The 288,358-nt window shown below is 37.3% G+C and overlaps 3 protein-coding genes across 18 annotated transcripts; 2 read left to right on the top strand and 1 right to left on the bottom strand.

Moving 5' to 3' along the window:
• The first annotated feature begins 54,142 nt into the window (after positions 1-54,142).
• Positions 54,143-90,159, top strand: LOC101797591 (guanine nucleotide-binding protein G(i) subunit alpha-1). Of its 3 annotated transcripts, XM_038187699.2 has the most exons (9): positions 54,149-54,725; positions 75,160-75,202; positions 75,285-75,426; positions 79,464-79,621; positions 80,582-80,710; positions 85,569-85,698; positions 86,993-87,146; positions 88,057-88,271; positions 88,372-90,159. In XM_038187699.2, the coding sequence occupies exons 1-8, from the start codon at positions 54,608-54,610 to the stop codon at positions 88,245-88,247; spliced, it is 1,065 nt and encodes a 354-aa protein (XP_038043627.2). In that variant the 5' UTR covers positions 54,149-54,607; the 3' UTR covers positions 88,248-88,271; positions 88,372-90,159. The 3 variants fall into 3 exon arrangements, with proteins under 3 accessions (XP_038043623.2, XP_038043627.2, XP_021126022.3); XM_038187695.2 differs by having other exon boundaries at positions 54,143-54,725; positions 88,057-90,159; XM_021270347.4 differs by lacking the exon at positions 54,149-54,725 and adding an exon at positions 55,063-55,148 and having other exon boundaries at positions 88,057-90,159.
• An 82,038-nt stretch (positions 90,160-172,197) lies between these two features.
• Positions 172,198-249,739, bottom strand: LOC101797418 (guanine nucleotide-binding protein G(t) subunit alpha-3). Of its 5 annotated transcripts, none has more exons than XM_072028538.1 (9): positions 249,514-249,739; positions 248,118-248,261; positions 193,768-193,810; positions 189,491-189,632; positions 184,064-184,221; positions 181,043-181,171; positions 176,583-176,712; positions 176,223-176,376; positions 172,198-174,818 (listed from the first exon to the last, which is right to left on the bottom strand). In XM_072028538.1, exons 3-9 carry the CDS (start codon positions 193,770-193,772, stop codon positions 174,628-174,630), a joined length of 909 nt encoding a protein of 302 aa, XP_071884639.1. In that variant the 5' UTR covers positions 193,773-193,810; positions 248,118-248,261; positions 249,514-249,739; the 3' UTR covers positions 172,198-174,627. The 5 variants fall into 5 exon arrangements, with proteins under 5 accessions (XP_071884639.1, XP_027315595.1, XP_071884530.1 ...); XM_027459794.3 differs by lacking the exons at positions 248,118-248,261; positions 249,514-249,739 and adding exons at positions 209,189-209,258; positions 210,574-210,692; XM_072028429.1 differs by lacking the exons at positions 248,118-248,261; positions 249,514-249,739 and adding an exon at positions 210,574-210,700.
• Positions 247,936-286,614, top strand: CD36 (CD36 molecule (CD36 blood group)). Of its 10 annotated transcripts, XM_072028036.1 has the most exons (16): positions 247,941-248,086; positions 249,970-250,048; positions 257,782-257,950; positions 261,797-262,037; positions 270,461-270,621; positions 272,841-272,985; positions 275,144-275,323; positions 275,466-275,557; positions 276,011-276,057; positions 278,033-278,102; positions 279,801-279,988; positions 280,715-280,833; positions 282,113-282,186; positions 282,963-283,017; positions 283,214-283,378; positions 284,061-286,614. In XM_072028036.1, exons 4-15 carry the CDS (start codon positions 261,918-261,920, stop codon positions 283,376-283,378), a joined length of 1,416 nt encoding a protein of 471 aa, XP_071884137.1. In that variant the 5' UTR covers positions 247,941-248,086; positions 249,970-250,048; positions 257,782-257,950; positions 261,797-261,917; the 3' UTR covers positions 284,061-286,614. The 10 variants fall into 10 exon arrangements, with proteins under 10 accessions (XP_071884369.1, XP_071884137.1, XP_071884340.1 ...); XM_072028239.1 differs by lacking the exon at positions 257,782-257,950 and having other exon boundaries at positions 261,800-262,037; XM_072028147.1 differs by lacking the exon at positions 257,782-257,950.
• Positions 286,615-288,358: the final 1,744 nt, after the last annotated feature.

The raw sequence follows: 288,358 nt of genomic DNA, 5'->3' as shown, positions 1-288,358 counted from the left end.
AGCCTCTCGTCTTCCCCTCTACCACTGCTCAACAACCATGGTGCAAAAGGACCAGATCTATTTGCACAAGATGGTACTGCAGCAGAACAATGCCTAATTGAACAGGTGTAGATACTAGAAACAAATTTAATGAAATGAAATTTCCTTGCTTTCTTTGTATGAGGTGAAGAATACAAACTGAATGGATTAGGCACCCCCTGTTTGCCTGACTATCTGATATATCATGTTATGTGGCCAAGGGGGCCTTCCCAGCATAGCCTTGATCAGCAGGTCGATCAGCCATCAGCAGGTCACACACTGCGGGGTGCCAGGCTGCCCTGTGACAGCAGGGACATTGGCAGGCTGTGCGACGCTTCTCCTGCTGGTGGCATTGCAGACATGCAGATGGATATCAAATAGCATGGAGTATTCTACCCAGGCTCCTGAAGAAACAATAAATGTGGTTTTCTGTAGAAATAAATATCTGCCATCCACTGAAATGTGTTGCTGAGTGGCTTGTAACCCTGACTAGAGCAGCAGAAGGAAATGCAATGGGTTTCCTTGCTGGGCTCACTGCAGGCAGGCTAATAAGTCCTCACCAGCTACTGTCTACACAAAGAGGACAGTGAGTTTACTGGTGTATTTTCTGCCCTTGATGTTTATTTGAGTCTCTTTCATTTGCATCCATAGATTTCATTTGTTGTTGTTGTTTTTAATTATGTTATTTGAAATAACTTATTTATGACCTTTGTATGTTAAAGACTGACCTTGGAAATCAGAAATATATTCAGAAACAGGATCAGATTTTTTTGTATGTGAATTTTTAAAAGAAAACCACCAATAAAAGTAAAGTGCTTTAAGTATGGGTCTGTGTTTCCTGGGACACGAACATGTTAGAAAGAATGTTCTGCATGGAAACTATTTACGCAAAAGTATAGTCTTTGATTATGCCTATGCAGGGGTTTTCTGGAAAATAGAAATGCAGGAAACCCTGCAATTGAATAAATATTTAAGATTGATGGCGTATTTCAGATGAAGAGGGAATCGATAGTTTAATCATTCTGTCATCCTTGGCTGGATTCCTTCTCTAACTGCAATAACGCTAATGCTGACACACAATACGCAAGAGGCAGTAGGACTGACTTTGCCAGTAGGAGGCCTTACATTCAAGTCCTAGGAGTGACATTCATCTGAATTTTGCTTCTTTAACTTGTAGATACTACACAGGGAAACTATAACAAACTCCTCTGCTATGGATTGTTTTACAATCAGAAAAAAAAAAAATGTAAATACTTTCTCACTTGCCTAATATTTTCACAGCCAGTAAAATTACTCTGATGGAACTCCCCTACACAATGTCCCCTCAGGAAGATGCCTAACACCCTACAACTTAAAATTTTATCCCAAAAGTATAAACATTCAAATTTTCTCTGTGAAAGGAACTGTCATATTTTCTAATCCATCTCTTTCATCTGTCTGTACTGTCCCATAATCACTAGGATAGTAATCACTGGGACTCCTACTTTACTATTCCTGAAAATTAAGTATTTTAATATAAACTGTAAGCACTTAACTAGAAGATCTCAAACAGTCCACAAGAGCTGAATACATTATTGCCACTGGTTAGAATAATAGGTATGAGAAGGAAAATTACTTCTTACCTGAAAACAAGGAGAAAAGGCATTTTTTTATTATTATTATTTTTTTTTATCCTTTGGTAACGTGAGGCTGCAGACTGAAAAGGGACAACTTCAATACCCGCTTATCCTGATTTGGATGTAGCCTTATTTTTCAAGTTTCCAAGCACTTTTGTCAAGTGCTTGAAAATCAAACAAACAAAAAGCATTTGAGATTAAATTAAGTTTTGTTCATATAGAAACAGGTATGTTTATCTTCCAAAATATCACTTTAAATTTTCATTTGCTTGGAATTGATTTGAATTTTTCATTTTGGCTCAATGCAGAAAACAATAACCACGTTATTTTACCTCGTTTGCAGTGGAAGAAACTTACAGTTGATGATGAGGAAAACACATTGAGACGAAGCTTTGGCACTGAAAGACAAGGTGTCTCACATACCTGGGTTGGAAGTACTCAGTTTTCTTCATTCCTATTCTAGCATCTTTCTCAATAGAGAAATCTCTCTATCTTTGCACTCTCTACTAGAGGAATGGACACCCCTGAAAACAGTGACTGGATCAGAATCAATATATATATATATAATTTATTTATTTATTTATTCCAAGAGAGAAAAAAAAAATGCTGTTTAGGCTTTCTGCTGTTTCGGTCTAAAATGTAACAATAAAATATATATTTCTTGTTCCCTTTCAGCTATTGTTTCAATCTTTTGGAGAAGTACAAACCTTCAACAAGACTTTTCTACTATAACTCATCTATTTGTTCTCCATAACTTATACCTGTAACAGCTACAGTGGCTGTCATGCTTTAATATTAAGTGTTGCAAGTGATATCTTACAATATTCTTTCTGTGGTGAGATGCATGGGTGGAGAAAATGGTTAACTATTACCAATAATTATACCTAAGTGAATAATTTTTAATCTGTAGATTCAGTGCTCAAGAATGATCTCTATTCAAATTGTCGTGTTTGTTATTTTTTCTTGTACTAACAATAACGTGTTAGAGTCACCAAACAACAGATTCAAAGGCGATCATCACCCATCTCAAATGTTAATGAATCTACATGAAAATCTGGATGTTTACATAGATATATTGGGAAAGGAGTGATTAATGCTAGTAAGCTAGGCAGGTAGCTTAATTAGCTGGGAAGAATTCTGTCTTGAAATGTCTCATTAATTTGTTGTGAGCTGCTATCTCCAAAATGTATCTATTAACATTACAGAAGAGTGTATTCAAATGTGACACGCACAGAACCCAGGACAGTCACAGCTAGAAAAGTGTTTTCAGTAACCTGATTGGAGCTGGAAAATGCTTTTATGTAGTCTTTGACAATCTGGCATGTTTAGTAAATTTTAGGCATCAGTAATTCAGTGGAAAGCAGGAGATGAGCAGCTCCTGAGGGGTCACCTCTGAGCAGGGGTAGGAACCAGCCTTGGATGCTCTGGAGGAGGCACACAAAGACCTCCTTCTGCTTCTGAAGTAATTCCTGCAAAGAAATTCATCACAGTGATGCCCAAAAGACCCTGCTACAAAGGGCAAGCATGTTGACAGGTAGGGAGAAGAAGACAGGCTTTCCTCATAGTTTGAGATTCCCAAAAGAGGCCAACAAACAGCCAGCAGCCTCCTTCCTCATAACTGATCTATTCCCTGCACCAATAAATAAATAAATAAATAAAAATATTACTCTGTGCCTTAGCTTCATCAGGCAGACAGGTATTGAGGTGATGGGGTCACCCAGCTGACAGCTCACAAAGTCTTATTCTGTTTTTTTTTCCCTTCCCTCTAAGTTACTGTAACAGCCAGAAAGTATTTCTCTGTTTTGTCCCTTGGAGGAAGAACATATTGAGCACCACAAAGTGAAAGAAAAGCTCTATGGGCTGCTTTAAGTGAGCTAAGCTTCTCCTGAAAGGAAAATAAACATATTTTGACCTGACAAAAACAGCTTTAATGGATCAAGGGATTTATAGATTTAGGCTATGTCAAACTTGTTAGGCTAGCTGCCACAGCATGAAGCAGAGCTCCCTCCAGCCTGTGCACCAGCTTTCCTTTCTGCAGGAAGACATGGGACAGGGTAGGAGGATGTCTGCCTTGGATGCACGAGGACATGGCTGCATGCCACAAGCTGTCATGTCCAGGAGTGACACAGATGGCCTCAGAAAGGTGTTATGAGATACTGCAGCCCCCCATGAGTGGCTATCTTCATCCCTGAAGCTGTCCCTTCTATTTCTCTCAGCAGCACTGGGGACACTGCTCAGGCTGAGGAGTTTCAAAGATATGTTTTTTCCTCTCCTACAAATCCATCATTATATATGGCCTGACTCCTCTGTAGCTAGTGAATGTTATTCTATTATCTTACCCTTCAGACTCCACACCCAGAATTAACCCAGCTAGGAAATTTTCTTTTTACCACTGAAACCTACATAAACTACACATCTCCAACAGGCACCATGAAGGCATTGGGTTTGGAAACCAAACATCCACTTTATCATGACATATGATGGCAAAGACAGAGACACTTCTAGCACCTTTAACCTGGTAAAAATACTCCAGTAGAGGACTTCCCAGTCACAGATATTACAGAGAACACATAAATTGTTTTGCTGCCATCACCATTAACATCACTGCAGGGAGACAGCCAAGACTCCACATCATTAGGACTACTAAAACATGAAATTAAAATATTACTCCGTCCCGTGTAAATGTTGTTACAGTACAAGCTGTTACAGTAGAAGAAGATGGTGCTCACAACAATAGTTGGGAAACACACTTCAGACCAGCATGGAAACACAACATGGATGACTGATCCCATGGCAAGGAGGAGGGAGGAGGTGCCAGCACTGCTACCAGGGCCTGGGAATGGGGCAGGTGCTTCTTTTCAAAAAAAAAAAAAAAAAAAAAAAAAAATTAAACAGGGTGCTCTAAATTACATGAAGCACAGATAAACATGCCTCCAGCAATTATGCATTTTATGGCAGAACTCCCCCTTAAAGTGGCTCAAACTGTTATATATGCAGCTAAATAGGATAATTTGACTCTATTTTTTACAGGAGCACAAGTAACAGAGTTTAGTGCAAGGCAGATGTGCCATACTATATAGTCACCATTCTATCTGACAGGTTAATATAGCCAAAATTGTCCACTCCCCCACTGTACACATATGCAGGGAGGGAGGGACAGCACTGATGTTAATCTTTGCTAGCAGAGCTGCAGTATGTATAACTTAAGCAAATTCACAGCACTGGAGCTAGATACATCTTAGTTACTTCTCCATCTGCTTATGTTTTGAGCAAAGGTTGATGGTGTTATGAAAAATCCTCAAATTAAAAGTCATGTTGACAATTTGTAACAATTCCTGTGTCCTATCTCAGGATGCCAAGAGCTGCCTCTACTCTGCAGTAATTGTGCATTTGGGTAGAGCCGCAGAGCAGCTCCAAGGGTTCATGTTATGGCCCTTCATCATATACATAAATATTTTTTCCTGTATCAGAAAGAGTTATAGTTTAGTTCAAACCTGTGAGACCAAAAACATGGGAACTGATAATACCTAATGACCTAATGACTGATAATAATGAATGAGCCAAGAAAAACAGTGTCTGTTAGGTTCTGGAATAATTTATGAGGTCCAACACACAGGTTAACCTCTGGGGGTGTCTAACTATTGAAAAAATAATGAGGTCCTCAAAGCTGCCTGCTCTTTTCATTCTTTCATTCTTTTGTTCTTTCAGTGGTATTTACACTGCACCAAAAGCAGTGATATACTTAAACCAGTAAACAGTCAAGAGGCACCAGAAAACAGTCTCAACTACAGGGGTGCATGGGGTGAGGGTACACACACATACACAGAGCCAAGAACATGCACATGGGTAAACACACTCATAGCCTGCTCAATTAAGCAAACAAACTGCAGAATGAATTTTATTCTGGCAAGAAATCCCTAGAATTGTCTGTAAACGGGAGACCTGCAGTTAGCCTGAAGCAGCACAGAATCTTAAGGGACAAGAGATGGGTCTTGTCAGATAACAAGTTTTAGCACAAGGGAAGCTGCAGCCACCAGACCTTTCAAATAGATGTCCATACTTCTCATGATCAGATCAATACATGTTTCTCCAGTATTCTTCAGCCAGCACTCTATGTTTCATATAACCACAGAAAGTGTACCATTTGTTAAGTTATACTTCCCAGTTCATGACTTTCCTCTCTAATTTTCAATAAGGAAGCTCTCCTGTGCTGCATTTTACACCTTGGTAAAATGATGCACCCTGATAAAACAGAGGTGATTATGGTTTGGTGGCACTCTTACAGCTAGTTTTGCAGTAAACCAGGTGCAAGAACAGGCACAGACAACATCCTGAGAGGCAGTGGTTGTGATCCCTACTCATATACTACACAACATGAAAGGGTTCCTTGGCAGACACAGAGACCTCAGTGACAGCTACAAGCCCTGTCTCTTCATATCATACCTGCAAGTGTATCTGTACATTTTCATGGCTCCCACAAGCTTTCCAGAATCACACAATTATCACCACTCAGAAATAGATGTGCTAATGGTGCATCTCAGAGAAAGGCAAGGGTAGTCGGTCTTAGCTGTGATAGTTCAGTAATAGATAAAAGAATTAGAAAGCATTGAAAAATAATTTCCAGCTGGGAGCTTCAAACGATCCTAAGGGGGTTAGGTGCTTGTATCTCATTTAAATTCAATAACAGGATGAAGCTACTTTGAAAATCCCAGCCTTAATTATTGAAGTGAGAGGTACTGCTGTGAAAACTCAGGGAACACAGTGCTGTTGAGTAAAGGATGCATTTTACCACAGCCTTTTTTTCAGAATAGAATTATCCTGTAATGACTGTGATTAATAATCACGAGACAGTAATTAAGCTTGTATTTACAGAAAATACAAGTGCAAAAATGATGACAAGGGAAAAAGTACTACTAACTGACCAGTCTCACTTCAAAGAATTTCAGAGGTGCAGCTGACTTTGCACTGACTCCAGCTTTAACTTGTAATTGCAGATTTCCTGAAAGCTGAGATGATCTGCATCTGTCTAAGCAAGGGGAAGCCTGAGCAACTATCCTTCTGGAGGTTTTCTATGGGAAAGAGTTAAGTCTGATCCACAGAAAAGTGAGAACGTGCTGTCTCTACTCTCCCTGTGAGTAGGACTTTCAGGGTTCTGTCTTTACTGGAGAACAGAGAATCATTCTGTAGAAGACCCCAGCAAGACATAGAGGCATTCATAAAAGTCGCTGTGGTTTTCTGCTGGATGAAGCAGGTTACAGGAGAGAAAGCACAGCAGACGTACAGCTACTCAGTTCTCTCTACTCTCCCATCACTTCGGGCACTATGAAGGATAAGAGGTAGGAAGAATACCAAAGTCTTTCTCAGTGGTACAACAAGCACACAGCACCTCAGCCAGGGAGGTGTGAGGGGTTATCTATACCTGCTCTTCAAGTGACTTGCTGATCCCCAAATGTCTGTGCCTGTGATGAGGGAAAGCATCTCCTCAGGAGAATGCAGCAGGCATCCCACTTGGTTGCAGTGATGGTCGATGTTCTGGGCAGGGGACCCTTAGGAGGACACATGGCTCAGCTGCACGAGGAAAGTATCAGAGCCAACACTGGTAGATTAGTTCACTGACAGGGAAGGAAAGAATTGAAACCCTCCCATCATTTTTGGGGGAAGGACAACACTGACACGTGCACTTCTAGCCCCGCACTGCCAATTAGATACGAAAGTGAAGGCACAGCCCACCTCACAAGCTGCTGTGTGGCTCTGTGCCAAGCACAGGCAGCTGACCTGAGGTCCTGTCCTACCAGAGGACATGGTAGTTGGAGTTAGATGAATGTCTCCTGTCTTTCCTTGGAGTTGGGCTTGAGACAGGCTGTTTATTTGACCTCTCCAGAGCCTTTGAGATTCACCTCTATTTCTCCTCTTCCACCACGTGCCATCCCCACAGGAAGGGGGTCAGCTGAGCTGCTGACCAGAGGGCTGTGCCAGCTCAGAGGGCAGTACCCACCACATGTCTTTTCTTTCCAACATTCCCTGGTCTGCATCGGTGCCAAGCCCTCCTGGTATGCAGCTACAGATTTTCAGCATAATGGTGGTGCTGGCCAGGAACTGCTCTCCAGCTCTTCTCATGCCATTACAGGCATGGTCCCACGTGCCAGAGAGGGCACAGTTGCCCATCAACCTTCACAGGCTACAAGGAGGAAGAAAGTGACTTGTCGGGCATATTAGCTGGCATGTCCTGAAGAGTCATCACCAGACAGGCATGTGATAGGTATCTATGTGCAGTGGAGATGTCCCCAGCTGACTTGCTGACAACAATCTCTTGTTTCTCAGACAATGTCAGGCAGACACAGTAGAATATGTTTTTATTTTATTTTATTTTATTTTATTTTATTTTATTTTATTTTATTTTATTTTATTTTATTTTATTTTATTTTATTTTATTTTATTTTAATTTATTTTATTTTATTTTATTTTATTTTATTTTATTTTATTTTATTTTATTTTATTTATTTTATTTTTCGTATATCATGGTGCAGAAGTAGCGTAAGGATTTTCCCAGTAACAGACTCACAGGAACAGCTTCAGAGAATGGTAGGGAGGAGAGCTGTGTCTTCGTTTAAAGCAGCAGCAGTTACCCTGTAAGAGGGTGACAGAAATAAACAAAGGGATCTTCTGATGGCCACACCTGGCCAACCAACTACTGAAGATATGGGGCAAAGTGAGTGAACTAGTCCATATTGGGATCATTACTGGGGATCAGAAATCACGAAGAGCTGAAGGAAGCTGAGTTTTGTACTTGTAAGTGACCTCTGTTGAAGTCCACCCTCTTCTGTCCAGCAAGGGGCCTGTGGGGCCATTCCTGCTGCCCAGAATGAACCACTAGGCTGTAAGTGGAGAGGAAAGCTATGCAGGCCTTCATGGAGGATTCAGCCTCTCTGCTGTCTGCAGTGAAGTGACAGCTGAAGCCCTACTGGAACTACTCATTCTCTGCAGTAGTGACAGTCACCACTCTGTCCCTGTGCTGGGAGGCTACTGGTTCTTCACATGTACCTTGACTGCCGGTAATGTGAGGTCCAGCCTGCATGAATGCAATTCATAACTTTGACATTACATTTGCTTTGTCATTAAGAGCTAGGAAGCTGGATAAGGTCTCTGAGTAGGCTCATCTTCCCACGCCCTCATTCATCTTTTAGATGGAGAAGGGAGAGAGCATGCAAAGACATAAACACAGCAGCGTGACTTAAATTCCCCTTGCTGGCCTTATGTCTTTGCATGGCTGGAGATCAGAATACATGTGCCTAGTGCTATATAGACTCATTTAGTATGTGTTGAAATAAATTGCTGCCAAATGTTAAGATGTCTGAAACGGTAAGAGGTATCTATTTGAAGTCAAGTGTATCACACTGAGACTCCTGGTAAGTAAACTGTGGAGCTTTGTATTACCTTTGTAAAACTTGAACCAGGCCCTGGGGATGTTTTCTTATGTTAGACTCTCTAAGATTAATAAAACTGGATGCGGTGTACAGTTTAGAGGTCTGGAGGAAAATCCTATGTTTGCAAAGAAGACTAAATAAAATAAATATTATGTGAAATAAATATTTTATAAAATAAAAAATAAAACAATTTGTTTCTCATAACACTAACATGTCTAACATTTACTCTACAATGACTCTGAGGTCTCCTATATTTCATTTTCCTGGCCTATAAGCAACATGATTAATTCAAATAGACAAATAAAGAACCAAGTGGCAAATCACAATTCCTTTGAAGTTTACAGCTAAGTCTGCTGAATCAGTATTAAGCTGCTCCTGCATTTCAATTAACTCTTTGAGAAGCCACTGCTTCGTGGAGACCCTCTGTAATTACTAATGTGAATGACTGAAATTCCAGAGGTGATGAAGACCTTTTAGTTAATTGATTTTGAGGCTCCAGCTAGACAGGCCATGCAAAAAAGGAGAACATATCCCTGGAAGTGTTGATAAGTAGCTTAATCTTCAAGGCTTTCTGGTTTTACTTTTAAAAAGAAAGCAATGAATAATAATGTTTGTTCTCAGAATTCTTGAGGAGCAGCATCTGCAGTTGAAACAAACGTCTGAGTAACTAAAAATAAAATCAGTGACCTCAGCAGCCTCCTCTAGATGCAATTCTAAAACAGCACTGACCTGAGTTTTTTTACTTGCAGATTTTTAGCTATATGAAGACTGCTCTTCCTTCTTCTGTCATTGTTCTAATGAAACAAAATCATTTGCAACCTCTTTTCTGTACCGAATTAAGTTAATTTGTTAAAAGTGGTGAGGAAAAAAATTTGGGAGAAAACTTGCAGTCATGAATGGTCTTGCTGATGGAATGGCAGAACCTATTTTACAGTGTAGCAAGAGCACTTATCGCTATTTATGAATCAAGTATGGATGAGAGCAAGGTTCATGTCCTCTCGAGGACATACAAATTTTATTGTTTCAAAGTATGCGGGCAGTGTACTGAAGCATTCAGTATTATATGACAGCAAAGACTGTTAATATTTTTAGAGCACCTCCTCTCTTGTTTTCTATACCTTTCTAAAGCAAAAGGTGATAGAATTTCAGCAGACCTGAAAGTACAAATCTTCACAGTTTCCTTGGGATGTAGATAAGTGGGATTTTCAAAACTTGGTTACTAAATTCCCAAATCTGGTATACACACCAAATCTTGTAAATTTCGGAGAGGAAGGAACTTTCACAAATGGGTAATTTCAAGTAAAAAATATCTCAGGGAATATTAGTTGTTATAAATGAAGTCTCAACTCAATCTGAATTTAGTAATATTTATAAAAGAAATATTTATAAAAGGTATAAAAGGCAAGTAAACAGCGCTGGGTGTGCGGGGAATCTACGCTCCACTAACATGCACACATGAACATCGAACATTCTTAATATACAGAACATTGCTTTACATACTAAACTCGAGTATGCCTATACATATGTACAATCAGAAAAGGTAACAAACAATCCTTTAAGTTCCATGACTTAACAGTCTCCATTTTCCATTCCTTTTGAACAATATGTCTTGCTTTAAGTTGTCAAGCAACTTGGTCTTCAGGCCTCGTGCATCCCACTCTTCCTGGATCGAAGGGAAACATATCAGTCTCCTTTTCAAGGCCAATAGGGCCTGGGTCAAAAGGCACGTCCAGGTCAGCAGGGGCAGAACAGCAAAAGCCTTCGATGACTGTAGCAGCAGAGGGGCTGATGGCATAGCAGTTGGATCAGTAAAGGAGCCCCCAGCTCCCTCACTGTCTGGCAAACCACACGTTTCTGACTGTGCTCCCACATGGCTCTTTAAGGCCTCAGATATTACTTGCCAGGTGCCGAGCAATTCCACTGCAACCTTCTCGTTTTTAGTTGCAGAGTCTCACACCTTGACCTCATTGTGGTCCCATATTTCAGGATCATAAACTGTCCGATTGTTAATAAGGAGAACAAGCTGTAAGATTACCTGGACAGTCTTTGTTTCTAAGGACATATGATTCCCCATAATGCGCAGCTACTTACCAGCGAGAGGCAGTTGTGCGCGCAGGTCTACTTCTCTCAGCTTCAGCTTCTTTCCAGCTCCAGTGCACCCATTTCCAGAGACTTTCTGTACGAGCTTCTTTGAGCAGTTTGCTGAATTTGGCCAAACCTATCTTCATGAGGCAATCAATGTGCCTGTTCCCATCCTGGTCTCCATTCTGCCTGTTCCTTTTCATTCCTTCTTTTTGCTTCTTTACTGATGACATAACTTCATCACATCGTGTTGCCTTTTTTTTTTTTATTCTGAGAACAGGCTCCCCTCTTATACCCTTCACCCCACAGCAGTTCTTTTCAAAACAACTTTTCATTGGTCGAACAACTTTGCATATAACAGCAACAGCAAACAACCAGAAACTTCCATGCCTTAATGGCTGGAGAACAAGAAACTGGAGACTGCATGGAGTGTCCTGAATTGCCCTTCTTTGTTCCCTCTAAACTCTTTTACATTTCTGATGGCCTCATCGTTATGAGTCTGATGTTACCATCAATGACGGGGCTTGCCGAACCCCATGACCACACTCCCACATCACCCCCTTCTTTATTAATATCAACCATTTCCTCGACACGAATTACATTTTGTTTTGGAGAAGAAAAACTTTTATGATGAAACCAGAATATAAGAATTTACAGATTCTATTTTGACCTAGCAATTCATTTACAAAAAGGTCCTATCAAATAATTTTCTCCAGCAGTTCTAGCAAAAAGCATGGAATATTGTTATGATCTCTTGCTTTGTCAGCCAGTCGATACTAACTTGCTTCTTAAAGCTATAAAGTGAAAATATTAATGACATGCTGAAAAAAGAAAATTGGGGGTATTTTCTGAAAGTGAGCTACAATTTGATTTATTTTGTAATTCACTATAATGAACTGGTTATCTTGGTCCTCAATGAATTAAAGTGACTAAAATTTTTATCAGAACAGTTTATCAAGATCAGTGATAAATAATGTTATTAGACTTAATATTCCAGCCTCATTTGCTTTTCACACAGAAATTCATAACAGCCAATATGACATAGGTGTTTAATAACATTGTGCTAAATCTATAAACACTATTTTTATAAAGCTGGCATGTAATAAAGAAAGGACGAAAAATATCTTGTAAGAAAAGAAGATCCCAGTCAGACTCAATAAATGTGTAATTTATTTAAAAAAAAAAAAAATCATAACCTTTCAGAAACATCAGAAACAAACAAAAACACATTTGCTGTTCTGCTGGAATGGGAATAACAAATAATGATTGTTAATTTTCTTCTCATCCTGTCATTTCTCTCCCCTGCTATTTCCCATTTTAGGGAGGCAATGGAGAGGGTCAAGAGAGGAGAGAGGAAGATGAGAAGGAAAGGGAATCCTGAAATACTTAAAAAAAGATAATGTTTCCAAACCTGAAGCTTGTAAATTACCTTGAATAATAATAATTAAAAAAAAAAACACATATTCTAAGCCTGTAAATGAAAATTACCTTCTTACCTTCTCATTGTGTGTGTATGTGTGTATTTCAATACTCTGATGTGTTCAAGCTTCTTAATTTGAAATGATATTTACTTGGATATCAGTTAATTACTGACCCATTAAGTAATTCATACCATGGTCAGAGTCTTTCTCATATGGAGTAATCTATTAAATAACTGGAGAAAGTTCAGATGATGTGAATTATGTTCATTATCATTCAGACCCTTTACCAGGAAGACATCATGGGGAAATGTGAAGAGTGTCTTTCAGTTCCTTAGTGATCTTCCCCCCCGCTTTCCTTCCTGGATCTACAGAGCATGGTGTGACATCCATCTGCTTCTAACTGAGTGTTTCAGGATCTGATTTTTATGGAAGACTTTTGCTACATGTCTAGAAACCCCTAAAGCTCTGCTCAAATCAGTCTTATACTGTTCCCCCAAGAAAATACCAATTCCAGGAACAGAATTTTCCTTTGACTTCTTTTAAAGCTGGCTATAGCTTAGAGATGCCTAAAATACTGTCAACAAACACTTTAAATGTGTCTCTGTTAGCAAGGACCTGTCCACTAACCTATATGCAGAGGCATCCGTCTGGCCACACAGCCACAACAGCTTTTGACAACATGTGAGCCTGAGTGTTGCAAAAGGTGGTATTAAGGGTAGGTTGGAGGTGAACACCTCTTGTTCCTCCCCAAGGACAAATGGTACTGCAGTGCCCACAGGCCCAGCACACTTTATTTTAACAGGGCCAGGTGAAAACCCACAGAGACCTTGCTCTATCATAGGCTGGATAACTGAGGCTTCTGGGAAACTTTGGCCAAGGAGATTGATGAAAACATTACAATCTATGAACTGTATAAGATTCCTAATGTCTCCAAAATCTCATTTATATATTTTAAAGTGCGTGGAGTGGTTTGAATTTATGACAATTTGATTTCTTGTGATCACCGTCAACATAAGCTCAGCCCTGAACTTCAGTGGCTAAGATTTACCCTCAAATTACTTACTTTCATGTTTCTCTGAAGGTGTCTTTTCAGCAACACCAGGTATATGCTTGCAGTTATTATCTTTACTGATGCAGTTATTTAGATTCTTCTAATCAGAAAACAGTTGCATATGGAACATATGGAGCCTTCTTGGACTTCATTTTACCATTTTCACACCCAAAGCCAACTTTACTGCCTATTGAGTTGTGTGGCTCTGTCCAATAATCCCATCAATATATTCAGACAGGAATATGAAGGCAAACATTGACCTTCTTTTATCCAGCACCTAAGAGCTGCTGTTATTATGTTAAATATCTATTGGTCAATAAAAAAGTTCATTAAGGTGAGGCTTTCTAAATGGAAACAAGACAGACAGTGCTGTCAGTCCCCATCTCCAATTCCACAGCAATATAAACATGTTCTCTCTTTTCTTCCTTTCTGCCTCCTCTTTTAGGGGTGATTTCTGTGCTCTTCTGTTCGGCCTCATTTAAGTGGCTAGTGTGAATCTGTGCTCAACTAAGTTCAGGTGTACAGAATTGAAATAACTCAACCCTTTGCTGTAGATCTTCTGCTGCTAGAAGTGATTCCCCCTCATCCAGGAACTGATTCTTCCAATAAAAGAAAGTCCAAAGTCTCATAAATGATTATGAAAGACGTGATTTCTTACTTATTTTCTTTTTCATCTTCCTTTACTCTTTTACTTTCAAAATTGGATGCAGATCTATATTGCTTTATTATCAAAAAATTAGAAGAAAAAATAGTTCTGAAAATCAAAACACTTGAAAAATGAAAGCAATTGTCATTGACATCATTTTCACTCACTTTGACCACCTCTAGTTACAATACAGTATACTGCGTAGATCTCTGAGGTGAAAAAAAAATAACCTGAGTGAAGTCCACATTTATCAGTTCATTTATTTCAACCCTATTTAAGTAGATTATCTGACCTAGATAAACCATATAGGTTCATTGTGTAACTTTAGTATGATGAAAGAACAGGTTTATGAGAATACTTTCCATTAATATATCAAGAGATTAAAAGGGCTGGAGCTCAGAAATATAATGTTCCAAAGAACATACCAAAAGAGAAAGTAGGAAAAAAAAGAGCTATTTGAATAGATGGCAACAGGTCACATATTAAAACTTCAAAAAGGCTGGCCACTAGGGAAATTAAGAGAAACATTTCAGAAAGCATATGATTAAGATGTGGATAGAAACACTGCAGTCAGCAATGGAAGCTCTGCTCCTGCTTCTTATTTCCTATATCAGCTTCATTCCAACAGCACAAGGTCATCGCCAGACAAAAATGAAATTTGCCTTTAGTGGACTCCTCTTATTCTGAAATGATAAGAAAATCGCCTTTTTTTTTGCACTGTGCAAAAACACATTGCACGGTGCCTTAACCAAATTCTCGATATCATTTTTAGAAATATGGATTTCAACTGTTTGTGGCAGTTTTCCCTTTTTTTCCCAGCATAACGGGGAAGTTTTCAATTCATAATGGTGGCTGCAGGTTCCACTCCCATGCACGTACTCCAGCTGATCCCATGGACAGTTGTGGGGAACATATAAAGTTTATGCAGTCAGTGGCAAAGAAGCACTGTAAAAAATCCCAGGGGGTGGGAGGGGTGGGGGAAGAAATATGCAGTTTCCCCCAGAATCCTCAGCAAACTCACAGTAACAGAAGGAAAAGGCAACAGATCTGCCCTTGCAAGATGTCATTTATTCCCAAAACAAGACTGGTGGCAGCATTGTGAGGGATGTGAGGTTTTTTGTTTGTTTGTTTTCTTTTCTTTTTCTTGGTCTCTAACATTAAAAATAAAGCTTTTGGTTGTATCTTTTTTGATTCCTCTGTCTTTAAAACAGCATCCCTTACATCAGATCCAGTCACTTCTGACAGCCAGTCTGCCTTGGCTTCAGGCTTATGCTTCCCTAAAGAGCAGCATCTTGGCTCATAAGTACACTAACAAGGGGAGGCACCTAATAATAAACTCCACTTTTTTTTTTTCTTTAAATAGAGAAGGCAATTTTGTTTTCTGCTTTGAGTTGTCTAGGATTCTGCTCAAGTTTGGGCATCTGTTTATCTTCTTTTCTTCTCCTTTATGCTCCTTTCTCCCTCTCTTCCCCTCCCTGCAGCCAAGTCACTGATGCTAGTTTCTAAAGTCCTCCTGCCAAAAGCTTGCCCATCTGTTCAGCAATGTCTCCTTGTAATGATGTTGGCTTTTTTTTTTTTTCTGCATTTTTTTTAATGGCGTTCATTAGAAATATGTAATATTTGAATCACAGCCCACTTCACATCAGTGATAACTTGTTTGAGTAAAGAAAGAGTCTCTCTCCCTCTCCTTTTTTTTTTTTTTTTTTATTATTTATTTATTTATTTTTCCTTAACTGGGACTTTATTTCAGCAGCCATGGGAAAGCAGACCTCAGTCACCTACTAGCTGACTGTGTTCTTAACTTGTATATGCATTAAACTAGGGCAGGCTGACTTCAAAATAGTTGCAAGAGCAGAGAAAGTGAGCTGCAGAAGTCAATGAAATCAGATTATTCAATGTGTCGTAATGGACTGACAGTGACTCCTTTTTAAGCACAATGCTCTTACTTCTTACTTCCTTTGACTACAGTAGTGCTCACCAAAGCAGTACCTTTCACAAAGGAATATTGCAATAAATTCAGCAGTCATGGACTCATAGACTTTGGGATATATTTTGCTTCCGCTCTATAAATATAAATCAGAGGAACTCTATTTTAACTGATTGATTTTCTGTGAGTCAGCATAAGTGGAACTTAACAAAATCTATGCCTTTTTCATCCTCGTCATTTTGCAGCTCATAGTTTTCAACCAAAAAAAAAAACGAAAAAAAGCAAATAGTAGCTGCTATTACTTTATATGTTTAGCGTATACTATTCTGTAACTCTTTCCACAAATCCTGCATCACTTTTCAGGAGGAATTTAAGTAACTAACACAGTATAGGAAGTGATGTCTGGAGGTTAGCTGGGTGAGAAAAATGTACTCTAAACTCAGAAGACATACACTGCTATCTAGTGGCAAAAACAAGAAGTCTTAATACATAGCAATACATAACCACCCATAGTTTAAAATATCACAGAATCACAGAATCACAGAATTTCTAGGTTGGAAGAGACCTCAAGATCATCGAATCAAATCTCTTTTTATTTGTTGATATATATATAAATATATTAATAGAAAATAGCAACAGTCTTGCCTTCAGTGTTTCTTTTGTCATCCAACAACAGTCAGTGTGCATAACTGGAAGTAGACTGTGCATTACATTATTTTTATGCTTCTTAGTGGCTGAAAATTCTTTATAAAATGTGGGATAAAATTACAAATATGTAATCAGTTTAATTAGAAAAAATATATTACTGAGAAATTAAATGAAAAGTTATAACACAAGACATTATTGTATATTTTCAAAAATATTTAAAGAAAAAACACCTGTACTCAGTTCAATTTTGTAAGATTACAGGGCAGTTAAGCAAATATTTTCCCACACTTTGCAATTGTTTTTAATGAACAATTTTGAGAATACTTAGGGACCTGATGTGTAAAAGGATGTTTTAATTTATTTTCAGGACCAGCAAGTGGTTAAAGAATTTTTTCTTTTCCTAATTCAGACGGAAGTCTGCGGATGTTTAAGCCCAGCTCTCTGGCAACTGGTATGTTGATTTGTCATCCTCTGCCCTAGCAGAAGGGATGTTTGCCAGCAGAAACAGCAAAAAAAAAAAAAAAAAGGTTTGTATTCCAACATATTCATCCTACTGCTTGTAATGAGAAACTGTATTACTTATCTGATGTCTGTAGCTGCAGACATCAGTTGAAGGTGTTCTGGACTTAATCTCTCCAGTGTTTCCTACAGCAGCTCTCAGGATCTGATAACCACGTCTGTTTGATGAATGGCTTTGGCAGTTTGCAAAATTAATTTTATTATATGGCTTATAAAAGATAAAACTTTCACGTTGTTACCTATGGACAACGAGCCCTGTGCTGAGAGCCAGTTTAAATGAAGTTATACAGATCTGGTTACACATGGTCCTGAAATGAGGCTGTGTCTGAAGGGAGCTAATTAAGGGAGGGTCACCAAGCAATAACTCCTATTTCCCCTTTTAGTAAATGGAGAGAAATTTATGCTCCCCTGAAGGAAGGAGGAGGCAGAAATTCATTTGACCTGTTTAACGTAACTGCTTTGAGGTGAGATGAATCACAGCCACCAGTGTCTCTTCGTCTGCATTGGTCAGACAGAAACCCAGCAAGCTCAGCTGTAGCTAGGTTAGAGATGAGGCTTGCCCAAAGGAATCATGCTGGGGACCATAGTGCTGAGAAAAACAATCAGTCATGGTTCAGATTTAGGATGCTGAGCCAGGACATCCCCTCTCAGGTCCATTCAGAGTGTGGCTGAAGCCCTGCAGTGTGGATGTACAAAAGCAGCAAGCAACTGGTGGTACAGGAGAGATGCTGCTGAGATGGCAAACCTGCTCTGGTGATTCACTTTTCAGAGCCTGGACATTAGAAAGTACAAACCAAGGCTGAGCTCACTGGCTGCTATTTATGTACTTGCATAACAGAACTGCATATGATCCAAGGAGTGTGGCAGTTTATCAAGTTTTGTAGACAGGATACTCCATAAATAAGATACACCAGCTTAAGAGCAGCACAGAGATCCTTTTCTAAGCTGTTTTTCCTCTCTTTTGTCCTTGCAACAGCCATTCACAAAATAAATTATCAAGATTTCAAAGAACATAATGCAGTAATAACATAGAAAAACAGGTGCATAGCAAATTAAATAGATGTAGAAATAATTTCTCAAATCTGAATCCTTGTGTCACACATCAACCTGAATCCCTTCCATAAGCCAGATCACCATGTTCCACCTGTGCCACCAGCAGAGAGGCGAAAGCATCGAGGTAGGAAGCAGTGACCGATTTCAGGAGAACTGCTTACACCTTAATGCTCAGCTGGTATTGCCACAATGTGCAACCTCATGGTGACTGTGAGGGAATCGAATTAAAAGTTTCAATGTATTCTTATTGAAAGATTTCTGGAACAAAGATGCTCTTTTACTTCTATCCAAATATGATGCCTATCATTTGAAATGGGTTCCTGGCTGAGAAATTCCAGCTACACTTGAAAAAACGCTAAGTCTGACTGCTTAGAGTGCTATTTGGAGGGCTTTGCTTATCACACTGAAGTGCACAACAGTGAGTGCAGAGTAGATTCTACAACTGTGAAAATAGATAATAAGAATATCAGATCTTTTTTTTAGATTGATTTCAATGCATATGCAGAGCATTTATTCATTGACAGCCTATGTTCATATCTTTATGGTACAAAAGAGTTCTTAATGGCTAAGCCTAAAAATACCTCTTGCCCCCTGAGTAACTAGAATTTTTCAGACTTTCAGAGGCAGCAGCCACACATGCCTTAAAGACCTTGAATGTTTATTGATCTTGAAATAAGCAGTTCTGGATTTCAAGTTTTGATATACAGTTTACCTAGTCTTAGATATAATCTTGAGTGCAAAATACTATTTTAAATATCCACCTTGTTGTATTCATTTTAATTATAAGGAATTAGGAGTAGTATTCTCTAAATATGTAAACAAGCTGACGTTTAGGATCTTGTCTGTTTTACAACATGCCGTTACACTCCTGTGTGTTTGAGTCAGCTATGACATTCTTTGATCGATCCTGAGGCAGAACTTCATAAGGGTTGTTAATGTTTGCACTGTTGAACAAATATTCTAAGGTACTTGAAATTCCCAAATCTCATCTGTGCGTTCCAGCACAGTGTATACAGAATAATTATGTCAACACCGTTTTATCCCATGTGAATTGTAAAGAGACAGTTTTAATTTATCAGAAATATGGTAGAAATATGGGTCTGCAAAAATCAGAAGTATCCAGAGGTGCAGTGTTAAATGGATGTCAACAATGTGATATCAGGGAGCCCCAAGGACTCTGATGTTAGCAGGCTATTCAAGTACCCCAGTGGTATGCAGAGCCTAACTGCTTCATCAACCTACCCATTTCCCTGATGGCTCCAGAATCCAGAGCTGAAATTACAGAGAAAATAAATAAATAAATAAATAGGAAAAGGCAAAGTCAAGTTCCAAATACACCACAGAAAATTTCAATTCACATACTCAGACTACTCTGAGGAAGCTTTGGCGTTCTGACATAGATGCATTTTATTTTACTTGAAAGCAGACTTACTTTGCAAATGACAATGGGAAATGCTCTCTTCTGACATCTGCCTGACAATTTTTGAGACAGATTTTCAACCATGGCCAGTGAGGGCTATGCACAGCTGAGGACAGAAAGCAAAAAGAAGCCTTTTCAACTTGTCATTTGAAGGCCACTTAGGAAGAACCCAGACAGTGAGACACACCTGACAAAAACAGAACTAGATGCCATCTCTCCCCAGCCTGGAGAGGTAACTACAAAGTGCAAGGAAAGAGAACTTCCTTGGCCCCTTTCTTGCTTTGCTCTGAATAATGGGTCCCTGATTTCCATTTTCCTTTTAATCTGTAATTTCAAACAGATACTAATATTTATATGCCTCTCCAGGTAATGATTTATAGCTGTCAGTTAAGGACAACATGAGATAAAAATGCTTTTCTTACAGGTATGATTATTGTTAAACTAAACACTTGGATAAGGATGAGTCCCAAAAGACTGGTACTGGATTTTGGCTCAGTCTCAAACTAAACTTCATAAAATACAAAGGATGTTAAAAGCTCATTGGGTGCTTCCTCTCAGTGTGGTTCTCTCTTGAGATAACTCTTCCAACAGCATCTTTTTTTTTTTTTCTTTTATGAAGTAGAAAAACTTATATCTGCACTCATTTTTAAGCATTATTAACTCTTCTTTGAGTTTTTCTTCAATCAAAATTGAAGAAAACCCAACACTTCTTTCTTCTGAATTCCAAGGTATCCTATAAAATTAGTGTTTTGATAGTTTTTGTTTCATATGATTGTTTTGTACTTGATTTGGCAAATGTATATATATAATTTATGTTTTATACTAAAAGAAAATGAGTATTTTGTGTGATCATGATCGCTCAGTGTGGGGCATCTGTGAAAATGTGAAGATGCATGGTTTTCTAAGACACATATGTAAGTATAATATAAAGAGATGTCCTATACACATTATATATACATATATGCATGTCAATATAAGCAGTCCATCATTTATAGTAAGATTTGTACCCTGCAATTAAGAAGGAATTCAGCTGCACCTTCCCTTTTTCTACTTACCCCCCAGAAATTCATCCAACTGAACTTCCCATGCTATACTTCATTCATACAGTTTTTTTGTGTGTTTCCCAAAAATTAATTTACAAACAAATACACACCAAAAAAATAGAATTGTAAAGTGTTTAAGAAATGACCAACTTGCCTGCTCTGATTTTTTCTATAACTCAACATATCTCTAAAATATTATTGTTTCTGATTTGCTGTGGGATTTCAAAGCTATAGGGATTGAATGAGTAAGGAAAGCAATGCCACATAAGATGATATTCTTGAATGTATACACAAATACTTAAGAAAAATATTAGTAATTAAATATTTCCTCTGAGCTAGCATTTCTATTAAATTGCCTATTAAACAGTTTATTAGGAGGGTGGTCTTACAAGGATGCAGTCACGGTGATTTTTTAAAGCTATCCAGTTAAATCCACTGGAGGCCGATCACAAGTTGTGTCCCCCAGGGCACAACACTGGGGCCAGTTCATTTTAATATCTGGCTGAGGGAATCAAGTGCACCCTCAGTAAGTCTGCAGATGACACCAAGTAGGGCAGGAGTGTTGATCTGCTTGAGGGTAGGAGGGCTCTTCAGGAGGATCTGGGTAGGCTGCACCAATGGGTCGAGGCCAACTGTATGAAGTTCAACAAGGCCAAGTGCCGGGTCCTGCACCTGGGGCACAACAACCCCAAGCAGAGCTACAGGCTGGGGTCAGAGTGGCTGAAAAGCTGCCTGGCAGAAAGGGACCTGGGGGTATTGGTCGATAACCAGCTGAACATGAGCCAGCAGTGTGGCCAGGTGGCCAAGAAGGCCAAGAGCATCACAAAGAACATCATTACTTGTATCACAAATTGTGTGGCCAGTAGGACCAGGGCAGTGATTGTCCCCCTGTACTTGGCTGTGGTAAGGCTGCACCTCAAATACTGCATTCAGTTTTGGGCCCTTCCCTACAAGGACATCAAGGTGCTGGAATGTGTCCAGAGAAGGGCAACAAAGCTGATGAGGGGTCTAGAGAACAAGTCTTATGCAGAGCAGCTGAGGGAGCTGGAGTTGTTTTGCTTGGAGAAAAGTAAGCTTGGGGAAGACCTCATAGTTCTCTACAATTACACCAAAGGAGGCTGTAGTGAGATGTGGGTCTATCTCTGCTCCCAAGCAATAAGTGATAAAATGAGGAAATGGCCTCAGGTTGCACCAGGAGAGGTTTAGGAAATTAGGACAAATTTCTTCACTGAGAGGACTGTGAAGCATTGGAGCAGGCTGCCCAGGGAAGTGGTTGTGTGGAGATGTCCCTGGAGGAATTCAAAAGACATATAACGTAGTACTGAGGGATACAGTTTAGTGGTGGACTTGGAAGTACTAGGTTAGTGGTTGGACTAGATGATCTTAAAGGTCTTGTCCAACCTAAATGATTCTATGATTCTATGATTATGTATAGTCACCTTGGTTTACTTCTTCATCTGTATTAGTGTTGTGTAGGTAAAACAGAGCTAAAAGACATTGTCACAATACCAGCTGTAGGGGCTCAGCTCACTTCCCTATGGTATGAACAAGCAGGAGACGGTGTGAGAGTTTAAAGACACACACTTGCTATAGGTGCTGACTTGGAAACTGCTGCATGAGGAAACTTTCTTTCCAGGACGAAGGGTTTAGTGTATGCTAACAAAGAGTGTCAAGATTATAGCTATGGCTCGCAATCAGTGTTCTCTCATTCAAGCAAAAGTAGCTGCTAGATCTCAAGCATTTTCTGCTTTGCCCGTGGGCCTATTTATAGCAACCCTCTAGCAATTGTTGAGGATCTGGAACTGCAGATGTGTAGTTTGGAAAACATCAAACAGAGGCTGAGCAAACAGACATTGGCAAAGACAATAAAAATTAAAATTCCAATTTGTTCTTATGGATGACATTAAATTCTCTTAGATTTATGTCTAACTATTTTGAGATGCCACAGAGCTGGTTTGGATTCATATATTTTTAATCACTGTATTGGAGTATGTGTTTCCTATATATGAATATAGGTATTTTGTACGTTTCATTTAATTTTACTTCAGATGCTTTGCTTTCTCTTGAAACAATCAAAATACTAGACTGCTACCCTCTATGTTAAGCTAGTCCCACATTTGTAAATGTTGTAAAATGCATAAAATAAGAGGAACAGAGGTAATAACAGTACTGTAGCTTGCTTCTCCATGACTGTCTGTGGAGGAATGCCCTTTCTATCCTAAGCCATGGAGATACTTTGGCTAACTTTGTCACAGCTTAGAATTTTCATTGGCCAAATAAACCCTTGGTCTTCTGACTGCCTTTCGTTATGTTGCATAATCCAGTCTTTCTTAGTATTCTCTGCTGCTCAGCATTTTATGTTGGCTTTTCATAAAGCTTGCATATTAAAGAATTCATAGGCAATTCTACTCATGAAAAATTATTCTTTTTAAAGCACAGAGGACAAAAGCAGCTTTTTCCAAGGGTGTTGGCTATTAGAAAGATGGCCATTAAAATAAAGCAATCCTGCTGTAAGACTGCTTTTTGAATGAAAACTAATACTTTAAAACTACTAGTTTTTACCAGAATTGTGGGTTTGGTGACTGAGACTTAAGATAAAAAAGAAGGATAATGAGAGCTTAAGGGAAAAAAAAAAAAAAAAAAAAAAGTAAAAAATAAAGAATAAAAAACAAAAGGGGGAACAGGGGGAAAGAAAGGAAGGATAATAAGAAAATAATAAAAAGGAAGGATAATCAGAGACAGCAGTCCATGCAGTGCAGAATGATAAGAGCCAGCAGAGACAGAGGGTGATTAATGGAAGAACCGATGAGCAGACCTAAACATCTTTTTCACCTTCATATTTTACTACAGTTGAAGACATTTACATTAGTTAGATCACCAGGCCATAAAGCTGAGTGAGCTGAGACAGATAATTTCATACATGGAAAGTCTAAGCTTGAGTTATGCCTGAGTAAGCAGCCTAAAATTACCGAGGATTTGGAGGGTGCAGTCTTCAGGTTAGCTCCAGAGAAGCTGGTAATAGCAGGGTAGTGAGCTGTAGGTGACTGAACCCCAGGACTCAATACCTGAGTAAATGGATATATGAGAAGCCTCAGTTTATTGCGAACAACATTAGGAGTCCATCACCTATAAGAAGAGGACATTATTGTTTCTGAATTTTGGGGGTGCATTAGTTCTTGAACAAGTGTGGTCCTTTCTGCACTGGAAGGAAAGCAAACATTTTGTGATTGCTTGCAAAGGCTCGTGTAAGTCCTCTCACAATCATGCAGACTGTTTCTTTCACTGATCCTTCCTCTTTTTAAACATGCACTTCTCATCTCCATCCAGACGGATTTGATAGGTTCTTTGGTTACTGCTCTTCTGAAGATCACAAAGCACAAAATTTTTGTTTTAAGAAACAAAAAAAAAATAAAATAAAATAAAAATGGGGGCTTTATCCACTTGTGACTGCTGGCTGGAGCAAAATGTATTTTTGCATACAGTGATGAAATTTTAGATGCAATATGTTCTTCCTTATTCCTCATGCCCTGTACCTCTCATACCCACCACATCCTGATATCAAATGAATATTTTACAGAAGAATGTGTATTTTGTTCTCTGCTAAGGTACCCTTGCTGGTTTCCTAACTTTTTGCCATATGGTTCTCTAAGCTTACAACCTACAAAGATAAATGTTCACTTTGTAACTCTGAATTTCTATAAAATATTATGTATAAAACCTGAAACACAAAAAGCTCTGCATATTTCAGAACATCATGCATTAAAAAAAAATAATGGAAATAACACAAAATATGAAGTATAATATTTCATTCAGGGCTGTCTAATCAAGTAGCATTTTATAGCTGAGATTACATTCTGTTTGTGCAAACAATGAATGCTTGTGAAATCTTTGCTAGACTTGACAATGTGGCCATTCTACCAGTGGAGGTAATTAGAGAAAAGAATTAAAACACTCAGAACAAATACTGTTGTTAAAAAAAAAAAAAAAAAAAAAAAAAAAAAAAAGCCCACTCACTACTGGAGTTAATAGGAAGCTAAGATACTGCTAAATGGTACTGCAGAGGTGTTGTGAAATCATGGAATTAATTTGCAACAAATTATTCCCACTGGAGACTGTATTTTAAGACAGAAAACACAAAGTATTAAGTCAGGAGGAGTTCAGGATTCCTTTGAGAACTATTTTGCATTGCATGCTGAAGTTCAAGCTCCAGGATCTGAAATGTAAGCTACAATGGAAACATTTAATTTCCCTTTTGAATGGCCTTCACCATGGCAGACAATTTTTTCCTAGATTGTTGAATGAAAGGTATTTCATCAACAGAGAAGTCATTTTTTATTAAAAGAACAATCAATTTTCTCTACTACACAAGATCAAAATCAAGGGACAGCATGCTACAAACAGATACAGACTGTTCCAGTCTATAACCTACAAGGACAGCTGAAATATTATTCCTATTTATAAAATCCACAAGAAAATGAAGTTTATCAAGAATTACTAGTGACAAAACATGCACTTAGTGATCTAAGTTTAAAGGCTTTATATGATTGGACCTACTTAAAAGTAATTGATTTTTCAAGGTTTGATATTTGATAAAATTTGGATAGAAAATACAGAAAATTATTTAAAGTCCTAAAATTCTAATAATCTTGTATTTTTTAATTCTGAGAATCTCAGACTTGAGCTATATTTCAAAGATAAAGTTCTAATTTCAGCAATGATTGGGTAATGACTACATGGCTTCAGGCATGGCGGTAAAAGGCATGGGTACCCAGGTGATGGGTACTGGTGAAGGAAAATGCTTGAGGAGCAGGGATTCCTGCAAATCAACACCTGGTTGTGCAAGTAGCATCATCAATAGGGACTCAGCTTTAAAAAACACTGGATCCTCTCTGAGGATTGAGGACTGATATGGAGAGAAGGGATCTACCTGAAGAAGTGAGTCAAGAGGGGCTCATCAACAACCTGGCTAACCTGGTGAGTTTTTAAACTAGAAATGACAAGGCAGAGAAATAACGTCATGGTTAAGAGAGGTAGCAGTGGACAGAGTTGGAAAGCAAAGGGTGACAAAGACAAGAGAGACCTCAGAATAAGTAAAACAGAGTAAAGAGGCATCCACTGAAGAGTATACAAAGCCTGCAGCCCGGGAAAGGAGCAGGAGGAACCAGAGCTCGGCATGTGGTTACAAAACCACAACATCGTTGAAATAACTGAGATGCTTTAGGACAGCTTCCACAACTGGAGTGAGCAACAGAAGAATACAAGCTTTTCACAAACAACAGACAAGGAAGACAAGGAGGAAGGGTTGCCCTCTGTGGGTTAAATATATGGAGTTCTCCTACAGGTGGATGGTGGAAAGTTTGTGGGTCAGGATCAAAGGAGAGACCAGTAAGAGAGGTTTTTGCTGGGTTGCTGTTCCACACTCTCAAAGCAGGGTGGCAGAAATTTCTTTAAACAACTCTAATATCTTTCTGGTCACTGACTCTGGTTCTCATGGGGGACTTTAACCCTCTTGATATCTGCTGGAAAGGCAACACATCAGAACCCAGTGAATAAGATTTCTGGTGTCCCTCAGAAATAACTCATCAATCCAGGTATTGGATGGAAACACCAGGGATGAGGCACAGCTGGATCTGCTAGTCACAGGAAGAACTGGTTAGGGATTACCCAAACATGTCTAGATAACCTTTGGCAGCCTTTTTTTTTTTTTTTTTTTTTTTTTTAGCAAATATAAAATTATGGAGCTTGGTATCCTGTGGGGAGAGAGTTAAGACAGCAGCAGTGGGCTATTGGATGTGAAGAAACTTTGGTTTATCCAGGAAACTGACAGGTGAGATCCCATGGGAAGCAGATCCAAGATGTAGAGGAGCCCAGGAAACTGGTGGGTCTTTAAGGACATAATCCTCCACACCCATATTCAGGAAAATAAATAGGTACATCAAGAAGCTGGTTTGGCTGACCAGAGAAACTTGTGATGGTGTTTCAGTGAAAAAGCCAGCCTATGGAGTTGCAAGAAATATAGCTCAGGCAAGTTATGTGTGGTGTTGGAAAAGCCAAAGCTGAGATGGAATTGAGATTTACAAAGGATATCATGGGCAACAAGGAAGGGTTTATACCACTACATTAATAATAAAATGCTGAACAGGCCTCTACGCTCAAAGGATTCAAGGAGGATCATCAAGCAATAGTACAGACTGCACAGAGAAGGTGTTTCAATCTCCATTCTAGGAGGCTTCTAAGACCCTAACTGGATAAAGTCCTGAGCCACCTGGTCTGAACCCAGAGCTGACTCTGTTTGGAGCCATAGGTCAAACTACAGACTTCCCAAGGTCTCGAATTATCCTATGATCCTATAATTTGTTGAAAATCAACTTGCACAGATTGATCATTAAAGTCAGTTCAGAAATATATTGGTTCACTCAGCCAAACCAAATACCATCTGTTTCCCAAAAAGGTGAGACTGATTAAAATAACAGCCATGGCTTTGTTTTTCTATGCCACCTGCCTCAAACCCACATTAAAACTCAATGATCGACTGGTATTTGATTTGCCATATGTACAAGAAAAAAAATAGTGTTTAACAGTTTACAGATGTCATAAAATAATCTATTTGAAGAACCATAAAATAAACATCCTTATTTGCAACTTTTACAAATCTTCATTAGTCTTACCAAAGTTAAAATATCAGTGAGCTAAAGTAGTGACTTTTGTATGAGGTCTGTTTTTAATAAACTCAGGTCTAAACTTTGGTTTTATTTATTTATAAATCACAGGATTACAGAATGGTTTGGGTCGGAAGGGACCTTAAAGATCACCCATTTCCAACTTCCTGCCATGGGCAGGCACACCTTCCACCATACCAGGTTTCCCAAAACCCCATCCAGCCTAGCCTTGAGCACCTCCAGGGATGGGGAATCCACAGCTTCTCTGGGCAGCCTGTTCCAGTGCCTCACCACCCTCAGAGTAAAGAATTTCTTAATAATAAATAATAAATTCTTTCTAATTGCAATTTTTTAATTTGGGGGAGAGAAGAGAGATGACAAAAGTTGAAGAATAAATCCTCCTTAGGATTCAAGCTTGTCAATGAGAGTTAGAATAGTTTTATGAGGATCTTTCTGATATCTTACTTTGAAGTATGTTCAGAATATCGATAAAATACAATGTCAAATTGATAGAATTTGTTAATTCTGTCTCTTCTTGTCTTCTCAATTTTGAGAAAGCTTTGTCACTTTAGATGGATTTTTATGGGAGCTGACGACCTTTCATTTCCAAATTCCAAGCTCAGTTTGTCTTTAAAGCAATATGCACAACTGGGAGTGACTAACCACAACAAAAATGATTCCTGAATGCTTGTGTGCTATTTCTGTCATTGCTCACTAGATGGCCTCGACATCACTAAGTTCACCTTTGCTTAGGCTGCTATTAGCCTCTCCGTAATGGACTTGCTGTGATATTGCACGGAGGGACCTTCACTAATACTGTCTGCACAATACTTGCTGGCTTCTTGTCAGTTCACACAGGGGGTGCCAGTGACTGGAAGAGAAAAAAAATAAAAATGTTTTCTTGGGAAGAAGTGTACATAATTAATGTATACTTAGGTACAAACCAAATTAACTAAATTAAGTCTTGCATGTTTTTCCTTTCTGATTTTGTCTTTGTTTAGCTGGTAATATAATGTTCTTGGGAAGGAAAAGTTTCAAGTTTCACCATCAATACTTAGCTAGCTCTCTACAGTAGGACAAGAGCCATTATAGTAAGGGAAAGGTCTTTTTTTTTTTTTTTTTTCTTCTTAGTTTCATTCTCTGGCTTATGGACAAAACACAGCTGTTTCTGAGATGCTAAACAAAAGACAGCTTTGTTATAACTAAATATATCCCAGATGCAAGTGTTTGCATGCACAAAGTCCCACAGTTGATGCATGGATTTTAAAGTCCAATATCTCCTTTAGAGAGCGATTTCAGCAGGGTTTATCACTGGGCTGTACAGCAGTTCCCTACGTGCCTCCAGACCAGATGCAATGCAGCAGTGCACCCACACACTTGTTCCTGCAGCCCCGTGAGTCTCAGCAAGCTGGATATTATGGGGGGCTCTGCTGGGCTGTGTGACAGCATCCAGTCCTCTACCTACTCTGAAAATCATAACTGACTAAAACTTTGGAAGGTGCTGTGCATTTAAAACTTTCAACGGGCTAATATAATATTTATTTTAGTCTCTTAACAAAATTGTATAAATCCAGAATATTAAATTAAAAAAAAAAAAAAAATCAAATCGAATCAGACAATACTTAAACTAGCTGGCTTGTTCACATGAAACTTTAGGTTCACAGTGAACACTTAGCTATTTTCCAAGAAAATTACTGTATGCCTTCTAGGATATGCCTCTGCCTGCCTGAACAACATACAGCTCACAGCATTGTCAGATGCAAGTAAAAACGCATAAAGACAGAATCCACCACGAGGGGGCAAAATGGTGTTGAAGCGTTGGAGGCAAGGTTCACTGTCGCTGGTTTTAGAATGTTGTTTGCTGGAACAGGAATGTTTAGAAGTAAATAATGCATTGTAATGTTGCAGTGTGCTTCCATTTACTGGAAAACCACCAGACCATGGGTCTGTTGCCATATTTCACACTGTTGCTGAAAGGAGTTCTCTTACTGTGTCCTGGGACGCTGGTCTTCAGCAGAAGTCAGTAGACAGTATCTCTCATTTGCACAGCTTTCCAGCTTTATTTCCAGCTGACATTACAAGTTTGGTGAGACAGCTGGTACTACTCACTTACAAACCAATGCTTGCAGGCTACAAGGTTTCTTACATTTTGTCTCAGGTCACAGAGTATAAAATATGAACCAGTCTGAACTCAGCATAACTACAAAAGTACAAAGCAGGTGAGATGTAAGAGACAGATTACTTTCATAGATAAAGCCTAGGTAATATTTTATAAGTTTTGATACTACCAGGTAGGTAACACAGATTTCCTCTATAAACTCAGGTGGGATTGAGTTCTTTGAGCTGCTGGGCAGTCTCACCTCCATGAGCACTGTGCACAGACAGGCCTGCAAATTGCAACCAGTGCAAACATCACACTGCAGGAAAGTGATAAAACAACTGCAGTTAACATCTGATCTGAATCGCAAACAAACAAACAAAAAAGGCATTGTGGGGCATCCTTGAATACTTCTGAAGATGTGGGACTTACTCTCCTCTTGGCTTTTAGCTGCTGTGACAAGGGAGTGACCTCTCTGCAGAATTTGTCCTGCCAACACCAGCATTTTCCTACCTTTTCATCCTGCTCTGTCCTCTTCATGTTTCTCTGTTCTCTTCTCATTTTGTAGTAGTCTTGGATCTCTCTTTCATCTGTTCCATGCTCTAAATTTGCCCTTATAAACTGGCCTTCAGCTACAGAGCACCTGCATACTTGATCCTATGACTTTAGTCTTTGGGGAAAAATCACTTTCTATGTACAACACAAGATTATGTCAGTTGTGGACTTGGGAGTGCCTAAGCCTGTATACTCTGTTACTGACCAGTAGGTATGAGTTGATATGCTGTCCCTATTTTAATTTGAGGTAAATCCTTATTAACAGACCATTTTGAACAAAAGATTAATGCCGAAGACTATACTCAACATTTTTTTTTTAATTTTTCTTATATTTCTGGACTTAATTCCAAAGCTTAAATATACATTTATATAACAGAGAAGTAAGACAGAAGAAAAAGAAAAGTCAGAGGATATGTCGTAGATTAGTAACACTCAGTTTCTGGCTTGATAAATGCACATCATTTTTGCAGAAATAAATGCAATGTTATAGAGCCTGTTGTTCAAATTCAATGTACTTCTACAATTATTTCTGAGAAGACAAACAGTATACACGATTGTGGCATGGTAGGTAAAATATTTTCAGCATATTTTCCACACTTGCCAGTACATTTCTTCCACTATGTTTCCAAGAAACAAACGAGAAAACAACCGAAACACTGATAAAACTTAACTAGCCCTGGGCAGGCTGCATCCCAGAAACAGAGGAATTGATGTTATTTGTGGAGTACTTACATTACAGAAAATCAAAGGAGTGAGGGTGCAGTAAAGACCACACTGATAAATACAGAGTTAAATGGGTCAATATTATTGTACATAGTTATGCAAAAAAGTCACATAATCTAGGAGAATCCTCCTAATTAGGACATGCTAATGCTCCCTTGAGTCAGCATACTGAAAAAGCGATTACTCTTTAAAATGTCCGTAAGATGAAAATGTTAATGCAATAGAGTACTGACCTGCCTAAAAGTAATATTCACAGCATTATGACTTAGACTGATATTCTGCTGTTTCTTCAAATCCCAGTCAGGCAATATCATTATAAAGGCTGCAGACTGAAAATGCAGGTTCCATTCTTATTTGGCACCTAGCCTAACATTATTTGACCTCTTGGCACCAGCAGAACACATGTGCATTAAACGGAAATTATGTTAATGATAGAGAACAGTGGCTGTGATATACTCTGGCACTTCACTGTCCAATACAATGCATCATGGATATCATTAGGTGGTATGTGTAGAAGTTGCCTGAACTTTAGCCCTCTGTCAGAGCAGGTTTACAGAACCCAGCCACAACTAAACTGCTGGTGCTTGTCTGAGCCTCGGAGGTGATGAGGTTCCAGCTCTTGTTACCAAAACTGGAGCTGTCGGCCTGAAAGAAACTATAGATGGTTTTGAGCAGAATCAATTAGTACAGAAAGATTAAGAGAGACTCCTGAAGTCACAAATCCACTGAACAGCAGAGCTGAGACCCAGCAGCCTAAAAGCTTCCTCTTTGGCTGCACTGCATTTTGTGTGTTCCATGATGCATCACACTTTGGCACAGTAGTGCACAACTTGGTTGCCCCTCTAATAACACATCAGCTACTGCAGACATCCCAGGCTGTTTGGATATTATCCCTAATCTGAATTATCACCCTGAATCATTTCAATAGATGTACTTATACATATATGCATATAGCTATTCTAGCACTGCATGTGAAGACAAAATATTGCCCCTTAGTGTTTTATGAAATAGTTGAATGCTTTCAAAAATTGAAATGACAGAATATATGATAGTGCACCATTTCATAGCTATTTTGGAGTAAGCATTTCAACAGGAGGTATTATTTATTCATTAAAAATAAGTCAAGTTGCTCAGACATATCATGGACACAGCAGTTCTTAAAAAACTGATAGAAATCAAGCAATGGCAGCTGACAGTTTGTGCCAAACATCAAGGTCACATGCAGAACCTTTAGCTGATCACGTTAGTTTACTGTAAACCAAACACACCTTGCAGGCCACACCTTGTGAAGGTGTTTGGGTTGCAAATCTGTTTTAGCCTATCACAACAGGATCTCTGGATTCCTCATCCTTGTGACTGAAGAGGACCAATATAAAAAAAAATAAAAAAATAAAAAAATAAAAAAATAAAAAAATAAAAAAATAAAAAAATAAAAAAATAAAAAAATAAAAAAATAAAAGTTAACTCAGATACTTGAGATGAAAACTTTCAGTAGAATGTAATCTATTCACACATTTTTGCACTAATTAGAATTGCTTTGAGCAAATGAGTTTTTTTAATAGATCTTGCCAAACATGGTTCATTTGACAAAACTATTTTACATTTATAGGGGAAGTCAATGACCTATAAATATAATGCACAAGAGAAGAAAGTCTAGCAGTCTTGAATTTTCCATTCTACTCCTGGTAGCATTCCAGAGTACATGCATATCATGCTTTTGATACAAACATATAAATCTGATAAAACTTTAAAACATTCATAGCCTAAGAGAACAGGCATCTTGAATTTACTTTATTTCCATAGTTTGCTTGCGGAGTTTATACTCCCTGAAATTACAGGCACATGCGCTCACACACATTCATACAAAACACAGAAGCCTGATCCCTGGCCACCCTGTAGCTGAAGACTGCACATTGCCGTAATTCTGGTGCAGCCCTGGAGAGTTCCCTTGTCTGGGAAGTCTCAGCATTCAATCGTGCTTCTTGCTCTAAGCACACCCAGCTAATACTGTTCTTAGAGGGTATATGAAAACATGGGATAGAGTCAGCTACTCCAGCTGTATTCACAAATTTCATGCTCTTTCAGAAGAGCAGTGAGGTGTAATCAGCATCTCATTTCCCAGATAAGTCCTTTTTCTCCGTGTGGGGCCAGAAACTGTAAAAGACTATCATCTTATTTTTACTCTGTAGCCATAATGAAATAAAAACCGTTCTTCATTCTCAGTTATATTCTTCATCTATGCATTTAGTTCACAGAAGAAACACAACACTTTCTATACTGTAAAGCTGCAACATTTCTTTGGGCATGCTGTCAAGATCATCTGTTTGAACTACTGTCAACCACTGTTAGAAGCTACACAATACACTAGTTGTTTCCATTCGATGGTTTGCAGTTTGTGACAAATAAGAATGCACAAAGGAAGTAAAGATGCAATTGTGTCTGATCTTGCACAGTTAAATGGAATTCATTGTTTCTGGTTTTAGCTTTCTCCTTACACTTCTTCTATCATGGAATTATTTATCTCAAAGCCTTCCATCAAAATACATAGGGCCAAAATCACAGTTGGCATAAATCAGAATTGCTGTACTTATATTCGTGGAGTTCTGTTTATTTATTTGTACAGCTGATAATTTGCTCACACAGCTATGGTGCACACACAATAGCATCCATAGCTAGATGATATTAAAATATTCTATGGCCAGTGCATATAAGGAAAACTACAAAACACTGTGACATTTTATTATCTTGATATTTTTCCAGTGGCAACACAAGTGTTTTAACACGAAAGATAATCTCTACATTTCTGGGGTGTACAATGACATTTTGTAAAAAAACTTCATTACTCTACAAACTCATTTGCTTTATTATGGTGACATGCAGATCTACTGTTTTACTATTTCTATTGTTTTACTTGTTATGTAATCTTATATTTCAGCTTCCTTCACTGAGGTACTATTTCAACCAATTTCCCTGTCACATAGGTTAGGTAGGACTCATTTCTCCTAGCTCTTATCTGAAAAGTGGAATAATCTAGACTAGTCATGTAGGTTTCCTTTGTAATCAGTGTAAATGGAGTGATAAATCTAGAGGGTGACTCATCTAATCCTAAAATGGCTGAACACAACAGGAGACAAATTGCCTATCAGAAGTGTCTCTCTTTCCTATTTCTTATTAAGGACGTAACACTGACCAGATAATTTACTTAGATTAGAAATCTAATTTCTAGATAGCAAAAATCAGAAGAAACAAGTTCCTCATTAGTGTTGGTTGGGTCCAGTTTGGAGATATCAGATCATTGTGACAGAAGAGATATCAGCATGAACTACAAACCCATCCTTGGTGAAGAGAAGGTTGCCATGTGACAAGCTCCATGGTGCTTTCTCTGGACTCTGCAACTTCCAGTGGGTCACCAAGGAATAGAGGTCAGAGAGAATGAGCACCACTCGTTACTGATCTCCACCTGGACATTGAGCCATTGACGACAACTCTTTTAGCGTGACCATCCAGTCAATTCCTTACCCACTGAGTGATCCATCCATCAAATCCCTGTCTCTCCAACTTAGAGACATGCATGTCATGGGAGACAGTGTCAAATGCTTTGTTCTAATCCAGGTCAATGACATCAGTTGCTCTTCCCCTATCCACCAATGCTGTAATCCTGTCATAGAAGGCCACCAGATTTTGTCAGGCACGATCTGCACTTAGTGAAGCCATGTTGGCTGTCATCAACCACTTATTTTTCAAGTGCCTTAGGATTAGTTTCCAGGAGGGCCTGCTCCATGATCTTGCCAGGCACAGAGATGAGACTGATTGGCCTGTAGTTCCCTGGTCTTCCTTTTTCCCTTTATAAAAATGTGGGTTATGTTTCTCCTCTACAAGTCAGTGGGAATTATCAAAATCTATTCTATATCAGGTTTCACTGAACTGTGTACATCTAGCTTTTATTGCTCTGGGGGAATTCGAGGATTCTTTTTATTGTCTATATACAGGATTCTACAATGCATGTTTGCATCAGCTACATGTCAATATGAGAATCTTTGAGTAATATCTCCTCTTGATACTTCCAGTACTGAAACACAGATGTTAGCAGTTATAATCCTTTCAATTTCTTCTTCACAACCTATCACACCCACTTTCTTTCTTCCACCAACAGTATTGGTTGGATCATTGAACAGTACATGACATTGATCTAGTCAAGTCACCACATTACTTCCCTCAACAGTCTCTACAATTTCTTTGCAAGAGGTTTTTCCATCTGCAGTAGTAGGAGGAAAAGTTAATATATGTCAGCTCCTCAGCTGCCACAGATAGCCACCTTTGATTAGACAGATACTAGGAGACAACAGGGAGAAAAATAGGCCAGAGGCAAATTTCTCACCATAGCTCTGCCAGTTGTATTTGCAAATAATTAAACTATTTGTATTATTTTACAGAAGAGTAATGAGGAACACAAAAGAACTCAGAGAACCCAGGCTATGACCTAATGAGAAGGACAAACTCATTTCCTACAAATAACAGCAAAAGTTGACAAAGCCATCATGCTGATTAGCTACAGTTTGGATGAGCAACTAGGACTGAAGAGATGTGTGGAATCAGGGGTTATTGGGAAAAAAAAATACTCAGAAACTCATCAATCTTTCCATCTTTCCCTATTAAAAAGGGCCTCCTGCTGTCCTGGGACATGAGATGTAGCCAGTGACAGTAAAAACAGGTCATGAATCCCAAGAAGTTGGGATAAAACTTCACAAGTTCTCCACTAAAAGCCATTCCATTAAAAAGGCAAAAGTCACTAAAGGAAAAATATTTATGAAATGAAATGAAATGAAAGATGTGAAGTCAGGTCAGATACAAAGAAAGGTATTCAAAGGTATTTTCCTTTCCTATCATCAAATTATTCCTGCTGTTCAGTAGTAAATAATATACCATGATAAGGAGCTGTACACAGAGTAGATACAGGAACAAAAAGCAGATTACACTTTTGTTATGTTGAAATCTAATTGACAGAAGAACAATGATAGCCATTTCTCCAGTATTTCATAACTCTTTGAGAAGCAGAACTAATGAGGTTTTCTGGAATCAATAGTGGCACTCAGCAGCACTGGTCCATTTGGGGCATGTTTTTCACACTAGCCATGGTAACAGTGTCAAGTGTTTCTGTTAATATAACTCTATGTCACTTGCTATACCATGCAATATTTAATGACCTTTCTCAAACATACAACTGCTTTTTAAACTCAGCAGGTGATTTGTGGAATTGTTTGATTGTATCCCTTGGAGCAAGCCTGTCATACCAGCCTAGCTCTTTGCCATTTTCAATAGCACAGGAAGAAACGAACTGGATAAATAGATGGCAAGTGTTCACACAATGCCCAGGCGGTAAACCTAGTGGGATTTCACAGTAAACTGATGCTCAGAAAGTGCAATAATATAAATGACCAATTCATAGCCATAGAAACAGCTGTAGGTTAGCAAAAGGTCTTATGATTGTCAGTTAGTGTCTCATTTTAAGCACTAGATCATTTCCTGATGTTTTTTCCCTGATTGATTCAATAGCTTTATCAGTTTTTAGTGACAACATTTGATTTCTACATCCTTCTGAAAGTTTCAATATAAAATCATAAGCTTTTTGTAAGACTTGGTTGTCATCCCTCATTCTTTCTTTTCATCTGTGACTGTTTATTTATTGGATTTATTCCACCTACCCTCCAGCTATTAGCTATATATTGTCTCCATAGCAATCCCTCTTTTCTCCTCAGTACAGAAGCAAAAGGAGAGGCTTGGTAATTGTGATTTTAGATGCAAGGTGCCATTTGAATGTTTTCAAGAGTGCAAACAGCAGGGGATGTGGCATTTCTGACACTTTATGATAACATCATTTTGTGAATTCTTTTTTCCATATTCACGTTTCATTAACCATTTGGAAATTCTCATTTTACTTGACTTCGTTTAACAGTGGTTCTGCTCATATTTTATAAACATTAACAATATCAACTGAATAATACAATGCTCTCTTCAGGCTTTTTTTGAGCAATTTTACATTTATACCACAAGTCTTAAGACTTTATGAATTATCGTTCCCATAATGTGAGGGGAAATCAGTTGACTAAACTCCCAGGATAACAGATGAATAGAAGTCTTCCTCCCCAAAACACGTGTTATGTCCTTGCTATAATTTTGGCTTTTTGACAACAAACCTGGTATTGTTGATATGAGGGAGGTCCACTTAGAAATTTTCTCTCCAGAAATAACAACAGTTAGTACATATCTTTTTTTTTTTTTTTTTTCCCTTGGACAACTCACAGCTAACCCCATACTTACGAGAAAGAATGCATTATCTTTGTGTATATCTGTTAAGAACCCTATCCCAGGGATTATAGATTCTGCTTCCACGTTCAAACAGTCTTTGTATCATGAAAAAACAAACAAACAAAACAAAACAAAAAAAAAAAACATATTTTTTATAGCTTATTATAACAGAGTAAGCTGAGTAACATGTACATTTACTACTGACTTCAGTGTTGCTAGATAGTAGCTGAAATACAGTACTAACATTAATGAAGGTGGTTTTATTTATTTATTTTTTATTATTTGCAGAGTGAATTAAGTGTGGATGGTTCTTTGGAACACAGAGAGCTTTAGGCTATACCTTGGACAGCTTGCAGTCTGGCATGAGCCTTAACTGTGTAGAAACTATGGCAGCAGGGGCAGACAGGTTGATATATAACTGTGGTGAAGAGCATCCAAGCCAATGAGGATTGACAGAAATTTGATAGAAAAGGTAGTTACTTTTAATATGTAAAAAGCAAGCTATGCCCTACAACCCCCCCCCCCCCCCCAAATAAAATAAAATAATAAAATAAAATAAAATAAAATAAAATAAAATAAAATAAAATAAAATAAAATAAAATAAAATAAAATAAAATAAAATAAAATAAAAAGGACAGTGAAGCATATAACATTTTCCAACTACAAAGAACTACCAGGGAATCTTAGAGACTATGAGCCAAACTGAAGTTCAGTCAGCATCTTAAGACCTACTTTTAAAAATACAGCAAAGGGTACTGTGTTATTAAACACTATAATTACTTTTCTAAGTCTATACAGTTTTGTACTCAAACTAAATGAAAAGGAATATTTACTTGTAAGCTCTTATTTTCTTTGATTTGAGGTAAATAAAGCCCATTATCAGATATTCTGTAGCTAGAGCGTTCACTGAATTTCACTGAAATTCTTTAAATGCTCATTATAAACTCAGTGGTCCAATAATGGTCCAAAAAAGATTTTTTTATCCTCTCTGTTGAAAACTACTAAAGTTTAGGAGAAGCCTTGCTTTTTTACCTCTATCTTTCAGTTTATTCTTCTGCAGGTTCTACCAATTTTTATGTGTTTTTGCTATATTGTGGTTGAAGAGGTCTTTATTAATCAATGAGTATATTAAACAAGCTTAAGAAATTATTAATCTGTCAGATTCCTGTCAAACAGTCGTTGATTGCTTTATGACTTCTTTGTCTGGTTTTGGCAATGAACTGATTCATTAACACTTACATAACAAACACATTTCCTACTACAGGGACCCACCACTCCACTACTCTGCACTTATATGAGAAGATGATAAGCTTCTTCAACTAACGACCACATACCACGGTTCTGCAAGAAGATGTAGCTCATTTATTTATGTTCTCGCCCTAGCAGTTTCTCCATACAAGAGCCCAAGAGGAGGGAATGCACCTGGAAAAGCAGAACATTTGGAAGCAAGCCACCTTTAACAAGCAGATTTAACTATAATTTATCTTTGCTGTTATTTAACAGTAAGAAAGGCTCCATATAAAGCTTAAATCTCCTGTGTACTCACTGTGTTAAAAGACAGAAGTATTTGGTATAAATCTCAGCTTAGTTTTATTAGGCTTAGAAAAACAACAACAACAACGACAAAAGAAAAATAACAGCCTCTAGAGATCAACGAGTATCAAATTCAGGAAAACCATGATGGTAAAAGACACTGGTGGAAAATTTAAGTTATAAAAAGCATTTCTTATTAAGCAATACCTGTTTAATATTCAGTATTGTTTTGAAACAAATTTAATTTTACTTTTCTCAGATTGTTTTCTGTATAGTTGTTCCACAGACTGACAGCATAAATCTTGGCAAAAAGAAAGAGTAACCAAAACTAGCTATTCTCAAAGCAGAATGGACTGCATGACTGCCTTTTTCATGATTCAAGTATTAAAAAAAAAATAAATAAATCTTCATGATAAAATTAACCACTATAATTCAGTTGATATATATTAATTACAGGAACCTGAGGGCAGGAAAATCTTATTCTTAACACAACTTATAATTTCTTAATAACACTACCATTTGTTGATATAGAAATGTTTAAGGAAAAAATCAGAGTGAATAATACTGTCTTAAGTCACACAAAATCAAGATACTAATATTTGCAACACTGATTTGTATAAATGAACCATTTACTAGCCTCAGTTACTAAAAATAAGTTTCCTTATTGATGTGTTTTAACATGACTGTCCACAACAATATTTGTTAATATTTATTAGGGAACATAAGGGGCCTATTATTTTCAAAGGAGGAATACCATAAAAGGATCATTCATCTGAAATGATGGTATGTCAGCAATTAACATTCTTGTTCTTATCTTGGAAGGGAAAGAGTGAATGTAAAGAAAGTGAAAAATAATAGCAAAGTTAGCAAGCAGGCTTGTGATACAGCTCCCCTGTCTGTAGCAGATTAAAAAATATGTATCTATTTGTAAAGCCTTTGCCTTTTACAGTATAAATTCAGTTCAGTGAAATGCCACACGTAGTTTAAGATCTTATTACCATTTGGAGTAGAGAAAATTCACACTGCTGTGATGTCGTGTTTACTGATGCAAGTGTCCTTTTTCAGATAGATTGTTGATGTTTTTCAGTGAAAGTACTGCTTTAGCTTAAAGAAGAACAAATAAGCATTAACATAAAGTACTAAGCAACAATTTTGCAGTTGAAAAAGCAGAAAAAAAAAAAAAAAAAAAAAAGCAGAGGTGGCAGCATGCTGGCACAGAGCTAAATAATTTGGATTAGTGAATTCTGCAATTCATTTCTGTACGTAAGTTACTCTATAGCTATTTTAGAGGCAAAGTAAAATATTTTTTTCAGTAAAAATGTGCTTATTCCATACAGATCAGTATAATATATTATCACCAATCTGACATTTCATAAAACATTTACAGTGAATTGCCGTTTTTTTAAACAAACAGATGTCAAAGTTTGAGGAACTCCCAGATTAATACTTCAGCCCAATGCAATTTTCTTACTAGTATTTAGCATCCAGACTGAAATAAAGATTTCTAAATTTGAATATTAGAAAAGTAGATGAATTAGAAAATTGATCAGCATACTGGAAATAAAAGATTTTTTTGTTTGTTTTTGTTTTTGTTTTTTGTTTCAACTCAGCTAAATATGATTCTCATTTTGCACAATGCTGAACATTTCTGTGTTGGCTGATCATGAGCCATCTGCATTATATAACTGTCAAAAGCCTGTCTTGGCCTTGGATCATGTTGAAAGCAACTATTGTACAGTGGGTCAGTTGCCATTTTTATGTAATTTTCAGAAAATGTCCTAGTCCACATTTAAATGTCTCTATGATACAAAATTTCTCCCAGCATTCAATCAGGCTTTTGTATTGCTTTGAATAGACCCTATTAAAAAGCAAAAATATATGAATAGAGATACCCCACTGCCTGCTTCAACCCACTAGAAACTGTAACATTCTTGTGAATAAACATTACATATACACATATATAAAGAGGAAGTTAATATGAAAAAGTACAGTATAAAAAATAACATTTATATTCCGGTAGTCTAGGCTGGTGTGGCAGTACTGCAACGCCTATTCCTAAGAAAACTGAAATCTTTGCATTATATCTTTGCTGTTCCTCATCCCTGAAATCTAGGCTGTTTGATCTCTTCTTATGGTCTTACGTAGGGCATAGTAGACTATGAATGTTAATAAGTTTTTCAAAGTGTGGACACTATTAGAGGCAGATACTCAGACACAGACCTTTCAAACTGTGCTGAGGAGCCAGTTAGCCAATTCTGCAATCTAAGTAAGGCACTGCTCACAAGCCCTCCTTGAAACACAGTAATGCAACAATTTTTTTCCATGGCTCTGTCAACCCAGGTATTGCCATGCTTTTGACCACTGAACACTGTGGGCTTTCCCTGCATAAAATCAAAGCACTGGTAGTGTTGGTAATCATGTCGTTTATCTCTGTAATCTCCACAGATTTGCATCAGGTATTCACACACATGCCAAAACTGGAAAGCACCCTGTTGTAGGCTCCATTATTGCCCAGTTATTGTCTCCCCAGTTCTCACTGTCGTATTTATCAGTTATGTGCACTTTGGACACCAGATCACAGACTGAAGAGTTGGCCTACTCTGCACAACAATATAACTGCAATAATTTTTAATATCAATGCCAGCCTCTGTTCTCTGTCAGTCACTGACATTTGAAACTTTAGTAAGAATCAAAATTCAGGAGCCAGATCCGGTAAAAGGCTTGGTAAACAGCCCTGTATTGTGTGCTCACACACCCATACTCCTCTTTTTCAACTGCTTTTAGGTGGCTTTTAACCAATAGTGTAAATCAGGCTTTGAACTATAACTATAAGACCCAGCAGCTGTTAAGCTAGTAACGAGCTCAGGAGGAGCTCAAAGGAAAGATGAAAGTTGCTGGGTACCTCCACCATGTTTCATAATGAATAAAAAAGTCCTTTTTATTGAAATTGCAGATTTCTATATCACAGCTATCTGTAGCAAGTCACACAGCTTTAGTTTAACTAAGGGACCATTGTGCTGTACACAAAGTCAGCTTCCCTTATGGGATCTTTCACAAGATCACATTGAGGCGATTTGTAGTCTCTAATTAGAAGATCTGCTACAGCTCATTTTTGAACTATTTTATCATGGACATGTTTACACTAAGGGGTCATTAAAAATAATAATAATTAAAAAAAACAAAAACAAAAACACAGAGTACCTAGTTTGATGTTCCATATATCACTTACCCTTAAATTATACACTTGTCATTTGAGATAACTAAGTTTCAATAGCCTCCTCAGTGCATCGCCTGGTATGAGAGGAGTGCTCTGAATCCGAGCTGCAAAATACAGCTGGGTGATGCCTTCTGAAGGGACTGTCCAAGGCACAGCGAGGCACAGAGCAGCCAGCTCCTTCTGTTGCCTCTCAAATTCCTTACCCTTTTTATTAGAGAATTCTCCCCAGTCATTTTTATGACTATTTTTACATTTGACTATTTTTACACTGACTAGATTTTCAGATTCCTTTTTTGGTAGGTCCACACTAGCTCTTTACTCAGTATTTCATTGTCAGTCTAACCAAAACTTCAAGAAGAGGTTAAACACCTGTTCATAAACTCATTGTTTAGTCACGTAAATGTCATATATATATAAATAAATACACTTTTTTTTTTTTTTTTTTTTTTTTTTTTCCACTCAGCTGCATACTTTTCATTAGTTTCTGATCTCCTCTGAACCCAGTCTTTCTTGGACTCATAACATACCCCAACATAATGAATCCTACCTTATATTCTTAAACATAAAGTTTTGTGTATGGCTGGATTAAAGCTTATCTTCTCACAACTGGTCCAGCATTATGATTATCTAGGTCATTCTATACAGCTGCCTTAGACTCATTATTAGTTAATGTTTTGCCAGTCTGTGTGTCATGTGGCAAGCTTTATCAGATATGGTGTGATACTGAATTGAAAGTTATCAAGCACACTGTTGAACAGAGGAGAAATTAGTCCTGTTTTCTACAGAACTCTTCTACAAATCCTATACATCAGTAAGAATCTGGACATAATATTTATATAAATGTCATGGATGACAAAAATACTTATCTATATAAAGATTATATCATATATATATATATATATATATATATATACATTTTAAAAATCTGTCAGCTCACTTCTAAATATCTCTAAGGTCTGAATCATGGATAAGGCATATTGCTGCAATTTCAATTTGAATGCCATGGAATGCTTCCTCAAAAACCTTATGGATTTTAAAAAAAAAAAAAAAAAAAAAAAAAAAAGAGATTTATTTTTGGAAATAAAATGCAATAAAATGTTGATTGCAATTGGTTTTATTCCTACTTCTTTGTTCATAAGAAAGTAAATTATGTATGTCTTCTGTTATTTTGTCCAGGATATTCCCAGGCTAACTAGCTTACGACACTGGGGCTATCCTGGCCCTACTGAGCTGATATCTCAGACATTCATGAGCTGCCACTGTTTCATAAATAGCTGATAGTGGGTTTGAGTATGTTGGGAAATGATGAGAAAAGCACAGCACATAGCCTCAGGTGTTGACATTGGTATTTAATGTTCTCAAATTAGAAAATGGCAACAGCTAGTTAGGCCCTACTATTTTAGTGTTAATATCAGATTTATTTATTATATTTCCTTACGTATGAAATAATTGTTACTTTTTAGTATAACTAAAAAGGTACTACTAATAAGTACTTACTAGTACTATATATTGTACTAATATATAGTACAATAGTATCAGCTTCAGTTCTGTAGGAACAGAAATTTGTAGAGATGTACTGTTCATACATTAATTCATACATTAATTCAATGTGGTTCAGAAACTCTCCTGAAGTACAGAAGCAAACTATAGCCTAAACACATGCCTATTTTATCTATCAAATCAAGTGTTGTGATGGGACACTTACTCTTAGTTTGCTCCAATATACAAAGGAAGCTTAGATAAGTGATAGAGGAGGCTTCCTTGTGCTGAAAGAAACCCACCAAATGGGTCAGTTTAGAACTTAAAATTATGAGAACAAGGCTTTGCTTGTTTTTGTTTTGGGTTGTGCACACCTGTAAAAATACAGTTTGCAGATTCCAAACCTTTTTGCACACTGTATATCTGGTATCTGGTTTCAGTCCCAGACAAAATTCAGGGGAACGTTGCCCATTGCTGGCAAGCCTGCTCTGAAAGCAGAGCCCCAGGCTACAGCCCAGCCCTGGGAGACCAGGATGTGTTGAGTGGCTCCGGAGGTGGAAACTTGTGAATTGCCAAGCTGACATTTGCAGCTATTCACTGAGATAGCAATTCTTATCCATTAGCCAAAGAGTTGCTAAGAATTGTAATGATTTCTTTCCTGAAACCCTTTGAGCTGTGAGCCCTGCAAGCCCGATAAGCCCAAAGCCCCAGCAAGTGACATTCCACATCCCTGCACTGCCCCTGGGAAGGGCAGCTGATCAGTCACACCGTAGAGAATACTATCTCGGCAGCATTTAAACCTCCTATTGTTGCATCTTCCTTTTTTTTTTTTTTTCCAAGGCTTTCAGTTCTGCAGCTGATGACCCACTCTGCTGCTGGAACGTGCTTGCTTGGGCCTCCCCTCGGGACCAGCTCCTGCAGCCTGCTCCAGCTGCAGCTCACTGCTCGCTCAGGCCTCACAGCTCGCCTCCTGCCTCTCAGACCCTTTGCCATTTTTACAGCCATCTAGATCTTCCACCCCTAATTCCTGTTTGCAATTTGGCCCTCCTGATTTAGGGGATAGTTTGAGTTCTGGCTCCCTTGTTCAAGTTCCTGCTTTTTTAACCCGCTAAGTGCCTTGTGGACCACTTTGTGCTGCTGCTGGCCTGTATGACTCTGGGCTGACTTTCGTTCCAGGGCTGATCAGTAGGGCAATGGTCATTCTGCACACAGCCCGCGCGTCCTGCAGTAACAAACAGTTCTCAGTCCTTCCTGTTTAAATTCCTAATAGCTCTTTCTCATATAAAAATATTTCCTGTTTTTGTTCCCTTAGATACTTCTATCAATACGTAGTCTTCTTAATTTGGGTGCCTCAAATTCTTTCAGCAGAGGCTCACAACTCAGTTTTATAGTTCTGCTTCAATTAGGGAAGTATCTGGGTCTTCCAAATGCCTCTCATGAGAGAAGCCAAAAACAGCACCCATTTTCCTGCGAATAAAGCCTAGATACTGGCCCAAAGTCAACATGACGGAATAAACTGCGTAGAATGGTTTGTCAGATTATTCCATCAAGTGATCTCATGTCACAGACGAGGAAGAATTATTTTTGCATACAGGGGAAGGGAAGACATTATTCTGCTAAGCAAGGCCTTTATTTCTAGATTCCTTTAACACTTTCTTCAACACTGTGGAAAACAAAGTTAGCAACCAAATTTTACCTATATTGATGACAACATTCTTCTTTCACTAGAGTGGATTCAGGATTTGGAATTACTAATACTGTTGACAGTGTTTGGGTAATATATGTTAATATATTACGTCCACTGCTAGCTATAGCATTTTTAAAAACAAAATATTACTAAAATATTTTCTCATTTTGGAAATAGATTTTATTCCTCTTTCAATGTTACATTTTTATGTTTGTGTTATTTGATTTGACTATGTTAACACACTTGATTCTGCAAATTTTATTCTTGAAAAAAAAAAAAAAAAAAAAAAACCTTTGCCAGAAACCTACTGTATTTTGTTTTGCTTTTGTGTGTGTGTGAAATTTAAATGATGGAAAAGACAACAGATCAAGAGAATGCTCTTCTTAGAGCATTCTTAGCTCTTAGCTTTCAGAGGGATGATTACATTCAAAATATAATTTATAATACCAGACACCATTAGATACAATGTATTATTCAGCTAAACACCATAATGGTGTTCAATTCATGATGAAAATTAAAAATTAATAACTTTGCAGCCATTGATTTTCTGTATTCTGCACATATTGAAAAAAGCGAACCAGTTACTTGAAAAAAAGTAGCAGTTCATTATTACTATCAGGTTTAAGGACATTAAACATGTAAACAAACAAAATAATGAATAGCATAATCCACACAACTTGGACTAATATGATATTAACACAAAAGTGGAGCAACTGCCAAGGCAAACAAAGGAACACTGAAATGTAACCCACTAAGGGGTGAGTTTGCTTGTTACTGCTCAGAAGATGAAGGAAAAAGTATTAGAAACCTTTATTTCCTCTAATGAGGCTAGTATGTGTTTTGCTCTGGGCAATAATTTCATATGAATCAACAAAATGCAACCTATATTGCCCCTTGCCCCAAAATGTCCTGCATACTTATTTGCATCTCTGTCATGATGGGAAGTGTGTTTTGTTGTTGTTGTTTGTTTGTTTGTTTGTTTTGTTTTTAGACCACTCAAAGAGAAACTGAAGTGAGAAGATTACTCAGTCAACAGAAACACTGAATTTTAAATAAAGATGGAATTTAACTTAGGTGTTCTTATGTCAAGTCCTAAACTCAGAGAATCTCTCTTTCCTCTGAAGCTGTTTAGAAGCAGATATTTAACAAAAAAGTTGTGATGCCTTTCTTCATTTATATAGTAAAATCAATGTTTTTGCAGTAAAAATAATATAGCGAGTGTCAGCATAATCTGTTTAGATATGCAAGACTCCATTTTGCAAGATGTCAAGCACCCTGGCTGTAGTTCAGGAATGCACTTAGACACATGTATAACTTGAAGCATTTGAGAATGCAAAGGAGAAAGCCTGGCTGTACTGATGGACAGTACTGATGGACAGTACTGATAAATTAATAGTACATAAAATTTCCATTGACTTCAGTGTAACCATGATTTGAACCATGTTACTACTAATAAACTGCTTAAAACAGAAGTTTGTTGGTAGCGGTAATATCTTCTTTTTATATCAACTGGTGTATCTGAGAAAAAAATATGACAAGCTCTAGGGCTCACAAGTCCTTCTTCAGAAGCAGCAGATTTCAAAGCTAAGTACAGGAGTAAAATTAAGCACAGATCCAAATTTGGATTGAATCTGGGACGTTGTATGAGCACAAACAGCATGAACATTTTGAAGATTCAGCATATATGTAAGCACAAAACTATGGCAAAGGCCTTCCTTCTGATTTGCTTGGTATTAGTGTTCAGTAAAACTTACTGAAGAGATAGGCAGTTTTATGACTTTGTTCCTTCTCCATCTTTTGTAATCAAGAGTTTTTGTAATCATAGTTACAGAATGCCAAGTTCTAGTATTGAGCTTTATGTTATCACGCCTGGAGAAGAGCAGGACAAACCCATTTTTATATATATTCCAAAGTTATTTTACCCGGTATTTATGTGGGAAGACTACTGCCATAACCTGCACTTAAAGTGTTTGCAAAAAAAGAGGACCACTTACTAAAAAAATTAAAATAAAAATATTATTTACATGCAAATGTCATGTACCTTTCATGTGCAAGAAATCATAGAATGGCCGAGGCCAGAAGGGACCTCTGAAGATCATCTAGCCCAGCCCCCCTGCCAAACAGGATCACCTAGAGCACATTGTTCAGGATGGCATCCAGGCAGATTTTGAAATACACTCTGTTTGATCAATAAGCTTTATCAGCTATTTATTTGCAATTATTGAAAAAGTCACTTAAACTCCCTATGTTATCATTCCTATTCTTTATTTTGTTGTTTACATGCTTCATCGCCAAAATGGCTGCTGCATTTATACTATAATTTTAGCTAGGAACTAAAACCTTGTATTAATATTTTATAGAATCTATTTATCACAATAAGTGATGTTCATATGCAATTTTCAAATGCAGTAAAAGGAGACAGATTATTCAAGCTACCTACTCATAAGAGCAGTCTGCTATAGTACATGTGGAGACATTAAATACCTCAGCCAAAAAGCTGTTTTATTTTTGTGTAGTTACCCTGTGCTTGTATGAGAGAAAAATGAAACATTATTGCAGCAATCTTCCTGAATGAACACTACTGTAACATCTTACAGTTGTTTCACTCAATATATTCTCACAGATCTTGAATAAAGATATCTTAAATTCATTAAAAAATGCACCATTTTATGAACTAGGATTATAAGAATAAACATTATACTAATATTTTTGCATTAAGACTGGTTTGCTTCCTATGATTCAAAAATCAGAACAGTCACTCCAAAAAAGATTTACTATAGCTTTACACAAATAGATTGTTATCTACTGTGTAATTTTTGCTGACGCAACAACTACACTTGGATATACACATTCATGTGTAAGGCATGCATCTAATTCTTGCTCACATTAAATAGCATTTATAAACACAACATTTAGTGGTTCAAAGTGCTGTTTCATACTTGCTGTAAACAAATTTAAAGTTATCCAGACCTATAAAGAAGCAAAGAATAATATAACTACCTAGTCAACATCCCAGAAAGGCACATATTTCATAGTATTATTTGTTTAGCTGATTTTTATTTTATTATTTTTTTTTTAACGTATGGTTTGTTTCTCCTACAAGTATGCTAAAGATAATGTTCTAAACTACTACAGAATTTTTGTGCAGGCCTCAGTAGTACAGAATCAAATGTGTATCTGTATGTGCGTCTATCTCTCTTTTACAAGCATTTATTATTAACATGCTCAATTGTTCAATGGGTTCTTTTGTTTGTTTATACTATGAAGTCTATATCTTTATTACTTCAGTTGCAGCTCAGAGTTTGGACAGTAGCTCATGTAGCTTCTTGAGCCAGAAATATTCAGAATTATATCTAACAAGATGATCTTTCAAAAGCATGCAGATGGCACAAAAAGAAATCCATCTAATTAAACATTTTTTCCTGGCTCTCACACTTGTAAAGGACTTAATTATAGTATTTTGAATATTAAAATCATCAACTTACAGGTAACACACAACTAGTTGGAAACCTGATCTCGTGGAAAGGTTAACATAACATGAATTAAATGTCAAATGCCCCTCTGCCTTATTGCTGAGTCTTCTCCTGGCAAAACACATGCAAGTCCACCTTCAAAGACCTCTGGATTACACTGTGTGCATACACAAAGCTGATTCTCCTTGCACATTAGTATAATTAGCCTTGACTTCATTAAAATTAACACGAGCCCTGTGTATTTCAGCGCAGCTGTGAGTACTGGATCATGCATAGTATCTACTAGCCTACATGACATACGTTTCCTCTCCATTCCAGCAGCACCACTGTGGCACAAAAAAAGCACCTTAGAATTTTCTTGCAGTCTCCCAAGGCACTGGCAGTAATTACTTGCATCCATTGCCTCCATATTAACGAGCAGTATTGGTGTTAGCATACTAATGAGTTCTTGCTTAATCAATTCAGCATTGTTCAGCTACAGCATTCAAGATCATCTGGTCCAACCATCCCCCTACCACCAATGTCACCCACTAAGCCATGTCCCCAAGCACCACGTCCTACCTTTCCTTAAACACCCCCAGGGATGGTGACTCCACCACCACCTCCCTGGGCAACCCGTCCCAGTGCCTGACTGCTCTTTCTGAGAAGAAATGTCTCCTCTCCAACCTGAACCTCCCTTGACACAACTTGAGACCATTCCCCCTGGTCCTGTCACTGGTTATCTGTGAGAAGAGGCTGACCCCTAGCTCCCCACACCTTCCTTTCAGGCAGTTGTAAAGAGCAATAAGGTCTCCTCTGATTAGAATATGGTGCCACATGGGATCACATAATTTCATGGGATACCCCTAGTAACCTGGAAAAAAACGGGGGTTAGTAGAACTTTAAATGTAAAGTCAAGAAATTGACTAAAACCAAAACTGCAATATAAACATTTAAGGTGACATAGTAGTACAGAAGAGGATAGCTTGCACTTAATGTTGGTAATATTTTGTTTTCTTAGAAATAAGTAAGATTAAAATAATAGTAATAATAGGCATTGAGTTTTAATTAAACATGTACTTTTTTGGTCTTTTCACTTTTCTAAAGATAACAATTCAGACTCTTGCCCATTTTCTTCTATTTCTTCTATAATAACTGTATTTAATTTCTCAGATGGGATTTTGTGTATTCTGTCTGGGTAAAGACAGAGAACTAAAAGGTGTAAGATGGCCGAATCAGATGATTTAAATTAAAATATGAAAAACAGCAAAACAGAAGCCTGAAGGCTTCTGAATGATTATCTCCACAACACAACATATACACTCTACCAACCACAAGAAATTCTATCTATTAAGCACATGCAGTAGCAGCTGAAGATAATCTTACAGAAAAAATGAGCCTAAGAGCAGGTGATGGGGACTCAAAAGGAGGTCATAACAAACCACAGCTATTTGCAAGCAAAACAACAAAATCTCTTGAAATAATCCTCTCTCAGGAATGAGGCTGCAAAACAAACGTGGCTTCTGAGTATTCTACCAACTTGCCAGATGAAGGGAAAAAAGCTGTATAGTTCTAAATATAGGAATGACATATACAATTTCATATAACTGTACTGCTGTGAAACAACTCTAATCAATGTGCTAGAGCAAACAGTTTCCTGACATTTTCAAATAAAACTGATAGATGGTGTATTGCCCAAATACAGACTATATTTAACTACAGTTTCTTTTACTATACTGCAGAATATTTTAGATTAAAATAAAATACTTCAAAATCACCAGAGGTGAGCCTCTGCCACTAAATGAAGACTTATGCTAGCTCCAGATGTAGATTCAGGCCTGCACTGCCCTACAAGTCAGCATTACATAAGATGTTATTTGTGGAAAGTATTGCACTAACGAACTTTATTCTGAATATTTGCCAAAACAGTACAATTACTCTTCAACTTTCTTGGGTTCTCCAAAAAGAGTATGTATTATTCCATGATCCTGAGAGTTACTACTGATGCAAAGCAGCTCTGGAATGTAAACGGGTATCAGTTGAAGCATTACTTCATAACTAGAACTAAAAACTGAGATTGGTGAACATGGCTGAAAAGATCTTTTATTTTTTTCTTATATTTCTCTTATCTTTTATTAAGAAATAATATTTGTGAATCATACATAGGCTGTAATGACTGTTACTTCTGTTCCTGTAAAATTAAAAATCAGTACAAATTGGCTGCAAATTTCAACACAAGTAACACACATGTCAGAGAGAACATATGCAAGCAGACCTTCAGCAGTAGCTCTGATTTTCTGATTTTGGGAATGTTAATAAACAAAAAGGTACATCCTATCCATGGGATTGTTGTAGGAAAAGTCCCCAGTTATGAAATACAATGTTTTTAAGATCAATAGGGCCAAAAAATGAATTGTCTGTTTATATTTAAGACTAGTTAAGAGTGTAAAAAAAGTAGATACCATACAGTTCTGTTTTCTTGCTAACGGGTGATAAAAGGAAGATGAACTTGGGCCTATTTCCCTTTGTACACCTATGGGTGTAGTGAGTGTTAAAAGGGCAAGAAGGGCATAGAAAGATCTGTAACAGATACTCATAGTAAAAAAGTATAAAAATACATGCACTAGGCACAATTAAATGAAATAAAAATCCATGCGAAGTTGGGGTGTCCTACTTGTAGTATCTCCATCCTTAGAACATCTGCTTCTGTCATTGTCATGTATTTATATTTACCAAAGTCTTTGCTCACTACTTTTTTTTTTTTTTTTTTTTTTTTTTAATCCCTTAATCTGCCTGCTTTCACTTGCCAGTATCCCAACCACGTGCTGTTTATTTCAGAAATAATTCTTTATCCTTTATTCCTAAATCAGGAAACTACCTCCGAGATTATTAATTTTCCTAACTTAATTATTTCCTGACTAGCAGTTTACATCTGTCACTTTACCACACGAGGAACCCTAAGCCAAGACTAGGTTATCATATATAACATTTATGAACTGAACTGTTATATGAAAACCCTTACCTCATGGTAACACTGTGGAAATTTGCACAGCAGAGCAAAACACAAAATGGGCTGTAGCAGGCAGATTTTTGCTTTGCCCAGCAGCTACCACTGTCTGATGTGAGTCTGTCTGAAAATGAGTCTGCCAACAGCTGACCTGTCTTTAGGAAGTACTTTGCTATGACCGAGGCTGTAGGCCCTGGTAAATGCAATTTTATGAACTCCTTTGGTACAGGCACCCCTATACTTTTATATATCCTTTCTCCCTTCTTCTAAGGTAATTTCATTACCTTACTATTTTTTCCATTCTCATGTCACTCCCTCCCCCACCCCTTTTACATCATATTTTGTCTCAGCAGACAGACCGCTAACCAGCATTTCACTCTACTCATGAGTGCAGGAGGTGTTCCTACACACTGCTGCTGCCTTCACAGAATCACAGAATCACAGAATTTCTAGGTTGGAAGAGACCTCAAGATCATCGAGTCCAACCTCTAACCTAACACTAACAGTCCCCACTAAACCATATCCCTAAGCTCTACATCTTGCTGCCTTTTAGCTGTGCCTGACTGTTCTGTTGCATGCATGAACCATTCAGGAGGGTAAATGATTGGTGGCAGAGAAAATACTTACACCTCTTCTCTGCCCAGACACTCCTCAGAGAGGTAGCACAACCAAGAACAACCAGATAAAATGTTTCAGAGGTCTTATGAAGTCATAATAATTAATGTTGTTCAGGGTTTCTTTAAGAAAGGGTTGTGTGCATGCTTGTAACAAGAAAATGTTAAAAATATTTAATTCAAAGTTGAGCTGATGAGATTTATGTACTTCATTTTGTGTCATTACTTATGATATAACCAGTGCCAACATTCAAAGACCCGTATAAAGAAAAAAATCCAACACAGCCAGTAACAATTGCATACTTGATACATATTTTCATCAAGGCGAAGCATTATAGGGGAAAAAAAATGTTTAACTAGTGTACTAAAAGGTAAGCCTAACTTAGCATTCTCCTGGTAAAACACCACCTGTGCCGTCAAAATTATTTTCTTTTTAAGCCCATTCTGTGAGCAGAAAGTGTTGAAATCTTATAGAAAGAAAGAAACAAACCTAAAGACTCACTGGAGAAGACCAACCTTAATTTAACATGCTTGGTTTATAGACTTGTACGTTATGAGTCTTGAGTACGTTACTTGTATGTTATGAGTATGAGGCTGCACCTCAAGTACTGTGTTCAGCTTTGGGCCCCTCAGTACAAGGATATTGAGGCCCTGAAGCATGCCCAGAGAAGGGCTACGGAGCTTGTGAAGGGGCTGGAGCACAAGTCCTGTGAGGATCGGCTGAGGGCACTGGGGTTGTTTAGTCTAGAGAAGAGGAGGCTCAGGGGAGACCTTATTGCTCTCTGCAACTCCATGAAAGGAAGGTGGGGAGAGCTGGGGGTCTGCCTCTTCTTACAGATAACCAGTGACAGGACCAGAGGGAATTGCCTCAAGTTGTGCCAAGTCAGGTTGAGGTTGGAAAAGAGGAGACATTTCTTCTCAGAAAGCAGTTGGGCATCGGGACGGTTTGCGCAGGGAGGTGGTAGAGTCATGGGACATGTTTTAGTGGGTGCCATTGGTGGCAGGATGATGGTTGGACGAGATGATGGTGCTTTTCCAACCGTAATGATTCTATCATTCTAGGAGCCAATTCCAGCCAGCTCTGAAAGGGACCCACTGGTGGCCAAAGCTGAGACATCAAACGACTGGTGGCCCCAGCACCAGGACGCTGCTTCTCCCTCCCCCTCTTCAACAAAAGCAGGGGAAAAATATGATGAAAAAAACCCTTGCGTGCTGAGATAAAGACAAGATCACTCACTGATTACTATCATGGGCAAAAAAAAAGACCCAACGTTAAGGGAGATTAACATAATTTATTGCACGTTGCCAAGATACTAGAGCAGCCTCCTCCAGGCCACATCCCATGCCACACCGGGGGCTCCTCCGCGGGCTGCAGCGTGGAGATCTGCCCCGTGTGGGACCCATGGGTGCAGGGGGACCGCCTGCTCCACCAGGGGTCTCTCCACAGGCCGCGGGGGAACGGCTTCGAGGCCGCCCCTGCGCGGGGGGGTGGGGAAGGGGCTGGTCCCTCGTGCCGAAGCGTCGTGAGGCGACATATCGCAGGGCGGGACATCGGCGACAGAGGCCGTGCCGGATGACAACAGCCTCCCCGCCACAAGGCGACCCTCAGCCTCCGGGGCCGCTCCGTCAGGCGGTGGCACGACCCAATCCCCCCTCCCCTTTGAGCACAATGGAACCTCCCGCTCGGTACCACCACATCCCCACCCTCAACTGCTCCCCCCCCAGCCCCCCCGCCGCTGTAGGCAGGTGAGCGGGGCCGCGCGGTGACGAAGCGGCCTCTCCTCCCCGCCCCGTCACTCATCCCTCTCCCCACCAATCAGCGCCGCGTTCCGCCGGCGCTCGCCCCGCCCTCCTCCGCGTGCACGCGCGCGCCCCCCCTCCCATCGCCGTGTGGGTGGCGCGCGCGGCCGGGCGCCTCCGGAGGGGCGGGGGCGGGGGCGCGGCTGCTCCGCGGCGGGGAGGGAGGGAGGGAAGGAAGGAGGGACCCGGCGGTGCCCGGTACCCGGTGCCCGGCCTCCAGCCTCCGGGAGCCCCGCTGCCATCTCCGCGTTTCCCCAGGAAACGGCTTCGGGGAAGCCCACCCCAGCCCCTCGTTGTGTGTTTTGTTTTTTTTTTAAATTGATTTTTTTCTCTATTTTTTATATTTTTCTTTATTTTTTCTCTTTTTTTCCTTTATTTTTAATCCTTATTTATTTTATTTATTATATATATATATATAATATTATTTTTTTTCCCGTTCCTACTCTTAAACGTGCCAGGTGAACGCTTCCGTGCGCTCTAGCGAGGGAGGGGGGGAAGGAGGTCGACATCGCCCCCCTCCCCCCTTTTTTCTTTTTCTTCTTTTTTTTTTTTTTTAAAAATTTCCCTTCCCGGTCGAAATCGAGCAGCAGCAGCAGCCCCCATCCCAAAATGGGCTGCACGCTGAGCGCCGAGGACAAGGCGGCGGTGGAGAGGAGCAAGATGATCGACAGGAACCTGCGGGAGGACGGCGAGAAGGCGGCCCGGGAGGTGAAGCTGCTCCTCCTGGGTAAGGGCAGGGCGGGGAGCAGCCCCCCCCTTCTTTGTTACAGGGTTTGTGGGGTGGGGACACCCCTTTGGGCCCCCCCCCCCGTGGATCTGAGGTTGGCGAGGACCCGTCGAGGCACCCCCCCCTTCCCCTCCGAGGGATGCCCCCGGGGGCGCTTTGGGGTGGGGGGAAAGGGTTCAGGGCTTGTTGTTTGCTCAGAGGAGGCCCTAAATCCCTCACAAAGGGGCTAACTGCTTAAATCCGGGCAGGGGGCTCCGTGTGCATCAGCTGGGAGGGGTTCAGAAGGCTGTGGGGTGGGGGGCGCTTGGTCTGGACGCTTGTTGTAGACCTTACCTAGTGTCAAGGGGGAGGAAGGCAAGGAGCCCTGCAACTTCTCGCATCCTTCTGGGAGTTGCTTATGTTGCTGGAACCCGACAACGTAAAGTAAAACCTTGATGAGGGGTTATAAAACGTGTAAAGTAGCAAATTGCGTTATATAGCATCGTGTGTTTTGGGTTTTGCTTGTCTGTACTTGGAGCTACTTGTTTCGTGTGTTTTGACTGGTACGGTGATGTGGAGAGCCAGAAGTAGGATTACTTCTTAAAATTGCTGTAAAAAAAAAAAAACACAAAGAAGCAAGGTTTAATTAGAAATACCTTTGTGCAGGACCCAAACTGTTGTACAACTTGTGGATGTCTGGGTGCTACAAGACTTGTATTGTACTGATGTTATAAGGAATCCTGCGTGATGTGCTTTATGGTTAACCAGACTGGGTCGTTCTAGCCTGGAGCTAAAAAGCTGTGGAGTTTGTTTTTTATGGTGCCCTTTTCCTCCTGAAGCTAATTTTCTTAAAGTGCTACTCAATTTCTCATTCCTCTTGAAACTTATTTTCCTACAGTGTTCATCAACAGTGGTCTATTTACTACCAATGCCATGTACCGTTTACAGTTTTTAAGTAACTTTGTTCTTCTGCAAACTTCTAAAACAGCCCCAGACAGGTACAGGAAACTGAAGCACTTTCATGTGTACATGCAGAGCTGAGGCAAGCCTAGTCTGGGAAAAGCAAGCGTCCTAAAATGTACGTATAGTTTTAAAATCTTGCTTATGAGGGAAACAAAGCTTTTCTCTCCAGTTTGCTTTCCAGGGTTAGGCTGTTGGTTGGTACTGTGCCTGTGCAACTTTGGAAGCCTCAGACTGTTGCATGGAGAGGTTATGCTCTATTTGATCAGTAGTAGTACTGCAGAAAATGTCTTGAAGGTGCCAAAGTAATTATTTTTATGTGCTCTGGCAAGGCATTTAAAACATTTTTCAGATTTTCACTGTTCTGTTTAGAACATTAAGTACATGTAGTTTGGTAGTCATTAAAATATTCTTTGGATATGGATAAAGTCTCTTTTTATAGGAAGATGCTTTAAATTTGAGAATTAATTTTGTAACTGTTTTTAGTAGTTTGATGCTCTGGTGTATAAAGTTAGGGTTTTGTTTTCTAAAATTGTTCTGATACAGAAAAGCTTTTGAGGAAGTTTTTTTTTTTTCTTTCTTTTCCGGAATCTCAGAAAATCATAGGATGTGAGTCAAATGCATGCATTTCCTCATAATACAGCTCAGTTGGTATAGTGTTTCCCCCTCCCCTATTAAAATGAGGTGTGAAAATTAACAGGTTAACTTCTTCTTCTAGGACCAGCATTCAAATCATTTTTTTAAACACAAAATTCCTTAAATGTTTACTGAACTCCAAATGAGGTTTTGTGTATACACCCATGGATACGTCTGGGTGTTTCAGTTTTCTTGGAATTAAAGTTTTCCTGTTAAATTTCCTTGCAACTGTGTCAGATGTCTTAAATGTTATGCAAATGCTTTATGTGATGGCAAAACTATTTTAAGTTACTTCCACTAGAGTCAGTCTCTTCTCACCACTCACTTTCCGAATTGCTTGCTCTGCCCATATGTCATAGTTGATCATCAACTCGGTTGTATTCCTGCATCTATTTATGGGCTTGTTCTGCTAAAAAGATACCGGAATAAAAGGAAAAGTACAAGTTGTGGTCTGCTGGCAGGAAAATATGTGGTGTGAGAAGCATCTAAAATACCTTGCTTATGTAGAAAAAGAGTGTGTAGCTATAAACCTATTGGCCCAAGGAGAAGTTTTACTCCAGCATCTGTAAAAGCTGTATTTTTGTATGGTGATTAGAGAATCCTACTGAGACTTGAATTAGTATGTTCAACTGGAAGATATGGTTATAATTATAATCAGTCTATTTCTGGCATATAATGGAATAAAACTAAATTTAGAAGCTTTTCTAAAGGTTTCTCTAGAATTTCAATGATTTGAGAGAGGTATGACTGCTGTGCAGAAACCATGAGTTTGTGAATAATATCACTGACTGATGTTAGATTTATATTTTGTTGTCTTGTCTCTAGGAAGAAACAGCTAGACTTACTCTGTTCAAAGTAGTATTGCTTGGGATTATTTAACTTCTTTCATCATGTCTATAAATTGGTACCTCATTTGGTACCAATTTGGTACCAAAAATACTGATGTTGAAACACTATCTATGTAAAATAATATTGTAACCTTCTAATTCTGTGAGCTTTAATGTGATATGCTAACAGCAGGAGAACCTTTTCTGTAAAATTTGAGAGTCATCCTCGTTATTAGAAGCTGAACATGAGCACATAATTTGTAAGCCAGCTGGCAAATGTGTTTGTACATGGAGCTTGGTGATTTTATTTTACTTTAAAATCATTAAATAAATGAGCTTGTTTCATTTAAATTCATCTTGGATCAATGTATCTCCTATTTGTGATGAAGAAACATTTTTTGACTTCCCATGAAATTTAAGTGCAGTCTAATATGTTGTTCACTGCTAAAAAAAAATCTAATACGCAAAGCACTTTTTCTTAGGCACTTAACATTTGTATCAAATTGATCCTTCGTATACCTGTTTCCTGGTTGAAGTAATATTTTGTTTTATTATGTTTTTTGTTGTTGTAGTTTCTTACAGGTAAACTCGTATATACTGCTTTTCAAAGAAGTAGTTCAGACCAGGTATATCTTCTATCTTGGCTGGCTTCCAAGGAATAGAGGCATTTGAACCACGTTCTTTCTGTCTTCTGATTCCCCATCTTTCTAACTCTTGGTGTTCAGAAGAAAAAAAAAAGCCTACAATGATGCTTGCAGAACAAATGTAATTCTACTCATGTTAGGAGATGGTGGCTCTCCGTGGCTGGTCTGTGTGCTGCATTAATATACATGTGATCCAGATCAGGTGTGGATTTGCAAGTGCCTTTCTGTTGAATTAGCCAGAGCACATAAGACTGAATTTATGCCAACTGCAGGAGAACAGGCAGTACCTCATTTAGAAGAAAGCCTTCTGGTATGAGGTTAACTCATCAAGTTTTATGAATACATTCAAACTGGCAGTATGAGTTTATAGGATTAACACATCTGATTTGTGGATTATCACATTTCTCGCCTAATACAGCAAATCAAGTGTTCAGGCTCATTGAACAAGGCATTCAGGAAGGTATTTCTTTCACATTCTTTAGGAGTGGATCCTGGGGACCAGGAAGCCACGGATCACATTTGACAATTGCAGTTCTGCATCATCTTTCTAGATAATCATGCGTCCAGATTTTAGTTCACCAGATACTTCTGTACTGGTGACCAGTATAGCTACTTCTCCATTCCTGAACAGATGCTCGTGATTCACACTGGAACAATGTTGTCATGTTCTTAACCTATTTTTCAGTTTAAGGCAGAGTACTGCTCTTAATCTTTTTCGCTGCAGTCCTCCCTGATGCTTAAGGCATTAACTAGAATTACATTCAGTTCTAAACCTTCACATCTCAAGCATTTTTTTCTAGCTGCTTTTCTTTTGTTCCAGACCTGCATATCTCTGCTTAGTCAATTGACTCCCACTGCATACTCATCTTTCCAGCAGCAGCATCCTCATAGTCTTTACTTTCCTTCAGACCTTGCTGCACCATGGGGAAGAAAAAAGTGCTTTTTGTATCATTCCTTTTCTTGCCTTTCCTCCAGTGTATTCTTTCTCCATGCTTGAAAACCTACAAGAATTTATAAGTCTCAATTTACAGAAGCTCTCAAGCCTTATTCTCGCAAACATATATTGCACCTTTCAGAGGTGTTGACCACATTTTTATTAAATTACGCCAACTTTGATTGTACTGGCCTAAAACATTCCTGACAATATCTCCTGTCTGATCTTCAAAGGCAGCTCTCTATCTATCAGATATTTACAAATGATACCTAAAAGAAGTGGTTAATATTACTTTTTGTTTAGAATGGAATATTTCAGTTGGTAGGGGCCTACAAAGATTGTCAAGTCCAGCTGTCTGATCAAAACCTCTCAAACATTAAAGCGTATTGTTAATCCAAATACCTCTTGAATGCTGGCAGGCATAAGGCATCAGCCACCTCTCTAGGAAGCCTGTTCTGGTGTTTTATCACACTCGCAGTAAAAAAAACATTTCCTGGTATCTAACCTATAGCTCCCCTGGCCCAGCTTTGTGCCATTCCTGTGTGTCTTATCATTGCTTATCGTGGAGGAGAGATTGGCTTCTCCTTTTTTTCTTCCTCATGGCATTGCAGAAAGCAAAGAGGTTACCTCACAGCCTCCTTTTCTATAGGCGAGACAACCCAAGTGTCCTCAGCCTTTCCTCAAAGCATGTGCCTTCTTGCCCTTTTACCAGCTTTGGGAGAATATATAGTGGGAGAATCACTTATTTTTGACTGGCATTTACCTTTGACGAATTTCATGCGGTTGCTGATTGCTCAGTGCTCCGATCTAGAGCTGTTTCTAAGGCCTCTTGTCACTCCAGGGAGTCAACAGCAAGTCCCAGACTGGCATCATCAGCAGTCTTGCAAAGAATGCATTCCACTCTTACATCCAGATCATTGATAACAATGTTCAACAGGACTGGTCCTAAAACCAAGCCCTGGGGAGCACTGGTAGTGCTGGATGGTCCACCAGCCAGCTGTAGCCCCTCTACAGCCCTTTGAGGTCTGCTGTACAGCCAGTTCATCACCCAGCATAGTATCACCTTGTTTATCTCACAGTTAAATGGTTTGTCCAGAAGGATGCTGGTGAAGGATGGTATCAAAGGCCTTACTGAAATCCAGAAAGATTATATCCGCTGCCTTCCCTTCAGCAACTAAGTGGGTGGCCTTGTCATAGAAGGAGACCAAATTACTAAGGCAGGACTTTCCCTTCATGACCTCATGTTGACTATGCCAGATAATAGCTTTGTTCTTTAAGTGCCTTTCAACATCCCCCAGGACAATCTTCTCCATAACTTTCCCAGGTACTGAAGTTAAGCTAACAGTTTGTGCTTTCCCCCCCCTTTTTTTTTTTTGGTTTTGTTTTGTTTTGCAGACTTTCTGCTATCTAATCTGCTTAGATTTAGGTGCTTTTTAGGAGAAGCTCTGAAACAGAAGCTCTCTTGAATTTTAATGTGATACAGCTGGACTTTGGCATCAGGATGTTGTTTATGTGGACTTCTATATCTGACTTGTAATTAAATTGATGTAATCCTCAAGCCTTAGTACTGAATATAACACTTTCAAAAGATAAAATCAGAATTACTAGATTTCTCATAGTGTAATAATTACCCTTGTTTTTGTGTGAGGAGGCTCATGCATGTGCAGAAAGCACAGCTATTCAGTCGTGTTTGTATAATTGCAGTTTGGGTTTTTATGCTCGTCCCTTTCTATTTTAATGCTGGTGTAATAATTTGCAACATCATAATATTGGTCTTTGATGTGCATATAGACTTCTTTACTACAATGCAAATTATTTTCACTGTGAAAATTTCTTTAAAAAGTTGCCATTTATGATTGCATTGTGATTTTAATTCAACATCCTGACAAAAAATTCACTTCAACAGTTCAGTACAACATACCCTGAAAGAAATGATTTTAGAAATGGCTAAAGAGAAACTGTGTATTTTGTACTGTGCCATGATACCTGCAGTGGGGGCTGTCCTTTTTCCTCTCTTGATTAAAAGGTGTAGTTTATGGATGTACATAAAAAATTAGTTTAACTTTTGTATCAACCATTACATGTTTCTTGAGGGGGAATTCAAGAGTTATGCAACAAATATTTCCAGTGTCTATGCTTAAGATTATTTTCCCTTTAGTTGTCTTTTAAAAGCAACACAGTGTTTTTTTTTTCCTTGATGTTTTTTCCCCCTCTTGAATCAGAAACAAAAAAAGCTCCAGTAAGGTATTTTTTAGTAATATAGTTCACTCCCGGCATCAACGCTGCCTCAAGACAACACAAATTCTGTGTTATGCTACCTGAATTGGTTTCTTTTTACCTTCTCTGGCAGCACAGTTAATTGTACCATCATTGTGTTGGTATGACAGCTTACTTCAGTCCTACAGATTTTATTATTGAAGCTCACCCCCTTTCATGAAGAGCCATTTTTAACTAACTGCGGGTTACAGTAATGCTCCTTACATAGTTTTGTTGGGACAACTTGAACTCAAGCTTTGTCCTGTAGAGTTAGGCCATGCTGATTTATGTAACTGTATCCCTGAAGTACCTTGTTCTATTGCTGCTGTATTTGTAGTTGTCTCGGTACTCTCAGAAGGAAGAAATGGGCATATCCTAAAATCTGGCCAAATATATTGAAACCCAGCCATCGGTCTGCTTCAGAGGGCATGAAATTCTGAAGTGAGTTTTGCTGCTGGGTTTGATGGATGTCTGCAGTGTTTCCTGTAATGTGCTTTCTGGCAAATGTCAAGGTAGAAAACTGGAAGTAGAGAAGAGAGATTTAAGATGTTCTGTTAAGTGTGAAGATTTTTTCTGCCATGGAAACGCTGCCATAAAGATCGGAACTGACTTGATAATTAGCTATTATAAGGCTTTTTCCAAAATGTGTATAGGAGAGCCTGTATTGATGGAAAACTTGCTATTCTGAGGCTGACTCTTAGTCATTGACCAGCTTTACTGAGCTCAGCTGTTCTATTTATTGCTCTTGTTTGTTCAGTGTCCTACTGTTGTCTCAGGCTTTGTGTAAATTACTGTTTTGTTATTCTCTAAATGGAGTTTGGTTGGCTTCACCTGAGAGATTCTGTATGCAAAAAAAGAAATATTTAAGCTCATAATGTGTATAAAGGGTAGTTTGAAAACTTGATACTTCAAACTTGTAAGAGCAGGAAGTACTATGGAAAAATGCAGAGTTTTTGGAGTGGCTCAACTTAGAGGCATTTCTGAGCTGAAGGATAGTGAAGATACTGCAATATATTAGAAAACAGAGACAAAATAGCAAATGCTTTTTTGCTGAGATAATTTTGCCTACTAGGAATGTGTGCTTGTGCAATAAGTAGGCCGAGGCTGGCAGGGCCCTCTGGGTCCATCTGGCCCAACCCCTGCTCAAGTGGGACACCCAGAGCAGCCTGCCCAGGACCACGGCCAGGAGGCTTCTGAAGATCTCCAAGGAGGAGACCCCACAGTCTCTGTGGGCAACCTGTGCTCAGTATCCAACACAGCGCAGAAGTGCTCCCGGTGTTCAGGCAGCACCTCCTGTGCTCCATTTTTGTCTATTGCTTCTTGTCCTGTCAGTGGGCACCACTGAAAAGAGCCTGGCTTTGTCCTCTTGAGGTGAGGCTGTCTGGCCTGTAAAAAGACTTACCTCTTCTTAAATATGCTTTGTTCTCCTTGTCCATTGAGTTGGTTTGGTAGGCACAGGCAGGACAAAATAAATGAGAATCAGAATGGGAAATGGAGGAATAATGAAATGTCATGCTCTGTTTGCACCTGTGTGTTCATAACCCTTTCACAGTGTAGAAGTATTAGAGTTAGGAATTTAAAAGATCTTTCACAGTATTGTGACTTTGCTGTTGGAATTAGGAAAGCTGCAGAGCCAGTTGAAGATCTCTGGAACTGTCCATAGCGTGAATATGTTACAAGAGGTAAAGTGTTATGTGTCTGTGTACGCTATCTCAGCAAAATGACCTAAAGATTAGCTAGTGTCACAGATACCCACATGGATTATTCCTTGCAGGTTGAGAGAGGTAATCCCTCCTCTCTACTCATTGTTGGTGAGGCCATGCCTGGAGTGTTGTGTCCAGTTCTGGGCCCCCAGTACAAGAGAGACATGGGCATGCTGGAAAGGGCCCAACGAAGGGCTACAAAGATGACCAAGGGACTAGAGCATCTCTCCTGTGAGGAGAGGCTGACAGCTGTGACCGTTCAGCCTCAGAAGAGGAATCTCGGGGGGATCTCATAAGTGTGGATAAATACCTGAAGGGAGGGGGCAAAGAAAATGGAGCTGGGCTCTTTTCAGTGGTGCCCACTGACAGGACAAGAAGCAATGGACAAAAATGGAGCACAGGAGGTTCCACTTGAACACCAGGAGCGCTTCTGGGCTGTGTGGGTGACTGAGCACTGGCACAGGCTGCCCAGGGAGGCTGATTTTTTTTTTTTTTTTAATTGTTCATAATATCATTCTTTCAGGATCTGAACCATTGGGGTACTTCACTTACAGCATATAAGAAACAATTCTTTAGAGACTTCTTAACAAGTGTTTATGTTAAACATACCTTAAAGCACATGAATTGCCTTCCTTTCCTGGCGTTCGTAATTGAAGGACCATTGAACCTCTGAGTAACCCCATTTCTTCTCTATTTAGGTATTAACTTGATAAATCAACTAGAGGTGTTGATGTACATCCATATGTTGATATGAGAGTTATGCATTTGTATTGAGAGATGCATGTAACCTGCAGTATTTGATATACCTATAAAAATTGATACTGAAATTAGAAAATACGTTTCATATAACTACTTATTTAAAGGAATCAACATTTGCATATATAGTGCTTCAGTCTATGCAATAAACTGTGCAGTGTTACTTTTTCATATGTGCTTTTTAGAAATGTATTATTGCATTTGAAACATATATAATACGCTTAGCAAAGTACCTGATTGCATTTTTTGGTGAAATGTAACTGTATCTAGGCAACCAAAGTGGACAGGAAGTCCCTACAATCATTGCTCTAAACTGATTGCTTTTAAAGAAGAAATCAATGTACTGTAATGAAAATTCCTGTTGAAACTGTGCAGCCGGTTTATAATTCTCAGTATCTTTTAGAACTTAATATGGTCTGGGTTTTGACATGAAAACACTGGTTAGAGGCACAGCTGTTGGAGTTAAATGGCAACCTGTACCCCATCATTCTTTTGTAAAGTTTTTAAAATTTCTCTCATGCATCTATCTATATAATTTTCTTATGTAGATGGAGCTGATAAAATTTGTTTTGCTCATAACATGAATTGTGCATCTTGATGGAGAGGAAATTCTAAATCTCTTTGTTTTTAATAGATTCTAGGGAAACTAATAATGTTTCTGCCTGGTTTCTAAATCCATACTGGAATGCTGGAAATAAGCAGGGTATGTTGTATAATAATGTAGTAACATAAGCAGTTGCACCAGTCTAAAAACTCAGTATTGCTAACAGGAGAGAGCTCTTAGAGCATCTGGCTGAATGGTTGTACCCTTTCCCTGGCACTTCTGAGTGTTTAATTCAGTTTTGTGCTGGTTTAATAGTCAAATTGCCTATTCTGTTTTGACTTAAATTGACCACTCCAGCAGCAAACTAACTGATGATAATAACATAATGGTCTGCTGCTGAGCACCTGGATCGGTAACTGCAGAATGAACAGCAGAGGTACGTGCCTGATGCAGATGGAGCACTGGAAATGAGCAGCAGTGGTTGTAGGGGCAAATGGGTACTGAATGAGATTCTTTCAGTTTCTGTGTTTCTCTGTCACAGTTTACTGTACAATTCAATTAACAATCATGTGAAATTGTGTTCACCTGCCAGGTCCAGACAGCGGACGTGTTGAGCTCATTCAAAACCCACTTTTATTTTAAAGCATTGCTGGAGTAGGAGATAGTGCCAGGCTTTTTCATGAAGTGTGTTGATAAGAGCACTTCACTGGAAAACGGAGGTGTGAATTTTGGTTTCCTTCCAAGTCTAAGGAGAGTCAAACCTATGTGTCCTTATTCTTCTGAATGCTGTTCTAACTTAGAGGTTGTAGTCTTTATTAGGAAGAGTCCTTTTCTGCCCAGTGCTTCGTGCAGAAGCCAGATGGTAGTGGCTAAGAACCATAATTATCAACTCCGTGTCCAAACAGTAGAGTACACAGAAGAATGGAGATAGTAGTCTCCAGTTAAAACAGTGAAGTCATACCAACATTATAAACTGGGTACAATGTGATTGGAGTATTGAAATGTAATTTTAAAATTGGCTATGGTCGGAGGTAAAATGGCTTGCAATAACAGAACTGGGAGTAAAAGAGACAACTGTCTGGATTACTTAGAGATTCTGGTCAATTAAATGTAATTTTGAATTCCCATTCACTTCAGAATCTACTAGTGATGTACAGTACGAGACTGACTGCAAGTAGGCTGCTAAGTCTTGTCTGCATTTTTGATGCATTAAATACTTCTTTAAGCATTTTGAAAGCGGATTTCTCAGCTGTATGCTGATTCAGTTACTGATCCTTATTAAATCCGGTAGACTCTTAGCAAAACCATTATATGCCTTCTAAAGCTCTTAAAGACATTAACGAGGATTCCTTCTAATATGCTTTAGTGCCTCAGTGTTTGCTAGCAAACGCTGTCATTTTATTTCCTAGATGAGAAGATACTTAGATTATTTTCTGTCTGCTGTTCTGAAACATAGGGCCTTTTGGTGTTACAATAGTTTTAACCATGACAAAATACTTGTTTGAGGCTAACAAACTGCTATTTATATAGGTATCTTTATTTCTCACTTCTGGTCTTGTTGGGTGTGACTGCTTGTTCAAATAGGTTGAAATTTGATAAACTGCAAAGCTTTCTCAGCTTTATTTGAGACCAGTTGTTTAATTCAAAATCCATTTTAAAAAATAGATTTTTCTTTCAGTAGTGTTAACCAAAAATAATATTCTGCTTGTAGGGAGCTTTGTGTGAAAAATACATGTGCATGCAATCTTTATTTCTTCTGATTCAAATACAAATAAGAGTTCTGAATGTGTTTTTGAAAAAGATTGGTCTGGATAGCTAGACCTTTTCATTTAATATTCCATTCTGTGTTGCTTGTAAGTCTCTACAACTTTTTGGTAGAGGTAGAGACCTTTTGGCAGTGAATTTCGGTTGACAATCTATGTGTTTATTATCCTCATCTTTATGGATCTCATAGTCCTCAAGCTATACAAGATGAAAACCTCTCTAGACATGGGTGAAGACTAAAAATTTGTGTGAACTAAGATTTATTACGCTACTTTTAAAATAATGGGCTGACCTTTAGTATAACTGCATTTGCCCTGCTATAAAACTTTGACAATACCCATTTGTCTCATTTGCAAATGATGCCTTGGTGTCGCATAACAAATAGAGCTTTAAAAAAACAACAAACAGTTCATATTTACACAAGAGATCTCCTTCTGTTTTGTTATGAATGTAACCACCTTGCTTTCTGATTTTTCCCAACTGTTTGTATCATTACACAGTAATCTGAGGTAGCAGGGACAATTGGAACTGTCACAACTGTAGGTATTACAATAGTGTTGTTCTGAATCGCAAGTGGAGCATGAGATGTGAATTCCAGGTTCTTTTGTTATATGTCTCCACCAGAATAACTGGCATAATGTATACCTATGTAGCAGTTGTAACTTCTTTGTAAAGTTTCTTTGGTTGTGACTAATGATTGTCTGCTTAATAGCAGACATTCTGTCTGGTATCTCAGTCACTGAACTTCCCGTCTTTGCACAACGTGTTTATAGCTGAACTGTATTTACTGTTTGTAGTGAACTGTAAAAGACCATGAAGGCCAACCATACTGTCAAGAAAAAAGGGCAGAGTGGACTTCTGCATGTTTAATAATACTAGGCATGTTGTACTCTGATGGCTGAATTTGATGGTAGCCGTCTTGATTAAAGTAAATTTCCTGCTAAAACTAAACCACTAAAGTGGTTCTTTCTGTTGGAGCACTTGGCATGTAGTAGGGTCATACAATACCCACTCAAACTCACACTCTAGAATATCTTTAATCACATCCTTTCATAACATGACTTCAAACTACATAGTGACTACTGTTTCTGAGCATACCAATATGTACCCTCCGAAGATAACCACTTTTACTTACGCTTTTTAACTAACAAACAACTTAAAGTCCTTAATTTTGAAGAGTAGGTCGGTTATTTGCTATTCCATTAAAAACACCAAATGTCTGGGCTTTGAATTTTTAGGAGATTGCCATTTCTTTTAGAAGATACTAGCATAGCTTTGCATTTAAGTAGTTAACTGATAGTCTTATCAAGCTGCCCTTGGCATTGCCATGTTAAATAAACTTGGAGCTGCAAGTCTTTTACCTGTTGGTGGTGTGGCATTTAGCGATCATGTGTGCTCTTTGACAACTGTAGTTTTCATCTCTAAGAATTTATCCATTCCCTTAATTTTTGGCATAATCAAGTAAGAGGCTTATTTCAAAACCTTTGAATCTCAGCTTGTCATGGTTCTGATGGTTTGGACATTTCTTGCCATTTGTGTGAAGCTATGCATATGAATTAATATATTAATTGAAGAAAATACTTCAGAGTTTAAATTATGATGACACTGTTGCTCATCTAAGGCAATGTTTCTGTTTTCTTTCAAGAGATTGTAGGTTTAAATAGTTATTCTGCTCTAGAAATAAACCAGCATGTGGCTACTGAAACTTTGAGAATTTTTTCAGTTCTTTCATCTGAGTCAGTGTCACAATTTTAGAATCTGTCACTCCTGTGGCTTCAACCAGTGATGTAATCTGGGATTCACACTCCATTACTGCATTGTTAAGTTACTGAAATATTTTCTTCCAGATAACACTCACACAGCTTCATTCTTAATTCATTCAAAATCTGCTGACATATTCAAATTCCAGTAGCTGCAGAAATTCACAGACTAATGCCACTTCATAAGTAATGAGTACCCTTTAAGAGAAAACCTTTAGTTGGCTCCACAAACACAATTAGGGGGAAAAGGAGCACAAGCTGTCAGCAGTTATAGCTGCCACAGAATTAGAAGAAAGCAAGATGGTAGTGGATAAGAAGCTGGTAACAAGGACCAGCAGGAGGGAGAGTCTTTCTCCAAAGCCTGAGATGTCCTTACAGAACTGTTTTAACACTCAAATCTCTCTATGCTAAACACACATAGCATGGGGAATAAACAAGGGGAGCTAGAGATATATGTACATCTGCAGGGGTATGACCTCATTGACATTACAAAGATGTGGGAGGATGGCTCCCATGCCTGGAGCATTGGAATGGAAGGATACAGACTCTAGGAAGGACAGACAGGGGAGACATTGTCTGGGCAGCCAGGGATCAGGGTAGGAAAGCCTGTTAGAATTAAAACTGGCCAGAGATGTCAAGGATAAGAAAGGCCTCTATAGTTACCTCAGTGATAAAAGGAAGGCTAAGAAAATTGTGGGCCCTTTCCAAAAGGAAATAGAAGACCTGGTCACCGGGGTTATGAAGAAGGCTGAGGTACTAAATGACTTTTTTGTCTCAGTCTACTGGCAAGAGCTCCAGCCACATAGCCAAGGCCCCAGAAGGCAAAGGCAGGGACTGGGAGAATGATGAACTGCCCACTGTAGGAGAAGATAAGTTCGAGACCAGCTAAGGAACCTGAAGGTGCACAACTCATGGGACCTGATGAGATACATCACTAGTCCTAAGGCAACCGGTGGATGTAGTTGCTAAGCCACTATCCATCATATTTGGGAAGTCGTGGCAGTCCAGTGAAGTTCCTGCTGATTGGAGGAGGGGAAACAACCCTATTTTTAAAAAGGGAAAAAAAAGAAGACCGGTGGACCAACAGCCCAGTCAGTCTCACCTCTGTGCCCAGCGAGATCATGGAGCAGATCCTCCTGGAAACTATGGTAAGGCACATGGACCTGGAGGTGTTGGCTGATGAGAAGCTCAACATGAGTCAGCAATGTGTGCTTGCAGCCCAGAAAGCCAGCCACATCCTGAGCTGCATCAACAGAAGTGTGGCCAGCAGGGTGAGGGAAGTGATTGTCCTCCTCTGCTCTGCTCTCGTATGACTCCTCCTGAGGCCCTGCATTCAGCTCTGGGCCCCCCAGCACACGCAGGACATAGACGTATTAGAATGAGCCCAGAGGAGGGACACGGGGATGATCAGAGGGCTGGAGCACCTCTACTATGGAGACAGGCTGAGGACGTTGTGGTTGTTGAGCCTGGAGAAGAGAAGGCTCCGGGGAGACCTTGCAGTACCTAAGGGGTGCCTACAGGAAATCTGGGGAGGGAGTCTTTGTCAGGGGGTGTAATGATGGGACAAGGGGCTTTAAACTAGATTTAGATTAGGAAGAAATTCATGGCGGGGGGTTGGAACTGGGTGATCTTTACGGTCCCTTCTAACCCAAACCATTCTATGATTAAGAAGCGTAACTGTCAATGTGGTTTCAGAAAGGGTGAAGGGGGAAGCACAAGACAAAAATAAACTCTGTGAGGAGTATAGAGAGACCAGAGACCAATATATTTGTGTAGAGGCTGGTGTGGGCGAATATTTCAGTTAGTGGTCAGCCTGTCTAGTGGATATGTAGAAACAAGTTTTCACTGTTTTTCTTGTACTAGCTGGCACGTAGGTGTTTTTGAATATAGTAACAATGATTAACAGCTCGAGTTCTAATAGAAGTCTCATTTCTGGTAATGTTTCATGTAGTGATAAATTCAAGAGGTGATATTTACAAGCTGTCTGGCAATTCTGTGATGTTGTAAGAGGTTACTGTCCCCATAGCAGAAGCAGCAGAAATCACTGGGCATTCTGCTTGTGCTGTCCTCAGGGATAGCTGAGGAGCAGGCACCATTCACCTTGTATCTGCTACTGTAAAGTGGTAATATCTGGTGGAAGACCGGGTAGGAGAGTTGTGGGGAAAGAGCATTACAGTGGATTAATCCAACAATTTAGTTATGTAATATAAACTTTGCCTGTCTATTTAAGCTGGTCTGGTGCAAGTCTTCTTCTTTACAGTCTGAAGAGCTGACACGCACACATTGAAAGTTTTATATTAATTACTCTTGTCCAGACTTGGGCTCTTCTCTGGAAACATACAAGACTATTCTACTTGTTTGTAGGTTCTGTTCCTTTTCAGATTGATTTGATAGTTCAAAGCCAGCCTTGTTCTACTCCTCAGTTTTTATCTAACTCTACCAAGTATATCTTTCACTCAAATTTAATCCACATTTATTTTTGTGTTACGTTGCCAGGAATATCTTTGTACTATTAGAAATGGTTGCACTTAACAGTTGGTTTCTTCTAAAGAGGGATACTATGTACTTGAAATAGTTTGGACTGCTATTTATTTTGGTATATGAGTAGCTTCTTCAGTAAGCAATTATCAAGTCCTTCACAAGTTGGAAATGTTACTGTCAAGATCTTAGAGCTTAAAACCATCAGTTTCTATGCTTGAGTTCATAAAACATTTGTTTGTGAAATCTGTAGTTCTTGAATACTTATTATGTGGGCAGTGTGGGGGATAATAAATCATGAGATACTGAGAGTAGTTTAAAGTAACATTTTTGCCGACCTGTTATTTACAGTCAAATTACAAAAATACTTTTTAAAATTATTTTTTTAATACAGACATGCTCCATTTAGAAAATAAATGAGTATTAAACCTGCTTATAATGATGTTTGCTAAAATTTCACATAGTTGTCTTAATATTTTGTGTAAGTCTACTGTGTGATTGGCCCGATAGCAGCTTGGAGAGCCAAACATTGGCTTAGCTGTTTCTTAGATTTGAGTGTTGGTAGCCCTACTCAGTTTATTCAGAATGCTATATATACAGTTGGTCTGTTGTTTTTTTTTTTTTTTTTTTTTGTTTGTTTGTTTGTTTTTTAAGATATTTCCACACAAAGAAGCCTCATTTTGTTTTCCTCTCCCCTCTGTTTCCAAAGCTGAAAGTTGGCTTCAAAAGAAAAATGACAATTTAGTGTCTATATAGTAGGGTTTATGCAGGAAACATGGTTCTGTTTCCTGTGTTCAGTTGTGCTGATGAAGGTGGTCATACTTTTTCTCCACACTGTCAGTTTGTATAATGAAGCATAAAGATCTATCTGCCTTCTGGCAAACAGGTATAATAAGAGTACTAGACGTAGGATTATGTCAATAAAAGCTTTGAAGACAACTCTGTTTTAAATGGGATTTTCATAGGATATGTTGCCCTCTGACTTGTCTTACTGAGGAGCTCCTATGATGTATTACAAAGGACACCAAGTACGCAAGAGAGATGAAAATACTCATCAGTTCCTAAAGCCTTCTTTTGTCAAAGTGGAGATGACCTGACAGTTAACTTACTTTCATTCAAAACCAAGCAAACAAAAATTCCCCACCAGTCTTTCAAGTTTGGAACTGAAAGACTGCTGCTTTTCTAGTCAGAGCAGCACTGCCATCTCCTTTTATCAATCATTTTCTCTTATATTATTACTATTCTAATAACATTTTTATATTACTGTCTGAACCAATAAGGCTCTCAGTGTTAAATTTATTGGCAGCAGTGAAGCTGAAATCAAATATGCCAGTACCAGAAATGATAAATAGTATCCTTTACTAGATGATTGAGGAATATACATTCAAGTCTGTCTAAATTTGGATAGGGTTTCATAGTGACAGTATGGCCATCTCTGACATTTTATGTGCAGCTGTCACATGAAATATTTAATTCTGCTTGCTCCCGTGTAATACTTCCTACAACAGTTCTCATTTTGCTGTACAGAACACACTGAGATAAAGGAAATGATATTTTATATCAGTGCAGCTCTGCGTCTGTTTGAAAGCCTGGCTGAGCTCTGCTTTCTGGAATGCAAAAATAGTGAATCTCCTTTCAGTATGGGACAGTGAGTAAGGTGTCATTTTCTGACATATTTTATAAAAGTTGTTAGTCAAACTGCAGGCAATTTAGCATGAAGCTTAAAAAAAAAAAAAAAAAAAAAAAACCTCCACACCCAAGATAAAAACAAGAACAGCAGGAAAACAAACAAACAAAAACACTATTTCTATTTTATGGTAAAGTAGGAGAGTCCATTTTCCAAGAGCTCATTATTCATATTAGGTGTTTTGTAGTAAGTTGCTTAATTTTTTTCATATGTATTATGAGTGTTTGTGGTTATGTCTTGTGGTTACAGTCTGTCTAGGACCAGTACTGTTCAATGTCTTTATTAGTGACATAGGCCATGGGTTTGAGTGCACCCTCAGCAAGTGTTCAGATGACACCAAGCTGAGTCATGCAGTTGATACACCTGAAGGAAGGGATGCCATCCAAAGGGACCTGGGTAAGCTCGAGAAATAGGCCCATGTGAACTGCATGAGGTTCAACAAGGCCAAGTGCAAGGTGCTGCACCTGGGTCAGGACAATCTCAGACATGAGGACAGACTGGGAGAAGACGTCATTGAGATGAGGATTTGGCAGTTCTGGTGGGCAAAAAACTCAGCATAAGCCAGCAGTGTGTGCTTGCAGCCTAGAAGGCCAACTACGTCTTGGGCTGCATCAACAGAGGTGTGGCCACTAGGTTGAGGGAATTGATTGTTCCCCTCTGCTCTGCCCATGTGAGGCCCCACCTGGAGCCCTGCATCCAGGTCTGGGGCCCCCAGCACAAGGAAGGATGTGGACCTGTTAGAGCGAGTCCAGAGGAGGAGGGCTACAAAGATGATCAGAGGGGTGGAGGACCTCTCCTGTGAAGGAAGGCTGAGAGAGCTGGGGCTGTTCAGCCTGGAGAAGAGAAGGCTTTGGGGAGATGTCACTGTGGCCTTCCACTACGTAAAGTGGGCTTATGAAAAGGGTGAAGAGGAACTCTTTACTTGGGTAGAAAATGACAGAACAAAGGGAATGTTTTTAAACTTAGAAGGAAGATTTAGATAAGATGTTAGGGGGAAATTCTTCACTCGTGGGAGGTAAGGCACTGGCACAGGCTACCCAGAGAAGCTGTGGATGCCCCATCCCTGGAGGTGTTCAAGGCCAGGTTTGATGCAGCCCTGGGCAACCTGGCCTAGTGGGGGTTGTTCCTGCTGATGACGGGGGTTGGAACTAGGTGATTTTTAGGGTCCCTTCTGATCCGAGCTATTCTATGTTATTTAATGGGCTTTTACAAGAATTCTAGGTATTTGGTACAATTTGATGCTGACATTGTAGAGAAAGAAGGGTAATCAACTTAAGAAAAACTGAGTAGAAGGCATTATAAAATAATTTATGATTTTATGACCAGTCTTGACAGTGAGCTGCTCAGTTATTCAAACATGTTAAATTTTTAACAGAAAGGATTTCACAAAGTAATGTAGTTTAAATGCTGTAGTAACATTTATCTCCAAAATTTTTCTTGAATGCAGAGAGATAAAAGGGAGATTTGCTTTCTTCACGTGATCTGAATAAAGATATTAAACCAAAGCAAAATAAAGATCAGTTTTATTCATGAAATTAAACCATTGACACCTATTTGTGCTGAGGCACACAATTATTTATAGATGAAGTATTAATTTAGTTTATAAATGCTTCAGGTGTCACAATAACGAATAACTTCCATAATTGTATCTTTGCAAGTGTAATGTTGGTTAAGAGGCCTTGTCTTCTAGTTGGTAGCCATTACAAGTATTGATGTTGTCATGATGCCCCCTGGTTCTTGGAAGGTATGCATTGATTTTGCCTTCTCCAATAAAACTATTGTTCCTGAATCTGTCTTGTTGTCAAAATGTGTGGTATTTATCAGCAACTTGTTGAGGTTAGTGTTCATCTTTCTTACCTATATTTCTGTAAAGTGCTGTTTTCTGTTTACATTAATATCCTTGTACTGAATTTCTGTGGCAGTTCAGAATCTGAGAACTGTTGCTACTCTCTATGAAGTATGTTTGTCAAAACCAAGCCTTTTACATGGACATCAGAAATTTGTGTAGTCATAGGGCAAGGGGGAATGGTTTTAAACTAAAAGAGGGAATATTTAGATTAGATATAAGGAGGAAATTCTTTACTATGAGAGTGGTGAGTCATTGGACCGGGTTGCCCAGAGAAGCTGTGGATGCCCCATCCCTTGAAGTGTTGAGTGTCAGGTTGGATGGGGCTTTGGGCAACTTGGTCTGGTGGGAGGTGTCCCTGCCCATGGCAGAAAGGTTGGACTGGATATTTTTTAAAGTTCCTTTCCAACCCAAACCATTCTATGATTCTGTAACCTCAGCCTAGTGGCAGGGGCAGAGTGAGGAAACCTTGATGCTGTGCATGCACTTTTCAGCAATAGTTAAAATGCTGGTGTGCTAGAAACACTGTTTTAACCGCAAATCTAAAGTACAGCACTATCTGGGCTGCTATGTCTCTCTTCCAGACAGACCCAGTACAGCAGCTCAGAATGTGGCTTACTTTCATTTCATCAAGAGCTCACTGCTGACTGTTCAGGTCATTGATCCGGCAGTCATTTTGTGTAAGGCAGTTCCCTAACCCATTAATCTAATGCATGGGTTATTCTGTGCCATGTGCAGGACTTTGTTTCAGTTCAGCTTTATTTCAGTTTCTCGAGGTTCCTGTCTGCTCTAGTTTGTTGAGGACCCTCTGAATAACACTTTTGTTCTCCCAACACTTTGACTACTTCCTGACATCTAAGCCTGATGTCTGCAGACTTAATGCAGGAGCGTTCCATCCTGGTTTTAAGGTCACTGATGAACATTTTAAATAGTATTAACCCAATATCAGCTCCCAAAGATTTTCTTTTGTAACTGGCTTCCAGTTAGATTTTAAATGATTGATCACTAGCCTTTAAGTTTGGCTGTCTATACAGGTTTTCAGACACCTTGACATCAATATTTATCCAATTTGGTACAAGGATACTATGGTAGATGGCATTGGAATCCCTACTGGAAACAAAGTAACATCCTTTGGTGTTCTACTTCCACAGAACCAGCTGTTTCCTAATAAAAAAAGTTATCAAGGTAGTTGCACACAGTTTGCCTTTGATAAATCTTTCCTAGTGTTTCCCAGACAACTTAATGTCCTCTTCAGACCTGGAAGTGACTTACGGGAATATTTGCTAAATCATTAGTCTGAGGAACAAGGTGAGGCTGACTGGCTTTATAGTTTCTCAGATTTCCCTTTTATCCTTTTTCTTTTTTTTTTCTTGCCTTTACTAGTGATTTCCTTTGGTCACAGTGAACTTTAAAGGTGTTAGAAATTCCTTTGGTCATATTGAAATTGGACAATTGGTGATCTGTTTGCATTACAAAAACTTTTCAGAGTTGAGTATTAAAATGTTAAAATGTCTTGATCTTGAAGCTTCCAGCTGGAAGCACATTTTGAACTACCGAAGTTTTTTACATTGGTTAGGTACTTGAAACGTAGAAACTTACTTTAAATGCCTTGTCAAAGAGGAGTAGAAGTCTAATGAATTTTCTCACATTTATTTTGCAGGAGCTGGTGAATCAGGGAAAAGCACAATCGTCAAACAAATGAAGTAAGTATGGTAAAATGTATTTACAGAGAAATGTTTTTTTTTTTTTACTTGAATAGAGAATTTATTTATTTTCTTTACGTAGGATTATCCATGAAGCTGGTTATTCAGAAGAAGAATGTAAACAGTACAAAGCTGTTGTCTACAGTAACACCATTCAGTCCATTATTGCTATCATTAGAGCAATGGGGAGGTTGAAGATAGACTTCGGTGATCCAACCAGGGCTGTGAGTATTGAAGTACACATGCACATATAAAGTTCATAAAACTCATTTTCAGTTTTTGTCCATTGTTATTTCCTGGAAAAAAAATCTCTTCTATCTAAAAATCTTTGTAGGTTAGATGGTTTGATAAAGATGAATGTCATTTAGTTTTCTATCACGGCACAATGCTCTACAGAGCAATCAGCTCTTCATTGATTCAGAACACCTATTTGGTTTAGATACAATTCTCCAAATTGTATCTAAATTTGGAGAACTAAACACCTGAGTGTTACAGCTTTTTTGAAAAAACAACAAGCTGTGTAGTCATACTTATTAGTAGGCAGGTAGGCATCTATCTGTCCTCTGCACTTCTCTATCGACTTGTAGGCACAGTAGTGCCTAAAACATTCCCACCTCTGGACTGTATCCCATATCACATACTGATTTCCAGTGTGGATAACTTTATTGTACTCTAAGTCACAGGCTGGATACTTGCTGCTGCTATCCATTCTTTTCATCATACCGCATGGATTAGGGATTTTTCCCAAGAAATCTGAGATCTTTTCTAGGCTTTCCTGTACATTTTGAATCCAATTTCATCCACTTATTAGATATAGTCTTCAGAACTGATCCTTTTTGCTTATTATCTTCTCAAATCCTAACCCTGTACTCTTACCTGTGGTGAATCTGTTTGTGTCCCTGTCTGATCAGGGAGATCGATGCTCAAAATCTCTCTATAAAATGCTTCCTTAATCGTTTTTGCTTGTGCGCTGTTTGGAGGAGTCACCTCTGTGCTGCAGTGCTGATATATATCACCAAAGTTCCTAGTCTGAACAGCACTGTAATTTAATTCAGGATTTGTGGCTTTATTTTCTTTGCATAGACATTAGTGAGAGGGGGTGCCAACTAGTATAGATATCAGCTATCTTACAGGAAGATTGGAGGAAGAAATTTCGTTCTTCATGTATTGAAATAAATATGTAAGGTAGTTGGAGGGATATACTGTCATAATTAGGTTCTTTTCATTGTGTTAAGATTGAATTACAGTTGGGAGGGGAGTCTTGAAAAATAAGAAATAGTATGCAAATGCTTCATTCTTGATAAAGTCTTGTGTTCAAAATCTTATTGACAGCTTAAAAAAGAGCGTGACCTCAATAACCTTGTTTGATGCATTGGGTATGTGTCACAAAGACAAATGTTACGTGAAGTGGGTATTGAAGTTGTAAGTGAAATCTTAAGTCTGTTTGGTAGTCACATGTAAATTATTAGACAATTTTCTTTCAAGTCTTTTATCATTTTTAGTTTATGTACATATGTTAATTCCATCTGAAACCTGCTTAACTGTAAATGTAACTAGTAAAAGCTTTGTGTTGTTTTGTTATTCCTCTCTAGCATTGTTTTCATGTTTTGTGTTGTATCTCGAGACCAAAGTTTGGCAGGGCAGGAGTGGAATCTTACTGCATGTTAGTTCAGTATTTGTTTGATGAAGTCCTGTCTAGAGTCTGGCAGTTAACGTTTGGAAAAGGCAGGTGGTAGATGCCTGTTACTAAATACATGTGAAAAGAAAAGAGAGTGAGGAGTGAGTTTAGGTGTGATCAGCTAAAGTAACTAGCAAGATTTTTAAAGTTGTTCTATGTATGGTATCAACTTGAAATGATCTGTCAAATTCAGAGAATTATATAAGTGATAATGTAAACTTTTGTCGAGGATGGTTGTGAAATAACTGTCTATCCCCTAGCACCTAGGCAGGTTTTGGTGATCTGCATTCTCTTTAGAGAAAGCCAGTATTAGACTTGAATGGAAGCAGCCTTGTTGCAGCGTGATTAAAGGAAATTATCTAACATTGGCTAATAATGAAAACAGGAGTCAGCTGTTATGTCCATAGTGATATGGTTTAGTGGAGGACTTGTTAGTGTTAGGTCAGAGGTTGGACTCGATGATCTTGAGGTCTCTTCCAACCTAGAAATTCCGTGATTCTGTCCTATATTATTTATGGTATCTAGTACTTGCCATGATTAAAAAAGGTATATGGAGGTAACAAATAACACTTCTATTTTTAAAAGCCCAACTATTTTAATAAGAAACTAATTCTCTTCTTGCTCCCTCTTCCACCCTTGCAATAAAAAGAAAAAAAAAAGTCCAACAATATTAGAGAATATAGAGAGAGAACTTATAGAGCTATTTGAAACAGTAAGTTTTGCATGTAAAGTCAGACCATGGTAGGTGTGAAATGACATTTTAATAGTTCATGACAGGACTGGCTAATGATTTCCGGTTTCTATCATGTATTCTAATATATTGGCTCATCCTTCAAGATCTGTGGTTTCTGTCAGTTGTAGATCCTTGACATTTTCATCCACAAACAACTTTCAAAACCAGAATTGTCATTCAAGTTTCTTTTATGCGGGCATATTGTTGAAGCTACAGTCAGTGAGATCTGACTATCCTACTCTTTGATCTTTAATTCTCTTTCTTTTTATGCAATTATTATTCCAATCCACTGAACTCTTATTGGCAATTTTTCTTGTGGATGTACAAATAATCAGCACTCTGTTCATTTTTTTGACAGATGTCCATTTTTAGAATTGTAGCTTTCACAAGACCTATGTCTTAGTTACCTGTTGTTTATATGTATAACTACTTGTTTATAGACACAGATAGGTGTAAATGTCTTCAAGTCTACCTTGAGTTGACTTAACAGCAAGCTTTTTGTTTCCAGGCTGTGAGTATCAGTGTTACTCAATTTATCTGCAAACAATTTCCCTGTTAGTTGTCATAAAACCATTGACTATTTAAGCCTACAGCAGGCAATCTCTTTAGAATAACCATTACTTTCCATGTTTATCCTGAAAATGTTATTCCTCACAGCTTATTGTTTGAACAGCAAAGGTGATAGAAACTGTTTTTTTTTTTTTTCTATAGATTTGCATCAGTATCTATACTTGCTATTCTGTGAGAATAACTTTACATGTTGCATTTTTAATTCTCTTTCTTGAAATTCTTTCAGTTCCCAGCTGATTTACCTAAACCCCTCTCTTTTCACCTTTGTTCTTTTTCCCTTTTCATCTGTTCTTTCTTTTATTTATTGGACAAACAGTACATGCTGTGGGTAGTAGTTACAGGCCACAAATATGCTGATTTTGCTGGCTGGCACACCTTGGCAATAGATCACATACAAACTGTAACTACAGTCAGGCAGCTACTCCCATTAAATTTTTAATGTGGATGTTTTTCCTCTACCCAGCTGCTGTATTTTTTTTTCTCCAGTATCTTACAGATCTAACATTTTTAGTCTCTTTTCTCAGTCAGAATTGGATAAGTTAGACAACTATTCAAATTCTGTTAAAGGAGACTGCTGGATTGATGTCCTGTACTACAATAGCCTCATTTTCAGAGGCAGTCATTATATGAATGCACCAATTGCTGTTTTTCTTAAAAACAAACCAAAATATGTGACCAAACAAACAAAAAACCCACTTGATTTCTTGACATGGAGTTACCAAGAAACCTTGGTCTATGTAGAATAGTTAAGTTGATGGATATGTGTAACTGATTTATCTGGAAAAGTTTTAAGTATATTTCTCTTTACTAATGAATATTTGTCAATTCCAAACAAATCTATTGAATGTTACACAATTAATGTGTCTTCTGCAGTCAATATACATCTGCATATCCAAAGGTTCTAATATGCATTGTAACTGTTCTATTCAGTTTCTGGCATATGCTAAGCAAATAAGGTCAATGTTAGACTTTAACATATGTTACTACTTCCATTTATAGAAGTTCATTTCAAGTGACAAACTGATGAGAAGTTTTGTCATCTTATGTGAAACTGAGTGGCCTTGTCTTTTTATGTTGTTGAAAAAAGGTGGGAAGTCATAGTCTGTGTAGAAAACTAATTGCTTTCTTTCATTTTTTGTTTGGTTACATTAATGTATACTAGGTTAAGTAACCTACTCCTTTACTGAATGTAATTATTAATCCTGAGTGACAGGAGAAGGTAGTATACCTTTGTTATATTTCTTAATGTTTGTTCTTTCCACTTTGTTTGCACACTAAAGGATGATGCTCGTCAACTCTTTGTGTTAGCTGGAGCAGCAGAAGAAGGATTTATGACTGCAGAGCTTGCTGGCGTTATCAAAAGACTGTGGAAAGACAGTGGAGTACAGGCTTGTTTCAACAGATCTAGAGAATACCAGCTTAATGACTCTGCTGCCTAGTAAGTACTATGTGACAAACAATACTTCTGTTTTCAAGTAGTAGCTAAAGGAATAAAAGGGAAGGCTAACATTTGAGTAATTCTGTTCCCATACAAATAGAAAATTTAGAAGTACCTAGACAAAGATTTTGTCTGCTTTGGGTCAGAGTGGAGAGGAAGAGGTGTGGTATAACTGAATTTAAATAATTTGGAGGATGACTTACCTCCTCTGTTCAGTGTTTTTTAAGAAAAATTCTTCCCCAATTTCATAAGAAAGTTGGTCATATTATTTTATCCTGAAAATTGCACACTTCTGGTTACAGTAAAGAGAGAACTTGATATATTTTCTATCACTATGCAAAAAGCACAAGTAAGATTTGTATTATTATGAGAAACTTCACTCTTCTTGGTATGCAGCACAATATTAATATTAATTATCAGTGACTGGAGTTTAATGTTGTAAAAAATGTGTAATTAGAAATTCTCAATATAAAGTTATATTGATCATATATTTAGCATTGTCTAAAAATATTTATTAATTCTGGCCAACATACTGGGTTGTCCTTTTCACACCTGTTATCAGTTCCAGAGTAATTAGTTTCTGCTTTATAGTTCAAAGAAAATTGTAGTTCACTAAGAGGTTACAAAAATGAAGGTTGTCTTCTAGTTAATACAAATAAAATTGGTAAATGTGGAACAAACATGGAAATTGGTAAATGTGGAAATTTACATCCTGGAATTTCATAATAGTCCTTTGTATTGGGGTCAGTTGTATATGTTTTCTTCTAGGATGAAAGTGTATCTAAAACTTCAAAAAAAAAAAAAATTAGCAGGAAAATAATTGTTTCTGTCTTATATCAGAGAGTTCATATAAAAGTCAGGTACAATGTAATGAATAGACCTAGGACTTCTGTGATTGTTTGCAATTATCTGATTACTATTTTAGGAATAACTGAAAGCAGTGTTTATTTTTATCTTCAGTTACTTGAATGACTTGGACAGGATAGCACAAACCAGCTACATTCCAACCCAACAGGATGTTCTGAGGACTAGAGTGAAAACTACAGGAATAGTGGAAACTCACTTTACTTTCAAAGATCTTCACTTTAAGTATGTAAATTATATTGCATGTTTATCTGTCTGTTATGGCTTCTGTAAAGTTCTTGTGGGTACACTTTCAGTAATGCAATTTAGCAAATTTTGTATAGCCACAATTTTGATTATTTTACTTTTAGCTGAAAAGCTTCTTCATGCTTGGCTCCATTTTCTGAAGGCAAATGGGAGTCAGTTGAAATCCTATCATAACTCATAATAAATATGGAGATATTAAGTAATAAATGCTTTGTTTATATTGGAAGCTTTTTTTAAAGACACTTTCTATGTAAATCAAATCTCATAATACTCAATATTGTATTGCATTAATATGTAGCTGTGCTATCAGATTTTTCCATTTAAATTCTGTTGTAGAACTGGAGGCTTGTAAACACTTGTTGCTCTTGTTAAAAAAACAACTCAATTTTCATGGAGAACTGAATTCAAAACTGGTAGTTTTTTAAGGTAGTACTTTATTTAGTGATGAAAGACTGTGATTTATGTTCCCTGTGATGTGAGGTTTACAAAACAACATTAATATTCTAACCATTTTATGTCCTAAGGCATCCATGATGAAAGCAAAGAATAATATAAATGTAATACTATTGTAACTACTCCTGATTAGCAAGAATGAAGAGAAATCTCAGTAAAAATTGCATTGTATGTATATTTTAGATTGTGTAGGCATAGTTGTCAGAACATCTATAGAGTAAATTTGTTCAGAATTGTCATGGAAAATTCTGGTTTTTATGTAATTGCTTAGTAAGTGTTGTAATATTGATATTTCAACATCACCAGTACTGTGGAAAATATATTTTGTTTCTTAATTTTAAGGGTTTAAGTGTACGCATTTTTTTCTTCCATGAAATAATAGCTCTTAAAGTGTTCTGAGGAATCCTTTTTTCTTTTTAAGTTCTTAAGGAGTAATCTTGGAAATGATTTTGAAAATGCTTATGAAAATGTTTTTGTGGAACATATTAAATGGGCAATAAGAATGAGGATTATCGCTTGCATAATAGTATACCTAAGCAGAAGACCTTGTTAGAGGTTATAATAATTCCAACAGGTTTTGGTCAGAAAGACAAACCTTTTTTTTTTTCTTTTAATGTTTCCTTCTATTCTCTCTCTCTCTCTCTCTCTCTCTCTCTCTCTCTCTCTCTATATATATATATATATATATATATATATATATATATATATTTAATAGAAATATAGTGACTCAGAACAATTTAAGATGTCTAAAAACGACAAATTGCAGCTGATGGGGGTTCAATTAATCTTATGTAAAAGATTATCTAAATCAGTTGGTTTTCTATTTAAGTTTGTACCCCACACCTCCTCTTACAACCTGGGGAAAACAGAAAAGTGAGATGATCAAAGATGCTTTCAGTTTTAATAAAAGTGAGACTTTCCAGATAGTTATCTTACCTTTTTTTGGTAACCACCCACCCTACCTTAAAATATTTGTCAAATAATAAGTCTTCTACAAGGTTGGGGCTTGGAGGGAGAAAATAAACGACTCGTATAACCTTAAACTCAAAAATCACAATAAATAACTGGTATTCTTTTGGCCTATGTCACATTTTTCATATTTCGTATGGGTACTGGAATCATATTCACAGATTAAATAACCTGAAAGAAACAGAGCATGTCAAATCTGGCAACACTAGTTACAAAAAAACAACGTGGTAATGAAATACGTTGCACAAATCCTTAAATTTGCACAATTGCTGATAAACCCTTTAGAGAGCTACCTATATAGCTAAGTAACATAGATAAGTAGGGTGATGACTGCAGAAGCATCTTTAGTGCTTTCCCTTTAGTACAGTGAATTTGTCTTAATATGGCATAGCCACCAATCTCACTGGAAATGTTTGCTTTCTTTAAGGAAATGGAATGGAAAGTCAATAAAGCATTTCTTTAATGACATCATTCTTTAGATAAGGGAGGTAGATTTGGCTGTTACAAACTTTCTTCCAGCACTGCATTGTATTTCTTGTAGTTTGTTGTAGACAAATTTATCATGAATAAGCAATACATGATTCTTTTGAGTAGCTGAACCATTGACTGCAGTATGAGTTCTAGAACCAAAAGGATGGGCTTGCACAAAACACTCACACATTAGGAGGAGAAATACGTAAAGCATTTAAGCTTCTCATTCTTTAAAACTTTTAAATTCGTCTGCAGGTCAGGCAGCTGCTGTCAGTGTTTGTGTGCTGGGGCTGTGACCTAATAGTCTGTATATACAGGCTTCGAATGGGGAGATGCACGACTTAGGAGCTTTGAGATAGCTCTGTTTGGAATGGCTAATTATTTGGAAAGATACTGCAACCTTATCTTTTTTCTTTTTTTTCTTTTTTTTTTTTTTTTTTAAGAATTTTTTGTGCCAAATAATTCTTCTGTGCCTGTCTTTCTCTGTACTGATATAATATGTAAAAGAACCTTCATGACAAAAGCCAAACCATCAGGCTCTTACTACTTTCTGTTGAGATGTTCTGTCCAACTGGTGCCAAAACTTCACCTAGCACTAAGTTTTAGCATGTAAAAAAAATCAAAGATGAGTGCGAAAAGGTGTTTTTTGTAAAGTACTGGACATTTCAGTGCACTGTTAGAAAGACAAACCCAAAACCAGACATCATTGGTAAAATAATGCCACTGATGGAGAGTCTATTCTGAGCTGAAACAGAGATTTCTGGTGAAAATCAGCATCTTCTCATATAAACTGAAAATTACACTTTCTTTTATCTTCTGGAAGTCTTCAGTCTTATGCATTTTCCCTCACTTCCCAGAATCCATCCTGGCAATGTAGTCTGCACAAGTCAAAATGATGATTGGCATAATGACCATGAAATACCATAAAAGCACCAAATGCACGAGGATGTGCATGAGGATGTCATATTTTTGCAGTTCTTTGAAAGAGTTTTTTTTTTTAACACGGTTCTTTATTCATGTGCAATTTTGTGCCATGTTTCCTTACACATCTCAGTATCATCTTAGTAATAATATTTTTGTATTGAGTGGTGCCTTATGATTTGCAGTTTGATATTACAGCACTGCCATTGGTACAAAGCTTCTAATTTATCATGTTCCTTAAAAGCTAGTATCCACAGAAAATGTACAAGGAACAATTTTCTTAATTTCTTAGTTACTTATTTATATTCTGGTATGTTCTATGAACAATGAGATATGTTGTTGTTCAAGCCTACATGCCATGCTGTCTACCAAAAGACCTCAGTGAATGATTCAGTCCATGCTGGAATACCTTTACAGGAGTTATAATTATGTGTCTTAACAGTTGTTACTTTAGAATTCTTTCCCTGGTCATATGGCATTCTATAACCAAATAAGGCTTTCATAGAATCATTAAGGTTGGAAAAGCCCTCCAAGATCATTTGGTCCAACCATCCCACTACCACCAATGTCACCTACTAAACCATGTCCCTAAGCACCACATCCAACCTTTCCTTGAACACCCCCAGGAACGGGGACTCTACCTGTTCCGGGCAAGCCATCCCAGTGCCTGACTGCTCTTTCTGCTCTTCCTCCTAACTAGGAGGAAAAAATCAATTTTTGCATGATAGAGTATTTGCTAAGCAAGCCTGGGAAGTCATATGATGACCTTTTCACATTGTTTTGAAACTGTAAGTAATCACAAGAATTTGAAACAAGACTTCTTGTTCTGTGACTGACAGGAAAGAGACAGGTGAAAAAGTCAGTGCTCTGTCCTACTGAGAAGATTCAGCTATGTACGTTTGTTTCAGGATAGCACTGTTACCCTCTTTTTGATGAAGTTATTTATTTATTGGTTTAGTTCATTATATCTGGCCTCCAAAATACTTGAAGTACATAATGATATGAGAAGTTCAGTCATTGTAGCTCAGAACAGTTAGGAAATGGCCAGTAAGGAACGTAGATAGCAGAGAAAAGCAAATAGCGTTATAGAGTAGTAATTTGTTGATCATCTGCTGCTAACTTCTGGAGTGTGGTCTTTTCCTTTTACTCTATTCCAGGAAAGCTGAGAATTCAAAAACCAAACCAACAAACAAAACACCTTTATATCTCATTTTTTCCACCTAACTGCATTTCCAAAAAGTGTCTTTATTTGAGGGGAAATTATCATTATTCCTTATTATTTGATGCCTATTTTGTCTTTTAAGAAGAGAATTTTAAAATAATATTTAGTGTCTCATAAAAAAAAAATAAAAAACCTGTTTAAACATGTCAGCTGAAAAAATCAGGTTGTAATAGATTTTAGTAGAGATAAGTTGAAAATCATCAGTTTTTAGAGATTCCAGGTTAAATATGAAAAACTGAGAAATATATTTTACATTTAGATTTGGATTCAGAATACTGAGCTAACAACAATAACAAAGTGTTGTTTGTGTCCAACTTTCTTAGTATAGCATTTTTCTCCTGAGTACTGAAACAGACAGCTCTGCCCTTAGTTGTAAAGAATTTTATATTCTTGACCTTTTATTACTTAAGACTTTTCATTCATTTGGGGGAAAGATTGAAAAACTTTCATATAGTTTGCACTTTTTTAAGCTAACATTGTGTATTTTTTTCTATAGATTACAATTAATTTCATTAATGAAGTTATTTGTAATTGTACAATTTATTTATAAATAAGCAGTTTTATATACCTTTCAACTCACTCTCTTATGTTTTGAGAAATGTATAGTAAAACTTCTAAGTGTTTTTTAAGGTTGTTTTTATGCTGAAATGTTAAATTGAAATAAATGTTGCAGATTTTATGCTGTTTTTCAAAGTTCCTTGATCAAGCTTGCACAGCTGATGATTTCAGAGTTTATCACTTAACATTCAGAAAGCTGGAAATTCCAAAGTTCATTTCCTGCTTTGTACTTCTGTTTTACAGAATGTTTGATGTTGGAGGCCAAAGATCAGAGCGGAAGAAGTGGATTCATTGTTTTGAGGGTGTTACAGCAATTATTTTCTGTGTGGCGTTAAGTGATTATGACTTGGTTTTGGCTGAAGATGAGGAAATGGCAAGTACCTTGGTGTTGAAGTAGTGTAGTTGCTATATAGAAACTGAATAAATTTGAAAGGGAAGCTCAGTATCTCTTACAGTAGTACTCCTTTATAATACATAGTCTTTGTGTGAAAGGTTTTAGAGAAATGATGATAGTTTGTGCTTTCAAGTTTCAAAAATACTTCCTCATATTCTCAGGCATACATCAAGACAAGTATTCTTTCAGTTGCATTTTTTCATATTTCAAAGGATAAAAATTAATGAGGATGTCAGGAGTACACATCCTAGCATTTTTAAAGGTGCTAGCAATATATAATAAGAAATGGCTTTTTCTCTTTCTACTTTCCTACGTTTTGTTTCATTTCTTCAGCCTTCATGTTTTTCTTCTTCCCAAATGTTTTACTCAGTTCTTTTTCCTTAGTTGTAGAAATCTTTTGTTTTCTTTTTCCTTTTCTATGCTTTCTCTTCTTTCTAGATGTGACTCCTCCCACATCAATGTGCACAGAGTGTATGCTTTTTATTATCTGGGTAGTTGAAAGTGATGCTAGTCTGTTGTGTGTAAATCATTAACAGAGTCCTCGTGTTCTGTAGCTTCTTGCAAAATGCTGTTGGAGGAGGAAAGGAAAGAAAAAAAAAAAAAGAAGAAAAAAAACAGCAAGTCAAATGTTGTCAAAATAGGTCATATCTGTTATCCTGCAACGTAAATGGCTGGAAGCATTGCCAAATTACTTACATGTTAGATAATTTTTCTACAGAGTTATTTTATTTCTTTCTTTCATTCTTTATTTATTTTTAAACCCACCAAACTGCTCTTTTAATTCTCTACTTCTTTGGAACTACTCCTTTCCTTATGATGGAATCTTGACTACATGCAGAATTTAATTTTCAATTTTCAAAAGATCTAATAAGTGTAAGGCAAATTCAGGTTACTTGGAAACCTTTCTATAATATCCTTACTGCAAAATGTCAAACCACACTAAAAATTCCTATCATATTAGAAAAAACTTAAGCCTGGAAATGAGAAAAGAAAAATCAAAAAGCAGTTGCTTAAACCTTCGTTGTATCATGGAATCATTTATGTTGGAATAAAACTTAAATATCGTTAGGTTCATGAAAGTGTTCTTTGGCCTTTCTGTGTTTCTCTTGGTAAAATATGGTTCTGCATGCTGGAAATTTAGATTAGTCTTACAACTTACCTAGTTAATTTGTAGCTAACAAAAAATATGTATCCTGCTTTTACTGCTGAAGTCTGATAAAATACAGTAAGATTTTTTTGTTTGTTTGTTTGTGTTTTGTTTTCCAAATTACAGAATCGGATGCATGAAAGCATGAAGTTGTTTGACAGTATCTGCAACAATAAATGGTTCACAGACACTTCTATTATTCTCTTCCTGAACAAGAAAGATCTTTTTGAAGAAAAAATCAAGAGGAGTCCTCTCACTATTTGCTACCCTGAATATGCAGGTATTGGGAATGGGCAAATGTCAAGTAATTTCCTTATTTTTGATGCACAAATTAGGAGGAATTTAATAACTCTAGGTGTCTAAATTATTTCAGTAAAATGCAGTTTAAGTTGGTAGATTTTTTTTTTATGAGTCACAAATAAAATAGTGCTGAAGTAAGATTAATCTTTTCAACCAGATGAAATAATGCTGGTCCACTGGTAGCATTTACATTAGTGCTGCAGTGCTTGTCAGCCTAATCTATTTAGCCCATTTTTTATTCTGTTGTCCTCCTGTCTTTTGTACTTTTTTTTTTTAACTGGGCAGAAATCCCTAAGCATACATCAGAGTTTATTTGAATGGAGAGTATATATAAGAAGTAGTTGGCTTGTTCAGGAAATACATAGCAAAAGTTTATCTAATAAGTCTTATAATAAGTCTTAGACTAGTTATGTATCATTTTCATTGTAACTCCAGACTGTTCTATTGTACGGAAGATATTAGATTGGAGTGAAAAAAAAAAAAAAAAAAAGGCCTAGGAAAAATATATATGCTATTTGTTTGTAACTTAACGGACATCGGACATTGGCTGGAAATAAACAAACGTGTTAAAAATATAAAAAGTGAAAGCGAAGGAAGTAAAATATCCTAGTCTAGGGAAGAGCGTTTAGTCAGTAATGATTTGTTCCATCTACCACTGCAGTAAATACTCTTCCTGCAGTCCTTAGTCTATTATTATTAAAAATATGTCCATAGGGTTTCCTATACATTTTGTTGTAAAGCAGGGATTGTGAGGTTACTTAAATCAGCATACTCCTTTTTAGGTTTAAGTAGCTATTTATTTAAGTTACTATTTGGAAATAACTTCCCTCAAAGATATAATATACATCTTGTTCTTCCTGTTTGAAACCTGAGTAATTTTTTCCTTCTAGGATCAAACACTTACGAAGAAGCAGCTGCTTACATTCAATGTCAGTTTGAAGATCTTAACAAGAGAAAAGACACAAAGGAAATCTACACTCACTTCACATGTGCCACAGATACAAAAAATGTGCAGTTTGTTTTCGATGCTGTAACTGATGTCATTATTAAAAATAACCTTAAAGACTGTGGCCTATTCTAAGAACAGAGAAGAGGTTGTTAAATGGTAAATTATATGCCTGAAAAAAGGACTTAGGCATTTGGAACATGCCAATGTTGTGTGAAACTTGCATACATATACTTAATTCTCTTTATTTTATTTTTAGGTTTGAAGAATGACTTCGCACAATTCTAATCTGATTGGTTTCAAGTTGAAAGAAATACAAAATATGTTGTGCTGAATGATAGATCAGTACTGTACTTGCCTGTTTTAACAGCTTTATTTATGTTTGTCTTGTAAATTTAAGTAATTAGGTAACACTGAGATGTCTTTTGACTGTATGTAAACTTGTAGTAATGTATTTGTATAAACGTTGAATGGAATATTTTAGTAATTTGGTGTCCTCTAAAATTTCCATGGTTTATGAAGATACTGTTAGAGGAGACAGACACTTTTTGCCTTTGGATTATTTAAACATCTTGTAAAATTAAATTTTCTTTTCATCTTGAGGGTGCATGCTGCCTTATTACTTTTGTTGGTAATATTGTATATGGCGTTAGCTTTTTTGATATTTAAACAGCCTCATACACCTGCTCACATTTAAAAAAACTCAACCAATAAAACTTGTTTTTTTTGCCTTAAGTTTTGAAAAAACGTTTTTATAAATTTAGGGTAAATGAAAAAAATATTTTTAAAACTTAAATTCACAGCTTATGAAATCTGGGTTTACAGTCTTTGCAGCACAAACGTGGCAACACTGAGAAATTGAATTTTAAGGTTCAGCTATTATTGAAACTCATAGAAATGCAAAAAGGAAGTTAAAAATACACAAATACACTTGTAGAAAAAAAAAGACACAGTGGTCTTTACTCACTGGAGTGAATGGTCTTTAAAAAATGCCATTAACAAAGGCAGGACTTCAGAGTAATATGATTTTATTATTATTATTATTATTGAGAATTAAAATTGTGTTCTCCTTTAACTCTTTGCTATCTTCTGGTAATAAAACTAAAACTATTTTGATAATTTAATAACCACAGAAATATTAAGTTCTCCGACTAGACATGGCACAACGTTTTCATGAATTAAAGCTATTTCCTATTACATATAAAAAAGAATCTTCATTATGTTGAGTAAGGTGATTCAGTGATTTTGCAGATACTGATTTTTTTTAAATTTAGTGATATTTAAAGTCTTGTACTCACTTTAAGTAATAAGTTAAAGATTATGATTTTCTTCTGGTTGTGCTTGCAATCTTAGTTATTTGTCATCCATTGCCTTATGGTTAGTGCCAAAACTGATTTTTATACCTATTTTAAAAGGAATAAGCTTCTATTTGTAAATAAGTTCATGGATGGTTGTCTCAAATGTATGTCATCTAGAAAATACAAACATACCAAACTTGGAAGTATGATTTTCTATACTTGTTTAGAATATTCCAGGCAGCTACAGTACACTGTAAGTTCTTTGAGAATAAGTCTTTGAATCTGTTGCTATTTTTCTATATTATCGTAGCTTATATGTCTTAGAAATGTTCAACCAAAATATTCAACTCATTGTTCTGTTATTTAATTTTTAATTGTGCATATGTTTCATTTAGGCCTCAGCTTAAGTAAAACTGCACTTCTTATGCTTTGATGTTTCCTTTCTTAGGTACAGAATTAATACGTGTGTTTCAAGTGAAAGGTTAGAAAGGAATTTCTAATTTATTACTGGAGGTTGTTAAATATATTCATACATTGAAATCTTTCAGCAGTTATCGTAAACAATCTGTATATCCTGGGCTGCTTTTAATTGTGCTTTACAGTTCTGGATATGTAACTGATTTTAAATCTCATTGAACTACTTTGTGGAAATTGTATTTACACCTACGTTCAAGTTGGTTTTTGTACTTGATGTAAACAAAAATTGGGATTAATCAAATTGCATAAATAAATCTAAATTTTGTGCCTTGCTTGAAAGAAATGTTCTTCCTTAAAGATGCTGATAGAAATATTTCTGCATCCATCCTATGGAGATAACTAGGTAGTAAAAATTAGAAGATACAAAGGCAAAAGTTTTTGCAAGAAACAGAAAAACAATAATGAGCATAAAATTGTCATTTTCAGTTTAGTTTCTAAATATTTTTCCACAACTACTGTTCCTAACAGCTTCAATTTGAGAATTTTGGGAATTTCCTGACTGGTATTTTCTGCAATACTTGTGTCTTAACACAGAACAAAATTCTGAAATACTTTTGTTTTTGAGTCCAGGAGGATGAGCTTGTCTTTTTTGACTTACTGAGCTGACAGCTGGTATGTTTCCTTATGGATGTTCTCTCTGTAGTGGTTCTTTGTCTAGTTTTATAAAACGACTGTACAAAAATTGTTCATATTCAAATATTAAAGGCCAAGTATATAATTGATCACATCCATCAAGAACTTTCCAAAATTAGATTGTTGGTAGAAATTAATTTGTTAAATTTAATTTGAGAACTCCTGTATATGTTAACAAAAGTGATATGATAAAAAGTTTATATATATATTTTTGATGACATATTCTAATAATTATCTGTACTGAAAGCAAATACTTTGATTCTGTTCTGAATTTGTCTAGCTTTGTCTTTCAGCCCAGCGGATCCTAATAATAACTAAGCAGACTGTTGATATAAATCCTTTCTCCTTTTTAGGTTGTAATTAGATGATACTGAATAATGCCAATACGAATATTACTTACATTTGACTGATCATATAATCATATAAACTTGCCTGAGCTTCATAAATTTTAACTACATACTTTTTTTTTTTTTTTTTGATGTTGGTACATGCTGCAGTGGACTTGTCTTAACTACCTTGGGCAAAACTGTTTGAGTATCTTGAATAACAGAGTTGATCATTCTTTGTCCTAAGATGAAACCTGCCAGTCTAGGAAAATCTATAAGAGGACTTACATGCAATGGTGGGAGCTACATGCTTAGTTTTCACTGCAGTTATGATAGGGCTTCACTCTATCTCTGTTCTGTCAGTGAGCTCCTTCTCAGTCTGAAGAGTCCAAAAGAAAGAAACAAAGGAGTAAATCTTGCTGGTCTGAGGACAGTCTTGAGCCTCACCAGTCTGAGCCTCTGTTCTCTTCCAGTTCACTCCTTGCATTTTTTCCACAAAAAAAGTATCCAGGCAAACTGCTTTTTTTTTTCTGGCATTAAACAAGGCAGTTCCTTCTACTATCAAGGTATTCCTTCAGACTATTTTAAGTTATTAACAATTTAGTATGTTTAGGGAATTGTAGCTCAATGGAGGCTTCTCAAGCCTTCAGGGTCTTGTGAACTTACTGTCCATGGTTGAAATCTCTAACTAAAACACAGCCATCATTAAGCATTGTTATTTGATCAGTTATTTGATAAGATCAGTTGTGAGGAAATGGGGTTTGGAACATCTGGTATGTGGCTTTACGATGCTACCTATTGAACTTGATAGAAGATTGTTTTGTCCGTGAAGTAGTTATTACATTCAATGACAGAGTCCAGGTTCATAGCATAGGAAGAGTAGTGTTTGCTGGATTTCAGCTCCTGTTTTGATGTACACAATTAGCAGCTTCATTATTTAAATTCTATGTGAAACCTTAGGGGGGAGGAAAAAAATCAATCTGTAGCATGCTGAACAGCATGAGAACAAGTATGCATTTAGAATTGGGAAGAATGAAAATAAGCTTCTGTTCCAAATCAAGCAAAAAGGAAACCCTACCAAGACGCTAGCTATCCTACGGCGTGGATGTCTCTTCAAGTTGTTATACCTCATATTAATAACTAATAGCCTGTGGGTCAAAGAGTAATGCCAGGATTGCAAACTTCAATTCTTTGACTATTTCATTTTGAAAAAAGTAGGAGGTGCAACTAGAGGCTGTAACAAACTTGTGCTTGAATAGTTCATAGCTTGTGAGAGATTACACTCACAAGGAAGATGAGATGGCAAAACAGGGAGTGGAAGTTTGAGGGGAACATATCATGTACACGTGAATATCTTAATTACCAGTCCTTATCTATACCAGGGTGTACCTGAAGTTTTTGCAAAAAAAAAAAAAAATGTTGGTATTGTGGGCTCTGAAAAACAGGAATCTTAAAATTCAAGTTGCATAGGTGCAAGAAAAACATTTCTAGCTCTGATTCTAGAGTTCTTGCAAAGAAGCTGCTTTGACAGTAGGTGAAACAAAAGATGGTTAAGACCAAATATGCTGTCAGCGGAAGTCATCGCAGCCCCACAGAACTTCATGTTCCCAGCTCACTTTTTTATCCTCCCATCTCCTCTGTATGTCTCTTGCCTAATAGAGAATTTTGGGAAGAGGTGTTGCCAGTGTGCTTTCCCACTCATGATTGGGCTGTCCTGCATGCGGACATCGCAGGAATGGCTACTTTGAGTCCTGTAGAATATACTGATATTTAATTCCGCTTACAGACATCGTGCAAATGTCTGCATCAGTAATGTAGGAATATACAGGCTGATTTAGTAAGTGTACTTAAAACTGTACAAATGTATTTTGGAAAGCATGAAGAAAAGTAGCAAACCAGGAACCTGAGCAGGTGTAGTTTAGTTTCCGGAGTCTGATCAGAGTGACGCAGGGCAAATCTCAAACACCTTTTACAGATAAGTGTCCTCGTTTCTGCAAGAATCAGAAGGCACTGTGAGACTGTAATATACAAATAGCTGAGTGGGATAGACATTTCAAATCATACCACTTTATGTTCAGAAGGTCTAGGCCATGTGTCAGCATATAGTAGCAGTTGCCTAAACTGAAACAAATAATCCATTAGCTTTGTACTCAAAGCTAAATTGTACTCAAAGGTGTAATTATTTAACTTGAACTGTAATGTCTTATTATGAAAAAATATTTTGAGGTGTAGTCACAAGTTCAGACTATTCCTGTTTCAACATACTGATTCTTTTGAAATGGGTTGAAGAAAACAAAAATCTATTCTAAAATCACTATGAAACCAAGTTATACTTGTTTTGCATGCCAGATTTGTGTGTGTGTGGATTAAAACAAAGGTGCAATTATTTCCGTTTTGATTACATAGATCACAAACTTGAAATAATTTAACTTTTGTCAAAAGCATTATTAATAAAACCAAGATAATTTTCCACAAAGAATAATATTAAATTTTACTCAATGTGAATTGACAAAGGTTAAATTTCTATATACTTGTGTATATGTGTATTTATTAAGAAGAAATTGAGGTTCAACAGTGCATACTATAGAATATAAAATGGAACACCAACAACCAGAAAAAGTATATACAAATTATATTCATTTTTATACGTTATTGTAGCAAGCATATTTGAACTTGTATTTAAGATGTGATTATTTGTCCCGTTTTTGGTATCTTAAGATATCTGGAGTAAGATAACAGGAGTAGTTCATCACATCCAACTTGTGGTGATCTTTCCAGTATTTTTAATCTTTAACAAAAATACAGTTTTAATCCTTCATAATTACAAAATGTTACTTAAAAATTTAAGTCCAATTTGTCAGAGACTGCTCGTGGAAATGTGAGTACATTTTGTTAAATTCTGAAGTTGTTGCTTGTAGATTCTGCCAGTATCTTTCCTAGCCAAGTTACATTGCTTCTGCTTAAATATCATTAATTTGCCTTGTTTTTCTACTTACAACTTAATTCCGTATGAAATTGTCAGTCCTTAGCCTTCTGAGTCTGTTTAAGGAAGGGATCGGAGAAAGTCATAAACTATATCATCTACTGAGACTAAAAACATTTTCAAGATGTTTGTAGTCAGTGAGGCGTATGAGATTGATGTTCTGGGAAAGCTTTAAAGAGAATACTCTGTGATGAACTTGACAGCTGCGTCCAATATTTGAAAGAAAGCAGCTCTTGGAGAGTGATGTGGCATAAAGTCCTCTGTATGTGCTTGCATTTGTTTTTGTTGTGTGGAGCTCCAAGTGGGAGGAGGCACACTGAGGTACATGCAGTCTCAGCTGCATACCTGTTTCCCAGATGAGGCTGTGAGATGCATGTGTATTTAAAGCCCAGAAGGCCTGATCTTATGAATATTGAGGAAAATAGCTGTGCTCCTTTCCGAACGGTGTATTTTTGAGCCTGAAAACTTTTGAGCTGCCTGCTACATCTAAGGGACATGTCACTGGTGGCAATTATACTCGTTTAGGGCTTCACTCCAGCCTGCCAGAACTTCATAAACAGGAATAAAAAGCAACCTGGCAAAAAGCCATACAGAAGAGGCCCCAGATTCTGCTGAGGAGGTAGGGAGAGAAAGAGAATGCTCCCCATAGGAGAGAACAGAGGTTGTGGGGGGCAGCTGCTACTCTGATCTTTCTTAATATTGTATTTGAATGCTCTCAGATTTAGTACAATTTTAGAAGAGGTGATGGCACCAGGGGAAAGTTGGTGTGTTGTACACTGAATCCTGAAACACGTTGTCATACGTAGACTCTTAACCCTAGAAGATCTGTTTTCCTCTAGTGAAAAGCCATGCCAGAAAGAATAAAATGATAATATAGCTGCAGTGTGCTGGTCTTAAATGAGTTTTTATTCACAACCAGAATTTTTAGTGATATAGAATTTCAAAGATGATCTAAAAGATGAATCCTGAGGCTGTTAAATGAGTTTTATAGTGTTTTAAATATTAAAATGTGGAGACAGGGACACGTTATTGCTTTTAACTTCATTTTCCCCCTGGTAAATCTGTGAAAGGAAGATTAATGGAACATTCAAAGTCCTTGGTGTGAGCCTTTTGCGATCAGTGCTGAAATACAATGTTTCCACAGTCTGTAATGGAAGCAGAACGAAGCATTTTGGTCTTCCATGGGATTGCAATGAAGAACAGATAGTGCTTCCTGGTAGGTCTGGTGTTTTTATCTGTTACAGTTGACATCTTTGATGAAGACAATAGACATAAAACTAGTCCCATTAAAATAAATAAATAAGTAAATAAATTACCAGAGTGCAAGTGTTAAAGTCTTTTGAGGCCAAACTGTGATAATGCTGTAGAAGGTTTGTGTGCATAAACTGACTTTCAGTGAAGCTGTAAAAGCAGTTGTTGTTTAATCACTTTCAAAAGGATTTTAGGAAACAATGAGACATTGTTGACAATGTTTGTCTCACTTTAATGTTCAGAATCTCGAGTTAAAGTAGTTTCCCAAATCTCAGAACCGTAGAATGGTTGAAGTTGGAAGAGGCCTCTGGAGGGCATCTGTACCAATACCCCTGCTCAAATGGGACACTCTGAGACAATTGCCTAGGACCACATCCAGGTATTTTCTGAAGATCTCCAAGGAGGAGACCCCATAGTCTCTGTGGGCAACCTGTACCAGAGCTCAGTCATCCTCACAATAATCAGGTGCTACCTGATGTTCAAATGGAGCCTCCTGTGCTTCATTTTGTGTCCGTTGCTTCTTGTCCTGTCAGTGGGCACCGCTGAAAAGAGACCAGCTCTGTCCTCTTGGACACCCCTTCCTTCAGGTATTTATACACACTAATAATATCACCCCAAGCTGAATAGTCTTTCTCAGCCTTTTCTTATAGGAGAGTTGCTCCAGTCCCTTCATTATCTTCATGGCTCTGTGTTGGCATGTATGGTAATGAGTATGTGCCTTTAGCCTATGGCAATTGCAAGGTAGTTTGGCATATTTAAAACACAGTGAAACTTGTACATCTAAGAAGAAACAAAGGAATGATCAAAAAGCAAATAATTTGTAAGATTAAAATTTTGAAGATTAGGTGACAAAGGTTTGCATGCTTCCAATAACAAGTGCATGATGGTGTTATGCCTGCATTTCAAAAACTAATTTATGAGGTAGATTTATGCTGTAATTTTGGTGATAGCACTATACAAAGAATTGAGGAGATGATGGCACTAATAGTGTTACCTGTAGTCCTGCTGCAAGGTTATTCAGCTGGCAACTGGGATACCAAAGTTCAAACACAATCTGATTTCTGAGGCGACTGAATTAGAGAAGTGCCTTCATGTCTGGGCTAGTAAGTACTCTGAAATAGTTCTCTTATTTCCACAAGGGTTAGAATCTATATGTATCGTTTACCAGTCGTAATCATGCTTTCTTTCACAATTTTTATACCAAGTAAAATAAGTTTGAAAGATCTCGGAGAGTTAGACGTTTGCTCAGATTCTTGCTCTGAACCGAAGCAGGTGCCAAATTTATTTGCTGATGTCTTGAACAATTGTCCTAGCCAGCTGTGTTATGTTGCATAACATTACAGCTGCCTTCTCACTTCACCTTTAAATGGTAACGAAATCAATCTTTTATACCTTTTTTTTTTTTTTTCCAGATGCCACCTTATTTACAACAGCTTACAACATCTAATTCAGTTTGAAATTAATTTATGAACTATTTTTGGAACTACCAGCAAGCAGAAAAAGTTACATACAGAGCTTGCTTGAAGACTAATCTAGTTCTCCTTTGTTGAGCTGCATGGATTCAGCCTATGAGACTTTCTTTACAACATATGTTTTTTAGTCCTTCAGTAATTCTTGCAATTCTTTCCTGTATCAGTTTCCAATTCTCCTTGAGTATCTTGAATTGCAAGGCTATTTATAAGTGAAAAGGGTTTAAAAGTGGAAAGCATTTTTTTTTTTTTGAATTTTCCTTTTTATAAGATGAATGGGAGAAGAATATAAAATGAGTGTTTTACCAAAAAATACCAGTTTGAATCATCTCAACAAGGCTTCAAAATTTTCCATTCCCAAAGCTTAAATATTACTGCAGAGGACTGTAGATTGCTAAACAATTTTCTATACTTTTTTTTTTTTCTGAAAACAGAAAAACATATTACCATAGACCAAAAGTACCCCAAACCCTGTCTACCCCATGCTATGAGACCAAGGAAAGATAGATAAAAATCAGAATGCAGCATTCATTTTACAAGAACTCGTTCATATCAAGGAAAGACCATCAATATGAGGAGTTTATCTAGAGAGCAGAACAGTACATTTCTGTAAAGGCATGCTGCTTCCCCACAAGTCTCTTGCCTGATCTGATTTTGACTAAAGATCCTCACTAATGCATTACTTTGCCCAATGCTCAACTGTCAACCATTTGTACTGGGATTCAGTTCCAGAGGCATGAGTTTCTACTACTTGGTTCAGAAGGTAATTCCTAGGAAGTTGGTTTCTTTCAGCTTTAATTCTCATTGCTCCTCAGGGCACTTTCGTAGGTGGGCAGTGGCCCAGGAGGAGTAAGCTGGACTTTTACTGCAGATATTTCTTAGGAAGAGTATTCTGCAGGGAAAATACTGTAGTTAGTGTCTGTACAGGATTCTGTGCTTTAAACACAGCAAACAGGTTTCTAGCATATCATTATACCAAAATAAGGTATGTTGTTAGCCATTGTATCAGCCCAGCTCTTCTTCACTTGTGTTCTCTGTGGGTCTCCAGTGGTACATCATTCTGCCCCTCTGCACTGAATTATTTGAAGGAGATACAGAGCTATGGTGAGAAGCTAACAACCTGCCATCATTCACCTTCCTACATCCATTAGTCTTTTAAATCTGATTTTCTTTCCGCTGTCAGACAGCATGGAGAGCATGCCACAGAGCCACATAATCATGCAACAGCATAATCAACGTGCAAGTTGAGTCATAAAGATTCATTTGGTTTTCAGGTATGAATAACGGAGCAGTAAAAGCCAAATGACTGAACTTAGTGCTTTTGTGGAGCACTTGAGTGGTTTGCTTAATGGATCTTTACTATAGATCTCAGCTAGCAGTGGCTGTCTGCTGCTTACTAGAGGATCTTCAGCTCAATAGGCAGATAGTTAATTTTGTGGCCTTGGTATTTTGAAATGCTTTGGGGGAAAAAAAAATGAAATTAAAAAAAAAATAATCCTATGTTGCAAAGTGTTTTATCCTAACTCTGTCTCTCCTCCAGATTTGTGATCTTCTGTGATATATGGTAAATGTCTCAAATATCCTTCCTTCCCCAGGTATGTCCTCATGGCCCTATTCTAGGTTTAAACATTTTATGGGACAAATTAACAGGAGTTCTTCCTCCTTCCCCCCCCCCCCCCCCCCCCCTTTTTTTTCTTCCAAATTCTTCTTTGTTGTTGATCTGCTTTCTGTGTCACTGTATACATGATACATGTCAACAATGTTGGGAAGACTAAAGCGCGGATGCTAAACAATCTTGGTGATACAATGATTATTTTGGACCACAATTATTAAATGTTTTCTCCAGAGTTTAGAAATATTATTCATGTTTTCTTTTTCTGTTTTGGGACTCTACTTAAGGATTTGGGGCCTTTTTCAGATTATTTTTAAATGCAGGCTTCCTGAAATGCCTCTGTAGCCTATCTTGGGCTATTAGCTCATGAAACACAGACTTTGGTAAAAGCTGAGTAGATTAATGAAACTGTGAACCAGTGTACGTTTTATACTTCTTTAGAGGCTTTTTTTTTCCCTCTAGTTATTTATGTACTGTGGCAATAAATGCACTTGCCAAGTAATGCATTTGATTTAGTGTTTTGTTGTTGTTGTTTTTATTATTATTAACAGAGGTAGGTAACAGGAAAGGCAGTGAATGGATCTTGGGGAAGAGGAAGCAGCTGGGGATGCCAGTGGCTGTGGGATTTGTTGTAGCTGAAAAATAAGATTTGAACGTCTCTGTTGTGAATGCTATTTTTAATGTTCTGGAGAGGAAGCAGATGGAAAGAGACTGACGGTTCTGTGGAACACAGAAAGAAAACAATGAACCCTTTTAAAGCAATATATAACCCTTACTTGTAAATCTCTCTTCTGTAATGGTCTCACTATGCTGATCATATGGACATACGGGCAGCCTCTGGCTGTCCTCCATGCAACTCCTGAGCTCCTTGCTGCATGTATGATCAAAGAAAGTTTTGGCATGTGTTTTTGAGTACTTGCTAAGTTGCATTTTTAAGTGTTTTGCGCACAACTATCAACTCTATCATGTGATTTCATAGTCCTGGCACTTATAAAAGTGCAGTTCTCAGTCACCATGGCCCTGCTGATGGAGAAAGGCACCTCTCAATTCTCTGCTGACGGTTTAATGGTGGTAGTCACAGCTGATCCAAGGCAGTGGACTGTGAAATAGAAAACCAAGCTGATTTGAGATGATTTAGAGGACTGACAAAATCAGCCTGTTTGTAAATCTTTTAGCTTAAAGCAAGCAAACATCCTGAATTGGAGTTGCCTCATCTCCTAGACCGATTACTTGCTCTAACCAAGAATATAAAATCCTTTTGGCTTTGTTTCCATAGATGAATATTTGAGGTGAACTCTCTGGAATAGCGTTTCATAGAGACAAGACATGGGTAAGATCCAGATCCACAGCTAATTACGATGTGTAAGAAGTCATTCCACAATGAGAATCACAGCTGGGGTAGCTGGGACATGTGCAGTTCTTTTGGTGACATCATGATTTCCCACTCAAATAGGACTTTCCTGCAGTAAATGAACCTGAGGGGTTAGCATGGTCTGGATCGGGATAGGAAACCTCTTTAGAGAAACACACAAACATCAGAGCATTCATCACACTTCATCCCTCAGCATTGCAATTTTGTGTCTTGTGTCTAGGGTATTTTTCTGGAAGAATGAAATGAAAGTTCTGCTCTGCTAATGGAAATGATGTAGGGTGATTATTCTATAACTGAAAACAAAGACTGAGACAGATTTCAATAGAATCTCTCAAAGACCATATTCTGGCATATCTAATTCATTATAAGAACTTGCTTGTAAAGTCTGTGGCAGAACAAGTGAATATGAGATAATCTTTCAGCCTTACTCTTTAGGATGTCTTCAAAATTGCACTATTATTCATCAGTCATTTCTAATGTCTGTTTCTCTGACCTGTAATATAGACAATGTATTTAGTGCTTAATAATTCATATGGCTTGGAATGGTACTGAGCCTTTCTTTGTAGAGGCGTAGAATAGAAAAGTAGTCCAAACATTCCAAGGACACAGATTTGGACTGCTTTGAAAATTACATATATAACCTTTTTCTCAGAAAATATATATGCCCATTTAGAAAGCAAGTCCACCTAAACTTTATCTTATGTTAATCTGTTTTGTCCTATTGTCCCTGACACAAAAGATAGCTGACTTCAGATTAATTTCTCAGAAATATATTCCATAGCTTCTCTTCACATTTAGGTTCTTCAGTCCACTGGTAAGTTGGTAAACCTTATGCACTCATACTGCTTACAATACAACCTGACAGTAATCCTATTAAAGTAAAATTGAACCTCTTTTCAAGGATTCATAAAAACTAATACCAAAAGAGTTTGTAGCTGAAACTGAAATTGCCAGACCCATTCCAGCCTGAAATGATTTTATATGCTTTAGAGAAAAACAGAAGAGAACACCCCAAATACACCTTAAATATAGGAAGCAGCTGAGCAAGGCTGTGTCTATGCTATTGTTTATAGGCATCATCGCTTTAAATCCTTCCCCCAGGTGCTGTAGATTACCCTGTGACCATACTATCCTGACTTTGTGTTCCACAGTGGCTTGCCTGCTCTGTACCATGGCTTGATGACGTCATGAACTGTTGTTTCTTCTGGAAGGTCTCTGATGTTCCCTATGTTCCTAGGTCATTTGTCTATGTGGCTACGTCAGCTAGTGATCAGATTTTTGGGGGGTAAAATCCCTGGTGCTAAGGATGCATTGCCTAAGTTCTGTGTGTTTCAAGGGATTTCTAGCTCTGATCTGGTCTTTTGGATCAAGTGCCCCTTGGTAGCTGGAATATGGTAGGTGCACTCCTGGTTCAGATGTCGTGGGACTTGTCCATGGTGGGAACGGGAAAGTATGACTGGGAAATTTGCTTTGGAAGCACATTCTTGATCCACAGCAAAACTCTTAATGTAGATGCATCTTACACTATCCACTCCAGGTAAGAGGCTGTGCATGCTGCTCAGCCACAGTGTATCTCTGGCACAGCAGCAGGCATCAACCTGCTAAAATTACCTATGCCTGGTAGGCATGCCCATGGTCTGCAATTACCATGCCCAGAGCTCTTACCTCTGCTGAAGGAGCATACGATCTCCTGAGAACGCATTCTGTTTAGAGGAAGGTTTTTTATTCCTTCTAGAGAGGTTTACCATTGTCCTCTGCAGGATTTGGAAATTCTTCACTTGCACTGGTCAGTGAGGAATCAACTTAAAGTAAAGAGGCTGTAGATCTGTTTGCGGCCTAAGCCTGTGATGCCACATTTCACCTTTAGTGTTGTTTGGTTCATAACACTTACATAGCTGATGTTAATTAGTTCAGGTGGTGTTATCTCACCTGGTGTGATGTCTCAATTGAAAAGGAGAATATATTCTTGTGTGCAGCTTTCCTAATATACTTACAATTATGTTAACTGATAATTATCATTTTGTCATTTTCCAGGCCCTATGAACCACATTGAATACTGTGAATATTTGTAGCAACAGCTTCCATCACCAATTGACTTTTATACCTCCTCCTTTTTTTCCATGAAAATGCACTGACACTCTTCTTCCTGTACACATATCCATGCACTTTGTTATCATTTGGCTCTACCAGGAAATCAAGAGGCTCATGCACTTGCTTTGAGAGGGTCCTGTCTCCTCAGTGTTGACATGCAGTGTGTTTTCTGTCCTCTCACCAAAGATAAGGATGCTATAGGACTGCATTTAGGCCTGCCATGCAAAGTGCTTAAAATCATTGTGAAAGAAACAGCTGTGAGCTGTGGTGCACACCTATGAATCCTTAATTGAAGAGGTCATCAGCAGGCCCAGTCTCGTCCCAGGCTGCCTCTATCCAAACATCCACTGCAATGGGTTCCCCAGGGCAGTGGGCATGGCACCGAGGAAAAGAATCTCAATAAACTCTCTGGTATGTTATGCTGGAAGGCTGTTCTTTAGCCACCATCAAACCTCTACAGAGGATATTCCTCCTCGCTACTGCCTCCCCTCTAGAGAGATTAAAAATATTCCTTTCTTATATTGTAGATGAGATGACCTAATGACTACAAATAAACCTACTTTTGGTTGGAGAGGGAGTGGATGGCAGCACCCTGCATTCGGTTTAGGGGATCTCTCTGTTTTGTTAGTAAACTCAAGACAAGAATGAAGTGAATTTCCCCCTAACTATGGGAAATGGCTAACTATGGGTTGGGGGCGTTGGTCTGTGTCTACTGTGAGAAGGGTTCAATGATGTTAATGGTTCATCCCTGCTTTGTTTGTTGTGTTTTTGTTATTCTGACTGTATATCCTACTATAAAACCAGCAAGTTAAGCCAATGCTTACTTCATTTCTCTCTGGAAGTGTTGTCTACAAACATTAATACTTGTTATCAGAGCATGGAGGCCTTCTTGTTTCAGCAGCCTGAGGATAAGGCAGGGGGATGGAATTGGGACAGTAACTGGGGCTTCTCAGCATCCCCCCTGCTACCAAGCCCTACCCACAAAAACCCAAAAACCCAATACACTTCCTTACTGGAAGATGTTTGTTTATGGATGCTCACCGTGTAGGTGCTAACAGTTTCTGACTGTCCTATATGATCTGTCCTTTATGTGTAGCCTATGTTGACATTTCCTCCTGCCCCAAGTGAGCACAATCAAAGCAAGGCATGCAGTAGGGCTTAGTTCCTGCATTTTGTCCTACCATAAAGGATGTGGGGATGAACTGTTTATGACTGAGGCAGAATGAGGAGTGATGCAGTGGTATTTAAGGACTTCTCTCTATGGCCTTAGCACTCTCAGAGTGAGCAGTCATAAAATATAGAAGATTTAGAATTTCCCAAACCCAAGGGGAACTACCATGGAGATGTGGATTATGGTATTTTGGCATGCCAAAGGGCTGTAAACATCTTGAATTGCAGTATCTGCAAATAAATCTGCAATTTCTGCCCTTGTCTTGATTGAAGAAATATACATATATATATAATTTTTTAGATTGAGGTGAAGAAAAAGCCAATGAAATAGTGCATACATCCTGTCAAGAATTTTATGGGGGATAATATGGCAGAACAAAAGCTGTAGACGCATGAGGAAAATGAAAAGGGCAGGTTTCCTGCTGGAGCTTTCTGAAGTCAAGCCTTGTAAAGCAGGTCTATATGTCTGCTACAGGACATGATTGCACATCCTGAATTTTGCTGTGCTTTCATAACTCCCAATGTGAAACATGCTGTTTAAAATAAAATAAATAAGCTGTGACACCAATTTTTTTATTATTATTTTTTAATAAAAATGCTATTAAAAAAAAAAAAGAAAAAAAATACATGATTATATTGCTCTTTTCAGTCTTTGGTGTTTAATTGCTTTACATAAATCCACCATTTTAGTTTAACTTTGTTCTTCAGTAGCAAATAACCAGGTAAACCAATGGGATTTAGCAATTGCACTGTTTTCTTCTGCTCCCTGATAGAAACATTCAAGGGTATTGCTAAAATATGCATCCTCTTCCTGCAAGGCTGTGAATATGGACTGCAAAAATGCAGCTTTAAGGGAAGTGTAATAAGCAACAGGAAATCACTTCAGCCGTAGTTGTTGACAAGCAGTTGGTAATGATGTCATCTTTCTAAAAGATGGATTAGGTCCCAAGAATGAAGATAGTCATTTTCTTTGCTCCACAATCCTATACTTGAATGAGATGATTTCCATTTAGCTATTGGGCTGAGCAGTTAGGGATAGGAAGGCAGGGTTGTCTGAACTTTCTTCTGGGGCAGCTACTGTCATCTTGGAAAAAAAAGCATGTGCATTCATATACATTTTTTCCTCAAGTGATAAAACCAATGATAAAACACATACATTTAACATTGTGTTTCTTTTAACAATACAGCTAATAAAACTGTGCTTTTGCAGGTCCTTATTTTCCCAGTTAGTTTAATAAAATCACCTGATAATGTGAGTGACTTGTCAGTATTTGAATTGGGCTGTCAGAATTCTGTGTAAGAATAGCAGAGAGAGAGAGAAGGAGGGAGCAAATTACTCTATTGTCCTGAAAAAGGAAATTCAGGGTCTGTTCAATTTGAGGTACTCAGGATCCTGCTTTTTAGAAAACAATGATAATGGTTTTAGCAGTTGAAAACTTTTTCCTTTCAAGTGCCATGACTCAAGCTAAAGGTACTGGTTTCAAGTGAAACTTGTAACCCAAAGACAATTTAAGTGGCTACTTTAGCAGCCAATGACATTTTTTTTTTTTTATAATAGGAGGATTTGCAATTCTAACCTATCTTACAATTTTCAGTGTTTTCTTACTTTTTCTGTTTTCTTGTTTAAGTCTGTTTAAGTATGTTGATGCCTACACACTAGACTCCTAATAGAAGAGATTAAATTTAATCACTAAAGAATCCCATGCTTTTTCTTGTTTACTTTCCTTTCAACTGATATATATATATATATATTCTGTCTGAAAAGTGATGTTCATATTTACTTTGACAATAAGTACATCTAAGAGGAGGCAATAAGAGGAGAGATTGTCCTCATTGCATTAATAATCTTCAGCCATGTTTTTACATTGTGTTTTTCACCTCAGGTATTTTAGCTTAGTGCAAGTATTCCATCAAGATTCATAGGAATGGCATCCTTATATTCTCTATAAATAAACGTTACAAGTTTTTTTTGTTACATAATTAATTTATATTTTTGAAGTGCTTTATTAAAAAAAAGTTATTCCCTTTCTATGAGTGAGAAACTGAAGACTGAAAAGTGTCATTAGGCTGACATATCACTGTTAAAATCAGAAAGATTGTCCTGTTTCAATGTATCCTATACCATCCATATAGGTGGTATGTGTACCTACCATACAGGACAAGTCCAGCACCCACAGGCAAAAATAATATGTTAAAATATTAAGCACCGTCACTGTACTACTCTAAAGACAAAAATCTTGTTGATTATTGAAAATTTGCAGACAAAAAGCCAGAACCTGAGGTTCCCTGTATCTGTGTGATTCCCTCCTTAGGATGAGCTATATTTGTCTTTTGTATGTCAGATACTGCAATTCAAGATGTCTGTATCTTGTCATGTCAAATATGGTCAGATCTCAGTATATGTAATATTATTTCCTTTCTGTCTTGAAAAGTAGTAGACATTGAAGCTCTGTCTTTGTTCTGCCTAGCACAAGGACCCTCACCATTCCTGCATGTCTGACACCAGCTCTGTTCTTGTTTAATAAGCTACATTGGCTCTCTGTTGAAAGTAAATGAAGATTCACTTTTTTAGAAACTGCAGGAATGAGAGAGAGGAAGAATTTTCTAGGGTTACACTGTTTAAGTCTTAGTAGAATAATGAGTGTTCAGGGAAAGTTGCTGTGTGCTGATGGATCTGAGTTGCTATTAATGTAGGGTGCTTTTGGCTAAGTCACCAAGACTGATTTAACATTTGGTATTTAGGATCCAATAATCCCTCACCTCAGCCCCCACCCTTCCCCCCCTCTGAATGTACTCAGACAAAGAACTGTTAGGTTCAACCTAATCTAGATACAATGAAAGTTGATGTAAATACATGTGCTCTTCACTGCCAGGCATCCTTTCTTCTTCCAGGTAGGCTTGCTTACAATTCTGTCTTGAAAATATTACATTGCCATTTTCAGATAAGTTCAAGGGGATATTGCATTATTTAGTTATCAGAGCTGAAGTCTAGCAAGAATAATTTCCAGCAACGTATTTATGTTGCTTGAACAACGCAAGCTGGTACATCTTCTGAATGCTCCTTCTGTAAAGATAACACTGCCTTGAAAGCAATAAGCAACTGCTTATCTGTTTAGACAAGAATAAATTTTTTTGTTTGTTTGTTTGCTTGTTTTCTATCTCAAGAGCAATAAAACCCCAAAACCTTTTAAAATGTTGCAAAACTTTCAGAAAAAGGGATTCTAAATAAACAACCTCAAAACTGCATTAATTGTGATTGAACTCCATAAGCTGTTAAATGCTTTAAAGCTGAGTACATTAAATTGCAGGTTTGAGATCTTTTTGATGCTTTTCAGTCTGAGATAGTGCATAGACAGTTCCCTTAACAGCTCAGGGAAACTGCTATGAGCTATAAAGAAAATACCTGACGAGCATCCAAATTTTGTGTGTACTTCCTAAGTTAGCTGTGTATAAACTTGACAGTCTTTTTGGGCTACATTGTGTAGCAATAAGGGAGGTGAGAGGATGAATGAGGAAAGAGCCTTCCAAGATCTTTCTGAAGTGTATATTTTATTTTATTTTCTGGAGTTGAAAGTAAAGGTGAAAATAAATAATGATTAAATCATTAAATAATAATATTGATAATATATTAGTTCAGTAGTTGCACCACGAAACAAAGCAAACAAACAAACACAACCAGACATAAAGACACACCCTTGTTCTCCAATAAACAATTTCAAGGCCTGTTTTTATGCCTATTAACATTATTCAGAAGACTTGAATTGACTTTGGTATGCTTTGAATGTAACACTCAAAAACAGTAATTCAGAGGTGATGAAACCCTTTTTTTTTTTTTTTTTTTTTTTTTAAGAACTAAGTACAGAATCCATGTTTGAAACATTTATATATGTGACCAGAGACTTAAATATTCCTCACCATTTGATTTGCTTCTGGAAGTGGGGAGAGACAAAGTCATTACAGGAATGATTCCCCTAGTGTTTAAGCTCAATCATCAACAGATTTGGAAATGTGATATAAGTGACCTTTGGAAAACATGAACAACTACTAGAATATGCAAGTTTAAAGACATACCTCAATGTTATAGGAAAGATGGAAATTTCATCAGTAGCCAAGAGACACATTTTCCATTTAAAGTTTAACATTTGAAGGAGGGCAAATTGTCTGTTGGAGTGGAGACAGATTTTATGGCTACACTGACTGGTATGTTCTTGCTGGTTTACTTCATTTTACCCATACAGGGTAAGCATATATATATGTTTTTTTTTTTTAACTGAGTTTATGACTGCTTTTCATCTTGGGGGTAGTATAAAGCAGGTAGGGTATGTTAATGAATCTGGCCTTATACTTTAATAAAGTAAAAGTAAATCCTCTAGACAAATATTTGCCACGCCCGGCAATGAGCAGTAGTAGACATAAAACAAGTTTTAAAGTTAACATCTTTTTCTTTGTGCAGCTGATCACTTGCCGCTTGCTTTTTTTTTTTTTGAATCTAAATTTGCAGTTGCTTATATCTGTAGGTGAGGGGAAAAAAAAAAGGATTAAGTGCTCTTGAGAGTATTCTAGATCAGACATTCCTGAAAATTGGCATACTTAACAATTTTGACGTTTCAGGCTTTTATGAATGCTTCTACTTTGTACTTTCTCCAATCGATATTTTATTTCACAACAACCACAAATATGTGGCAGAAGCACGATAGCACAACTTCTGCACCACTCGGTGCAACAAGTGATTTTTTTTTCCTCTTCTCTTATTTTCTGTAATTCTTCATGACAGACTTCCTTTCTGCTCTGAGTACTCCGGACACGTTTAGAACAAAGGGTATTCTAAAACATTCCTCAAGGCAGCAGTGTGGAATATGGAGCTGCTCTCTTTGCTGGGGTTAGAGACATGGCCCTGAAAATTAGTGTAAGAATTAGAAGAACCAGATGTTGCCCTGTAGGTCTAACCACAGTGCTCTTCTCAATGCTCCTGGGAAAACACTGGCCATTGCAATAAGCTAAACAAACATTTCCATGACATAGGTGACATTACAGAGGAAATATTTGCTGCTGTCTTCCTCTATTTTGTGTGTGTGGGGGGGGGGGGGTCTGGTGTACTCATGGGTGGGATTCAGCCCTTTCTTCACCTCTAGGCTGTTTCTTAAATGGAGAGACCCCAACACACAGAGCTGCTGTAACAGGACAACAGGCTGCCTTTGACCCTGCTGGGTCCCTGCTTGGGCATGTCAGGACTTTGAACATGGAGGTGCCTTGCCAGCACCCAGGGCTGTGGGTCTGCACTGCCCCCTCCTTCTGGGCTCCTCCAAGCTGGACTGGACACAACAGAGAGCCTACTTTCCTGCTGCTCTGTCAGCGGTTCTTACAGCTGATTATCCATAGACAATCCCATCATTGTTAGAATTTGTTATGAATTACAGGAAGCTAGCGTGGCTGCTCTAGATGAATAACAGCATGGACAGCAGCACAATTACCAGGAACAAGCACCAAGGAGACTTTTGGCACAGTACCTTTCCTTGGCAATGTAGAATTGGTTACAGACCACATGTAGAAAATTTGTAGTGTAAAGTTTGGAGGTTCCCACCTAGGAAGGCAAACCCATGCTGAAAGGAAAAGGTCGTTCCACAATCCTAACTAACACAGGTAGTGAAGGCTAGTGAGTCATTATATTTCTGTTTGGTTTTACCCAGTTTGCTCTCTATTTAAATGCAGCTGTGATGCTGGCATGCTGACCATCCTGGGATGGTGCGTGCCACTGTGCAGAATTACTGGTGGATATCGTAGCAAGGGATTAAAACTACAAGTTTTAACTTTATGCTCATTATTGTGGGTCTATGAAATACAAGTTGCTCACTCAGGTAATTTGGTCTGGTTGCATTAAAATAATTGCACATTTATTGGGTCCTGTTGTCTGAGAATTTGGCTGAAAATCCTTTATCATGCTGAGTCTTGCAGTACAATATTGTCCATGTGTTGTCATTTAAAATAACATGCAATGAAAGGGAGACAATGGAGAGGCATCGTCACTGAGTCATGAATAAACAGTCGAAAATAATACAATCTATAGTGGTCTTAATGATTCTTGGTTTCCTGCCTGCCAGAAATCTTTTTTTGGCACATGATTTTCTTGGTTTTGCAGTATCTGTCAGAGCTGGCGCTGAAGTGGTTTAAGCATAAAACACTGAAGTGTTACAAGCTCATTTGTAATATCCCTTCACTGCCCTCCCTGTTTTGGGAGAAGGAGCACCAGACCTCTTCCTGCCTTTAAGAAATGATGCTGCAAAATATGACAACTAAAATCTACTGAAAAATGCAGCCTCTCCAAAGACATGGAGGAATTAACACGTTGAAGCATATTGCAAAATTACGATTTAGTGAATTAGTCACAAACCCAAGGGGTGGGCATTTTTACAAAACAGCAATGAGTCAGGTTGGCAGAGGCAGACCAGAAAGTGCCCTTTCACACATCTACATGCAGCCAGCGCAGTGGTGGTGCCAGCAGGAGATGCCACCAGCAGCCCAGCTGGGCGATGACCCAGGTGGAGATGTCACACAAGCCACTGAGGTGTTTGCATTCAACATGCTTCACTTTGCATCAGCACTGCTATAGCAGAGTCCTTTCACCTTGCTCAGCAGGCACATGGTGACACAGCAGCATGCCTGTTTGCTCTGGCAGCACAAGTTCCTTAAAAACTCCCTGAAATTTCTTTCTTTTACCTGAAAACTGCAGGAAATAAAATATATGAATGGGATATACAAACATCCACTCAGGAGTCTGTGCATTAGGAAAGCATATTTTAAAATGTCTTTTTCTTCAGATTTCTAAGTGTTAAGGTATAAAAAGTTTCAGTTAGCTTTAAATGTCTTTGGGGAGTCCTCTCTGTCCTAGGGTTTTTATGATTCAGCATGCAATTTTATACAAAAGTGTTCTTGAAGCATTTCGAAAGCTTCCCTGTGAATTATTTCTGGCCTTCTGGTATTTTATGAAGCATCATATTTTGCAATTGAAATATTTTTAGCATGATTTTAACACGTCTGATTTTCCAAAATCAGAGAGAGCCTTTCTTGAAACAGATGGAAAATGTGATAAACAGCTGAAGGGGAGGCTAGAAATAAAATGGACAAGTTCCGAGTGATATTCTGATATTCAGTGCTGGACCCCCCTCTTCATCTCCTTTGTATTCAGACTCTTTATGCACAGAAAATTTTTTTTTTTTTTTGGTGGGTGGGTAGGGGTGGGGTGGGGAATGGTGACGGAGAAAGGGAAGGATCATGCTTTGGGACTTATGTTTGAGTAATTCATCTTCAGCAGTGGAAGGCAGCAAGAGAAATCTCTCCTGACTTGGTTATTTCATAATTTGGCATTATTATACATTTCTTTCATCTTCCTCTAAAATATTAACTACTGCTGCCAGAGTGCTGGCAGCATGCTTCTGTGCATGACTTTCTTTGGTTTTTCCCCTACTTACAGCTGCTTTCAGATGTATTTAATGACAGTAACTTGCTGAAATAAACTCACTGAGTTTGTCCAGAAAGAGACAAAAAAGAGCATTCTAGATTTTTTTTCCTGTGCCCCCAAAACAAGAATTCAGGAGTGAATCTGAGTCTAGGGAGAAACACAGACAGCCTTCCTCCCTAGACAGCTGCCGCAGCAGTGAGCTCTTGCATTTACACTAGATCCTTGTCCTGCTTTTTAAATATTATTATTATTTTGAGAAGATAAAAAAAAAAAAGAAATAATAAAAAAAAGGATTTCTGCCTGCTGTATGCATTTGTTCTTTCAACATCTGTGCTGAGCGTTGTGATCAGTGACAGAGATCTAGGGCCAGGATGCAAGGCACTGCCCACCAGAGGGGGAGCGCTTGGAAGCTTGGAGGAGTTTGCTTTTCAGCTTTTCCCAGAAATGCATTAGGATTAAAATTCAAGCCCCATCACGTCTTTCTCATGGTGTGCAACCTGTTTTTCCTCCCACTGGAGTTGATCAAAGTCCTGACCATGATAATTATTTCCCAGCGATGGAAATGGGCACAGTGGGACAGTACTCTTGTAACAAAGATTGTAATGCGTGAAGACGGCGATATTTTTGGTTGCTCAGTGACTGCTCTAGTCTGCAGACCCCACCAGAGGCTGGGGCTATCCGTCATGCTCTATCACTGCAGACAGCTGGTGCACAGCAGGCACTGACTTTGTTGCTGCAGGCTTTTGTGTTGCTTTAAGATTTTTGTAATTAAATATGGAGCAGCAGTTCAGGATAATACAAACCCAACAGGATGTTTTTTTTTTTAGTACATCAGCATGGTTCCATTGGCTTAATTTATAATAGTTAGCCCACTGGTGTGCTGGGATCCTTGCTGGTCATGCTGATAGGGATTGGTGCACTGTGCTTGTACACCCATCTGTGTGGAATCTCTTGGGTTTTGCTTTGTGCTTAGACTGCATAACTTTTTCAAGTTGATGGTGCATTTTGTTGTATAGTTTTAACGTGCTCTCAGTCCTGTACTTTACAGTATTTCTTGATGTTATGATAATCTGAATAATAATAATAATCATCATCATCATCAAAGCTGCAGGGTAAATTGCAAGCTGGAGAGGAGTGATTTAGTGACTAAAGCCTGGATGGGGAGTTATGAGGGCTGCCTTCTGTGATCTCAGTCCTTAGGACTGATTTGCTCCATACAGAGTTAAAGATTTAATGACGTGTGCCTTAGATGCTCCTGCCAGTTTGAACAGGTGTGGCTGAAATTTGCCCTAAAAATACCTTCTGTTTTCTCTCCTCTACTTCAGAAGTGGTTTCATTTTAGTGAGTATGTAAATGTATATCCAAGAAACAGCTATGAAACAAAATTGTCTAATATTTGTTGCTGTGGTTGGGTCAAGGATTCTTAGTGGCATAGTCATAGAAATTTGTGGGATGAGTAAAAACCATGGTGATCACAAGATTGAGCTTTGCATAAGTCTGATCTGTTTAACACATAGTATTTTCATCTGCAGGTCTTTATATATATATATAGAGAGAGACCATATATACATACATATATATATATATGTTTTAATCAGATACAGGATAAAATTTGTCCTAAGGATTTTCAGACTTCATTTACTTTGAAGTATTTATTTCTTGTCTTAAGCAGGGGAGGACGGGCTGTGGAGAGAGGCATTTGGTCTGTTCTGCATTTTGCGGTTAGTTACACTATTTTTTAAAATTGTTATCAGAAGGTTTAAGACCGTTGACTATTCTTATACCTAGCCCATATTTCATCACCCATGCTATGCTGCTCTCCTTCCTGTGGCAAAGCATGAAGGGGTTTGAGCACTATGTAAGTCTCTCTCGCCAAGGTTCCCCCTCTCTCCTTATCATCACTTATCCCATATTGCAACAGTCAGCCACCGTCAGGAAAAGACCTAAGTTACATGCAGGAATTTGTGTCACAGGGCCAAATTCACATCTGCTGTAAGTTTGATGACATCAGGAATGAATCGAAAGGCAGTGTTTTCTATACTCCTCCAGCCGGGGTCACATAGCTGCACAGAGCCTGTCTGTCCATATGGTTTTAACTTTGCACACAAGACAGGCACATGACAGAGCCAGTATTGCAGCTAAGCATAACAGTGAAAATGCTGGATGGTTCCCATTAGTAGCTGGGGTTACACCACCATGCAGGGTATGTAACTGAGATCTGTGTCCTTGCTTTTTCAGTGCTGAGCACTTCGGTGAGGACCAGCCACCTCTCTTCTTGCTGGAGCACTCTTCTCCCACTCTGCCTGGAGCTGGGTCCAGAGGGAGAGCAGACCACCGGACCCATGTTCCCCTAGTCTGCTTGGATTGTAAGGAAGATAAGCAGGTTCAGGATGATGTGCCAATTTATTAGAGTGGCATCTTGATTAACATCTGTGGGTCTCATTGTAAGTTCTCAATATCCTGGTTTTATGCTGTAATAGTTTATAAGATAGGCTAGAGAGGTGGGAATAAAGGTTAAGACCATGAGTGTGTCCAACCAGGACATGGCGCAGATAGATACTAGTGAAAAGTCTAAAACCAATCTGTCACACAGTGAAAGGATTTGGACTTTTACACATGGTTTTAATGGATCAAGGAGTCCTCTTTTGTGTTATTTTTTTTCCCCCTGTATCTGCAGCTTTTAAAGAAATAAGTAGGAACCTTAACACTCTTAAATGCTTTATTATTATTATTATTTATTATTTTCACAGAATCACAGACTAGCTGAGGCTGGCAGGGCCATCTGGAGGCCATCTGGTCCAACCCCTACTCAAACAGTGCCACCCAGAGCCCTTTTCCCAAAAACATGCCCCTGGGGTTTTGAAGATGTCCAAGGAGGGAGACTCCACAACCTCTCTGGGCAACCTGTTCATAGGTTGTTGGTATATTAGCCACTACACAAATGAACCTAATTTCTCTCTGACACTACCCAATGAGCTTTCCCTCAGTAAAAGGGCAATAAAAGCAAGTAGCTTCTTTCCTAAACCTCCATCACAGGTTATGCCTGGGGGCTAAAGACATCTAGCACTATGTTTCTTGCTTCATATATCTTTACTTTCTTCCTAATAAACCTGAGGTACTGGGTGCTTCCACTTCATAATGAAATAAGTAGAGGAATGGGTTTTTGAATCATAGCCTGGTTTCAATTTGAAAGAAATTGTAACGAGACTATAAAAAGAAGAGGAGTGCGGTGTATGTAATGCACATGAGGCTTTTTTCTAGAAGTGAGACATTGTTACTAAAGCCTGCTTATGTCATTTTCATTTTTCTGAATACATTATGAAAAGATAGCATTCTCATGACATGGTGTCTGGTGGCCTTTATGGTACTTTACTGAGTGATTACTCTATGGCTGCTCTTCAGGCTCCCAGATTATATAGCTTCCCATATTCTAAGTGTGATTCAGATTACTTTCTTCATTGCAAAAAATATACTGGATATGTAGAAGATGCATCCTGCCTTAACCTCTGAATGAGCCATGACTGTATTTTGACATGCTCAACCTGTCAATTTGTATAAGACTTTGGTCTGCTGCTTTGTGCAGCAGTTCCTTATCCAGTTTGTTACAGTCATTATAAGATGATTGATGTGCCTCTTTTGGAAGACCTGACTTTCAGATTTTATTTTTTTATTTTATTTTTTTTCCCTTTTCTTTCTTTTATTTATTTATCTATTTATTTTACACTTTCTTGCCATTAAAAAATTATTTGCGAATTTAAGTCATTCAGTTGTTTTTCACTATGGAAAAAATGAATAATACATGGTTAATCTTTGAAACTAATTTATCATGATAGCCTTTAGAAGAAAGAAATGTTGAAGAAATGTTTGAATGCTCATAAAAACAGATTTTAGATGACAGCAACCTTCCTGCTAGCTGCAGAGATGTTTTTCCTTCAGAAGATGTTCTGCAATTGTAAAGGTGTATAATTTCAGAGGATGTCACAGTTGTCATGGCAATTGCATTAATATTGCATGGCCATAAAGCATGCAATAACATCATGTCTATGCCTCCTGCCCCCAGGCTAACACAAGTTATTAATTTTTTTCCTTTAAAAATGTGTTAATTTTTCCCTACAAGCAATTCCCTATTACACATATCAACCAAAGTATATTTTTAATCGTTCACTCTTAATTTGCATAGATAACTTGTCAGTCTATCTGCAGAAGGAAGGGACTTGTAAAAACTTTTTAAAACTTAAACAACCAATTTTCTTGCATTGTTCCACAAACAGTGTGAGGAGTAGTGGATGTGATAAAAGCTGTAATAAAGATTTAGGACATAATTATTCTCCCCATTATCTGCTACATTCATGTCTTTCACCTCTTATATTTTCCTTGTTGTTCTGTCTCAGGTTGAGATTCGAGCCTCTTTAAATCAATGAAATGTTGGCTACAGGTAATCAGGACTTTATCTCCATGTTATCTTTAAGTATACATTAAAAAAGCCATGGGATAACAAAAATAATAGTATGAAAAACCACAGAAATTCTCAGCAGTTCAGACTATGTTGTTATTGCCTGTGTTTTTCCAGATGTGCTGGAGCTGAGGAAAGTTGAGGTCTGTGGGTTGGAAATACCTGGATCTGTGGGGTACCTGGACCTCACTTTCTTTTCAGTTGACTTCAGTGGGCTTTAGAAGGATGCATAAGGATGTAAGAGGTGTTATCCTTTCTGCTTCCTGCATATATGATGTATCATGGAAAGTGGAAAACTCTGTATTAACAGCTGGTTCCAAAAAGCATACAGCTCTCATGTGTACACCTGCACTGCCTGCAGAGGGATGAGCCCAGCCTTGTCATGTTTTGATAAAACCAACCTTGGAGTTGCAGCTGCATCAGTGTTCAGCTCTCTGCTTGTTGAGCTCTGCTTGAGTGAGTGCCCAACATCCTGCCCCACTGTCTGCGCTAGCTGTCTTTGAGTTGGATGTTCGTTTTAGGACTTCAAAGCCCTAAATAAAGTCTGTCAAAAAAATATCTGTCTATGTTTGTTAAGTGCTTCAAGCAGATTCATCTCTCTCCTGTTTCCATATGGTAACTACTCTGTCACCTCCGGTGACTGTAGCAGTGTTATAGAGTAGAGGCACAGACACTTTTTGAAAATACATTTATGTTTTGCATAGGGGAAGTCCTTTGTCTGTCCTCCTTGGTGGAAAAAAAATCCCTCAACCAAGTTTCATGCCTGTGTCATGGTCAATGCGATACAGTCAGCATCTCAGAGGGTTTTATCAGACATGTCTCTTCAAAATTCATAATATATCAGCATATAGCAAGCTTTGTCCCCCTGGAATATATGCATGAGCTCCTTTGCATTTTTGACTTGAGGCCTGGTTACTTTCCTCACATTTTTAGTCCCACTGGTAGGGAAGTGAGTGTTGCTGGCTGGCCACTACCACCCAAAGTCTTGAATTGCTTGAACTTTCTTCCTCTTTCCCCTGTACAGGCTATGGTTTGCTATCCTTAAGTCTCTGTTTGTCTTTGGCTCATTGAGGAGTTAGCAGCTGTCTGCTGACTGTCATTTTATAGTGCATTACATTTGTACCTTATGGTACATGCAGAGCTCGTCTGGAGTTTTGGATAGGTGGCTATTTGTTCGATAAAGTCATGAATACTTCAATTAGAGCTGCATCTGTAATGCATTAGATAATAAACAACAGGAGACTGTAAACAATTAACTCCTACGAACTCTGTAATAACAGTCTTAGGGGGATGGCATATTTCTTCAGTCTGTGTGGAGCACTGCATCCAAAGCACACCATTAGAGACCTAGGAGGGTCCATCAGCAGAGCTGCCACATGCACTAAATCAGAGGCAAAAAAACTTTGCTCAGCTAGGACTGTAGTACTCAGGAACGTGCACAAGCTGTGCTCCAGATCATTTCCTCAGGATTAAAATTCAGCCTTACAGGCTTCTTTTTCAGCACCTGAAACATTTCAGCCATTTTGATTTTCTGATCTCTTTCATCTTAAAGTAAATCAAGTTTATTTTCCAGCACTTGCTTATGATTTGCAATTAATAGGTGGAGAAGGGCCAATAACTCATTTGATGGAGAAGATCTGTTCTGCTGAGATGTTTGTGAGGAAATGAAAAGCATGAACCACAATAAATTTGCATATTAGAGAAGTATTAAATATTCTGTTGTAAAATAAGATTCTTTGTGATATATACACACACATATATACATATATACATATATATTTATATATATATATATATTTTTTTTTTCTTGAGAGCTTTATATCTTGTATTTCTAGGATGAAAATAGAGATCCACTAAGTTTAGCCAAGAGTTTTTGATTGGTGATACTATAAAACAAAAGGAACTAATAGGCCAACTGCACTGATTTCAGTGACATTACCACAGATTTACACAGGGCTATGGGGTTTTTGATATTAAAACCCCTTTAACCAAATCTTTTAAGAAATTTCAGGCACTATTACAAGTGGAAAACATCAGAAATTAGAAGATTTGGGTGTCCCTAGAAGAGACACCATTCTGCTATGCAGAATTATGCCTAGCTTGTGTCTTCCATAGGGACTGACAGCCTTGAAATGAAACAAGAAGCATCATTGCTGCCACTGTGGTATGGACCAGGAGAGCTTTCACAGTGTACAGCCAAGATATATTGAGAACTTCAGTGTAAATGCTGCTCCCAAGCACATTTCCTGGAAGACCTCAGGGCAACCACAGCCCTTTACTTCATTGTTGATTCCTCTCAATATTTCTTGATACTGAATGATAGACACAAACTGCAGCAAGGACTAAGCCTGAGGGCTGCTGGAAATTCAACCTTGCCATCCAAACAGTCCTTTCTTGCACAGCATGGACAGAGGTCACATAAATCTGCACTTAAACAAATATGAAAGTGCTGCTGTTTTGAAAGTGTGGTTTATTTCTGTTCAACATAGTTCAGTACTGTTCATGTTTAATATTAAAAAATAAAAATCTCCTAGATGCTGTCAGGTATTCTTCACTCTGGGAGGACAATAACCTTCAAAGTTAACTATTCTCAGCTGTACTCTTGGTGGCTTTTATTCCTGCTACCATCTCTGTAACTACTACAAGTTTGTATAAAAAATAACCATCTAATAAATATCAAGCATATTCAGCAGAGACTACCCCATCGTTTGAAAAATGAGGCAGCCACTGGATGTGGCCAGTCTCTGTATGTTAAATGGGCAGCTGACAGAAAATCCTGTCCCTTGTCATTCTTGTGATTGGTGAGTCCAAGGTCCAATTTGATTTCCCTGTGGTCAATAGGAAACACCTTACTCACTGTCAACAGATTTAAAGCCTTGGCTATGATTACTTTACGCTATTCTACAGCTAAAGCCTATCTGTCCTAAACTTCCTGATCTTTATGTGGAGTCCTTACTTGGTATGTTATCCATCTATATAACTGCCTCAAAACGCATCTGTTCTGTTATTTGGTTGGTGAAGGGTTAACATTGCTTTGGTTCATTCCCATGAAACCAGTATTTCCATCACAGGAGTTAGTGGCATGTGATGCATCTGCCTATGGACGCTTAAGTAGCAGGGTCATGGAAACGTCAAACGTGGGTGAAGTTTAAAATGAAAATAAAGACAGCAACATATACAAGTGTATTTACTTTTCCTTCTGTATAGTTGAAGTACAGCTGGAAAGGGACTTTTTCCTCTTTCTCATTGTATAACTGTAAACTAATGAAAAATCTGCAACAAATTCCTGACCCTGCTGTGCATATATGAATAAATTGATTTAATTTCCTCAGAGGATCCATAGGCTCAGTGTTATCTGCTGGGACAGCACTGCAGCAGGAGGTGACTCTGTATGATGATATATGTAGAATTAGATTTTTTTTAACCTGCTATTTTATTTCTTATTATTTTGAATAGTGTTTCCCAAACTAAAACTCTGGATCAAGGCAGTCTGCAGAGTTATTAGAGCTGCTGCTTGTCCACAACCTAGACTGTATGATGGTGGATTACACCTCGTGATTTTCATTCTTGTGCCCCATGATTTGGTGCAAGGTCTGTCACCCTTTGTACATTCTCCTGACTTTGAATGGGTTTTGCCCTGGGCCTGGCTGCTACAATACTTATTACTCTTCCCAGGGAGATGAGACACATCATCAAACTAGGCACAGCATGAAAACCTCACTCTTACATGCTTGCTTTGGCTCTGAGAGCAGCTTGTGGATAGGGTCAAAGTCCTCAAGTAATGGTTGAGTGAGCTGAGATGATAGGAGGATGCACATATTTTCCTTCTCAGTCCTACACTGATAGCCTGTTTGCAAGTAAAACCATGTGAAATCCCTCCCACAAAGTGTTTTCCAAGATAGCAGTTGGGATGCCTGCTGTTCAAAGGGTGCTTGCAACGCAGACCTCTGGGAGAGGTGGGGTAGCTGAGTCTTGGTGAGAGGCACTATGCTAGAAGTGAACAGAGGAAGCAATGTTCAGCTTTGCGCTCCAGCCAGCAGTAATCTCTTTCCCTGCTGAATACTGCATTTTTTCCTTTATAAAAACATTAATCTGCAGGGTACTGGGACACGGTCAGATCCTGCCAAGAACAAATTGTTAAGTAGTTGCTGTGCTCGTTACTTCTTAAAGCTGTAACTGTTGGTCTTCATTTTGCAAAATAAGTATCATGGGGCAAATATGCATTGGCTGTGACATTATAACTATTTCCCAGAAGAATTAATTCTAAACTGAGGGACTTAGAAACAAATAATTCTTAGAAGGCTGTGTTTGTTTGTTCAGCAGCTGTTGTTTATATATGAGACAGAGGAAATTTAGTTAAAATTGCATGATATGCCCTTACATTTAAAAACATGACCTGCTTTAAGGTTTCTATTTTCATTTGGCTTTAGATCATGCTACAAAGCATCTAAACTAGAATTTCTATCTGACAAAGAGCAATTCATGGGAATTGACCCTCTGAGGTGTCAGACTCAACCTGTGCCTTCCAGAGACAGCCCAGCAGCAACTCCCCTGCTCAGACCCAACCCTGTGCCTTCTCCATGTCCTCCAATTGCTATACTCAGCACTTTAAATTTCCATCTCTGGGATTCTGTGCCTACCCAGACTTCCTAAAGCACAACAAGGGGTAGAGAATATTTCAAACAGGACTGTGCACAAACTGATCATCTTACTTAGAGGTACTTTTTGGAAATGCTGAAAAAGAAAGTGCCAAATTTTTGTCAAAGGTATTTACAGAAAGTTTTTTTTCTTTCTTTCTTTCTTTCTTTCTTTCTTTCTTTCTTTCTTTTTTTTTTTTTTTTTTGTTTTCCTAGGGGGCAGATCTAAAAACCATCACATGTACAAACAGCTTCACTCAATTCAATTGCCCACTTTCACAATTAAGAACCTACAGTAGCACAATAGGTTTCAGTAAGAAATACGGCAATACTGAATCTGATGAGATAATGAAATATATGATAATTTTACAAAGGAGAAATCTAGAAATATGCACTTTGCACCAGTCTGAGGTTTAGCAGAATAAGTAAGAGTTATGGTCTTCTGTATCAAGATCACTTTTTCCTTGAACTTTACTGGCATTTTTATGCTTTGTCACAAACTAAAAATGGAAATACTGTCAAATACTATATCATCTAATCAGACAGCTTCATTTTTTCCCCTTGTGTGGTTACTTATTAAAGCTGTTGCCATTCACTGTAATGGAAGTTGTGTCAGACTCCTTGTATTCCCCAGTTGCTCACAATTTGTGAATGTGCATGTCTGTCTTCTTGTAATGACAAATAATGCTGTTGTGCTGGTGATGGATTTTGCAGTCATTTCAGCAGTATTTTTGCAGTAATTTTTAAGTGTAAGGCAGAAGAGAAGATCATAGGAAACCTAATTCTTAGAGTACCTGTCTGGAAAAAGGAGGAGGATAGTCCTAACCTTGCCTACAAGACTTTCACCCCTTTCATGTGAACTTTCCAGTAATTCTAGTGCACTGATAAAATGCTGGGTTTGATGACAAATGAGTTAATAAATCCCTTCCTTAGGCTTTTAGTTGGCTTCCATGAGAGAGAAATCTTTAATTTAATATGTCATTGACCACTCTCAGGTATGAGGTTAGCCCCACAAATCTTTTTGCACTGTCACCTCTTGGTAGGTTATTAAATTGGTGCTGTCTACAAATTTATTTGGTCATAAATAGTTTGGTAATTATTAAGAAACTCCTTTCACCCTATGTGCCCTCTTCAGGCAGTTACTGGGAAGCAGAATAGAAATGGATAATTTATTTTTAATGGTAATTCAAAAGTGCTTGTGAATAAATAGAATATAAAAGAAACGGCTATATTCAATATCTGAATTTTGCTTTAAGTATAAATGAAACAGAAAGCAAGCTTTCTGGACTAGACATTATTGAATCTTTAGTTTTTCTTCTTTACCTCTTTTCACCTCTTTTCTTTTTATTTTTAATCAGATTTAAAAAAAAACCTATTATATTTATGTTCCCAAATGACCTGATGAAAGATTTTATAGGTAACCTACACTGATTTTGCACTGGTCCTGCTTCCTTTAAACTGAATTTAAAATAAATAAAGTAAAAGTTTATTTAAAGTTTTATTTAAAAATAATAAACTAAATGTAGACCTAAATGCTGTCAAAATATGTTTGCCTACAGAAAACCTGTTCAACTTCCAATATTTACAATCAACTAGCAGCTCTGCCCTTGAGCTATTGACTGTCATGCAGTAAATAAGGATGGCATTTCTGGTTTTCTTTCTTGAAGTATTGGTAGTGCCACTGAACACTGAGCACACTGAGGTCCTGTGGCTTGACTCTGCATGAGGAGCTAAAAGTTTCTGGTGTGGTTGGAAGGAAAATGGGGTATCTGGGGGCAGGATGGGGCATCAATATGTGGCGTGCACATATTCACATCATTAACACAATGCTGGGATGGAGCTCACATACTGCTCTTAAGAACAGATGCTGCACTGCAGGATGTGTTGCATTTACATTACAGTGTATTTGTGTCCTGCTTGAGGAAAGTAATCATCCTCTAATAATAAACAGAAGTCATCCTGTTTTCATTATTTTATTTTATTTTATTTTATTTTATTTTATTTTATTTTATTTTATTTTATTTTATTTTATTTTATTTTATTTTATTTTATTTTATTTTATTTTATTTTATTTTATTTTATTTTATTTTATTTTTATTTATTTTGTGTGGAAGTCACATTTTTAGTGTTGATAGGCAAAGACCATACACATGGTTGTAGCAGGGACATAATCAAGGACATTAGGTAGCTCACAAGCAGCAAACAAGTATCACCAGAAGCATGGTAAAGCATAAAACAGATCACAGTATATTGATTTCAAAATAAGGTACCTACAGTGAACAGAAACAAAAGGGGTGAAACACAGTGCACCAGAACGCAGCAGTTATTTACTGACTGAACTAATATGTGTTCTTACTAACTTCTGGAACTTGTTTCATCATGTGAGTATCAGCACATCTGTTATTGATCATTCAGTAATGACCTCAAAGATATTAGGGAGTTGTTAGATTGTTAGTTTTCATGTTTTCCACCCCCAACCTTTTATACAGTATAGTTTCAAAATGCAGCACTCCTGCCCCATTGATTTCAGTAAGGTAAAAGCTGACTCTTTATTTAGGATGTCTGTCAGTGCTATAGGAAATTTTTACACAGAACAGTCATGGCTTCAGGGTCTGGTCTTGTATCATTATATTAGCTCAATATATTTTCATACTATTCATAATTACCATCTAAATGTCTTTTAAGACATGTCCACCGCCTTGACTGTTGGTGAAGATGTATCATGGAGTATCACAGAGCCAAAGCAAATAAATCTGAGTGTACCATTTGCAGATTCTTGCCCTTTTCTTTCTCCCATGCTGCTAAAAAATATAAACATGTTAACTAGAAGGGACAAATGATGCATTAACTAAAAGGGACAAATTGTGCAATAACTAAATCATAACACTGCTCATCCTACATATGACGAGGCACTTAGTATATGTAGCAGGAACTGATTTCTGGATTTAGTACACTTCCAATTTTTTCTGCAGCAGTGACTGTCTAGCTGAACACCTCCTTCCCTCAGGATGGGGAGTGACACCAGGTGAAAATTCTGGCTGGGGTAAACACCCCCTGACTCTGAAAGAAGGAAGCTGCTCAGTTATTCTCTGCTTAATGTTAGTGCTTCATGACAACTTCTTGTTCCACAATTGAAAAAGGACAACATTTTAGTCCTTTAGATTAATTATAGTTTGCTTCTATGTAGGGATTCCTATATGGGAAATGGTTGCTTGTGACCTTCCTTTCAGTAGTGGAGCTGACTAATTTTGAAATCCCATGAGGCCCATAATTATTCTCCTTGGTAAACAGAAGATCCCAATACCAACAGATGTCACAGTTTTCATTGTGCTTCAGCTATTTTTCCTTTTTTTAAATAGTCTTGGAAAAATTAACCAGTGCATATGAACCAAGTTCTGAGTCAAAAGAAATAATGTAATGAGATTGATATCTGCAGGTAGAAGCTAGAGTAGGACTTGGACTCTTTTAACATTTACAAATTTCATTAATTTTGAATATGAAAAATATTTCATACTTTTGAAATATGAAAATTTCATAAGTGAAAATTTCAAAGAAATGTCTCTCTCTTCTTTACAAAATCTCTAGACCTTCACTATGCAGGTAAGGTGTAAAAGGAGTAAATAATTGATGCAAGTGGTATAAAAACAACAGGATAGGAACAATTAATACTTGGGAATACTTGTCAGGGTGATATGTCTATATCCACAAAAATGAGGCATGCGATTCAATAACCAATGTTTTAGTAGACGTACACTGTTAAAGACCTATGAATCTGTGGAGTACACCTGGAGTATTATTTTTAGTTAAGGATATATAGTTGTTGAAATATGATACTCAAGCTCATACTTAGATTCTGTATTGGCACATCCTTCTGGTCCTGCTTACAGAAAAGGAAGAACTTCAATAGTGATAATTACAAAATCATAGACTTCCAACATCCCAAGTTGGAAGGGAGCCACAAGGATCATTGACTCCAACTCCTTGGTCCACAAGTCCAAAATCAGGCCATGTGTCTGAGAGTGTTGTTCAAATGCTCTTTGAATTCTGGCTGCTCAGTGGTGTGCCCACTGCCCTGGGGAGCCTGTCCCAGTGCCTGACCACCCTCTGGGTGCAGAACCTTTCCCTAACCCCCAGCCTGACCCTCCCCTATCCTAGCTCCATGCCGTTCCCATGGGCCCTGTTGCTGTCCCCAGAGAGCTTAGCTCAGCACCTCCAAGTGGGCTAGTATTTTTGTGGAAGCCTAAATTCTCCTTCTCCATTCCTCCACTGCTCTCACCACATACACTAGTGTTTCTCCTGTGCTATCCCAAGCAGGCCTTCTGCATGGTACCAAATTGCCACTTGTGTATTTACACAGTTACTAGGGTTATACTAATGCAAACCTGCAAACATACTTTTTCAACCAAGATATTTGTCACAGAAGCGAACAGAGATACTATTGTTGGTATCCAAACAGAGAAATATATCCCATTAAGTTATGCTTTGTTGATAGGTTACCTTAATATTTCTGAGATGCCAATGTCTCTTGGTAAGACATTTTGTACCTGTTGCAATAACTGAGTAGATATTTCCTTGAAAGGGATGGTAGAATGCAGAAATATGACAAGCAGTGCGAGGGATAGATGATTTTCAGTGTGTTACTTGTACTTATTTGGACTTGCCCTAAACTCTAAAATTTGGAAATCAGCTTACATTTCCCAAATTTTTAGCCAGACCAGTCCTGGTCATAACAACAAATAAACAACCCTCTGTTGATTTTTTTTTTTTTTCCATGAATAAAATTGTTTAAAGGTGGAGTGTAGCTGGATAACTGCATAACCCTAGAGTGAGTTCCTTGGTCATCATATGAATTTCTCTGCTTTGAATTTCATCTCATATTCTGAAATAGTTAGTCTTAACATTTCAGTCCATCATGATCACAAAATTGTACATTGCACCCTGTGAAGGCTCATCTGAAATCTAACAGCATATGTGTTTGTAATCCACCTTCAGTTAGAATTGTTGAAATGGACACCCAGCCTTTCCAAAGTGCTGAGTGTACTTTATGGACATGAAATTGAGATGTAGTTGGTATGTGGAGGCTACAAATAAAACTAAAAAATAAAATAATTCAAATTTCCTATGTATTATGCATTGTTCTCTACATCTACCTTAATAATGAATGGATATTTTCTCTGTAGTTTTAAGTGTCACATTACAGCATAACAATACAGTGATGGATTCATATAGCTATGGGATCTGGAGTGTTCTCTCTAAATATATATTTTTCTTTGGTTCATGTATGACCCGTTAGTACAGTGTCTAATTACTCTGTGGCCTGGGGAATATACAGATGGAACATCCCGGTACAATTCAATAGAGATGTGAAGATTTTCCTCCACTCATTTAAGAATAGGATTAGATTTTACATGTAGTTTTCCTTAATTATATAAACATCTCAATTAAAAACAGTGCTCCTAATGAATTGCTGAAGATTCTCAGAATACCTCTAACAAAGTAAGCAAACAATCCAAAAGAGATTTGCAGCTCTCTACTCTGCCTGCTGAACCCAACCTACACTGCAAGGAAGCTGTTTGATGGCTGCCATCCACCTTCTGCTATTGCTTCTCAAAGAAATTTGAGGTACAAAATTTATTTAACTGAAGTTTATCACTTATTCAAGATCTATTACAAGTAGCTCTGGAGGAAGGATGAGTACCTGGGACCTAAGACACAAAATGTTGAGAATTTTTACATTGATTCCCAGCATTCACAGAGGCACGTACTTAGAAATTACAGGGATATTCTATCACGCTCTGCTCCCCTTCCCCCCCACCCCCCCTTTTTTTTGACAGTTTAAGACAGTTCTGATGCAGCCCAATAATGGAACTCTTTTCTTCACTCTTTCATCTCTTTCATCCCATTCTCCTCAATTAGTGTTCGTATTTTTTTCTCCTTTTTATTTGTTTTCCCACTTTTTCCCATCTTCTTGTTTCATTCATTCCCCCTCCCCACCCCGCTTCATGCCCAGCAAACCATGCCTCAGCAGACCATGTATAACAGTGAATGATACATGTATATTATTCACAACTGGTTCTGTAGAATTAAGAACCTCAATTTCCTCAGAAAGCTGGGAAAACCATAGCATTAAACAACTTCTGTAGGAGAAAGACAGATTTAGCAAAATTAAGGAAATGTTAAGTATCCCCCTTAGGACTGTAAATCTTGTTCTTAGTGTTAGCAAGTATTAAAAAACAGGGCAGTTAACAATAGCTTTGCTGGTGAGGATTGAGACTATGGGTTTATGGTTTTGACTTGTTTTTCTAAATAGTCTTTATTGTGTGATAATTCAGTTTGTATGATGTACTTTCCCCTCCTCCCCATCCCCCCCACTCCCCCCCCCCCCTTCCTTTCTTTCTAATCTTCTTGGTTAACTGACCAGGATCTCCAGGTTTTAACCAAATTCAGTAGAAGTATGGGTGTCTCATGTGTTTTCACAAGTTTCATAAAAATAACTATCTGAGTACAGAAAAAATCAGAATTCAAAGACTTTCAAGATTACACTTTTTATAAAAGTCACTTTTAATCTGTCGTCTGACTTGGTCAACAAGGAGGCACAGCTATACAGGATATTAAGCATCATTAATTCTGCTGTTCATGGAGCTTTTTACTTTTTTAATGATGCCATTAATTTTGTTGCATTTGTGTCTCACTGGCAAATTGGTGATTAATATAAAGCTCCTACTGACTGGAGAGAAGTTTTTTAAACTTGTAATGGCAGTGAAGTTACTGCCTTGATGCAAAGTTACATTGCAAATAAAATACATCAAAATATTTACAAATGTAGACATAGCTATACCTATATGATAAAGTGGCTGGACTTCTAAAGACTGTATATTGGAGTCATCAAACCAAATTAGTCAGTCAGTATTCTCAGCATTTACTGTTGAACCTCTTATAATTGTCTATTGTCACTAAAAATCTATTCATCTTTTGCTCTGATCTTTCTTTAGCCATTAACGCTACTGTAAAATGCTGCAGTTCGAATTTGGTGGCTTTTCAAGTTGTTACAGAAAGAGACATTAGAAGGATGTCTGTGTGAAAGTGTTGAACAGCTGAATTCACCCCCAAATGCCTGTTTTCCTGATGACTTTGCTGTTGAAGGTGCATTGCTAGTAGGCTCTGGCAAACTGAGCAGTGGTGAGCAGGGCCAAATTCTGGATGAAACTCAAACATCTCCTGATCTTGAAACCTAGATATCACAGGCTCTATAATTATATTCATTCTCCAGGAGGTTCAGAATATAATCTAAATGCCAAACTTGTTTTAGAACGTCATTCCTTTAATCTTTAATTTCCTTCCACCATATTTTTCCTAACTTTTTCAAGGTGGAGTTTCCCAGTGGAAGTACTGAGTAGCTAGATATTTCTTTAATAAGAGATTCTATGTGTCTCTGCATCTCTTATATAGAGATATAGACACAAGTATAATCTTGATGTTTTTTGTTTGTTTTTATTTGTTTGTTTGCTTTTGTTTTGTTTTGTTTTCTTCTTCATCAAATACTCATAGTTTTGTAGAGATACAGAGACTGGCTTGAAAACCACTGTCCTACTACTGATGTTAGAAGACAGTGTTTAGTATTTAGGCAGTATGGATATTTTTATACAATATTTGCACTAAGGAATGTTTTTTGTCAATGCAAAGAAATATTTTCCATGATTTGTGTCCTATGAATACCTTGTTAATAGAAACCTTCACTGATGTGAAAACCTTTATAAAGATTGGGTAGTTGCTTTTTAAAAAAAAAAATAATTATTTTATCTTGAGGATGCAACCATTTTATTTTATTTTGAGGGTGTAACCATTCCCAGCTTCCTTAGCTGTAGTGAATGGAAATGCAATTCCTTTCTATGCTTGATACCTTATTGGTATGTAGGCTTATGATTAAGAGATCTGAAAAGAGCTGCACTTTTATACAAACATAGGCATTGTGAGTAACTCACTTGGTATTTTCAGTCAAATAAATTATAAAAACAGCACTAAATTTGATAGAATGGTCCCAATCTATATAGACAGCTTTAGAATTTGTGGACATTTCTGTAATATTCCTAGTGAGTAGGAAGGTTGAGTCTGCATGTGTTTTTTTTTTTTTTTTTAATTTAATTTATTTTTATTTTTATTATTTTTATTTTTATTTTATTTTATTTTATTTTATTTAGAGCTACAGCTCTTAGGTACTTTATTATGTCTTCAGAATCTACACACCACCTGAAAGAACTTCTAGATGAAATCCTCTGACCTTGCTGTGCAAACAAATAGTTCTGGTATTAACATACTTCAAACTCACTTCACTGCATTTGTTTTCTCTGAGGTCTATGTCTCCAGACAATACTGCTGAATCTCACCCTCCACTTGCACAGCCCTAAAAATGCATATTTAACATCTAAACTCTTTATTTTATTCTGATCTTTCCTCCTTAATCAGTAGAATGTTCATTATACTCTCATCTTTAACTGAGAAAGTAATAATTCCTCTTCCATGCATGGCAGTAGAAGAGTGAGAAGAGTACTGACGCTATTTAATAGTAGTACTAGGTCATCTGGGCTGTAAGCCTGACATCTTCCATCCCTGTGTTTTTCACTTTTCTGTTCTAATACTTTGCTGATGAGCTGCTGATAAAGTAATTTTTCCACAGGTTTATGGTACTGTGTTATTCTTTTTCCATGGTGGGGAGAAAAGGAAATGTTCCTAGGTACCAAACAATATTCTTGTCTCAGATGCTTCATTTTGATTAAGAATGCCTTATTCAGCAAAATATTCACAGCAGATTTTGCACACTGGTTTCAGCAGATGTATTTTTAATGATATGGCTTTAAATACTTTTTTGAAACTCTTTCATCCATCTCTATTCTTTGTTGGATCTTAAAAGGCTGTGGTTCCATTCAGCATCCCCAGAGAGGAGGGCTGCAAAACTGGAAAACCCTTCTTCCTTTCTGCTATAGGATATTGCTTTTTCTTAGTCCTCCTGTAAGACTTCCACAGCTTCTAATAGTTCCTGTTGAGCATGAATACCCAGGTAACAACTAGGGAAAAATGTATATCAATTACTCAGGAGAAACCTGGCCAAATTAATAATGCCAAGGCCCCTTGACTGATGAATGTCCTGAATTTCAGTGTTTCCAGGGAGTGAATTGTACAACACAGAACAACCCATAAGCAGCATTGGGCTGGCTCCTCCAGCATATTCAGTGTGTCCTGTTTTGACTGTGATTAGCAAAACAAAATTTCAGCTCTGTGTCACTCATTCATCTCTGATATTTTATCCTGGCTTGTCCACCTCTTCATATGCTTTGCTGCACTGTGCTTTACCTCCTGATTATATGTCCCTCCTTTTAAGCCAGCTGTGAATTTCTGAACTGATTGAACCCTCGCTGGGAGACAACTGCTTATTGTTTTTTTGATCAGCAAGGTCTCTCACAGACTGGTTTGTATTGCCAGAAAAAGAATCTGCAAAATATTCACAGCATATTTAGCTCAAGCCACAGACTCGGCTTGAGCATAAAAGGCATTATGAATAGAGAGATATTTTCTCTGTCTCTGCTCCCCTGAATTGCAAATGTTGTCATCCAGCTGCATTGGATAAAAGCTTGTAATAGCTATGAACGTTTCTGTCTTTACAAATGTAGCTATGAAATTCGTCATATACTAAGTCAAATGTGTCTGTCCTCTCACAATCTGAGTGGTTTTTGTCAGCATGCATCCTCTTGCACAAGTCTGAGGAAGCAAAGTGTTTATATGTGAAGCAGTACTTTCTGTGGCTATTTTTAGAGACCCGAGGGTGGATTTTTTTTTCTTTCCCAAATGAAGTTTAAGAGTGCCTCAGCGAGCTTTGACTGTTTGTTTTCTTCCTTATGTCTCTTCAGATATCATTACTCCAGGATGATTCACGTCGCGTTCTGAATTCATACACTGGGATGCCTGTTGAGGAGAGCTTAGCAACTGCATCACACTGAAAGCCCATGCTGGCTGAAGCACGGCTGATGCTTAACCTTTACTCTTCTCTGTCAGGAAAAAGGTCATTGCTATGAGCTCATGACTGAGCAATGTTCTGCAACATTTAATTACCCTCTTTTGTACCTCTATCTATCTTCTCCCACTATTTTCTACTTTCCTGGTCACTGTCTTTTGCCTTGTTACCTGTTGTTCTTCAGCCAGGATTTTGCAACATTGACAGTCTGATAGTGAGGAAGCATAGATACAAGACAAGAAAAGAACTACTAGTCATTAATTTTAGCTATATGTCCTGAACTTATGGGCCAGACTTTCCACTGCCACCCCTGGAATTACTCCAGTGTATTTCATTGAATTTTCATGGACTGAGCTGGTGGAGAGTCTTCAAAGCTTGTGATTTAAAATAGAAGACTTAAATCACAGGTCTTACGTTAGCACTGGCTTGGACTAGACTTGCTTCATTCAAATAAAATTTGGTCATATCCTTTATTCATTACATGAAGATAATTTCTTGATTCTTTTTTAAACCTTAAGGCTGAAATATTTTCAGGTAGTGTATGTTTCATTTCTAAGGCATTTGAATGACAGACAATTTCCCAATTATTTTAATTAAAAAAAAAAAAAAAAAAAAAAAAAAGAAAAGGAAGGAAGAATTTATCTTTTTAAGCCCAGGTATGGCATCAGTGCTTGTCAGGCTGTTAAAAAGTAAAGATAAATAATAGTGAAGAAAGGAAAGCCAGTTGTCAGATTTTAAACAGAAGCAAAATCATGGACTGACAGACTGTAAAAACATTCAAACTCCATTTTTAGAAAGGTCTTTTAGAAAACAAATTTCTACCACAGTTTATGTATGTAAAGACTAAAAGCTGGGTAATGGGACAAATTGCAAATCTATGCATAATTAAATGGGTAGTATTGGAAACAGAAGCTCTGTTTTTCACTCAGTTTGCGTGGGAATTATGAGCAAGAATAAGTGCTTCAAGGAAACCTCCACACAGTATTTGCTTAGAAAATGAATTTACAGAATGTATTCTTCCAGCAATTACATATATAGATACTTAGTGCATCAAATCTTGGAGATGTTTTGGCTAGCACTTTGAGTGGGCGAGGTAGCGTCCCTGGAGCTTTGCTTGCTTGCTGCTCTTCAGCTGCCCTTGGTGGCCAGCTGGCCAGTGCTGGAGCTTTCAACCAGTATTATTTGTACCACAGGGACAAAAAGCTGTATTTTCTTTATCTACCTCCAGCATCTACTTTAGATTCTTTTACTTGTTTGATAGCTTAGTGTGATTAGGTTGGTCCTCTTTGCTTATTGGCAGCTTAGAATAATATTAAAAATAATAGTAATAATAATATTATTTTGAGAGAAGTTGAGCTCAAATCATGGTTGTTGCAGATGAAGCTCTACCAGTTGACAGGGAACAGACGTAGGATTTCAACCACTTGTGAGAATCCCCTGTCAAAAAAATAAAAGTTTTCTGTTCAAACTCTGCTTTTCTAATCCGGTAGGATTCAAGGCTCCACACCTGCCTGACCAGCAGACCCAGGTCAGCACTGGACCTTTGGAGATTCATTTATCCTAAGTAGTCCCTTGAAGAAGTTACCTCAGTAAACAGGAAATCCTTGTATGAACGTTCCTTTGCCTTATTGAAGTCATAAATGGAAATGTATGCTGCAAGATAAAGCTGGGTTATAAAATTTGGAAGATGTTAGCTGAGAAAGAACCAATATCAGTATCAAACTTAGTAATCTAGGTGTGAAAAATGTGGTTTCATTTGTAAAAGGGGGAGTCTTGACAACTTAAAATAAACACAAGATAGTAAATATAAAATCAGACTGTTGATGTTAAATTATTTTTGTACTTCTGAAGAAATACTTACATTTTTTATGGATACTACCACATATAAGTTTGATTATTTTCTGCACAGATACTGGTGAACGACAGCAATTGAAAATTAAGCAGTAAAACCAACAACCACACATTAAGAACTTTTTGTAGCCTTGTCTTCTGTTTTAAACTGAATTATTGGAATTGTTTATAGTGAAACTAGAAATCACAGCAGCATAAACCTGCTGCTCCTGCTCTTTATTTGTGGCCTGAAAAGGATGAATTTTCTGGATTAAAATTATAGGACTTTTACAAGTAAAAACTTGCTCTCCTGCCTCTACCTGCCTCTACCTCAACCATTTTAAGGTTGCTGATATTGAGCTGAACATAAAAAAAATCCAAAGATGTCTTCCAATTAGTGCTTGGTTGGAAGGATTTTTTGTTTTGTTTTGTTTTGTTTTGTTGCTTCTGAATGAGACAGATGGCACAGACTCCTCACCCCAGCCCAGGAGCCCTGACGGCTGGTTTGCCCACTGTGCCTCAGTAGATTTCTGCCTGTTTGCTTGCCTCTCTCCCTCTCTTCTTCCTTTCCACTCTTTCTTGTTTTGTTCTACTCCTAATCACATGTTTCTGCAAACTATTCTTTGGGTGCATTGAGTGTCACAAGGTTATTTGGTTTAAGATCATGAGACCTCAAGTTCTGCTTTTTTTTTTTCTTTTTCTTTTTTTTTTTTTTTTTCTCCTTAGCTATTTTTAATGGGCCTTTTAGAATTTTTCCTGTTAGCTCTGCAACCAGTGTAACATCAAGAGTGAGAAGAGCTGAGTTGAGTGCTGGACAGACCCCAAACCTCAAGTAAAGCTGGTGATGAAATATAACATTTGTTGAAAAAACATGCAGTTACTCCAGCAAGGACCTAGAAGCAACCCTTCTGTGCTCACAACCCCACACTACTCTAGTCCTTCAGAGTTTCAGATGCAGAGCTTTTTTTTTTTTTTTTTTTTTTTTTTGCTTCTTCTGAATTGATTTGAGTGGGATTGTTGCTTGGATCAGGTGAGCAGGATGGAGCTAAAGGATGCTTTCAACCTTCTTTTACTTCACCTGACTTAGGTTAAACACATAGGTGATTTCCTTCAAGTAGATTGAAGATGCTGAGTTGTGGTGATTAGGAGCCACGTGTTAAATTTAGTTATAGCCTGTGATGAGAAAATGGGCCATCATCACAGTAAGTCCCCCGTGACACTTTCGTTTGTCTGGGTAATGTTTGATAAAGTTATCAGCTCATAATATTCTTCTAAGGACAGGTTAGCTGAGACAACAGAAAAGAGCAGCTGTTTTAGCTGTTTTAGCTGTTTTAGCTGTTTCTATATATGTGATTTCGGAAAACATTCCCATGCTAGACTGGGCCAAAAGCTCCAGTGCAACTTGTTATTAACATAACTGCTTTAGTTATTAACATTTGCTTTAGTGGTTGGGGCCACACAGACCCACCAGCCTGCTGAGACGCAGCTCGGAAACCTCTGCCATAGCCCCCCCCCAAGAGGACAAATAAGTCCTTGTTTTTTTAAACAAGGCTAGTAGAATTCAAAATCTTGATTTGGTGGGTTTAGTCAGCACTTTTTTTTTCTTATTAGCAGAGGAACAATCACTCTCTTTTGTCCTCTAAATCCATTTGTGCAGCTCAGTTGCTGTGAGTGGGCCTAAGCTGCGCCTTACCACCTGAGGCAAGGTCTGGAAAGGCCCTGGAAGTTTAGTAATACCCGTGCTTCCACCACGGTTTGAAAGTACTTTTAAATCTTCTTTACAAATTTTCTGATTTTTGCCTATTGATTTTTAACACTAACACCGCTGATGTGTGTGCTGATAAAGCTATTCTGCAGCAGGCTGTAATAAGTTTTATTATTGAAATATAGTTATGCGTTCTGTATTAAAAATGTGTTTCAGGACTTCCACTGGTAAATCTCTTTATGTTTAACTAGTCAGTGTAAATCATGACACATCTTTTGATGCAGGAGAGTAGATGATTACATTCATAATATATGCTGCAAGGATTAATTAAAACAACAACAACAACAACAACAAACACAAGCCCTCCCAGCGCTTGCTAACTCATAAAGTGCTACCTGAGACCATGCACGATTTATGGATTAGTTCATTAACCTGCATTACTGAGAAGGCAGTAATTGATTAGATTTCACTAATGAGTATTTCTGGAGTGTTCTGCCATAAAGTTGATATTTCTTGCATAGCCTTTGGTAAGTGCCTCTGTTTGGAGTTCAGGACCACATCGTGTTTATCTCTTTGTTTGTTTACTTTAAATTGAGATTGCTGTTAATAAAACTCAGTGTAGCATCCTTGCTATGAGTTGTTACTTTGTCCTTCCTTCACTTTGTTCTCTTATCTTGTGTATTCAAGCTGCTCTCATATTTAAGAGCCTGCAATGTGAACAGTTCTATTTATCTTTGCAATAGAACATAGAATTTGTAACCAGATATCAGCTAGATAAACTTGTCCAGCAGAAGAAAAAACATGAACTTTCTTAACCATCTGGAGAAATAGTAGCTGGACCCTGAATAGACCCCAAGTGAGATCTTATCCTGAGATGTTTGTGTGCTACCCTGATACTCTGCAAACTCCCTCAGAGCAAACATGCCATCCAGGAAGCTGGGGGGGAGCAACGTGTTCTTGCCAAGCTGCAAATATTTGCTCTGAGACAACCCCAGTCAGCTGTTAGCAAACGCAGCAAAGAGGCCAGGCACAGCAAAGCTGCCATTTGGGCTTGGCAGACAGATTATGGGACTGTCATGCATTTTTCAAATGTGGCCACAAATATTTACCTTCTTCCTAGGGCAGGGGCTTGAGAGTAAATTACTCAGACTTCTTAAAAACCTCTTTTCATAACTTTTGCGGTCAGACAATTTTCAAGAAAATTTGAAAGAAAGCGACTTGAAATGTACTAGCGCCAAGCAAGCAGAATAGATGTGTGGACATGAGAATGTCCAGCCTGAGACAGGCAGCTGCTCCCTGACCTTCTCAGCAGCACAAAGAAATGGTGGCAGAGCATCCCCTCTGCCAGAGCATCCATCCTCTGGCACACATCAGAGAACGCCATGAGAGGTCTCAGATGCGGCACGTCTAGCAGTGTTGATGTCAGCTCTTGGTAAGAAATTCACAGCTCTGATCTAAGCATTTTCTGCATGCAGGTCAGACATATCTTCTCCCTACACACGTTCCCTTTGTGCACAGTGTTTTATTAACATCAGGAAACATAACAAGTTTCAGGGCAATGTGATGGTTCTGATGAAGTTATTCTGCACTGAAGATAAGCAGCAGCACATTTAGGTTAATTCCAGCTATCATTTCCTTTTTCATTGTAAAAAAAATGTGAATGGAAAGAAAACTCCACAGAATACTGACCATATAGCCATAAAAAGCCACAACAAGCCACAACAGCATTTTGATCAAAAAGAGGAATTTTTTTTTGATTAGACAATGCCACGTGGTGCACTGAGACTTAAAGCAGCTCATGACCATATTTTGTACAATGGATGAAACTCTTCTCTCACCCTCTTGGTGGCATACCTCCCACTGTGCACCAGTTTTCATAGAATCATAGAATATTGCGAGTTGGAAGGGACCCATAAAAATCATTGAGTTCATCTCCTGGCTCCACACAGACCTACCCAAAAATTCAGATCACTTTCAGTTCCTGGCTGTGCTGCTCTCCTGTGTGGAGAGAAGTCCAGCCCTGTGGGCAGGACCTGTGCCCTCCCACTGCACGAGAAGCATGAGGGGTTCAAACTGCTATTTCCACCACCCCAACATTGTTGAATTTTAAGCAATAGTGGCGTTAGTCTATCACTTTTAAAATAGAAAGATCCTTGTTAGAGCAGATTTTATACTGATTTTGATAGGTACATTTTTGATGGGCTACAGCTGTGGTTACCCATGGATACCAACTAACCAACAAGCTTTGTGGGAGTTAAGATACAACTGAGATCACATTCCAATGAGAGCAATTACAAAATGTATATCAACCCTCCTCTGCTATCTTATCTCTGAGATTATCTTTGCAGTTTTTAAATGGATGTGTGCTGGTGAACCATAGTACCATGTCACTTAGAGAAAGGAATTTGTTTTCTGACAGAGAAGTTATTTAGTAAAGCATGTTTTGAATGCTAAGACACACAATAGTCAGATTTAACTTTAGTACAGAGGAACATGAGATTTTACATGTACTAGTATAAAGTTATAATTCTAGAAGTATGCATTTTGGTTTACATGGTAGCTAAACAGAGAAAATATAAGTTAGGAAATCCTTTTTGGACACATAGCTCACAAAGAATCAGTGATGGAGCTACATTTATTAATTATTTGTACTTCAGAGCAGAGTAGACTTGGCTGAGAGATGATGGTTTGGTGTTTTTTGTTGTTGTTGTTTGTTTGTTTGTTTGTTTTTAGTGGGGAAAGAGAAGTTTCTGGTTTCTTTTTTCTTTCTTTCTTCTTTTTTAAAAGACTCTCCACGTGGAATTTAAAAAACAAACAAACAAAAACAACAACAACAACAACAACAAACAGATTAATCAAGTCAAATCATTTACTTTTGCTGCACAAAGAAATTACTGATTGCTTCAGCCCTCCTCTTACTCCTATGACATATGAAATAAAGTGGAGGAGGCAATAACCTTATTAACAAACAAAGATAGAGGGACAGGCCCTTTAAGTAAGGGATGGTTTACTACCTTAATAAGAGCCGTGGTGTGATGTTTCTGCCCTTGAGCATTCTTTTCCTTCTTTGATGTCTCCTATCTATTTATAAAGTACTCTGAGATTGCAAGGATGAAGCACCCTATATAAAGTGCAAGGTCTTTGTCTGTTTCTATTAAAATAAGCCAAGACAATTTATGTTTTAAAAAGAGGGGGAAAGGAATTCAGGAAAGAAACTGTGTGCTGCATGTTGTTGTAATATCTGAGAAAATCTTTTGCTAAAGCTGACACTTTCTTCCATTTCAGCCTAAATCACAAACATAGCTTCAGAAAGCTTCAGTTAGTTCAGCTACCCAGAGCAAATGAATCTGAAAAATTAGAAATAAAAACTTAACCATAACAATAGAAAAAACAGAAAGCTGAAATGGATGTTGTCTTGTGTTCTTGACTGTAATTGCACTCTAATGCAAGCAATTATACATAAATAATCAGTTCAGGTAGCAATGCCCTGTGGAGATGGACTGACACTCATCTGTATCCTAAAAGTAACCTGCTATGCTGAGGTGAAAATCAGATTAATCAGATTACTCATATGTGGGAATCACTGTTAAAAATGTTTGGTCTGAGCAGCTTTATTTTACTAAGATACATGCTGAAACCAACAGGCTTACAAATGTCTGAAGTAATGGCTCAATTAGTTGGTATTACGGATTCTTAATTTTAAGGATCAAATCAGGACCATGGAAGATAACCCCAGAATCAGTCCTATTCAATATGACTTTTCAATGACATTTCTGAGACTTTTATTTTGTTTTTATAGACTAGATCTACCAAGCCTATGGTGCCCAAATCATCTTTGGCTGAGGAAAGCTACAGAGTTTATGAATCATATAGAGATGGCAGGAGTTCTGATTTGGATCAAGATCTCAACCCTACCATGTGTTACTAACTTCAGGAGGCCAGATGCTCTCTGCTGGCTGTGCAATACCCCAACTGGGGTCTCACACTGGAGAATGTCCTATGTTGGACTGGGCAAAATGGGACGTTCACCTACCTAAGTGTGCAATGCACCTTATCCTCTCCAGTTCATTGTACTCATTGAAAACAGACAGTACAATTTGGGCAGCCCAGATGTAAAGGACTTCAAGTACCTGAGCTAAACATTCCTAATTCAGCAAAGCTGCCAAGTACTCCCTTAATTGCTGTGTTAAATTACAAGCAAGTTCCTCTGTTCCTTTCATTTGTACACCTAGGTCAATGAGACTGTCACGCTGTCTGTCATGCAAAGTCAGAAAGAAAAGATTAAAAATGGGACCCTTTTTACCTGTCTCATGTGGCTAAGGGCTTTTCCTTTATACTTATCAGCTTGTGGGCTGCTTCAGAATAGCTGCATCTAAAAAATCCAGTTGACAAACTCTGCTGATAAGCCACAAGAGAAGTCCCCAATAAATACTAAAGATTTTGAAAAAAGCTGTATTGTCACTTTATTGGAATTCCAAGTTTTGAGTCTTGATTAACCATTAGCCATTAGCCATATAGCTGAACATTTTATATCAAATAACAGAAATTAGCTAAGCTTTGGACATGGTGCTCATTTAGTCTCCCCTTACTCTAGGCTGTGTTTGAGCACAGCTATTGTTATTTCATACGTGGCAGATATTTGATATGGTGTGTGTCCTGCTATTGTGATTCTGTAAAGCTTCTGAGGATTAAGAAACGCTGTAGAAATGAGCTGCCTGAGATGTCAAATACAAAAGAGGAGAAAAGGGAAAATATACAAAAAGTGGATAGATTTGTACCTATAGCCCTCAGAGAATCAGATAGAGCAACTTCAATTTCTGATTCTACTACCAGGTTCTTAATGTGACCTTGGGAAAATCATTTAACTTTTATCTCTCCATTTTCTCTTCTGCAGTATTGACAATGCGCTTTGCTGAAAGGTAGAGAGACAGGGACAGCTTTTGGCCTTACTTCAACACAGAGGTCATGCTATGTAGGTAATGACTTTTTCATGAATGACTTTTTAAAAGAAAATATAATTTATAATATAGTTTCCTTCTGAACTAGACATAGCACTTGGTGTTTAAGACTTACCCCTTTTTGTTTTATATCTCATATCAGAATAAAATAGTATGTACTTAAAGCTATCTGATTGTAATCCCCTACACACAAATGACAGCAGAGATTTAACATCTTGAAGCACAGAAAATAAGCATTTTACCTTTTTTTTTTTCTTTTTTTTCTTTTTTTTTTTCCTTTTTAAAGCTGCTGTTTTTTTTCCTAAAAGAATTATCTTTGGCAAAAGATTTGTTTGTTGTAAATCTTCAGAAACTACAGCACAAGTCAGCATTGCAACTTTCCATTTATTGGATCTCAACAAAGTATTACACATTTTAACAGCACCTATAAAACAAATTGAGGAGATTTAGGTATATCTCTTGTCACTAAACAGACTTTTGCTAGTCCTCTCTTCAGCTGACAGTACTTTTAAACATTTATATGACCTAGGATTTATATTCTATCTGCATGCAAGCAAAAAAATACCCTAGTTGGTATCAAAAAGCCTTAGTGGATGTGTTATTTTGGAAATCGACTATTTAGGCTTATGCTGAACTAAAATCACATGTTCTGTCATGAAGAACTGCTTCTGTTCCACTGTTTACATACCATGAATAAATGTTTAAAACACTCTTTCCTGTGAATAAAGCTCAAAAGGAAAAGCTTGGCCACTCCTCATAGAAAGCAAGCTAGATGGTGATTTCTGAGTGCTACAGGAGAGGTAGGCTCCGGCTGGGCCGACAACTCACTGTCCTTAGGGAGAAGGGGATTTACATTCATTCTTGAATGTGCAGGTGTTGGGATCTTACTGTGCATGGGACACAGGGGTGGCTGGGTGACCTGTGGCACTGTCATGACAAATGGGAATTTTTGCCTATAAAATGAGGCCATGAATTCTCCAGCAGACAGCTCTGGATTGTTCCATATGGTGAAATCTGTAAACTCCTTCTCACAGATGCATCTGAAAAATGCTGAGAATCTGACCTGCAAAAGGGGAAAAAGAAAAAAAAAAAAAAGAAGTATGTATCTACGCAGAAACAAATATGTGATAAAAACAAACAAATAAATAAATAAATAAGGACATTTTGAGCTTTTGTAGTATAGGTCTTGGAATATCTGCAGTTAAAAAAAAAAAGCATTGGATCATATTATTAAGATTACCTAAAATAATATCCCTTAAAAAAAAAAAAAAAAAAAAAAAAAAAAGAACGAATGTTCTTTACCTTGTTTCTAACACTTCCTAATTTTTCTATATTCAACTTGGCATCTTTAGTTGTGTCCTTAGTACTCTTCATGAGTCATACATAAAGTATTTGGACAGCATATGCTCTTTGATTGAACAGATTTTTAAAATGTGATTATTCACATTTGTATGAGCAAACCCCCCCTTTCCAAACATTAGCATGTACAAAAATCAGAGCCATCTGAGTACCCACAGGAAAGGAACGGCAATGATAGGAAAGGGAGAAATTACACTTCATCTCACATTTTATAAGTTCATTTACTCTACCTGCACCTCCTTATTTGTGAAACTCACACCTATCTAAATACCTACTAGTTCAGAGAAAGCACAATCGCCCTGTTTTAACACTGACAAAAGAAGGATATTTTTCTGTGCTGATTGCAATAGAAATAGATTCCACTTTTTAAAAAATAATGATCTGATAGTCTTCTTCTATCAGGGTGCTGGACTTTCAATCTGTCCTTGTAGTTTTTAGCATTACTCACTCATGTGACTAAGGGATAAACCCAAATTTCAGGCCTTTCTCCTAGGAAAATGCAGCATGTATAAGCTCTCTGATACATTTTTTTTTCATCCTTTCACATTTATAGGGCAAACCCTGAGAAATACTTAAGGTAATATGCATTATGAATTGCACACTGATGCTGACTTATTTTTAAATACGGTCTTTTTTTTTTTTTAATTGACAAATCCTTTGATTTTTTTTTCCTTTTTTTTTTTTTTTTTTTTTTTTTTTCCATGTAAAGTTTGCATCCAGGCCAAGGATACAGCAGCAGTCTGTGATTCAAGCTTATGAGTTATGTTGTCAGGTTCTGCCTTGTTAAACTCACTCACACTGCATCATCTGCTTGACCTCATTTACCTCGTATGAAGCCAGTGCCTGAGGCAAGAGGTTTAGTTTTTAAGTAGTTGTTTTGGCTTCACATGTTTAAAGCTATTGAACAAATAAGTCTCTGTAAAAGGGCTTGTGTCCCTGCAGCTATTGTTTAGTACACAGCACCAGAAAGCATTATATTGTGCTGTAAGAGTAAGCAGACAGACTTTGACAAAAACATGAAGAGAAAACAGATATGTTATGCTAGGTACAAACATTCATTACTTAACCTTTGGTTTCATTGCTTATAAAGAAAAAAAAAAAAAGTTTTCAAGCAGCAAACACGGAGGAATGGCAGACATGATGGTTTCCTGAAGGCTCTGAGTCTAAAAGTAGACATGGGCTTTGAGCTCCCTGATGTGCAGAAGTTATTATGGGACTTGCAAATTCTTTGAAGAACTATACTGAAGGTATTTGGTATGAGAGTGATTTGGCTGTGATTGTATGGACAAGATGCCTACCAGCGTGGCTGGTTAAAGTGTGGCTGTGCAAATGGATAGGTGGATGCAGAGCACTCAAATACAGGTGTAACTGCATTGGAAATAGCATACTTCAAAATACCTCCTTGGGTATCTGCAGCAACTTGAAGACTAAAGGCTCCTAGCTCCATCGGCAGGACATCATTGTTCCAGGGAGATGGGTATGTGTATAAAAGACAGATACAGAGAAGATGGTGTCCACACATACAGCTTATTTACATGAAAACACACATGTTGCTGGCTCCATATTATACCAGTACTATTCCTAAAGTCAGGGAATACTGGATTAGGTCTAATCCTCCCTTCCAGAACTGCAAATGAGATGTTTATACAATCATACAAATGTCTTTATTTCTGTCATCTTTTGCCATTGTCACACCACACCCCTCAGCCCCTCCAGCACCTTCCTCCTACAGATTTTGATTTGACTTCTGAGATTCTGGGCCTTCCTGTGTACATGACACACAGGACATCTTCACTATAAAAAATGAAACGTTAAATCACATGTCCTGCAATGTGAGTTACAGGAACTATCTAGGTCTAAAAAGATACTGAAATAGTTTTGTTCAATTTAAGGGACAAATCCAGAACCATAAATCAGTGTGACTATCTCCAGCAGATCCAATTTATACACAGCATTGCCTTTTGTTCTAAAATCAAAACAAAATGAAGTGGTGTTTTGGAAAAGGTCCTTGAGAGCATAGGAAAAATCTTACATGCTTGAAGTACTGATACATCTGAATTATTATTGTCCTCATTCATGCTTTCAGGTTATTGCTGTTGCTATTTCTGGTGCTAGGTTCTAATGCCTAAACACTTTCTTTTTGTGGTTTAAATCTTACAGATATTCACTCTTTCCCTGCAACCAATAAGTGTGAGAAATACTGACTTAAGGCTTTTATATTCTTACTCACTCTGCACATAATTTGATTTTAGCAGAGGGATTTTGAACTAACAGTTCAAGCTGAAGAAACACTCCAATAACAAAATACACCTTGGCCACCTCCGTTCCTGTGAAATGGCCAGGCATAACCTGAAGTTTCCTTCACTAAGCACAAAGGAAAGGAAACAGCAGGCCCTGTCACTGAGGGGCTGATGCATAGTTTCAGTGTCCTGGCAGAACTACAGTGATGGAGTTCACAGAAGTGTACCTAATGTGAATTTAGAGGATATCTAATCATTATTAGATATATGCAGCTTGGGGAAGAAGCCTGGTTCTGGCTTCAGAGGAGTGACTTTTGCCACAGCCAACACTCACAAAGCATTTGCCATCCCACACTCCATCTACACAAAAATCAGAGGGGTATCCTTTCCTCTGCCTTTAGCTATTAGGTCATTAGTTAGCATATGTTGAAGTTGATCAGAGGGCTGGAGCACCTCTCCTACAAAAAAAGGCTGAGAGAGCTGGGGATGTTCAGTCTGGAGAAGAGAAGGCTCCAGGGAGACGTCACTGCATCTTTTCAATACTTGAAAGGAGATTTATAGAAAAGATGGAGAGGAACTTTTTGCTCAGGCAGATAATGATAGCTCAAGGGGGAATGGTTTTGAACTAAAAGAGGAAAGATTTAAATTAGAGGTTAGGAGGAATTTCTTTGCTGAGAGGGTGGTGAAGCACTGGACCAGGTTGCCCAGAGAAGCTGTGGATGGCCCATCCCTGGAGGCATCCAAGGCCAGGTTGGATGGGGCTTTGGGCAACCTGGTCTGGTGGGAGGTGTCCCTGCCCATGGCAGGGGGTTGAAACTGGGTGGTCTTTAAGGTCCCTTCAAACCCCAAACACTATTATTCTTTGATTCTGTGTTTTACTTGCCTGCCTCCCCATAATCCAAAATTGCTGTGAACTCATGCTAAGGTTTGCTTTTTATGGCTGTTTTTATTCACTGAAGAAAGGTGAATTTTCTCCTGTGAAAGGTGAGGGTAGAAGCCACTGAACCTCAATGCCCACATAACAGGAGCAAGGTCATGTTGGCAGGTGCAAGGTCATGTTGGCAGGTGCAGATGTTTGCTGCACATACCATGACCCCTCAGGAAAGTACATGAGAGCCACATCCACCCCAGCCAGTCCAAGACAGGTCCCTCCTCACCTTGGTGCCTCTCTGAGCTCCTTGGTCCTCCTCATGCCAGGATAAAGCAGGGATCTCAGCAACTCCTGGGGTGCCTAGATGCTGGTCTCTGAAATAAATCTGTCCTGCACACCAGATGAGCTGTGGGAACATCCAGTTGACTGGGATGGGCTAAATGAAAAGGTGCAGAAATCCCATTCGTCAACTTTGGACTTCTTTAGTTAAGTCCAATCCTTCAACCTCTCAAATGTTCTAGCATAAAATATTAGCTATAAACTCCAGCAGGCTGAGGCAACACTTCAGGCCACCCTAACCTACTGCAGACTAATTCACAGATCTGAGGATAAGAAAGAACCACATGACCTCAAATCTATCTCAGTCTTTCCATACCCTGTTTTCATAAAAAACAGTGTGTGATTCATGGGATATTGCCTACATGTTTTCTTCTGTGGAAACACATTCTGCAGACCCTTAAGGGAGTAGTTTCCTCCTAAGACTGGCTTTCTGTTTTACAAACTCACCCTGTATCTGTGGTTTCCTAACACTCATCCAGTGTGTGAGCAAGTTTTACAAGCTAAAACATGAGCTCTCCATGAGACAGCATCCACTTTTACACAAGAGAACAATGAAGAAATGGATGTGTATTTATTACTGCATTGATGATCCACCTTCAAGTTTCTTCCATATTAAGTTCAGTACAACACTGGATCTTTTAATGAAGCTCCACTTTATGTTGTTTTGCATATCTTCTAACCGTTATTTCTGTTTAAGGAAAGAAGAAAATGATGAGACTATCTGTATAGGAACATTTAGGAAAATGTCTCTGGAGATGTCATTACTGCTTTGAGCTTAAAAACAACCTGAATGGGAACCAGAATGTTTCATTCACTTACAGGTATTTTATCATAGTTCCATTCTATGGGTCTCAGAGTTTCCAAAATTTCTACTTTGAGGGATCACCAACTGCAAACTTATTAGTGAGCTAATAAATTGCATTTCAAGAGCGTTTCTAGATGCTGAAAAACTTTTATCCTACGTATATATATATATTAGTTGTGCTTTTCCATTTCTTGCTATATTTTTGAACCAAAGATGATTATTTTCACAAATTTAAGATGATAGGACATAGTTAATAATGTATAAGTTATACTGAGATGAGGTTAATGATAATAAGATAGCAATAATGAGAAGCTATTATTTATTTATTCCAATAGTGCAAAAGTATAAATCAAATCTTATTTGGAAGTATTAATTAATGATTCTATTACTGCTGCTAATACTGAGCCTAAAAAGAGATGGAATAATATGTCAACACAGTGTACAGGAAGCGACTCAATTCGAAGTATAAAATATTTACCTCTCTAGGGTGTGAGCTGGCACTGTAGGATAGAAATAAAACATGATAGTTTAGAAAACACATGAAAGTTTAGAGACTGGTAATTTTAATGTTGGTAATTTCACAGAGATCTTTGTCATTTTCCATAGTGTCCATTTTCATTATGCTTTCAGATGATTTCATCCAGAGTGTAAACACAAATATGAAGGTGGGCGTGAGTCAGTGTGAGTGGGCTTCCATCTTCTACAGAAAGACACTTCCCAAGCAGGCCAACATATCAGCAAGATCTTACAGCTCTGATTTTGTTATTTTCTTTAAGTAAACAGCAGCTACTGACCACTTCAGTACTAAGAAAACACAGCTGTGCCACTCCAGGCAAGAAGGCAAAACACAACAATCTTGATGGCAGAACAAGATCTTCACTTGTGGAGCAAGTTACTACAGTTACTTTGACCTCTTCTGTATAGCACACTGAGAACAAAAACTGATATATCATGACTCAGAGAAAGATGGTTTCTTTTACTGCATTGCACGAAAGCAGACAGAATGCAGGGAGCAGCTTCAGCTCTAACACTGTCCCAACCTGTGGTTGTTTTAGATGAAATGTGGTTGCTATCAGATGAAATGAGGGCAGGGCTGAGAAGAAGAAGGTAGAGGAGAGGTTTATTTTACTCATAGTCTGTGACATAGCCATAAAATTGCTGGGGCTTTTCAAATCCCTGACAAAGTCAGTGGAAAGATTCCCTTCTGTAGGCATTGTCTTGGTCTTTGCAGATGAAGAACCCCTCAAGATGGGATCCACTGAGCCAGGTTATGCACTTCAGTAATTTCAAAGGCACATACTGCCATATTCAAATTTAATGAGTTCAGATTCTTAAAGATTAGGGTGATCTCAGTATTTTTTCAAGCTATTTTTTTTTCAAGGTTAAGTCTCCTGTAAAAATTTATGTATAACACATGTTTCATGAACACACCTGGCCTCTTTTGAGCCACTTCAGGATCTGACTTTCAATGCATTAGCAACAAGAATTTTTATAGAAATAGATATGGTAAATGTCTCTGTGCTGAAGCCTGAAGTTATACATTTACATGCACCAATGAAGGGTGAAATGTCACTGACATCAACAGTGAGACTTTCAGTTTTCTTGGGACTCAGGATTTACTTAATTAGTGCCTGGGAGTGATGCTGAGCCTATTGCAATGTACCTGCACAAATATGGATGGTTATACATACAAAAAATCTGATTTTTCACACAGCTCTTGTCTTACTTGCAAATTATGTTGCACTGCACAGTGGCTGAGAAAGTTAGCCAAATTTGAGTTGTTACTGTTTGCAACTCATGGTTTTGTTACTGGGGCAACCCAGAACCTTTGCTATGAAAATGTTGCTTTCAGAATTTGAGATAATGGCAGTATTACATAGATTTATTAAATCATTTTTAATGATAAAACTGGCTTTAATGGGTATGCCTTGAGAAAGAACTGAAATACTTTGTTATTTGTAAATGCCTAGACTAACTACGGCAGCAGATTAGCAGTGGACTCACAAAATTTAAGTAAAGATATTGTCCCAGCATTTTGCAATAAGTAAGATTAACTTTAAGAGAGAAAATCTGCTTTAGCAATGTGCTGGACCATGATTTCAAATCCAGATTTATGCCTTGAAACTTATTGCTTCTAAAAGACAATGTGGACATTAAAAGAGCCTTCAGACTCCCACACATACAAAGACCTGCCCAGACCTTTCATGATCCTCTCTGCTTTATAAAGCTTTCTTCACCAGGTTGTTTGGTCTGATACCAATTTCTATTACACCATGATAGTTAGGAATGAAATCTCAGCTCTCAGCTTCTCTCTAATGTGCTGTGGCTGGGCTGTGTGACTGAACAGGAGCACCAGCTTCAGAGCATCAGACCCAGAGCCCTAACCTGCTCATATCTGTGAAGCCAGACAGACCCCCTGCTGTCCTACTTCAGGCATTGTCAGAGGTCTGCAAAATGCTATGTGCCTGCAGCCAGACACAGCAGAAGCACACGTGGGCCTGCCAGCTTCTTACTTTACTCACAAAGTCATTTCTCAGGACATCCTCCAGTGCAGCTCTCTGTCCATCACTGCTGTTACCCTAGCTACAGTGTATCTTCTGCCACAGTGGTTTTTCATCTCCTGCTTGAGGACTGAAGCATTCAGTAGAGAGGAAAGAATGGAGTGAGGGCTTCCACATTATTATTTTTTTCCACACACTTTCTTCAAAACATTCACACAATAAAGATGGCTCAAATACCAGTCCTTTCCTCAGTCGCTGGTTCAAACTGAGCCCAGGTAAGTCATAGATATTTGATGGAAAAGAAGAAAATAATGAGCCATCTCAAATTATTATGAAGTGGAATGCGATTAGTGTCCCCTTACTCTAGCTGTCTTCAGTATAGCTGCTTCCATCTGAGCTAGTCCTCTGGAGCTCCCATTACAATGAAAGGAGAAAAATAGGCACCTTTATAATGAGTCACTGACCTATTTTATCTTTAGTAGGGTGTTTCAAAAGCGCCTTTTTCTCTCCATCAGCCAAACAGTTTAAGTGACTGGCTCTGTGTTGGGGATGCCTGAATTTAATGAGATGAATCCCACTGCTTCTGACATCTTTCTTGACACATAATGAAAGAGCACCCTGATGGAGCGGAGACACCAGTACCTGTTTGTCTCCCACTCTGCCATGAAGCATCATGAGGGGGTAGTGGAAGGAAATGATCACTGCCAACGTTATTTATGGCATGGAGCTACATACATGCATTACTTAGAAAACAGCAGTGGGATTTTCATCTGAGTAAGGATGGGTAAGGAAAGGGGAAAGTCAGACCATTTTGGATAAACAATGGATTTTTATCCCCATCAACATCAGCCTGACATCTTTCACCTTCCCCTGTGTTCGCTTGAAAGGCACACATGCAGAGAAGTCCAAAAGCATGGAAAATTTAAAAAGCAGCATGGAAAAAAATAATAAATTAAAATCTGTCAGATTTGAAAATCTGTAAGAAACAAGGTTTCTTGAGCTAAGATACCTATTGCTCCCTATTTTTTTTCTGTAGCTCACATGCTGGATCCCAGCTGCATGTGAATCATCGCCTCCAGGCTGGGCACAACCCATCCATGACTTTTTGTGGGAGGCTTTGCAATTTGTTTTGGGAGCCAGATAGGAGAGACCGCACCACCTCTTTGTAGGCAGAGATTTTCCTTTTTTTTAATCACTTGATAGAAAGCAATTTTAGGTTTTATTTTGCATACTGTAAAAAGTGCTTAGAGACTACAGGGTACTGTTCCATTACCTAATTAATATTTAATAATTAGTGCTAAGTGGAGCAGTTTGAGATTAGGAAAGAATCCCTTTCACAGCATGCTTGCTGGGACAATCCCCTGACACTGGTAATCTTGATTCACAGCAGGGTCTGACCGCAGGCTTCCATGGCAAAGGGGAATACTCTTAGCATGCTGAAATCAGTATGTTTAAATAAAATTACTGTTTTGAGTGACATTTTTTTTTTTCAAAGGTTTTCTACCATCTCCATATGTTGGTTCCATTGAATGGGTCACTGGGGCTCAAGTGTATATTTCATGCAGTGGAGAACATCTCCTGTGTTTCCAATGAGGAATTCAAAAAGAAGGTGAAATAACAGCTTGAAAAAGATGACGTTTTTCAATGACCTTTCCCTTTAGTGTCCTGAGAATTGTAACCAAAGCCTAATGTGACTGAGAAATCCATGACTGGTTGATTGACCGATAGCCCGAAGATAGCTTTTTCCAGAGTTAATTCTACCAGACAGATTCTTCAGGGAGTCCTTAAACACTCTGAATGTTCCCGGGAGATGAATTGGATGGATGCATCTTCAAATGTTAAATAGCATTTAACATGATCTAGTTTAAATTTGTTCTCTGTCTTGTAATTGCTATAATTGCCTCCAGACAGTAAATTGGATGCCATTTGAATACTAGTGTACTGCATCTATTTTATGCAGATAACAGTGCTTATAGGGGGCAGATAGTATGGAAGTCTGTGTATTGAACACCCACATGCCAACACTAGAAGCACAGAACTTGCTTAAATACAAGCTGTGACAGTAAATTAGTGACAGTGGGGTTATTGTTCTGTTTCATGTGTAGGATTTTTTGGCCTGCTACCAAAGGAAGAATAAATATTCAGGGAGAAGAAGCTGAAAAAGGGGGTGGTTATATTTTGTCATTCCTGACTTCCTCAGCATGTAAAAGCAGAAGAGGAGCATCCTCCAGCCACCCCTAGTATCTTCTGATTCTCTTCTGGCAACACTTCTCAGTTGGAGTAATAGCGGAAAGCAAGAGTCTCACTACAGCAGATATGAGGAGGTTCAAACATTCAAAACCGAGATGTGCTCCCTAGTGGAGGGAGGTAGATGACCCAAACCATTAAGAGTGAAATCTAACTGCAATTATGTCTGATTTTCCTGAGTACAGGAAAACACTAACAAGGTAAATAGTTATTTCTGAGTAGTTCTGTGTGTAGAACAGCCATAGATAGACATTCATGATAAAATAGCTGGAATATCTGAATCTCAGAGCTAGTCCCCCACTTAGAGAAGTTATTTGGCTCTGGTCCTCCAGCTTCTCTGATGCATCAGAGGGATGTAAAACCTCCCCAGACTGAGCAGGTCTTGTGCAATCCTTAAGGAAGAGGCAAAACAAGCTTACCCAAATCAGAAGAGCAAAGTAAGATGACGTGGGCTTGGAAGGTCACTGGTGACTGAAAATACAGCCTGTAAAAGTAATATGAATGTTTTGGTTGACTCCAGTGGTATTTGGATTAGGCTTTAAGTGGAAGAGAGTTGCTGGCTTTGTTGTGTCTTTAGGACATATGAGTGCTAATCCTAGTGTTTTGTTCAGAGGATTCAAGGGACTAAATAGGGACTTAAAATATAGGATTAAAAGACCTGCAGAAATTATTCTCATACCTATACATGTAAGCTTAAAAAGGATGTTTTAACTTCAGGTAAACCCCCACTTATATTTTTCCTAAGTCTCAACATAACCTGTGGAGCATAACAGAACTGGAAAACTTTACCATTAGGGATCTCAAACAAATTGGCATCTTCTTACATCTCCAGCAGTCCCCTGGGGTGACTGCCCGAAGTGAGCTCCACTGGCTATTGATTTTTTTTTTTTCAGTGTCTCTTTAATGCATGAAATCTTTTCTTTGGTGCACATAGACTTAGTGGCCTGGAAAGTAGAGAAGCTGAGGACACAGAGAGCCTAAAACAGGCACCAAAGTTAACCACTAAGCATTTTAAAATGTCTTCTCACAACCATGGTAGCAACAGAGGATGGCCAACAGTGAATTCAGTCCTGATATAAGCATTTAATTTCCATGTGGTCTCACTGAAAAAAGTTTTGTTCCTCTGCAGATGCCCAAAGGGACACCAGGTTCACTTGGTGGTATAATGACCCAATGTGAGATGGTAGGTGTGATAACCAGTCAGTGTACATCTGAAAGCAGGTGTGTAATAGGGAGAAATGGCTTTTAAAAAACTGTGCCTGTACCTGTTGTCTTTTGTGTAGCTGCCTGGGAGACAAAGCTATTTGAGAGGGCCTGGACCTCCACTTGCCCTCTCTGAGCATAGTGCTGTAACACAGAGGCTGAGGTTCAAACACTGTTTTCAGCAGTCTCTGTCACAAGAAGCTAACAGGGGTCAAAACAATAAATACTGAGTTGAAGGGAAATGTGTGTGGAGTTCAGGTACCTATCTTGTACTAAACTTGCATGTATCCAAATTGGAATCATAATAGGGCTGTCTAGGGAACAGATGTCTTCCACAAACCAATTCCTGTGCAATTTGGGATAAGCAGGGGAGTATCTAATAAGCTCAGTTGCCTACAGCAAAAAATGATTGTCATGCAACCTGGAGTTGAGATCTATCACATGGCATATTTCTTTACCATTCATGAATACTACATGATACGAAAGACCTATTAATATCCTTAATATATATATATATTTATTTTTTTCCTAGAAGAAACATTCCAACTGTGATCAAATAATCCCCATTCTTGCACAAATATCTATACAGAATATGTGTATCAAGAGAGTCGAGTTGATTCCCCAAATACCTGTAGGTTCCTACAGCCACTACTGTTTAGTTGTGCTTGTCATAAACAATCCATTCAATAATGCCTGAAATAGCTGTTAAAAAGAATGATACCATTTTCTGTTATGTGAATTTTAAATCTTAACTCTTTCTGACCAAGGCTAGGATCACATTAGGTGGACTATTACCAGACTGTTGCCTTGCTCAGGTGCATTTAAAAGACCATATCTGTTTGTAGCAAGAATGATAATTCTCTCTAATAGGATTTGGCAATTTATAATTGCTATGTTCTGTTTGAAGACCTTCTGTCACATTCATATAATCTCTATTAGAGATCTCCAAACAAAATGAATCATAAAAAGCAATAATTAACTGGAGGAAAGCCAGAGATCTAAAACAAAAACTACCATTAAGCATCTCCAGCAAGTCCAAAATAGTCTCCAGAGATGCCAGTGTCACAATGAAAAAGCTTTCAAAACAGTATGATGATGTATTCTACATAGAATGATACTGCACAGTCAAAGACGTTGAGATCTATATTTAGAATACATTAAAAAAAAAAAAAAAAAAAAAAAAAAAAAAAAAAAAAACTAAGCTGACTACATTATCCCTGCTATCTTTTTAACAGCTGTCTCTAATTTAAGAACCAGGTCATGCAACAACTTGTTTGTCCAAAGTGGAAAGGGAATCCAAAATGCCATCTTATGCCACCTGAAAGCTCCAGCCTAGGAGGGCAACACGAAGGAAGAAGACTTCACTTGACCACCATTTGCTGTCATCTCTATGTATGTGGGAAGGTGTGAAGAGCATGAAAATTCAGTACCCAATGTAGCAGCTAATTTGGGTGTGCAAGCATTAGGGTAGACTGTAAAACCTACAATCAACCCTACCATATTTTCTTTTATCTGAATTCTGGGAAAGGACTTGTGTGCCTCAGATAAGTACATACGCATATTACTAGAATTAATTCTGAAAAAAAAAATTAGATCAACCAACAGAATACTTCATAGGAAAAAACAACAACACATGTAAACAGCACAGAGAAATGAGACAGAGGGTGCCATACAAGACTTTTTAAGTTGAATTAATCATGCTTCATTGGTGACTTTTCCAATTAAAAATGATACAGAAAAATACATACTTCCAATATAATTGCCTGAATTTTTATTTCATCAGCAAGAACTGTAAGCAGTAAGTTATGGCTTCCCAGTTCTTTGCCCAACATTGGCTTGCGAGCTGGTTACAGCACCCTAGATACTGCTCTTAAGTGCATCTGCTGGCCAGAGTCCCTAGTGAAAAATTTAGAGCTGTGGGTTAGCAAAGTGCACATAACCACATTTCCTAACTGCTCCTCCTTGTGCCTTACAATGACCCTTCCATTAGTTGAGAGAGAAGGAGAGAGTGAAAATTAGCTTAACCTGTTAAATTGATATATTATTGGCTTACTTGTAAGCTGTTTAGGTTAGGAGACTCTTGGTCTTTTTTATAGTATATTTTATTGATTTGGATACATTAATGAGTTTGTAATATAAATAATGAGAAGCCTAATTCTATGGGTAAGAGGGAAAGAAAGCTTTATGTGCCTTCACCTCTATTGTAAAGTAGATAACAACCATACAGTTCAGTGCCAACAATCAGTGAACTAGAATATTCAGCTTTATCTCCTCGGTTTTGGGGGCCTGCTGTGTACCTGAGTGAAGGTTAGCAATGACACTTACTTTTACACTTTCTATCAATTCAGGCAGTCCTTCAGCTCTGAAAGGCTGAGAGGCGTCTGGGTTCATGTGCTCTGCTAAATGTCATATTAGATTCAGTGTTTTTATCAACAATGTACTACAAGCAGGTTTTGTAAAGAGGTGCTTTCATGTTTTTCTTTTTTTTTCTTTTTTTTTTCTTTCTTTCTGAAAACTTTAACAATAGTGGATATATTGAATAAAGGGAGATGAAAAGAGAAAAAGTTTCATTTGGAGGGTGCATACTGCTTGATAGAAATCTGAATTAATTGGATACATTCTGCTCAGTAAGATTGAACCTGAAATTCTTCCCAAACTCTATATGTGCTTAGAGGAATTTAAGATACATTTAAGCTACTGACAGAAAATATACAATGTCTGTAAGGTTTTCTTATACACACACACAAAACAAAACAAAACTTCAAACTTTAACTTCAAAAACGTCAGTTTCTGTGGTAGATCTGCATGAAGATATGTAACTTCATACAGCATGACAGAGAAAAAAAATGCATATAACTTAGTGGCTGAAGGGGAAAGATGGGAGATTATGGGAAAGCTGTGAAGTGAAACATCCTGTCCTCATTGAATTAAAAATCTACAAGTCTTTGTTAACCTATAGATGTGAACATTTCTCTTGAATGCAAGTGGAAGCCCTTGCAGCAATCAAGGGCAATCCTACAGGAGATTGAGGAGAAATGCCTATTATTACCATTGTTAGGAAATGTAATGAAGCACTGCCCCTACTCATTAAAATGGCATGCTAGCCTGAAATGTAAGCATGTTAACCATCAAGAAGTCAGATTAGCTAGAAGGATGAATTTGTGGATGAGTCATGCTGATTAGCAGGCTTATAAACAAAGGCTCTTTTAAAGGTCTATTTTGCCTCTCTGCTACCATCAAGTTCTCATGCAGAAATAAAAGGAATGGAGTGAAAATCAAAGGGGATTTAAAAATATCTAAAATTAGTGTTTCATCTATTTCTGTGTAGCTTTCAAGATAAATTGGTTTGATAAAGTAAGTAACAAAAGCAACACAACTTTTACTTCAATCAACTACTCCAAGGGAAGAGCTACTGATTCTGCATTCACTTTCTTTGCATGTATTAATTTACCTCCTCCTCTTGCTCAGCTTCATGTTTTCCCTTAGTCACTTCTTCCTAACAGTTTCTTTGATTGTACCTGCATGCAATAACAGTAACCCCCTTCAGAAAAGCAGTTGCTTTTCTTCTAAGTACAATGAGAATGTGTATGAATAATTTGCATACTGTGACCCAACCCTTCCAAATCCATAAGAAAAAGACTTTTGGGTACATAAATGGACAACATTCCTTCTGCAACCTGACGAGCTAACCTTGATGAACTTGAAGATTTCTATCAAAGTTTGCTAGCCTCACCTGCTAGCCTCACTGATCACTTACTTCTTCAAAGGAATCCTACTACATCACTCTCCTCATTTGGTGGGAGGAAAAACCACAAGAAGACTGATTTGCTCACATTCATTCCTAGCCATTGATGTACTTGTTTCTTTTTAGTAAATGAAAAGTTGATAAAATGACTGCTCATTTCTATGAGAAGTGCTTAATTTTTATCTTTCAAAAAATTAGAAGGAAATATATCCTGTTTACCTGATGCATTTATTCTGGACGATAACACTGCCTTTTATACTCCAATCTCCTTTGGAAACCACAGAATTAGTAATATTGCCATGTCTAGTTCACTAATGCATTGCCGTTGGAGCTGCTTTCCAATAATCACCAGAGTTTGGAGGTGATTATGTGAAACTTCTTTCATTTTTAGGAAAACTTGGATGCTTCTTTATATCTTAACACTCAAATGGGTCTGAGAGGGAACTGAGAATGAGTATCTTTCTGTCCATGGAGTGTACAATATTGCTGAGAAATACAGTGGAATGTGGAGGAATTTAGTATTATTTTCCACTAGCACCAAAAATGAAACATCTGTGATGTATATTACAGTGCTCTTTGACATCTTCATTTACTTGTATTGCTTTGGAAAGAACCTTCCAAATGGCTGCCTTGTGGCTGCACTGATACCTCCTGCCACAGTGAAAGACCTTATTGTCTGAAGAGATTTACCTTTTCCAGTGAGGAATTGTGCTGAAATGGAAATGTTACAAGATATCTGCTGATCTCATCTTGTTTTGCTCCAGATGATTTTGTTTAGGCGACACAAATATTTAGACTGTGACCTTTCCCCTCACTAGTATTTGTTGATCTTTTCAATTTTAATCTTCTGTGAAGAACAAAAAGTCCCAATAAGTTTGTAGGGATAGGGGAATTAAGACACAGTTCAAACTTTACTTTTGCCAATAGAAATAAAAGACAGTGAGAATCTTATTCTCATCTTTAGTGGGCCACTTTGCATCATGACTGAAGCAAAATGAAATAATTAGAATCTTATGGCATCTTATTCCCAAGGTGAGATAAAGAATGATAAAACAGCTCCTGCCCTGAGAGAGGAATTGAAGCACTTCGGATAGCCTTTTACTGCTTTGGTTTACCTTGTTCCTAATAGTTCATGTACCACAGCTTGAAATTCTGGAAGAGACTGAAGACTATGTATTCATGAACCTTTGATAACAATTCTCACACAGATCCTGTAACTGATATGTCAAAGAGCTAAAATGACATAGCAGGAACTATTTAATGGAAGTAACTCTTCAATGATTAGGAGAAATTGTTAAATACATTGTGTAAAAACACATTTGGAAGGAAGATAACAGTAAGTCAAATTCATGAAAGCCTTTTTTAAATCAAAGAATATAATATAGATGGGGATTCTAAGTGAATGTCACTAACACTATGGTCTCTGTCCCCCGTGGCAACATTCATGTCATTGCAGATATCTGAGTGAAGTGCGTATTTCATTTTTCCTTTCCTTTCATCTACAAAGGGGAAAAAGGCACTAACTAAAAAGCTCCATTTTATCAACGTGAATTAAAGCATGCAAGCCCTTGTACTCTGAGATCCAAATGTATCAGATAACAAAGAGAATTCACCTTTGGAAATCCAATTAAAATTTAAATTAAGGTCATGTGTTATCATTTTAATATGCAAGAGTAGCATTGTTTTCAATCAGCATCTGCTATTTATTCTGTGAAGAGTTAAAACAGGACTTTCCAAATGAAACTGGTTATAAAAGAGAGAAAGCTTTTCTGCAGTGATGCGTACCAAAAGTAATTGCCAGCAGAAACCAGTCTGGAACTTAGCTGTATATCCAGCTGTAAATCCAGCTTAGCTATATGTAGTCTTTCTTAGATTTTAGATTTTTAGATTTTTGCTACAGTAATTTGGATGTCATAGAAAATATGAGTATGAAAAAATTTCATTATGATGTACTTCGCAATCAAGTCAAAAGAGACAAACAACAGCACTGGATTCTGGGAAATATACTATGAAAGAAAGAAAACTCTATAACACTATGGTTTACTTTATAAAACTACAGAAAGCAAATGACTGTGTATGAAAATATATTTTCTGTCTTCTCAGATAAAGTAATCAGTGATTAATGTATACATATTTACATGTATACATATGAAAAAGTTTAATGTGCATATCCTTAAGTAAAAGTCATGACAAGCGTGATGGTCATAGCCATCTGGACAAACATGGTAGCTATTATTTGCATTAGGCTTACTCCTACTGTGTTTTGACTTGCTGTTAGATCAACTCCACTGCCAGAAACATCATGTCTCCTATCAGTAAGAAGGGGAATAGTATGACTTGAACAGCATCAATTTTAAGCAGTCAAGGTTTCACTAGCACTACTGAAACTAGTTCACTAGTGTAAGAACCTCAGGGATGGAATTTTTTTAGAACCTGGGGCCAAAGAACCTGAGGCCTCATTCACTGATTTTTGGCCTATAGAAAGGAAAGTGAAGCTACTGATTCCTGTGGGGTACCTGGTTTATAGAGTGTTGAATTAACTGAACTCTTTCCATTAACTCTACTGGGCTTCAAGTTGGAAACAGAATGGCATCAGACTAGCCCCCATCTAAACCAGAAGCCTCTCTCCAATATTGTGAATTTAATCTTGAGATAAACTCAAAACACTTCTACAGAGGACAATAACAGGTTTAATATAGTACGTGGCAGACTTTCTTCCAAATTTTCGTATCTGGAAATGGAGTGCTCCCCTAATGAAGGAGTCCATGTTCTGAACATCCAAGCAGAAGAAAATTTGAGCTCTGGAAGCTGTGTTCATTTGCAGATGAGTTTTACTTAATTTACTTAATTAGCCATGCAAAGGAGAATTTTATTTGCTGAGGAATTAAGTATATTTTCACAGTCCAGAATACAGATGACCCACTTCTACCTTTCGCTTGCATAAGAAACAGTGTGGCCAGCAGGGCTAGGGAGGTGATTGTCCCCCTGTACTCGGCTCTGGTGAGGCCGCACCTCGAGTACTGTGTTCAGTTTTGGGCCCCTCACTACAAGAAGGACATCGAGGTGCTTGAGCGGGTCCAGAGAAGGGCGACGAAGCTGGTGAGGGGCCTGGAGAACAAGTCCTACGAGGAGTGGCTGAGGGAGCTGGGCTTGTTCAGCCTGGAGAAAAGGAGGCTCAGGGGTGACCTTATTGCTCTTTACAGATACCTTAAAGGAGGCTGTAGTGAGGTGGGGGTTGGCCTGTTCTCCCATGTGCCTGGTGACAGGACGAGGGGGAATGGGCTTAAGTTGCACCAGGGGAGTTTTAGGTTAGATGTTAGGAAGAACTTCTTTACCGAAAGGGTTGTTAGACATTGGAACAGGTGGCCCAGGGAAGTGGTGGAGTCACCATCCCTGGAAGTCTTTAAAAGACGCTTAGATGTAGAGCTTAAGGATATGGTTTAGTGGGGACTGTTAGTGTTAGGTCAGAGGTTGGACTCAATGATCTTGAGGTCTCTTCCAATCTAGAAATTCTGTGATTCATCTGCTCCACCAAAGCACAGGGATGTTTGCTGTGTGACTTTAGATCTCTGAAACACTCTGTATGTCTTCACATCTTTTGCATCGAGTGTTCCACCTTTTATTTTCAATTAATCCCTTGCTAGTTTTTAGGATGTTCCAGAGTACTGAATGTTTTTCACTTCTTCTGATAAGACAGGTGGAGCAGAAGTTTTTACTTTGCCAGCTGTGACCTGTACTTTTCTGGGTGGCTGTGTTTTCATTTATACTTTGGAGGTCACGGAAAAGATGAATGTGAAAAAAAATAAATCCATTATGATATACTTTCTTTTACTCACCATGTTCCTTAGGTAGCCAATATCCCTTTCTTTACACACAAGTTATTTTGGAAAAAAATACTTTCAAAGAATTCTGACACAGAATTACAGCACTTTCGTGTGCTAAGGACAACAGCAATCACCTAACAGAGGGTTTATCTTTTTAAGTGTATTGAACTAAAGTAAGGCTAGAGTATTTGTTGTTGTTGTTGTTGTTTTACTTCCTTTGTTATTCTATTTTCTCAGGTTTCAAATAGATTTAAACAAAACAGACAAACAGACAAAAAATTCCTTCACCCATAAAAAGCTTTCAAATTTATTGAGAAAAGTAGGGAAGAATTTACAGAAAGCTCTTGATGCCTACAAAAACATACAGGCCTTTGGGACTTCAGATGACTGAAACTGTGATAGCTGAAATGGAAAGACAGAGGTCAGACCTTGAGATTTGCAGAAGCTTGGAAGGAATTTGGTTGCTAGGAAGCAGTATATTTTTTAAATTTAATTTATAAAAATGTTTTAAAAAGGTTTAAAAGAACTTGATATAAAATATTTTCTTAATTTGCACAGTTATTTTTATCATATGCCCTGCTTTTATTGATTTGAAATGATAGCACATAATGTCAGCTGCTTTCTCTTGCAAATGCAGTTATGCAGTTTAACCTCTGTGTTACTATGGTACAAACACATAAGACATTATTCCTGCAAATGCCTATTCATTCAACTTTGTATGTATGGTTCATCCCATTAAAATCAATTAGAAAATTCCTGAATATATGAAGTTTGCCACCTGCCTGAATTTTCTTCCAAAATCTATTTGCTTTGCTATTTTCTATGCCAGAGGCCAAGGAGAACACCCTGGCATCAGGAAATTCAGCGTTGGTCCAAAATAAATCTCCTAAATGCACTGGAATCTTCTGGGATTTACACCATGGTGTACAGGGAATGGCAGTTTACTGATGCCTGGGACCGGAGCAACCCACATGCTGTCCGACAAAGAGCACTGGAAAAGAGGAACCAATGAGGCAGCTGGCTGGGGTCTGGTCTATGCCCACAGCACAACTCTGGGGCCAGTCAGGATGAGAAAAGGCAGAAGACTGCACGTGGTATCTTCCACTTAAGGAAAAAACAGCAACAGCAAAATACCTACTAAAGTGCATAAAAATAAAATTGCAAATAGCTTGAAATATTTTGATGCAAGATTGATTTCACATTTTTCTTTCTGCAGTCTGGCTGTAAAACATCAGTAATCAACTCGGACTTTGTAACTGTACATTTGTCACCATGCCCAGAATACTCTCCCAAAACATTATACAAACTGCATCCTCAAGGTATGAGGGGTGGTTATCCGTCCATCTTCCCAAGGCTCCTTGTCAGTGATTCATATCATATGGTTATGTTCTTGTTACTGAGGAAAGGAAAAACAGTATCATATCCTAAAAACTTCTGCCCTGAGAAAGAGTCCAGCAGCCCTGCCACAGTAACAGAAAGAAAAATTTGCAGTGATCTAATATTCTTATTATGTTATGATTATCTGCAGAGCTCTGGCTCTGCAGTCTTTCTCTCTTTCTCTTGCTTTAATCTATGTAGGCATTTCTATTATACCTGTCACCATAGCATCTGAATGCCTTCCAAGCAAAAGGAAATACTACCTCATCTTACCTCCATCAGCAAAATATGGCCTTTATCTTAGTTAGGATGGAGTCTCCTAAAAATATCAGTAAGCCAAGAAGGAGAGCATGGAGACACAGCACCTTGTTCTCCAGTCTGTTTTCTGTTCTGTTTGTATATTGTACTGGGTCTCTCTGTGACAAGGCGAACAAGGTGATGACTGTGGTATTAACAGGGTGTTTGTATAATGAATATTTTTTTAAGTATAGTGACAAGTTTAAGTATGATATAGCAACTCAAGGAATACTTTTGATAAACTGGGTAGCTCCTCCCAGAAAATCATCCATCATCTGCCTCATTTATATTGCAAAGGGTACTTAAATGTAAGATACTATTTGCACTACTGGGTCTGCCTTCTATGTGGTTTTGAGAGACAGAGACCTTCTATAAGTCATAAAATAATCACAAGTCACTGTGTGATAGATGCTTTAGTCATGGTTTACATGATTTAAATCTCACAAAAAGGTGCTCTCATTGTAAGTTATGCTGTCTTGACAGGACTTTAATTAAAGTTTCAAATCAGTCAGCTCCTGTTCCAATGATGACCAGGGAAGCAGACTAAAGTCCTCTCACCTCCATTCATGTTGCAAAATGAATGAACCTACTGACAATGCTTTGTTTGCATTTTCACTGAATAGGGGGAGAGACAGAGAGGTAATATGTAAAGGTCCTTAGAATTTTAAGAATATTTATTTTACCTTCATTCTTCATATTAGTAATTCAAACTGTCATACAGTTTACTTCAAGAATGAAAAAGGAAGAAGCTTGTTTTTCTTTTTCTTGCTCCTTTCAGAGCAGTCCTTTGAAACCTTATTTGCATTGAAAATACTTATTGAAAAGCTGAGTCTCATGTCAGGGTTCCTGTTCTACTCAGAGGATGTAATTTTGCTTTGTAAATTGGTCTCTCATCTTGAATGAACAAATAAACATCCTGGTGGATGCCAATTAGATGAACTTTTGTATCCCAAGTAGAACTACAGAGAGCAATTTTGATAGACTGATTTTGCATTTGAATATGCTTTCAACTGGATCTAAAATACATTTTAAAATCAGATTGACCTCTCTAGAGTTTTTCCAAAGAAAAACATTCCAGTTATGATTAGACATTTTATTTGGACAGTTTCAGAGCAAGACATTTTGACTCCTGATTAGTTCCTTTTTTCCTTTTTTTTTTTTTTTTTCCCAACACTTAAACATCATATCTTAAAAAATGAATATAAGAGTATTTCAATTTTGCTAAAATTGAACATTGAGAATAAGTACATCTTTGTTGTTTGTCTGCTTTTGAGACATCTTCAAGGAAAAATCTGGAACACTGATTCCTACCAGAATCAAGTCAACTATAGAAAGCCTAACATTCTTTTGAAACGTAACTTCCATTCTCACAGCTCATCTGCAGAAAGAAATGCATTGGTTGCTTAAAATGTCTCCAGCTGCAATAGTCTAAATCTGGAATTTCAAAACATTTTTGACAGACACTGCCTTTGGTAATGGCAGTTCTGGGTATAATCAGCGACAGGAATAGCACTGATTACTGGTATCAGTCAAAAGCACTTCCATTTCAGACTGTCTGTCTATCATTTACAGCCAGCTTCCATACCCTTAATGGTATATGTGGTACCTACAGAACTGCTGGGATTTGTACCAGGGTTTCTGGTGTACTACAGTTCTTACTAACCTAGTCTTTCACTGCTTTTGCATATCTAAGACTGTTTTTAATGGAATTCTGAGCATGTTCAAAGAAAATGATTTTTGAGAGATGTCATTCACCACTAGCATGCAGGATAGGTAAGCACTTTTAAAACATGTTTCATTCATCCTAAATCACTGAGACTCCAGTAAAAGCAAAACATTCCTTCATCTTGCCTTTCGACAAAAGATAAACCAGTCGTTTGCTGTAATAACATGTTTCTCAGCTCCACAGAGCTACAGACTGATGCTATTGGTGTTCTGCTGCAATTCTTGCTCGTCTGTATTCGCACACATAATACCAATTCTTTTGGGAGTCAAATGGCAAGGAGGATGAAAGGTGCTGAACTTCCTATAAAGCCACTCATGAATTATGAATTCTGGTTGGACTTGGTGGTGGGAACTGCAACACAAGGGCAGGCACTACCAGTGCTCTGTGACACAGGATCATCTAAAATGGCTGCACAAAGGTTATAAGGGTTACCCAAGAAATCACTCTCATCTAGTTCCTGAAGTCCAAACTAAAATCCTGTGTCAGTGAGAGGCATTGGCTTCAGCGCTGTGGTTTTAAAAGAAATCACTAAAGCAAAGACAGCTCAATGAACTTGTAGACAGTCTCCTATTCTTTAAAGTAGTAATGGTAAAAGTACTGTGCTTCCCTGAAATGGTGAGAGTGAGCAGCTGACACTGCTTTCCCTTCTTTTATCTGCACATCACTCTACATCAAGGACATTTTTCTAAGGATTTCCCAGCATGGCTCAGCTTATTGCCAAACTAGAAATGATGGGAGCCTTGATGAAGACATTTGGAAGCTCCTGTTTTATATAATCCTGATCAGAATAAGTGTAACTAAAGGAGTTATTTAAAGTTAGCAACAAGTGGCCATCTGAAGGAGCTATCCTAACCCCTGTGGAGAACTAGGGAGGACATCTCCTATGGTCACCTGCACAGAGCAGCTGACATGATGCTTTGCAACCCAGTCTCCTGAGGATGATGCCCTTCTCAGATGGCCTTCATGATTCACATAGGCTTCTTTCTCAGCCCCAGCATGTATTCCCTGATGGAGTCAATTCTCTTTATCCTTTCTCTTTGAGAGCTATTTCTTCATCACCATCTCTACAATTGTCCCCATGCTTCTGTGTGGTGTGCCCTTTCTCTGTAGCTGAAAGGAAGATGAATTTACCAGATGATGTCACCAAGTCTATGTTGTGATGAATGTTTTTGTGGACATTCAGTGTAAGACAGATAATAACAGGGAACTGGAAGTGAAGAAGGAGGGAGAACTGTGTCATCTTGATGTCCCAAACAGCTACTGGTTTCCCAGACTAAAGATAGTATTTATCCTTTCTACACAGTCCCAGCCATTAGATCCCATCTCCCACAGGCTGCTGGGCTGCAGTGCTCTGTGCGGGACAACCCCACATTTTTAGCACTCTCTATACAAACATCTGATGTGACAAATCCAAGCCCATGTTTGTAATGGCAGCTAGACAAACTCATAAACAATACATCTCATAATAACCCAAGTTCATATGAAATCCTAGTCTTCAGGGAGCTAGAGGATAAACACGAATATGTGCTGTTCTTCAAAAATGCTGAAGACCAGAGCCTTAAACAGAAAGTTTTGAAGCAAATGATGGCTTTGACTCTTCAACTGCCTGCCCCACAATTTAGGGGCATAACATTTGACTCTCTATTATAGGTTACTAGAAGCAAAAGAAGCACTTAGCTGAAGTTAAGAAAAACCTTCAAATCATTATGAGTTTCAGGTTTTTCATGTTGCTGGGTTAGCTCTAATGTACTCTAATTTCCATAGCTGCAGAAGATAGTATGTTGCAGTTCAGAACTATTTGGAAGAAAATATTACATACAGATGTATGTTGGGCCTATTTAACCCCAGGAGGCCTCTGTGAAATGGAAAATATCAAAAGCAACCCATAAACTTTTCATATATTCATATAAAGATGCTTGCATGTATGCACACATGCACGTTTTGGCACACCACTTCATTCTGACTTATGTCAGGTGGCCGTGCTCTTCTTTTGGGCCAAGTTTGCTTTAGCCATTTTTCTTCCTGACAGAGCTGGCCTAACATCTTCACTTCACTTCTATTCACATAGTCTTCTGAGAGGTCAAAGTTAGCAGCATAGTTTCCAGAGACTTTCTGTGCAATCAGTGCCAAGGTTTAATCACCTTCAGCAAGATTATCCAGGTCATCTTGACCCTAGAAAATTTGGAAAATGGCAAAAGAAACAGCAATCCTTTCCAGAAGGTTCAAAAGCATTTGAATTGCCTGTCACAAGATGTGGAAAAATAATGATAAAAAATAAAATAATAAAATAAAATAAAATAAAATAAAATAAAATTAAATAAAATAAAATGAAATAAATAAAATAAAATAAAATAAAATAAAATAAAATAAAATAAAATAAAATAAAATAAAATAAAATAAAATAAAATAAAATAAAATATAAAATAAAACAAACAAACCACTACCACCACCACCAAAGAAACCAACCAGCCTAATGCTCTTTTTGAACTTCTTTTTGTTGGTGGGCTTACCTAGTGGTGTTGCTTACCTAGACCCCTCCTCAGACATAACGGGTTACCTGATCAATGCTTGCCCAGTGTTTGAAAACAAGACATGAAGAGTCTATCCAGTCCCATTGAAAGTGGCAGGCTTGTCCAGGAGAAACTGAAGGCAAGATCTTCCCTCATTGCATTGCATGCTTTTCCCTGTATCAAAGAAAATTTCCAAAAGGCAGAATGTTTCACTGCAAATTACTTTATTCGGAGGAAGAAAACAAAGCTAATGAACCTGGGAAAGGAAAACTCAGTGTTAGCAATACAGCATCTTTCCTATTCAGGAGGAATCCTCTGTTTCAATCTGCCAGATTGAACAGTCATTATTAATCTAATTTCACAGCACTGATTACATTAACATTATTCTTTTGTATTGTACGACACTATCACTGAAACCTTGAGAAGACAGAAGCTAAACAGTGAGGTTAAGAAGACAAATCAACTACTGCATAAGCTAAAAAAAAAAATAAAAAAAAATAAAAATGACCTGTGGCTGCTGCAGCTTGAGCAGATAAGATCCAATTCCTAATCAACTATTCAGAGAAAGGCAGAAAGACAGAGAGAACAGGTTGAACCTTTCACAAGATGCTAAGTGCAAGCTTTTTCTTGGCTAACACTTTTTCTGTCATGACAGCTCTCAGTCAGTTCCAGATGAAAGCAGCTGCTTTCCTAGAATGGGCCACAGCTTTTCTGACTTCTCTGTCTTGGTCTCACTTCTGTCAGAATTTGATTTACAACCTGTTACTAAAAAGCATATGTAAGCCCTTATTTATTTAATTATGTTGGTTATGGAGATATTGTTTCTATGATCTCTAAAGCCACCACTTGTCCCATCACTTCAGAAATGTATTCCCTACAATACTTTCTCAATATTCTCTACTGAGGGTGCAGAGTTTTGACTTATTTTGATTGTATATGTAAATTCCATGGCACATTGCTGTTCTGTATCATTAGGTGGATGTTATTTGATTTTGGCATTCAATTAGCACTAAGAAAACAGAAACACGGAGGCGCATTCAAATTTTTGGCACTTTTGATGATTTTCACAAATCCTAAATCGTTTACACTGTTCTTTTTGCAGAGCCCATTTACAACGTAAATTACATTTGAGGGACAGTTCTGCCAAATGCTGAGCACTTCTAGAAAAGTGCTTAAGTCCATCTTCATAAAGGGACCTAGGTAGCAACATCAGGCTTTTGGATATTAGAATTTCCTTCAGAAAGGTATGTGGATTCTCACTTATGTATTGAAAACACAGTATCTCTACAGCAAAAACTTCTCTACAGCATTTCCTATTGACTACACTGGGCACATTCTATATCTTATTGGCTCTTGTAACCTCACACTGATTTGCTGAACTCTTCCCCCTCACTTTCTATCGACCCTCACTGCTCTACTTAGGGGAGTGAACTGTGTCTAAATACCTCTTTGCCCTGTGGTGGAGCAGATGCTTTTCCCAGCACCAGGTCTGGATGTCAGTGTGAGCTACCTGACTATGCTGCAATGAGAGCCACCACCTAATTTTGGGTGCTTAACAACTGAGAAATCTAAAATCAGAGGCAATCTTTGAATACACCATACTTTAAAAGCAGTGAGTCTGTTTGCATTTTGCTTTCTGCCTCCTACTCCTTCACAATCCATCTGCTGGATCTGTACCAGCAGCCAGAACCACATGACTCGCACTACAGGATGAAATGACTTTAAATGGCAACGTGGCTCTAGCACAGCATTAACATCTCAGCAGCAGACAGGGTGAGATTAATGTCACAATTAGCAAGTGGATGTTTGATATCTTAACCTCAAAGATTCATTGCACTTGTAAATCTGTGGGGGCTCAGTTGGGTGCTCTGTTGTTACAGATCACAGAGATAATGTAAACAGGCATTTGCTGGGGCCTGGTGGAACCGGGACATTTCTGTTTGCATAAACAATCTTTTTAAAAGGTGGAAATCTTGCTATAAAGTAAACACAAAGGTATATGTATATAAACACTGTTTTATGGAAGAAAAATTGAATAAACCTAAATTCAGTAAACAAAAGCTAAAAGCAACTCCGCATTAAATATTGAAAGGGGAAAGCAGCATCTCCTTCCTACTTGTGAGCTCAAGGATGATAATTCAAAGCAAATATTGTGAGCCGAATTCCTCAGTGTTCCTGGCAACCCAGAGAAAAACATAACTGAAGAAAGCAAAATATCGAGCACTATTGCCTGTGCAGATCCTAAGATGTGAGGGCTAGGAGGAAGCACGCAGACCTGATCTTGAAGAGCTTTCTGGATGCTACCTGAGTCAAGGTAGCATTGTGTACCAAAACTGAACAAAAACTGAGATTCTGCAGGGTATAACCCTTGATGATGGGGGTACTACTGCTCTCTGCTGGTGCAAAGTCACATTTGGTAAAACATGTCCTGCTGATGCAAACCAACTCAGAGAAAATGAATGCTGTGGACTAGAACTATGCAGAGAATGGGCATTCCCCATCAGTGAAGATTTAACATTTTCAATATTTGTCTGTTTTTAACAGGTGCTCGAAGTTCTTCACACATGAAAAGAGAAGTAGCTAGGATTTATCAAAATATTTTGTTTTAACAACAAAAAAAAAAAGTTTTGTCTGAGCTTTGAAGTATTTAAAGTCATAATATGTGGAATTAAAAAAATGAAGATAATGTTGAAATAGAAAAAAAATAACGTGTTTCAATGTGGTAATGTACTTGTTCTTCAATTTTTTTCTTTTCTGTTGAGCCTGGCCACTTTCACCTTGTCTCTCTAGTTACTATTCTCTGTAGCCCCCCATATTATTCAAATATTTTCTCTGCCTTCTGTGGCTTTTCAGAAGATTTACTTAGAATTCCAAATTTCATATAATATGAAAAATACTGGCTATAAATGAGCTTTAAAATAAATGATAGTCTATTTATTCAAAAAACAACAACAACAACAAAACACATTTATATAAGTACTACTTATACTCTTTACATTATTTAACTAATGTTTTTTTTTTCTTCCCTCCAAGAGAAGAAACTCTCTCTCTCTCTTTTTTTTTTTTTTCTTTTTTTCTCCACTTTCTTTCTAACCGTTCCCTATTCTAAACACTGAGTTGAAGCCCAGTAGATAAAACAACTAAGCACATTATTTAATGGGATCATTACTGATACCATGTAAATAAACATAGGCATCGACACACACATATATCTAAAAATTCAATGGAAGCTCTCAAAGAGCCAGCATACACACTAACTCCTAATTACTGTTCTATTACTAATACAATATATAGCAAATATCAGTTTTAAGCAGAAGTACTAAATGAAGTTTGTATCGGTTTTCCAATAATAGCACAGTAAGGGAGAAAAAAATTATCACATCAGACTAAGCATGAGGAAAAAAATTGCCCAAAGCATGTGATGTTACTGGTGTCAAGAGGAACAATTCACTAACTTTTAATTCAGTGAGCTCTGGCATTAAGGATTCCTCTTTACAAATCTCTTTTTATAATAGGAATGAACATGATTTCCCTTTAGGCTGCAGCTCTTTAGCACAGCTACAATAAACACACACAAACTGTAAAAGTATTCTCAGCTCTACTATGTTCTTTCCATGTGTAAGCCAAGTAGGGTACCAGTTCCTCTCCTTCCTTTTCAACACATCCTGCTACGAAACCAGCCACCAATCAGTTCTGCCAAGTAGCAAATTGTTGTTTTGTATCTTTTGAGTAAAATCCCCTAAGAATCCCTCTCCTGGCTAGATAATCTCGTTTTATAGATTTTTACTCCTGTGTGGACAGAATTTGCACCCCTGAGTAAACCTAGTTAGAGGTTTTGCTCATTGCATGTTCAGTATGTAGGCACCCTTGGGTCTTCGGTCTCAGATGATCATCCTATGTGCTTCTTCACAATTTATGATTTTTTTTTTTTAATGGACTGTACCAAGGCTAAGAAGCTTTCACAGTGCTCATCATCCATCTCACTATCCTATGATTTATATGGCATTCCTATGCTTTTAAAATGTTATAGAAAGGGGCTGTATTTATGGCACTTTTTCTACAATGTTTTAGAAGTGGTTTCAGGACATGTAATGTACTTTATAGATTATAAAAAGGATATAAGGAGGGTATATTATCTTCTCTAAGAGTCTTGCAACCTTCATTGACACTAATAGGATTTACATGTCCTAGTGGACTAAAAAATGGACTGCAAAGTCTTTAATTCAATTTATTAGAATGAGTGGCTGACTCAGAGTTGAGAAGGATCATAACCTTTTGACATCAGTCGTTTGCTTCTAGTGCCAACACAGAAAAACTCATTGTAATCCCCAGGGAGAAGAATATTCTTTGAGTATTTCTTGAGTGGCCTCTTTGGCCATTTTGGCCCCAGTACTGCAGCTCTACAGCGCAACTGTTTCATTTGCTTAAGTGGTTCTTTAGACATTCTTAGTGACTGATGATTTTGCTGAATCAGGGCCTTAGGAAATGTTTCATCTTCAAAGATAAAGCGGTGCAAAAGTAAGTACACCACAGGGTGATTTGTTTCCTTCTCTAAGACTGTGTCTATTGATAGTTCTCAAGGGAACAAATGAGATTTTTTTTTTCCTCTCTGATGATAAAAGGGTTGAAGAAACCATAGTTTGGTTTCTTCATCCCTCTGGATGTTTCCTGGGATTAGATGGGGGAAATCAGAAGATGTAATTAAAGAGAAAAGAAAAAAGGCTGATGAAAACCTAGTCAAAGGAAATCAAGAATAAACGTTGATACATCTTGTCAATGAAGAAGTCCATGTCACATTTGAGTCATCATAAAATGGTCCTTACGGATATTATACTCGTGACTTCTATATTTCAGAAAAGGTGTAAGTAGTCAAGATCTAACCTATTTCTTGAAATTGTAGGGGTAATAATTATTAATTTATTAGACATAAAAAATAAAACCCTAGTGACCTTGCCAATATAGAAGAACTCTAAGCAGTTTTTAAGGTTGATGCCTAATGCCCCTTATGTAACAGAGGGACACAATGTCAGTGCAAGTTGACAAAAATCATGAACGAAATGATCTTACACAGCCTATTGAGCTGGATTTGTAGTTCTGCAGAAAGCAAAGCTGTCCTTTGTATACATTTCCTGATACAAAAGATTGTGAGGATTTGGATGCCAGTTTCAAATTAAAGCATATCACTCAAAAAATATTCATGGATTATCAAGGCCACATGTACACTATTGTAACAATAGTGCCCCAACTGAAAACAACATAATAGCAACGAACTGAAGTCTGTGAGCTTTTGAGTGTTCCTTCAGTATGTTACGTTGTCCATCAAGGAGTCTTCCAATGTAAGCACAAGCTATATATGTTCTTTGCAATAAATCTTTTCTTTTCCCTTTTATCACCTGGAAGAATCCATTTGAATTTGAATTACACAGAATCAGAACTGTGGTTCCTGAAATGAGAAGTTCAATGAGAGTTATGAAGAGGTGTGATATCAAATGGAATGAATTTCTTGTCATTTGATTCCATTGGAAGGCATACATTCCTAGACATCATCTAAAATACATGGGTAGGGATGACTTAACCAGTCTGGTACCACTGCTATCCGAGAGTATTTGTATATGCCATATACATGGTGCTTAAAATATTGTTACGGGCAAAGAGAAGACAATACCTTACACCTGAGGTCAAGATTTTATTGTTAATCTCATATAAAGATTGACTATATAATCCAAGTACAGAAAACAGTTAATGTTATTAGTCTAAATAAAGTTAAAAATTTCCAGGTAAAATATATATCTTATCAACAGCACCAAAGCTAAAAGTTATAATAAAAAAACAAACAAACAAACAAAAAAAACCCCTTCTGGTATCTAGTGCTTTTTCTCTGGTGCTACATTTACCTCTTCACTGCTTGATCTGCTAGGTTTACTTCCCTATCTACTAATGTTGATGGATTTTGCCTGGAGTAAGAGGTGTGATAGAAAGTTGTCATCCTGAGATGCTTGTTGGGAGGAGTATGATTTTCATGGTAGTGGATTTTTCCTCTTCTTTGCTAGTAAAAACATGATGTTGATGCTGACGGCTGCTTCCTCCTCACTTGTAGAGGCCACCTGGGTACATTTTTTTTTTTTTTTATCACGACTACACCCTGATTTTTCTTTTTTGGTTTGCAATGCAATTCTTATATTACATCTAACTTTACTATACATGTATGTGATGGGGTTTATACATGAGACACTTGTTTTTTCTCTTATCCCTAAAACTGTTTTTGCCCAGATCCTAGGTTTGCAGTACCTTTGATGGTGATTTAATGATAGCCCAAGGGCCTCTGGTATCATCCTATGCCCAAACCTTTACAGCCATTTTTATCACTCTGCAGCTTTACTTTACGCTTCATCATTAATCTAGGGTCATAAATCGTTCTACACAGTATAATTACTTGCTATTCCTATTTACATGTATATAAAAACTTTTAGCAACAGGTATTACACCAATTATATAAAGCTAAGCAAAATGAAAACAGATAAGGGATGAGACCCCTGCTCATTAAACAATTGTTAGAGATAAACAAGCTGAAACAAAGTACCAAGCTAGCTGAGACTAGTACAGACAAAACCTAACAAGCCCTCAGGACTGTTTTAAATTAATACAAAACCTGTGGCTTGTTATCAGCAACAGCGACACTATTTACAGATACATGGGGCTACATAGGGCACAATAAGATGGAGAAGAGATTCCAAAGGATCCAGTTCTCATTTTTTTTAAAAAAAAAAAAACACTATGTAGTGATAGTAATGATAGTATCTTTGCATCTCTGAAACGTACAGTACTGAAGATAGGATAGTAGATGTACAGTAGTGAAGATAGGATTAGACTTTGGACATGAACAATTTTGAGAAATCTAAATTCTCAATGTATCAATAACTCAGGAGAATGAAAAGCGCTAATAGCAGTTTAAAGTGCTGTTTTACCTTCTGTCATTCACATCTCAAAGACTGGACCTGATTTCTAGCAAGGATAGTTAAAACTAGGAATAGGGCTAGAATTTGGGAAAGTACAGACTGAGGATCCCAGGTCCTTACTGTGTCTTGGAGCAGGGAAGAGGATTTGTGTCATTTTTATCAAAACTGTTTTTTCTTAACACTTTGTTGGTTCCTGTCTCATGCCCACCATTACATTTTGAAATGAGGTAGGACCAAGATCAGAGTTTCACCTAGGGTTTTGGAAAGTACAGGCTCACACACCCAAGTTCTATCTAAGGAAAGAATTGAAGTTAGGCTTGGGGTTTTGGAATATTGTTTTCTATTTAGTGTCTTCTATGGAAAGTGAAAATTCAAAGGGATGACCTTCTGGATCCCGTTGTCTATATTTTTTTTCCATGGAAGCCATGTTTTGTGATTATATCTGGTCCCCAAAATTTCTTCTCTTTGTTGAAATTTCTTCTTTTTGTTGAATTTCTTTTCTTTGTTTTTCTGGTGAAAATAACCATTTTCAACAAAAATGGGAGGGTAATTTCTCTCTGTCATACCTCATAGCCCTGTAATAAGGTCAATTTGCAAATTTGCACTCCCCCCCCCTTTTGGGGTGTGGTTGTAGATTAAAACATCTTTTGTTTAGGAAGAGCCTAGAAATGGAGGTGCCACCATGTGAATAATCTGACTGCTAATCTGCTAAAATGCAAAAAACACATGGTAGGTAACTATTTCCTCAGCCTGTTTATTGTAGCTCTCCTCCTATCTCACTTTTTGGTCTGCCCTGGGTTCAGAGTTCAGGCCCCCATGGGCTGACAGCCACGTTAAGCATCAGTGCTAAGTATTTTTCATGGCAGATCTGGCCCTGCTAACCACAAGCTGGTGCCTGAATTTAGATGCTCAGTGACTCCAAGGTAAATTTGGAGATACTTAATGGACTTAGGCACTTACGGGACGAGCCAGCCTTGACCAGTGAATGACACAGCTCTCTGCTGGAATGACCCAGCCCCGGAGGACACCGGAGGACACCAGTGAACTGGAGTGCACCTCAGTGAGAACGGTGACACTCAAACATGCCATGTATGCTCCCTTCCTCCGCCACACCTCTGGGGCGGCTTTTAGTTCACAAGCCTTCCCATAAAAATGAAAATAAAGACGAACACTTTGTCACCAGCCCACAGAACTCCCTCTCTCTGTCCTTCCCCTGACTGCCTGAGGCACTAGAGCTCTGTCTGCGTTTGCAGGAAGAAATAAAAAGCGGTGCTGGACGAGCTACAGACACCGCAAGGGCCGGGCCGGGCCTTCTCGGCCTACAAGGCACCAGGGCTGGAGCAGCGGTGCTATGGCTCCCCCTGGCGGCCCCCTGTGGAGCCGCTCACGGCTGAAGGAGGCCCCAGGCCCCGCGCTGCCTCCTCTCAGCTCCGGCCTCTCCCCGCTTGCTCAGCTGATATAATCGTTAATATCCATCTTTAACTCTGTTGTTGTTGTTGTTTTGTTTTGTTTGTTTGTTTTGTCTAAAGTGTCCTATGAGCAGATGCAGGCACCCCGATGAGCTTGTCTAGACTGGGTGACAGTCAGCGTTCCCCCAGTGTCGGTTGCCACCGCCTCTTCGATGAACTGCAAATCAATATGCCACAGTGGTTGTCAATAGCATAAATTATGCCCCTTAAAAGAGAGAATTAAGTGATTATTGGGGATTTAGCCACCTGCTTCTATTGGCCTGACCCCAGCATACGGAGCAGGGTATGCGTTCCCAGCTACCAGTGCTCCCTGGCTATGCCACGTCTGGACATGCTGGTTTCAATGGAAGACCCTTGGGCCCGTGGCTGGCTGGGCTTAAAATCAGCCTCAGGTAAAATATACACAATCGTGAATTTGCATGGGAGGCAGGGCAAGGTGGGACATGTCTTTGTGTCTTTTTCCCTCAAAGAACTCTGTTGCTGGTTGGCAAAGTGTACAAGGATTTGTGGGAAAGATCACATCTTATGTTTCCACTGCAGGGAAACTTGCAGTCCTGCTACCAGCGGGGCCCTGGGTTGTGATAGTGTAAGCCTGCCTCTCCCACCATCCACAGAATTCAGATTCCAGGTTTTTCTCAGCATTTTTGCTATCAGATTTTTTGCATGATGGCATTTGAACAGCCACTGGATTTCTCTGCAGAACGGGGCACTCAAGTCACTCACTGCGTGCCCTATGCTGTCCTCCAGCCCTTTCAGCACAGGAATTATAGTGACACTACCCACAGTAATTTTTCTTGGAGGGTCACAAAGTACAGTGCTCATCTGTCACTTACTTTCCAGAAACTCGATAAGCAATAATTTATATATAAAAAAAGAGAGTTCACACCAGTATGTTTAAGTATTTTATTTCTACCAGTGGTCAGCCTACTGTGACGTAGGATACAGTTATTACTAATACAGTTTTTACATGTATTAACTTTCAAGCTACAGTGTAAAGTCCATCTGAATTCTAAGGCATGTATTTGAAGAAAATGTTTCAGAGATGTGTTTGTTTATGAATTTGTCTCTTAAAGATCTTGAACTTTACTATGCCACAAAGACGTCCAGAAATTAATGTTGATGCCACCACACTTCAAATTATTCATTTTAAATGAGATATATTGCTGGAAATGAATCCAGACACTTTTCATTGGAATTCCATTATTTTCAATATAAACTAGGAATTAATCAAGTGGGGCATTACAGATCAGGCAGTAATAGAAATCTAACCAGTACAAATTGTGTTTTAGCCAACATGTTGGTTCAGCTCTCTGCACAACTCTAGCTAAGGTTTTGTGTACACAATTTTCAAAATCAAGTGGTCAGAGACAGTCCTTTAGTCTGGCAAGTGTTTGTCAAGGTGCTACTCCATGAACCAAGGCCTAATAATGCCTTCTGTTACTTTTGACTTAAGCTCTCACTATTTTTTCACATTTTCTTTACTTACGTATCTGCATATAGATCACATACAATTTTACCAATAGCAACATAAATTGCTTTCCTCTATTATCAACTGCTAAATACGTTCTTGGTAGAATGCAGTAAACTTTTCCACTATTAGCTCTTCAGTTGGGATTCAGTTAAGACTACATGTCCCAGTCCCTGGTATCCACCTGGGGACTTCCATGACTTCACACCATCAAAATTATTCTCATTACTGTCAAGACTAAGCCACTGAATCAAAAGTGTTTGTTTTTTAAACAGCTGATTTCCAGATGGACAGTGACAAAAAGACTAGTCATGTTGGGAGTCTGTTCAAACAAGGAGGTAGTAGCAACGTTTTTTAAGTCTTAAAATTCAGTGAGACACTGGGCTACAATTTCCAGTGTTGTTGTCATTACATGGTTTCACAGTGGGGCTTTACCTCCAGATTTGTGCTGTTTGTAGCATTTAGCACAAAGTTCCAAGTTGTGCTGGGAGACCTGCACAGACTGATAACCTTGATTAAGTCAAGTGCTTGCAGGATTCTGTTGTTCAGTGCCCAAGTTGCCTGTCCTAGTGTTTTTTATAATTAGATTAACCAGAGCATAACAAGATTATGATGAAAATGAGTTCAAAATATATTTAATGAAAACTAAACTGAAAAAAAAAATAAAAAAAAATTCATTTCTCAGATTTCAAAAGTGAATGTTTCTGCAAGACCAAATTTTAAAATTCAGTTTAATATATTTAGAACTTGCATTTTGTTTACCATAGCTAAATGTTTTCTGTTGTTATAGTCACAGTAAATCAAGTGTAATGGGAGCAGTTCTTCATTAACAAGTTCTTTGCATAGAGAATGGATTTCTTCACCAAACTCCTAATAATATGTTATTGCCTCAAGTACAGGGGGGTCACATATGCTGTGCACTGGTGGAGATGACTACTGCAATCACAGGGTACTAAAGAGGTTCAGCAGTAGGATAATTAATAATCATAAAAAAAAAGTCAAATATCTAATTGTTAAAAATGTTTCACCTTGCCTTTGTAGAATATGCAAAGACTGACAGTTACTGTAATATTTTTTTGTCCCTCAGTGATTCCAAAAACTTACCTACCATCTGCCTCCATCCTACTGCTGTGGGTTTTTTAATTGCTGTTGTTATTTGTTTGTTTATTTTTGTTTTCTCTAAACTGGTGAGCAGCATTTATGAATTTTGTATATGTGCAGTTTTTATACATGTATGTGTGTCCCTCAACTCTCCTATCAAAACAGTGTAATTAGACATTCAGATTTGCACTGCTCTTTGTCATGTGACAGTAAAGTCTGTGTGTTTGCTTCTGTTAAACTTATGGAATGACATTTTTTATTGTCAATGTAACATGAAAACACAAGAGCAATGAATGGAAATTATCTACTGATACTACTTTTTGATGGTATAGCTTTTTTTAAGGCTTTAGATATGACAATTATCTAATCTCTGTTTTGTATTATCCTTTTAACCCCCCTACAGAGAGGGGTTATAAGATACTGAGGTTCCCCCAGTTTTCTGAGAAGTGCTGATTACCTTAAAATGAGTAAAATACATGAGTAAAATAGGATTTCCACTTTGATTCCGGCAGAATTTATCAGTGGCTAGCATCTCTGAAGAAGGCATATATTTTTCAGTCTTTTTATGACATATAGAAAGTCTGTATTGTTTTGCAGTACTCATGCTATACCCAAAGCTTCAATTGACAGCTAACGAAAACCTGAAGGGTATTGTTTCTTCCCTACTGATTTTTCTCTCTATCAGCAAGCCAGATGTACAGAAGAAAGGGTACAGACCTGAAATCAGGCTACAAGTCAGGAAATGAATGGCTAAAAAAGCCCACAGTCTTTCAGATTTTCTTTGATTATTATGTCTGTGACCGCATCAAAAACAAACTTGACATTCTGGGTGTCTGTGGCACATGTCAAGTGAGAATATATCTCCTTGTCTTCTTTCCTTATGTTCAAGTCTAGGAATTGTTGCTTGATGTAATTTCCAGCATCTTCAAATGTATTTAGTCCTAGTGGAGATGACAGTAAGAGGCAAGAAGACATGTAACAACTTGTACTCATGTACTTCCTCATAGCTGCTAAGAAACATTTTTTTTTCTTTCTTGTTTTTCTTTTTTTTTTTTTGGGGTGGGGGGGGGGCAGAAGGTGGGGATTATTTTCAAGCATTAGATATGAAAGTTTGTATCTAAACTGCCCATTCAAATTCAAATTTCTATTCCTAATGAAAAGTACTAATTTCTGAAGAGAAATGCTCACAAGTAGGTAGGACACTGTGAAACTGTTAAGGCCCTTAGAAAGAGCAGAAAATGAGTGAAATGGAAGGAAAAAAAAAAAAAAAAAAAAAAAAAAAAAAGGAGGGACCATAAATAGGGACCATAAATTCTGAGGGAATAGCTACATAATAGACAAAATTGGTGGGAATTACAGAAATGAAGAGATAAAGAAATTAAGAAGAAAGAAGGGCAAAAATCAGATGCTTATATGTTCATTTATAATTTCTTTACACAGCTTCTCTGCCTTTTGTTAGTAGTTTGTTAAAGCAACAGTGTTGGAGAGTGTTGTGCACTGGTACTGGCACTCAGAGTAGAAGGATGGGACACCTGGCAGGCTGCTGCTTAGAGGCCCTTTTGGCTCCCATATGTCTCTGAAGGTAAAGCGGTATTGCTCCACAGAGTCTAGCACATAGTATTTGATTATCCCACTGAAGTTCTGAACAATTTTTGATCCCTGTCTTGATGTGTTCTTCAAAAAGGAGTGAAGGAGCTGGTTGTCAGGAAGTACACAAAACCTACCTTCTAATAATGAAACTTAAAATATGTTTCATTTCATACACTCCCTATCAAAAATATATGCGGTTAGTCCTAAAATAACAGATAGCTTTTGTTTTTAATCGGGCATATTCTGGCCTATCTTCATATATTTTCTTGCACCAGCTTGGAACAGCTGCCAGTAGATACCACTATGACACATAAAAAGAGAGACTTTCTTCATGGTAATAGTTTTCAAAATGGGAACAAAAAGACCGGGATTAAGTTATGGTGTATATGAGTGATAAGCCAATTGTCCTACTGAAACGTGGGCTGGTTTTATCACACCAGACTTCATCCATCTGAAACTTCTAGTCTCAAATTCCTCTACTTACAGTGGAGAGTAATAAGCATCTCCAGAGAGAGCCGTCCCCAACCTAGGAATCATAAGTAGGTGAGATGAATCAAATTCTGTCAATGTCTATCCCTTTCTAGTCTTTTGAGAGAAAGGCTAGATGCTTAAACATGATGCTTGGCATTGAAATGGTTATATATATGTGACCTGAATAAAAATCTTTAATGTATGGCCTACACTAATCATCTAAATGTATTTTCTTCTGGGAAAAAAATAGAAACAACAAACAAACAAACAAATAAAAGCCTTACCATTGTATTCAGGAAAGCAGATATTCAGATGAACTTTTGTTATTTTCTCTTTAAAGAGGTCTTTTTTGTTTAGAAACAGCACAATGGAAGTGGTTGCAAAGCACTTGTGGTTGCAGATGCTGTTGAACAGCTGAAGGCTTTCATGCATTCTGTTCTGTTTTGATGCAAAAGGTGAACATAAGAGACCAACAAATCTCATCCCCCATAGTCATTTTTACTGTAATATTCTCTACTGCCAGGAACCCATAGAGCATAATAGCCTTTAAATGGTTATCAGGGAACAGGGATAATTCTGATATGCCATCAGAGAGTACATTCAACCATAGCAGCAAAAAGTATTGTTTGTTTCTTCTGACTCACCACTTCTTTATCTTCCACCAGAACCATGTCGTAGGCACTGAGCGCAGCACAGAATATGATGCAAGTAACTCCCTCAAAGCAGTGAATCCACTTTTTTCTCTCTGATCGCTGTCCACCCACATCAAACATCCTTTGCAGAAAAAAAATAACATAAGTACAATGTAAAGTACTAACTAATAAGGATGTAGTCATGCTGTTAATGTGCAGACTGCAACTAGAGAGGGATGACAATAAAACATCCAGCTTTTCCAGTTATTGGTCTATTTCCTTGACCCATCAGGTCAAGGAGAACTATATATTACTTAAAGCTTTATAGTGAACATAGAATGAAACGTAAAGGCTTAAATATCTGCATAAAGGAGATATTTTCAGTATTTTCAGGTGGCCCTTCTTTTTGAGCAAGCTCTTCACATGACCTGAGGGCAAGACTTAGTCCTGCAGGTGATTTTTGGAAGAGAGAATTCATACATGAAACATTGACAAAAGCTCCACACAACCATAATTGTGTTACTTTATAGTATTGCTTGTGGTGAAATGATGCATTTACCACATAAGGCATATGTTTGGAAGCCAGTCCAATATGATCTATTCTATTTGATCCACCACTTGTGTTTGAGTGGCTGGTGTAGTATTTAGTATATATTCATTGTAGTATTTAGTCATCTATTGATTTTTGTAATTTGATCATTTAACTAGCTATATAACTAGCAACTCATGTTTCTGTGTGTGGGTCTCTGCCCTGTCTGTCTCGTTTAGTTGCTGTTTGAGCAGTAATTCGTGGGGGACATAAATCTGTTCATTTGTACATGTAGAGAGGAAAATGAAGGGCAGTCATTGTCTACATTATTTTCTTTCAGCTTGTGGCAGAAATTACTGCCTGTAGGTAAAGACATATGAACTTTTTATGTACTTTTTACAAGGCATCCAAAGCCAACTGTATTATACTGAAGGTCCAAACTCATGTTTGGACCTTCAGTATAATACAGTTTAGTGCCTACCACAGATGGACCTTCTGTCAAAATTACCATTGTTCTTAGGACTAGGTTTTAAAATTCCCATTTACAGTTTTACAACAATAACAGATAGGTCTTTCTCTTCCCTATTTTTTTGACATAAAATGTACAAAATAAACATTTTTCAAGTGCATTAGGAAGGAAAAAGAACATGTTAGAAGTCAATTGTTTCTATTTCCTTGTGTGCATGACTTTTCCCTGTGCTGCATTTTGTTGAACTTAAACTCTAAAACCTAATCCTTGCTTGCACTCTCCCTTCCTTTAAGAAAATGAGTTTGGTCTTACACTGTGGATGTATCTCTTGCAGCATCTGAAAATTAAAGACAATTTTTTTTTTTTTTTTTTTTAGCAATGAAAATATTGGGATTCAATATGAGAAAAGCAAGTCAGTAGTAAACTGGGCAAAATTTATTACTGAAACATCATTTTTTCAATATATAGATCCTATTTTCTTCATCATCATCAATGAAGTTGACTGAAACAGTTCATTGTTTAACATTTTTCATCCTGCTTAGAAGAAATGAAACCAAGAAGCTGTTGTGAAACAAGATTTTCTTAACAGTAATGGCATTCTCCCAAGCATATCTTCCCTGAGTTCAGCAGGCTTACTGAAGAGCAAGGTCAGTATGAAAAAAGCATTTTGACTTTTGGCTGTGGTTAGTGCCCAAAAGTCACCTGACTTGTGTCTTCCTTGATTTGCAGTGTATACCTCCAAAATCAGAGACATGGGAAAAAAAGAAAGCTTCAAAATGTAGTCTGTCTTTCAGTTTCACAAACACACATAATTTGTACGAATCTGTATTAATTTCCTGCACACTTTTAACATATGACCCTGTGACTATTCATGAGAAGGAAGTTAAAATAGGACAAGATCAAGACCAGCAATGCTTATGGGTAGTTTTTGTTGTACTAAACTTACCTCGCTTAGCTCTTCTCTTGTCAGCCCAGAAGCAGTGTATGCAAAGCTGAAGTCATGCTGTGATCAGTGTATTTCTAATATTATCTTTTTCTTTTGCAAAGACATACAAAGTTAGTCTTGAAAACTGTATTTTCCCAGCACTACTCTTGGGAAATCTAGACATGAGTAGGGGGCTAGTTTTGTATTCATTTGTCCTAATGATACATATAGGGAGACCTGAAGGCTGAAATGAAGTTTGCCTGATTTTCAGTGAGACCTTTACTAGCTCTTCAATGCAGGAGAGGATCTATGGAGACCAGACTTCTTTAAAAATAAATAAATAAATAAATAAATAAATATATTCCAGCATGTTCTCATCTTTAGAAATCAAAATCAATTAGTGAAATAAACTGAAGAGCACAAGAAAACCAGTTTATGTCAAAACAGCAAAGTCATGACTAAGAAGATAGCAAATAACAAGACATGTTGCCCGTGGAACTACAATTAATTTCCCTGGAGCAGTATTGGAATATTCAGACTTTTAATTCACAGTTACAAATTATGTTTTTTCTTTTTTTTTTTTTCTTCCTCATTCAGTTAGAAGAGGGAGGAGTGTTTAGTAAATGAAGCATCTGTTCATGATTTATTTTTATTTGCATTTGGTTTGTGACCCCAAGCCTCACTTAAGCACATCAACCAAAACTCACTCTGAATGTGGAAGCGTTCCTCTCTTTGTAGATGTTTCTATGGTACTTATCAAGGTAAACGCAGAGTCATCAGGATCCCCCAGCTGTTCTGCATTGCTCTGGCAATGCAAAGTAGCAGTAACTGGCTGGTTAAGATGGATTTATTGCTGCTTTGCATCCTTATAACAGCTCAAAACTCTCAGACTGTTTTGTAGTGACTTTACCTCATATTATTTAATTGCCTAAAACCACTAATGAATTTACTCACAGAACACTACTGTGATGCATAACAGAGAGGCTAAACACAGTCTTTTGTGTGTGTATGTCTTTTCAATGTCCTTAGGATCCCCTCTCCTGTTTACAGACACTCAGGTAACTTTAGTTTCAGTTAGGCTGCATTTCATTCAGACACACAACTCTAATATTTTAATATTACAACTGATTGCATTCATATCTGAGAGTGTTTGCACTGTGATAATTTCCTTCTCCATCCTGACTTAGTTTTTATTTTTTCATAAATAAAAGGTTGTAAATGTAAAGGTGCTCAGATTTCCAGTGTACAAAGCTATCTGAAATATATTAGTCAGAGAAAAAGAACAGTATGTGTATGGCATTGCACTATAGCATTTGTAGATATGTGCTGAATTAGGAAAAGGTTCTTTACTGATAGGGTGGTCAGACACTGGAACAGGGAAGGGGTAATATCACCAAGCCTGACAGAGTTCAAGATGTGTTTGGACAGTGCTATCAGACATAGGGTTTGACTTTTGGATGTTCCTGTGTGGAGTCAGGAGTTGAACTTGATGATCCTTGTAGGTCTCTTCCAACTGGGAATATTCTATGATTCTATTACTCTAATTTTCAGGAGTGATCAGAATATTTTGGGGGGTGATAATTTCTTTGTTGGGCATCTACTTCAGAATCTTATTTGTATATATAATCTCAGTTGAATCAGAACATCTGTGTGCTAGGGTAAATAGTTCGGGAGATACTTAATTGCTACATGAGGAAGAAGTAAGAGCTCTGAAAAATATTGTAATCTTAATGCTTCCTAAATCTATCTCTATTTTTTTTTTTTGTCCAGACTGCATTCCTCAATATGCACTGCATGTACTGCAGCCTTAAATGAAGAATTAAATAGCATTCAATCAACAGAGAAAAATGGTCTCATTGAACACTGAAATGATCATAATTAATTCAAATACATTTTAATGCAGAATTATGTTTTCAGTTTGTTCACCAAGCATAACCAAATTTTGAGTATATGAAAGTGCCAATTACTTTCGGTAAATTTCTTAGAGACATTATTTTCAATACTTTTTTCTGAACATTTTGCTTTTCATCTTAAACGAGCATGAAGGCATGCATGTTAATACTATAATTTCCCATGAGACAATGAGACACTTTTTTTTTTTTTTTCCCAACACTAACAAATTCCAATGTTAACAGCAGTTATTTCTGTTCCCAAAGGAAGAAAGTGAAAGGTTGAGAGTGCAGTGCATACAAATTAGTAGTCATCAAATGTTTTGCATGCTGTTAAGGACATTTAAGTAGGCAAATTTCAGAAATGTCACAAACAATTATTCAAATGGCAGCATACAAATCATGCTTTTTAGACACTTACATATGTAAAATGTCCTTTTAGAAACTGATATTCTGAGATCTCTTAATAACAGTCCATTATATACCTAGAGTTGGAGCACTGATACTAAAATGACTTGTTTTTTGCCTCTTACAAATTATTAAATAAGAGTGGATTCAGGAATATCGCAATAGGATTAGCAATATTATAATAGATCAATGCCATTGAAAATACTTAAAAAAGCTAAAACTACACAAACTTGTCAAATACATCTTTCTTACCTGAAGTTCAAGTCCTTGAAGGAAAACTGAGTCTCGATAATCCCAGTTGTTTTCACTCGGGAGTGCAAAACGTCTTGCTCACTGGGTATGTAGTCAGGCATTGCTAACCTATCCAAATCATTCAGGTAACTACAGAGAATAATAAGAAATTCTGACTGATGAATTCAAAAGGTTAGCTGAACATGATGTAGTCACTAATGCATTTCTATTGAGCCATTTTCAAATATTCTCTGTAAATCACACACTTAAAATTGGGGTTTATATAATCTAGATCCAAAATCTAGATCATTTCCTTCCTTCCTTCCTTCCTTCCTTCCTTCCTTCCTTCCTTCCTTCCTTCCTTCCTTCCTTCCTTCCTTCCTTCCTTAGAATCATAGAATCATAGAATATCCTGAGTTGGAAGGGACCCTTAAGGATCATCAAGTCCAACTCCTTCCTTCCCTCCTTCCTTCCTTCCTTCCTTCCTTCCCTCCTTCCTTCCTTCCTTCCTTCCTTCCTTCCTTCCTTCCTTCCTTCCTTCCTTCCTTCCTTCCTTCCTTCCTTCCTTCCTTCCTTCCTTCCTTCCTTCCTTCCTTCCTTCCTTCCTTCCTTCCTTCCTTCCTTCCTTCCTTCCTTCCTTCCTTCCTTCCCCCTCATTTTGCTTGTATATGGAAATATAATTAATTTAGTTATATATTGTAAACATCTTTCACAGAATTGAGTTCAGGAAAATCCGTATTTTCCTCATGGAGGTTAAGAAACCATGATAACAGTAAATGTTTTTGTCTATTTTACTTCAGTAAACGGAAAAATGGAAATTATCACCACAAGGGAAGAACCCCTGCATCTTCAAAGCAGGTTGACTAGAAATTATTGCAGCATATAACAATATTCTGTTGTAAAGATATCTTGCTTTCCAAGTGAAAGCGAGGGCATGAGTTTGGAGGATTTCACATTCAAGGCTGTTTTCCATTCACATTTATAAGTTTACAAGAGTATGGTATATGATATTTTTTAAAAAATACATATTTTTTAATCAAAACCAGAAGCTTCAACCTATCTGAGGTCCCACTAAGTTATTATTCTAACAACCCTGGAGTTATTAACATAAATGAATAAAGAAAATACTCAGAGAAGATAACCTTAGAAAGTCAGAGTTTACACAGTAGTAATCAATATTCTGTGTAGGTACTGATTTACAAGGGCTGAGAAACAGGCTTTTGGTTTTAAACAATTTAAAATGTAGTGTTAGATGGTTGATTAAACTGATCATTAGGAGCCTAGCATCAAGGACTCAACTTAAGTTGATTTTAATGGTTCAGAGCCAAAGGCTAGATTTTCAAAAACATATCTAAAGCTTTTAGGTACCGTTAGGTACCTAAAAATGAAGATAAATGAGTTGAAGGATTTTCAGAAGTGTTCAAGCAGAGGCAAAGCATATCACTTTGTTGTTTTTAAAGTAGCTCTGGCAATAAATAATTACTGGCACCTTTACAGTATATACTGAATCCCTTGAGGTTCATATCTCTCACAGGTTAAAACATAACACAGTTCATTGCACTGTTAGGGAATTTCCTTAGACCATCCTATCTTATTTTTAGGCAGCAAAACCTAATCTACCAGACACAGTGCACACTACTAGAATGGTAAACAGGGAATAAGTTTCCTTTTCTGTATTTTTTTTCTCCATTGTTATTGTTATTATTTCAAGAATTGATTTTCCTTTTACTGACTTGGTATGGACTTTTAATGCTGGCAACCTATGCAGTGCAACCTATCAGAAGAATATGAAAAGAAACAGAAGATTGCTCTGTACTTCCATCAGTTATTCCAATCAAAATACAAGGCTACTATAAAGTGATGCCAAATAAGGCATGAATCACAGACAATATTTTCTGTGTTTAGGTATCTTGCTGAAAGTGTCTGAAGATAAGATGAGATGAAAAAAAAAATAAATCATGATATGTCCCTTCTATCTAAAATTGGTGAGTTAGTAATAAGTTCAGTTTGCCTAGCTTCTGGCCTGTAATCATGCTTTTTATCTGCTGGATGGAAGTGGCACCGTACACCTTGTGCGGCTTCCTTGTGCATGTAACCTTAACCAGTAGGAGGAGCTGCAGCAGCAGCAAAGGCTCAAACTGCAGATCTTGGTAAGAGTGCAATCTTCCAAGGTCAATGGACATGAGCTGGAAACCACCCCCCTCCCCCAGGTCCAGGACTTGTGCATTCCAGGAAAACTCAGACCTTCTTCCCCAGGTTCTGGTCAAACTTGTACACTCCAGGAAGACTCAGACCCAGATGACACCTCACTTCTTGGTCTTGTATGTCCTTAGGGAGAAAATGGCAGAACAGGACCACTCAGGGCCTGTGGTGGTCTGCAAGAACATCTGTAAAAGCTATGAAAACATTGACTGCTGAAAAATCTAAGCTAACTGACTACATCAACGTGTGACCATCTGACTACATAAGGGATAAGTGACTCCATCCACATCAGGATCCTGACCCTTCTTGAAGTCAAAATTGAGCAGCACTAGTCTCCTCTTATGTCTGCCACCTCTTGGGCCACAGAAAGAGAACTGGGGCCATCAGGCTGGAGAGTATCTGTGGTACTGATGACTAAGATGTATGCTGAGATGGTAATGGCCTAGGGAACACGGATGCATGCAGTCTGGCAAGTTTAGAGGAAACCTTTCATAGTTTTCACTGGAAAGTATATTTGAGCAGCTTGAAATCTACACATTCAAAGTACAACTTCAGGTAAAACCTAGTTGTTTCAATTCACTTTTCCCCCTCATTTTGCCAATCTTATAATTACCTAGAGATCATAGCGATAGCTTTTTTTTTTTTAAGTTGTTATTTGTTTTTGTTTGAATTCCTCGGTTAAATATTTCTAATATATTATTAACAGATTAACAAAAGGTCTTGTCCTTTTTCAGGTTGATGAGCAATTTTCATAGATTGCTCTACATGTGACGAAGAGTTCTTGTTACAAGGTTTCCTATGCTGTCTGTTACTAGCTAAATGTTCTACACCCTCACTTACTAGGCTGCCGAGTCATTGAGCTCATACTCTGATGCTCTTGCAAAACATGCCTGGATTCCACCATCATTCCACAGTTGTTTGATGAGTTCCACCAGTTCAGAAGTCATGTCACCATCCTCCAGATTTGTTGCCATGGCACAGAGTTTCTTTTCATCTTCCTAAAGAGAAATTTCAGTAAATGTAATGCAAACACACTGTACCCCAGCTTGAAGATGTACTTGGTTTACAATGAATTACAATGGCAGAGAAGTTTCTTATTTTCACAATATTTTCCATGGAGATGTACTGTGCATGTAAGCACAGGTATCACATGGACTTTTTTTTTTTTTTAAATTGTTCTTTCTCATTCATACAAGAGTTCATCCAGTTTCATTTTACCATAGGTATTCACAAAAATTCCAACTCTGAAGGAAGGCTTGTATTGTAAGAAAGAGAATAGCAAACTATTAACAACTAAATTAACAAGAGTGAACATATTATGACTAAATTAATGTAGAAATATGTAGCTAAATAAGAGTTTGAATATATTTGGAAGAAGAGTTTTCTAGCTCTAGAGCACACTGAGCAAAGTGAATATAAGCAATGAATGTATTTCCTGTCTGATTTTTTTTTTTCTTTTCTTTTATCTTTCTTTCTTTCCCCTAGGGAAGAAGAAACAAGTAATTTAAACAAATACCAAATATTTTAATATGTATTATTCTCTAATTTCTTCATTTTTGCAAAAGACTTCAAGTAATTTATTAGATTAAAAATATTTCTTTTCAGTGGTTACTGGCTTAGGAATGCACTGTAAATAAAGTGCATGATTAAAATAGGGTCATTTGATACACTGTCACAGCAGTGGGTAATTATAGAATATAATTCCTTCCTAGCCATATAAGTAGAATTCCAGTCAATAGTTGCAAAAGTAGAAATTAATTCTAACAGACCCTGTTTTGGCAGGGAATCTGTTTTATTCAAAAGTAGAAGACATCTTCACAATATTTTGTAACAATTTTTTTTAGAAATGTTGTATATCTTTATGTTTCATTAGAAATTGCAGTTTCTGGAAACCTTGTGCAAGTCAGAGACTGATCAAAGTAAAATACTGTAGGTTTTCTAAAATATTTGTGGAATTAAGTTGGAGTGGAGAGGAAAATGGGGGGAAATAGAGGCTTACATTTGTTTGAAGGAAAACAGAGAGCAGTGCAGTTGTCACTATACATTAAAACCAACCAACAAACAAACAAAACCCACAATATATGTCACTGCTGTGTTCAGCAGACCTGACTCATGATGTCTTGTGTATGCTCATCATTAGACTCCAGGGCACACATTTGTTCAGCTTCAAGATAAGGGTTGGAAAGTATTCTCCTTAACGATATCACATATCATTTAATGAGTATAACTGTTCTTCTACAGTGCTGTATTTGTTGGTTGAGTAGTGTATAATGACTTAAGCTCAGAGCCTGCCAGTAAATGTTTATTGGTAATTATGGGCTATTATGCAAAAGGTGGCAACTGTAAATATTGTTCTTTACGTAAAAATGGAAGATAGCAGAGTTTATCATAGCCCTGGCTTAGATAAAATCTTGTTTGTCTCTGATATTTAGACATTACGATTATAATGCTAAAAATAGATTGCAATGGCACATTAGGGGAAACAAAACAAAACAAAACAAAACCAGAAACAGTGAAACCTCTCTCCTCAGATCAGGTGCTGTTCAAAACTGCATGCTTAGGCACTTTTAGAATCGCTGAGTAGTACTTATAGGCAATCATGGAACATGGATAAACTCACTGCTTTCAAGGACCAAGATAAGCCCAGTCTATGCCTCATTGACTTTAGGCAGCTAATTCTGGACCAGAACTCAGCAAGATCAAAGTCCAGCTGAAGTAAAGCTTCATACCAAAACAACTCAAACTTATGTATGGCTCATGATTTTACAGAAAATGTAAACTAACTTTTTTTTTTTTTTTAATTGGAAGCAGGGGCTATGTTTAGCAAATGCAATTGAAATTTGAAGATTCTTTAAAACTCTCATCCAGGTTGCTCTGTGATCATGGGGGGGGGAAGAAGGTAGGCACTGCAAATATTTTATACAGGTGTGTTTGACCGTATTCCTAGAGGCCTATTCTTCCAGTGTCAATGGAAGTGTGGTCTTCCTGTGCTTTCAGTGGTAAACTTAACATACCTGCAGTTTTCTACATTTGATTGTATATGATGCTGAGAAATAAAAAGTGCTACTTAACAAAAGATTTCAATTCCTAGTTCCTCAAGCTGTGAAATTACTTGAACAAAATTTCTATGAAACTGGCATAGATTTTTGGAAGAAGTTTTATAACCTGCTTGCAGTGTTCCTTCTTATTTCAACTTTGTTAAAGTAAATGAATGCAAAGGAGAAAAACAAAACAAAACAAAACAAGCAAGCAAACAAACAAAAACCCAAAACTTTTTCACATTGGTAACCACACAGCAGTGGATTACAGCAGTCATCCTTTAGGAGTGGTCAATAGTTGGTATACGTTTATTTCTGAGAAGCTGTCCCATGGTCAACTCCTGAAACAATGGCCTCTCCAGTTCCAGGAAATTCTCAGCTTGGACACTGGATAAGAAGTTTTATAGATTAATAAAAAGTAGTTAATATTAATCTCTGTAACTATTTATTTTTTCTGAGTAAAAAAAAAAAAAATCTTGGAAAAAAGAGGTTGAAGTAAGGCCTGGATGAATCTAAGGACTCTGATCAAGCACTTGCCTCATATGAAACCAAAGAAGTTATCTTGCTTTTCAGTCACTTATGTCTTTGATATCATCTTAGACACAGTGGTTCGGAACAGCCAGCATGGATTTACCAAGAGCGAATTTCGCACAACTGTCTTGATTGCCTTCTACAGTGAAATTTAGTTTGTGAAGAAGAGGGGAAGTAGAGGATGGTATGTATCTTGGCTTTAGCAAGGCCTTTGACATTTTTGCCCACAATACTTTTATAACCACATTGAACTGAGTAAGTGGGCAATAACATTGGTGATTTGTTAGATCTTATCATCTCATTGGCTAATTCATTAGATCTTAGGGCTCAAAAGATGGTTATCATCAGTACTGCATCCAACTTGTAGCAATTTAGTAGTGGTTTGCCTCAGGAGCTGATACTTGGGCCCTTTCTTTGTTTAGGACCTGGATGGTGGGTTGGAATGAACTCTCAGAAATTTTGTGGAAAATACAAAATTGGAGGCACTGGACACACAGGAGGGGGAAGCAGGCAGGCAGGAAATATGAACACAAAGGAACCTTGTGAAATTCTGTGAAGCATTTCAAACTCTGGAGCAGGGCCCAGAGAGGCGATCATGTGAAGAAATCTTCATCCTTTGAGATATTGAAACTTGACTGGAACAACCCAGAATAACAATTTATTTGGTCCTGATTTTATCAGGAGAATGGAGCAGAATAACCTCAGGAGATTCCTTCCAAACTGTACTTTTCTGGTGATTTTATAGTGCCTGTGGCTAAATAAATTAGGTTGCTATGCTTGTATTCCCTACTTTTGTATTTTGTGGGTATATCCCTATGGAAGAATGATGAGTGAATATATATAAATTTCTCAGAAAGTTTGGTAAGGCTGGGAAAATAAGCTGAACTACTGGGACATGGGCAGAACATATCTCAAGTATAAGTGGCAAACAGAGTCTGGACCTGGCAGTAGATACTGATGGATGAGCCAGAACTAGCTGGCTAGGTTCTGCAAGGTTCAGCTGTCTTAGGCTGTGCAGACTGGGGCATGGATCCTTACTCAGTATGTGTGCCTATTGCAACTGAGACAGAGCCAAGCTGCATCATGTTCATATGAGCCTGTTTTCTGTGTGGTGTTTTTGGGCACTTTTACATTTGTTTGCATGATTAGTGGACATGGACTCTTAAAAGAAGGCAGGAAGAAATATTTAGTTTTTATTTTGTCAGCTGACTGTATGTCCTTTAGTAACCTCTGAAGCATTTATCGTTTTTTAGATCAAAGTATTGCATATCAATGGAATGAGATATAGTCTTCTGTAAGAAGGAGATCTGATTTCAGATAAGTAGCTATAATTCCCTCTAAGATGAACCCTTAGGGAATATGGAGAATTTGCCAAAACTGGAACCAACCAGTATTCTGATGGGCCTTTGAGAAATTCTCAGCAAGATCTGAATTACAAGCAAATCATCCCATTGAGAAAAAGATATGCGTTTTCCCTTTAATTATTTCCCTGAAAATTCTGCATGATTACCAGAAGATTTCAGGTCTTCTTACTGTAAATGAGCAGGCACTGTCAGTTTACCTGTCAAATGAAGCCAAAAATTTCCTGATTTGGAACATACGTACTGAGGAGAAGTATGGCATCTCTCAAATGTGTCTTTGCTTTTGGGCACAAAAGAAGGGACTGAGTTTCCTCAATTATTTAGTCTTCCTGATTAAACTTCTGATAAAAAACTGCTTGCTGATGACTGCTTTAATCTTATTTCATGGAATCATAAAATCATGGGATAACCTGATTTGGAAGGACCATAAAAGTCCAACTCCTGGCTCCACACAGCACCACCCAAAAATCAGACCATGTGTCTGAGAGCACTCTCCAAATGCTTCTTGAGCTCTGGCAGTCTCAGTGCTGTTACTAATGCCCTGGGGAGCCTGTTCCAGTGCCTAACCACCTCTTGGTGCAGAACATTTCCCTATTACCTAGCCTGACCCTCCTCAGCCCCAGCTCCCTTGGGTCCTGTTACTGCCCCAAGAGCAGAGCTCAGTGTCTGCCTCTCCACTCCCCGCAAGCGGCCTTCCCTCAGCCTCTTCTTCTCTTCTCCAGCCTCTTGGTAAAGTTTGCAAGGTGCTGGAATCAGTGTTATGAGCTGCTTAATGAAGCTGTAAAAAGAGAAGTGCTGCTCTTAACACTTGTGTATAAGACAGTTACCCACGCCAGGAAGGTCAAACTCCACTTCTCTGCAGTATTCCTTCTGTACTATGAGATCTCTGACACACGAGCAAGATAAAACTGAAATATTCCAAATACATCTATATGACCCTTCCTTAAATGGCTGAGCCCCAAGATTTATTCTTAAAAGGGAAATTTTTATCACATTTCTAATACCATTGAATAAATGACTAAGCAGCCAAGAAAAGAATTTTTTTTACTATTTCTTATGTTTTTTTTTTTTTTTTTTTAACATAAGACTTGAACATTTCTTTTGTAGTAGAGTAAATGACAGCTTATGCAAAGTTTAGACCGCAGGTGTCAGTCTTTAGAAAATGAAAATAAGTGAGGGTATCTTATCACATCTATAACCCAAAAACCCAAACAGTACTTAGTTTTTACTATCATAAAGCAAATACTGAAGTCTTACTTTGTTCTATTAGTCTCTACTACTACATATATATATATATACATAAATACCTATTTAAAGAGAAAGAACATCATACTCACAATTCTAGCTGGGTTTTCATAATTGATCCCTAACTTAGTCATTGCTTTCACGATAGACAGGATAGACTGCACTGCGTTACTGTAAATGACAGGTCTGAACTCCATGCGTTCCTGGTATGTGAAACCATCTTTATGGATGATCCTGGTGCAAATAAATAAATAAATAAATAAATAAATAAATAAATAAATAAAAATTGTTTGGGATGCATTAAATGATAAAAGTTGAACCAGATACTTTTGTGCTCTGCATGAAAAAGAATTGAATCTGTCTGGCCCTTGGAAAAGCATTTATCAATACCTGTTCTGCCTGTTCTGGTGGAATGGGACAGCAGCAGTTTCTGTGACAATAAAAAGCAACTTTTTTTTTTTTTCCCCAGTTGTCTGGCTGAACAGGTCCTTTTCTTTTCACCTGTGAGTCACCATAAGGTAGTGTTGCATGGGTCCAAAACAGGTCCCCAGCCCATTCCTGTGGTTACAGGGCAAGATGCATAGCTGGACCTAGGCCTCAAATAATGTATTATTACAGTCTACACTACTAGAACCAGGCTCTCACATTGCTTGTTTAGTGCCTCTCATTATTAATCTGAGTCTTATCTAGAGTGGAAAACAATAATGTAATTGTATTTCTACACTGTGAGGTACTTTCCCAACAGAAAACACAGTCTTGAATATTTCTTTGTACATCAATTAAAACTTCTAATTCATGAAAGATGATAATATTTTCTGTAGCCTTTGGGGAAATAACTATTACTCAAGAGGATTTTGCCCATATTCCAAAGGTCAAAGAATCTTAACAGTCAAATTCAATTAATCTGATTCTGAGAGAGGGACTGTAATTTCATAATCTTCCCTAACTGAAGTGTGGCATAGGGTTAAAGGTCTCTGAGATCAGTGTGCAGAGTGGATCATGGCTCAGAGAGACATCTTTTTCCAGTAGTTGTGAAAAGGATGAAAACTTCATCTATTTTGTGTAGCGTACATCAGTGAACAGACAGCAAGCTGCTTTGGCTACTTCCAGAACCAAGACTGTTCTTCCTCACTTCAGTTGTTCAGAGGTGAAGGCCAGGTTATTAAATAACTAATTCCTACACCAACCCCCCAATCTTGCCAGAGATATAGTCTTAACAGAACTATACAAGCCAAAGTAGGTGATATGAAAGAATCTGACAGTCTAGCCCAGATAGTTTATTTGCACACACAAGCTAGATCATAAATGAATGCTCAAGAATCATAACATGTCCAATTTATGGATAGCACAGAATTCAAAAGTTCTGTACTTGTATCTGTAGCATTATAAGAGAACACAGTTCTCTTAAGTGTTTTCACAACCACTTTTTGAACAGGCAAATCTATAAACTCCATTTCAAAGTTTTATTTATTTATTTATTTATTTATTTATTTATTTGATGCTGATTTCAGCACTAATCCGCAAGATTCAAAGGAATCCTACTAAACTTGTAAGAAAATAAAGAGGAGCTGTGTTATGCAGACTGGCATACTTGTGGACATTTTTCTACCAGCACCTGAGGTATCTGTGTATCCCTATGTTAACATGGTGATTTAAATGAAATAGTAAGACTTATTGAGAAGGGAGATGTATTTACTCTGATCACCTAGAGCACATTGCACAGGATGGCATCCAGGTGGGTTTTGAATATCTCCAGAGAAGGAGAGTCCACTACCTCTCTGGGCAACCTGTTCCAGTGCTCAATCACCCTCACTGTACAGAAGAACCCTCTCATATTCAGCCAGAACTTCTTACATAGCAAACCATGACAAGATGTGATGTACTTGAATAGAAGGACAATGTGGTTACCCCATGATAAACATGAGCTTTTTTTGATTACTTTGAGTGTCTTACATCAGTGTCCGAAACAGGATATGTGGAGAAGATAAGTTTTTTTCCTGTGACTGGAAAATCTGGGATAACAGAAAAGATAAAGCCTAAATGGAGTCCCCAGATAACTATTGTATATGTTGTTCTCATGTTTTCCCTTTGAAGAACAAAGAGAGGAAGAACGTATAAGATCCTGAAATAAAATTAGATTCTGTAATTACAGAACAAAACTTGCTTTTTCTCAAGGTTTTTTTGTGCCACTCCCTAATCCCCTTTTTTAAAAAAAATAAAAATATTTTCTATCTCTTCTGGCAGAAAAGATGCTAGCCAGCCTGTTAAATCAGTAGTGAATTTTGCTACATTTATTAAACATTGGTCATTCTTAAGAAAGGATTGTAAAAGAAGCTAACATCTTGTGTGGTTAGAAGGAGCTTTCTATCAAATGGAAAATTTAGTTCTATAACACTCCTTGGAAAACAAGACAAACAAACAAACAAACAAACAAATCCAACCTGTAAATAAATGGAGGATTCTAAAGTTGTGGATTGTTTTACCTGTCACAATATCTAGAATATGTTTTTATTGGAGGAAAAAGTTCAGGCAGGAGGCTTTGATTTAGTTTCAATTGGCTTGATGAGTTACCAAATATTTTGTTTCCTGCTTTTTATTTCCTAAACTTCTACAGTTCTGAGTGTTATAAAGTAGATTTATACTTCTAATTCAAGGCATAGCAGAGAAATACTCAGGTTGGATTTAAACAAGTTAGCTCACACATTGGAAATGAGATAGTCAGAAGCACAGAGAGACGGAAAACTTTTTTTTTTTTTTTTTTTTTTTTTTTGTCATCCCTCTTAAACATCCTAGCTTTTTTAGGCCTTGCACCATATCTATATTTGGAGCATCACAAGACATTGTGCAAAGCTAAGTGGAAGGATTTAACTTTGATTTAAATCTTCAGTCTGGAAAGAGTGAGGTTTATGAATTAGAAAATTATAGTAATAGGAGTAAAATAACCCTGATTTTAGTGTGAATTTGTATTTTCAGCAAAATGACTTCTTTTGTTAGTAGTTATCAGTCTTCTCTAGAAAATGTTATACTTCACTGAAAAAAAAAAAAAAAAGATATTTCTTTTTTACTGTATAATTTCCTTTTTAAGAAAAAAAAATGGTTATGACATAAAGTTGACATTTTGTATGAAAAGTGATAATTTTCATCAACATTTTCCTGGGAAAATAATTCACATTTGTGCTCAGGTTGACAGCGCATGTATACACATGGCTTTAAAGATAACTCAGCTTTTCCACTTCCTGCTCCCTTCTTGAAGTTGTTTAGGGTTATCAGCCTTCTTAAAGTGTTTAATTCAGAGGAACATCTCTAATCTGCTCATACTTGGTGAAGCTTTCAGCAAAATACATTTCAATGGTTTAGTGGATATCTCCTGACTGAAACTCAAAACAGAAATAAAGTTATCCACCACTGAAGTGGAACAAAGCAAACAATCAAACAAAAAAAAATAGCAAAATATTTGATGGATAGTACTGAATCTGTCATGTTAGAAAATGAGCTGCTTATGTAGTAGAAAATTACTTTTATGATATGACATTTTTTACTTCACTCTTTGAAATACATCACTGAAGCTATAAAATATTTAGGATAACTTAAGACACTTTTTTTTTTTTTTTTTTTCACAGCAAGATGCTAGTGCTTACAAAGTGGGATCATGTTTTAAAGTTTTGCAGTTTTTTTTTTTTTTTTTCATAGGACCAAGAATGACCCACAGAACCCAGTTTGAAGGAAGAAAAAATCTTGACACTACGGTTACATCATGTGAATATTTCAATATTTTCACTTGTAATACAGGGAAATTGAATGATAGTGATATGGACAAAATTAAAATTGAACAAAGGGAGATAAAGGTGTTAGTTAACATAGTTTCAAAAGAGATTTGGGAGAAAACTGACATGAATTAACTGAGGACTATTTACCATGCTGATACCATCTCTGTTTCTCTGGTTCGGGATGGTCCCTGAGTCACAGATCACCAGATATTGGCAGGGTATTCAGTGAAAGTATTACAGTGTGTTTGCATGTGTATCCTCCAGTAGCTACTTCAGGAGATGAGATACTAGGCTAGGTGAACATGCTATGGCCTGTTATCTTATATGGTCTCACCACAGTACTGCAACTCCCACTGAAGCCAAAGAGGAAGCTTCAGTAAAGGGTTGGACAGGTGCATGATTTGATCAGACAGATCTGATTACCAATCCAGCTGTGTGTCTTAGTCACTTTGTATTTTTGTTTATGTGTCTGAATGAGAACTTGATTTTAATGATGTTTCTTTGCATTTTATTCAAATAACATAAATATTGCAATAAGATGTTAGATAGCTTATGCTACAAATACCATATTCAACAACTGATGTGAATATTCATGTACTTACTTCATTTGCTTTACAATAGTGCTCTTTCCTGACTCTCCAGCACCTGCAGAGAGGGAATATTCAGAAGATATGATTGATACATCAATAAGTAGAAAATATTAAAAATAACTCTCTGGAACAGAATTTGGTATTTATGAAGAGACATGCAGATGTTTCAGATCCCCATTTCACTAACTGTAAACCTCCCTAGTGTCCATTCAGACTTAGAAAGAATGAAATCTTGGTGAAAATATAAATTCTAAAAGAGGGAAGAGATATTTGAAAAGAAAGGAAAGTGCAGTCAATTAAGAAAAATACAGTTTCTTATTATCAAAGAGATATTGGTCATATTTTGATTTCATCCCCATCACCTGGGCAGATTGCTGAAAAGACACAAAAAAACTACAGCACCTGACAGTATGTTGTTTGTTATATGATTGTAGCTGCTCATTTAATGTCTATGCTGACTTTGTAATCCAGACCACCTAGCATATTTAAACAAGTGGAAAAGCAGGATTTCTACGTGATTTAGCTCACGAAGCAGAGGCAGCACATGAGCAAATATCTTGATACTGGTCTATTGCCACTTCCTCTGCCCTATGGTCTTCCACTGAAAGTGGGAAATCTGCACAGCCTTGCAGCAGATACAACTTGAGAATGAATTTGCAGTAAATTCCCATTGCTGTCAGGGAGATATAGGCATTTGGTTGTACAGGCAATTTGCAGAACTAGGTCTTAGTTTAAGTCAGATTATTCAGATTAATTTGGCCTTCTTATCTCATGCAAAGTGAATAATCACAGCACAAGACTTTCCATTGCAAATCAGTATGAGTTTAACTATTTTAACTTCTATCAGTGAGACTGGTGAGGAGCAGGGCTTGGCCACACCTGCCAAACACAAGCTAGATTTTAAAAGAACCTGAAGAGAAGGTTTGACTTCTCTGTATGAATCCATGGGACAAGACTCATCACTACTCTAATTTTTGCAGATTATCATTTACCTTACTGGATACTTTTGGCTAAAGAGAAAACTTGCGGCATAGCTATTCTAAGTGATGGCCCCTCAGTGAATGGAACAGATTACAGAGTTTCCAAACAGATTTTGTAAAGCTAATAGCATTTAAATGACAGAGATTAATTTACTCAATTGAATCACAACAGACAGCAAACCATATGCAAAACATTTTCTAAAGCCCACAATGTGAATGGCAGAAAGTGCGAGAGGAAAACATCAAGCCCATGCAAAATGAGCTGATGCTGCCATCTGCCACAGTTTGGACAAAATGCAAATTTGCTTTAGATCACTTTTTATCCTCTCAATTCCCCTCTGAAGAACTTGGTAAAGCCCTGCCAGGGAAGCAGCATTGCTAAACTTTTTGTAGGGAAGAGAGCAAGCAGTTCTGGGAATTCCTGCATCCACCTCATGGAAAGATGCCAGGAAGCATAATACAGAAATGAACCTCTCTTCCAGATTTGGAAGACAAGGTTAAAATAGAGTAGGAGTCATAATTTATATCTTGTAGGTGTATTTCTCTACCTCTGCTCATCTCTAATTTATGACCCAGTAATGCCTTTATCTAAACAACAGATGACTCATAGACTTTGGCTCCACTCTGGAGTATTGTGTTAATCGTAGCAGCAGTTGTACTTCAGGAAACAAGTCAGTAACAATTTACTTTGCACCTGCTTCCCTTCTTTCTTCCCCCTCCTGTTCAGCCTGCTTTTCTGGCCCGAGCCCTTAAGACAGGAGAGCAGGGCCACAACTACATTTCTACTCACCACAGAATTCTTCTGCCCATGCAAATGGCAGCAAAAGAACTACGGGGAGCTGAGGGCAGCTTCACTTTAGGAGGCAGTGAAGAGGGAAATTATGATCCAGCCCAAATTTTCTACATAAAAGACTAGAGCTTAGGCCAAAGTCAGTCTTGTTCTAAAGTCTGGAAAATTTAAATGGCTTTTAAACAATTTCCTGTCTCTGTGAAGATTTGTGTCTCTGCCTGACAGGGACCTTATAAAACATGCTATAGCCTGTATTTTGCATTTCACATTCTTATGATCTATTTTTTATTCAAATTTACCTTTGATTTCCATATCTCTATTTGTATGCCAAGTTTCCTTGAGATGGATATAGGCATGGAAAATAAAGGCACGGAAATCTTTGTTACTGCCTGAAATTCTAGGCATTTTCCTGAGAGATGAAAGACATTTCACGGTGTATCAGGGCGTGCTACATCCACCTTCAGCACTGTGCTGGACAACGAGCAGTCTGGCAGACTGTAAACTGCCTCTCATCTTGGTTGGGATATTCTGAATTCAACTTCCCAGCTTCCATGCCATTTCTGTTTCAGGACACATTGAGGCTTCAGAGAAGCCTCGAGAAGTGCAGTGAGCATGGCATAGCTGCAGGCAAAGATCTGCAAAGGAGCCACACCCAGAGACATGTCTTGAATTGCCCCTCTGCTCTGGGATGGTCCAGCCTCTACAGTGCAGACTACAAAGGTGTATAGACAGACCAGGAACAGAGAAAAAAATAAATATGGAGGTACTTTGAAAGACAGTGAGAACTGATTGAATTCAAAGGAGAGCAGAACACAAGACCTCAGATGTAACTTGAATCCACTACTTTCCTAAGCAGAATTTCACAGGGTCACAACATGGTTGAGATTGGAACAGACATTTGGAGGCCACCTTGTCCCTGATCAAGCAAGGCCACACAGAACTGGTTACCTAGGACCATATCCAAATCGCTTTTGAGGATCTCCAAGGAGGGCGACCACACAACCTCTCTGGGCAACCTGTGCCAGTACTCTGTCACTTACACAGCACTGAAGTGCTTCCTGATATTCGGGAGGAACTTCTTGTGTTCTAGTCTGTGTCCATTGCCTCTTGTCCTGTCCCTGGGCACCACTGAAAAGAGCTTGGCTCTGTCCTCTTTGCACCCTCCCTTCAGGTATTTATCCAAAGTGATAAGATCTCCTGAGCCTCCTCTTCACCATGCTGAACAGTCCCAGCTTCCTTGGCCTTTCCTTGGAGGAGGAGTGCATCGTGGTGGCCCTACATTGAACTCCTTTCAGTATGCTCAGATCTCTTCTGTACTGGAGGGCCTAGAACTGGACACAGTACTCCAGATGTGGCTGTATCAGTGCTAAGTAGAGCAAAAGCCTCAAACCTCCCTCAACCTGCTGCCAATACTCTGCCTAATACAGTCCAGGATATGGTTAACTTTTGCAGGAATGGCTTATTGCTGACACTTTTTCAATGTGGTGCCCACCGGGACCCCCAGGTCTTTTTCTGTTTTCCATCTTGGTGATCCTCAACATATACTTGAGCCTGGAGTTGTTCCTCCCCCAGTGCAGGATTCTGCATTTCTGCTTCTTGAACCTCATGAGGCTCCTATCAGACCATTTTTCCATCTGTCCAAGTCCCAAGGTAGCACAACTCAATAGTATATCTCACCTCAGTTTTTGTATCATAAAAAAAAATAAATAAATAAAATAAAAAAAATCTGAGGGTGTACTCTGTGTCATTGTCCAGATCATTAATGAAGACATTAAGATTTTTTTGAATATTTGTGAATACAGGGAAGAGTACAAGTCCTGATCACAATTAACATCTGTTGAGTCATAAAAGAACTTTTTTGTTTGTTTGTTTAATATATTGCATTGTTTTGTGTATCAGAAAAAAATAGCTATCATCTCTTTACAGTTATTATTTATGTGATAATAAAGGATTAATTTAGGAAATTTTCCAAAAGAAAAAGTAAGAAGATATAAAATACTGCTGCCTGAATATTTTTTTGAAACCTGCCACAACTGACTCTCATGTAATACTGGAAAAAAACAAACACCCTAAGATCAGAACAGGTTTCACACCTCTGCATGAACCTTGTTGATGGTGCTCAGAGCTCCAGAAACTGTGAACTAGACTGGAAATCATATCTTTCCAGTCCTCTTACCAAACTGAACTTACTTTCTCCACAGGAGAGATAAATTAGAAAACAAACAAACAAACAAACAAAAAAAAAACCACAAGTGTTTTATTAACCCTTTGCCCTCTTGAGTGAATAAGGTCCTTAAGCTTCTCCCCCACTCCTCCAGAAAACAAAGAAACAAAACAAAACAAACAAACAAAACAAACAAACAAAAAACCACCACTTTCAGTCAGCAGGATTATTCATCTGTCTTTGCTTTTGAAGTCTTTGCTTTCAGTGAAGGTGTTAATAGCAATAATTTAAGCCTTGCCTCATAACTATGGCAATTGAACTGGATTTGGCTCATTTAGTGGATTTTAAATGTCTACACTGCAAACTGCTATGTTCAGACTCACTATCAGGTACCCTTTGTAGACAGTGGAGAAAAATATTTTCTTCTAAAACTAAAAAAAACCAACATATTACTTCAATTTTGGTCATCCTGAAGTAGATGCTTATATTAAATTATATACTCTAAAAATGAGTACTTCTCGGTGAGATGAGGGTGACCAGCTCTGATGCAGGTGAGTTGTAACAGGCCACCAGAAACTGCATACAATTAAGTCATCAATTAATAAAGTTCAAAGTTGTAATGATTATCTAAACGAAAGTTAAGTTCTTATTTCTATGAAATATTACTGTTCCTACAGTACTGTGAGCTGTTCTGGCAGTGTTTCAAGTGAGCATTGTACTTTACCTTTAGGCTGGCCTCCTTAAAGTACGTACAAGATGTGGCTGTATTTATCTCCTGATACGAAAGAAATAAAACTTTCACCTTGGAGTTTGTTCCAGACTCATAAAAATACATGAATTTTGGAAGTATAAGTATTCAAGGACTAGATTTCTGGACAAGAATGACCTTGACAGCACAGAAGCACCTAGCACAAAGCTCTGAACCTTTCTGGCTCTGGGGAAACTTCTGAAGAAAATCAGGAAGGGGCACTGCTTTCCTCCTCTCCTTGTGCATAAACTACAAATTATCAGCTCTGTACCAAGAAAGTGTTTACCTAGGTCATGGAACTTAATATAAAGAAACGTGGTAATGTGGTACTCGGCTCTGGTGAGACCGCACCTCGAGTACTGTGTTCAGTTTTGGGCCCCTCGCTACAAGAAGGACATTGAGGTGCTTGAGCGGGTCCAGAGAAGGGCAACGAAGCTGATGAGGGGCCTGGAGAACAAGTCCTATGAGGAGCGGCTGAAGGAGCTGGGCTTGTTCAGCCTGGAGAAGAGGAGGCTCAGGGGTGACCTTATTGCTCTGTATAAGTACATTAAAGGAGGCTGTAGCGAGGTGGGGGTTGGCCTGTTCTCCCACGTGCCTGGTGACAGGTCGAGGGGGAATGGGCTTAAGTTGCGCCAGGGGAGTTTTAGGTTAGATGTTAGGAAGAACTTCTTTACTGAAAGGGTTGTTAGGCACTGGAACGGGCTGCCCAGGGAGGTGGTGGAGTCTCCATCCCTGGAAGTCTTTAAAAGACGTTTAGATGTAGAGCTTAGGGATATGGTTTAGTGGGGACTGTTAGTGTTAGGTTAGAGGTTGGACTCGATGATCTTGAGGTCTCTTCCAACCTAGAAATTCTGTGATTCTGTGTGATTCTGTGGTGTCTTTAGTTTCTGTATATAATTTAATTTTTGTAAAATGGCCTGTTGGAGGACACAGAGAGACCAGACTAGATGTTAAATACTCCTCTCAGGAAATGGTCAGAATGCTTTTTGTTTGTTTGTTAGGTTGGTTGGTTGTGTTTGTTGTTGTTTTTGTTTTCATTTTTTTCTTCACATTTTAAAGGTAAGAGCAATTGTGAAGACACAGAAAAACATATGAAATATATATGAAATCTTTTAAAATGTATATATATATAGATTTACCAATCTGCCTACTGCAAAATAAACAATGGTGATACCATAACATAGAGGCAATGCGTGATCAAAATTAATAGAAATCTAGGGCTAGGATAAGACTAGTCTTATCAATTTGAATGGAGGTGCCCTTGAATTATGAAGTATAAGAACTGAATCATTTTCTGAGATCACCTTGGAGGTATAGAAAGATCAGAATAATCTAAACTCTGAAATAAAATAAAATAATCCAGCCTTGAATCCAGATATGGATAGTGGATTCATTTTGTCCTACCTGGCCAGTTCACTGGTTGACCATAGGAAGATTTATATGATGCCACATATACACATTGCTTCAGCAGTTGTGATTCCAAATGTTGAACAGACACTTTCACTCTAGCTGTGTACTAAGTTCAAAACAGACTTAATTTTTATTCACCCCTCTCTCTTTTTTTTTTTTCCTTTGAAGAAGTAAATTAATTTTTTTACTTTTTTTTTTTTCCCCTGTAATGTTTTTTGTTTGGTTCCTTGTGATCTATATCATATGTACCCTAGGAGAAAAGCCTTCTAAAACACCACCCACTGACATAGCATGAATAAAAGCAGATAAAATAGAAATATATGCTATAGAGAAGAGTTCATCAAGTTTTGGTGATTGTCTTGTTTCATGAAGAGAGTTTGAATAGTTGATGAGGCTAAAATATGCTAAAGTTAAACCAAATAGAAATTTTTTTTTTTTTCATTTAGCTTTCAATTCATCTCAAAACATTTTACTAGAAGTATCTTAAGATTAAGATATAAATAGTGTCAGAAAAAGACTCATCCAATGGGAAACATTCTAGGTTAATGCTCTAAATACTAATACATGCATGTTTTCAAGGAGGAGTAATTTAGTTTGTGTCCTGGTGTAAGACCACCTGCAGTATGAAAGCCAGGACATGAAGGTTTGAAGATAAAAGTATATCATCAAACTGCTTATCTTATAAATTTATCTTTATCCTCTAAATTCCTCTTAAAGGATTTCTTACATCTTCAGTTTTGGTCAGAGACAGGAACTCTCTGACGCACTCTGATGCACTCTGGTTCTAACTCAATCTGCCAAATAATTGAATTATTAAATTCAATTATTAAATTGAATTATTAAATTCAATTGAATTATCTGCCAATTATTTGGCAGATTGAGTTAGAAAATAAATTCTTAAGAATATATAGAAATTATTGAAATTATTGAAAGTTTAAATGAAAATATTATTCTGTTTTTCACCAACTTAAGGTTGTGTCAGCAGGAGCAATAATTTCTATTAATGTAGCACAGAAAATCTTCATATTGTCTCCAGATTTCTAAAACTTTGTAAATTGCAATCTGAATACTGATGGTACTTAAACTGTGTCAAACTGTTATTTTCCCATATTCATTTGAGAAACTTGCATGCTAGTCTTTTTTCTGTATTTATTATTTATAATGGACAAATTCTCAGCAGGCATAAATAGATATTTTGCATAAGATACAAAATAGAATTCATCTGATTTACTTTATGTGAGGCATCTAGCTCAGGCTGAATAAATTTCAGTTTAACAGCAGTTGTAAACCTTGTGGTTCCAATGAAGAAGAATACATAGAAAAAAATGAATGATGAGAGGCTATTTTTCTATTCGTTTGATGTAACCACTGTAAACTCTCATAGTATAATAGTAGAAGAAAGATATTAAGATACCAGCAGTGTTATTGTGCTCTTGGATATTTCTAGCAGGCTAAGTAGTAACATGGTGAAAAAAAAAAATAAATAATAAAATGTCTTCAAGAAAAGTATCATCTTTCATTTGCTATTGCACACACTGAATAAATTGTTCATAATGTGGATTAGAAGTAGTAGTCTGTAAGAATATTCATCTCTACTCATTTCACTACATTCTGTTTTTCTATTTACAGTATCATTTTTATACATTGAAACAAACAAACAAAAAAATAACCAAACTCACCGTGTAAGTTTTTATGTAAAAGAATGAAGTGCAACAGTTTGGAATATAAGCAATTTCTATTTCAATACTTAGAGGCACCTGGGAATTTTCTACCTAACAAATTATCTCACTTAATCTTCCTGCAAATTAATGCATATAGAATCATAAAAAAAAAAAAAAATCTGTTCTACCTTCTGCATATGTAAACATCAGAACAGTTATTCTAACAGTAGGTTCTAATTTCTCTAACCTTTCTATGCTCAAGGATTTATAAAAATTAAAAATGAATCCATTTAATTACATAGTCATTTTCAGCTCATTCCACATTTTAATTGCTTGCTTTATGTGTGTCCACAACTAGAAAACACTTTATATGTGCTGCAGGACTGTTTTCTTCCATTAAAATTGTAAAGGCAGGGAAATCCACTGTTCTGAAATGTAATCGTAGAGCAAAAAAACACCTCACTGGAAAAGTATTATCAACAATTTTTATTCTATTTACCCAACAGTAGTAGTTTGACTGTCCTGGCTTCCCTCTCTGCATCTTCCTGGAGTTTCTTTTCCAGCTCTCTGGATCTCCTGGCTGACTCCTTGCTCTCAGAACTGGCTCCGCTGCCCATCTTGAGGTGGTCACAATCCTCTCTGTGCCAACTGATTTACTTCTATGTAGACTAGTTGCTTTAATTCAGGACAACAGCCTGTACTTTGAGGAAATCTAAGAATTCTGGACACCTCTGTGTTCAGTCTTCAAATCAAATAGTCCCTTTTCACATGTCATATGATCTGGAGCTGCTACAGTCAAGGATTTACATAGCAACATGAAGTGTACTGTTATGATGTCAGAGAACTAAAATGATCTATTCAAAAGCAAAATCAAGGTCTAGATAGTTCTTTATCCATGGCCAGACAGTGTCCAGCCTCACACATTTCAAAAAAATATGAAGAATGTCTTGAAACAATAAATATGAGAATAATTCAGCTAAAGGGGAAAAAAAAAAAAAAAGAATAAATAAGTTTTGAAGCCAAAAAAAGGTTTATATGTCTTTGAAGCATTTGAATAATTTATTTTTCATCTTTCTCAGTGGTTACAACCCTAAATATCAGTATTCTTTATTTAAAATTAACCTAATTTGGATCTGTATTGAAGACATTTTATTTTGAATTATTAATTATCTTGCAGAATGTTTGATATATTTTCATATTATGGCAAGTTCATTTGTTTTCTTGTAATGACAATAAGCACTTCACTGCAGTTTGTAACACCTTTGTTATACTTTTGTGTGGTCTTTCCTTAATAACTCTCATAGTGCTTTTTTCATTTCTTTATGATTTTATTATCAGTTTTGGCCGAAAGTACCACACTTTCTTTGTCTAAGACAGGAAAGAGGTCAGATTCTCCTTACTGATGTAATTATTTTGTCTTAGTTTCTTCACAATGTAATAGCAATATAGAAATATTGTATGTAATATGGTGGACACATTACTTAGTATGTGCTGCCAGCAGAGCTGAGAAAATATATTCTTTTGTAATCCACACCTGGTTGTAGCGGGTAAGAGTAGAATTACCGTCAGGACTAAAAGATTGAAAATGATTGTTTACAATACTATAAATACTTGTAATGTTATATTTATTCACTTTGCCCAGTATTTCAGTTACATTAAATATAGAAACTTGTATAAAGTTGCATTACTCTTTTACAATTATTGACTAGAAATAGTCAATAATGCTTTGACTTTACACTGTGTAAGCTTTAGAAGGTTTAGACCAGAAATACTGTTTAAGAGAGGTATAAGCTCTCAGTTTGGTGGTGTCAGATGTATTTTCCAGCCAGAAGAAAAATATGGAAGAGGACCTGAAGCAAAGTTTTTCACTCATCCTTCCTATAGAATAGAAACTTTCCCACGGCAGGACCCCAGATTTAACAAGAAGGCAAGTAGCACTGGGTCACAAGGGTGGCAGGGAGAGGAATAAAGATGAGCAGCATTCTTAATGACTTGTGCTCCATATGAGCAGGAGAGTGCTGTCTTCTGAGAAAAGACAGGCCTTTTGCTGTCCCTGTCCCATTTACAAGAGTGTCATCTTGTAAAAAGACCACATACTGCTGTTAAGATCTGAAGATGTGCTTGTTTGTCTTATGCTTCTCAGTCAATGGAGCAAGAAGCCCTATTTTCAGTCTCCTTGCGTTGCTTTGCCATAAATGAATAACCAGTACTTACCAACAGCTGATTTTTTTTTTGCATGTATATCTGCAAAGATATAGATGTATATGTAAAGATGTATATCTGCAAAGGAAGAAAATGCTCTATTTTGTTAAGCTTATATTCCTACTTTTTTTTTTTTTTTACTCATTAATATAGACCATAATAAAATCTTTATGCAGCCGTACTAATAACATGTTTGTTTAAAAAAAATAAAATAAACAGCCCCAGAAGTGTTCTATCTACACCAGGTGTCTGTTTACCGGAACCATAGGCAAGTACCATGCTCTTATGGATTTCAGTGGACTTGAAAATTAATTATGTTTGAGCATTCCTGAATATTTCCAGAATTTACAAATTAACTGCTACAGCCACAAAGCGTGAAGAAGAACATCACCTCCAGATAAAGAGCCCAATACACTACTGAGTTATTCAAGGCATATACTGTTATATCTCTACTCATTTTGCATTAAATTTTTACAATATCAAACTGGAATAGTACAATGGCAAACTAGCTCCTATTCATCTGCAGTGGAAAAAAATGAATGTAAATAAACAATGGAGAAAGTTTTATATCATTTTTCCTACCATCTCTTGTTTTTGTTATGCCTACATACATGAGTTAACTTTATATAATTAGGTGATGCAAACATGCTGCAAAGAGAATGTCAATAGAAATAAAGATAAAAACAGCTACTTCATAAACATACATTAACAATTGCTTCACAAAACATGCAATAAAAATTTCTTCATAAACATGCAATAGCATGAAATTAACATCTTACTCATCTGTTTTGCTTGGTTCTGCCTTCTAACTCTTGACTAAATAGTTTACTGAAAAACACAACAGACTGTGCCTATTTCTCAGGGAAATTAAAACAGATTTAGGAGAATGAAGAGGATTCTGATCTGCTTTGGATATCATCATTATCGTCATTGTTATCACAACCTATATTCTGATTGAGGAACTTTCTACTCATGATCAAGACAGAAGCAATAGACACTGACTTACAGAGTTCAGTTGAATCTAAAATATTTTGCAATAACTTTTCTTCACCTCTTCTAGTTGCAATAACAAAAATATTGCCTCCCTGTCTTTCTTCTATTGTGTAAACCAGGTATGGTTGAAATTAAACTCACTGAAAAAGAGTAAGTCTGGAAAGCCTTCCTCTGAAATACAATCACACTTTGTGAAGAATATTATGTTACTGGAGTTATTTCTAGAGATGCACTCTAGGTGGTGCTGATATATAAAGCGTACATTGCAAGCATTTTGTAGCTACTATGAGAAATTCTGAGACACTTTCTGAACGGATCTTTCAGATGATCAGTTCATGGATTTGGAATTCTGGATTGCAATTCCAAATTTTGATTTTGTAACTTATATTAAAGGTGTATCAGTTTGGGATTTTTGTTTGGCATTTATATAGATTGTACTCTTTAAAGACTCTTTCAATGAACTTAGGTTTTATTTTTTTGTTCGTTTATTTGTTTTGTAAGTTATTTTCAGTTTCTTAAAATAAACAAATAAACAACAAAGCAATGAAAAAAACAACCAAACTATAATCTTCCTATCTTCCTTCCAGTCAAAGAAAAAGGAATAGCTTAGGAAATTTGCAATTTCTTTTTCTTTTTCTTTTTCTTTTCTTTTCTTTTTTTTTTTTTTCTTTATTTTATTTCTATGTCTTTTCATTCAGAAACTGACCAGTTAAGGGACCTAAAGGTACACAAGTCCATGAGACCCGATGAGATACATCTGCCGTCATGAGGAAACTAGCGGATGTTGTTGCTAAGCCACTGCCTATCATATTTGAAAAGTTGTGACAGTCTGGTGAAGCTCCCACTGACTGGAAGAGGGGAAACAGAACTCCATTTTCAAGAAGGGAAAAAAGGAAGACCAGGGAACTACAGGCCAGTCAGTCTCACCTCTGCACCTAGCAAGACCTTAGAGCAGACCCTCCTGAAAACTATGTTAAAGCACATTAAAAAAAAAAAGGGGGGGGGGGAGGGCAATTGGTGACAGCCAGCATAGCTTCACTAAGGGCAGATTGTGCCTGACCAATCTGGTGGCCTTCTACAATGGGATTGCAGCATTGATGGGTAGGGAAAGAGCAACTGATGTTATCTACCTGGACTTGTGTAAAGTATTTGACACTGCCCTGCATGATATCCTTGTCTCTAAATTGGAGAGACATGGTTCTGATGGATGGACCACTTGATGGGTAAGGAATTGACTACATGGTCACACTCAAAAAGTCGACGTCTCAATGTCCAGGTGATCAGTAACTAGTGGTGCTCCTCAGGGGTCAGTATTGGGACTAACACTTCTTAACATCTTTGTTGGTGACATGGGCAATGGGACCAAGTGCATCCTCAGCAATTTTGCTGATGACACCAAGCTGTGTGGTGTGATTAACACACTGCAGGGAAGGGATGCCATCCAGAGACAGGCTTGAGACGGGGGCCTGTGCAAACATCATGAAGTTCAACAAGGCCAAGTGCAAAGTCCTGCATCTGGGTCAGGGAAATCCCAAGCACAAACATGGGCTGGGCAGAAAATGGTTTGATAGCAGCCCTGATGGGAAGGACCTGAGGGTGTTGGTTGATGAAAAGCTCAGCATGAGCCAGCAATGTGCACTTGCAGCCCAGAAAGCTAACCGTATCCTGGGCTGCATCAAAAGCAGCATGGCCAGAAGGGCAAGGCAGGTGATTTTCTCCTTCTGCTCTGCTCTTGTGAAACCCCACCTGGAGTATTGTGTTCAGCTCTGGGCTCCCTCCCCCCCCCCAGCATTAAAAGGACATGGATATATTAGAAGAATACAGAGGAGGGTCATGAAGATGATCAGAGGGCTGGAGCACCTCTCCTATGAAGACAGGCTGAGGGAGTTGGGGTTGTTCAGCCTGAAGAAGACAAGGCTCCACAGGGACCTTATAGTACCTAAGAAGGGCCTATAGAAAATCTGGGGAGGGACTCTTTTTCAGGGAATGTAGTGATAGGACAAAAAAGAGGGAGGATTTAGATTACATATAAGGAAGAAATTCTTTGCTCTGAGGGTGTTGATTCACTGGAACAGGTTGCCCAGAGAAGCCCCATCCTGGAAGTCTTGGGGCTTTGAGCAACCTGGTCTGGTGGGAGGTTCCCCTGCCCATAGCAGGGGGTGGAATCAGGTGATCTTTAAGGTCCGTTCCAACCCAAACCATTCTATGATTCTATGATTTTAAGTCTGTTTCACTACAGACATTTCACTATAACTAATGTTTTCCCTTTCACCTGATAACATTTGGAGGAGTGACATTGGTGGAAAAGGAGGAAGTTTTACTAAGAATAGAATTCTCTAGATATAGAAACTTTTAATACATTTCCTCCAGTATACTCTTAAATAAAGGAAGCCTGAAAAATCTTCAATACAATGCCTGTTACAATCACAGGAAGACTTTCAGCTCTTTCAGTTGTTCTATTACTCTATTGCACATTTGACCATTTCCATGTTGTGATAAACCATGTTGTGGTTTAACCCAGCCAGCAGCTAAATACCACACAGCTGTTCACTCATCTTCCCTTCTTCCTCTCTGGGATGGGGGAAATAAACTGGAAAATGAAGCCTGTGAGTTGAGATAGAGACAGTTTATTAAAACAGAAAAATAATAATAACAATAGTAATAATCACAGAATCACAGAATCTCTAGGTTGGAAGAGACCTCAAGATCATCGAGTCCAACCTCTAACCTAACACTAACAGTACCCACTAAACCATATCCCTAAGTTCTACATCTAAACGTCTTTTGAAGACTTCCAGGGATGGTGACTCCACCACCTCCCTGGGCAGCCCGTTCCAGTGCCTAACAACCCTTTCAGTAAAGAAATAATAATTATAATGACAATAATAGTACTACTAATAACAATGTGTATGAAACAAGGGATGCACAATGCAATTGCTCACCACCCACTGACCAATGCCCAGCCTAACCCCGAGCAGTTCAGCCCTCCCTCCCCGGCTAGCCACCCCTATATATCGTTTAGCATGACATCAGGTGGTATGGAATACCCCTTTGGCTAGTTTGGGTCAGCTGTTCTGGGTCTGTCCCCTCCCAGCTCTTGCTGCACCTCCAGCCTGCCTGCTGGCAGGACAGAGCAAAAACCTGAAATGTCCTTGGCTTGGTGTAAGCACTGCTCTGCAACAATTAAAACCTCAGCACTCTTCTCATCCTAAGCCAAAACATAGCACCCTACCAGCTACTAGGAGGAAAATTAACTCTGTCCTAACTGAAACTAGGACAGTGGGGAAGAAAGTTTCCCTTATACCCAAAATGCTGTCAAGTTCATCTGGACTTTCATAACTACTCTTGTGCTGTACTTCTTGAGAAACCCTGCTGAATGACAGATGTTACAGAGGAAGTACAGAGTCTCCTTATATGCTCAAAGTCAGCACTGCTATTAGTTTAGACCCATGGCAAGCTGCATTAACATGACACAAAGCTAGATGTTTTGAAAACTGTTTTGAAATCTGTTAAGAATCAAAGTTTATTACCTTTGGCACTTGGCCACAGTCACGTGGCTTAAGTGTTTATGGATCTGAGTTACTTTCTCCACATAGGACCGTGTTTCACTATGTGATGTTTACAGTTTGGATTGTCATCTTTATTGTGCAGTGTACACATGCCCATATTACTTGACTGTGACCAGACATCTCAGGGTATCTTTTCGTCTCTTAGACTTGAAAGAACAGGAATGTAAGATGGATCTGGAAGCAAGTAGTAGGGTTAACTTCAAAACTTTCAATCCAGCCTAGCAATAACAGGTAATGGGGGAGAACCTTTGGGTAGTAGATTGGCTATGAAAGTCTTCTCAACTATCCCCCATTGCTACTCCAATACCCTTCCGAGATATTGTGACTTAGTCATAAAAGCAAAACTGTTGAAGTTCAAGTGTGATATGAAACCCACATAAAACATCCAAATAAGTACCTATGTCCTCTTAGGAATCATCTTCATACATCTCAAGACAAGTAGAAAATATATCAATTTCAAAACCAACTGTACATGGCACTGAAATATCTGATATAGAATAAGAAAATGTATCATTTAACTGGTGGCACCAGTCACCTTCATAATCCTGTGTTTATGGAAATAGCATTAGGAGACAGAATTACTTTTGTTATTCATCATTCTGTCTCCACAATAGAAGCAGACCTTTCAGAGTCTCTGGCATCAGGTTTTCTGATTTTCCCTAAAGCACTGTTGCCTTTGATCCTGCCAGTGCACATACATGATGTGTTTAATTGAGTTGACTCAAGTGTAGTCAGAGCTTGGACTTCCTCAGTTTCCGACTGGGGAATCCAGAAATGCTTCTTTGGGCACACTGTTACTATTACACACCCATACTCAATTTGCTGTCCAGCATCCAGGTCTTTTTTGCAAAGCCACTTTCAGCTTGGATTGCTGCATCAGGTTATTCTGCTCCAGGTGCAGGAATTGTCATTTTACCTTGAACTTCGTGAGGTTCACACTGGTCCTGTAATTCTTGTAGCTCATCTGTCCAAAAGGCAGCCTTGCCCTGTAACATACCAATCACTTATAAACACTGTTCAGTTAATGTTACGTTAACCCAGAGCAGTACGTAGGCACATGTGAAATTCAGTGTTTGGACAACAGAACTATTCCCTACTGGAAAAAGTTAATAAGTTGCTTGAGTCTTTTCAAGCATATTTTTCAGAAATTAAAATATCTCTAACACAACTGTTTTAGTAGAGTCACATATGTAAGAGGACATAACTGAACACAGTGTTCTAGATATTGTCTTGGACGTTTGCATGATGAGCTATCATCTGTAGTTTCCATGCTATTCAGAACAGCTGTAGTAAAACAAGGTTAATTAATATCCTGATAACTGGTAAGAAATCATGGATCTACTTAATCTCACTTGAGACCATTATATATCTATTTCTCGAAGCTTCTTTGTGTTGGTTTATTTTTTATACTACCTCCACATTTTTCAAAGTCAAGAATTTTAAAAGTCGACAATGCAGATTTAATATCCATGTTTACGGCAGATACTTAAGAAAAGATATGATTGACAGCTCTGTGGATTCCCTTATAAGCGATATTAGTCTTAAACTATAAGTTCCTGAAACTTTCTAACTGGAAAACAAACAAACACAAACAAACAAACAAAAACAAAAACAAACAAAAAAAAACAAAGAAAAAAATGTAAGTTTTTTATGATGAATAAAATATTGTTTCTATGAAAAACATTTAAATGCAAAGAATATATTAATAGGTTAAGTTCCCAGTTGAAAATTCTGCATCTTTTCCTTCAACATATATATATATGTAAGATATAAATAAGTGAATGGCGTTTAACATTTATTTTTTATTTTATTTTATTTTCTAATTTGTTATTGTCTTTCTCTAGGAAACATTATCAAAAATTATTATATATTTCCTTATAGAAGGAAAAAAAAAAGAAAAGAAAAGAAAAGAAAAATTAGTCCCTTAGTTCTATAACAGGATTAAAGAAATGATACTGTATCACTTCCAAAGCCACTTTGTTATATAAAAAAGAAAAAGTAATTATATAGTCATTCATTTTTATTGATTACAGAGGAAAATGAAAAGGAAGTAGAAGAGAGAAAGAAAGAATATTAAAAAAGAAAAAGAAGAAGAAGAAGAAGAAGAAAAAAGAAAAAAAGAAAAGGAAAAAGAAAAAGAAAAAGAAAAAGAAAAAGAAAAAGAAAAAGAAAAAGAAAAAGAAAAAGAAAAAGAAAAAGAAAAAGAAAAAGAAAAAACTGTTACATTTTTAATGCTGCCAGATTTTTTTATTATTTTTTTATTTGTTTTTAATATATTGACATATTCAATAATTCTTGTACCTTTTTCTGAAGATCTCAGGCTCACTGTGAGATACGTGAAGTGTATTGAAGTTAGTTCAGTTTTTCTAAATTGAAAACTGAACTTCAGTACACTCATTATCTTCAGTTCTATATTTGCCACACATACTGATGCAATGGAATATGTGACATTGTGTGTGTAGAGATTATTGGGAGCTGGGTGGGGGCTAGCTGGCTGAGAATCAGTCCAGATAAGGCTCACATAATTTTGATGTGTTTACAAATACTTTAGCTGAACATAGGCTGTGTTCTTACTGAACCTATGTCAATTTTGTGACAGCAAACATGTGGCTAAGCTATTATGTTCAAGTAAAGAACCAGTCATTCCAAAAATTTTTAAATTGCTGCATAATTTTGCCTTATTAGTAAAAAAGAAACATCTAGTGCAAAATCATTAAAGAACCCCAAACTCTTCAGTTTCTCCTGAACAAATACTCTGATTCCAGACCACACTTACGGAATTGATTTCTCTAATGTATTTGAAAGAGCTATGAACTGCACTGTCTAAAGTGTTTTTCCCTGATTTCTTACATGAAGACAACAAATATCTCAGCATCTGACCCTTCTACAAATATTAGCAGATGATCTCTCTGTTATGATGCATTTAAATTTTCTCCTGACTTTCACCTGAGAAAATTGAAAGGGACAGTCAGAAAGTAACGCACTGTAATGAGTATGTTATTTTAGGTTTTTGAACTGATTCATATGTATTTCCCAGTGGAGTGTCTGACACTCTCCAGCTGGCTTCTTCAAGGGGTGTATCTCATATTTTCAGAAAAATGTTAGGGAATCTTAGCAAAAAAAAAGTGGAGGATGCCTGCAATTTCTGTAAAAAGGATTTCATTTCTAGTACAGGATGAACAGTCAACATAGTACATTAAAAAAAATCTTAAAACAATGGGCAAATATTTGCCAACATCTCACTCTGAATATTTCTAATTCCCAGAAGAGCCATATATTAAGATCTGCCAAGTCCCACAGTGCCTTGCACTGTCAAAAATGAAGAAAGAGTATGAGCAAAAACGATTCTAATTTGACTCCTTGAGTAACAAATATTTTAACCTTTCCTTTTGGAGTCAAACTGGTATGCAGGGGAAAATATTGAAAAGATAAAAAAAATATATATATTTTTTTCTTGACATAATGGTAGTCCTCCTTTTTTGTTGTTATTGTTGGTGGCATTGTTGTTGTTGTTCATGTGTGACTGCAGTCCCTTTGGCAAGCATGGGACTCCACATAGAACATGAGCAGATCTGTACTGTAACATAGCTGAGTAGTTATTGACAATGTTTAGCTTCTGAATACTGAAGATGGTATAAGTAGATAGTTTCAGAGCTTGGAAAAACTTTGCAGACTGGAAAATAAACAAAGAAACAAACAAATAAAAAGCAGTTACAGGCTGCTAACTGAATCAAACCTTGCTGCTTGAAGTGTGTCCACTTCTTTTCTTTTGTGTAAGAGCTGTTTTCATATTGTCATAATCCCTATGGGAAAGACTGTAGAAGAGGTTGGTCTGCTGCTGAGGTAATGCATCACATCTGAAGAGAGATGGCTTAATCTATATGGACTCTTATACTGTATTCTCATGGAAGTTGACTTCGGTGTCTTACTAGTTCTCTCATTCTGACTCTAGATCACATTATTACATAAATGAGATTCTTATGTTGGTAGGTTTTTAGAGAGGATGGTGGCATAAGGGAACCATTTTTAAAGGTGCATTTCACTGTAACTCTGTGTTAGACCCGATGAATTAAAAGAACAGAACACGGCAACAAAATATGGTAAGGCGAGAGAGTGATTTCCTGGGAAAGTCAGTCTATGGTATTCAAATTATTCTAAGAAAGCCTGTCTCCTGCTTGGTATAACTTCTGTAAGAAAAATTACTTCTCCAGGGCAGAAAAGCTGTTTCTCATTATCTTTGTGGCTGGCAACCATTTTAGCTTCTGATTGAGCCCTATACATTCTCATTTACTTCTGTGGTCAGATCAGTTCAACTTTCAAACATCTTCAACTAAGATGTATAAAGTAATTTCAGTTTCAATGGTATCCTGAAATAATGTGCAATAGCATCATGATGTACCTCGTGTTGACACATGTAGCATGTAGAAGAAGTACTAGGATTTTTCACTCTGGGGATTGTAAGAATTATGTTTTATGTATTCTTCTATGCTGCTTATAAAGTAGCATTATAATTAATGCAGCTTGAGGTGACATTTCCCCTAGAAAAATGTGTATTGTCCTGGGAAGAATTCAAGGGAAAATGGAAATTACCTCATTTTTCTCAGCTCCCACTCCCCTTAAAGAGGAATTTAAGAGACGAGCATTTCTTCCTGAGCTGGGCCTCCACCCCTGAAATGTTCTGTACTTAGAGAGGGAAGGAAAAACAAAAACAAAATATTTTTACTACTCTCCTGAATGACAGGAGCACAGCTCAACCTCCTTGGACATTTGGGAAAGAGGATCCTAAGCACATATGTTAAGAACTTTACTCACATACTGTGAACCTCTGAATCCTCAGTGTCTCACAAGAAATGAGATCAGAACCTAGGTGAAAAGGAAATGAAGAGCCTACAAGACTAGCCAGACATTTTATGAATGTCAATAATGTCTAAGTGTTGTTCCATAACTAATCACAGCTGGGAGTGGGTCTCCATCCTCAATGGTGTCCAACTTCAAATGCTGAAAAGGAAGTATAAAAATAATTTGGTAATTATAAACTAACTTTTTAAGATGGGGAACACCTATTTACTTCCAGGCAGCACATTAATTTATGCTTTCAAGAGTGATGGTCTTGTTATTCAAAACCACATGTTCGTTTCCAAAATTAAATATCCTTCCATTTTTATTCTGAAAGTTGTAACTTTAAGTAGAATTGCTTCCTACTCTTCAGGGGACTTGTTCTCTTGACATCTCCAAATGTTTTGTGCAATAGTCTCTATTCCCAGCGTTTATCTTGTCTCAAGTTCAACCATCTGAGTCTGTCTGTAACTGAACTGCAGAACAGAATCTGCAGGCTCTCTTCTTCCAGAAGTCATTGTAACACCCATACCTTATTTTAAAGTTAGTGTTGTGCAGCTGGCAAGCTGTATTACTGGTATCTCACACAACTTTTTCAGGCTACTTATTTAACTGCATGCCCTCTGTTGCTGTCAAATCACCCTGATGGAAAGTCATCTCTGGGTTGAAGTGTTGGCTGGATGCCTTGTGCTGCCCTTTGTGATTCTAGCTTCATGGAAGTGTGTATGTGTGTGTTTGTGTGTTGGGGGAGGAGAGAAGCAGTCCTGCTATCTGAGCAGTCGAGCAGACACACCTCATGCTGTGGTGTGTTGCTCTGCTTGGGTCTTAGATTTCATTTGTGCCTGCCCAGTTTTTAAGTCCTTCTGACCTGCAGACACTGCAGGGCTGGATTCCAACATTTGTGATCAGGCTCCTCATACATATTCAGCCCCATATTCTGTTCAGATTTACACTTTGTAATTAAACTACTCACTACATATGTAGATTAGCAATGCCACTAGCCTTTCCAGATGACCAGCTCTTCTGAGTTATTTTGTGACATGCGACAGAAATAAGTCTTCCTATTCAGTATTTGACCCCTATGCTCAGTTATGTGTTTAATTTATAGGCAGCAGCTATATTAGTGTATTCAAGAATGCCTGGCAATTATCCTGGAATGGAATTGTTAGAACCATCCTGGTGAAGAATGTAGAGTGTTTGCAACTTTCCCTGGATAATTCTTGGACTTGGCTTGACAATGAAAATTGTCATGACTAAAGAAAGATTATTCACAACCTGTTTTGAACCTTTTGACTGTTTATTAACACAGACTTGAGATGGTCTGTGATATTTATTCTCAGTTACTGTAGGTGCAAGGTTCTGAAGCTGATGATGTAATGGACAAGATGTGTCCAAGCTAGCTCGTGGTCAGCCTTTCCTGATTTTGGCTCTCAAAGCCTTATTCTGCATTACACCTTCCTGTGCTTCCTAAGTTAGAGTGTGAGAACAGTCTGAGATGGCTTCTATGCCCACAATATGCACAAATCTGTAATACCAGTGACAAGAGTTTCTCTATAAGTGGGAAGAACCACTTAGATAACAGGTGCAATCCAGACTTTGGAGGAAGCCTTTCCAGTACAAGTTATGTGTTACTAACATAATATTATTGTACTGCCTAGCTCATTTATTTCATGATGTTGTCTGCCAGGATATTTTAGCTTCCTGGATTTTTTAGCCTTTGATATAGTCAAAATCCATAGAATTAGTAGTATTTTTAGCATAGCAATAAATTCAGAAAACAAAAGGGCAGTAGATACATTATTTGACTTCTGGCTTCATTAATATCTACAACCGTTAGAGCAAATTAGTCAATAAAAGGCAGACAAGGTCTTTCAAAGATGCATTTCTCTTTAGATGACTGCAGAATCCTATTTATTTTACATCACAGTCTGTGCTGATCTATGTATTTATGGAAGCCAGTGCCTATGTCCCAGAGCAGCACAAACACTTCAGCAATGTGGTCCTTTTAGTGCTGTCTGTGGATTGTGCAGACACCTTCCACTTCTACAGCTGCCATAAGCAGTATAAAGCAAGAAGCATAGTAGCCTATTTTCCTAGTTTGGCCACCAGTTTCATTTCATAATATACCATAACATGTGGGGAATGCTAGAGGTTAACTTCTGAAAAAGTAAGATCTGCCTTCAGATGTGAACAAGCGATGATATGCTTGCAGGTTCCTCTTTGTTCCCAGCTACTCTGTCAAAATTATGATTTTGTGTTTGATCGTTGTATCAGTGTCTAAACCTAGCATTTTATTTTGATCAATTTGCTGATCAGCATCTCACTCAGCATCTTCCTGGAACGTATAATCCTATCACATATTTCAGGAAGGGTAATGTTCCAGGAAGGGAATGTTCCTGGAATGTTCCAGGAAGGGCAACCCTGGAAATATCTTGCCACTTCCAAGACCTGAGGTTGAAGAGAGTTTTGAGAAAAAGAACAAAAATAACAAAAGAAATCAGATGGTGCATCATTGTGAATAGAGACCTACAGTATGGCAGTTCTTTCTTCTTTTTTCTTTTTTTTTTTTTTTTTTTGGTATATTAGAGAAATCACAGTGGCCAAAGATAAAGATGTAATTAGTTGTGTGAGAACTTTAAAAGTAGGAGGAAGAGTTATAACTTTTAAAAAATTGCCAAGAGGCATACCCAAAGACAGAAAAGAATATTTCTCTGATGTGTGTACTTTGGGAAATGGTCATCTCATTCTCCAGAGACATTTCTAATTATGTGACACTATGTAAAAAAAGAACTGAAAAATCCTCTTTATCACCATCTGATACCATGAGATGCTATTTTGAGCATCACATTGTAGTGGGTTTACGTGGCAAGGTTTTGGTAGCAGGGGGCCATAGGGGTGGTTTCTGTGAGAAAGATCTAGAAGCCGCCCCATGTTTGGGAAGGGCCCCGTTGTTTTCCAGATCTGAGCCAATAAGCGATGCTGTTTTGCGCCTCTGTGAGAGCATATTTAAGACAGGGGAAAAAACGCTGCGCCACACAGAAGCCGGGAGAGTCAAGGGAGTGAGAAACAGCCTTGCAGGTGCCAAGGTCAGTGTAGAAGGAGGGGGAGAGGTGCTCCAGGTGCCGGAGCAGAAGTCCCCTGCGGCCTGTGGTGAGGACCATGGTGAAGCAGGATGTCCCCCTGCAGCCCATGGAGTATCACGGTGGAGCAGGGTTTCACGCTGCAGCCCGTGGAGGAGACCACGGTGGAGCAGGTGGCCCTGCACCGATGGAGGCTGCCGCCTGTGGAAGACCCCTGCCGGAGCAGATTCCGGGCCGGACCTGTAGCCCGTGGAGAGGAGCCCACGGAGGAGCAGGTGATCTGGCAGGAGCTGCTGCCCGTAGGGGAGCCAGGTTGGAGCAGTTTGCTCCTGAGGGATGGACCCCGTGGTACGGACCCATATCTGGAGCAGTTCTGGAAGAGCTGCTGCCTGTGGGAAGCCCACGCCGGATCAGTTCGTCAAGGGCTGCATCCTGTGGGTGGGACCCCACAGCACAGGGGACGAGAGTGACCGAGAAGGAGCGGCAGAGAAGAAGTGCTGTAGACTGACCATAACCCCCATTCCCCCGTTCCCCTGAGCCGCTCGGGGGGAGGAGGTGGAAGAGGGTGGATGGGGGGGAGGTGCTTTTGGTTTCTTTCCTTTGTTTCTCACTTCTCTAGCTTGTTAGTAATGAGCAATAAATCTTACTATCTGTCTTCTTATACTGAGTCTGGTTTGCCCGTTACACTAATTATTGCGTGATTTTCTCGTCCTTATCTCAATCCTTGAGCCCCTTTCACATATTTTCTCCCCATTCCTCTTTGAGGAGGGGAGTGAGAGAGCGGCTGTGGTGGAGCTCGGCTGCCCACCTGAGTAAAACCACCACACACATTTGTACACCTTTGTATCTATGAAAACAAAATAACATTTTCATATTATATTATGTTGTTTTAAAAGAGCATATTTATGTAGACATATTCAAAAATATTTCATCGTTCACTTCAATGTTGTGTATTCTTCATTAATAATTCACCAGAATCATGAATGCTAAGTAAAACTACATGCTTTCATTGCTATCAAAATGTTGAAGTGTATTTGTTGATATTAGTTGTACCTGTCCTCAGATGCCTACAGTGTATGAGTCTAAATTTCAATGAGACACCTTCTATCCTTTTTACAGGCAATGAAAAATAATAGGCATTTCCAGATTTTAGTTTCCTCTCACACATACAGCAAATAGCATAGAGGCCTCATCTTCTACTGCTAAAATCATCACCAAGAATGCTAAAATCTTTTTTATTTCTTCAGTACTTTCAGAACTTTAGTTCTTCAGTACTTTCATTGTCATTCTCACAAAGGCTCTTCTGAACATGGTTATCATCAGAAGCACATATTTTGCATCAGAAGCAAAATATGTATTATTATTAATATTTATTATTACTATTATTAATAATTACACCGTTATTATTAATAATTATTATTAATTATTATTATTAATTATTAATAATCATTATTATTATCCACTGCTCCAAATTCAGCAGTTCTCCAAGGAAAATATAGATAGCATCCCACTCTCATGGAAGTATCTGGTGAAGGATTTCTTTACTACTTAATCTGAAGATGAACTGATTTTCTCAAAGTCATTGGATAAATGATAATGTCATCAATGTCCAGAGAGACTCCAAGAGTTCCAAAGTTATTTTTTTCATTTAAGAAAACACTGTGTAAAGATCTTTATATTAGAAACCTTTCCAGTCTTCAGTGCATGAATACTTTTGACTTATTACTAGAGATTTGTTGCACTGATTAGTAGAAATCATTCTGGAGACATCCTGATAAACTCCAAGATCTGATGGACCTGCTGGGAAAAAAGTACATATGAATCTCATGAATGACTCAAAAAATTTTGGAAAAGAGACAAAAATTTGGAAAATGGCCAAAGCTATTACCAATTTCAAATAAATTGGAATGGGTGCAATGAGATGAAAAAGATTTATTGATAGAAACACATTTCGGTAAAAAAGTGCAGTCATTGATCTATAACCACAAAATGAGGAAATAGTAATCAAGAACAATGGGAGACAGGGAGTGTCCCTGTGGGGACAGTCATGTGCATCTTTGTGCTGAAAAAAGCTCTTTTGCATGTGTCTTTTTCTACTCTGCTTTCAAGATAACACATTTATTTTCACTATAGTAGATTAATTGTATAGTAATTCAGGACATCCATCCAGGTCTCACTTTTGAAAGAACATTTCTATGTCAGAGGTTTTTTTTTTTTTTCTTTCCTAATTAATAACTAAGACTGAAATCTGTCTCTGAAATAAATTCTACCTGCTTCATTGGCCTGTGGGTTGAACATTTAAATATTAGTTCAGAAGCCATAGTTTTAAAAATGAAAACAAGCAACCAACAACAAAACAAGCATTCAAAACCACAGAAGCAAAGGAGAACTGTTTTCTCCAGCAGCAAAAGGACCACAAATAAACTTTATATTCAAACAAAACTGGCTACTGTGTGTCTGACTACACAGGCACAGTCTATTATAGAGAAACATCTGTTTTACTATGGGCCAAGTTCTGTATTTTTTGAGTTCATGTGGTTATGCATGGAAATTACATGGAAAAATGAATAGAGACAAATCTCTGGAGGCAAGAAAATTGTATATACTTAGTTTTCCCTATATACTAAAAGAAGGAGGAAAGTGGACATACAGACATCTTCTAAATATGTTGCTTTTCTTAGAACAGATTAGTCACAACTGACATACCTGAAAGGAACAGCAATATCCAAGTCAATATAGTAAAGGGGAGTTCTTCACATAGATAACATTACACTGCTAAAATGCAAGAGGAGCTTTTACATGAAACTACTTAGAGAAGCCTGTTACAGAAAGGTGTAGAAGCTATTAATGGAGTGAAAAGTGAAGAAATTGCCTTCTTTCTCCCTGTTGCACATTTTCTGATTGAAAACGTTAGGGATATTCTAGTCAAAAAAGGTTATATACATTCACTGTACCACTTTATATGTAAACAACAGGTGAATATAACAGTCTAGACAGTTCCACTAGGACCCAGTTTTTACAAGAAATGTATCTGATATTGTGACATTATACTAATGTATTTGTCTAATGTAATATATGCAATCTGAAAGCATGACCATGAAAATAGTTGTAATAATTTTGATAAGGTAGATGTGCTTTTCCATTATTAATAAATAAATAAATAAATATATTTTCAAGTTTAAATAATCAACTAACAAAAAAAAAAGATGTAAAAGTCCATAAACATGCATTAAGAGGATGCTTGTGATGTCAGAAGACAGTCATAAGACAGTCATAATTTATAATGAAGGTTTCCATTAGGTATTCTTTAAAAACTAACTATAATGGTAATTAAGCCCCAGGACAAGCTATAAATGAAACTTACGGAAACCCCAAGTCGGACGAATTTCTACCAGGGACTCTGGTAGCATACTAAATCCAGACACATACATATATAATGCAGAGAGGCAGAATGGAATCCTTTTGATATCTTATCTAATACTACATTACTTTACCTGTAAGAATAAGGTACCTAAAGACAAATCTGAAGATTTTCTATTTGAACAACATGATTTCTCTACTCATTCACTTGGATCCTGCTGTGCCATTACACATATTTATCTTGCTCAATGACCTCTTGTTCTTCAAATAGTTTTTTAGCTACTTGCAAAGCTCTTCATTTTCCCTTTCCTTCCCAAAAGTTACAATGAAATATTGTACCCTATGACTATGATGTATGCCAGATCAAAACATAGCCATCTATTTACTAATAGATTTACATCTATTTAAGAAAATGATAAGGGTTTCAAAAACCTTTTTTAGGTTGAGGATTTTCCTCCATCCTCCAATCATGTGGTAATGAATCACTTTCAGGAGGACTCCAAGGCTCAAAGAGGAGTCTAGACTGAACAATGGAAGTATGAAAGAAAATTGTGTATGCAATTAATCCAGAAAACAAAACAAAACAAAACAAAACAAACACACACACACACACACACAAAAAAAAAAAAAAAAAAAAAGAGTGCCTAGTCACTTTAGTATACAGTTGTTGATTTAAACCAGATGTAGACTCAGTGTAGACTCTGATCACCTGAATTAGCCAACTTAGTGCTTGCCTGGCCCAGAGAGGGGAGTCACAGTAATGAAGTTGGCACACCAAGGTTCCCAGTACAGTAAAAGGTTGTCACCTCTGTTAGAGATGCTGAGCTCTCCAAAGAGATGCTGAATAGAAACATGAGTGTGAACTGTTGCTTAGACTTCTCTACCAAGAGCAAAAAACAGGAGGAAATCATAAGGTAAAATGGCTCTGTAAACTACCACACTCAGTAGTAAAAAAACCCTGAGGAAAATTTATTTATTTATTTTATATATATTTATACATTTATCTTTATCCAGCAGTAACCAATTCATAAAAACAGCTGAAGAAGGGCTTCCCCCCATCTTTTTGGAATGCAAACTCAGATTTCCAGGGATAGCTTGTGATGAGATTCAGAAGGGAACTTTAGTGTCCACCCTGATAAAGATGATTTGAAGGACTTTATGGCATAAAATACAAATCTTTGGAATCTTGCTGTGTTCAGGATTACATCATGCTGGAGAGCAAATATTCAGATTCTCTTTATTCAGCTCAGGCTTCCTAATTGCTCCTCAGGTGTATCAACGGCACACAAGTAGGTGATCTGAATCTTACCCTGTGTGTTTTTCAAAATAGGAACAAATGAACTTCGGTAAGACTTACTACCTATGAATGGAATTTTACTTCAAAAATTCCTAGGATATTTTGCTTTTTAAGGATGTCTTTAAGATTTCAGAACAGGTATTAAGGTAAGGAAAATCTTTAGCTAGTTTCTGTCTATTTCCTTCTTTTGTTGAGAATTTTATAAAAAATTAGATCATTGCTTAGAAGGTGATATGAAACACAGATGGTGGGACAAAACCTCCTTCTACTTTACAGTGATGTACTCATTTTATAGTTCCTCATCTTCTCTACTTCCCTTCTTCCTTCATTGGTTTATTAATGTACAACAATTTCTACAAGCCTGGAAAGTGAATTCTGTGAGAACAGAGCTGTTCAAACTGCAAATCATGGAAATCCTATGTTTTCTGTTATGGAGAGAGACAAGAAAGCTAATCGTAGTGCAACACTGGCTTTGTCACTTACGGTCTGTTTCTTATGGTATTCTTATGGTCTTCTTTTTGCTCAACTGTAAACAGCAAGAGACCCAATAGTCACCTGATGCCTTTAAGTGCTATGCTAACATCAGGTATATAATCCTCATTAGTGATGAATAATGGGGTCCCTAATGGTTCACAGAAATAGAATCTGGATCTTTATGTTGATGACATCTAATTGATTAGAAAGCTATGTATATGCATAATTATATGCTCTGCTTAAAAAAATAAAATAAAATAAAAATAAAAAGTTCTGTTGACACAGTTTATGAATGATATTGCTGTATGTATATTCTACCCAGTCTCCTGTGCCGGTTTCATGAACCAGAATATTTTGTTCCCATTTCTTCACAAGTCTATAGATGTAGTATAAATGCACATACAATCTTGTTGTTTTATATATTGCCTCCTTTCCAATATCTTTTCCTCTTAATTTCATGCCATTACACCCAGGAAGTGAAGGGATCCAAGGCTTAGCCAGGACTGGACAAAGATTTCCTGGAGTGCAGATGCTAGACTTAAAATGAGGGCCATGCTGTTTCTGAGCCTCCAGGTGACACTGAGTGTAGCAACTACCTCACATGTAGTTCTCTCAGAACCTCTGATGTGGCCAAACAGCAGGGAAAAAGGGAAGAAGATGGAGAATGAATCAGGTTGGTCTCTCCGCACTGTGATTCCCTCTGCAGCACTGCTTAAGTGAGATTACTTTATTATGAAGGGTCAATTGGAAGTATAACAGAGTTTTGGCCTTCAGTACCCTCCTGTGGTTGACAGAGAGTGCTAACATCCTCTTATTTATCTGTTACCCAAACTGCAGCAGTCCTACCTCAAATCAGCTTGGACCATTAGTGGTGCCCATTTAAATGATTTTAATATTGAACTAAGCAGCAAAAAACATGTCAAATGGAAAATTCTGAATCTTCTTCAAACTCAGTCTTTTCCTATGGGTTTTATGTTTATCTGTGCCCAGCTAGCACAAATTAAAAATATGAGTAAAAAAATTATGTGCTGGTCATCCAGAATGTCTAGTTTATATCCCAGCAGAAACATAGCTGTCTTTGAACCTTACTTTGCTGCTATATTATGCTGTTGGGAGGTTCATTGGAGTTAGGCTAAATGCACAATAGACATTGAAAAAGAGGGTGTTGATGGATATGTTAATTTTTTCTGCATATCATTTATCTTCATGTACTCAGAATGGCAATCAAGCCCAATATTTTGGTATGATTTGTTAGATAGTCAAAATAACATATGCTATTTAAGATTAGATATCATTGATTCTGACATATATATTTTTTTTCGCCTGCACAAAGGATTGGATGAATAAGTACCTTTTGTTATCTTGTTTCTTCATAAGTGTATAGATGTAGTAGAAATATATTTCACCTTTGTTATTTTGCATATTACCTCTTTTCCTCAGCTCCTCTCTTAAGAAACACAATATAATATTGTTCTTGGCAGAAAGTGATTTAGCCCTGGTGCTTTTTCACTCCTTAGGAATGCCAGAATATAGTTGCATTCTGGAAACTGAGGAACTGAGGTAAATGCATGAGCCTTCAGTTAAGAGGAGGTTGCTCTGCAGCATGTATTCCACTAGAGAGCTCCAATGCAGCAGCAGAATTTGCTATTGTCACCTTGGTTTTGGTCTCCCTACATACTCCTTGGTGGCTTACTCAGATGAAGCCAGCATGGGGCCCTTCCCTGTCAGGGAAAAGGATGAGGACAATCACTATATATTACTAAAATCTTGGGATACATTGTGCAGGTCCTCCTAAGACATCCCAGAGTTTATCTTCTAATACTATAAAGAGTATATATGACTATGCCCATACTTCAAGCCCTACAAACCCTTTAATCCTTTTTCTTTCTCTATTTTGCATCTGAGGCTTTTGCTGAGTATTCCAACATCTGCCATTCCTTGGTCATTTTTGAGTTGATGGATCATTGTTTATCCAGTGCAGCTCATCTTATACTCCTTGAATGTGGATGGCAGTTTCAGCTGCTGAAGGTTAAAAACATGGATTTCTCACATCAAAAACAAAAAAGGGATTTTTTTGAATGTTTAAATCAGAATTTTTACTGGACTTCAAAACATAGTTAATTGAAGTTAAAAGTTTAAAGGAAAAAATAAATATATCATTGATCTGAAATAAAAAATAGTGTTAAACTGAAAATACATACTTTATAGTAAGAAAGAGAGAGATGGGGAAGCAATTTCATTATACAATCTGAGAAGGAGCTTTTGAAGTCCCTAAGTCTAGTTATTTCACTTGTTTGTGAAACAGTAGTGAAAACAGAGTTAGGTACAGAAGAATATCTATATTAAATACATTCACAAATATAGTTTACAGCAATTCCCCACCTTGAACACATGCAACAGAGCCTTGGAGGAACCAATCAATTTGGTACTCCAAGAAGTGGACCTGGGGGGTGGGGGATGTTGGTTGGAGCTGAGCAACTCCCACTACAAGGAGGGAAGAGGAAACTGCTGGGAAAATGTTTGGAGCTGAGTTTGCTTTTTCTGCTGCCTCTTAGGAGACATAAAAAGAAGAAAGGTGCCCAGTGCCTGGGAGGAATTGCTCTTCCTCTTTTCCCCAGCGCTACATGCCAGCCTACTCACCACAGAAAGATAAACCATCTTTACCATCTTTACAAGGCTCCTGTGTCATAAGTAAGAGCTGTGGAAGAGGATTTTTTTTTTCCTATACCTGCTTTCTAGTGTAACTGCCTACACTGCCCAAGACTAGATCAATCATCTATAGGAGCAAATTAATATTACTGTACACCTTAACTATATTTGCTAAGTCTTCAAGTTAGAGAAAAGAACGAGGCAATCTAGTTTCTCTGAACTGCATTGACAGAAATATCTGTGGGCAGCTACTCAAGCTATCATTTATTTATCTCAAGTACAATCAATTTCTGGCAAGGCAAAGCTCTGTGTGAGCTAACTTACCTTGCTCTAAATTGATAAGGTTTATTGGTATTAGTCCAATCTGATGAGAGTTTCCTTTTGGGAAATTCATCAGGTGTTTCTCTAAAAACTGCAAACCATTGTGTTGTTTCATTTGGTACATTTAGTACTGTGGAGTGCCTGTCTAAAACCTATTCCTGTGACATGTCTTTTCAGTGACTATCTCCAAAAATGTAAAGCCATATTTCATTCCATTTTGGCTGTGCAAATGCTTTAAACCTTCTGGCTTTCAGGTTCAAACTCTGAGTTGAGATTTACATATATTATGAGAAAGAGGCGTAAGGGTTCACAGAGATAAAGTGTCCCTGCTGATGAGCAAACTCCAGTAAAGACGAACACACCTCTGAACACTATGGACAAACACTACCTGACTAAGACGAACACTACCTGACTGGGTAGTGGGTACCCAGAAAGAAATGGTCAGAAAATCCATATTCCATTCCAGTACAAAGACCATCTCCTTTATACTTCATTTACTTTAGAGTTATCTGCGGACTGCTTCAATTTATTTCCTTTCCTTTCCTTGCATAAAAATGTGCTTTTAGGAGCTCTCTTGAATGATACACATAGTTTTGTGCTTGTCTTCAAAATACATTTTGAACTTTGATCTTGTAATTTCTGAATAAATTTTTAAGAATTATTTTCATTTTGATGTTTCAGATAACTATCCATGAAATTACTGTTTTAATAGTAACTGGTCTAGAGTTTTGAAACATTTCTAACATCTGTAACAGATATTGGAGTGTGTAAGCATATGATTTTCTATCCATTATTTTACGAAGTTTAATCAAAAGCATTTTCTTTGAATTTCTTTTCTGTCACATTATACTGGCACTATTACCACTGAGATTTGACAAAAATGAAACAAACGAGTAATCAGACAAGAAAATACTTATTTTCAGTTGTTAAGTGCATGCTCTGAAGGTATGCTTTCCAAGTTTTATTTACTGTTACTGCTGCAGGATGTTGACCTTTTAGTTTACAGAATGGTGCTAACAGGAGTTGCTAAAATAACATTACTCTGTAATGCGGCAAGATACATCTGAATATACCTCCCTAAATTCCTTAGGAGCCCTCTAACTAAGTAGCCACTTAGCCTTTTACTGCTCAGAAAAACAAAAAAAAAAAACAAAAACAAAAAAAAACAAAAACAAAAACAAACAAACAAACAAAAAAAAACTATCCAACTATCCCAGCACAACCTGCAACTTTTCAGTTCCCATTGATTTTTGGCTGTTGCTTATTTCCCACAAAAGACTCTGCACAAATGGATCAGACAGACCCAGCAAAAGTTGTTCTCTTTAGAAGTGGACTCCATTGTGTCAGGAAAATCTTGAACTTTTCTGGGGCATCACAAAGTGTGGGGAAGGGGTTATACTATTATTAGGTTTTTTTTTAGGAGCTTTCTGAAAGCTGAGACAGTTACAGCTATGCACCTCTGATACGATTCTTATCTTTTGGCAGTTCATAGTATTTGACAGCACTCCTATCCAAAAAAAAAAAAAAAAAAAAAAAGAGAGAGAGAGAGAGAAACTATTCAAAACAGTGATCAACATGAAGTTTATATTTTGAAAGACCTTATTCCTGTGACCTCTATCTATAATGCAGGCAAGAAATCCAGGTCAGGAAATCCAAATATGAAATGAAACAGAAGGAAATATTAACAGTGGTTTGCCAAAGCTGAAAAATAGGAATCTGGTCCTGACCTTTGAATTCATGCTATAATGTTATTATTTTACAGGCTCTAGCAAATTTATTCCAAATCTGCTCTGCATCAGAGTACCTTCTGTGTACCTTCTGTGTACTAAAGGAACAAGAACACCAATGAGGCTGCCAGAGGCTGAAGCAGAGCAACAGAATGTATTTAATTGTCCTTAACATGCATATATATGTGTAATAAACAGAGTACTGATTTGCATATATTTTCTCCCTGGTGCTTTCTAACTGTAAGAGTCAATATAGAATTAAATCCAGATGGCGACTGGTCATGAGTGGTGCTCCCCAGGGAGTATTGGGGACCATCCTCTTTAATATCTTTATTGATGAATTGGAGGGAATTGAGTGCACCCAGCAGGAACACGGAGGTGATTGTCCCCCTGTACTCAGCTCTGGTGAGGCCGCACCTTGAGTACTGGGTTCAGCTTTGGGCCCCTCAGTACAAGAAGGACATCGAGGCCCTGGAGCATGTCCAGGGAAGAGCTACGAGGGAGGTGATGGAGTCACTGTTCCAGAGGATGTTTAAGGAGATGTTAGACATGGTGCTTAGGTACATGGTTCAGTGGGTGATATTGGTGGTTGGGGGATGGTTGGACCAGATAATATTGGAGATCTTTTCCAACCTTAATGATTCTATGATTCTAATTTGAGAAATGTATTACCCTCTAGAAGGATTGAATAAGGGGACACAAATTCAGACTGTAGTTTCTTTGCTGCTTAGCATTTTGCTCTTTATAGTAAACTGTTGCTATCCCATGGTCTCACAGATAGTATTTGAGAGGAGCAGTCACTCTGGTATCACTGTTTTTCCCAAAGCTATAGCTCAGACAAAATTCAGGCATGTTACTGGAGCACAGGTCCTTCCTCTGATTGCTCAGTGATTAGTTTCCATTTTGTGTTTACTTAACTTAAGAATGTGATTATCCTTCAAGATGCAGGAAAGCTCTAATTTAGAGGCAGTTCAAAACTGCAGAGAAACAATGGGAACAAAGTGTTTATACAAATATTGGCACACTGTTCCCAGCAGTGCTTCACAAAAGGCAGCTGGCTGAACGGCCGTTCTGTGCTGCTCTGAGGGGCATAGCTGGAGACTTCTTGAAGAAAACCTGTATCTACTGAATAAATACTGAAAAGAAAACAAGCTGTTCTAATGACTACTGTTTTCTTTAGACAGTACCACTTTGTGAGAAGAATTTCAGACAAGAGTTCCTTTAACATAATTCTTATTTTAGATTAAAGTGTGATCTTGTAATAGCTGAATAACACATTTCAAAACCTCTGACTCAGCAGTAAATTCATGTTTCTTTTTCCATAGTTCTCCCTGCAAACAGTAGTACTTACTGGCTACAACCCACTGCAGCCAGGGGAAAATTTATGGGCAAATTTCAGTCTCTGTGTCTATGGACAGCCTTTCCTAAATGCAGGAGGTTATCATGCTTGGAGGACTGAAGAACTGCAATTTTTCACCTGGCACATTTGTTACTAAATCAGTCACTCAAGAGAATTTGATTTAGGGTATTTCATTCCATGTAGCAGCACAGAATCATTTCTACCCTTTGTAATGCAAAGGGTTCTTCCTGGTCGTGTCCCAGTACTGCCAACAAAACATCCAAAGAAAAACCTCTGAGTACTCCTGTCTATACATGTCACTTTGCAAGGCAAGCAGTGCACTGGATTAATAATTTAGAGGAACTGCAATGTTGTTCATAACAACTGATAGTTTTCTGCTGTAATGAAACACTGGAAAAATGCTGATTATATAAAATGAAATGCTCTCCAGTTAGCTAGCAAGTAAGTGGGTGGCTGAGCTTGCTGAACAGGGAGGAGTGTTCAGGCTGTTCAACTTGCTGACTGCTCTGCTCTCTGCCTAGCTTTTATTTGCAGCAGTTCATGTCCATTTCACCTACAGGAGATTTTATTATTATTTTTTTTCTCAGAAATTTACTATATATGCATATTAATTTTATGTATGTATATTTGAGCAAAAAAATTTTGAGCAAAAATTATTTTTCTCAGTATCCTGTTAAATAAACCATAAAATTCTATACCATACATGTGGTTGTTGACAAAAAAAAATAGCATACCAGCTTCTTTCCTTTTTGTTCTTGATGAATATAAAACATATTTCACACACGCTAGTGGGCAGATACACACTATATGACTCTCATAAAATATTCAATAATAGAATATAAATAATGTTTTTCCTCATAAACGATTTCACTTATCTTTCCTTGATCAATAATGAAATGTCATTTATATGATTAAGCAATAAAAGTTATGTAAAAATAACAAGCAGTATTCCAAGTGCACCTTATTCTGTGCCAGTTCTACTTTTTATGATAAGCTTAGTTAAATATTAAAAAGGACTTATTTGAAATTCTCATTGCTAGGTCATTTTTTTCTGACCTGAGTTAAAGCACAGCAACAGCAAACATGTTCTCTTTGCCACTGCAGAATTAAAAAACTCCTATTTTGTCTTCATGTAACAATGTTTATTGTAACCACAATCAAAACAAAGGCTGATCACAACTTTTCTGTTTTTTTAACAGACACTTCCCATGTCACCTCTGTGGGGTGTGTAGGGGGTTACAGGTTTCACAACAAAGCATAGAGTTTGAAGATTTATCATTGATTATGGTACCAACTCTCTGGGCTTTGGATCAAGAGATTGTGGTAGAAGCTGAGGCACCCTGGCAAGACTGAGCTGTGATTAACCAACCAGCTGACCCCTGCCATGTTGCAAGACAATTCAATATGACTGTTCAGCACAGTAATGTGGGCTTCACTAAAATATATTTGGATTTCACTAAAACATTTGTATCTTTAAATGTAAATTGCTGGATTGGAGTAGAAGTGAAAGTGAGTAGCATGTGGAGTTGGCATTTCTTTGGCTGTAAACCAGCACTGAAGCACACTGCTGAAGGTGCATTAATGAATGATAGTTGGTGCAGTTTGAGGCCATCTCACTCAAGAAAATGTAGAATCACAGAATCACAGAATCACAGAAATTCTAGGTTGGAAGAGACCTCAAGATCATCGAGAATCCATCCAACTGATAAAATGATTAGCGGCCCAGAGAATATGACTTGTGAGGAGAGAGAGATTGAGGGCTTTTTTGGTCTAGAAAAGAGAAGGCTAAGAGGCAATATAACAACAGCTTAAAACTTCTAGAGTGAAGCAAATGCCAAACTCTTCTTGATGGTGGCAGATGATATAACGAGAGAAAAGAGCCATAGGATGAACATTTTCAAACACTAGGAAAAGCTTCTTAATGGGGGGTGGGATAATGCACCACTGTGTGACTCTGTGGAGTCATCAAATGATGTAAAATAACATTGGATAAACTCTTGCTTCAAGTAGGAAGTTGAACTTGAGGCCTCCAGACACACTTCCAGCTAACATTCTGTGATTAGGTTTTGTTGTAGATCTAAATTCTGTTCAAATTTAGGTGAAAGTATTTTTACTTAGTTTATCTAATGAATTTACAAGTGAAGAAAAAGCGTAGGCAGTGTATACTCTGACTTGCATCTAACGTCATCTTGCTACTATCTTAATTATTTTGCAACATGATCTGAAAACACACTATATACTACACTCAAATGCATGCAATAGATTGTGAGAAGGTACTATAAATTCATAGCTATTTTGAGCTCATCTTATAACAGCACTGGGAACCTCTTCCTATTTCAGTCTATGACAACTCTATGTGCCTGATGTTTGTGATAAAAAATTAAAGTCCGAGATGCACTAAATAGAGTGATATGATTATGAGTTTTTCCGCTTGTTGCCAGTAAACAGATATTGAGCCATACACTTCATGATCAAGCAACACAATTAAGTATGGTTACATAGTACCTGTTGCCCAAATCTCTTCTGTGTCTAAGTAACCCTGTATGTTCTGTCAAAGCTATAAATGAAAAATGTTTGTCATCTGGTATCACGCCACTGTAGTTAAGGAGATGGGCAGTATTGACAGTAATACTTAAGCTAAAATGAGGTTACAATATATAGAATTAGCAACTCAATCCTGTTCTCTATTTCAGTCTGTTTTTTAAGCTCTTTTGTAAGTTCTCTAATTTATACCCTCAGTTATTTTACTTCATTTTAAATTTTATTATAAAACTGTGCTGTGCCGATAACACAGTTTCCGGGGCTGTTATTTTTACTATACCAAACTTTGACTCTGGCTCATGTAATTGCATTTCATCTGATTAACTGTTGTTGAGTCAGTGCAATCCCAAATGCTGACAGATTTAACAGATTATTATTATTATATTTTTAACAACCACATGGTGATACTTGGATATTTTCAGATCCGACACTTAGCTTGGAAAAAAGATGCTGCCCTTAATATGAGCTGTGATAGATCTACAGCTTGATCAATAATGAATGATGAAGTCATGTTTAAAATGAACTGTCAGAACATGGGTAACCTTCGAGCAGACTTCTAGAAATCCCATAATGGTTTTTCTTGACAGTGAAGAAACCCTATAAGTATCTGTGTTATCTTTCAAACCCGACTGTAAGGATGGGGTTAAATTGCCTGTTCAGCTACTTGAAGCCATGCTTAGATATTTGGCATAAACTTTAGATATGCATTTACAGTAATTAAGTAGAACCTATACTCTTATCATCCTATGTGCTCTCCCCTGTTTCATTTGTACGGTTTCATGGTTCACTGTATTAGGGATAATGTCTAGCTGGAAATTAAAAAAAGGAGTAAACATTTTGGTTTCAATGTCACCGCAGAAGGGATAGATCAAGAGCTGAGACCAGCTACCTGCTGATAGACAAGAAGTGCTTAAAATAAGACAACCAGTGAAGGAATGAATGTTCAGGTCTTCTTTCTGTATGTTCTGCAATGGATTTCCGTTCAAAGAGAGACTTTGAGGCCCTCCTCCCCCTTCAGAAGCCTTTTGCTGCCCAGTTAAAGCTCATTTTTCAGTTCTGAATTGCAACAGTCAGTAAGCTGAACAGCTGTTGAAGGGACACTCACCACTCAGGAATGGTGTTCAAGCTGACCATCTGACGTAAACAGTCTTACCGCTTAATTAACAAATGTGTGGCCATCACCATCTAAATGTTTGTAACACACAACTGGGTTTAACCACTTGCCTCTTAGCCTGATCCTTCATGCCATGCCCTACTTATGCCTGTCATCCCTTAGATTTTGTATTTAGAAGTTAACAATCCTAATATATTCCCTTCAAATAAACTGGTTGCTTTTAAAAACACTTAGAATTTCTCTTCCTTTTCCTTTTCCTTTTCCTTTTCCTTTTCCTTTTCCTTTTCCTTTTCCTTTTCCTTTTCCTTTTCCTTTTCCTTTTCCTTTTCCTTTTCCTTTTCCTTTTCCTTTTCCTTTTCCTTTTCCTTTTTTCCTTTTTCTTCCTTTTTTTTTTTTTTTTTTTTTTTCCCCTTCTTCCTAGGAATATTAAACTTTCAGAATAAATCCCTTGTCAAGAGAAAATTTCTTACTGAGTCCAAATTCAGAGTTCCATTGGAAGCAATGAGCATAACTGTTTGGTGTTTGCATCAATAAATATTAATAAGAATAATAAATTATATATATATTAAAAAAAAAAAAAAAAAAAAAAAAAGCTTTCCCAGAGATCTTAGTTGAACTGACTTCAATATGTGGGTGTAACTTACTCAAAAACTAGATGCTTAAAGACGTGCAGAAATTCATTTAAGTCTTTCTCTGAGGGCTGTAGTCTTGCTTTGTGAATAAAGAGACTCTGGAATTACACAATGCACAAAGCTGTAGGATTACACAAAAAAACAACAAAGGTAATCCTTTCTTAGGGTGATTCTTTCATCAAGCCCTGAATTCAGAAGAGTTTTGAGTGAGTATGTAACTATATTGGGAGGGTGTTCCTCCTAAAACATGACACTAACTGCAAGGTGATCTTCTGCAAATGTGTGTTTAGGGATTTAGAAAGATTTAACTTCCTTGTACACTGTCAGCAATATAATGTAGGACAAATTTTCTGGACATGCAAACACTTAAATATCTCCTGAAATGAGATGCATTTTCTTTGGTTAAATACAAACCCTAACTGTGGTGTGTGGTCTCCTAAAAAATGTCTTATATTTTGCTCTGCTCTGTAGCCTATGGCATGACTACTATAGCCAAGGAATGTACCTAGTATCCACATGTATATGTTATTTGGGAAGCTGTGCTTCTTTTATTGTTATACAAACAAAACTAGGTATGTTTGGTGAGAGCAGTCACACTGAAATGAACACTACTCCACATTACTTAGTCTTTATTCAGAACTGAAATATATGAAATGTGGCCTCAACCAGCTATAGGAAGCAAAATGTGATTTATTCCTTCCATGGGAAGAGCTCCCAGACCTAAGACTGAACAACTGAGGAAAGGAGGAGACATTGAGGTAAAGTGAAGGGGTCTTGTAGATCTGTATTTCACCACTATTTCATTCAGCCAAGGCTCAGATATAACTATAGCTCTAAGTTCTACTTAGTTTTACTTAGTTCTCATACATGTTTGCTTGAGGGTAGGAAAGAAGCAAGAAAGGAGTAAGAAGTATAAGATAACTGCTCAGTTCACTGGGGAGATACAGTGAGAATTTGAAACCACAGTAACCAACTATCATAATTTTATCTGAAGGAAACCAAACCAACATATTAACTACTTTTCACCTTTGAGAGGATTATAAATACTACAGTAAAAAGAATCAGGGTAAAATATTCTACTGAACTACAGGAATGGTCTGAAATTTTAAAAAGTCAGTATAGTGTAATATTGATGAAGGAGAATTTAAATATCACAGTATGACTCCACAATCTGAGTTTTTTGTGACAACAATCTGAGGAAGTTAAAAGAAATATTCCAGGATGCTTTAAAAATGGAGTTGTATTACAAAGAAAAAAAATAAAATATATATATATATATATATATATTTAGGTAGTGTTAGAGAAGCTATAAGACTGTAAACAGGATAAGAACAGCCAAGGCAAACTGGAGAAAGTCCAGAGGAGAGACTAAGACTGATAAAAGAATGCATGATTACTATGGAAAGACTGAATGCACTTTGTTTAATCAAATATACTAAGAAAGGCATAAAAGTGTGGTACAATGAAACATCAAAAAGTATCTTTTCATCAGTTTTTCTCCATGTCAACTGAATGGAAGAGAAAGGAAAAGCGCCTGGAACACAAGTTCTATGAGGAGCAGCTGAGGAAACTGAGGTAGTTTAGTCTGGAGAAGAGGAGGTTCAGGGGAGACCTTACTGCTCTCTACAACTACCTGAAAGGAAGCTGTGGGGAGCTAGGTGTTAGCCTCTTCTAGCAGCTAACTACTGATAGGACTAGAGGGAATGGCCTCAAGTTGTGCCAGAGGAGATTTAGGTTGGAAATGAGGAGACATTTCTCCTCAGAAAGAGTTGTCAGGAATTCTAACGGGTTGCCCAGGGAAATGGTGGAACCACCCACTATCCTTGGGGGTGTTTAAGGAAAGGTTGGACATGGTGCTTAGGGACATGGTTTAGTGGGTGACGTTGGTGTAGGGGATCAAGTTGGATCAAATGATCTTGAAGGTTTTTTCCAACCTTAATGATTCTAAGATTCTAACTATTAGAAAAGAAAATTCAGGGTCAATATTCACAGTCAGTGAATATTGTGGAATGTCCTTCCCCGGAGCTTTTTCTGATGCTTCATTTCTGTTTGAAAATGGTAATTTCCAATAAAAAAGTAACCAATATTTAGAAAATGTTTAGAAAAAAATAATGAAAATTGAAATAAATTACTATTCATTGCTAGTTTATAAATTGCTTTTTAATGAAATCACTACTTATAAATAACAAAATGTATGTACAAGTAAAAGAAGCATCTAAGGCTTCTTTTTTCAATAATTCATTGGTTTTGCAAGATACTGCAAAAAAAATTAAAAATGTTTCTAGGAGACAGTTTTTTTCTTTCTAGTCCTCAACAATGATAAAAGCCTGAGAAAGAAGAACTGAACACAAGAGGGAAATACATGTTAGAGTAGAGGTTATTGATAAAAAGATTTCTGCAAGTCATGGGCTGTTGTCCTGAGACAGATGAGGAAGAACGTCAGAGGACAACAATTTGCCAGAAAATGAAGAGAATTTACATTACATGTATTTAGATTAGAATCATAGAATACCCCAAGTTGGAAGGGACCCACAAGGATCATCGAGTCCAACTCTTGGCACCACATGGGTCTATCCAAAAATTTAGACCATATGACTAAGAGCACAGTCCAAATGCTTCTTAAACTCCAACAGGCTTGATGCCATGACTACGTCCCTGGGGAGCCTGTTCCACTGTGGGACAAAAATTGATCCCAGTGAAAGAAATTGAGCTGGAAGATGGAAACCACCACTTGCTTTGGAAGTGGCAAAAAATTACTTTTAAGCTACTTTTAAAAATTACTTTTAGTAGTTTAAATTACTTTTAAACTACTCTTAAGCATCTACTGATAGCAGTCAATAACAGGTATGTATGGAGGGTGACCATGACCAGAAAGAGATTGAGTACCTGAGTTCACATTAATTTATTAGACAGACTAGGGCCTATTCATGCTAAGATCTGAGCTGTTTAGTCTGAAATTGTAGGCCCCTTGGTGGCCTACAGCTTCCCCATGAAGGGAGTGGAGGGGTAGGTGCTGTTCTCTGCTCTCTAGGGACAGCAACAGGACCCAAACGAACAGTATGGAGCTGCAGAAAGAGAGGTTCAGGCTGGCTGTCAGGAAAAGATTCTTCTCCAAAAGGGTGGTCAGGCACTGGAACAGGCTCCCCAGGGCAGTAGTCATGGGGAGTAGTCAGCACCAAAAAGCTTCAAAAAGCTTTTGAAGCTTTTTGGACAGTGTTCCCAGACACATGGTCTGATTTTTGGTTGCAGTTTTGTAGAGCCAGGAGTTGGACTCGATGATCCTTGAGGCTCCCTTCCAACTCAGGATATTCTATGATTTTATGATTCTAATTATGAAGGCTATACAGAATCAGGAGGAAGAAATTTGAGTCCTGAAACTGTGAGTTCTCTGAGTATTTGATTGGAAAAATGGAAATTATATTAATATATATAGATATATATATAATAGCTTTTTTATGTTAATTCAGTTTCTTTTCTCTACGGACTGCATATTCACTGGAAGTGCACTGTATACCCACTTATTTAATGTCCTCTTCCAAGGGTAGAAACTGGGGCAATCTTAAATATCTACATAACTGTTTGAAAATAATAGACTGTGACATAGCCCAGCAAGTTCTCAGCATGAGTTGGGAAAAGTTTTTGCTTTCAAATAGCTGAGCAAGTGACTGCTTGGGCAGTACAATTTACCTCCATTGAAAAGGAGCATACTGCCTGAGAACACAGAGCTAAAAAGCTGTCAGCATAACAGCTCATCAAAAAACATTGCACTGCTTACTCAGGCGAGGTCACTGTCTTATTGCTATTTTATTGCTTTACATGCTTTAAAATGATAAACAAGACAGTTTAAATCAGTGATTTGTGAAAGAGGCTGGAACAGCAGAGTATATATAGAAGACCGTAAAACAGTTCTCCACCAGCTCAGGAAACTGCTGGATTTAGTCTCATGGTGTAATAAAATATTAGAAAAACTATCAATTACCTATCTGACATTCTTAAATGCATAATAACAAACCACATAAAGGAAGAGAGATAAGAATCACAATAAAAGAGCACTATAACTGCATTGTGACCTCTTTAAAAACTATGTGGGAGAGCAGTGAGATAAGCATGATCACAATTATGACTTGCTTTTAAACTAATAATTCATGCTTTCTTTGTGATGGGTATTTAAATTATTCTTATAGAGATAATTAAATCTACAATTGCCACATCCACAGTGAGTACGCATATAATTTATACAGACACCTCTACAAGTGTTTATGAGGAAACGAACTTAATGATGGCTTAGTGTTGAGTTTGGTTTAGGTGGTCTGTAAACACACAAATCCAGGATTATTCAGGATCACTTAGCCTGTAACACACAGGCATGTGTTTATCTTGGGCAGGGCAGCTGTGTTTCCAAGCAGGTGAAGGAATATAGCTTCTGACATCCCAACATATTCCAACAGGCCAGTAGTTTGCCACATATCCTTATATATGAGAGTGTAGGAGTGATATTCTTCCTCCCTGTACAGCTGCATAAAGAATATCTGTAGGTGACACTGGTATGAAAACTGAATAACTCATTTGATTGCCTTTGTCCATTGGTGTTTAATTTGTTGTTGTGCATAAGTGCCAGCAGGGGTGTGTATACAGGGGTGTATACCTAGCTGTGTCTGTAAGTTTTACATACAGCTACCAGACACTGTACTTTCTGCCATGGCCGAGCTGGCTGAAGGCCATGCACTGAATATCTCAATACCTAAAACTAATTTCTACTTGATTTTAAGCATATATTCCTTTTACAATTGAGCTAGGATATCTAAATGGTCAACTCTGTCAAGGATTTCCTTGACTGTGTCTGCAAGTAATTTTGTATTTAAGTGACGGTTGACTAGTGGTTTTCCTGTCACGAGTCTTAGTCATAATGCACAGACTGTGCCTTTTTTGATACTTCCCCTTTCAATGTGTTCTTTGATCATTTAGCCTACATTTTTGGTCATTTTGTAGGCAAATTTACTATTATTTGCTTCTAAAGCTTAATCTCTAATCTGGTTTCTGAGAAACCTCATGCCATGTTGGTATTGTTGGTGCAGCTTTTCTCTGTTATATATACTTATATTTTGGAAGAAGAGTTCAGTTCCTGCATACTTTAAGAAAAACAAAACTAAACAAAAAAATGGACCTTGTGTTCCAACTCTAAGAAGGAACTTTGTGTGGCAAACAAGCACATTCTAGCACTGGAGTAAATAAAAAATTAGAGAGGAATGATATGTTGATGTCCTTATATGGGCAAAAAGTTCCCAGTGGCTTCTGTCTTTGTTGAAGACACAGAGTGAGACCTCCAAAACTCATTGCCAAACCTTAGTGTTTCATCCTTAAATACATACACAGCCCTCATTGTCTGATCTAGTCCCTTTCACTCTAGGTATACATTCAGCCTCAGTGTTAGCATGTGGAAGGAAATTACCCCAAGATTTGGGGCCCAAATCCAGAAATTTAGCAGATGAAATGAGATCAGATTAGTCTCTTCAGCTCCTCCTGCAGTGTGTAGAAAAGAGAAGATATCTGAATTGCTTTTCCAGATTCATAACTTTCTCCAAGGAGCAGAAAGGGAGATTAATTTATCTAGGCTGGTGATATCTAAACTACTTTAAACAACTATTTAGAGGCCATAGGCATCCTAAAAAAATAATCAACTAACCAACCAACCAACCAACCAACCAACCAACCAGAAACATTTTTTTCACTTGTCTGAAATGCTAGGACCTCTAGGAGTGTGTGATACTGACACAAAAGGGATCAAAACCAAGTGAAGATTACTGAGGTCAAGTGGCATTAACTGTCCTATATCCACAATGCTTAGTGTTGCACCTAGTTGGAGCAGTTCAAAACAGCCAAGGAGTGAACTAAGTAGTGCTAAACATAGACAGTGCTCACATTCACTGTTCAGATGAAAGACCATTCATTATTCAGAAGTAAGTGAAGGATATCTGTATTAATTAAAATTTTTATTTGAAATGGGGGTGATCTTGACTACAATCCCACTTAGGAGGAACCTAAGTGGAGCTCATGGTTAAACAATCTATTTTTAATGAGACATGTTTCTTGTAATAGACATCAGATTAAATATGTAGGTATACCTACTTTCCCTTTTTTGCTGCTTTTCTTCTAACCAGTACTTCCTGCCTTTCTTCTAACCTGTACTTGCTGCTTTTCTTCCTTGCGTAGCTTATGCAGCTGTCCCCTTGTCTCTGCTTTATAACAAGAGGATGCAGATCATGCTAGGAACTACCTGAGATGTTATAAATGTGAATTTGGAACATTCAATAGGGAAGCTTAATTTCTGTTCCCTTTCATCCTCAAAATGGGATAATTCTGTACCTTCTTATGTAACTCACACTTTTCCCTCTTTAGCTCTTCTTCGAGTGTTTGACCCTTCACGTGTTTGTTTAATATTTCTGGGCTCAGAGTAAGAATCAAAAAACTGGGAACCAGGGAGCTCAAGGGCATAAACTAGAGGATATTCTAATGGGAAAAGACCAGAAGGTATTTTGCTTAGCCATGGATTCTGCTATTTTTGCCACCACACTCTTAATGTCCATACAACATTTTTAGTATCTATCCCATCAGGGACTGATACAGCAGGCAGTTATGTTGGCTTGATACACTGAGATCCTTCTTGGAAGTTAAAAATGACAGAAACATGACTATGTGAACACAGGGAGATTCACTGGGGTCAGTGAAAATAAGTAGCAAAATATCATTCCAGTAAGGAGGCAAAGAGGCCAAGCTGATTATTATTGCAACACAAAAGAGAATAAAGAAAATATTAGGAAAGGTATGCAGACAAAACAAAACAAAAACACTGGAGAAAGCCAGATTTCTGTGAAGACAGAAACCTGAAAACATGAGGGTGGATGTTGTTAATGGCTATGAGTAAAATAAAAAAACATGAATGCCAGATTATGGAAAGAGAAGCTGTCAGTCTTATGGGAGAAGGATGTTTCTAAAATCATATAGAAGCTCTTTTGACTTTAAAAGGTTAAAGAATGGCTAGGAATAGCTACAAGGGAAACAAAAGAAAGAAATGAATTTGATGGGGATTAGTTGTAAATATTAATGGTTCGTTTGAAGGCTAATGCAATATTTCCTGAGTATTTCAGTTTTTTTTATAGGATTTTTCTCTTTTCCTTTTAAGAGAATCTTCATAGGATATCAAATTTTGAATTAATCACAAAAGCAACTCTCTTAGAGTCTTGAGACTCTTGACTAAGTGTATTTTTAAGTCCTCTGAAAAATACTATGGGCGTGAAAGTTCTCACTATACTGTTAAGCATCCCAGTGTATCTGTTTTGTAATTCCAGAATCAAATGAGAAATCCAGACAAGTAACATGCTCAACTTTCATTCAACCATGTTCATAAACTCTTTATGACTCCCTTAATTAATCCACTTGTTATTTTGAGTATACTTGTTACAGTCCTTAGAGATAGAGATTCCTAATCTACATACATGAAAAGAGGCACACCTACACACCAAATCAATGTGCCAAACTGCCACCAGCAATCATAACATCTGCCCATAATGCCTACTCTGCCAACTATTTTTATCTTTTTATTTATTTATTTATTTTATTTTTAGTCAAACTACTCTTCAGACTATCCTGAAGTGAAATGAGTTGAAATGACAGAAGGATATCTGTAGAAGATGCAATTTCTGTACAGTTTGAAAAGTGTGCAGAAGAGCCAAAAAACATTTCATAAAGGTAATCTTGCTATCAACTTTCTTCCAGAACTACTCTTCTGTTCTGCTGAACTGTGACAATTTTTTCAAACTGAAGTAACTGCATACACAGGATTTGCCATGTCTGCTTTTGCTTACTTGAAAGAAAACTCTGAAGCACGACTTCCCTTAATAAAGGGGAGGCTTTTATTAACTCTTCCTTGGTACTTACCTATTTCCTTGAGTTACGCTAGAAGAAAGTTCACATCATCTCTCAGCTTCAGTTAAGGACATTTTTTGAGTGCTATGTAAGACTGACATCTGACTACTTGGTTAGATGTAGGTCTATTTTGCATATGCACTTGAATATGGATCCAGAAGACGGGATATTTAAAAATATGGTCAGCTTCCTAATCAAATTAAAATAATTTCACAATTGAGATAAAGATCCTTTGAGCTTAGGCTATTTAAATGTTAGGTAAGAAGCTAAGAAGAAGCGTAAGTAGTTCCAAAGGCAATTCTTCATGGTCTGACATAAAACAAGATTATAAGTAATATTTTGAAATGGTTAGGTTCCAGAGCAGGTTGTAGAACTGGGATAGACTCCTAAGTAAATGTGATGAAATTAAGCACAGGTGCCAGGTCATTCTTGCGCTCTTGGCAAATGTCCTTTTTGTTGTTGTTGTTTTGTGTGTGTGTGTGTGTGTGTGTGTGTGTGTGTCTGTGTGCATCTGTGTGTGTCTGTGTAGGAGACTGATAGCTAAGGTTGTAATCTTGGCAAGTGGAGATCAAAGTGCATATTCTTTCTCAGCCTGCCCCATTTCACTCTGTGGTCTAAAACACCTTGCTGTTGAACAGCAGGGGAGAAGCATAGGCCATAACCTTCATGTAGCTGAAGTCAAAATGTTCTGAAGAGAAGAATCCAAGAATTTAGAATAGCTGATAAAATGTTCACCTTGGCAGAAGAAGATATGATTACTAACAGGAGACGACTGCCTACTTTTACCACTTTATCAAAGTTTCACATAGCTGTGGGTTCCCCTTTCATGCACACTTGTTTCCTCTGTCAAGTGATTTGTGCAACCCTTCCCTTTAAGATGTCTGCTTATACCAGCTGTCTTCTTTGGCTGTAAAACCATTGTGCTTGCTTGTAATGGTTGGGGATTCTTGTATTTTTTAATGGAAGTTTTATGAACGTCCATGCTTGTTTATTTATATTACTGTAATAGTGGGGAAGTGCAGAATTTTCCAATTGATTTTGGGAATTCACAATGCTTTGTAGCTGGGCCTTTCTTCAGTGCCTTCTCTTTCTTACCTCCCTTCGACCTGTTTGTCCGGACTGCTGCCCTCTTACAATTTGAAACATGCCCTGTATTGCCAGGGGTGCTGGTACAGTTTCCCAGCCAATGGCCCATTTCCACCAGGAAACAGAGGCTTTGCAGATATCAGTGACCAGAAAAGTTCTGCTTTGTGTTTTTAATTTCACCTCTAACATTGTGATTTTTTTTCTTCTGCATGCTTTCAGCTGTTGGTAGAATTGCTAAAATCATCATATGGTTTTACAACATTAGCATCAACAATATTATCTTAATCTACTCCCTGTATAATTTAGTGTAAATTCTAAACAATGGTTTAATTCTCTGCTGTTTTGATTTATCTCTAAGACCTAAAGTATAAAACATAAATGCTCCAGGGATATTCTGCATTAAATTTTAACACCTTTTACTCCACATAAATAAAAATAAGTTAAAAAAACTTTCCAATGACATGGAATACTGTACAGTAGTATCCCCATTTTCTGTCCCAGGTAGAGATTTTTTTTTTGGTTAATCATTTACCATCATGTTTTCCCAGACTCTCTTTCAATTCTGAAAGACTTTGAACACTTTTTATTGTATTGTTTCTCAGATAAGCTCCCTTTGCCAGAAATTATTTTAGGACTTTGCCTTACAATTGATCTTTTAAATAATTAAGGTGAGAATTTATCTAAATGTATTAATCTAACATTCTAACTGAACTGGAGAACTCCTAACACGATACTCATGGCACCAGATACTGGACTTACTGTTGTGAATTGCAGTTTCTGCCCCAGACAACGAGAAGATATTTTCCTATGTTTTGGGGACAAAAGTGTATGTTGGTATATTTGACAAAAAGAAAAGGTTTATTGCACCAGTTTGGGTCTATACTTAAACATGCTTTATGGACTTAGATTTTGTTTTATGTAATTTAACATAAAAATAATAATCTAGACATTCAAATAACAATTTGAACTTCAACAATGGCTCACAGCTCTCACTGAAGTAAAAATTTCTCTAGCTTCTCTTTATTAATCACTCCTGAATACAGAACAGTTCAACTATAGATTCTATAATTGAACTTTCAGCTTTCTTTAAAAGTAAGCAAAATATGGAGAATGGAAAAATGCCAGTTCTCACCTCCACCTCCAATCTCCTTAACTCATCAGTATTCAGAGGTGGTCCCAGCTACAGATTAAAAAAAAAAAAAAGAGTCGGAGCACCCTATTTAACATTAAGATATCATGCTGACAATGAGAGAAAAAGTATCAAGTCAGTTTGTGTTCCTATCTTCTCAACCTCAGTTACTTCAGTGCTTTCTTCATCACAGTTATGAGGAAAGACATCATTTAAAGAGATGTGTGGAGGAGGGAGGGAAGGAGGGATAGGATTTGTAGTCAACAGTCAGTACTGCCATTTTAGTACTACTCTTATGTTTTGTTGAAGGCATAGCTTGAGAAATGATGAAAAATGGTTTACACAATATGGAAAACTTGGAGTGTTATAACATTTAATGTTGTTGAACAGTTCAGCCTGCTGAATTAAACAAACACAATAGGAAAATTTGAAAAATAATGACAGTAGCACAGGTGTGCCCTGCTCTTAATCAAACTAAAACAAAACAAACAAATAAACAAAACAAAACAAACAACAAAACAAAACAAAAAATACTTCTAGAAGCTCTCATGGCATGAGAAAACAAATGTACTTTCAAAATTCTGTTTGTTCCTTTGTCCCATAAGAACACCAGGATTTACAATGCAAATGTGCACATATCTATTTATCACAAATGGATGTAAGCCAAACTTTTCAAGACAGTTGCAGACACTTTTATGATCATCAAAATTAGTATTAACTGGCTTGTGATAAGTAATACAATTGCTTAATCAAGTCATAAGTAAATACTTGAAAACAGCTTTATTACTATTATTTTTTTTTTGTTTGCTTTTTTTTTCTTTCTATATTCAAGCATAGTTTACAATGAAGATATGTAATTTCAGCTATTTTGTTTATAAGTTTCATTTTCTATCAGCTATGGTGGAATTATTCTTTTGAAATAGGACTATGCCAAATCACATACATAGTTTGAAGTAATTGTTGATTTGGGCAGCAATTGTGTGTGACAGAATTTATTATTGTTAGAAGGGTGACAAGATGCTAGAAATGGGTGATGCATTAAAAAAAAAAAAAAAAAGAGAGAGAAATTCTCCCTCACATTTAATGTCTGAGACAAGGTCAGGCCTGTCTGCTTTGTGATTAAGTGTTGTGTTTCTTGTTTTGTTCACTTACTGACTTCTCTATGCAGAGAAACTGCAATATAGCAACAGAATGTTTTTCTCATAAGCAGTGTTTTTAAATTGGATTTCATTTACTTAGTTCAGAACATTTTAAAAGAATAGCTGCTTCTGTAGATGCTGTTGAAAGTAGCTGTAAACTCCAGAACCTTTTCTGAAGTTAATAAAAGCTTGATTAGCAGAAAATCAAGGTTAGAAGAATCAGAAATACCAATCCATCAAAACAAGGCTGTTTATAGAACTGCTATGATAATAATTTCCTGCATTTGTGTGAAGTGAAATCTGCAAGAAAAGGATTTTTTTTGCAAGGATATTAAAAAAAAGAGAGAGAGATACAAACACTTTATGGAAGTAAAATTGTATTTTAAGTAAACATCTGTACATTATTTAAGAATTTCTAAGACAACTCTGATTCATGTTTTTTTTTTTTTTTCTAAGACAACTCTGATTCATGTTTTTTTTTTTTTTTTTTTTTTTTTTTTTTTTTTTTTTTAAGGTGAGTGAACTGAAAACAGCACTGCAGAGAGGGACTTGGTGGACAAAAAAATTGACCATGAGCCAGAAATGTGCACTTGCAGCCCAGAAATCCAACCATATCCTGTGCTGCATCAAAAGCAGCATGGCCAGCAGGTTGACGGAGTTGATTCTCTCCTTCTGCTCTGCTGTTGTGAGACCCCACCTGGGGCCTGGCATTCAGTTCTGGGGCCCAGAGCACAAGAAGGCAATGGACATATTAGAGTGAGTACAGAGTAGGGCCAAGAGGATGATCAGAGGGCTGGAGCAACTCTCCTGTGAAGACAGGATTTGGGATTCTTCAGCCTGGAGAAAAGAAGGCCCCAGGGAGACCTTATAGTGGCCTTCCAGAACCTTAAGGAACCCTATAGGAAAGCTGGGGAGGGACTTTTTGTCAGGGAATAAAGTAATAGGACAAGGAATAATAGCTTTAAACTAAAAGAGGGAAGATTTAGATTAGCTATTAAGAAGAAATTCTTTACTCTGATGATAGTGAGGCACTGGAACAGGTTGCCTCATCCCCTGGAAGTGTTAAAGACCCGGCCGGATGGGGCTGGATGCCCATGACAGGAGGGCAGGAACTAGATGACCTTTAACCTCCTTACCATTCTAACCATTCTATGACTCTATTAAAAAAAAAAAAAAAAAAAAAAAGTAAAATTGGATTCCTTTATGCATATAGTTTTCAAATTATTGCAACTCTGTTAGAGTTAGAAAAAAAGAGGAACTCTAGCTTAAAATGATAATTTTCTCTCAATAATTTTATAAAAATAATAGGTTTTAATATTTAAAACATAGTTTTAAATGCTGATAACATTTTACAAAATTGGAAATTTTCAAAACAAACAAACACCTCCAGGCCCCAGGAATTAGAGTGCTGGAGTGAAGAGACTTTTTTTCGCTACAAGAACAAAAATACATTTTTTTCTCCATTTTTTTGTTTTCCTATTGCTATAATAACTAGAAACTTACTTTCTTTTTCAGAAATGAAATCAGAGATAGTAACAACTCATAGTAACAACTGATTCTGTAAATAAGAGTTTAACCATGCCAAATGTATGGCAAAACAATGAGCCAGTTGGGTAATACTGATTTCATAGAAGTCAATTACCTGAAGTATTTCTGTTGTTTTACTGTTTCATATGTTCACAGTGCTCTCTCTCTCTCTCTCTCTCTGTTTAGTTCTTCATTTTCTTTGTTATTTTTAGTATCTCTTTTAAATCTGTACTTTTCTCCTAATTTCCTTCCACGTCTCAGTTATGCTTGAGGATTGCTGGTCTATTTTATTTCTTGTCCCTTGAGGCTATTCAAATACTACTTCTTCAGCCTCATTCTCCCTTATTAACATCAGAATTTCCTTTACCCTTTTACATACTCTTTATAGCTAAAATTTGTCTCCAGGCTTTCCTACAATTAGGTATTGTTTACATGTACTTGGAACAAAATGATTAAAAATGAATAGAGAAGCCAAGTATCTTTGGGCTACTGGCCTCTGAATAGTCAGTTTTGGCACTTACTTAAGTATGACTTGTGCAATGTCAAGTTCTGTCTCAATCTCAATGTGTTTCTTGCTCTTGACTTTCCGGCTTCACATCAGCTGCTGTTCTTCCCACAATTTCTGCCAGAGCCATTAGAGACTAAAACGGTAGTTCCAAGTCCTCACAAAGTGCAAGAAGCATTCTTGTGACATTTTATTCAGTATCTTCCCAATTTTAAAAGTATCAGTGTACATTACCACTGTCCAGTAGAGCAGATAGTCTTTGAGCACAAGATATACAGATTTCCATTCTTAAAAACTAGAGTCCGCATTCTGACAATGATAATCATGCAAATAGCAGAGGATTTTGAGCAGAAGTTGTTATTTGGGCTTGTCATTAATTAGAAGCCTGCATATACTGTAAAGGAAAAGGTCATTGAGCTGTTTAAACTTTTAAACTTTGAAAAAACAAAACAAATCAAAAACAAAAACAACCAATGTTTATTCAAGTTTTAAATAGATACAAATTCCTAATGCTTGTCAATTCACAGGGGAATGCTGCCTCAAGAAAACAAGGACATTACAGACACTTGTATATTTCCTTAAGGAAAACTTTATTTCGGAAATGTAACAATGAGATCTGTGGTTCTTATAGCTTTTTTTTGTTGTGCTAAAGGGTAAAAAACTTTTGGTGGCAGGTAAATTCCAGCCTGTCCTCATATATCAGAGGGGCTGAGTTGGCTGGGTTTAGATTCTGAATGATGCCCAGTTTGGCCCTGTAAGTCTCGTTGCATTCAACACATTGAACTATTATGGATGCACAAACAGCTCAACACACCTCCAGACTAGTAGATTAATGGCTGACACAGTTTACTGAAGCAACAGGAGTAGAGGTTCTTTTGGATTGCTAGTGATAAGTACACCGTCTGAAAAGTATGTGCAAATACCAAGAATATGACTAATACAGCCAACTACAATTTTTTTTTTTTTTTAATAAGGGGTAAATTTATTTATTTATTTATTTATTTATTTATTAGTTTTGGGCAATGCTAATCTGTTTTGGGAAACATGTTGCTTGCAACTAAAAGGGATCTTATTTTCCAGGGGACAAATAGCAATTTTCATAAATCAGCTACCTAAATTTGATGGTATCTAGCATCACTTTGACATTTTAGGATGTAAGTGCATTAGTATATTGCAGTGTTTTGTTTACAGAAATAAAGCTGAGATGGTGATTTTAGTCATGCAGAGATTTAATATGAACACAAATGAACTTTATCATAGAAAATGTGAAGAATAGCACAGAACTTCTGGGGCCTGATTTTATACTTCCTTATATATATTTTTTTAACTGCATTAATTCACTTACGTAAATTCTTATTAATTTGTATGGCTTGGTGCTTGTTCTTACTATTTATGGCAACAAATACATACAGACCCAGCTTGAGAAGAGGACAATCACTGGTCACCAGTTCTTGGCTCATAGGCAGCACGTCTAGGCAACCAGCCTAGGAAAAATTCATACTTTGACATTTTATTTCAATACACGGGAGTTTCTAATCTCACCACCAAGGCTCCACACTGTTGCCAGCTCTCTCAGCTTCCCTCTCAGCTCTGTGAGGACTTACTGTGAATGCTCAGTTGTCTGGGTAAATCTTTTAGAGATGACTTTTTGATGAACAGGGAACTACATCACCTTGCTGCTTCTAAATTCAGACTAGTATGTAACTCTTAAAAATGCAAAGAAAATGTCAGAAGTGTAAAAGTTTCTGTTTACATCTTTACCTATGACTTTTGAGACTGTCAGGGACTCTATTAATAAAAACTAGTAAATTTTAATGTGAATTATACAAGTAGTATCAAAATAGTGCTTAGATGAGGCATAGTTCTAAAATTGGAAATCTGTTCATGAACAAATTTCATCAGAAGAAAAGAAGGCTACGTAGAAATACAGGAACCACATTAAAGAAGGCTGTAGCACCTCTGAAAAATTGATTTAAGCAATACAATAAGTGTAGCACATGCCAAAGAAATAGGTCTATATTACTGCCCCATTCTTCAGGTGAGAAACCTGAATGGTATGAAAAGTATAGCATGGCAAAGCCTGTGTGGAGACCCATAACACAGTTTCAAAGGCTTGTGTAGGCACAAACCTGACTAGTCACGTGTTTCAGTGTGAGGCACACATGGCATTTTCCAAGAAGAAGGCAGTACTTTTCAGGGTGTTTACATGATGGAAAATGGCAATAGGCAAGGTTGCAAGAGGCAAGAGAGCTCAGCTACAGACCAAATCTCTGGAAACATGCTTTGAATTTGAAACAATGCACCTTTATACATGTTCATGTATACATGCAGGAATGCATAATGCTTAAATTTTGTTGGTTTAGGAATGTCTCTTGCATTAAGGTGCAATGCTGCTATGGCGATTGTAGCCTTCACACCCAAAACTTCTAAAGGTACTGTAGTGACATGGTGAACATTTATCCCACAAGAGATGGGCAGGCAGCTTGATAGCAAGGTTTAGGTGAGGGGGATGAAGTGTGTGTTAGAATCTGGGAGCTGAATAAAGGAATTGTGAAGGAAAGACTAGTGAAAACCTAGTTAGAAAGCCACTAACCAAGCAGAGTGCAGTATGGAAGAAAAGGTTGCCAGAAGCTGGAGGGAATGAGCACTTATGTGTCTGTAATCCTGTGACTGCTATTACCCAGAAAGGCTTGGGAGTGTCACACTGAATCCTCTCCAATACCATTTTGGGAATCTGATAAGTGACTATTGTTACTTTTTGCCCAAAACAGAGAAGCCTGAGTATAATTAGACAGAGGGTGTGCACTCCACCACAAACATGCCTGGGGTGCTTCATGTTGTGATGGCATGTTTACAATTCTGTAATCTTTATCCTATGTAATTTTAAGAATTGTTTTTAAATGCCTAACACTAACGAGTGCCCTGACTTCTCAAAGCATAAGACAGAGGGGAAGGATACACTCAGTTTCCTTTTTAGCTGTTGTGGGATGGAAGGACACAGCATTGTTTTTGGTAGTCCAACATTTCTACTCCTGCACTGAATCTGTTTCCACATTCAGAGAAGTCCAAGCTGTTCCCAGCCTCTTCTCCTATCCTGTCTCAGTTCTGGTGCAGGTAAGTGGAGAGTAAAGTTCCTTTTCCTTACCTGGCACATCTGCATCTTTGTGTATAGGTGAAGCTCTTCAATCATTTTCTTAGGAGTTGGAAGACTTCAGAAAGAGTGCTGAATGATAGCTTAGCAGGGAAAAAGTTGTGGGCAGGAACATCATGAGTTTTATTATTCTGAGGCCTTAGGAAGGAACACAAACAAGAACACATTACAGGATTAAGATACCAATCACTAATCATTATTTATAATTAACCTTTTAATGTAAGATTCATCTGTGTACTAAAGAGCACTGATAAAACTGTCTTTCAGTTGCAATCAGCTTTTGATTAAGTGATAGTGTGAGGAGACGTATACCAGGACTTCAGGCAGAGGGAAGGGAAGTAGGAGAAGAGAGAGAGAGAAAGAAAAAAAAAAAAAAAAAAGTAACATGATGAGAGATTTGATAAAATATCATAGCATATCTCCATAATATAAATGCTAATGACAAGGGACAAGTTCAGAATTGATGCAAAGCTGTAAATTCTGGAAGTGGGGAAAGAAAAACTAGAGGATGATTCTGTGAGGGAGGAGACAGATGAAAGGAGATTCTTGATGGAGGAGTGAGTGCCGAGATGATAGGGTGGAAGGTGGGAGAGATACACAGGATGCTGGAGGAGGGAGGAGATTATCTGGGAAGGAAACATAAGTAAAAGGAAGCACATATAGAAAGGAAGACAGAGGGGAAATCTGGCAACAAGCTGGATGCTGCAGCTGTAAAGGAAGCCACCAACAGGACTCCAAAAAGACCAAAGGTAGAAAAACAGCATTTACATAAGTGAAGAGGTCAGAAAATATCCATGATGGAGATTTCTGGAATATTTTTGTTCCCTTCCTTTCTCTTGTTTCTTCATTTTCTGACTAACTAGAGATGGAACATCATAGGAAACAAGGTAAAGAGAAGAGTCTTATGCCATTGGGTGCCTCTTGAGCTACTACACGTGGCAAGTAGCTTTATAGTTCTTGTCATACTAACTCACCTCAGGGTGCTGTTAACCCTCTGGAACAGCTTTTGTTTAATTATGAATGTACATCTCAGACAGGCTGCCCACTGTTGCTATTTGCTGTAACTGTCTGGAAGGAGGTGCTTCCATCTGTTTTTCAAATCCCCAAATTAATAAAACCCTTAACAATTAATCACTGCTATGATAAAAGGATCTTGCAAGGATCTGAAAAGGAAGGCAGAAGGAAGCACTAACACTGTCACTTGACTTATATGTTCTTTTAGACAACAAAGCTCTGTATCAAAGCCTGTGAAAGTCATTAGAAAATTCCATGAATTCGAACAGCTGCATGCACGGCTGCGATCCCTCATTCTGACCTGTCTCTGTGCTTTATGTAACTAAGTATAATAAGCCCAAATCTGAAGAGTTATATGTAGTATGAAACTCCTTACCTGGCTTCCAGAGTCTTGTGAGTATTAAGTAGGATTAGTAGGATTTAGACTGTGTTTTCAAAGAGTTATTGCAAAGACCAAAGTCAATTAGGCTTGTTCTGGATTGGCAACAGGGAGCTGATACATTGCCTCAAATTGCTCGGTTATTGCAGAGGGTAAGGAGTTCAGAGGCAGAGGCTGATGTTGAAAGGACTTTTTGGAGCTAGTCTTTCTTGCAAAGCAGAAGGGTGGAAGAGTGTTAACTTTGGCTGAGAAGTCATACCACTTTCTTATCACTTGAGACAGTAAGGAGTTTAGAAGGTCTCTGCAACTTTCTTTTTCTCTTTCTATATACTCTATATGAGTCCATTGACTCATATCAGCCAGAAGGCTGATATCAGCTCATAGGCTGCCCTATGGCAGCCTAGGTTGCTATCAGGTTGCTACAGAATTTTTTTTTTTTCTTCTGTTGGTAAGGAGCTAACTTAGCTGGCTCTTCTGCAACTCTGCAGCTCCTGGTGGCAAGGGTTGTGAGAGCAGGTCTCCCTCCACACAGGTATGTAAACCTTCTCTTGAACTAAATGCAGTTTATCAGCACAGAGCTGGACATTGTATTGGTATCATGTGAGCATGCTATTGCATCCTGTACTCTTATATGTTAGAATTATTAAGATCAAAGACAGATATATCAGCCTCTATTTCTTGCTTGTTTAAAATTATATAAAGAGCCTATTTACAAAAATTTAGCAAGAGTAAATATAATATTAATCAAAATATTTAATTGTATATGAATATATTGCTAACAGCAAGTTACAATTAAAAGGAAAATAGTCAAAGATTAAACTGTTTATTAGAATTATATATAATTATTTGCCTGTGAATAATTATTTTGTATATAAAATTCTGTGATACAAAGGACTATATGTATTTATTATAAAAATATGAAAGAAAAGAAATATCAAGTGTATGGCTGATCTTAAATGCATACATTTTATATGTGTTATGAATCAACATGAAGATACTGACATAATTATTAAATACAGGAATAGGCAGTATATTTACATGTCTGTGTAGGTTTAAAATTATAATTCATGTCTAATAAAGATGCTGATGTAACATATCTTAAATTCATTTTGACATGAAGTCCTGAGATCAGGTCAGTAAATACAGAATAATCATAAAACCTTAGAATCATTTAGGTTAGAAAAACCTTCAATATAATGTAAATACTAATAACTTGTGCTACTTAAATAATCTGATTCTTTCATATATGATGTAATCACTATAATATTAACTAAGGTTTAAAAAAAAATAAATTTGGTAAAAATATCTTTTATATATAAGTGTAGTCTGTAGCTGTCCAGTGTTGGGGATTTTTTTCTGTTCTCAAGTTATATTTCATAAATGTTTATATCATGGGCACAAAATGGTCAGAAATTGAGGTTTTTTTTCTCTCTCTCTCTTTTTTTTTTTTCAAGTTAAGTTATTACTTTTTGGAACTTCTTTGTGTGTAACTGATAGTTATATGCATATTTCTAAAATGTGATTTTAATCTGAAAGTATAGTGTCAGATTTTAGCATTGGAAAAGTATGTAATTGGAGAAGTTCAGGGTACCTATTATCTGAGTGTTTTATTCATTGCTAAAGTACAGGAATCACCACTAATACTTTTTCTACTGATCTGTTCTTCATAGTTGTTAATGTTTCCTAATATGCAATAACTCTTCATATATTTTCCTAATCTCTCTAGATCTTTAACTGTTGCCAAGGTATCTCTTGTAGCAAAGACAATTTTATATTTTCATTTCTTGTGTGTGTGCTTGTGTGTGTGTGCTTGTGATCTATGTTATATATTTGGATTGTAATAATTAAATATCTTTTCAAGAAAGATATAAAAAAGTTGAAAGATCTTTCATTGCCATGCTCACAAAAGTAGCACAGTAGTACTTCAAGCAGAAAAATAAACAAACAAGCAAAAAAACCCACCTCCTTTGCTATAAGAAAATATAGTAAAAGTTTCTATTGTATAAAGTTGTATAATTGAAGCCTAGCTCACCAGGTCCACAGGGAACATTTATAAATGGTAAAAAACTCTCTGGCACTTGGAGAACATATTCTTGAAAACAGTATGGGTACTGCTTCTTCATGCAGACTGGTAGGCAAGATCCAGAACTGTTGCTGCCAGCTGAAGTGGAAAATCTGGTTTTCTGAAAGTTCTGCACTGCCACTGCTGTAGTCTCTGAGATTTCTCCTTGAGGGACAAAGCTTGATAAGGAAGGAATTTGTTCTGGACTTTGTCCAAATGATTTTCTATGTTGCCCTTTCTTTTGGAAGACTTCCATCTCCCTGGCAGAGGTCTGGATCTCCTGATACTATCCCAACTACTGGTTCTAATTCTCAAAGTAGGACTGGGGAATTGTCCCAGGACATGGGACTGATTAAATAAGTCTTTCTTCTGTTGTTGGCTTGAGGGCAAGCAGGCAAGTTTTTTTTTTCTTTTTTTTCTTCTTTTTTTTTTTTTTTTTTCTTCTGTATCTAGGCTCATAATTTGGTTTTAATTCCTTGCGTTTGTGGCAGAAGTTAAGTCCTGGGGAAGATCTATGTGTTGCTCAGATCAAGGATATCTCTCCAAGTCTGGAATATGTCAACTAATAGAAAATTATGTCAATTTGACAGGTCTCCATCACTAAAGAACTCACCAAAAAGCCAACCTTAAAATTACCTCTTCATTCATTGGAAGCCACTTCTAAGTATGTTGTCCTTAACTATTACACAGACAAAATTATGGTGTAGCTGGAAGGGCAAAAGCTAGTACAAGGACTACCCAGTTCTACCCAGTTCAGGACAACCACATTACAGGCAGATCAGAGTCACTGCCACTGCCTGTTTGGGATGATTCATTATGGTGACTATTTCCCAATCAGATATTGCGGCAGCGAAGGAGTTTTGAATTACTCCATTATTCTGTGACTTCTAAGCCAAGGAGCAGAGTTTTGAAAGAAGAAGAACATGTCCAAGTGGGGACAAGATTTATTAAAATTCTTCTGACTTTCAAAAGATACCTGCTTTCAAAAATTTTGTCCCTTACAATAGGAGCCTCCTCTTTGTGCCTTCCTTAGGTTTCAGAGCAAAAAGTCTATAGCAGTAACAGGATGACATAGTCCTTCGACTAACAGACACTGTGCTGCTTCAGACTCACTCAGAAGTTTGAGTTACTATATTACATTTTCTGTATTGGTTCAGTTCTAAAAAATTCCTTCCTGCCTACATTCTGAACGACTCACATGAACCCATGGGAGTGGAAGAGTAAAAGTCAGCTTTATCTTACCTCTCTTATGCTTTCTTCACCTGATTCTCCTGCTAAAATCACTTAAAAATACTTTTAAATGTAATTTTGAGGACCGAGAAAGGCAGTAGTATATGCATGCTAAGAAGAGTACAGAATACATATTTCTGGGTAAAAATGAACTGAAGTAGCTGCTGGGTTTTCTATCATTCATTTTGCCCTTAAAGAACTTAGTTACAGTTTTATAGAGACACACATCACTGGCAAGAGCCAAATATATCACACTGTTTCCACTGTACTGCTGCCAAGTTGGCATGAGTCTTAATACCTTCTTAAAATGGTATTTTGAGATGCTTTCCATATCATCAAGATACATTGAGAATCACAAGGGACAATATCTTAGGTCCTAACGCTTTCCACAGAGCTGGGAAAACTGCAGTTAGGAAACACTAGTGTGTAGCTACACAGCAGTTTATAATTTTTTTTTTTTTTTTTCCAAGCTCTTATGATGGGAGATCAGGTATTAATGCATCCTTGGGAGGATCTTTTTTTTCATGTTGAAGCAGGCCAAAGGCTACTTGATATCACAGAATGGCTTGGGTTGGAAGGGACCTTGGAGATCATCTAGTTCCAACCCCCCTGCCATGGGCAGGGACACCACCCACTAGATCAGGTTGACCAAGGCCCCATCCAACCTAGTCTTGAACACCTGCAGCTGTGGATGGGGCATCCACAGCTTCTCTGGCAACCTGTTCCAGTGCATCACCACCCACTGAGTAAAGAATTTATTCCTAACCTCTATTCTACATCTATCCTCTTTTAGTTTAAGACTATTCCCTCTTGTCCTATCCTTATCTACCCAAAGGAAGAGTCCTCCATCTTTTTATAAGACTCCTTTAAGTATTGAAAGGCTGCAGTAACGTCTCCCTGGAGCCTTCTCTTCAGGCTGAACAGCCCCAGAGCTCCTAGCCTTTCTTCGTAGAAGAGATGTTCCAGGCCTCTTTGTGGTCCTCCTCTGGATTCACTCTAAGCTCCACAACCTTCTTGTGCCGGGGACCCCAAACCTGGATGCAGTACTCCAGGTGAGGCCTCCTGAGGGCAGAGTAGAGGGGGACAATCCTCTCCCTTGCCCTGCTGGTCATGCCTTTTTTGATGCAGCCCAGGACACAGATGGTCTTCTGAGCTGCAAGTGCACATTGCTGATATGAGGCTGGAGTATGCCTTAGGGCATACACTGGAAAACCTTGAAGGACAACACATCTATAGTAAAAGTTTATGATGTGAGGTGGACAAAAAGCTGCAACAGTCTACAGCAGCCTTTGTCAAAAACTATTCACTAATGTCAGGTGGTAAATATTTTGAACTTTTCTCATTATATTTTCTTATTGTTTTTCAGTTTGTTTGCATTCAACTAGAATCTTGTATAGCTGGTATAGCGCACTGATGAGGGGAGGAACTAAAAACCTTTCTGGGGAGTTTGAGTGGAATCATTCCAACATTAACCATCTAAAAGTTAGGTGTCTAAGTTAAGTGAATCATTTAGGTTCTCTGAAGTTAAAGAAGTTACCAGGATGTACAAAGGATATGATGCCTCTTTGCCTAAGGTGTTTAAGGTAGATGGAAAAATTCCACTGAAGTTCCCATACCTCTCCATTGGGAGGACAGGAAACCAGTTCATCTTCCTTAAGCTGGATGCCTCCTTTCCATCTGTATAAAGTCATTATAACAAGTATTTGTAGATAACTTTAAACAAACAAACAAACAGAATCATCACTATGAAGCTTTCTTTTCATTTGTGTCCTAAAGAGAGAAGACACTAAAAGCCAAACTGAAAAATCTGAAATATCTTAATATTTCTTTCCTTTAAAATGAAGTCTCTGCTCCTTGCTGTGTACTTCTGATCTCTGCCATGGATTTTGGAAAGTAAGATGATACAAAATACCAGTCACAGAGAGAGCACCTGAGACAAAGACATTTAGGAAAAGAAAATTAAGTTCTAAATAACTATTTTTTCTATTATGTTGGTGAAGGACTTATTCAAGTCCTATTTAAGCAGTACCTGAATACTGGCGATGTTGACTCTAGAAGAGGCTCATAGGTAATAGGAGTCAAGTAAATTGTTGAAGCTGGTCCAGGTGGAAAGCTCACATTCTACTTATGTATTATATGATTAAGTGATATGCAGAAGGCTTTCATTTCCATAGGAAACCTCATTATCTTTCATAAATACAAAATACTTCATTCTGTTTAAAGGAGCGTCTCCTAATATCTCCTATACATCTACAAAGGTAAAATTCCCATTCAGATGGTGGCATATTGTACATTTTATTCTTCAGATGATTCATCTTCCTCATTGTCTTATTCAGTCAAATTAAGTACACATGAGAGAGCATGAGTGTGTTGAATTAGAAAGAGCATATTTGGGGATGGGAGGGTTTTTTTTGTCTTGTAAATGTTTAAATCTTTCATTATTGAGTAAGATATAATATTTTTTTGAGGATCTTAACTTCATGTTAAGGTTAATTTTTACATTTTTACATGTCTATAATAGACAAATGAAGAAAATTCCTGAGGTTTTTTTTTTTTCTTTTTCTATAGTTGTGGAAGTGCAGAATACAAAGTCATGTTATGTCATATATCAAAGAATTCCGAAAAGAATTTGAAAACATTTATGTGTACATCCCTCAGAATTCAAATTATATGAAACATAAAGATAAGTAATCCACCAATAGGCACAATCTTTCTTAATTAAAAAAAAAAAGGGGGGGGGGGTTGTCATTGAGTGTTTAGATTTCATGACATCTATATTTCTTCTCATTCACTCTTTCTATATTTAGAAAACACCCCAAAGAGAGTGATTTCCAAAAAGCCCTACTATAAAATCCCTATAAAAGCCAGGAATTACATTCATCTAATCAGAATTTTCTCATTTGTAGTCTGTTTATTTCAGGAAATAAATATGGATATAATTTATATGTGGTTGACAAATGCATTTGACTTGTTCTGCTTCCTGTGGTTTTCTCTGTCCTCATCATGCATGTGACTGTCATTTACATTAGTTCTCTTTCTTGACAATTTCTCTTTGTCTAGGTAGTCTGTTGTCATATCACTGGGGATTCCAATGATATACATATCTTTTTTTCTTTCTCTGTCATTGCTCTGTTTCTCTGTCTGTTTTCTCCCCTATAACCTCTGAATTCTGATCTAAAGCCAGAGAAGATCAGAAAATGGTATCAGAAGTACCATTAAGTACTTATACTTTTTTTTTCTTTCTATTTTATAAAACAGAGAAATAACTGACATCTGAAAGTGCACAGCTTCTCCCTTAGCTTCAAATCCCTTTAGCTGTTTCTTCAGTTTAACATGGCTGTCCTCATTTCACCACAGAGCACAGCTTGCCAAAAGAGATTTTGCTTATACATGACGAGTGCAGAATATTATGTCATAAAATTAAATAGTGAAACTCTGCATATATATGTTGCAAACTGAGCCTCATTACATCTGTTTTAGTGCCTTGTAATTTACATTTTAGGTTAAAAAAAAAAAAAAAAAAAAGAACACCAACAAGAAAAAATGAGCAGTAGATGTTCTCCCTTCCGAAAGGAAGAAAATAGGCATGGTAGGGAATATCTCCATGGACAGGTGTGAGCAATTGGAATTGCCTTCTCTTAGAAGGGACAAATCGGTAATGAATAAAGCAGTGCAGCTAGAGAGGAAAGCTGGGAGATTCCCAATGAGCATCCTCATGACAGTATCATATGAAGACACCTCCAATGGAAATAATTAATAATATTAAGAAAACTAGTTCATGGTAACCATAGGATGGAGGGCTGCTTCTGTCCACAATTAAACCTCACTCTTTAATTAGAAACAGAAGACAATTTTACTGCATTTTCTAGGGTATGAAACTGGAATTAGTTAGGCTCACCAAATTTCCCTGGCCATGAGCCTTCTTCAGACTGTCCTACAGGTTTCTTTCAAAGGACTAAAGTGACTTTCATTCTTACTTTCACTACCAGAAGAAAAACTCAAATTCAGTAATCTTCATCCCTTTTATACTTAACAGAAGTAGATTAGAAGAAGGGAGCTTCTTCTACAACAGCTCAACTTTCAAATAAGGCAATATCAAAAACAATAAACAGTCAGTCAAAATGTGTAAAAAATACTGAACATGTGGATCACAAACTACAGTGCTACACGCTAAAAGTTTGGACCTAAGAATCTGTTTTATAAGAATATTTTCTCTTAAGAAATTAATAATTAAGAAAGCTGCATGTAAATCACTTCCTCTTGCTGCTGCCAAAAGAATCTTTCAGAGCAATCCAGTCATGGCATGAAAGGGTGAAAAAAAAATCTGACTGCCCGACTGATCATTTTTAATTTTTAGTAGACACTAAATATGATAGTAGATATCAATGTAAAACTGATTTTTAGATACACTAAGAAAAAGAAGCTTGTGGTATTAACTTCATGGACCTTGCAATATAAGGGGAAGAGTTAGTACTTCATGACAAAATGTTGTAATCCAAATTGTGTGTAAAAAAAAAAAATCCCTTTGAAAATATTCTCACATTTCCTGATTTATGTATGTATTTATTTTATTTGAAAATATACTATGTTGATGATTAAACTGAAAAGGTGTTTATACTGTGTTTTGAAACAGAATGATTGCAATAATAAGCCTTAATACAGCAAAGCATGCTGTATAGCAAATGGTATTTGAAAATGTTCTGTTTCTTAAAGAAGCTGTGAGGAACTGGTTAGTGATAACATGCTAATAGAAGCACTTTTAAAGCAAATGGATATTAGAGAAGTGACCATGAACCAAGTAAGTAAGTTACCCTTTTGTCTCCTTGACCTTTGACTCACTTGGATCAAAATTTGACAAAGATTGCAGCTGCTAAGTATATTACCATGAGATGTAGGTAGTGGCATTTAGTCAGACAGCAAAAATAGACAGCCCCCTTCAAGCACCAATACAACTTAACTTTTTCTTCTGGCAGGAAGATAAACGGGGAACTGACATCTCTTGGAATATATAAATACTCCGTTGGCGTTTAGAGGATTTGTCCTTGGTGGGGAGATTTAGCTGCTTGTTTTTTCTTAACTCGATGCAAGTTGTGTGTTAAGTACTTGTACATTCAGCTGAAAAATCAGTTGCCCTTATTCAAGGTGAGTCATATAATACAAAATTTAAAAGTGTGGGGGGGAAGTTCCTCAGGAAAAAAAAAAAAAAAAAGACTTTTGAATTCACTTGTTGAAAAAAATCTTGAAAGCATTTATTTGTAATATAAAATGGAAAGATAGGATTTGGCAACAATGAGTTAAATTGCACATATATTACTGAAACTCTGCAATGTTAGCAATGGTCCTCTGCGATCAGTGTGGCTGAATTTCCCAATTTCATGCTGTTTTTTAATATTTAATGTTCTTGAAATTACAGTTCCTGGAGTCATATTTAGGAATATTTTGAAATATTTTTAAAGTGATATTTGTAATATTTACTTTTGCAGATAAAAATTCAAAACTAGAATTGTAAAATGCATTAAAGGAAAAAAAAAAAAAAGAAAGAAAGAAAGAAAGAAAAAAAAAGAAATAACTTCTTCCATGCAAATTTTTCTCTTAATAACTTCATGTTCTTTAGTCCCACACTCTGACCTTGAACAGAAGAATTGTAATTATGTTAAATCTCCCCACTGTTTTGGGGCTGAAATTCTCATCAGGATTTTCAAAATCCATTCTCATGTTCATTATGCACATTGCTTCTTCCTCATTTAGCTTCCAGATTTGGGGCAGCAAATCTGGTTCTATGTCACAGTTAAAGAGGTGCATGTTAAACAGTGTTTAAAAATGACTGTTGGAGCTGGAGAAGTCATTAAGAAAATGCAGATAATATTTCTCAGTTTTGTAAGAACTTGCTTTAAACTGATATGTTAAAAAAAAAAAAAAAAAAGTATAAGCAAAGTAGGGAAGAAAAAGTTTAAGAGAACTTTACATTTTTCCTTCTGTTGCTTATAAGTTGTCTTTTCAGAGGTTTGAATGGACCATTTCCATTGCTGATATTCTATTCTATATATTTAAAACAAATTAAACATATGTACCCAATAGTCTAAAATGAGTTAAATATTCTTGTTAATTCTATTGTCATGTCTAAGTTTAAATGATATAGTCTATAGACAGTATCTAGTTTTTATGGTACTTCTGTATAAGGTAAAATTTTTTCACTTGAATATGAATTGCCAGATACAACTATATTCTTACTGGAAATTACTACTTTGGCCTTTATTTTTTATGTTCAGTTATGATATATAAGAGTAGCTTATTAACATCTGTGTGAAACTGTGTAATGTTATGAGTTCTTTTCTTTGAAATTGTGCAATTGTTAATTTGAATTGCATAAATTTGGATATGTCTAGACTGTTATTGCATTGTGTTTGGTGGGAGAAGGGTGAATCTTTTACATTTCACAAAAGCCTAGAATAGACAAAAATTACTTGCAGCCAGTTGCTTTCTAGCTGTTTATTGCTAGCAATCATGAAGAATATCTAGTCAGTCTAATATAAAAATCCACTGGAACCGCTTATACAAGCTTAGATGGAAACCTGTTCCAGTGGAATGTGTATTTACATTGAGTTTGAAAAGTTACATTATGTAAGCCAAAAAAATAAAATAAAACCAAATAGCAATTTCAGAATTTCCTTTAATTAAGAATGTCTGCTTATTAGGAACAATCAGATTTTGCTAAACTAAAGACAATTATATGAACGTATCTGCATATGACAGTCGGTCCTGGTGAATGTCACTTAAAATTTTTCAGGTCTAACTTGAAATTCTTGAGCATGCTTAGAAGTTTGCCATTAACCACATCATCCATCCATCCATCCATCCATCCATTCATCCATCCATTCAGTACATTATAGAGATGTTAATAACTTGGTATTACAAGTATTTTTCAGCTATATTTCTGAATTTTTCAGCTATATTTCTGAAAAGTGCAACAGGTTGCACAAAAATCTGGGAAAAGAGACTTTTTTTCTTAAAATAATAATAATAAAATTTTCTTAATGTTACCCATTTGCAACCACCCAAACCTGTAGTTCAAATAAGGTGCATCTCCTTCTGCAGGAAAAAAAAAAAAAAAAAAAAAAAAAGTTTACACTTATATAAACATTCTTAGTCCTTAGTGAAATTTAGCTAAATGTTTTCTTTCCTTGTCCTTTGTAAGTGCTGTAAGTACTGGTCAGAGTGTAAAGTTTTGATGTAGGAACCACAAGGAATCAGCTGGTGGCAGGTGGGTGTAAAATGCAATAAAGGAAAAAACAAAACAGAAATAACTGGATGACTTTTATAGCCAATGTACTGTCCTGTGATTGCAAGAAGTAGTCTTTCAGTCATCCTATCTGCAAGTTTCCAAATAGAAATGATTAAAATGCCAGCCAATCTCAAACGTACAGATATAGTCATTGTTAATATCAAGGGACCCATGAACTGCTAACCAAAGAGCAGGCAACAGGTAGGTGTTTGGAGCAGATGAAAGGAGCAGACTGGGCACAGGTGCAGACATGATATGATTGTTGTGACAACAGTCACAAGGGGATACAGCCTGCTGACAAAATGCATGGTGTCTTCTTTTTCCCCCATAAAAAATTGACCTCATAATGGAATATGGGATTCACAAAAATAAAACACATGGCTGTTCCTACACTTACTATACTATTAAGAAATTCAGGAAGCCTTTTAATCCTCATGAGTAAGCTCGGAATTCAGGTTGAGTTGTTCTTTCACTACATCCTTCTCTTTTCTTTGTTCTCTGTGTTTGGCCTTGAATGTGTAATTAACCCTGCAAATAACACCTGCTTTAAAAATGATTTAGAGATGAGCACAATAATTTGACAAACAAAAATTGTTAAGAATAAAAAAGACTATGGGTAATGACATGTAAAATAGAGAAGAGTTGAGTTACTGTTATCTGGAGGTCTAAGGCAAATAAAAAATTCAGTGGCTGTGACTAATTCCCAAGCAAGCATAAATTTCAAATTATGAAGTTCTTTGTCCCAGTTATTCATAAGCTGTAACAAATAGGACAAAATACCACTGGGAGCTTATGTTTTACCATCTCTCAACCCTGGTGTCATTTTGATTTTCTCTATAACGTCTTTCAGTAGGGACCAGATGTCAAAACACTTTACCACATATTACCATCAACTTTTGTTTTCCAAAGAATAATTGCAAACTTGTTTTTTCTGATACTCAGTGAAAGATAAGGTACTACAGCCTCCAAAGGTCAAAATGTAGACAATGTTTTAAAAAGTCTGCCTTTCTGTAGTTAATTGGGATTAATGAAACTTGGTGTGTACAACTGAGAGTAAGAATTCAACTTCTACAATCATGCCTTGGCCATGATTTTGCTGAAACAAAGTTTATCCTTTCAGTACTAGAATATGGACTGACAGAGGTCAGGAAAGACGAATTTTCCATAGCTGTCTCTCACTAGAGATTGGCATTACTGCCAAGGTAGAATGAATTCACAGTCTGGGTAGCTCCCACTAGCAATGTAATGTCCTGATTTTGCCTGAAGTGGGAGCCATGGGCACTGAAGCGCGTGATAAAAGATGAAGGCTATAACCTCGTGCTTTGGCACAAAGATTTCTAAAAATGCGTTTTCCTGAAGAAGAGTATCAGCTACATAATATTGTGACACTTTTCTTTAATAAAACAGAGGGGAAAAAAATAAATAAGTAAATAAATAAATAAATAAATAAATAAATAAAATAAAATAAAACCACCACCAATAAAACAACACACTTAATAGCACACTTAATGGTATTTTAGAGAATTCAGGAAAAAAGACAAGTGACTATCTTGCCAACTGTGTATATCTTTATTTTTTTTTCTTTTTCTTTTCACTGTTTGCCACTCTCTGGTTTTGACCTGTTATCTCCCTACCTGCTTCACCTAATGCACTTTGTATTTTTGACCTTTGGAATGTGATTTTTGTTCACTCTCTCCTTATACTAGCAGCTTCACTCAAGAAGATCAGTGAGTTTGTTGGGACCAAGAAGTGAGGAAAAGAAAAGCATCAAGGCTTGCAGCAAGGATATTTTTACATCATCTGTCTGCACCCTGAAGAAGGAGAGGAATGGGCTGTAACCGAAACTGTGGGCTCCTCACTGGGGCTGTCATCGGTGCTGTGCTGGCCATCTTTGGAGGAGTTCTGATACCAGTTGGAGATAACCTTATAGGCAAAGCAATAGAAAAGGTAAAAACTATTTCCTCTTTCAATCCAGATGGTTTGTGGATAGTCATTATTTCTGAATCTTGTGTTCTGTTTCTGCTTTTTTCCTTTTTTTTAAATATTATTATTTTTTTAAAGCCAAGTCTTCGTAATGTAAACAATCCAAAATTAGGACTAGTTGCTGCAGAACTTTTAAAACTATATTAATTACATTACTGTGTTTACTTCCTTGCTCTCTTTCATGATTCACATGAGAATCTGAAATATTTTTTCAAGATGGGTTTTTATTAATGTAATTTAGAAGTAATACATATTTTTTATTTTATTGCAATTACGATTGTTTTTTTTTTTTTTTTTCATTTCCCCCCCCATGCTGATACACCTATTTTTCTGCATTTTTTCCCTTATTTTGGAACTCAGTCAATGCACTTATGCATTCCCTACTGCACATAACTTAAACAAACTTATGATGCAGAATCTAGTCTTACATTTATGTGCATTCAGATCATGATCTGTGACTATATAATTCAAACACATCATGTTTCACGAGACTACATGGTCTCATCATACATATCTCCTTGGTTCAAGGAGTGTGAAGAATAATTGAAGCAGTGTTGTAGACCTGGTAGAAACATGTCCCTCCCTCCCTCTCTCCTCTTCCCACTGTTTCCCTTTCTCTCTCTTTCTCTTTCCCCCTCTCTGCCCTCCCTCTTCCTCTCTCTCCCTCTCCCCCTTCCTCCTTCCCTCTCTGTCTTTATAATCTCATTTTGTCTTTAATTAAAAAATAGAAGTTAACTTGCTAAATCTTCAGTGAAAAGGAGTGTATAACCATGGAGCAATGGAAATACCATAGAAGCCATGGGGTATCCACCACAGGAGACATAGAGTCTCCTTGGGGTCATTACAATGGTCCTTGTCATAGAATCATGGAACCAATTAAAACCAGTCTATCCAACCATCCAACAGTTAAAAATGTAGAAATCAGGCTTTGGCTGATTGCTAATCTTCCTAATGATCTGTTTAGCTGAAGACCTTGGAAATCTTGGAGATAGTTATTAAAAGGCCCTTTTTGAAGACTGCCTTTAATTGATCATCTATATAATTTAGACAAGGAAGTTGCAACCTAGAATCTAGTACCAGTTTGTTTAAAAAAAGAAAAAAAAAGAAAAAAAGAAAGGGTTTCTGCATTTTAATTAACATTCTGCATAACATTTTTAATTTTGACAAGAAGAATTATTCAATTCTTAGCATCGATTGTATTTTTTCATATTTTCAGATTCATAGAAAATAAAAATTATTAAAAGAAACATGGGAATATCTCACTAGCTAACGTATCACTCTCCTTCCAATATCTTGACAAAAAAAAAAAAAAAAAAAGTTTAAAATAATTTTAGTTGATTGGCATATTGAGGAAATGACAGGTTTTTTAGAAAACATGTATTTTTAAAATGTATATCTCTTTACATTTAAAATTTACTTTGAGTTAGTCCAGAACATTTTCTAATGCCACTCAGCTTTTTCAAAGCAAATTATACACACTAGCAATGTTATGCATTCATCTGTTTACTTATAATAATGAACCAGTTATACAGCATGCTTTGCAAATGTCTACACATTAAATTATACCTGCATGAGTTCTTAGTGGTAAAGTTTTAGACTCTTTATAATTTTCTGCATTGTGATCATGTTTCAGATGCTTATATTTCAAGGCAGCTTCTTTGAAGTATATAAAAAGGAGAACATGTACCAGTATTCATACGAGTAATACAAGAGTAAATTTGTAGAGGTTTTCTTTATTTAAGTAAAAAAATGTATTTTTTTTTCCTAACCACAAATCAAACTGGATTATTTATTTTATATTTATCGTGATGATTATTCAGTGAGATCATAAGACTGTAAGACAATTAATTTTCTTAACAAATATGTCAAACAGCTGAAATATGTGATCAGTAGATACACAAGAGGGTCTTGAATCTGCCTAATTCTGATTTATTTTTGTTGATGACTAGCAAGAAAAACAAATAGTTCTTAAATATTGCAGTTATACTTAATAAAAATATATAGATGACAGCAAAAATATATAGATGACAGCAAAGGAAACAAGTCTGCTGAACAGAGAATACTAAAACATGCATTTTTTTCCTGAATCATTTCACTTTTGAAATTGTCATTTTTTAAGGAAACAGATTTTTTAATTGAAACAGAGACATTTCAGTGACAGTTTTATCTAGAATTTTCCAAGAATAGAGACTGCAGGATAGAAAGAAAAACAACAAGCAAACAAACAAACAAAAAAATGAGCAAGACTTTCAGATATGACCTGTATCATTCATATTTCCATTTTGTCTGATACAAGACAAAGGCTGAACTTGGGTTTTCATCCACTAGGATGAAAACAAGTGTCAAAATACCAGATTTTTAATAAAAAGGAACAATTCTTTGAGATATCACCTTATCAGCCAAATTATGTCTTAACATTCTACACAATCCAAAGCCTGAAAGAGACCCCACAGTTGTTCCTCTACTTATTTCAGGGTAAAATTTCATTTTACCTATTTCAGGGTAAATCCCAGTTCTTTACAGAAACTGACATCAGTACAGCAAAACCGAATTTACATTCCTAGCTACAATGAATTTTGCTGCAAAAATATTATTGCTAGATTAGAGATTATTTATTTATTTATTTATTTATTTATCCTGAAAATATATTTAGGACACTTAATTCTATAACAAGTCAAAATGTTGTAAATTAACTTGTTATCATCATTTAGTCAAATCACATAATCATCAATTTTCTCTTAAGCAAGTCTGGTTGAACTTCATGGCATTTCACAATAAAGAACAGCTGTAGTATCATCAATACAATCAATAGTTGTTGCCATTCTTGTTCTGCTAGTAGTGGAAGCCTAAGCACATTTCCCTCAAGCATACGTTGCTACAGGTGGCCAAACCCTATAAGCCCCATTTCATCTTTATTGCAGCCATTGAAGGATTAGGTTGAGTAAACACTGCAAGTAATACTTTCCTGGAAGACTTCATACTGTTGTCGCAGTACAGAGAAAGCATCTGCAAATGTATATGCAATCTTAGTTGCCCTTAGATATTCGTCAGACAGTCTCAGGCTGTTATCTCCTAGCAGATAGGTACTGCTTTCCACCCTTCTCTAAAATGATGTCCATATAATGTATAATACCAAAATGTCACCTCATCACGTGTTTGTTTATTAACATACATCTGTAGTTTGACACAAAACAGACTGTTATATTTTCCAACTTGACTGCTCTTACTCACATCTCAAATAATTTTTTTGGATAAGCTGTTTCAATATTCTCTCTTTCTCACTCTCTCTATTTCTGAATATTTTAAGAGGCCCTTTAAAAATCTGCCACTTGAGGAGCACACTAAAATGACAACAGCAGCATCTTGGCTGGGATCCATTTAACAAGATTAGTGTTAAAATATTTCAGCTGTGTTACTATACAGGGAAAGGAAACACACCCCTTAAAAGGTGCTTTGATTTCAGTACCAAAGGACAAAAACTGTAATTTTCCCAAACACTGCATTTATCCACAGAGTAGAAATGCCATTCCATGAAGGTCCTAGAGGTTTGGAAAACTGACCTTGTTACAGTAAGGAGTGAAGCATGAACTTTTCAGAGCTCGTTACAAAAAATATTTTGAGACCATCAAAATATATCTGACTTTACACACTTCCTTTGCACATTGTCTTATCATCTAATATTAAGAAAATAATAATAATAATCAAAAAGAGAAATCCATTCAAAGCAACAGATCAGAAAGTTTACATCCAATATTGTTGAAAGGAGATATTTTTTTACATGGTCAATTACTGCTATTTGACTTTCTCTCCCCAAGCAAAATATTATTAACCTAGACAAAATTCAGTTTATTTTTTCCAGGTCTAACCACTCACAGCCATTTCTAGTTGATTCAATTACCAGATAAATCTTTATTGCCATTTCTGTGAGAACTTTTGCTGCCTGCCTGAGAGTGTGAACTCAGCAGATTAAGAGAAGACACTTAATATATTAAATTCCCTATGAGTTGATAATAGAAAATATTTTGCCACAATACCTAAGTGCTGTCCTATTTCAGTAGAGTCCTTAGGGTTAGTCTCTGTTATTTTTATAAATAAAGCTATAAATTTTAGTTATTATTACATTTAGCCATCTGTCTCTCTAGATATCTCTTCTGTATGATTAGCCAGATTATTTCCTCTCAGCTGCTGGAAGCATAGGAAATACTTCTAATTTAGAATTGTTTTTGTGAAAGTCATATACACCTTTTTTATCTAAACTAATGAACCTAAAGCAACCGCAACTGCTGGCTCCAAGCAGAACATTAGTGATCCAATCATACATATTCCAGCATTATCAGTGATAAGCTTGATTGGCTTCCATAATTTGTTACGACCAAGAAACCTAAAAGGGCTAAAAGTTTTGATTCAACAAAGCTTGAATAGCAAGGCTAATACATAACAGAATCATCATCACATATATATGTGTCTATTCCTTAACTAATTCAGTTAATTCAGTGGGGGTGGGGGTGAAACTAGATGATATTTAAGGTCCCTTCCAAACCATCCATGTTTCTATTACTAGGGAGCTAAAGTCTTTCATATTATCACTTGCAAATTATTAGTTTCCCAAATTACCCTACCTTTCATAAAATCATAGTGCACAAAATGTGTCAGTGCTACTAAGGTGAGCAGCCACAGAGCAGAGTAGTATTTAGGGATGGCCTCACTAGTGATCAGACAGACAAAGCCCCAGGACTTGTAAGTGTGAGGACATTAGTATTATTAGATGAGGACATGATTAAGGACATAGCTCTAAATTTTCTTCCACTTTAACTCACTCTTTGAACTCTTGAAGTATATGGCAGTGAAATACATGCTACCCCCTTTGTTGAGAAATGTTAATAACAATAATGGCTGACTGCCAACAAAAATGGTCTTACTCCCTTCCTCTCCCTCCCTCTTTTGTCCTTCTGCTTCCCTTATTTTAAGTCTAGTTCACATCTGATCCTTTCCCCTACCCACAGCACTGGCAGAAAGGTAACACTGAAAAATGATAATAATTAAAAAAAAAAAAAAAAAGTCCATAAAGCAGAAACAGCTTTCTGAGGAATGAGAGCACAAAGGAAGGGAAAAGAGGTTGGGTCAGGTCAGAGGGCAGAGGTAGCTGTCTTTCCCCTTTGTCGGCAAAGCTGCAGAACTGTCAGATCAGACTGGCTGTCCCCTCAAAGCTCACTCCCAGGGAGGCATAAGCACAGAGTAGATGGTGGACTGCAAATCTACACGGTAACTCACTATTACCTGTCTTCCCCTAGTTCTTCAGTCCCTGGGGACTCTTCATACAATGCCCAAGGTCCTACTTTCCCGTTGGCATTTCCCAAGCATATAATAGGGACATAGTAATCATTCTTGCATAAAAAATAAGGGAGAGTCACCCCACCTTTGTAGGTGGACAGCAAATTAGTTCTCGATTGATAAGAAAGTACATAGTACAGAACAGTAAAGTGTAGTAAGGAACAGGACATGAAAATGATCATAATATAGCCTACAGTCCAAGCTGATAAAAGAGGGTATTCCTGGTTGCACTAAAAAGCTGTTATAAAGTCCTGCATGTTCTTAGATTTCCCTGCATTTTTCCATGTCTCTTAAATACCTCTAAGGATTGTGACTTCACCATTGCCCTTGGCATCCCATTACAACGCTTGAATACAATTTCCAGGAAGAAATTCTTTCTGCTATCCAATCTAAATCTCCCTTGGTGCAACTTGAGATCATTGCCTCACATCCTATCACTTGTCACCTGAGAAAAGAGACAAACACCCTCCCTTCAGGTAGTGGTAGGATGTTAAAAGGTCCCTTCAGCACCCTTTCCTCCAGACTAAACAGTCACAGTTCCCTCGGCCATGCCTCATGTGTCCTGTTTTCTAGCCTCTTCATCAGCTTCTTTGCTCTTCTCTGCACGTGCCTGAGCAACTCAGTATCCTTCTTGTAGAGAGGGGCCCAAAACTGAACACTGTACTCAAGATGCAGTCTTACAGGTGTTGAATACAGGAACAACCACTTCCCTAGTCCTGCTGGCCACACTATTTGTTATACAAGCCAGGATGTGTTGGTTTTCTTGGCTACCTGGGCACACTTCTGGCTTATGTTCAGCTGGCTCTCAGCCAGCACCCCCAAGTCCTTTTCTGACAGGCAGCTTTCCGGACAGTCTTCCTCATGCATACACTACTGCATGGGGTTGTTATGACCCAAGTGCAGCACCCAGCATTTAGCCTTGTTGAGTATTATATGATTGGCCTCAACCTATCCAGCCTATCCAGATCCCTCTGGATAGCCCTCCTACTCTCAAGCAGATCAACACTCCTACCCAACTTGGTGTCATCCGCAAATTTACTGGGGATGCACTCAATCCCTTCATCCAGATCATTGTTAAGATATTAAACAAAACTGGCCCCAGTACTGAGCTCTGAGGAATACCAGTTGTGACCAGCCATTAAACAGATTTAACTCCATTCACAACGATTCTTTGGGCCCAGCCATCCAGCCATTCACATCATTTGGATGTCCAGCCATACACCCAGTAAACAGAACAGTACATCCGTCCAAGCCATGAGCAGTCAGTTTCTCTAGGAGAAGGCTGTGGGAAACAGTATCAAATGCTTTGCTAAAGTCCAAGTAAACAACATCCACAGCCTTTTTCTCAACCACTAAGCAGGTGACCTTGTCATAGAAGAAGATCAGGTTAGTCAGGCAGGCCCTGTCTTTCATAAACCCTTACTCATCTGATTGTACCATATGTGTCGTGTGATGGCAATTAAGAAGATCTGCTCCATGAACTTCCCTGGCATGGATGTCAGTCTGACAGGCCTGTAATTCTCCAGATCCTCCTCCCTGACTTTTTTAGATGGGTATCACATTCACCAACCTCCACTGTTTATATCAACCTGCTTCTCCCAGATCCTATGAGTAATTCTCTATGAAAGCACAAAAGGCAATTTCCAATTCATGGAATATCTCTTCACAAAGGAAATGGCCTGTCCTACTTAGGATCACAGCTGGGACAGTCCTTTGCCTCTGAAGGTTTACAAAACAAGACTGAAGAGAATTTTATCTGTCAGGTCTGAGTGCAAGTCCTCAAGCTGATAAAACTTTTGCTGTGGAAAATTTCCTTACCCTCTCACACAAATGCACTTAAATTATAGCAGATATTCAGACAGCAAGCTCAGCCTACCACCAACAGCATTTGCTGCTCTACCTTACAAATAGGCTTTCGTCCTGTCTGTGCTGAGTTCTCTAAGACATTTTATTCATTTTTATGACAGTAGTTCTTAATTGGTATTATCCTTTCTCGGATTGTGCTTGCTAAACAAACTCTAGAGGCAGAAAATTAAATTAGAAAGAAAATCTAGCAAATCTTGCAAATAAAATGCTTTTTCTTGCTACATAACTGTCTGGAAGATTCAAGTCTATTGCTTTTTGTGTCTCTGAGCTATGGAAATTAACTATAATATTGCTCAACTCTGCTAAAAAGCATGTTATATGTTGGACCTGGGCAGCCTAGACTTTTCTTCTTATTAAAAAATCTTTTCTAAATTTTTACCATCAGGAGGAAAAAAAAATCTATTCTCCCAAGGATTTGTGAAGATTGTGTAGAAACAGGTCAGATGGAGACCAAACAAAGCAGACTTTCCCCTGAAAATATAGGATATATAACTTCAGACTATCCTTTTCACTGTGCAGTCCCAAGGTAGACATTTATAATAGTAAATCTGAGTGCCACACACACAAAGCTGTTGATTAGTCTATAATGATGTCCTGTCTGCTCCTTCTGCTCCTATTTGCCCTCATTCTCTGACCTGGGAAACCTTCCTAAATAAATGTTATTAAAAGCAGAGAGATTTCATATAAAGTCTCAGTCTTGGTCACAAGAATTTTCTGATAAAAAACAGTCCTGCATGAGCAGTATTCACTTTCTCAGGTGGTGAAATGACTTAGTGCATAAGTAAAGATCAGAGATAGCTCTCATTTCCTCCCCTGAAATACTAGAAAATGCATGAAAATGTATGAAAATTAGTTTATGGATTCTAAAAGCAGATGGGTATGATTCAGTCATTGACAGTTTTTATTCTTACAAGTAATCCTTAAATTTAGAGAATGGGAATTACAGAGATGCCCAACCACAGCAATAGGAAAATTTTCCTACCGGCTACAATAGCAATTATATCAGCTTTCTGACAGCTTATTTTAAGGGGACTCACTTTTGCCGTTGCTACCATTTCTGCACAGGAATGTCAGGCTGCCTTCAAATGTTGGCCAAAAGTATGTGCTGTATACCTCAACAATAAAAGTCACTTTTTATTGTTAATTTTACTTTTTATCTATCTATCTATCTATTTATTTATTTATTTTAGGAAGCTGTTATTGCAAATGGTACCATTGCTTTTGATAATTGGCTTGTGCCAGGAAGCTCAGTTTACAGACAGTTTTGGATCTTTCATGTGCAAAATCCAACAGAGGTGTTAGAAAATGGATCACGTCCAAAACTTGAACAAAGAGGACCTTACACATACAGGTAACCATAGTTCCTGAATATGTGACATGTCATATCAGAATTTTTGTTAAAGCCAGAAAAAGTTCTGCTGAGTCAAAATTGTTTAAATTGGTTTTGGAAAGCTCAGAATCCCATTGTAGTCAGAGTTGCCAAAAATGCCTAAATATTTGGAGCTATGCACTGCAATCACAAACATTTCTTACTGAGTTTCATGTTGGGATACTAAAACGGGTAATCAGATGTGAATCTATTCATTCTTGTGATAAACCGTCACTCATTAGTAAGATGTTTACCATAAAAAGACAGGCATGTTGCATTTGTTGCTGTTCAGTGTTTGCCAGCCTTTTACTTAGAAAAAAATATGCCAGATGCCCCCAAAACAAGAGATTGTCTTATCACCGATGTAAGTATAACACTCATATTTATTTTAATAATATGTTTTGTTTTATTGCTCATTTATTTATTTTGTTTTGCTTTGGTTGATTGGTTTTAATCTATAGCTTTTTCTTTCTCAGATTTCCCTCTGAAAAACATTTTTTTTAATGTATTATCTAAGGCGTATATGCAACAGTCCATCCCTGTCCAGGAAAGTACCTAGCTGTTACTGGCACTCTTGTTATGAAATTGCTTTCCTAAAATGATAAGACATTTCTTTCTTAATGTCATTGACATGTATGCAATATTTGACAAGTAGTTTTGTATTGCAGTATATAAACCACAGGTGCCTTAATGCCTAAAAGGTTGTTAATTTATCGTTGGAATATCTTGGTTCATACAGTACGTGGGAAGACACAGGAGATGGTTATGCAGGAGTCAGGAAACTCAGCAGCTGAGAAATATTGCAGAAGGTGAACTCCCACTAAACAAGCATTTTTTACTCTGGTCATGATGGTGCATATACTCTCAGGGATAAATCTCTGCAGATAGCCTAGATAAGACTGTGCAAGAAATGATGGCTTCATTTCTTGGGGAAAACAAACAAACAAGCAAAGAAGCAAACAAACAAACTAACAAAAAACAACAAACAAACAAACAAACCAAACACCATCCCTCGATCAGAGATATTGGGTCTACCTTAATCACCGTAATGCCGAGTCTCTTTCTCAATTTCCCTTTGAATGTTTCATTTGTTTCATTGCTTACTACACAGTGGAACAACTGTCCTTGAAACTGCAATTGTCTCCAAGATTCTGTCGGGAAATGGGAAACTCTTTAAGACTTTCATTTCCAGTTAGAAGTAACGTGGCTTAGAAAACAAACCTCCCAACTTCTAGATAGGTGCTCTACACATTAGTCCATTAACTAAAGTGGCATGCACAAACACCACTCTTGAGAAGCCAAGATCCATCTGCTTGTGGGGTAGGTCCCACCCTGCACTGGTTACATCTGTACCATGGGGAAAAGTGCTCTGAAATTTCTGGTCCTCCCATGTCCAGGCTGGATGATCTGATAGAGCATGATGATCCCTTCTGAAATGGAACTGGGATAAACTTTGTAGACCCATGGAATAAACTAAGCAATACAACACTTGCTGGATGCCACCTCCGCAGTGGGGTCAGCAAGAGGATGGGGACATAAAGAGTTGAGCCAAAGCCAGAACTGTAGCAGCTCAGATATTTGTGCCTCAGTAATCCCCTAACAGAAATATAGGCACTTGCAGGCACGATGGAGAAGGGCTTTTGTGTTTCTCAGTGGTGCTGAAAGACTGCTTATCCCAAGACTGCTTGGGATTTCCCTATATGGATGTGAAATATTAATAAAGTAGTTCCCATTATGGATTTAACCTCTAATCTCTTTTATTAGAACACAGGCCTATCACATCAAATCTTAAGGGCATTTATAAACCATTCCTGAGTCATTCCCTTCTAAGAACACGCAATCATGAATAAGCTTAGAAAACGATGTGATGAAACAAAACTAATTCATAACAGAATACAAAAAGATAAAAGGTCTATTATTGCAATTAAAAGTAAAAAAATGAAAATAAAAAAAATATCTTTTTTAGTATCAATCAAAAAATGCATTAGGCATTAAGGAAATGTTTGGAAAATAAAAATATTTTACATAAAATAGATTTTTACAAATATTCAAATGAAAAGTTTCGAACCATTTCAGTGATTTTTAAATTTAAAATATTAATCTTCAAAAGTGTTCATCAACATCTCAAAAATTCAGTCAGATGTGTTGACTTGAAAATCAGATTTTAAAATATTCTGTGTTTTATTATTTTGTATTTCAAGGGTGCGATATTTAGCCAAAGAAAATATCACAGAAAACTCTGATGGCACAATATCCTACATGTTGCCTAATGCTGCTCGTTTTGAACCTGATATGTCTGTTGGGACAGAAAATGATACCATCACGTGCCTGAACCTCGCTGTTGTTGTAAGTTGAGAAAATAAACCATAATATGCACATTTGAACATTGAGATATTCAAAAAATAAGGGGTTGAGATATTCAAAAAATTAAGAACACAGATTCTGAAGACATATTACATTTACATTGAGGTTTCGTTATACTCCCAGGATAATCTTAACTGTAAATGAAAATTGACTTGTTCTTGTCAATGGAAGCAAAGCCATCAGCTTGGATGGGATGTATCAAAAGCATCCTTCTAGTCAATTTTAGTGTGGGAATGAATCAAAGGGTTGTGGATGGATTCCTATTCTACTGAGGTACAGCATGACCAGTATAATGTGGGTTTTCCATACTCTTTTCATATCTTCAGTCCTGCTTTGCGGGGGAGACTGTGTTAAATCAGTGTATGCATGGCCGCGCTGCTTCCATGGTGCTCCTCTGCCCCAAGGCAATGGTGTCACCAGAGTTTTCTAGTCCTCCTGAGACTTTAGTTCTCCTGAGGAAATCACAGGAGACCCCACCTGTACTTCACTCCAGATGTTTTCCTGTTGTCATAGGATTTGAGTATTTGCCCTTGACCTATGTTTACAGATTTTATATTTGTATTCAGCCCTAGTTGCGTTCCTCGGATGTCCCATACTAACACTGTGGTGTCTGCATATCAGGCCTACTGTGACAGAGAGGGTGGGTGTTAGTTGCAGAGTGGAGAGATGCTATGTGTAAAGATGAAAAGAAGGTCGATTGCCTTATTGAGACCAGATCTATTCTGCCTATGTTCTAATTTAGACTAGAATTTCCCTTTTACAAAGCTTTCACACACACCCCCCCCCACCCCCGGACTAATGTCCTGAGTCCTTCATCTCATTATATTCTTCTCATGGTATTCACTAACTTTGCTCAGTTGCCACATTTTGGGCCATGTAGCTCTTTATGCATGTAAACACAGGCTCTTGCCTGGAAGCAGTCATGTCAGAGGAAGTAAGAGCAGAGCATTCAAGCCCCGTTTTGATGTTCAGAACAAAACTTGGATAAGTTTAAATACCCAGAGAGGCTGTGCTTATCTCACATGACAGTATCAGTAGAGCCCATCTTTGGTATCATAACCTTGTGGTCAGAATATTCACAAGGGAATCAAGAGAGATGTTTTTCACACTTCCTTAACCCTGAGGGGATTGAACCCACATCTCCTCTATCCCATAATCTTTCCATATCCATGCTTGCTGCTTGCTTTATGTTCAAATTCAGAAAGGAATGCATGGTCTAAGAGGTTAAGAAAAAAAAAAGAGAGAGAACAAACAAGAGAACAACTTTGTCTTGGTTGTTTCGACTTTCTGGCTAGCTCTGAATCGCCCATTGTCATTCCCATTGCACTGAAGACAAGCAGAGATTGCAGTAAAAAGCCTAGAGTGAACACTTGCTCTGAGAGGTACTTTTTCATTACACAGATTTACTTCACAAAACTGTTACTGTTCCCTGCCTCACCACATGGGCCAACATAGATCATTTTTTCTTGTTTTCCACAAGCTAATCAGTGGCTTTAGGGACTTGACTTTGTGTTTATGCCTCTGGAAAAGTTCATTACAATCATGGCTGGTAAAATACCACATAATTCTTCATTGAAATAGGAAAAGTTCATTTGCTACGTAGAATTAAAACCATTTGGAAAGAACATGTTAGTTGCAGAAATGTATTCTTTCTGATTAAAGATTCATCTTTAAACAGAGATTCATCACTACATTGGTTTTATGCAGGATAGAATTATACTGCTGTTAGCATAATTTTATCAAAATAGCAAGTCTAAAACACAGCCGTGTTTAGGCATGTATCTTTGTACTTGCATGTTTATGATGTGAGTGAGTCTGCAGTAGTGAGATATGAATATAGCAGAGAAGGAAAATGAAAGTTGTACAGTGTATGTTATATGCACAGAGACCTGAAGTATAGAGACATTAGTGAACTTGTGGAAGCAGTGAAGATAAATTGTCTAGTTTTATACATGATATACTCAGCAACTGTTTCAATAATGAGTTGTAGTAGTTTTAATTATAAATTTGACTTGCATTGAGTAAGGTCTGGAAACAACCTTACTTATCAGCTTTGCCAGAGATTTATTGGAGTTGGTCTGTACTTTTGATCTGCTCACGCAGAATTTTATGCTAAACATTAGTTTTATTGCTGTTGTAGGCTGCACCTGCCCTGTATACAAATGCTTTCATACAACTACTATTAAACACTTGGATTAAAGCTTCTAAGTCATCCATGCTGCAGAACAGAACAGTGAAAGAAATACTCTGGGGATACAAAGATCCCTTCTTAAACAAGGTCCCCTTCCCCTTGGACCCAGTTTTGGGAGTCTTCTACCCGGTAAGTGAAACCAATCAGAAGGCAATATTTCAGTTATAATTATGTGAATAAAATCAATACTGCAGCTGCAAGGAAGAAAAATCTGACAAAAAGACCTTGGGTCAGTACTTCTAACTGTTATTCCTTCTTGTGTCTATTACAGTATAATGGGACATATGATGGACTTTACAGAGTGTATACTGGGAAAGAAGATATAAGCAAAACAGCAATAATTGAAAGTTATAAAAACAAAAGGTATAATAGCATTGTATATATGAAAAAAATAATCATATTTTCAAGGTTTGCATTTTAAGACCTGGCTCACTGAGAGCTATAATTAAATGGAAAGTTGTCAACAATTCAAGGAAAGCTAGATCAAGCCCCAGGCTAAGCAAAACCACCTCTCTGTTTCAGCTATTTGTGATTCTGTTATGAGCTTGGATTTAAGATATTTTTTTGATTCTTCAATACAAGTAGTTACTTCTGTCTTCCATACTTATACAGCTAGATCACTTTTGCCCTAATCTACTGCATCATATAGTTTATCTGAACATATGAATTAACATCCCTGTCATATGCCTTTGCTATTGAATCATATTTATACTGGAGCAGTGAGGATTAACAACACAGGTAGTGAAATGGATTACATAGTACAATATAATTCATGCAGCATGACTTTTTTTTTTGTTTGTTTCTTTTATGTTAAAGGAATCTTTCTTACTGGGAAGGTTACTGTGATTTGGTTAACGGCACAGGTGAGCCTATTAAAGCTTTGTGAAACTTCAACACATTTCTGGATATTGTAAAGGAATGTTAAGTCCCTCTTGGGCTTTGAGAGTTCTGTATTCCGCATATTAAATGTCTATATAAATGTGAATGTATATATACACGCGTATATATCTAATATAATATATATTATACACTATTTAAAACACTATACACTATTTAAAACACTATTTTATATACTTATATGCACGCTTCAGCTATAGAAGATGTAGAAGACAAGAAACAATCTACCTGTTTGTTTTTATTAAATATCTGCATGGCATGGTATAACTAAGATTCCTTATCTTTGGTACAACAGTTGACAAATATTATCTTTGCCTTCCAGTAACATACATTCTTCTTACTTTCATTTTCTTTCTTTTTCTTACTCTTTTTTTTTTTTCCTCTGTACTGTGTAGTTTTCCTTAGCATAGATCATTCTCCTAAAAAACAAAAACAAAAACAAACAAACAAACAAAAACAACAAGAACAACAACAACAACAACAACAAAAAAACATGACAAGTAATTTTGAAGCATTTCAAATACTTCCCAAGAATCTGAGTTTCCAAAAGGTTGTGTATCAGGAAGGATTAGTCATTTTAATGATTAAGAAATGATGTTTTCTTAGTTTCTGGGACTTTGGGACTTACCTTCTTTCTTATGGAGCCCCAAATCTTTATATATATATATATATATATATATATATATATATATATTATTGTCAGCTTTTTCTTTGTCTTCTTCCACAGCAGATGGAATAAACACACTCAGGTAACTAGACTAAGTGCTTCAATACAGTGAAAATGGGGAGAATTTAACTGTTAGCAAAGGTCATTACACAGTTTACATGAGCATTCAATGTGACTGCTAAGGAGGGAATGTGTTTAGAGAATCAGCAGGTTTAAAATGTCTTGTAAGTAAATGTGAGAATTCCTTTGTATCTTGTAAACTTTTACAGCAAAGCACAGCATGTTTTCTGAGCAAAAGTAAATAACTAGACAGGAAGATGAAACAGTTTTCTTGTATGGGGCTTGAAACGAGTCCGTATTTGCAAACACTCTGAGACTGCCAAGATTTACAAATAGAGTTTGTCTCTAGGATGATCTTGGATTTTCTTTAAGGAAAAGTGCTTCCCTCAGCAGTGGGCAAGTGTCAGTATGTAATTTAGCTTTCTCACTCTTGCCAACTAGATTCAAAGATACCACAGATGTTTTCAATTCCTTGGTTAGGGTTGCTGAACAAGAAACTAAACAGCATATTGTTGCAAAAAGTAACAAATGTACTGGTTAAAGGTTTGTTACAACACCTTGCTTGGAAAAATGGCTGAGACTCCTCTTACTTAACACTAGTTGCATGCAATACAGAAATATGCATCTGAACTGGCAAGCTGCTCTTTCCATAGCAAGTGGGAGAAAAACATTACCAAAGTGCTCTTCCTCTGACCTTTTTTGATTGTCTAGTATGAGCTCCAATTGAGCAATCTTGGGTGAAAAAAAAAAAAAAAAAAAAAAGAGTTATGTGCTGTTTATTCAATAAGTTTTGAAGTCTAAAGCTGCATTTCTTATAAGCGCTGGGTGCCATAATTCCAGGTGACTATGCATCTCCAGCAAGCTTTAATTTTTAGACTACATAAACCTCGAAATAGTGGCAACAGGTATTGGGATTCGTATTAAGCAGGAGTGGTATTTTTATCTGCTGTTTTTAATAGGCTTGATGATATATAGATTCATGTCTGTGGGAAAAAAAAAAAAAAAAAAAAAAGCTGCCATTATTTGACTTGCCTTCAAAATCAATCCATGGAGTACCTGTCATTATGCAGTAGCTTATGTAAATATTTTCCCTACAAATGACTCATTGTGTTTACCTTGTTCACAGCTTTATAGGAAAGTATTAAGCACTGAGCTAGAAATTAAAGTACATCCTCTAAGTGGAATTGCTTTCAAGCTCTTAATTTTATTCACAGATGGGGCATCATTTCCTCCATTTGTTAAGAAGGATCAGGTACTGCGCTTCTTCTCCTCTGACATTTGCAGGTACGTTGATCCTTCCTTTTGTGCATACGTGTGCTTCCCAACTGCTCTTTTGTTTCAGTAGGCTGCTGCAGTATCTCTGCTGGGGCTTAGGTTGCTGAGGCAGTTCCTCACAACTGTTTCACCTAAACTCAAGTAAATTCGTGAGCTGTGCTTATGATTCAGAGCTTAATTCTATCACTTTCATTTGTGTCAAGTAGCAAGTTATTTATGGTGTGTTTCATTTAAGCAAGTTACAGGTGTGTAGTTTAGGAATACCACTGCTTAATTTTACAGAGAGAGACACTGCTATGACCAGTTACAGACACTGAGGTCCAAATGGTTCAAAGTCTTGAACAATTTATAGGATCAGGACTCAGCCTCTAACCTACCTAATTTGGTATTAGCAGGCAGTTTACCCCTCTGCAGGGGCTGTCTGGACCATCTTCGGGATTTCTGCATAATGTCATCTATGCAGAACAGGATTTACTGTCGGCCACTAGATGCTCAAAAGTGTTTTCCCACAGGATTTTTTTTTACATAGTTTATTTTGATGTATTTACAAACAAACCAACCTGCTTAATTCATCCCATACTGAACACTTTTCAGCCTGCTTCATCTGCTGTGGTTATGCAGTGTCCCTGAGTTCTCCAGTGAGATAGCTGAAAGCAACATTAAGAGATTTAAAGGGCATCAGAGTGTATTTACTTTGGGAGGTTCGATCCTAGTATTTATTTTGCTGCCTGGAAACAGCTGCCTCCTTTTAACTAGGGTTAAAGTGGACCATTTGCTTTGCAGAATGTTTGTTTTCAAAGATCAGTGTTTTTACATGAAGTTAGAGTTCTTTTTCTTGTGAAGCAATTGTATCCCCAAACTGGACAATGTTTCAGAACTTATGGAAAAGGGAACTCTACATAGTGGAGAAAAAATAAATTTGAACCAATTGGACACAGTTTGAGAGATTCCTCAGGCCATGTAATTCTCACAATTAATGAACAATGAAGGGCAATAACAACCTCCCAAAGGTCTCAGATGAAACAAGGTAACGGAAAATGGTTCTGACCATGTTGCAAGACCCCAAATCCTTCTTTTGATCAGCTGCAATACAAATTGTTGCTGCCTTGGTTACATTACTGCATACCAACCTTATTTCTTTAACAGTTGATAATGTATCATAAAAAATGTATATAAATAAATTTAAAAAAAAAAAAAAAGTGGTAAGCTAGAAGTGGTATTCTAAAGCTTGAAGTAGTATTCTGATTCACATACAATGGAACAAGTTTATAATAAGTATGTCATTTGCACCATAAAGCTTAAATCAGTATCATCAAGTCAGCAAAACTGTAACCAAACCCACTGATTTTGGTAAGTATCTTTACAGTAGTCAAACAAATTTCAAACATTTCATAGTAGCAGTTGCTGTAGAAGTGTGTAGAAAAGACCTCTTATTAGTTTACTCATTTAGTTTATATTGTTTATTGGTATTAGTATTTTTTTCTGCCTTTTTGTGTCTTGCTGTGCTCACCTCTGAGCTTGTACATCCCTTTGTGAAAGCACAGAATTGCCTGTGTTACAGGGGAAGGCCCCTACAAACTGCTGGGTGTGGGCTCTCTGAAGTACTTTTCTTTTAAGAGACAGTCAGAGGATCCTTGAGGAATAATGCCATGAATTCAGATTTTCAACCAAAGTGACTAAAACATATTTCTCCTCTTTTATATTCAGATCGATCTATGGAGTCTTCCAGGGCAAACAGAATGTGAAGGGAATCCCACTTTATCGTTTCGCAGTTCCTCGTGAAGCGTTCGCATCACCAGTTGAAGTTGGAGATAACTACTGCTTCTGTACAGAGGAGGTCATATCCCAGAACTGCACAACAGCTGGAGTCCTAGATATTAGTGCCTGCAAAGGAGGTATAGCAGGGGCATGGTACTGCCAAAGAAGCCATCTGATTGGGGAGAAAGCACGTGTTCTGTAGCTGAGGTGTTGTTCTAGGATCTAGGGCATTTGTGTTTGTCTGCAAACTCTTCCACAGATTGCCTGTGAGAGCTTTCCCTTTTCCATAGCCTCATTTCCCCAAATGAGAGCTATAATATTTCTGTATTTTGAATGTCACTATGAAGAAGAAAATCACAACGCTATAGATTGTGTACTGAAATTGCAGGAATGCACAAGTAGAAAGTAAAGGAGAGGGATTCTATATGTACTGTTTAAAGCCAGAAATAGTTACAGTCCTTGTATTTGTGATGATTCACATCCACGATATATGTGCATGTGTTTGTGTGTATTTGCACAGCTATATACATACACAGAGACTGAGAGACACCAGTTACTTAATTTAACATCAGTACAATAAAATGCACTCCCAGCTCCACAGTGTAGACACAAACAAGGTTTGTAAATACAACTTATTTCACCAGACAAATTCTCCTGACAGTAGAATCTCAGAAATTCTCACTTTATTTTATGTAGGTGAGGGAAGCTATTAATGCTTTTTTTTATTTTTTTTTTCCAGGATTGTTTGTGTGTTTGTATAACAAATTATGAATTATGTTTGCATAGAAAATGGGTTTAGAAGGTGAGTGCTGAAACAAGGCTTAATGATTTAAATGCTTTTTTTTTTTTTCTTTTTCAAATAGGAAGACCTGTGTATATCTCTCTTCCACATTTTCTTCATGCAAGTGAATCTATACTGAATGATGTTGAAGGCCTGAGCCCAAATGAGAAGGAACATGAGACATTTCTAGATGTAGAGCCTGTAAGTCCAAATATTTAATAAAATTAAATAGTAATTCAGTAACCTTGCGATGTTTAAATTTAATTGCAGTAAAGTAGGTCTTTTACAAGAGGGATAAGCAGAGGAAGCAATATTTTTATGCTTGCTTTTTAAGATCTGCTCACCAAGGTGTTAAGCTTTTAGCAGGGGAAATTTAGAGCAGAACTTTTTCTTATTCTGACCTTCAAAGTTGGAATATAAACTTTGATTTTTTTCCTCATTGGGAATGCATGATGACTTCACAAAGCTTTGAAGTATGCTATAACTTATCTATCATTTTCAAGTACTTTCTGAAAATTCTTTTCTATGAGATGTCTTATTATATTTTATCTTATTTATTTTTAATTTTCCATAGTTTTTTTTTTTTTGTATAATTACTATCTCAATTGAATTAAAGTAAATAAATATAGATTATTTCCAAGAAAATTATTGATAGTCTAAAGCCCAATCACTTGCCTGACTCTAGAACAGAACTAATATAGTCTTTGTAACTCTGTCCAAAAGAGCTAATAAAGGAACGAATTTATGATAGCTCTGATTTTGTTTGCCTTCAATTTTACATTTACTTCTGTTCCAGTGAATCAGATTAACAATCTTAACTGTGTCAGCCAGAGTCTTCTGAAGTATGTGGTGAATTCTGAAGTTTCAAAATTTTATTGTATCTGAATTTAGATGAAATGGCAAAATTCAGGATTTTTCATTAAAATATTTTTTCTCATATAATTTAAAAATGAAGCCACATAACTTCAATGAAATCTAAAGTCAAGTTTCATTTGAAATAGAGATACAAACCTAAGTTTCCTAAATCCGAGGTGAAAAGGAGACAAAAAAAAATAAAATCTGACCTTTATTTTGATATTTTGTTCTGATAAGAAATGTCTGTTTTCTGCCCTATGCAGGGCAGAAGGGTTAAACTTACCCCTCTCGTTAAAATAGAACTTTTAGTCAATTTCTAATGAAAGAAAAAAACTAAAATATGCTTTTATATAGAACATATAAGTATAACTGGTATAACAGTTTTCACTACTATTGTTGCCTTCAGTATAAATTTGTAAATTGCAAAAGTAAATAAGGCAAAACAATAAAATCATTACTTCTATGAGAAAAAGAGACCCTTAGAAGACTCTTAGAAACATTCAACATTCATAAAAATGTAATTCATCAAAATATAATTTTTACACAGACTGTATTCTAAGCTCACGCAATCAATTCAAAATTTAAATTAATGGTTTTTTTTTGTTTTTTTTTTTTCATGTTTTAGACCACTGGTTTTACACTACAGTTTGCCAAAAGGCTTCAAGTAAACCTCCTTGTGAAACCTGCAAAAAAAATTGAGTAAGTGTTGTTTCATTATTTTGTTTTTAAATACATCTTTTTTCAGAAGTCTTCTTGGTCTAAAAGAACATTAGTAGAGAAGGGAAAAGAACAAATGAAAATACTTGATTAAAGTCTCTATTTCTCTCTTGCAAAAATTTCAGTCATGAATTTCCAGAGAATATTAATTTCAGTGAAAGAGCAAGCCTTCTTGTGCAAGGCACTGCCCAACAATTTTAGCACGTATTTGATTTCCCCACAGCAGCTTACAGTACAACATGTTCTTAAAAATAACATTGTTACAAAACCCAAATGCAGGGCATAAGGATGAAATAGAAGGAATAATATATTTTCTGCAATAAATCCAATGAGAGAGATAATTTATGTGTTCCCTGTTACTTGATGGAATTTATGAGAAAGGTTAAGGTTTATCTCACTATTTCTCTTATCTCCATTGGACCAAACGAACACGTACAGCTCCTGCATGCTGGGTACGGGTGAACACCACATAGATTTTCAGACCCTTTCTTCAACACTTGTCCAGCCTTTCTTTGTTCTGACTACCTCTCCATGGAAGACTAGACAGAAAGAGATAACTGCCTGACTGGTGAAATGTCTGTTCTTAATTGTAGGCTTTTTTTTTTTTTTTTTTGATCCAAATCTACCAGATTTATCAAAAGGTACTTCCAGAAGACAGAACTGTTAGTGCAGATCGAAAATTGTTAAGTAGATATTGGCTTTATGAACCAAACTGAAGGTAACATGCTGTAATTTTTTTTTTCTTCTTCTCATTTCAGAGCTTTATCAAAAGTTAAAAAACCTTATGTCTTCCCCATTCTTTGGCTAAATGAGGTTAGTATACTTTCTGCCTATTAATCTTCACTGTTAAAAAAATACACACACACAAAATGACTTAACTTTTTCTGTCTTAATATCCTGAAATTGAGTGAATAAACTCATGTTATGATGTGCACGTGAGAAGAATATACTCAGTGAGTGAGGTCTTGTATGCTTAGTGTTCACTGACTTTTTTCTTGTACTGTTTCAGTCTGCTGTTATTGGGGATGCAAAAGCAGAAATGTTCAGAAAAAAAGTCTCTGGTCGGGTCCAGATGCTGAGTCTGCTGCAGATGGTGTTGATCATCACAGGTTCTGTGGTGTTCCTCGCATTCCTGGGTTCTTATTTCATATGCAGATCAAAGAAATTAAAATAAGTAAGTAAACATTAATGGCTCAGTCCTCAGTAGTAACTTCTTAAGGTCTGAGTTGTTCAGAATCATTACATATTTAGTTGTTATTTTTCAAGTGCTAGTAAAGTTCAGCAGTTATTATGCCAGTTCTGTTGAAAATCGTCTAGATAACCATTGTTTTCAAATTCTCTTCCCAACACTTAATCCATCAGGATACTCTTAACATACCAGGGAGGGTACTGGGATCTATTTCCAAAAGACCAAAACTTTTTTTTTTTTTTTTTTTTTTTTGGTCAAATATACAACTTAATCACTGTGACTTATTGGAAACAGACATTTTATCCAAAACTGTTAGAACACTTCAGAAGTGTACTCTTTGGGACAGAGGCTACTCAGATGCAGTTTCCTGCACTTTTCCATGGCATAGCCCTGTTTCTTAATAAGAATGTTGGATAGGCTTTCTCACTTTTTTCTCTCTGTCTTGCATCAGAATCACATTAGTCAAAACACATCCTGTTCACAGCTAGCCTACTAAAGCTAAATACAGTACTGTCATGGATAGAATAACCAAGTGGTGGATTAATGACATCGAGGGAAACAAGCAGAGATGTGAATATTATGGTGAAAATATCATGCTGTAGTAAAAATCTGTTTTTAAGAAGACTTACCTCATAACATGCTGAATTCTGATTTTATTTCACTACAGGTAATAAAAGACTTCAGATGTAGACAGTGTTTAACTGAAGTTTCAGCCAAGCAGCATGTTAAAATTTGGTGACAAAAGGTATGATTCAATGCACAGGCAGCCCATGTGCTATGGAATTCAGTGTGCTTTTCCATTTTGAAAAGACCAACTCACTAACCCAAATAAGATGTTTCCAGAGGCCCACACATATGACATCACTAGAGTGGCCACTGTGGAAATTATTTTTTCAAATAACTGATTACATGAACCTTGTTACAAATTTTAAAAGACATTCAAACAGACTGAAGTTGACATGCAGCTGGAATTTAGTCCACCTTCTGCCATATATGCAACTTGCTACGTTTTTTCTTCTGAGAACTGCAAGACAATTGAAAACCCTTTGCTGATGTTCTAGCTTGGAGCACAGGCTTGGGAATGACAATGTCTATGAGCTCAAGCCATACTCTAGATACTCTCATTGCAAAGTTTCTTTCTGTTCCTTCAAGGAATGGAATCTGCTGCAGTAGAACTGCTCTCTGTCCTCTATTCAGGGATGCAAACTGTGTTGAATGTGAAGTTTATTATGTAAAGTTACTAACCGTAATACATGAAGTTAATAAATAACTTACTAAAATATATGGTTCATACATTTTATGAAGAGATGGCCCATACACACACCACAGTCATTCATATGTTGATGGCACTAATCAACATTTGACTTCACAGTTGTTTGGTAATCTGAGTTACTCACTAAATCCCAGCCTCCATTGCTCTTTGTATTGCCTCCTGTGTGCTTCCCTTTCTGGCTCTTGCTCAAACATCAGCCTCTGCTCTGCCTTAGCTCCACTTCACCTAAGGCCTCCCTTAGGGAATGTTATAATCCTTAAGACTGAATGAAAATATTTCAGAACATTTTGGACACAGGAAATACTAAGATAATGGTCAAACATCAGAGGGTTCCACTTTCTATGACAGAATATAAATTAAAACAGGTAGCCCCAATTCTTCTCTGATAAGCCATCTGCCACAAGGAAATATGTGCAATTGTGTGGTTAATGAAGTGCATTAACCTTACTGATGCCCATAGACAGGCAGCTGATATTTCCATCTGTGTAAATAGTTTACTTTTTCACTTAATCTGAATACATATCTTAGATATGAGGGTCAGTTGGACAGATATTGAACGTCACGGGGTCTCTCCTTTCTTTGGACTCACTGAATTCAGAACAATAGCCAAAGTTCAGCATTTCATAAAACTTCCCCTTGGAGCTTTTTTCCCTTTAAGAGCTGCAGAGAAAAAGGAAAATCAAACACAGGTCAGCCTGGTGTTTGGAAAGAGTGCTATAAACCAGAAAGACTTTAAACCAGAAAGATTTAATTCACTAGCAAATCTTTGGTCAGGTATCTTTAGCAAGCTGTTTTCACCCTTTGGAAAGAAACGGAAAAACCACAAAGACTAAACGGATGTTGTCTTAATCCCTAGTGTTTAATATTCCTTGTGTAGCTACCATTGTACATTAGAGCCGACAAATTACAAAAATCCCCAAAGACTATTCTTGGAGGGATGTTCTATGTACATTGCTAGTCTTTTTCCAGCCATGGTTTGGAACTCTAAAGTACCAGGGTGGGAGATGTGAGGGAAGCATGACACTCAAGGGAAGTTCTGATCACACTCAGAAAGCTGATATATTTAGTTTCTCCTTATTGTGCTTGCTAATTGATGGGAAAGAGAGAGAGAGAAAAAAAAAAAAAAAAAAAAAAAGGCTTTTTCTCTTTGCTACATTGTTGCTGGTGTCATTTGTAATGCTCTGTTCCCACATTAACATGGGGACAGTTTGACACAACTGAAGGCATCCCTAGAGTCCTATGGACTGGTCAAAAAAAAAAAAAAAAAAAAAGAAAAAAAAAAAAGAAGAGCACAAGTAAAGGTATTAAGTCGCCTTCTCTTTTGAAACATAAATGTGCACAGCTCTGCTGTGGTTCAAGATCTGACACCAAGTTATTATAATAAAACTATTGTGTGTGTGTGTGTATGTGTGCTGGAATCTAATGGTGATATATTTTCACCAAAGAACAGTGGCTGTCGTGTTGATTTTGATACAACAGTATTTCAGCTTAATTTTCTTTGGCTTGAAGTCCATTGTCAGTACATTAAAGTTTGCTCTATTTGTGTGGTTTAGTGCTATGTGATGCTCTAGCATCAGTGATCCAGCAAGTCAGGCCATGATTTTAAATGTCTCAGGGCCCAATTTTGCATACATACAAATGTACAATGTTCTTATGTATAATCTAATTGATCTAAATGCAAGTTTGGATTTTTAAACTATGTTCAGCACCTAGGCTACACTTGAATTATAATTATAGTTATTTTGTTCAGAGCATTGGTTCCAGTTATTCTTAACTGATGTTATTAAGGCTAATGTTAATTATTTGCATTTGTTCAGACACATGTGGGATAAGCATTTATTAGGGATTTAAAGAACTCAATGCAAATAAAATAAAGCTCAAAGTGTTTTTTCTGAGTTCCATATGTCTAAGTGTAAATAAAATCTTCTGTGTTGGATAATGGACTCCATTTATTTATGTTCTTGGTATTTTTTGTTTTATTTTCTTTAAGATTGATTTTATAAAGTGATAAATAAATGAGTTTATAGCTAGCCTTTATTATATAATTGTAATTTAGCACATCCCTGCTGCTTTGAAGTGCATATCACCTTTTGTGCAAGTGTAATACACCATGTACCATGATGTATTATAAATGCCAGTGACATCTATTTATCCTCTGTGTTACAAAAAGTAGGAGGCTTGGGGGGGAGGGAGGGGGGGAGGAGCCTGACAGTGCTCATACCCCACGTTCACCGCCCACCCCAGGTCATTATGGGTGAAAATCACAGGTGAAAATCAGATCTAACCCAAGATCTACTAGCCCACATACAGCCCAGAGCAGGTGTGCCAGCTCTTGATCTCTAATTGTAATTATGCTTTCAAAGCCTTAAAACTTGTTCTTCATACCAAGCCTACCAGTGTCTGTTAAGGTAATATAAACATGACACGACACCCTGAAAAAGAGAAAGCTGATGTTTTGTTTGTCTTTTTAACTGGGAGATTAGGCAAACACTTGTTTTATTCATGGATGTGCAGAGTGTCAGCATTTAATAAGTAAAAGATGTAATAACTATTGAAATGCATTTTTTTTTTCAAAAATCAAAAAAAAAAAAAAAAGAAAAGAAAAGAGCCAAATTATTCACCTTTATCAAATGCAAACTGCATTTATGAATAGATGTCATATATTTTCTTTTCTCTGTTCCTTCTTTACATACCAGATTTCCCTGGCACTCCATCGTCACACCCACTCTGAGGTGTACTCAAAACAGCCAATGACCTAGAGCTCAACCAGCCAGTGCCAGGCTGGGGACTTTCTCAGCTGTACTGTGTAAGCAAAGAAGATAAATGCTTTGCAGTAGGCGCCACCCAAAGGGCATACAGTTTTTCACAAGTCGTTGTGTTTCACTTCAGTATAGCCAGTGAAAAGTATTACTGGCTAAAACTCATAGTTGCTTTTCGTGCCAGTTGACATCATCCAACATAATTGCATCATTTTAAAAGCAGTATGAGAAAAATCACAACTTAAGTATCCATTGAATGCTACACTGTCAAAGGCATCGCTAAGACATAATTTTTGATGCCCATTAATATTCCAGAGTGTTTGTTTCAGTTCATGTTTTCCCCTGAGTATTGTGAATTTGTGTTTTACAGGATACATGCCTAATGTGACCTGAGCCTTCAGGACTCTTTTTCTTGCCCAGCAAGCACTAATGTACCACTAAGAGTTTATGGACAAGTTGGGATTTACATAGAGCCACCTGCATGCTCTTATACCTGACTCAGGTTTTGGATGCACCTAAAACATATTTGCATATTTATTTGCAATAGAATATTTGCATGTAGGACAAGGAAAATCAAATTTTTGTTCCTTCTTATTAATTTTCTCCAAATGCACAGCCCACGTATAAGAATTCTTTTAAAGGTAAATTTCTCCAGTGACACTTTCATTACAGGAGCTAAAGCATGAATGGCACCTCAAACCAGCAATGGAAGGTATACATGTAAGTATGCTGGAGGTGCAAGTATGTCTGTGTACTGATACATAAAGCCATTTTTTTTTCTGTGTTCTTAGAACAAATATGAAAGTACATTCTTCTCTGTGTATTCACTCTACAGATGTAGTTTTTTTGTCTTTGCTCTGGTCACACAGTGGGTCCAGTTTGTAAAACAAGAAGAAAAAAAGTTATTACAACGATTAATACACACACACACAT

The sequence above is a fragment of the Anas platyrhynchos genome, chromosome 1 (assembly GCF_047663525.1).
Source record: "Anas platyrhynchos isolate ZD024472 breed Pekin duck chromosome 1, IASCAAS_PekinDuck_T2T, whole genome shotgun sequence".
In the NCBI taxonomy this organism is placed as follows: Eukaryota; Metazoa; Chordata; class Aves; order Anseriformes; family Anatidae; genus Anas; species Anas platyrhynchos.
This window is presented reverse-complemented; position numbering and strand designations above follow the sequence as displayed.

What these genes read in the sequence shown, in the direction of transcription:
- LOC101797591 (XM_038187695.2), top strand. Translation starts at nt 54,608, where the DNA reads ATGGGCTGCACGCTGAGCGCCGAGGACAAGGCGGCGGTGGAGAGGAGC. An exon ending in CTTAATGACTCTGCTGCCTA is followed by an intron (nt 79,622 to 80,581) that starts GTAAGTACTATG and finishes TTTTATCTTCAG; the next exon opens with TTACTTGAATGACTTGGACA. An exon ending in TTCAAAGATCTTCACTTTAA is followed by an intron (nt 80,711 to 85,568) that starts GTATGTAAATTA and finishes TCTGTTTTACAG; the next exon opens with AATGTTTGATGTTGGAGGCC.
- LOC101797418 (XM_027459809.3), bottom strand. Translation starts at nt 202,125, where the DNA reads ATGGGCAGCGGAGCCAGTTCTGAGAGCAAGGAGTCAGCCAGGAGATCC. An exon ending in CTCAATGACTCGGCAGCCTA is followed by an intron (nt 181,172 to 184,063) that starts GTAAGTGAGGGT and finishes TATTCTCTGTAG; the next exon opens with TTACCTGAATGATTTGGATA. An exon ending in TGGTGGAAGATAAAGAAGTG is followed by an intron (nt 176,377 to 176,582) that starts GTGAGTCAGAAG and finishes GCATCAAAACAG; the next exon opens with AACAGAATGCATGAAAGCCT.
- CD36 (XM_072028268.1), top strand. Translation starts at nt 261,918, where the DNA reads ATGGGCTGTAACCGAAACTGTGGGCTCCTCACTGGGGCTGTCATCGGT. An exon ending in TTCTCCTCTGACATTTGCAG is followed by an intron (nt 278,103 to 279,800) that starts GTACGTTGATCC and finishes TTTTATATTCAG; the next exon opens with ATCGATCTATGGAGTCTTCC. An exon ending in TATTAGTGCCTGCAAAGGAG is followed by an intron (nt 279,989 to 280,714) that starts GTATAGCAGGGG and finishes TTTTTCAAATAG; the next exon opens with GAAGACCTGTGTATATCTCT.